Source organism: Macaca mulatta, chromosome 7 (assembly GCF_049350105.2).
Source record: "Macaca mulatta isolate MMU2019108-1 chromosome 7, T2T-MMU8v2.0, whole genome shotgun sequence".
NCBI classification, from domain to species: Eukaryota; Metazoa; Chordata; class Mammalia; order Primates; family Cercopithecidae; genus Macaca; species Macaca mulatta.
The window spans coordinates 136,438,466-136,726,823 of NC_133412.1; the positions used below are offsets into that span (position 1 = coordinate 136,438,466).

Sequence of the window (288,358 nt, forward strand, 5' to 3'; positions counted from 1 at the left end):
GCAAGAGAGAAGAAAAAAATGGACTGGGGGTCGATAGAAGACAAGCAGATGTTTAAAATAGTCACTGAGTGGCATGGAGACAGAGGGGTTTAAGCTGAGTAAATAGGCAGACAGGCTGCAATAAGGGGTCAGATGAGATGAAATGACGCATCTGCAGAGACACCAATTCCCAGGTCTACATGACTTTATTCAGCAGCAACCAGCACCCCAGGCCAGCAAGGGTACAGAAAAGCAGAAAGCAAAGTAAATTGAGCCAAGATCTCCAGGCCAGCTGAAAGGCAAGAGGCTTGAGAACTCTGTGTCACCAAAAAAGTGGGTGAGAGAATGAGGCAGGAGTCTGAGCTAAATAGATGAGGAAGGGAGAGAGGAACAGGGAGAGTAGACAGCCCATGGGGTTCTTGCAGCAAGAGCCATGTCACATTTTGAATCTCCAGCACCCAGAATAGTAGATGCTCAATGTTCTACTGAGTTTATGAATGAATGAGTGAAATGGATAAATGAATTCACACACAATCCTGAGTGTACACACACACAGAGAGAGATTGAGAGAGAGAGCGAGCGAGAGACAGAGAGAGAGAGACAGCGTCTTATATACTATACTAGAAGACCAGGGTCACCATCGGACAGAGTTCACCATTATTGTTAATTCTGTTCATCCTTGTTACTTCATTTGGGTTCTTCATTGCTTCCCTTGCCACGCCTTTCAAGATCTAAAATTTTGACTCAGGCTCTGCATTTTGGGGAACTCAAGCAAAGACAGGGAAGTCTCCTGGGAGACGTCTACAAAAGAATTTCCTCTCCAGTGGAAAGAGATCTGTAAGGAGAAATTCTTCTTCCTCCTTCTTGATGTAACGATATGAGGGCATGGTGCCTGGAGCTGTGGCAGCCATCTTGCAAGCAGGAGGATACCAGCCTGTGAATGAAAATCAGTACGATGAGGACAGCAGAGGGGTGACAGTAAAGTCCCTGGCCCTTTCGGTATAAAAAATTAATCATCAGACTTATTATGTGAGTTTATAAATGTTTTCATTCCATAAGCCATGGTTATTCCTATTTTCTATTAGTTGCAGCTCCATCCCGCCTGACACAATGACACCAAAACAGTGTCCCTCACCTTGCAGGTTTTTGTTACACAAGGCTGCTGCAACAGGGGAGATGGCATTGAACTCACTAACCTGAAATATTCATGAATTTAGGTCAGGAAGTTCAGAAGCATGATTACTTAGGGTTGGTCCATGGGGATATTGCTGATGATATTTCTGACCAATTAATTCAAGAGAGACTGATGGAAACAGATAAAATCTAAGCCTCATATCAGCCAATAATTTGACCTCCCCCTTCCTCTCAATCAACAAAACAAATTCATATAAAATGGTTTACAATTCATATTTGTTGATCTTACTACGTACCAGGCACTATGTTGAGCACTTCATACAAATTATCCCTTTTAATCCTTGGGACAATCCTATGAAGTAGAGAATATTATCATTTCCATTTTAGAAATGGGAGGGAAGTCAAGCTGAAAGTAACCATCAGACTCCTATCTTGCTGTTAAGTTTCTTCTCTGTTATAATCTACCCTTTGGTGTTAATGTTAATAAGTAATACAATATGCAATTATCAGAAAATGAGAGAAAGAACACAAAAATGCAAGAGACCCCAGTAATCAAGTGTTACAGTAAACCTAATCAGTGTGTAGGCAAATAAAGCCAACTTATTCAGAATTTAGAATAAGATAATTTGGAAAAGTTAACTTTTACATGTCTCTTCCAATTCCATTATCCAATTTCTCTTTCATGGGCTCTAAGTGGATTTCTACCTCACTCCTTCCACGACTAGATCCGGGGAAAGTTTCTTTCAGAAAGCATATCCACATATTACTGAAACATTCTCCAGCCATTTTCAAAGTTTCCCCTAGATAATTAATTTTCTTTTCATGTTCATAAGCCACCAATTAGATGTCACCAATGGTAATGAAAGCCACATCATTAAAATATAAAACTTTTTAAAACACATCTTACAAAGAAACCACAAAGAAAACAAAGAGATATGTTTGTTTACTTTAGAGTAACATAGTAACTCTATACCATTTAGACAACTCTCCAAGTAAACCACAATTTCTATTATTTATAACCATGACATTTGATCAAAGGAGAATACATGTGGCTTATTTCTCCATGCTTTTTTCCCTGGTAGTTAAGCCAAACACAAATTTCATTATCTGGTTTCTAGTCACAAGAATGACTGTGATTGTTCTCAAATCTCAGACATCACAGCCAAAAATTTTTGAGAGGGATTGTAGGTAAATCTGAAAAACAGAAAATAGTAATGGTAATGCTTTTTAGAAATAGTCTGTCAAATGGAGGAAAAAGGTTATGAGTAGAGTTTTTTTTTAATGCACTAAAGGAATTCTGTAATCTCTCCTCTTAGGAACTTGTCACTCAAATTCATTGAGGTTCCAGGATAGCTTTAGGATAATGTGGTGTCATACTGGGTTTTCTAGCTCTCTGTAAGTATTCCGTAGCAGACCAGCTTTTTCTTTGAAGAAAAGCGACAACAATTGTTACTCAGAGGTTACTACTTGCACTCACTCTCCTCACGAAGAAAAATATCTAAACTACTCTTTGTATAAAACTTTCATTTGGTGATGAGGGAGAAATCTATGGGAATATATATACCACAATGAAATGTGCTAGTAAAGCTGCAAGAGAGAAATGTACCACTCAGGTAAGTCCATATATTAAAGCATATTTATAAATCTACTAGGAAAAAAAAAATTGAGAAACCAGTAGAATCGTATCAAGCATTTTACATGTATTATCTAATCCAGCAACCACCCTATGAGTTTGGTGATATTAACCTCATTTTACAGGAAAAGAGAATAATAAACTATCAAAAGTGATGTTGAAAACTTGTTGACTCAATCATTCCCTGTCCTACACACGTATTTGTATGTGCTTCACTTCAACTGATAATTTAGAAATTAAAACTTTAGGCTGAGCGCAGCGGCCCATGCCTGTAATCCCAGCACTTTGGGAGGCTGAGGCAAGAGGACTTTTTGGAGGCCAACAGTTTGAAGTTACATAAACTATGACACACCATTGGATTCCAGTCTGGGTGACACAACAAGACCCCATCTATACAGAAAATTTAAAAATTAGCCAGACATGGTGGTACCTACCTGTAGTCCTAGCTACTCAGGAGGCTGAAGCAGGGGGCATTGCTTGAGCCCAGGAGCTCAAGGCTGTAGTGAGCCAAGACTGCACCACTGCACTCTGGCCTGGGCAACAGAGCAAGGCCTGTCTCTTTAAAAAATGTATTTAAACAAAAAAGACGTAATCACATGAAATCATTGAACACAAAAGTAATACTGGCTGTACATGTGAATAGACATAAGCGTTGTCTAGATCACTGTTTCCCAAACTTGTTGGTCTCAAGATCCCTTTATTCTTTTAAAGATTATTGAGGTCCCCCAAGAGCTTTTGTTTTTGTTGGTTCTATTCATCAATATCTACCACAATAAAAATTAAAACTCAGTAATTAAAAAATATCTACCTGTTAATTTTAAAATAACAATAATAAACATTGCATTTTAACATAAATGACACATTTTTGTGGAAAAAATTACCATGTTGTCAAAAAATAGCAAGGAACATTGCTTTCTTTTACACATTCACAAATCACTTTAATGTCTGACATATAGAAACATTTAGATTCTCATGGGTATATTTATATTCAGTCTATTGTATTATGTTTTTTTAGATGACTTATATGAAGAAAATCTAGCCTCACAATGATACATAGTCAGAAACAAGAGGAATCTTTTAATACTCTTTTTAGATAATTGTGGATACTCCTTGATACTAAACCAAAACTCAACCAAAACTTACATTTCAATATGCAGCAGAAGTACATTAAGCATACTTATATCATCACCCCAAATATTAAACTGATTCAAGTACTGAAATTTAGCAAAATTAATAATTTTTGCTGCTTTATCAAGGACATTCTGAAGTGCAACTAGTACTATATATATATATATATGGTTTTTTTTTGTTTGTTTGTTTTGTTTTTTTTTTTTGAGACCGAGTTTCACTCTTGTTGCCCAGGCTGGAGTGCAATGACATGATCTCGGCTCACCACAACCTCTGCCTCCTGGATTCCAGCAATTCTCCTGCCTCAGCATCCCGAATAGCTGGGATTACAGGCATGCACCACCACGCCTGGCTAATTTTGTATTTTTAGCAGAGACGGGGTTTCTCCATGTTAGTCAAGCTGGTCTCGAACTCCCGACCTCAGGTTATCTGCCCGCCTCAGCCTCCCAAAGTGCTGGGATTACAGGTGTGAGACACCATAGCCAGCCAACTAGTACAATTTTTTAACTGAGAATTTGTGGTGGTAAAAATTTTAATTTTCTCAAGTGGTAGTTTCTTAAAGGTTAGTGGTAATGTAGAATCTGAAACCATATCAATAAACTTTTTATACTGAATTAGCTTAGAATCTGTTGATCTATCTTACATTTTGAATGGATCTCTTACCCAGGCAGGAGTTTGTAATATCCTGCATCAATCACTTAGGAAACATTAGTTCACTGACTTGGGCAAACCTTCCAAGTGTTCTCATGTTTTATCATACAAAATAAAAAAAAAAAATACATTAATTAATGTTACCAGCATTCTCATCAGAAAAATCTTGAAATTTTTGGAGGCTGTCAAGTTCACAGTAGCAGAAACAGGTTTTCCAAAATTCTAATTTTTCCTTGAAATCTCAAATTGTATTGTTGACAATAAATACTGTCAGTTATTTTCCTTGAAATGACAGGTCACTCACTTCATTTTCTAGAAGATATCTGCCAAGTATCCAATTCTAAATAATCACAGTTTGTCTGTCATTCCGTCAAGTAAAAATTGTGTTCCATGGGGGGTAAAGTCAGCTAATCCCGCTCTCAATCACACAAGCACTTTTCCTGAAGACAATAGTTATAGTTCAAAATGTGGCACACCCACATCGTGTAAATCTCTCATAGCATCATCACACAAAATATTAAGATGATTTAAGGATGGAAATTTAGTAAAATTAATACTTTTTGCTGCTTTATCAAGAATTTTCATAAGTGAAACTAGCATTTTTTTTTTTTAACTGAGAATGTGCGGTGGTAATTTTTTTTTTTTTTCTTTGAGATAGTCTCATTCTGTTGCCCAGGCTGGAGTGCAGTGGCGTGACTGCGGCTCACTGCAACCTCCGCCTCCCAGGCTCAAGGTGATTCTCCTGAGCTTCAGGAGAATCAGCCTCCTGACTAGCTGGGATTACAGGCACGCACCACCACACCCAGGTAGTTTTTGTATTTTTAGTAGAGACAGGGTTTCACCATGTTGGCCAGGCTGGTCTCAAACTCCTGACCTCAGGTGATCCACCCACCTTGGCCTCCCAAAGTGCTGGGATGCCAGGCATGAGCCACTGCATCCAACCATGTGGTGGTAAAAAAAAAAAAAAATTTTTTTGAGATGTAGTTTCACTCGTTGCCCAGGCTGGAGAGCAATGGTATAATCTTGGTTCACCACAACCTCCATCTCCTGGGTACAAGTGATTCTCCTGTCTCAGCCTCCTGAGTAGCTGGGATTACAGGCGCACCACCACACCCAGCTGATTTTTTTTTTTGTATTTTTAGTAGAGACGGGGTTTCTCCATGTTGGTCAGGCTAGTCTTGAACTCCCAACCTCAGGTGATCCACCTGCCTCGCCCTTCCAAAGTGCTGGGATTACAGGTGTGAGCCACCACACCCGGCCGGTGGTAAAAATTTTAATGACTACTTTTACTGTTTGGTGTTGCTGCCTTAATTCATGCTAAAGCACGAGCACTTTTGTCCTCCACTGCTTTTGTGCCATCAGCGCAAATGTCAATACATCTAAAAGAATAAATGACATCTTGAACAGTTTTTACCTTGCAAACCTCCTGAAAAGATCCCAGGGTCTGAAGACCACACTTTGAGAACCATGGCCCTACAGAAGATATAAACTAAAACTAGAAAGAGGGAAAGGGGAAGAGAGAGAGAGAAAGAGAGAGAGAGATAATTTGATGTTTTGCTCATTTGTTTCTAGAACTCACTGTTTTTTTTTTTAACCTAACCTTACTCATGGTAGAACTAAAACAAACAAAATCTCAATACATTTTCCAAAAGGTATTCACCAACTTCGACTAATAGTCATGAGGTTAGCAACCCATTGACTCGCACTGATTACCAAAGATTTCAAAATCAAATTCCTATGGTTTTTAGGAAAAGCTGCTTTAACTGGAGAAGGGCCTTTATATTAGACACTTAATCCATTAACAAAGTTGAATTTCAGATACAGTATTGGGAGTTGCAAACAACTTACATTTCCTCTATCAATGAAATGACCAAAAAATTGAGCAGCAAAAAGTCAATATATGGAAATTGGACTCAGTTCTTCCCCTGTTTAAGCCCTTTCAGTAACTTTAGATTGCTCTTGGGATAAAATCCAAACCCTATGTCATGACCTTGGAAGCCATGTGTGATCTAGCCCCTGCCTGCTTCCCCAGCCTGGCTCCTGCTCTCTCTCCACTTGGAACATCTATCTTCTCAAGGCCTTCACTCCAAGCAAAAGACTAAATACCACACTGAATTTTTAAAATTCTAGTTAGATAAATGACAGGAATAAGAAAGAGACAGATTTTACATATAGTATTTATCACTTAAGAAACAACATCTTAGAAATCCTTTTCTTAAAAAAGATACATTTATATGATTTTTAAAGCAATCAATATTAACAGTTCTGTTACCACTCTGACCCCTTTTATCCTGTTCTTCCCTCAGGCAACCATTTATATTAATTTCTTACTTACGGTTCCAGTGTTTCCTTAGGCAAATACAAGGAAATAACAACAACAACAAAAAATCCTTATATTTGCCTCTTTTTTGTACCAAAAAAAAAAAAAATGCATACTCTAAACTCTTCAGACATTACTTTTTTTTTCCCCCCACAAAATGATACCTCTTTGAGATCTCACCTTGCCAGTTCATAGAGAGCTCCTCATCCTTTATTTTTTGCTACATGCTATGGCAAAGGATATTCCATCAGTTCCCTATTGCTTCATTGTCTCCAGTGTTCTGCTACCACAAACCATGCTGCAATGAATAACTGAACACATTATGACTGTCTTTTAAACCTAGTCTTCCACCTCCTGATCAGGAGGAAAGTGTAAGCATGCTCGTATTCTAACCCCTTAGCCAGCCCCTTGATCCTGTTAGCTTCCAATTTTTCATTCTAGAGCTCCAAGGAGCTTCATTTTAAACAGAATTCCAGAAAGTTTAATTTAAATTACACAACTGTGCAAATAAGAGAAACCAACTCTAGTGAACTTGAAATAAATAAGAAAAGACCAGGCGTAGTGGCTCACACCTGTAATCCCAGCATTTTGGGAGGCTGAAGCGGGCAGATCACTTGAGGTCAGCAGTTCGAGACCAGCCTGTCCAACACGGTGAGACCCCGTCTCTACTAAAAATACAAAAAATTAGCTAGGTGTGGTGACGCATGCCTGTAATCCCAGCTACTCAGGAGGCTGAGGGATGAGAATCACTCAAACCCAGGAGGTAGAGGTTGAAGTGAGCTGAAATTACACCACTGCACTCCGGACTAGGTGACAGAGAAAGATTCTGTCCCCCCCCGCAAAAAAAAAAAAAAAAAAAAAAAAAAATGAGAGATTGAGAGAGAGAGAAATGAGAAAAAAAGTCTGGAGAACAGGCTCAGACATTAGCAGGGCAGGACTGCCTCAGTCAGGCTGACATGGGGTGGCCCTGGACAGTACAAGCCATCACTGGTACCCCTGCCCTCTGGCACCAAACCGTTCTGCTGTGCCTCCCCTACCAGACATCCAGTGGAACTCTCCTCATGACGCAATGAAATGATGTCTCTTCTAGAGGCATTACTCTAGATTCTACAACTCTGAAAAGGGGTGGGAGATGAGCTCTGGATTTTCTCAAGGGTAGGAAAGAGATTCAGGTGTTTGGCAGTTGAAAACCCAAGAAATGTATACCAAATTAGCAGCACAGCTGCAACTGGAACCCAGGTCTCATGGTCATGAGTCTGGGCTCTCTCCCCTCTGCTTTAGTAAGTTGTTCTATCTCAATGAAGACAAGGCTAGAACTGGCTAGAACTCAGATCCTCCGGCTCCTCCACCGGCTGCAATGCTGTCATTCATGAAAGTCCATAGATTTGCCATTATGGCTGACCATAATGGAGAGCAGCCAATTATTTCCCTCTTCTCTATTTAGACTATTTCCAATTATTGTTACCCTGTAGGGATCTAGATGTGTCAGCATTTGTAGAGATGTCTGGCTGATAAAATGTCAAATAAACCAGCTTTCAACTTCTATCCATAAAGTTGTACAACTCGGGGCTAGAAGGGACTCTGCCAAGGCATCAGGCCAATGTTTCTTAATCCAGATATACTCAGAATGAACCTGAGTACCTCTTTGGTGACTCTTGATAGTACTGGCCTAGAGGGGCACAATCTGCAGACATCTCCTTATGCTTGAGGAGTGCTAGGCTGACCTGCAGTCCTCTCGACATGTCAGACCACAAAGAGCAAATCCTTACTTGGGAAGTAGGTGATATCCCCTCTTCCCTGCACACACACACACACACACACACACACACACACACACATACACACAGACCCTCTCATTCCCAACTGATGTCCCCTCACCCTCCAGGAAACTCCACTCCTCACCACATGAAAAATGAGGCTGTAGCTTCTGCCCTTATTCATATCTGGCAACGTCTAGCATATGCATAAGCCAGATGCGAATGAACACTTTCCCAAGCACAGACTTTTTATGGCTCCAAAGGGAGAATGGTGTTCCGCTGAGTGAGAGGAAAATGAGTTTCCAATTCCAATTCAGTCTCTCCACTGGCAATGGCTGGGGTCATTTTTCTTTAAAATTCTTTACATGAAAACAAATCTTGTCCCAGCAAGTGTTAATTTTCCAGCTAGAAAGCATGGGCTGGTCTGATATGACAGAAGTACACTCTTCTGAGATACTCCTTCAGCCAAGTACCTGGTGTGACTGAGCCACAGTAGCCTCTGCCCCATCTTGGCCTCCTTTGATTTTGAAGACCTTGCAGTAGCCATCCTAGACCCACAACACCAACTCCGAATAATTTCCTCTGATGCTTAGCTCTTTCTCTTGAAGATAATACAGATTATCCCCCATATCAGATAATGCTGCAAGCAATAATGTCTCATATTTCTGCCACATACCTTATTCATTAGCATCCTAGGTGCTGTAATAAATCACCACCAAGTGGTAACTTACTCTTTCACCCTTCTCGTGGCCAGAAGTCCAAAAGCAAAGTGTGGGCAGGGGTGGTTCCTTCTGAAAGCCCCGAGAGAGAGCCCATTCCATCCCTCTCTCCTAGCTTCTCAGGGCTGCCAGCAGTCCTTGGCTTAGGGCTACATAACCACAATCTTCGCCTCTGTCTTTATATTACCTTCTCCTCTGTGTGTCTGTGTTTCTGTCTCTCTCTTTTATAAAGGCATCTGTCATTGTAGGGCCCACTCTAAATCCAGAATGATCACATATCAAGATCATTAACTTGATTATATTTGCAAAGACCCCACTCCAAGTAAGGTCACATTCACAGTTCCTGATGGACGTACCTTTTGGAGGGGCACTATTCAACTCACTACACTCAAGGGAAGACAATATAGGAAAGCCCAGCTGCTCTTAACAGGAGACAGGCTGGGGTGGAGAAATGGTAAGGAGGCTCTGCTCAGCCAACCCGTCCTCTGTCTCTGAACAGGTTACACTCTAGGCTTGATGGCGAGACATAATGTGACACAACTTGACGTGAATTGGAAACTACTTTTTAAGAGTTAATAAGAATTATCTTTTTTAAAAGAATTAGCATTTTCTACTTAGCAAGAGACTGTAAAACTGCCTATTTATCACATCGACTAAAATGATCGTTACCTATATGACCTGTCCTTGGGAGCCCCGTCTCCATCCAAAACGGGAAACAGATTGTGAGTTTTAATTAAAATTGGTTGGGAAGTTGGACAAAGACTCTCAAGGGTGAATATGAGCCAGCCACCATCGAAGGAGCTTTCCCAATAGTGAGGGGTAGAAATGAATCTTCCAAAAGAGAAAGATAATATATTTACATAACCGTAGAGAATAGGATCCTCACTAGGACTAAGGATTACATCAATCTGGATGAAATGGAAACATCTGTAAGGATGCTGCTGCTCATGCAGTAGCAATTTCCCATGCAGAAGAATGATGCACTTGGTCAACCATGATGTAAGGACGCCAAGACGGAAGGACATGCCCATGACATTCAAGATATCATGCTGAATTAAGTTCATGAGATACATACCAAGTTAGACAGGCATGATCCTCAGGGCATTCAAATGTCTGGAGATTTGTCACTTTGGTATCTGCTACAGAGAAACATTCCAGATTAATAGGGACCAACCATGAATGCCAAGCAGCACTCCTGAGCTGCGGGAGGCCCCCAGCTGGGATCCCAAGGCTCACCTTCAGGGAGTATCCCCAGGAGTGGACATCAGCCATGGCCTACCATGACAACTTGGCTTGTTAGAAGCAGAATATGGTTTTTCCAGCCTGAAGCCTTTTTATCATGTGTCAGGATGCTTGAGGTTCCCTGACTGCCACTCCAGGGGACAGTCATCATGGGAGGTGCTCATCCTACTCGAAGGTCAGTCTGCTGGAGGAAATATGTGGGCAGTGATCCAAGAGCCTGCTGGGTAGTTCATGTCTTTCCAGGTGGATTAGGAATCACAAAGCACAAAGCCATCCCCAAATGTCCCATCCCTAATTCCCCTTTAAGCCACTCTCACCCAGTTGTGTCCTCCTTGATGCTGATATTTCCCAAGAACCCCAGAATCTATACCAATAACTTAGCTTCAAGAGAATTTGTCCCACTCACGAAGCACAGAGATAGTGAACCCTAAAGGCATATAAATGTGCAGAGAAGATAAATCTGTCTATGATGATAAAATAACAGGGCCAGGACAACAGTATCATCCTTGCCCAAAAAAGCTAACTGTCATCCAATAACTTTTCTTACATCTATAACCCTGCTGGAAGAATGGTAAACCTTCACTCAGCACTTCTGGAATGCAAGTGAATCAACTGTCAACCTTCTTTAACTCTGCTTGATGAAAGGCTTACACAAAGCCTATCAATAGAAATTTTGACACATGGAAGTGGGGTGCTACTGTGACAGATACCTAAAAATGTCAGAGTGGCTTTGGAATTGGGCAGAGACTGGATGAATTTTAGAGTATGGTAGAGAAAACCTAAATTGGCTCAAATAGGCTATAAGTAGAAGGGATTTTGAGGATGGTTGCTGATGAAGGTGCAGAAGGAAATAACACATTATTAGAAACCAGAGGAAGGGAGATGCTTGGAGTGGCAGAAAGCTGAGCAAAGTTGTTTCCTGTGGTATATGGAAAGCAAAACGTTAAGGAATGACCTTGGTTATGTAACTAAAGGGATTTCCAAGCGAGACGAAGAAAGAACTACCTGGTTTCTTCTTGCTGCTTATAATAAATTGCACAAGGATACAGATAAATTGAAGGAAAACCGTTAAACAACAAAGAACCAGGACTTAATCATTTGGGAAAGTATTAGATTGCCTAGATAGCAAAATACGTTAAAATTAAGAAATGGCTTCTTAGCACTGTCAGGAAAATGTGGCATGGAGAAAAGGCCAAGACTGTGACTAAATAACCTTTTATTAGAATCTAAGACAGAATCTAAGACAGAGTAGTTTTCAGTCACTCAAAGGGCCCTTTCAACACATTAAAGGCATGCCTCACAGATGCTTTCATCAAACCAGACGGACCTGGGAAGCCTAAAACCCTTCTCCCTCAGTCTTCTCAGCAACAGGCCAAAGTAGAGAAGGGCTATCTCAAAAAGATCTGTAGGTGTGGCTTTTGTTGAATGACATGAACCCCAATGAAATTCGTGGAAGACCTACAAAGTTTTCAAGGAAGTTATTTCGGCAAAACCACTGCCAAATTGGACTGAAGGGAATAGAGATAGTACAAAATGTAGAGGTGCATTTGGACTCCCAAAATCCTACTTACAGAAAACAAGCTGGCTGAACGCGGTGGCTCACACCTGAAATCCAGCACTTCGGGAGGCCGAGGAGGGCGGATCACAAGATCAGGAGTTCGAGACCAGCCTGGCCAACATGGTGAGACCCCATCTCTACTAAAAATACAAAAAATTAGACAGGCGTGGTGGCAGGCACCTGTAATCCCAGCTACTCAGGAGGCTGAGGCAGGGGAATCGCTTGAAACCAGGAGGTGGAGGTTGCAGTGAGCCAAGATCATGCCACTGCACTCCAGCCTGGGTGACACAGCGAAACTCTGTCTCAGAAAAAAAAAAAAAAAAAAAGAAAGAGAAAGAAAACAAGCTGATACAACTAAGCTGCAAATGCCTGCTATCTTCTACTTTAAAAAAGGATGGATGACTCGGAGGGTGGAACCAAGAACTCAAAGGACAAAGTCAAGAGCCAAAGAGGATTATTCCCAGGACTCCTTTGTACTTCCCATTTTCCCCTTTTACACAGAAATATCTATAGCTATTATCCTATGCCTATTCCACAACTGTTTGTTGTGGCAGGGTGATAACTTGTTTCTCTAGTTTTAAACACTGACAGATCTAAGGGAAATTCACCCAGAGTGAAGTTTCTGAGAGACAGTGAGATTCTAGACTTTGAACAGATGCCATAATGGGATGAGACTCTTCACCCCTTGGAAGAAGATGAATGTATTTTGCATGTGAAGGGACACGTAGGAGGGGGCAAATCATTGAGAATCAGAGAGCAAACTGTAGTGGACAGACTCTGAGATGGCCTTATTGATCCCCGCTTCTTGGCATTCACACTGTTGTGTAATCCTGTCTCCTGAGTGCAGCCTGTGCTCATGACTGTTTTTAATCAATAGAATACGGCAAAGGTGATGACACGCCACTTCTGTGATCACGCTGCATAAGGCTGTAATGCCCATTTTGCTAGAAGACTCCTTGCTGCCTTTCTGTAGCAAGCAGCCATGGTGGGGAGGCTCACAGGGTAAGGAACTGAGGATCGTCTCTGGTCAACAGCCAGTTAGAAACTGAGGGTAGCACCCAGCCAAAGGCCAGCAAGAGACAGATTCTCGGTTTTATAATTGCAAGGAACTGCATTCTGCCAACAACCATGTGAGCCTGGAAGCAGATCCTTCCCCAGTCAGTCCTTAATAATAGACCATAATTCTGGACTATACCTCGACTATAGCCTCATGATCTCAGCAGAAGACCCGGCTAAGCCACGCCCAGATACCTAATCCGCAGAAACTCTCAGACAATGTATGTGTTTTGTTCTACATTGCTAAGTTTGTAATAAATTGTTATACAGCAACAGATAACTGATAAAAACTTCAGCAAACTAGCCAGGGCTTTCCAGGAGTCTCTATGTAGAGCACAGCACTCAGACTTCTATGCTCAAGGCCCTGTGGCGACTTCCCACAGAGAAAAAAAATGGGCTCACTCTGCAAATACTTAGCTAGTGGATATGTTTATTATGCATTTATTATTCATTCACTTATTTATCCAACACATGCTTACTGAGTACCAACAATGTGCAAGGCACTTTTATTTTAGGAGCTGGGCTACTGCTATGAGTGAGACAAAGCCTTTGCCATGATAGAGCTGACATTCTAGAAAGGGAGGTAGTCAACAGGTAAGTAAACAAATTAAGTAAAAGGTAATTTCAAATGGCGGTCAGCTATTCAGTAAATAAAGATGATGATGAGATGGGATTGATTTGGGAGAAGGGACCCTGTTTTAGGTAGACCAATCAAAAGAGTCCACTGACGAGTTGACATCTAAGCAAAGAGGGTGAAAAGCAGCCAACCATACAAAGTGCCAGGGGCAGAGGAAACAGCAACTGCAAGGCCCTGAGGCATGGCCAAGGACAGGAGGGTGGCCAGTGGGGTTAGGATGGGTGAGAAAAGGAGAGGAGCAGTGGGAGAGAGGATGAGAGGTAGCATCACCTTGAAGGCCGTGGTCAGGAGTCTAGTTTTTATCCCTTGCGTATCAGGTAGTTTTGGAAAGGTTCTAGAAAGAGGAGTGACATCAATCCATTGCCCTTTCTTCAGGCTTTCTGTCGTTTATCTGAATCAGTGATGAACCACGGGATGGAAACAAACCATGAGTTTCCTGGGAAAAAACATAGCAAGATATTTGTATGTATTCCTTTAGGTGCTCATAGTCCTGTTTCTTTTATAACCTAAACCTGGAGACGTACCGCTCTCCCAGGTGTTGCTGAATACAACCATGAAGTTGGCCAGGACAGTCATTGTTGTGGGCACCCCCACAGGAAGTCACGCCTGAGGAAATCATGACTGGTCCTTCTAGAAGCGGAGACACAGCCACACCTGGTCACCAGGTATACACTGGAGCACCACAGCCTCTTGTCACTAGATGGTGACAGAGCAGAATACAGTCTTTCCCAACCTATCTTCTCTCTCTCACTTCAGTTTCTCGTTTTTGTCTTTAAAAAGAAACCAGTAAAAATTCAGCAAGCCACTCATGTATGACACACGCAGTTTTCTGCAAGGATATTACACTTTGATAAACAGTAAAAATGAAAGGATGCATGTAATTTCTTAATGAAAATAAAGCCTCCTATTGATGTGTTTTTTATTCATAAGCTTTTAAAATGATTCTCCCCAGCACTTCCCTTCTCTCCCCCATCTGCTGTAATTTAGCTAAATTGTCCTTTCAGCCAGCATTTATGGATCTTCAGAGGTTCCTCTCTGTGACAATTCCTCATCAAATTACCAATAAGAAGGATATGAAACTACTGCCCCCACAAGGTTGCCTGGTGACCTTTGGCCCTGAGATTTACAGTCTGCGGAAGCAATAAACTTCCTTTCCCTCTCCCGCCAATGGCCTTCTCTCAGGTCCCTCCATGTGGTCCCTTCCCAGCCAGCCAGACCTCCTGTAGCCAGCACTGGGCTTTCTAAAGAGACAATGTTGTTCCGGAGTTCTCACAAAGAAATTGGCCTTCCTTTGCAAATCCACAAGCTTGATTTGTTCAGTCATCATCACTTGACACTTCAGATTGCTCATTACGTGAATTCACTATTGTCTGAGACGCTCCAGGTGCTGAAGTGCAATGGGGAACAGTGATAATATCCGTTTTGTGTCAGTGAAATAGCCTGTAAACGCCTAACTCATTAACACCATCTGATGTTCACATTTCCTCATTCAAGCAAACTAGGAGGCTATTTGTGCCAGGTTTCTTTCTAATCTGGGATACAATAAACAGTGGCACAAATCAATTCCTGACCCCTGCATTCTCAAAAGCTAAAAAAAAAAAAAAAAAAATTAATGTATCTGGGTAGGTATCAGGCAACCTGTTCCTTCCTAACGCTTGATGTGGATCTGCTTTCTCTTTATATATGTCATCACGCTGGCCTCAAAGAAAGCCCCTTTATACCAATAGGCCTGTCTCAATCTGCTGAGTCTGTCTCAGGTTTGTGACACTGAGCTTTTGAAAAAAGAATGCAGGCTATTTATTTGACCCATTTTTCAAGCATTGAGACTTCAGTAAAACATGGTTATACCTCCTGCATGAACACCCTCTTCTCTCCTTTTTTGACTACTTTTAACTAATTTTAACTTCTTAAACTGTCAGTAATTGCTTCCACATTTCCAATTTGCTTATACTGCTCTTTCTTGTTTTAGCAACTCTACAAACATTAAGGATTCAGCTCTCTTGTACCACCTATACCTCTTCACTCCTACCCTAATAGAGCTATAGTGCCATTATTAATTAAATCAATAATCAAAGTTTGTGACTAATATGACTATAAATATTCTCTGCCAGCCCAGTAATATACTGATTACTTTTCCTCTTATGAAGCTTTTTCCCCTAGAGTCTCTAATTCCCTGTCTTATTCTCTTACCCTGCCATTTACACTTCATTAATCCTTTCCAATTATTATATCAGTTTTTCTACAAAGTCCTTCCTTCGACCCTCCCCTGCCCCTTTTTTGTTGCTTGCAGAGTGTTTTATCCCCATGCTTCAATCTGCACTGGTTGCTTTCTAGGCCTGCTATATAACTATTGTATTTCCCATTGGTGCCCTCCTAGGAGGGATCCACTGTTTCCGGGATCCTGTCCTCTGCCTTCTTGTTTTATTCTCGTTTTGCTGGAGTACATCCTCAAGCAGTTTTGAACCTAAGTAAAATGCATGAGATGTAAATTTTCTGAATACAGCATGTCTAAAACCTCAACCCTCACAACTGATTGGCTGCATATGGAAGTCTAGGTTGAAAATCACTTTTCCTTAAAAATTTAAAAGCATTATCCCATTGTCTTTTTCACCCAGTGATACTTTTGAGGAGATCAGTCATTCTGATTCTTGATTCTCTAAATGTTTTCCCCCTACTGGGAGATTTTAAAATCTGTCTACTCTTTATTCTTCATATGTTGTGAAAATTACAGAAGTATGTACCTTGATGAGAGTCTTTTTCACCCATTTTTATGGCCACCCAGTGGACCCTATAAGTCTGAATCTGGGTAATCCTAGGTATATACCAAAGAGAAATGAAAACTTGTTATCAAACGCCTGCACACAAATGATTATAGTAGCTTTATTCAAAATTATTTACCAAAAATTGGAAACAACCCAGATGTCCTTTAACTGGCAAGTAGACAAACAATGGAACATACTCAGCAGTAAAGCAGTAAACTATTGATTCACACAACATGGATGAATCTTAAATGCATTTTGCTAAGTGAAATAAGATAGGTCTATCTGTATGGCTACATATTGTATGATCCCATTTATATGGCACTCTGGAAAGAAAAAACCATAGGGAGGAAAATAGATTAGTGGTTCCTATGACTTGGGCTGACAAGAGGAACTGTCTATAAAGGAGGAGCATGAGGAAGTTTTGAGGGGCACTGGAACTCTTCCACATGGAACTGTGGTGGTAGATACCGGGTTCTATGCATTTGTCCAAACCACAGGACTGTAAAAGACAAAGAAATAAATTGTGCTATATTTAATGTTTTTTAAATCAACCAAGATGTGAAGGAAAAGACAAAAAGAAGACTATGACAAATGACTAACTTTATTACAAATTAATTATAATAACCACACTGAAGTGGATGGGGAAGAAAGGAGTTGACCTAAATTGCTGTGGAAAGCAGTGCTTTAAATGAATACTGTGAAGCTAAAGACAAAAAGAACTGTATACAGATGCTGTACTATAGTTGGTACATTTGTTTCTTATATAGGTATTGGTTAAGAACTCTGAAACTACCTTACTTGTATACGAAAGTCGAACAAATAAGTAAATATATTACAGATCACATTACCAGTTTTATCACTGTTGGAGAAGGGAGTTACAAATAAGGAAAGGGAGAAGCTAGAATGAACTCTGTGGTGCTGGATTAGAGTTGGAGGTCTTAATAATGTATTCATGTTTTTTAAAATATATGCAGATAAATATGGAAATACAGATGTATGTATGCAGTAGTGTACATACATATATATTCTAGAAATCTCTAGGATTTCTGGGAGGGGCTAGAAACAGTAGCAATGAACACATCCAGCATCCAGATCTTGGTTTCGAAATACCATTCTCTAATAAAAGAAGGCAACATTCACTAAAGAACTGGTTGTTCCTGGGGCTAGGGCAGGAAAAATGTAAAATAAGCCTGAAGCATGTAGTGGTGCCAGAAAGAAATAAAGTGCTTTAAAAAAAGACAGGTGTGTGTATGGAGTGGGTTGCACATATCAAAAGGTCATGGGAGCCAACCTGAAAAAGCTCCCAATGGAACAACTTAAAATAATAAGAGTACTGGATTATAACCCAAAGGATAAAATTAAATCCACAAGTCCACATACATATAAATATGTGAAGCAATAAATAAATGGGGAAGAAGTAACTACTCTTCCTTACAGAGGAATTTCAATTCATAAATTTATTAGGAATGAGAGAAAATAGAAAACTGCCATTAGAACACTGTACTAAAAATCAGCAGACAAGAGTTTGAGCAGAAACAGACATTTACATAGTCTCTAAGTATTTCCTCCGAAGTATTTAGTAATTATAAAAAGAAAAATAGTAATTTTATGGGGCAAAGGCCTTCTAAACAGAACCATAGCCAAATGATCAAGGTTAACATCACCAGTAATACACACTAACAACATGTACCCCCGATATCATGCACTAAAAGAGGCAAAATCCAGTGGATTTTCAGAAAGCCCCTCAATTTGGGTTTTTCTGATATTTTCTCATGATTAGATTGCAATTTCCAACCCAAATTGAGGGGCTTTCTGAAAATCCACTGGAAAAGTACAAAAGTATCAGTTGTGGAATTTAGGGAAAGACTGTGGAACTGTCACAGATTGGAAAAGACCAAGGAGACATAACATATAATGTGGAGTCTGGACTGAATTCTGAAAGACAAAAAGGGCATTAAAGGAAAGACTGGTGAAATTGGAATAAGTTCTGTATTTTAGTTAATAGTACTTTATCTAAGATAATTGTACCAAGGATAAGTGTTCTATGGTTATAGAAGATGTTAACACAAGGGGAAGTTGAGGAGGAAGTAGGGTACTCAGGAATTCCTGGTACTATTTTTCAACACTTCCTTAAGTCAAAAATTATCTAAAAATAAAAAGTTTAAAAAACAAATAAATTTGAATTATAATGAGTCATTTTTAAATAAGCTAAGTTACAAGTAAAACACAGTACATATCACCACTGAACAACATGGGTTTGAATAGCACTTATACATGGATTTACTTCTGCCCCTGCCACCCCTGAGACAGCAAGACCAATCCCTCCTCTTCCTCCTCCTCCTCAGCCTACTCAACGTGAAGATGACAAGGATGAAGGCCTTTATGCTAATCCATTTCCACTTAGTGAACAGTAAACATACTCTCCTTATGATTTTCTAAATAACATTTTCTTTTCTATAGCTTACTTTATTGTAAGAATACAGTATATAATACATATAACATACAAAACTTGCAAACATACACAACATATGTTAGCTGACTTTTTATGTTACTGGTAAAGCTTCTGGTCAGTAGGCTATTAGCAGTTAAGCTCTTGGGGAGTCAAAAGATTTTCAGCTGTGAGGGGAGTCAATGCCCCTAATGCCCATGTTGTTGAAGAGTCAACTGTTTATGGCAAAATTCGTGACAGTGATATGTAAATGGCTGATATGTGGGAAACTATAATAATCTTGACTTAGCATGATGCCCGATATGCAGAATAGATATGTGTCAGGGGAAAAAGCTATGGGTCTCCATAACATAACATTTGAGGGAAAATCTGCTTTCAGAATATCTGATTGAAATCCTACTAAACCTCCTCTTGCAGATAAACATGATAAAATCTAGCCAAAATACAAAGAATAAAGTGCAAAATACAAAGGAAGGAAAGCAACTAGAAAGCCCTGAAAAGCATATTCTGGAGGGAAGTCAACTCAGGAAGAAAAGGATGATATTGGGTAAGGTTTCCATGTTTATGAGTTTTAGGCTGAGAGTCAACACTACGTGAGGTAGAACACCAACAGAAAAACTGTCTTTCTAGTCTGAAGAATCAGAAGAGAGAGTTCAGGGCAACCATAGACACTGGGAGTGAGGGTATACCCCACAAAAGAGAGACTCAGAAAAGAGCCAACCAAATCCTGCATATAACTCAGCCCAAATCTATGGCTAACCCGGCCCTTGCATACACGGAACAAACTGCAGGGAAGGATAAAATAATTGAACTGAGATTTGAGCTTCAGCTGCTGCCCCAGAGGTGGTGGCAGTTTGAGTCCTTCCAAGTTAATTGTTTGCTAAAACAAAATAATCAAAATTCTTCAGAGGAATACTACAGAATACAAAGTTCCCATAACATAATATTCAATATAACCAGGACAGGATCCAAAATTGCTTGACCTATGAAAAAACAGGAAAATGTGACAAATTCTCAAGAAAAAGACTTAAAAACAGATCCTGAGATGACCCTGATGTTGGAATTTGCAAACAAGAAATTTATGACAAATATTCTAATTATGCTCAGTGATGTTAAGAGATACAGTGAATGATGAGATAGGCAATCTCAACAGAGAAAGAGAAACTATAAAAATGAACCAAGGAGAAATTCTAAGGTGAAAAATGCAATATCTAAAAGAAAAAAAGTACTGTATGGGTTTAACAGCAAATAAAGATGACAGGAAACAACCAGTGAACTTAAAGATAAATCAGTAAGTTATCTAATTTAAAGAACACTGAAAAAAAAAAAAGACACTCTTTAAGAAAGAACATGGCACACCCACTAAGATGACAATAACAACAATGAGAAAACGAGTCCTGGCATGGATGTGGAGCGATTAGAACCCTCTGCTGGCAAGAATGTAAAATAATGCAGCTGCTGTGAAAAAGTTTGACAGTTTCTCAAAAAGTGAAACAGCAATTCTACAATTACCAAAAAGAATTAAAGAATTAGCCAAAAGAATTAAAAATAGGTATTCAAACAAAAACTAAAATGAATGTTTCTAGAAGCACTATTTATAAGAGCCATACAGTAAAAATAACCTAAATGCACATAAACTGATAAATGAATAAAGAGATGTGGTATATCCATATGACAGGTTATTCAGCCATTAAAAGGAATGAAGTACTGATACATGCTACAACATAAATGAACCTCAAATATATTATTCTAAGTGAAAGAAGTCAGACACAAAAGGTCACATATTATATGATTCTATTGATATGAAATATCCAGAATAGGTAAATGCACAAAGGCAGACAGCAGATTAGTGGTTGCCAGGGGCTGAGAGAAGAATAGGAAGTGACTGCCTCACGGGTACTGTGTTTCCTTTTAGGGGGATGAAAATATTTTGAACTAGATAGAAATGATGGTTGCACAGTATTGTGAATATATCAAATGCCAATAAATCGTACATTATAAAATGGCTACTTTTACTATGTGAATTTCATCTCAATTAAAAACAATTTGTAATCAACAGTACCTCTGTGACCTATAGTACAATACCAAAAAGTTAATAAAGAATTAGTGTCACAGAAGAAGACAATAGAAAGAATGGGGCAGAGAGAATATATGAAAAATAATTCTTCAAATATTTGACTAGAAACTTACCACAAATATCATGAAAGATTATAAATTTAGAGATTTAAGTTCAATGATACACACACACACACACACACACACACACACACAGAGAGATCTATATTCCCATCTTACAACCTACACAGATAGTTTATCCCAGAAATTTAATGCAATTAAGCACAATAAAAAATTCTTATCATTTTAATATATTTAAAAAGCATTTAACAAATAACATTCTTCATGATAAAAACTCTCAGCAAACTAGAAATAAAAAGGTACCTCCTCAATCTGATAAAAGGCATCTAGGAAAAATCTACGGCTAACAACACATTTAATTAAGACTAAATGAAGAGCAATACCATGTTTATGGATTATGTCTTAGTACATTTTGTGCTGTTATAACAGAATACCAGAGACTGGGTAACTTATAAAGAAATTTATTTCTCACAGTTCTGGAGGCTGGGAAGTCCAATATCAAGGTGCTGGCATCTGGCAAGGACCTTCCTGCTTTTCATCCCAAGATGGAAGGCAAGATGGGGAGGTATAAGGGGGAGGAGAGGAAAGGGAGGGAGGGAGGGAGAGAGAGAGAGGGAGAAGAGAGAGAGAACCAAACTCACCCTTTTATTAAATACAATGAACCCACTCCCTGTAATAACAAACCCACCCCCAGTCTCCAGTAATGGCATCAATCCATTCATGAGAGCACAGCCCTCATGTAACCCCAATCATACTCCCACCCAGGCTGTTTTTTTTTTTTTTTTTTTTTAACATGCTGCTTCTAAATTTTATGTAGAAATGCAAAGGACTTAGAATACTGAGAGCAATTTTGAAAAATACAAAACTGAAAGACAACTTGATTCAAGACTATTATAAAGCTACAGCAATCATGACAGTGTGGTTCTGGCATAAGGATAAAAATATCAACCATTAGAACAGAAAAGAGAACTCAGACTTAGATACACACTTTTAAGGTAGCGTTTTGACAAGAAAGCCGTTCTTTGGGAGACTTTTCAACAACTGGCCCCACAATAACTGAGAATCCACATGGAAAAACTGCATCTAGATTCCTATTTTACAACCTACACATAAGAAAATAATCCAAGATGAATCACAGACCTCAATATAAAAGCTAAAATTATAAAGCTCTTACAGAAAAATGTAAGAGAATGTTTTTCGGCCTGGGATAGGAAAACAGGGGAAGAATGGTTTCTTAGGTCACAAAAAACAATCATAAAAGCAAATAATTCTGCCTTTCTGAGAATGTGTATGAACATGCATCATAGATGAATCAATCATGTACATTTGGACCCATTATTTAATTTGTGAGTCTCAATTTCCCCATGTGTTTAATAAGGCTAATAATCTCATTGATTTTTTTAAATAATAAAATTAAGAATCTATCCAGAGGTTCTCTCACTTGGCTGAGAGGCAATAAATGTTTATCTACTCATGTTTCCAGTGGTCCACAAAAAGTACGTGCCTAATAATAAAAAAGCAATACTATCATTAAAAAAAAAAGTCAAACTAATTCCCCTTTAACTATCACATACTTTGGTCTCCCTTAAAAAAATTTAAAAGCATAATGTAAACTTAATCTAATAGAAACATTACTAATAGACATACTACTTATATAAAAATCTGTATCTTTATTGTACATTTATTTTGCCTCCATTCTTGTAAATATTTATAGACAGGAAGCAACATTATGCAAAGAATTAGGTATTTTCTTAAAATCATCTCTTAAGTCTCTTGAACCCTAAAATTTTTTGTTACAAGTTTCTTCTAACTTACCAGGAGGTGATCTTCAGGTGCTACAAGTGGTTATGCTTTGAAATACAAAATTGCTGACATTTACAAGGGCTTTTCCTTTCCAAACCGGTTAATTTTAATATGAAATATAAATTGGTTAATTCCACAAGGTTCCAAATTTGATGTAATTTAATTAGCTAAGGGAGTAGATCACACCTAAATCAAATAATTTACTTAAAAAAAAACTATCCTATGGTAGCTTACAGATAACTGCAAATTACTGAAAACACTTCTCATTGATTCACAGTGAGGACTATGTCCCCTCCACTTGAATCTGAGCGGCTCTGTGACCGCCTGACCAATAGAGTATGATGGAGGTGATGCCATGATAGTTTCCGAGCCCAGGCCTCAAAGAAGAGGCAGTTTTCACTTCCTGCCTCCTAGAACCCAGCTGCCATGCTGTGAGGAAGCCCAAGAAGACAGTACTGTGAGGAAGAACTGAGACCCCTGGCTGAACTCCAAGCCAACTGTCAGCACTAACTTGTCAACCATGTAAGTGAGTCATGTTGGAAGTGAAGATTCCTGCCCCACCTGTGACACCCTGGTTGACACTCGAGGATCAGAGACAAGATGTTCTCGCTAAGTCCTTCCCAAACTATAGATTTGTGATGAGAATAAATTGTTGTTCTTCTAAGCTGCTACTTTTGGAGTAGTATGTTATACAGCAATAGATACTGGACTATTTCCCAATATTACATACTCATAATCATAAACTGAATTCTCAAAATGAAAGCCTGAACATACCAACCCCACTGCCTCAGAGCTAAGTCAATCAAATCTAGTATTTGTATGGTTCAAAAGGCCACGGAGTTCAGAAACAAACAAACAAAAACAGTCAGGCACCTGAAAACTCTTCACTGCTTCTTTATTATGATGCACCCACAGTACAGAACCTCTCACACATCTGTGAAAGGGGAAGGTTACATTTCTTTTTGGGGAGCACCTTCGTTTTTGTTTCTGTTACCACTCTGAAGAAAGCAAATCATTTCCAAAGAAAAACATTTTAAATTCCAAGTGTTTAAGACTCAGCTTGTATTTTATGGTGTTTGAAAAGGAAGTAGCATGTTTTAGCCAGAGGTGGAAGATTGTTTTGTGGCATTTTACGTTTGAGGTGGATCAGAAGTCTTCACTGTCTGGTTGAACCAGTCTACATATCAAAAATGTTTCATTTTTACCTCTACTCACAAAGAGATGCTGTTTAAAAAAACGCACACACAGCTAAATTTAAAACCGATCATGAACCACAGCATTACTAACAGGGAAAATGAACTTTTGCTGCCCTCTCCTGCTAAAACAATGAAATACTAAAATACCAAAAGATTTATGAAGCTAAAGTGAAGTCCTCAAACCAAAAGCAACAGACATGTCATTCTCATTATATTTCAATCAAAAATCAGACAACAACCAGAAAATGCATTGGTAATATTTATATTTGAAAGTTCCCCATTGATACATGAGGTTTGGATTACAACTTATTTACAATAAGTGATTTCAAAAAAAGTAAAGAAAGAGGAAGGGAAGAGGGAGGGAGGAAAGGAGAGGCTGAGAGAGAAAAAAAAGAGAAAGGTGGGGGAAGCAGGGAGGGAAGGAAGAAAAGGAAACCTATATTCATAGACATCATAATATGGGATGTTTATTTCCAAGAGATACTACTGCTGCTATCGTGCACAAGAAGCAGCACAAATTAACATTCCGCTAGATCACAATTTGCTCAACTTTCTCTCAAGATGCACAATCCTTCTTTTAGATTTTAAAAATTAAATATAGAGGAATATAAAATGCAATGCCAATATACCTACTACAAAAATCCTTTGTGGCTCATTCCTTAACTCCACTCAGAGAAGCAGCTGAGCCAGAATACAAAAATAAAAATATTGATGTGCAAATAAAACATCAGTGATCATGTCTGGTGCCACCTTTTTGTTACAGGTGACTGTCACTTTATGATAACATTGGTAATAGCATCAAAAGAGAATCTCTTCATTTCCTGGGCCAGGTCAGTGCATCCAATTAAAAGGAAAAAAGGAAAACAAGGAAAAAAAACCACCCCAAACCCCAAAAAACTCTAAAACACTTAAAAATGCCAGTAACATCCATACATCCCTTTCCCATCCCACCCTCATCCCCACAAAAAAATAAAAAAGCTTTTAAAGCTCTAAATATACTTTTTTTTGTTTCTTTCCATAGTGTGATTGAGCCTAGGGCTATACATTTAAGTATAGCAGGTGCAATTACAAGCAAGTCCTGGCTCTGCACCCTGGACTATCCCACGCATAGGAGGTACAAAATAAATTAAACCCTTTCATTTAGGCAAACAAGCCTAAGATAAAGGAGCATAACCCTGCTTGTGAGTATCCAGCGGCATCAAGGGTATTATTTCTTTCTTTTTTTTTTTTTTTATTTTTTCTTTTCTTTTATAAAAAACAGTCAAATGTTAGGGAGAGCAAAATACAATAAAATTTAAAAGGACAAAAACTCAACACTGAAGGAAAACAACTGGGGATACTTGCACAATGAGAAAAAGGAATGCATGCTTGATTCAAAGTATGAGATGGGTGAATTCACTCACATAGTTGTTCTAGGCCCACAGCCTAAGGCCTCAGCATCATTCTAAACCACAGGGTTGTTTGTACTTTTCTCTTCCAAAGACACTCTTAATCCTATCCCTGAAACCAATATGGTAAGGATAAGGTTGGAGTGATCATCACTCGCTAACTACAATATTTGCTATTTTAAAAATATATTTATATATAGTTCTGGAAATTATGAAGCAAACAAAATATAACACAAAGATGCGTTTGTCACAATTAACTCAAGTTGCAGCAACAGCAGAATTGTGGGAAGGGACGGAGAGAGAGGGCTGCTGCAAATGCAGCAAGTACGTCCTGAAATATGTCACATAGTGCAACAGTCAGATTACCTCAGTTACTCTGCGTCACCGCACACAACGTGACTATGTCACATTGTCACTTTCCACTAAAAAAGAAAAAGACAGTGTTTCTTCTCAGAAGTTGCCCTATGAATTTTAGACATATAGCTTAATTGATTCTCTAAATATGTCTAAAATTTTATTCTTCTCAGTTTGGAATGATCAACATACAAAATTGACATCAAGGAGGAGAGCTGTAAGTGTTCACCTTTCCTCTTGAAGACAGGGTAAGGTGCAAAAAAGGATCCTGGCCTTTCTCATTTCAAATGACTGCATTTCATCCCAATGGGCAGAGATTCTTCATAAACCTGCGATTTTAATGTCTTCTACCTAAAAAGATGAATTAATGGCAAACAAAAGTTTATACTATCAAAAATAAATATAATGCAAAGTGGAAACTAAAGGGCTAAAATGACAAGGGCTAAAAAGGAGAAGATTTGTTAAAAATTTATTTTTTATCACTTTGTTCCAGCATTTTTAAAGTCAGTTGTTTTGTCTTTGGCAGCCTCTGCCAACTTTACAGTGAATCCCCATCAATGTTCTTTAAAAAGAAAAAACAACAAAAAAAAAAAAACAAAAAAAAAACTATTAATTCCATTAAACCACGTTGTGCCTGGTGTTGCATATGACTTTTTTTTTTTTTTTTAACTGCTGGTTTTTTGGGGGTTTTTTTGGAATTAACAATGCCAATTTTGTTTTTGTTTTTTTACAAAGTTACCCAGATGACAATATCCATAATTAGCTGACTCTTACATACACACTGTGACCTGATCATCCTGAAAAACTTTATGGGGGAGAAAGGTCAGCAGTTTTTCTTCCTTTTTCTTGAAAATAATAGAACTGCATATTCTACTTTATATTCAAATGTAAGGAAGAAAATATACAAGCCCATATTTATATTGTATTTCTATTAAGAGCAACAATAGTTCAAATGTTCATGTTTGCTACTATCACAATTCAACACATGAACACAGAATCAGCTCTATTCCATGAATACTGCTGGAAGTGATGGTTTAGGATTACCAACTCACTGCTGCCATGTCCATAACAAGCAAAAGCATCCTGGAAATAAACCCCCAAACACATATCTTTCAGTACATAATAATTCAACTGCATTAGGTAAGTACATACTGTACACAAGTTTTATCAGCAGTTTGCCTACCCAAGATGTAAGATTCTTCATTTAAATACAAAGCAGAGAGCCAATAAGATATATATATATATATAATACAGCCCTAGATTTTGTTTGTTTTTTTTTCTTAAACAATTTGGTCACGATGCACCTTTGATATAAAAGCATTTTTTAAACTTTATTATTAATACTCAGGACATTAGGAATTTCCAGATTTTTTTTCAGTAGCATTTGTAGAACCACTTTTGGTAACAAATACAGTAGTTAGGAATATGCATCCAATTCAGAATGCATAATAATGTTTATCCTGAATCCTTTCCGGCTAAAAACAGGGCTGGCGCTGTGATGAGATATAGAACGAGAATCTACAAAAAACACTGTAACATGTTTGTTTTTTCCCAGAGGCTACATCCTCTTTTGCTGGAATACTTTATAAATACATATTAAAAAGTAAGGCAACAACTCCAAACAGTCCAAGCTGTTTGCTCAACTCTTTTCCCAATTAGATTTGCAATCCTGGCGATCAATTTCATGGTTGTATTGTTTAGTGTTTGTCTTTCTTATTTCAAATGGTCCAAAAGGATGTTTTTCTCGCATTTCTAAAACATCTCTGGTATGTGTGTTCAATGATATATGCAACTAATACTGGTCCGGTACTGAAGTCTGTGATGTCCCAGTGCCTGTTTTCAAAGGATTCAAGACATTGATTTGGATTCACCATAAACTGATGCATGAATCCAATATTCCCTTCCCTACTATGTTTATCACCTCTTCTCTTTTAACTCCTAATTTTAAAACTGAAGGAGTACCAGGACTACCTGCTTACTGGAAAGATGTTCACCCCAGTAAACAGAACTTTTATCAGGGACTTTTATAATTCATGACCCCATTCCACATGGACATTCAACTCAGGAAGATGTGCAAAAGAAAAAGATGTCAAATTACAGTCAAGTTATCCAGAGGAGGATGTTATACAAACTTATAAGGAAATGACAGTCTTTTTTTCTTCCTTTACTATAAATACATTTAACAGCTTAGCAGAAAGACAAGCTAAATTTAAGATTGTTCACATTTGAAAATTGTATCATACTCTCTGCTAGTGATAAATAAGGAACTCCCGATAATGGAATTTTAACATAGCAATTTCATCAACAGATCTTTGAAGACCGATTTTTTTTTTTAAAAGAGGGTTAGAACAATGATTATGTTTGCAAAGTTCTGAGAAGTCCATCTACTGTCCAAACTTTGGATTGAAGTCCTTATTTTGTTTTTTCCTTTACTTAGAGACAGGTATATACAGTGCTGTTGTAATAATGAAACAAATGTGAAATCTACTGTAAAGTTGCACAATACAGAAAACTGTTGCTCCATCTTCTACTACATAAATGTGTGACTCCACAGGTTAGTAATGTCGTTGTCATTGTTTTTGTTAAGTTGGAATTATTCCATCACGTCTAAGACCTCTCTTTAACTCCAGATCCTCCAATTTTTTCCACAATTCTTCACGCTCCTTTTCTTTCTTTTTCTCACTGAGGAAGAAATACAATACAATGTAAACAGCTGAGGTTTAATGAGATTATGCAACAATGAATATTTTACAATTTCACCTTGACACCCCTTTATACTTAGCTTAATTCAGAAAATTAAAACTACTAAGAAACAAAAATGGGAATGACTTATATGCATCAGTTATTGTAAAATTAAGGGCATATTAGTGATTTTCACTTGCAGCTTAGTAAAAATCTTAATTCTTGTTTATCTCCAAATAGTTTACCAAAAAGGATGCTGGAGATGACACTGATACAGAGAATATAGTAGGTCAAGAAAATATATCTGCTCCTTTATTCATATCTATTTTTCCTACCTCATGTACATTTAAATTCTTCAGCAGTTTAGAAGAAACTGAAAACTTGTGATTTCACTTTTAATGATCTGAAAAGAACTTGGTTGATATTATTATGTATTAAATTTTAATGCATCAAGCCTTCAAATTGGGTTCAGTATCAATTTTACTGATTTTAAATTTAGTGATTTTCAGACTTTGGGATTTCACTGTTTGGTAAAATTTCCCCCAAAAATTGGATGTCCAAGTAAGAATCAACAAACTTTATTTTGCCAAGGATATTTTAAAATTACCACATTTTTACAAAAAAAGGATTTTTTAACATCAACCAAGTAGGAAGTACATGATGCAGGAATGTAAGACTATATTCTAAGTTAAATGCATTCACATTTATTAAAAATAATTCACTGCACTGTCTCTGGTTTTTCCATGTTGCAGTGGACCAATAAAAAGCAGACCCAGGCTGGGCACAGTGGCTCATGCCTGTAATCCTAACACTTTGGGAGGCCGAGGCAGGTGGATCACGAGGTCAGAATTTCGAGACCAGCCTAGCCAGCAATGGTGAGATCCCGTCTCTACTAAAAATACGAAAATTAGCTGGGCATTGTGGCGTGTGCTTGTTGTCTCAGCTACTCAGGAGGCTGAGGCAGGAGAATCGCTTGAACCCAGGACACAGAGGTTACAGCGAGCTGAGATAGCACCACTGCACTCTAGCCTGGGTGACAGAGCGAGACTCCATCTCAAAAAAAAAAAAAAAAAAAAAAAAAAAAAAAAAAGGCCTGGTGCAGTGGCTCATGCCTGTAATCCCAGCACTTTGGGAGGCCGAGGCGGGCAGATCACGAGGTCAGGAGATCGAGACCATCCTGGCTAACACGGTGAAACCCCGTCTCTACTAAAAATACAAAAAACTTAGCCAGGCGTGGTGGCGGGCGCCTGTAGTCCCAGCTACTCGGGAGGCTGAGGCAGGAGAATGGCATAAACCCGGGAGGCGGAGCTTGCAGTGAGCCGAGATCACGCCACTGCACACCAGCCTGGGCGACAGGGCAAAACTCCATCTCAAACAAAACAAAACAAAACAAAATTAAAAAAAAAAAAAAAAAAAAAGGCAGACCCAGATTAACATTCATAAATCCAGGAATTCAGATAATTCCTGAAAATGGGGGCTCCACGATCTCAGGCATGGGGATATAATCCATGCACTACCTCACGCAGCAAGGATTAAAACTTCAGCCACAGTACAATTTCTACTCAGGGAAATCCACATGGGTTGAGTGAAATTTGTATGTAATTCCAATGCCTCATTTTTTAAAACATTATAACCAATGTTTTTAAAAGGTATATTAATAACTTTTAATTAATAGAGCAATAGAGATTAATCTTCATCCCCTCCAACTCCCAAAAAACTCTAGAAAAACCTAAGTAATTTTATATTCTTATTCCACTAGAGACTTGAGGAAATGTTGAATTATAATACCATAATAGTCTGGTATTAACCAGAAATGTTTGAGACCATATGGGAGCACAAGTCAGTGGAACTCTTTACAATACATGCTTATGGCTTACTAAAACCATATGGTAATTAGTATCACTTAATAGGTAATATTTTCATAACTTAGGCCTTGTTTACTATAATTAGTTTCAGCTATCTCAAATACAAATCTGCACAATATAAATTTCAGTGAGCAGAACAGTTTTCATATAATTAACTATTTGTTAATTTTGACCCTGAAAAAATGGCACTTATAGGACAGTAAGGGCAAGATTAGATAATCCTCCAATCTAATCATTACGGATTCCAGATTCTTCTTTTTTGTTTTTTAGAGACAGGGTTTCATTCTGTCACCCAGGCTAAAGTGCAGTGGCACAATCATAGCTCACTGTAGCCTCAACCACTTGGGCTCAAGCAATCCTCTTGCCTCAGCCTCCTGAGTGGCTGGGACTACAGGTGTGCACCACCACTCCTGGTGCATTCCAGGTTCTAAACATAATCAAGCTGTTTGGCAAATTATCACATTCTAAGTGCAGTCTGGGGATAATACAAGGACTAAATAAATATTAGCAAAGAACACAATTTGGATATATATAAATCGATTCTATAGATCCTGCTGACTTTCGATGAATATGACCTTTTTATTTGGAGGGAGAAGGGGATGATAACCAAGGGCTTGGAATTTTACTCAACTAAAAAACATTTCAATGTATTTCAGGTTCACATTGCCCTAATTTGCAGTTTTAACCAATTTATGCCAAAGGTTGCAAAATTTTTTTGTGAAAAATCAGAACTTGGCGATGACCTTGAGCAGTGGGATAGAAATAACTCCCACAAGCTTAGCGTTACAATAATGGAACACTAGGCATAAATGGGTTAATTAAGTGTTGACATCATTAAAACATTCATCATCTTGTTACCAAAGTGTTTTGTGTTTTTGATCAAGAGATTTATGGCAATCAATGCAATTTATCCTGTGGGGCTTTTCTTCCAACTGAGCATTATGCTTAGTTATCACATAACTAAGCATATCACATAACACAGCTTTCACACTGACAACTTCATCTTTAAAAATTCTAAATATTGCTGATATAGTTATTGTCACCCCCAATCCTTCCCACTTTTCTCTCTCCCTGTAGGTGGAAATTTTAACACTTAACCACACTGTCATGCAGGGGATATTGTCAAATTCTCTTCTAATTTCAATTTTACATAGCACTGATGTTGGCATATGTATCTAACAGTGTTAACTACTTATTCCACCCACCATTTTCAGATTTGTAATATTTCAAAATTTGATCTGAACTGAAACCATTAACTTCTCGCCATCCTGAAGTAAAACCGTCCATTCAGTTATTCTCTGATAGTACCAAATACATTTCTTCATTCTCTTGTCCTATTCCCACACCTATGGAGAAACCAATGTTTCCATCTGTCAGTACACCCTTCTATTGCTCATTTGACAAATTATTATCCTTGCTTTTAAAAACCCATTTTTTCTTTTTTTTTTTTTTGAGACACAGTCTTGCTCTGTCACCCAGGCTGGAGTGCAGTGGTACAATCTCGGCTCACTGCAAGCTCTGCCTCCCAGGTTCACGCCATTCTCCTGCCTCAGCCTCCCGAGTAGCTGAGACTACAGGTGCCTGCCACCACGCCCAGCTAATTTTTTGTATTTTTAGTAGAGACAGGGTTTCACCGTGTTAGCCAGAATGGTCTCGATCTCCTGACCTCGTGATCCACCCGCCTCAGCCTCCCAAAGTGCTGGGATTACAGGCGTGAGCCACCGCACCCAGCCTTTTTTTTTGAGACGGAGTTTCGCTCTTGTTGCCCAGGCTGAAGTGCAATGGCACAATCTCTGCTCATGGCAACCTCCCCTTCCCAGGTTCAAGTGATTCTCCTGCCTCAGCCTCCCGAGTAGCTGGGATTACAGGCATGTGCCACCATGCCTGGCTAATTTTGTACTTTGTAGGAGAGATGGGGTTTCTCCATGTTGGTCAGGCTGGTTGTGAACTCCCAACCTCAGGTGATCTGCCCGCTTCGGCCTCCCAAAGTGCTGGGATTACAGGCGTGAGTCACCACGCCTGGCCCCCATTTTCTCATTAAGAAAGTGCACTCATTATAAATAACTGTAATATGCCAGAATATCACAATCAACCTCATAGTTTTATCTATTCCTGGTCCCCCTAGTTAATTCTTAGCTTTTTTGAGGGTTTGATCTATTTAGTTCAGATAATAATCAGAAAATAGTTTTATTACTAAAGTTCACTAAATACAAACCAAATAATTTGAGTAGAAATAAGTTCTTCAATATTTTTTTTTTTGAGACAGAGTCTTGCTCCAATGTCCAAGATGGAGTACAGTGGCGTGATCTTAGCTCACCTCAACCTCCACCTCCCGGGTTCAAGTGACCTTCCCAACTCGGTCTCCCTAGTAGCTGGGACCACAAGCACATGCCACTGTGCCTGGCTAATTTTCATATTTTTAGTAGAGACAGAGTTTCACCATGTTGACTAGGATGGTCTCGAACTCCTGACCTCAGATGATCCGCCTGCCTCAGCCTCCCAAAGTGCTGGGATTACTGGTGTGAGCCACTGTGCCCAGCCAAGTTCTTCAATATTCTTGATGAGATTCTACAAATTTAATCCTGGTTCAACTAGGATAATAATAATGAGTTTTCAGTTGCTCTAAAAGAGAAGATGTTATGCACAATGCACCTTTAATGGTACACCACAGTATTAAAATGTACCCTTGGCCTGTTTTTTAAGTAACATCCTTTAAAGATTTTAAGTTTGGGGCAAGGAGGGTTATTATGAATTTATAATTTGCAACAATTGCTAATATAGTGAATTAAAAGTTGTTTAAACTGTACATGTGGAATAACATATCACATAATTGATATTAATCCCAATATTCTGGGTACAAAATCTGAGCCGCTTGTGAGATTCTCAGCTAAATACTCACCATATTCCATAATTAAGTTGGTTTTCATAAACCACATCCCTGGTAACTTAAAAAAGAAAATCATTGCAATGGTCCCTCTGCCATCAAACCGTTCTCCTCATTGCTCTTTTTTATCAATAAAATGCAAGTGACAGACTAAAAATGAGACAAGGCACCACGGGAACCAGAGAGGTTCAGCAAGACCCTGGGTATGAACACTCGCACACACCTCTGGGTCCTCTGAGGTCCATAGTTTTATGATATACAAAGCTGACACCTGTTTATGGGTGATCAAAGTCAAACCAGAGGCTCAACTACTAAGAGCTCCCTAGAGTTCTATAATCTCCCCAAGTACATCTCTTGGAAAGTAGAACACATTGGACAAGATATAACAAAACTGAAGAATCCTCTAAATGAAACCAACAAAGGCTTTAGTAAGCCATAAGCATGTATCGTAAAGAGTTCCACTGTTTTGTTCTCCCATATGGTCTCAAACATTTCTGGTTAATACCAGACTATTAACCTTCATGTTCTTTTCACTGTTCTTTAAATTGTAATAAACTTGTTGGGTTCTAGTAAGTCCTGGGCCCAAGAGCTAGAAAAATGGTGCCTCATTCCCCCTGCTATTGGAGTGAAGTACAAGATCTGCCCAATTACACTTCAAGTAAGTTCAGAGTGGGAGTGAATCCCAGATAGAAAACTACCTGATGGTCCCTTTAAGTGAACCTAAAATACCAGTTATATGCTGGGCTCTTAACCCTGAGGCAGAACTAAACTATTATTAAAGAAAGGGAGGAAAGCAGGCTTTATCAAAAGGACAGTGTCACAAAGCTTTGTTACTCAGTGGCACAGTAATAAAGACACAGGTAATAAGGGTGCAAAAATGAATATATAAATACAGTCATGTGCCAAATAATAACATTTCGGTCAACACAGACCACATATACCACGGTGGTCCCATAAAATTTTAACAGGGTTGAAAAAGTCCTACTGCCTAGTGATCTGTGTTACAATTGGCTACGGTATTCACCATGGTAACACACTGTACAGGATTGTAGCCTAGGAAGAACAGGCAATACCATACAGCTCAGGTGTGTCACAGTAGGCTATACCATCTAGGTTTGTGTAATTACTATACACTTATGCTGTTCACACAATACAATTGCTGCAGGATGCATTTCTCAGAACATATACTGGTTGTTAAGCAATGCATGACTGTAAACAAAACTGTGCTGCTTAAGATTTGAGGTACAATTAGGCAACTTCAGCAAAGAGCAAGGAAAAAACTCAATAGTTTTATGCACAGCTGACAAAAAAGCTTTAAAAAGTTACCGCTGACGATCTGACTTGTATGTGGCTGTCAGCTCGTCAAACATGGTGCTGTTCATTTCCATAAATGCCTTCAACACATTGTACACCAACGCCACAATAGCCCTGGAAAGCACAGAAGAAAGGGAACGTGTTAGTCAGTCTTATAAAATGGGATACTGAATGAAGAAAGCAAAAGCACAACTTTTGTCTGAATGGTTTCTCGCACCGCACGTTGTCTGTATCCCTTTTTAGTTGGAACAACTGAGAATGACCTACAGTTCACTTCTACATTAAGAGATTTCAAGGCAAGATAATTTTCTGAGGGGTGGTGGAACTTGAAAAAAAAAAATCTAATTTTGCCCTTCTAATTTTTTTTTTCTTCTTTGTGATGGAGTTTCGCTCTTGTTGCCCAGGATGGAGTACAATGGCACCATCTTGGCTCATCACAACCTCCGCCTCCTGGGTTCAAGCAATTATCCTGCCTCAGTCTCCCAGGCAGCTCAGATTATAGGCGCGAGCCACTATGCCCAGCTAATTCTGTATTTTTAGTAGAGACGAGGTTTCTCCATGTTGGTCAGGCTGGTCTCGAACTCCCGACCTCAGATGATCTGCCCACCTCGGCCTCTCAAAGTGCTGGGATTATAGGCGTGAGCCACAGTGCCCGGCCTGCCCTTCTAATTATTGGCACCCAGAATAGAGCTGCCTGTGGGCATTTGATAATTTCATTTAATAAAAAGGCAAGTATAATAGTAAAGCAACTTCACCCTAAAATAAGGATCTGTGACAGCACTAACCTTAGACACCTGAATTTGCATAGAATTCTATTTTCTAAATAACACATAATTCATCAAAATCAGAAGCTACTTCCATAGAAACGAATGTTATATATAAATGTGTGTGTGTGTGTGTGTGTGTGTGTATATATATATACACATATAATTCTTATCCACAGAAATGAAATCAAGCCCCCATGTACGTTGGGTGGTTCAACATGAGTTATTTGTCTAGCTGTGATCTGCACCAGTCCTGCTGACCCAAAATATATGCTGATAAGATAACTGGCAAGCTGGGATGGTTGCTATTAGCTATGGGACACTAAACAGCTAAACAGCCAAAATGGTAGCCCATACTTAGGCAATGTGAGGACAAGGTTCTGATGGGCTTGATAGCTTCAGACTAGAGTCTAAATAGCTTTTCCTTTTGCAAAAATATCCGTTGCTTCCGTTTTGCAACAAACATGCTCCTAATATCACTGAAAAAGGCATTGGTAAAAATTAGCCATATATTAAATAAACCATGAGTCTGATGTTTCCAAAACATTTACAAGAAAGTACACTTGCTGTGTAGCTTCTGCCTTGTGCCATTAAAAGGAAAATTTAAGTTCTTTTCTGTTAAGGTTCCAGAATGACCTTCCTCCCAAGGGCAGTGATGGGAAAGCACCAAATATAGTATACTGAGTAGTTACAGACACTTGCTAGAACGTCCTCAAGGGACTATCTGTATAAAGGGACTTAACTGTTACCACCAGCTCCTTATTTTTACAAGTTCTATTAATAAAATTTGGCAAATTTGAAAAATGAGAAATGTGACATATTATAATTACATGCAAAATGTTTAAAGATAAACATATTATTAATATACTGAATTGTATCTACCAATTTTTAAATGCCACATTAAATTTTCCTTCTATTCCACAGAGAAAAATGTAAAGGCATTCAAATTCAGAATGCTTTAACTTTCATCCGGCTGGATGTTAAACTTCTCCTTGATTATTTTAAACTTATTCCTTTCCAAGAGATACATATAGCAACTGAGTTAGCTGTTAAGAAACAGATCACACTAAAACGCAAACCTAGTCAGACCACTTCCCCACTCACAACCCTTCAGTACTTTCTCATCATCTACTTGGTGAAGGTTCACACGAGTCCCACAATCTTTTCTAGCCACATCCTCTAGCACCCTCCCCAAAAGACTTTGTGCCTCAGCCCTCCCAAACTCACAGGTCTCAGAAACTGACAGGTGCTTTTGACATCTTTGTGACTTTTAATATGATGGATGGACCCACCGTCTGAAAGGGCTCTCCCCATGCCATCCACCTGCCAAATTCCTTTCAGATTCAGTCTAAGCATGGCCATGCCGTCAGTATCTACACACCTCTCCTCTCAGCTGCAGTGCCTCCCCAAAAGATCTGCTACCTTCACAGACAGATCAAGAAGACTGTCTAGTAAAAAGATATTTTGACTGGTATTTTGTTAAAGTATCTGTTTATTTTCTCCAGTCAGTGAATCCCCAGAAGGTAAGGATTTTATCTTTTCACATACGTCTTCAGCAACAAGGACAGCATCTGGCACATAATAAGGCTGAAGGGAAAGAAAGAGAGGAAGGGACGAAGAGAACAGAGGAAAGAAACTGAAAACCTACGGATTCCAATGTTCTTTTGAAATCCTATAAAGGCTGGAAAACATGATGGGAAGGATGACGTTAGAGTTTTCTTCTATCAAACTCATGATGTATTCATTATTCCAATAATAGAGTGCTCTTTCTGCCACCTTTGGGAAAAGAAAAATAAAATGTTAAGAGAAAGAAAAAGACAAAGATAAAACAAAATTATATTTCCAAACAAAAGATTTTTAAAAGGCCATTTTTAAACCATTCCATTAAAATTAAATATTAATCACGTTAATTTTTTTTTTTTTGAGATGGAGTCTCACTAGTGGCAATCTCAGCTCACTGCAACCTCCGCCTCTTGGGTTCAAGCGATTCTCCTGCCTCAGCCTCCCGAGTAGCTGGGACAACAGGCACGCGCCACTAAACCTAGCTAATTTTTGTATTTTTAGTAGAGATGGGATTTCACCATGTTGGCCAGGATGGTCTCGATCTCCTGACCTTGTGATCCGCCCATTCAACCTCCCAAAGTGTTGGGATTACAGGCGTGAGCCACCGTGCCCAGCCCACATTTTAAATGTTTGCGGATTTTAAACGTCTTAGAAAATTCCAAAGTGGGCCAGGCACGGTGGCTCACGCCTGTAATCCCAGCACTTTGGGAGGCCGAGGAAGGCAGATCGCTTAAGCACAAGAGTCTGACACCAGCCTGGGCAACATGGGGAGACCTTGCCTCTACAAAAACACAAAAATTAGCCAGGATTAGTGGCATGTGCTTATAGTCCCACCTACTTGGGAGGCTGAGGTGGGAGGATTGCTTGAGCCTAGGAGGCAGAGGTTGCAGTGAGCCAAGATCATACCACTGAACTCCAGCTTGGGTGACAGAGCAAGACCCTGTCTTCCCCTCCTACCCAAAAAAAAATCCAGAGTGGTTCAAGTGGTTCATCAACTCAGGGATGGAAAAGAAGTCTTCCTGTTTGTTTATATTCTTCTCTAATTCTGCCAGGTCATCTGATTCCACACTTTCCTGACATCACTTTAGCACATCTTACCGGTCCCCTTTCCTGGCTCACGTTTTTCATCACACACACTTAGATCAAACCCAGTGCCCAGCATATAGTTAGCATTCGGTCACAGCTACTGAGGAACACCCACAGTTGTCCATCCCTGTAAAGCAGCCAATATTTACTAAGTGCCTCCTATGGGCAGGCACTGTGCCTACACGGCAAGTAGAATGTATCATCCTTACCACCATCCCAAAAGGAGATACCACTATGTTCATTTTACAGAAGAGGACACAGAGATTCAGAGAGGCGGAATAATATAGGCAAGGTTACACTGGTAATAAATGGTAAAGACTGGGGCCTCACTTCTAGGGCTTCTTCCAGTGTTTCTGGTCCCTTCCTGTGAAAGCCAGGAGATTTCTGCTCAGTTTCTGGTCTCAGGGACACTGGCTGCACCTACCCTCTCAGATCTCTTAGATCCCTTTTCTCTGCCCACCAAGCTATCAACTGGCTCTAATTTGGTCTGCTGGGCCTGATTGGCTCATCTTGGATTTCATGAATTCAAAGGAACATCTCAAAAACAAAACCTAAAATCTCTAAAAAGGGTAGTTATAGGGGAAAAGGGAAAAAGGGGTGGCTTCTTTCATTTATACAGATTAAGAAGCTGTGTTTTAGAAGAGAACAAAATGGTATAAGATGTATCTACCGGAAGACACTGAGAAATCAGAATTTTTCCATTTATATTATTCAGCTTGGTTCAAAAAAACAAAATAAAACCAAACCCTGGGACTCATTAGGCACTAGACCCTGAGAGTACAAAGAAAACAATCATTACTGCATGTTCACTATATGCCACGTGCTGTGCTAAGTGTCCCACATCTATAATATCTCATTTCCTCACAACCAACAGAGTTGGTACCATTACTTTTCTATTTTGTGGATGAAGAATCTGAGACTCAGAGAGATAAGCCATTGGCTCAAGGTCACATGGCTAGTAAGTGGCAGATTCCAAAGTCCCTATTCTTAACCTCTTTACTCTGTTATCTGTAAAGAGTTCACACGCTGGTGGGAGAAGGGGCATCTACAAGCCTATCCAAAGTAAACTGTGACACATGCTATATCAGATACATGAATAAAGTGTCAGGGGAAGGAGGGGAAAAGAGTAGAATCAATAATCCAGATGACTTGGGAAACAGAAGAGTGGCAGAAATGTAACATAGGTGGGGCTGAGTGTGGTGGCTCACGCCTGTAATCCCAGCACTTTGGGATGCCAAGGTGGGTGGATCATTTGAGGTCAAGAGTTCAAGACCAGTCTGGCCAACATGGCAAAACCCCCATCTCTACTAAAAACATAAAAATTAGCTGCATATGGTGGGGCGCACCTGTGGTCCCAGCTACTCGGGAAGCTGAGGCACAAGAATCGCTTGAACCCGGGAGGCAGATGCTGCAGTGAACTACAACTGCACCACTGCACTCCAGCCTGGGCGACACGGCAAGACTCCGTCTCAAAAAAAAAAAAAAAAAAGAAATGTAACATAGGCAAGTGGCATTTAAGCTGGGCTTCGAAGGATGAAGGAAAGGGCATTCCAGGTAGAGGGTATTAAGGAAAGGAAGGCAGAGGCATGGATGAGGACAATGTGTTTGGGAATCATCAAAGCAAATGAGGTAGCTGATACAGATAAAGCAGGAGGCAAGGAGAGGGAGAAAAAAAGAGTAAGAATGAGGCTGTTTTGAACATTCTAACTGGTTGGAGGAAAATCCTAGGTGCCTCCTTCTTCACTAGCATCCTCCCATGGTCTCTTTGGATGTTCCTCCAGAGTCCAATACTTACCTGCCATTTAACTCTAACAACTTTCTTAATCTCTTATATATCCATTTTAATATGTAAACCCACTAACAGAAGTATGTATCCAGCTCCTTAAAGAGGAAAGGTATTGTTTATGCAAAGTTAAAAATTACTGTGTCTGACAATAGGACAGAGCCACTACTTTCCTGGGATCCATTGTCCTTCTGCACACACAGAGGCAGTGTCACCAGCGTGCAGACCTCAGATCCTAATGACATACCTGAGGCAAACAATGAGAAGTGTCTGGCTACATAGGGCGGCCACTCAATAAATGGATGAACCAGCAAATTCATTAATAAATGTTTATGGATGAACCAGCAAACATTTATTAATGTATTTGTTGGTTTATCCAGTAAACATTTATTAATGAACACTTAATAAATAAGAGCCTCTTTCCTTTGTTCTCAATTTTACTTCTGCCAAATAATTGAAAATTCTTTTTTCTTTCTGCTACAAATTGAATTGTGTGCCCTTCACAATTCATATGTTGAAGTCCTAACCCCCAACATGACTGTATTTGGACACATGACTTTTAGGAGGTAATCAAGGTTACATGAGCTCATAAGGGTGGGGTCCTAACCAAGTAAGACTGGGGGTCTTATAAGAAGAGGAAGAGAGTGAGACTGCCTCTCTCTGTATGCACACGCCAGGAAAGGCCACATGAGCGCACAGCAAGAAGAGGGCCATCTGCATGCCAGAAAGCAGGATCTCACCAGAAACCAACCATGCTATCATCCTGATCTCAAACTTCTGGCCTCCAGGGCTGTGAGAAAATACATGTTTACGTCGCCAGTCTATGGTGTTATATTATGGCAGCCCAAGCTGACCAAGATATGGCCTCTCTTTTCTAAGCTTCTGGGTATCACTTAGGCCTTTCTGGTGATGCTTTTTTTTTTTTTTTTTTAAAGATGGAGTTTCGCTCTTGTTGCCCAGGCTGGAGTACAATGGCTAATCTTGGCTCACTGCAATCTCTGCCTTCCGGTTTCAAGTGATTCTCCTGCCACAGCTTCCTGAGTAGTTGGGATTACAGGCGCCTGCTACCACGCCCAGCTAAATTTTTGTATTTTTAGTAGAGACAGGGTTTCACCATGTTGGCCAGGCTGGTCTCAAACTCCTGACCTCATGATCCACCCGCCTCAGCCTCCCGAAGTGCTGGGATCACAGGCATGAGCCACTGCGCCCGGCTGGTGATGCTCATTTTTAAAAAGATACTTGTTTCCCGGGAGGCGGAGCTTGCAGTGAGCCGAGACCGCACCACTGCACTCCAGCCTGGGCAACAAAGTGAGACTCTGCCTCAAAAAAAAAAAAAAGATACTTGTTCCTTGACCTCCATAATGCCAAACATCCCGCTGAAAAATGAAAAAAACTAAGGCAAACAATCCAGATATGTGAGCACTAAAGGCCCTGGGTGGTATCAAAATATCTATATACCGTTCTGTAATTTTTCCATTTTTATTCAGGCTTGTCACAGTTTCTACCTTCTTTTTTCTTGCTTTGTGGTACAACTGCTGGATTGCCATAAGGTTACTGCTTTAACATATTAACATGTCTTTTGGTCAGAAATCAAAACAGCAGCAGCAGCCAGTGTCTCTAACTATGCAGCATAATGACAGCTTAGGGAAAAAGTCCACCATCAAATGACACCATTAGAGGTCTGGTTCTGTGCTAAGAACCACACTCTGAACAATCTCTTCCAATCAATAGGCAGAGTCTAAGTTTATGAAACGGGCCTTAGGTGAGACAGCCAAAGGATCAAACCTAATGTGTGCTCCCCCAGTTTACCCTTCTTCCCTCCCGTATGGGTTCCACAGCACAGCAGCCATGGCCCCAAGAAAGAAAAGCGTTGCCCCTGAGTGGCCACGAGGAGGCAGAGCAGTGTCACGGGAAGGTCACTGGCTTTAGCAAGCAGCTACACCAAAGATCAAAATTTGACTCTACTCTCTATCGACTTGGGACCTACAGTAAATTGCTCTCTGAGCCTCTTTTTTTTTTTTTTTCCATCTAGAAAAGCTTCAGCGGATAATGGGACATTTATAAACAATGTACGTAAAGTATCTAGCATAGTATGGAATATTAGGTTTTCTCCTTTTTCCTCTTAAACATTATTTAGCATTCTCTCTTACACAGTAGAGAAACCCCACCAGCCCACTTATTTAGGAATTATCTGAAATACTTTTGACCATTTTGAGCTTCAGTGTTCATATCTGCATGTCTATAAAAAAACATAATGCCCTCCTTGCAGGGTGTTAGGAGAATTAAAGCTACTGGAGAGAAAGCACCATTACTGTGGCTGTTAGGTATCAAGCGCTCAAGATAAGGTGGCCACTGTTAAAATTATTATCCTGTGAGGAGATAGCAAATAAACAAGAGGTAGCTAGTGTCCATTACATTGCTTTTGAAACAAATAAAATTTAACCAAAATAACTCATGCTCCCTGGCTCATGTCCTCTTTACTACTAACCTGAAAATGGGGGCTAGATACACACTTGGCGATTTGTTTAAACAAAGGTTCTTGGATTTTAACAAATTGTGAAGGTTCAATCACATCCAATATTTCTTCCAGTTCCCCAAGGAACATGACCTGTAAGTACAAGCAAAACACAAGATGTGAGGCATGTCACACAAAAGAATCTGTAAGAACAAGGAGGACTAATAAGAGTTTGGACTACTGTAAGAAAAATTTACACATAACACCAAACATAAATGAACTAGGCATTATCCCATGTTAGAAGATGTTTGTTCCACAAAGAATTCACCACAGGGTACTTGGAAAAATTCTACATACTTGGAAAAAATACTCTTACTTGTTACATATGTTACACAGAACGAGGGACACTCACACACTGCGCCGGCCCCTGAGAAGCAAAACTGACCCCGTAGGGTTTTCCTCTCTATTACCAGTAACCCAGCTCTCTTTCCACAACACTTTTTTTGTTTTCTTTTTAAACAATGAGAAGGTAGCCCTCCTACATGGAAGAGCAAAAGTTCAAATGTGGTCATTTGCCAAATACTTATAGCCCCTTGCTACATGCTTGATGCTCTAGAACGCACTCATTAATACAACAAAAAGTTCAAGAAACACAAATGAGCAGACTCACCCACATGCAGGTGCCACTTTAAACCCATGAGCACGCACTGACGCATTCTAGACACACACACACGCACATGCACACACACACACGCATGCACGCTTGCTCTCTACAGAGCAGAGTGAATCTTGTGAACTCAGCACCGGGTGCCGCAAGAAACAGAGTTTTTAGATCACAGTATGGAGCCAAATCCACAGTAGAGTCAATTGTTTTAAATATAATGGGAAAATGACAGAGAAATAAAAACCAGTTTATGTATGTAGCTATAAAAAAATAATTACTTTGAAAAAAAATAAAGTGAGCAATCAAAGTATGAAAAATAACAATGCCTTCATATTTTGAAATGTATCTGGGTAGCAATGCACAGTTCAATATTACCTAACAGATTTTAATTAAATGACTTTCTGAAATTAAAATAGGGTTTGGAGAATTGAAGCTGATTTGAGAAGGAAGGTATTTCTGCTAAAAGTAAAATATAGTAGACCCTTGCCATTTGTTAATATGTAAATGGAATTTCTCCCAAAATTTTAACCAAATATAAAACTAACAGCTGATCTTTTTTTCTGAGCCATTTTCCACATGGTTGCTAACCTGCCAGAAGCGTGGCTGCAGATCTGGTGCTCAGTTAGGCTCACATCCAGCTAAGAAACTCACGCACTACCCTAAAGCAACCTCACAAAGTAGCACCTGCCTGGTGAGTTCTCAGCAAAGGTACAAATGATTGTAGGTCTGAACCCTCCAGGGTAATTTGTGAATGGTTGAAACTAAAGGTCTGTTGTCTATCCTAAGATGACACAGTAAGATCCAGCTATACTATGCTTTAAAGTGAGTATTTGGGCAGGCTGCTCTAGCATCTTTCTACAGTGACAGCAAAACCTTCAATTTATGAACGGGGCCACTAGGAAGGGAACATCAACAAAGCTAGACAACTGGACACACGATTGGAGCCTGGCCTGGCCTTACCTGAGGCTGAATAGCACAGTGAATAAAAAGCCAGGGTTCAGGAGTTAAGCAGGCGAGTTAGGGCCTAATCATCTGTACTTACTTAGTGTACTGGGGCAGGCTATTTAACCTAACAGTTTCAAAACTAGTAAAACAAGAGTTTTGACAGCGCTGCCTTATAGAGTTACAATGAGGTTTAAATGAGATGATGCTGTTTTGTTGTGTTTTGCTTGTTTTGTCTTGTTTTTGAGACAGAGTTTCACTCTTATTGCCCAAGCTGGAGTGCAATGGTACGATTTCGGCTCACTGCAACCTCCACCTCCCGGATTCAAGCGATTCTCCTGCCTTAGCCTCCTGGATAGCTGAGATTACAGGCATGTGCCACCACGCCCGGCTAATTTTGTATTTTTAGTAGAGATGGGGTTTCTCCATGTTGGTCAGGCTGGTCTCGAACTCCCAACCTCAAGTGATCTGCCCACCTCAGCCTCCCAAAGTGCTGGGATTACAGGCGTGAGCCACCATGCTTGGCCCTGATGATGTGGTTTTACACATGCTTAGCCCAATGCTTGGCACTCAGTAAAATACTCAGTAAACTATGAACACTCTCTGACAGTAAACACTTACCTCTTTTTGACTACATGTTTTAGGCCAAAATTTCATTAACCCCCTAATAACCTAAAATGAAAAGGAGAAAAACAAATGGCACTTAATTTTTCATATATATTTCTGGGAAAGGTAATTTTTGTGAAGTTTTTGAAATTATGGAAGAAAGACTTACTGGTTCTGTGAGTGAAGGATCTTTCTCCAGAAACTGTACTATACAATATGCCAGCTGAGTAAAAAATAAAAGGCAAAATTTTAAATTCTATACAGTAAGGGCTCAAAAGATATAATATTAAAACTTCCTAAAAGGTTTCCAGACTGGTTTTAATAACTTCACATTCAATTCATTTTAATTATCATAAAAATAAAATCTATATAAAGCAAAATAAGAAACTACTTTTTCAAGCCAAAGACTAATATTAACATGGCTCCAGGGAATTTTTTTTTAAAAAAAGTATTAGGACATGAAGTATGCAGCTAATGAAAAGCAGAGGTGAGACATCATACTCAGCATATTGTGGAATTATCTCACCTACATACACTTTGAGCTACATCTCAGGGGCTTCCTTTCTCTCTTTGCTAATATCAACAGTACTAAGTTTTACTGTAGTTCCACAAGAGTCCTCTATGGGAAATAAGCACTTAATAAAAAACTTTGCCAATTGCCTGAAATGGCACATGCAAACTAAAGCAGTTTCACGAGGAGATGAAAGATTGTACCTGCCAGTCAGAACCTGGAGAAATGGAAGAATATTTCTACATCTGGTACTAACGCATCTAACTAAGATTGTTTAAAATAATAATCATGAAATATGATATCCCATTTCAAAACCAAAGGCAAGATTTGTAAAAGGGCTTGCAAAGATTCTCGGACAAGAAAACCACTCTTGCAAAAGACCATTCTGATGGTGTTCTAAATTAGAAACATATGGATTAATTTTTCCTCGAAATACAGAATTTCACATTTAAAGAGGAACAGTGCTTAGAAAAATGTGTTACGTTTTTATGCAACCTCAAAACCTTCCCAATGGGGGTAAGAAGGAGTCAGAGTCTAGTCGTATTTAAAATTTTCCTATCCAAAATTTAAAACACTACCCAATAATTTATCTACCCCCAGTGACATACTGACCATGCAAGGCAGTGTTAGCACAAAAATTAGAATGCGGACAAGACAGTGTATGCTTTTTAAAGTGATGAAGGCTTAAAGGGAAAAAAAATGTGAAAATACTGATTGATTTGTTTACTTGTGAGAGTGTTTATGTGTAGAAAGTGATAAAGATGTGGTGAGTGACCTAGAACAGGAGGCAAAAAGGGCAACTGATAGACTAATGCAAATAGGATGGAACAAAATATTCAAGAACATTAAAACATGATTACATAGTCCAAAGATCTACATCTGCTAGGCTCCTGTGCATTTTATTATATGTAATATGTTCAGTATGTTATTGTGTGCACTTGGGCAAGTCATCTAAGTTCTCTGTAAAATAAAATGACCAAACAAGGGCTCCTCCCACTTTAAAAATATTTCCATGATTCTACTGTGCATAGAAAAAAACGCATACATTTTTATTTCCCTCATGGAGTATTTTAAACTTTAATAAGTCTCTTTCCTTTAGGAATGAAGGCTATAGGCCCGGCACGGTGGCTCACACCTGTAATCCCAGCACTTTGGGAGGCCAGGGTGGGCGGATCACGAGGTCAGAAGATGCAGACCATCCTGGCCAACATGGTGAAACCCCGTCTCTACTAAAAATACAAAAATTAGCTAGGCGTGGGGGTGCGCGCCTGTAGTCACAGCTACTCGGGAGGCTGAGGCAGAAGAATCGCTTGAACCAGGGAGGCGGAGGCTGCAGTGAGCTAAGACTGTGCCACTGCACTCCAGCCTGGGCAACAGAGCGAGACTCCATCTCCAAAAAAAAAAAAAGGCTATATCAATATCAAAAAAACAATGAGTTAGCAAAATTTTTATTTGGCTTCTAAAAGTAGTTGTACAAAATCCTCCTACCTGTGCATGGAAGAGTGATAAGCTCCTGACAGTGTGTAAGGGGATCAATACTTTCACCAGAAACTGTTTGTGTTCTGCCTTAAGAGGTAAAGCAAAGCCATTGATAATACTAGGGAGAAAAAAGAGACACAAATTAGCAATGTTACCACAACAAGTTAAACTGAGACAAACTGTTCTTGTGATATTAGTTAAACTTAATCAGTTTGTTTGTACAAAACAACATAATACCCACCCCAGTGGCATTCAGAATTTCTTTTCTTTTCTTCTTTTTTTAGATAGAGTCTTGCTCTATTGCCCAGGCTGGAGTGCAGTGGACCAATCTCAGCTCACTGCAACCTTCACCTCTGGGATTCAAGCCATTCCCATGCTCAGCCTCCCGAGTAGCTGGGGTGACAGGCACCCACCACCATGCCTGGCTAATTTTTTTGTATTTTTAGTAGAGACGGGGTTTCACCATGTTGTCCAGACTGGTCTAGAATTCTTAACCGCAGCAAGTGATCTGTCCGCCTCGGCCTCCCAAAGTGCTGGGATAATAGGCGTGAGCCCCCACACCCAGCCAGGATTTCTCAATGACTTCAAGGCATACAATAAGTTGGAAGGAAATTTAAGAGAAGAAAATTTGCTTCTGATCACCCAACAAAGGCTCCTGTGCTCCTAAAATTAGTCAGATGGTTTCCAAAAGTTATTTATCAAAACCCTTTATTTTCCCTCCCTTTTCCTTCTCCAAATAATGGCCCGCCTTGCTTGCTTCCGCCTTAAATATGACCTTTTCCATTTCCAGGTATCATTCCTTCTCATTCCTGAAACCGCTGCCCAGCCTAGGAAAGTCACTGAGAGAAAGCTGTGTGACTTCACCTTCTTTTTCTCTTCATGTTAGGAGAAAAGATTAAGTAATCACGTTGTCCAGCTACATTATTCTTCCTTGTGTGTAGAAACTTAGACCACAGCTCTTTCCAATTCATTCCACTACTCCAAGCAGCAGCTGTTCAAGGACTATACCCGGATACACAACTCCTTTGAAAATGGCAATCCTTCCAATTATTATCAACCTGCTTTCAACAGATAAGGCAAAGGACCAGATAGCCTAAAAACTAATGAGAATAAGATGTTTTGGAGTAACTGGCCCGACCATAATTAGATGTATCATCTTTCTAGTAATGAATGAACTGTTAGCTCTTTCAGTCATTCCAGTGGAACTGGCAATGCACAATTGTGGAAGAAGGGAAATGAAATTGTGTCTTGTACAGTCAGTTGGAAAATATGCTAACAGGCACAAATGACAGAGACCCAATGTACATACAGCAAGAGAACTAGGTGAGCATCTCCTGGTGCCACCTGAACCTAATTTTTAAAATAACATTCACCTGAAATTAGCAATTAGAAAAACCGTGCTCACCTTCCTAATATTTCCAGCAGTTCAGCTACACCATTGAAGTGTTCTGTTTCATAAACAAACCTGAGAGAAGAGAAGAAACAGGAGGAGAAAGGAGGAGAGGAGGAGGAGAAGGGAGGGAGAAAAAGAGGAAGAGGAGGGGAGGACGAGAAGGGGGAGGACGAGAAGGGGGAGGACGAGGAGAGCGGGGAAGAGAGGAGGAGAGGGAAGAGAAGGGGGAAGAGGGGGAGAAGGAGGAGGAGGAGGAAGAGAGGAGGAGGAGAGGAGGGAAAAGAGGAGGAGAGAGGGGAGACAAGGGATGGGGGAGAGACAGGGGAAAAGAGGAGAGGGAAGACAAGATGGGAAGAGAGGGGGAGAAGAGGAGGGGAAAAGAGAAGGAGAGGGAGGAGGAGGGGGGAGGAGAGGAGGAGAGGGTGGAAAAGAGGAGGAGCAGAGGGAGAAGGGAGGAGGAGGGGGAAGAGAGGAGGAGAGGGAAGAGAAGAGAAGGGGGAGAGGGAAGAAAAGAAGGGAAGGGGGGAAGAGGAGAGGGGTGAAGAGAGGAAGGGGGGGAAGAGACGAAGAGGGGGGAAGATGGGGGAGGGAGAGGTGGGGGGAGAGGTGGGGGAAGAGAGGAGGAGAGGAAGGAAAAGCAGAGGAGAAGGGGGAGGGGCCAGGAGAGGAGAAGATGGTGGAGGAGAGAAGGAGAGGAAGTAAGACAGGAGGAGGAGAGGGGAGAAAAGAGGAGGAGGAGAAGAAAGGAGGAGAGGAGGAGGAGGAGAAGGGGGAGGAGGAAAGCAGGAGAGAGGGAGGAGGAGGGGGAAAGTAGAGGGAGAGGAGGGGTAGAGAAGAAGGAGAGGGAGGGGAGGAGGGGGAGAGGAAGAAGAATAGAGGAGGAAGAGGGTGGGAGGAGAAGATGGGGGAAGAGAGAAGGGGGAAGCGGGTAGAGGGAGAGGAAGGAGAGAGGACAGGAGAATGAAGGAAGGAAGGCAGAAAGGGAAAAAGAGAAGTCAGTATACTGTTTTCAGATATTTGAGATTTACTTAATACTTCCATAAAAACACCAACTTTGCTTCTCTTTATTCCCCCATTACCCTCCACTTACCTTAGAAAAATATTGTTAATCTGTTTTCGGATAAATGCTCTAAGACCAAGAAACTTGCCATAAATTCTGTGTAAGACTGTTTTTAAGTAGTCCCGTTCCCGAGGGTCTTCGCTGTCAAATAGCTCCAGAAGCTGTTGTAAATGAGACATTACAGCTGTCAAAGGCAGTTTCAGAAAAGGATTTAGGAATTCTATTATTTAAAATCCCCTCCTTCTTTCCTCAAAAATGTGTTGAATATCTATTATGTGCCAGGCACAGTGCTAGTTTTTGGGCATATCATGATAAACAAGTCAGAGAAGGAGCTTATATTCCACTAAAGAAATACAAATACAAAATAACAACAATAAAAGTAATAATATGAATAATAGCTAATACACATATGGCACTTACTGTGATCATTAGGCAATTTTCCACGCAATCTACATATTAATCCTCCCGATGAGGTAGTTTTGTCCCCCTTTTACAAAAGAGGAAACTGGGGCACATAAGGGTTAAGAAATGTGCCCAAGGCCGGGCGCGGTGGCTCAAGCCTGTAATCCCAGCACTTTGGGAGGCCGAGACGGGCGGATCACGAGGTCAGGAGATCGAGACCATCCTGGCTAACACGGTGAAACCCCGTCTCTACTAAAAAATACAAAAAACTAGCCGGGCGAGGTGGGGCGCCTGTAGTCCCAGCTACTCGGGAGGCTGAGGCAGGAGAATGGCGTAAACCTGGGAGGCGGAGCTTGCAGTGAGCTGAGATCCGGCCACTGCACTCCAGCCCGGGCGACAGAGCAAGACTCCGTCTCAAAAAAAAAAAAAAAAAAAGAAATGTGCCCACAGTCTCACAGCTAATAGGTGGTAAAGCTAGAATTTGAATCCCAGCAGTTGAGGCCAAAAGTCCATGATCTCAACCACTTCACTATGCTACCTACTGATATTCCAAATACACAGTTAAAATAAGCTGACTGGGCGTGGTGACTCACGCCTGTTATCCCAGCACCTGGGAAGGCCGAGGCAGGTGGATCACCTGAGGTCAGGAGTTTAAGACCACCCTGGACAACGTGGTGAAAACCTGTCTCTAGTAAAAATACAAAAATTAGCCACGTGTGGTGGTGGGCTCCTGTAATCACAGCTACTCAGAAGGCTGAGGCAGAAGAATCACTTGAACCCAGGAGGCAGAGGTTGCAGTGAGCCGAGATCGCACCATTGCACTCCAGTCTGGGTGACAGAGCGAGACTCAGTCTTTAAAAAAAAAAAAAAAAAAAAGGATAAGCCTTCAGCTCTACTAGAACATCCAGGAAAATGAAAAAATTCTGAATCAAAGCAAGCATCGAAAAGTCTCAATGATATTGGCAACGGTCCTTTTTAGATCCGGACTCTTGTTACGTAGGTGTGCTCACTCTGTAAACAGTCATCGAAGTGAACGTTGATTATTTCCGTACTTATATTATATGTGAAAAAGTTTTGTTTTTCTTTTTTTTTTTTTTTTTGAGACAGAGTCTTGCTCTGTTGCCCAGGCTGGAGTGGTGGCACGATCACAGCTCACTGCAACCTCTACCTCCTGGGTTCAAGCAAGCAATTCTCCTGTCTCAGCCTCCCGAGTAGCTGAGACTACAGGCACCTGCCACCACACCCAGCTAACTTTTTGTATTTTTAGTAGAGATGAGGTTTCGCCATATTGGTCATGCCCAGCCATGGATAACATGTTTAAGTTCCCAAACATTTGTAATCTAAAGTTAATAACCAAATCCTGATAACATCACATCTATGTGCTCAAAATGAAGTCCATGCAACTAGTCCAAAAGAGGTAACAAGCTAAAGTTTCAGCCAAATGCCAGTGGGCACAACAGATTCAACTCAATCTCTATCAAAAATTCCAGCTGCTTTGTTTTTGTATCATTGACAAGCTGATACTAAAATTAATATGGAAATGCAAGAGAGCCAGAAGAGCCAAAATACTCTTGAGGGAAACAAAACTTGAAAGATTCACACTTCTCTATTTCAAAACTTAGTCCAAATACAGTAATCAAGACAGTGTGGTACTGGCATAAAGACAGACATACAGATTAATGGAATAGAATTGAGAGCCCCAAAATAAGCCCTCACATTTATGGTCAACTGATTTTCAACAAGAATGCCAAGTCATTTCAATGGGGAAAGAATAGCATTTTCAACAAATGGTGCTGGAACAACAGCATATCCACATGCAAAAGAGTAAGTTGAACTTCTACCTCACAACATACATTCAGATTAACTCAAAATGAAATCAACCTAAAATTAAGAGCTAAATTATAAAAAAAAAAAAAGAATAAATCTTCATAACCCTAGATTAGGTGGTATTTCTTAGATATGACCCAAACCATAAGCAACAAACAAATAAATTAGACTTCCCCCAAATTGAAACCATTCATGCTTCAAAGGACACCATCAACAAAGTGAAAAGAGAATGCACACACTGGGAGAAGATACAGCTGACCCTGTGCAAGTTCACTTGCATGCAAATTTTCTTCCACTCTTGGCTGGGCGTGGTGGTTCACCCCTGTAATCCCAGCACTTTGGGAGGCTGAGGCAGGTTGTTCACTTGAGGTCAGGAGTTTGAGACCAGCCTGGCCAACATGGTGAAATCCCATCTCTACTAAAAGTACAAAAATTAGCTGGGTATCGTGATGGGTGCCTGTAATCCTAGCAACTCAGGAGGCTGAGGCAGGAGAACTGCTTGAACTTGGGAGGCAGATGTTGCAGTGAGCCGAGACTGCACCACTGAACTCCAGCCTGGGAGAGAGAGCAAGACTCGGTCTCAATTTTTAAAAAAAAATTTTTTTTTTCTTCCACTCTTGCTACCCTGAGACAGCAAGACCAACCCTTCCTCTTCCTCCCAACCTCCTCAGCCTACGCAACGTGAAGACCACAAGGATGAAGATCTTTATGATGACCTACCTCCCATTAATGAACAGAAAATGTGTTTTCTTTTCTTGATAATTTTCTTAACATTTTCTTTTCTCTAGCTTGCTTTATTGTAAGAACACAGTATATAATACAGATAGCATACAAAATATGTGTTATTCAACTGTTTATGTTATCAGTAAGGCTTCCTGTCAACAGCAGGCTATTTGTAGTTAAGTTTCTGGAAAGTCAAGTTATACATATACTTTTCAACTGCTCAGGGGTTCACTGCCCCTAATATCTGCACTGTTCAAGGTCAACTGTATTTATAAACCATATATCTGATAAGGGACTAGTATCCACAATATATAAAGAACTTTTAGGTCAGGCATGGTGGCTCACGCCTACAATCTCAGCACTTTGGGAGGCAGAGGCGGGTGGATCGCTTGTGCCCAGCAGTTTGAGACCGGTCTTGGCAACATGGCAAAATCCTGTCTCTACAAAGAAATTCAAAAATTAGCCAGGCTTGGTGGCACATGCCTGTAGTTCCAGGTATTTGGGAGGCTCAAGTGGGAGGATATCACCTGAGCCTCAGGAGATCAAGACTGCACTGAGCCGTGATCGTGCCACTGCACTTCAGTCTGAGCAGCAGAGAGAGAAACTCTGTCTCAAAAACAACAACAAAAAAAAAAACAAGAAAAAATAATTTTAAAAGCTCAACAATAAGAAGAAAACCCAGTTTAAAAATGGACAAAGGATTTTATTTAACAGCTAAATCGCAAAGGAAGTATACAAATTTTGGTCAATAAACACATGAAAAGTGCTCTATTTTATTGATCATTACAGAAAAGCAAACCCTGGCTCACACCTGTAATCCCAGCACTTTGGGAGCTGAGGGGGTAGATCACGAGGTGATGGTTTGAGATCAGCCTGGCCAACACGCTGAAATCCCATCTCCACTAAAAACACAAAAATTAGCCAGGCGTGCTGGCACACGCCTGTATTCCCAGCTACTCAGGAGGCTGAGGCAGAAGAATTGCTTGAACCTGAGGTAGAGTTTGCAGTGAGCCGAGATCGCACCGCTGTACTCCAGCCTAGGCAACAGAGCAAGACTCCACCTTGGAAACAAAAAAAAGAAAACCCAACAAGGAGATACTCAATGGAAGGCTATAATGAAAAAGAGGGATAATAAAAAGTGTTGGCGAGGATATGGAGAAACTGGAACCCTCATCATTGTTGGTAAGAATGTAAAATGGTGCAGCTATTTTGGAAAACAGTTTGGCAGTTCCTCAATCTCCCACAGAGTTACCATATGACTAAGCAATTCCACTTTCATGTATATATCCAACAGAACCGAAAACACATGTCCACACAAAAACGTGTACACAAATGTTCATGGGAGCAAAATTCACAATAGCTAAAAAGTGAAACAACCCAAATATCTGTCAGCTAATAAACAAAATGTGATGCCAGGGAATATTATTCAGCCATAAATAGGAACAAAGTACTGATACATGTTACAACATGAATGAATCTTTCAAACATCATGCTAAGTAAAAGAAACCAGACACAGAAGGCCATACAATGTATGATTCCATGTATGTGAAATAACCAGAATAGGCAAATCCACAGTGGCAGAAAGCAGAATGGGGAGTGGCTACTAATAGGTCTGGATTTTTTTTTGAGACAGAGTGTTGCTCTGTCACTAGGCTGGAGTGCAATGGCGCTATCTCAGCTCACCGCAACCTCCACCTCCCAGGTTCAAGAGATTCTCCTGCTTCAGCCTCCCATGGGTCTGAATTTCTTCGGGGGATGATGAAAACATCCCGCAATGATACTGTGGTGATGGTTGCATGACTCTGTAAATATACTAAAAACCACTAAATTGGAAACTTTAAAATGGCGAATTTTATGGTGTATGAATTACAACACAATAAATCTGCTACCTTTACAAAAAGTCAGTGTGCAAGTTCCTCTGGCTGAAGAACAAACTTGGAAATCGGTTTGAATGTTACTGAGTTGTTTTTTTTTTTACATTCATCATCATGGAAATAAAGCAAAATTCGGTTCTAGTGTCTTTCTAGCAAAACATTTCAAGAGCACATAGCACACAAATTAAAGCAGACTACCATCGTCATCAAAAAGACTATCAAGACATATGTAAGTTTGACCTCAGGTGATTAAGACATGAGGTTGAGACTGACAGCAGAATTAAAACTTCATGGTCAATAATCGAATGTGCTTTTGTTTGGTGTTTTACTTTAAATAAAAGACAGAGTTATGGACAAGTTATGGACAAAAAAAAAGGCCCCTCAAACATGGCAGGAAACACAAACTAAAGGATGGTCTTCAAAAATAGGTAGACAGACAGGACACAATTTTTAGCTACACAATGCCATCCACCATCCATCTATCATTCATTCATTCATTCATTCATTCATTTTAAAAATGAGTATTTCAAGTAAACATTTATGGTGTGCTTATTAAGGGCCAGCCAGTGGGCAAGCTGTCAGGGATACAATGATAAGCAAGACAGATACAGTCTTTGCTTTCTCAGAGCCTATTCTAATGGGGAATACAAACAATTAAATAAACAGCATGTTAAGTAGTTCAGGATGTTGTATAAATACACAGCAGACACATCTGCTGTATTTGGAAGAAGTGGAGTGATCAGGGAAGGCTTCTAAAGGAAGAGACATCCAGGCCGACCCATGAAGAAATGAGGAGTTAGAAGTGGGATAAGAGTGCTCCTCACAGGTTCAATAGTACATGCTTTTACTAGCAGCCTATCCAAACAGAAGATGTTGTGAACTACCGCTCTCTGCCCATTCAGCAATACAATAACTACATACGTACTGAGTTCTTTCTATGTGCCAGCGATGGTCCTCATTGCTGGACATACACATTGTAGAACAATTGTGGAGCCCATCAGGGGAGGCAATGGGCAAGTTAACTCATTTCCACAGGAAAACATTCTATCTAGGAAAGAAAGGCATGTAGCTCCAGCTAGCAAAAAAAAAAAAAAAAAAAAAAAAAGGCCCCATATAGACCCAATATCTCTTTATCTATAATAAAGTTCCAAATGACATAAGCTCTCTAATCCACCCATCCAGTCCACCCATCGACCCAATCCCATTCCAAGGCTAATAGAAATAATTAACCTTGTAAGTTTTATTTTTTAAATTTGGTTTCTACTTTTAAGTGTTTCAAAAGGCTTTAATGAATAACTTATAACCAACATAAGAGGAGGTTTGAGGGTGTGTAATATTAGCAAAACTTGAATCAACTTTCCTTGCATACTCTTAATCTTGAGTTTAATGAATACATAATAATTAAGCAAGAAATGTTTAACTGATGTTTTCATTAGGCTCTCAAACAAAATGCATTGCCGGGTGCCTAACTTTAGATATTTACAAAGCCACAAATATTAAATGTATCATGTTCTATGAGAAAGATGAACTACAGTATTAAACTATTTTTCTGCTTCTCTGTAGAACATGCTTTTGATGATTTTATGATGCATGAGACAGAAATATAATAGTGCACAGGCCAAAAAAAGGGGGAGTAGGATGAGCTCTGATTTCCAAAACAAAATAATATGAGTGTGCTTAGTCATATCTATAGTCCCAATCACTTCCACACAAAAAAAGAAATATACGCCCACACCTGTAAATGCCTAAGTGGACTGTGCCATCCATAATATAACAGGCAGCTTGTAGTCAAAGAAAAGAAGTTAAGAAGCTGGAGCATTTCCAAGGTGATTACAGAGGAAAGACAGACTTGTCAACACACTAACTCCAAGTTTACAGAAACCAGCCTTCTTGAAGCTCACAAATAGGGATAAACTACATAGTGATTTAGCCAAATAACCTTTCTTTGAACTCATAAATCTACAATGAAATGAGAAGAGTGAAATGAAAAAGGGCTGTAAGGGTCTTCTAGCTAGGCAGGGGAATTGAACCTCTCTCCTCCTGAATCCTCCCTAAAATGACAGTGAAAGAATAAGAATAGAAGAAAGCCTTGGCATAGAGAGGACTGGAGAGAAAATTTGGACTTATTTGTAGACTTCTCAAAGATGGAAGTGGATGACAAGAGGTAACTATCTTAGGTTTCCTCTTTCTCCAGTCTGCTAAGTGTTTTTCCATTCTGCAAGCAGGGAAGGAAGCCAACAAGAAGCAGGCCAGTTCACTCCACAGAACCCTTAAAAGGCTTAGAAACTAAAGGCACCAGATATATTTGATGGTAAGGGTGTGAGAAATAGCTAAAAACAGGAGGACTGGTTGAAAGTCTGTAGAAGACCCCCCAGATCCCATGTAGTGTACTGATGATTTACAATGTAAGTCTGGAGAGAATGAGTAAGTATCTAGTCTTGGAGACATCATACACGTTAAGTAAATCACTTGTTGGAAATAATGGGATGAAATAAAACTCTGCATACCTAAAAGGGACATATTTGCCAGCTTTCTTCCCTGACCAGGCTCCCAGTGCTATGTAAGTCAGAAGATCAGAAAGTCCCTTTTGGAAGAAACTGACAGCCTCAAGAGGAAAGACCTACAGATATGCTAACAGCTGAGGGTTTCCTAATGAAATGGCAAGGTCCTTGACCAGTTATCCCATTCAAAGTCACCAGTTGCCATGTGTCACCATGCAAATATAAACACACATGTGCACACTGTAACATACACAAGTTCTAAGCAACTTTTCGGTAGACTAACATGTAATTATGGCTATGAAGTCAAAGATCACCAGATATTTTAACATAAAAGACCACAACAAACAATTATAAGGAACTCAGAGGAAACAAGCACAATGCTAGGAGTACCAAAAAAATTGCAAAAAGGAAACTATAACATCCTCAAAGATAAACAAATATGCTGGATTCTTGAAATAAAACAGAGTGCTGTTATTCAGGTAAATATTCAGGACATTTTTTAAAAGCTTTCAGAAGTTCAACATATAACAAAAATTTTAGCAGAAGCAATAGAACATTAAAATGAACAAATCTACCCCTGAACATACAACCAAAAAACAGAGATAATATATAGAAGATTTTTAAAACCAGGAGATCCAATACATAATAGCAATCTAGAAAGACATGGAGACAGAAAAATAGAAAATGAACAGAAGGAAATTATCTGGGGAATAATTCAATTCAATTTCCAGGAAAAAAAAAAAAGTCATGAATGTCAATACAGATATGGCCCATTAAGTGTTCTGCACAATAAATGAACAAAGACCCACACCAAAGCACATCACTTTCTGGACATGGGGACAAAGAGAATATCTCAAAGAAGTTACAAAGAAGACACGTCATTATAAAGGATAAGGCATTCAGCTGGTGCAGGGCTTTTTAATACCAACACTAGAGGCTGGAAAACAATGGATCAATTCCTTAAAACATCTGGGAAAGTTCCAAATTTACACCTAGCCAAAACGTCAATCAAGTAGGTAGGCAGGCTGGGCACAGTGGCTCACACCTATAATCCCAGCACTTTGGAAGACAAAGGCGGGCTGATCACTTGAGGTCAGAAATTTGAGATCAGCCTAGGCTAACGTGGTGAAACCCCATCTCTACTAAAAATACAAAAATTAGCCTGGCGTGATGGCATGCGCCTGTAATCCCAGCAGCTGGAAGTTGCAGTGAGCCAAGATCGTGCCACTACACTCCAGCCCGGGCAACAAAGCAAGAGTCTGTCTCCAAAAAAAAAAAAAAAAAAAAAAGTAGGCAGAATAAAGACATTTTCAGACAAGTGATCTCAGAACATTTACATCCCATTCATGCTTTTTTAGGAAGAATCTAGAAGGTATGTTCCACCAAATAAGAAGTTAAACAAGTAAGGACACAGTGTAGAAGGGCAGCAAAGGGAAGTGCTGGGATGACTGTGTGGGTGGCCCAGAGCAAGCAACCACTGCCAATAAGAGCAGGATGACCAGGGCTCCAGGAATAAGGTCTCCAAGGGAAAAAAAAAAAAAGGAACTGATAGACTACTTGATATGTGGGTCATACTGAGAAGGGCTGTATGGTACTCTCACAGAATTAAGGTATACACTAGTATATCTTAATACTAGTGATGAATACACAGGAAAGTAAGTAAAAAATAAGGCAACTATTTTCCAGGGCTAAAATTAAAAAAAAAGCTCTACAAGAAAAGAAATGTAATTATGTGCCTTGTAATGAACAACATGTATACAATAGTACTCATTCTATCATCTGATTCATTCAAATTTTGTGATATAACATTGGATGTAGAGAGGGAGTTATAGTGGGAGATACATAATGGCTTACAGTAGGAAGTCGACAGACATAAATAAAATCTAAAATGACAAGTTAAGAAATAGCAGTATAAGCATGCTGTTTAGAAAGATGGAAATAAATATATAGAAACAACTGGAAGACTTAAATGTGGTTACCTCCAGGAAACAGGACTCTGGTTTGGAGAAAGATGAGGCAAGAGATTTGCCATTTTTCATTAAAAACCATATAAACATATTTGAATTTTAAAAGTAGGCATTATCAAAACTATTTTTAAAAGTCATTAAGAGCAAAAGATTTCGAGCAAAAAAAACCCAGATCCTCTCTGCTACAATAAATAATTACCCTGCCCTACTCCATGTAAAGTAAGATTTTAGAGAACATCAGAAATCTTCAAGTAGATAACCGATAAAATTGGTACTCTAAATGTTTTCGTCCAAAGTGCCACAGAGCACTCAAATCAGATGTCCACATTTCTGGCTTTGTTTGCAACTTTCTCCTACTATCTGAAAACTACCTTCCTCATACTTTCACCTTGGCCAAATACAGAGAAAACAGCCCAGAACAAAGAAGGCAGAGCCAAAGGTAGTCTGGCTCCAATGAATCAGATCGACTCAAGGGATGCACTGTATGAAACGAAGCAACCTATGGGGCAACCACTGAGAAAGGACAATGGGGACAAGGGATCAAATGGTTGCGATCACCAGCTTCTGGCAATTCTGACTCCAAGACTCCTATGGAAATTCAATATAAAACTTTCGAAAGTGTAAGGCGTACAAATATGAATAACTCCACCAAGTCACACGCTTTTATTTTCCTCCATTTAATTTCAGGCATTCTTTCCACAAACCAAAGAAGTTCACTTTTTTCCCCTTGAGCATTCTATCTATTTCAAGACAACCTTATGAGTTAAGTTTTTAAGACAACCAGTTTGGTCAGCAATTCAAGAAAGAGCTATTGTGCTAAATAACGATGCACTTAGTGGGAAGCAGGCAGGGACTAGCTACATAATTTGTGGGGCAAAATGAACATACAGTGGTCCTTGCTCAAAAAGTATTAGGAGTTTCAAGACAGCAAGAGCAGAGCACTAAACCAAGCACAGGGCCCTTCCAAGCACAGGGCCCAGTGTAACTGCACAAATTACACAACCAGGAAGCTGGCTCTGAATGCAGGAGTCAGAGCAATAAAGCCCTTTTTACAAGATTTTTGAGTTACACACTGGACAGGACAGGATGAGGTGATCTGCTGTTAACTGGTAATTGGTAACGGCTATCTCATAAAATTCCAGGTAGAAATAAATGCTCTAAACTCTTATTTGCTACAGGCTGTAGGAGGGAAATGTAAACATTTTGACACATTCAAGGAACTCGGTCGGAAAATACAAACTCATTTGTATTGGAGCTGAGATTCAAGGCCTCGTGGAATTTATTTCAGTCTAGAACTAAAAATTTTTTAACAGGTTGGTTTATCTCATGTCCAATTTGTGTTGAGTTTTTAAAAACACAATAACAAAAGGTCACTTTTAAGGACAGGCTGAATGATTTGCATGATTTGCATAATTTACATGATAATTACAGCACCTTTCAGCTAAATATAACAGCAAATGTGAAGTACAAATTACTAAATAGCAATCTCCAGCAGTACATATGTTTACGGGGATACTTGAATAGTATGTCTCTTAGCAACCACTGACTGTTTCAGATTTGCAGAGTAGTTGAAAGCAATCTTTAGAAATATGTTGCTAAACTCTTGCCACAATAATCCACCCAATGAAATAATACAAGGTTTGACAATTCATTTGGGTCTAAACAAGCGGTTGGGGGATCATAAAGCAACCATTTTCCCAATCATCCCAATACAGATGAAAATTATCTTTATTGATAATAGACAAAATTGTTCCATAAGCCTAGGCAAGTCTACATACTCATAGCTCTAGAAGGCAGTTTACCAAGTTAATTAAGTCTAAAATCAACATTACCACAGACAAAAGTGCACTATGCAATGAACTGACTATCTTTGATAAATCTCTAACAGCTTTCTTGTGCAAACACTTAAGTGAGTACACAAAAAATGCTACAGGTTATGTAAATCTAGATTTAATAAAAATCACAATGAAATTCAAGTGAGCCAGTCATACTATTCTAGGATAAAAAAACAACAAAACACTTCAAACAAAAACATTCAATACCCTTGAATGAAAAACGACAGACTGTTGGCCGGGTATGGTGGCTCATGCCTGTAATCCCAGCACTTTGGGAGGCCAAGGGGGGCGGATCACGAGGTCAGGAGTTCGAGACCAGTCTGCCCAACATGGTGAAACCCTCTCTACTAAAAATACAAAAAATTAGCCAGGCGTGGTGGCACGCGCCTGTAGTCCCAGCTACTCGGGCGACTGAGACAGAAGAATCACTTCAATCCGGGAGGTAGAGGTTGCAGTGAGCCGAGATCGAGCCAGTGCAATCCAGCCTGGGTGGCAGAGCTAGACTTCATCTCAAAAAAAAAAAAAAGAAAAGAAAAACAACAGACTGCTTTGTCTGGCCCTACCAAAATATGGCTTTCCAGATTCTCTTGAAAAACCAAAAGAGGGCCGGGCGCGGTGGCTCAAGCCTGTAATCCCAGCACTTTGGGAGGCCGAGACGGGCGGATCATGAGGTCAGGAGATCGAGACCATCCTGGCTAACACGGTGAAACCCCGTCTCTACTAAAAAATACAAAAAAATTAGCCAGGCGAGGTGGCGGGTGTCTGTAGTCCCAGCTACTCGGGAGACTGAGGCAGGAGAATGGCGTGAACCCGGGAGGTGGAGCTTGCAGTGAGCTGAGATCCGGCCACTGCACTCCAGCCTGGGCCACAGAGCGAGACTCCGTCTCAAAAAAAAAAAAAAGAAAAAAAAAAAAGAAAAACCAAAAGATCCAGCAATACTTGGCTCACTTACCTAGAGACCAACCGTTCTGGGAGTGGATTGGCAACAGGATCTAAGCTCTCTAAATCACCACAGTTTCCATCACTCCTTTGGTCACACCCACACTACTTCATTATGTACCATTTGTCTGTCCTCTGTAAAGATTTAAATGAGCTATCCCTGGTTTTCACACATTATAAATTATACATTCCTGGACTAATAAACATTTATGTCCAACACTGATTGAAGGAAATCAGTTGGCAAAGTGTGGAACTGAAAAGAATCCAGAGGCACAGGAGACCCATGTAACATCTTAAGAGAACCCAACAGCCTGTGAAGAACCATGTACGTAGAGTCCAATGGATATCAGTGATCTTTAGAATAAGAGTTGGATTTCAAATAATTCATAATGTGCTAGGTAAGACATGACAGGCTAACACTATATGATTTCATGGACTGAAGCTATTAAAGAAAACACAGCTTAAGAAAGTTCTCAAAACAAAAATCCTAATAAAAATATTAGTGACAGCACTAGCATAACGTTTACTGAATACGAACCACATGTTGGGAATACTTCTGAGAGCTTGTATAGGTATTTAGTTGTTAAATCTCCACAACAACCTTACAATGCGATTATATTACGGATATTTTGCATCTACTTTCTAGATGAGGAAACTGAGGCACAGAGTAGTTATGTCACTTGTCCAAGGTCAAACCCAAAAAAATGGCAGAGCCCAAATTCAAATCAGTCTGTACACTTAACCACCAATCTATACCGTTCCCTGAGGAAGAAAAATTCAAGGTAATGAAAAAGGCACTTGAGGCAACACAGGAAGCTTTCCTTTGCGCTTTAGATTTTAAAAAGCGCAGATATAAATGCTGAAGGGAAGGAAGCAATGAATACTGGGCATAAAACAATGGGCTATCCTACAAAAATAGTCTCAGGAAGACTAATGCACAAAATCAGCTGAGGTTTATGAAGAATTGCAAGGCAATAAAATGAGAATGTACTTGCAGATGAAATTTTTTATTATTCTTATTGATTATAACATATATGCTCATTATTTTTTAAATGTAAAAAACAGAGATATCTAAAAAACAGGAAGCGAAGATCATCACACATAATCACCCCCTTCCAGCCAATTAACGACAATTTGGTAGAACTCCTTTCAAAATCATTAATGCATATTGCTATAGTCTGAATGTTTCCCCTAAAATTCATGTGATAGGAATTTAATCCCCAATGAAACAGTGTTGGGAAGTAAGGCCTTTTGGTAGGTGTCAAGGTCATAAGGGCTCTGCCCTCATAAATAAATTAATGCCACTATAAAAGGGGATTTGGGACCTGGGTTCACTCTCTCTCGCCCTTCTGCCTTCCACCACGTGAGGGCACACACAGTAAGATGGCACTCGTTAGATGCCAGCACCTTGATCTTGGACTTCCCAGCCTCCAGAACTGTAAGAAATAAACTTCTGTTCTTTATAAATTACCCAGTCTGAGGCATTTTGTTAAAACAGCACAAAAGAACTAAAACAAAAATACTAACATTATTTTTCCCTAAAATAACAGATACAGGCTCAAACATTATGCTGTTCTATAACAATGCATGTTTCACTTAAAAATAGATCATGAGTAGGTCAATCACATTCTTTTTACAAACTGATGAATATTTCACTATATGAATGTCCACAGTTCAATTACCTCCTACTAAGGAACTTCAAAAGTTATTTTCTAATTTTCTAATAATTATTAACAATGGTGCATTCAATACCTTTGTATATACATCTTTTGTACATATCTGATCGTTTCTCGTGGACTTGCTGGGTCTAAATTTAAGCTGATAGAATACTATCGGTTTCCTCTTCAGGACAATTATGCCAATTTAATGTATGTGTGTATATAGCCATCTATTCATATGTCTATTCATTCATTTATTTGGTACAACTTCTTATGAGTTTTATGGCACACTCAGCAGGGTCATCTCCACCTAAGGTGCTATTACGTTCCATTCTCCTGTTCCGACGCCATACCATTTTAATTAATTTACCTTTTCCTTTGTAGTATATTATTTAATAAGTATCATTAGTCATCTTTTTCAAAAATTTATTTCATGAACTCTAAACATTTGAAGTTTTTTAAAAATTGTAATTTTAATTAGAACTGTACTAATGTAGAAATAATCTGGAGATTATATGAACATCTTTCTGATAGTCTTCCCATCTAGGAATATGCCACATTTCTGCATTTACTCAAGCCTTCTTTAAGTTTCATATACATTTTAAAAATTCTATTTCAAAAAATGAAGATTTTAAAATTAATATTGGAAGCCAGGCACAGTGACTCATGCCTATATTGCCAGCACTTTGGGAGGCCAAGGTGGGCAGATCACTTAAGTACAGGAGTTCAAGACCATCCTGGCCAACATGGTGAAACCATGTCTCTACCAAAAATACAAAAATTAGGGCTGGGCATGGTGGCTCATGTCTGTAATCCCAGCACTTTGGGAGGCTGAGACGGGAGGATCATGAGGTCAGGAGTTTGAGAACAGCCTGGCCAACATAGTGAAACCCCATCTCTACTAAAAACACAAAAAATTAGCCAGTCGTGGTGGTGAGTGCCTGTAATCCCAGCTACTCGGGAGGCTGAGGCGGCAGAATTGCTTGAACCCGGGAGGAGGAGGTTGCAGTGAGCTGAGACTGCATCACTGCACTCCAGCCTGGGTGACAGAGCAAGACTGTGTCTCAAAAAAACAATCAAACAAACAAACAAAAATTAACTGGGTATGGTGGTGCACGTCTATAATCCCAACTACTCAGGTGGCTGAGGCACAAGAATTGCTTGAACTTGGGAGGTGGAGGTTGAAGTGAGCTGAAATCGCACCTCTGCACTCTAGCCTGGGCAACAGAGCAAGACTCTGTCTCAAAAAAATAAATTAAAAAAAATAAAATTATTGGAATCAAGAAAAATAATACATTCTATCAATGTGGCCAGATAATATATGAGGGGGGTGCGAAAAGATGAATAAATATTTAATGAGCAACTACTATACTCCATAGGTGATAACAATAGACATTTTTACAAGTCATCTCATTTTATCTCATAACAAGCCCACTTGATGTGACTTGTTGTGACAGGTGACTCTTAATGTAATTTTATAGAAAAAGACACTAAGGATCAAGTGCCCAAGGTTTTCAGTCACCTGTTTAAGACTAAAGGCAAGGATCCTGTCTTTGTATCCACGCTGCCAAGTGAACTAAGCAGATTTGACAACTGTCGATTTTGAGGTGTCTCCTATTTTACTTAACAGTATCTTATTTATCCTGTTATCCCATGTCATGAATGAGGAAACTCAGGCTTACACAACGGGTATACAAACTTGCTGAAAGTCGTACTGCAAGTAGGCAGAGAAGCCAGAGTTTGTATGCAGTTTCTTCTGACCCCATAGCTCACATTCTCAGCTCCTAAAATATACTTACAATACATAGGGAAGTCAATATTCAAGTCCAAAGCTTCCTAACTTTCCACTACGTCATAGCAAAACAGCTCAATTCGTATTTTGTTTTTGTATTCACTGACAGAGGAATGAGTCGGAAGACTGACTGCAAAGAACATATTCAGCTGCTACAGAAAATAAGTTGAAATCTCATGGATACAATACATTCTGTCTAACTGAAGAAAGAAATTTTAAGCTGAGATTACCAAGAATCTTTTTTGAGATCATTGAAAACCCACAGAAAATAGAAATCTGCCCAAAGAAAAGAAACAGAGTAAACGTTATCCTGATTTGTCAAAAGGAAAAGGATGTAGGTTTCCAAGAGAAACACCCTAGGACCAGGTGGCACCATGGGAGACTGTGGAGTTCAGAAAAATGCAAGGACAAGCAGGGGTGTGAACAAGACCCGACTACAGAGTGCAGAGGTTGGCAGGACCTGTCAATTCAAGGACAGTTAAGTCATGGTGGAAAAGAGGAGGACGAGTGAGTGAGATGGGGGATAATGGGGTAAAATATCAGCATCAATCCCTCAAGCCCCAAAGATCCCACCCACTCCCCAGCAGAACCAAACCGGCCAGGAAGGGATATCAAGAGAACCAGTTAAGAAATTAAGGCCCCCTCTAAGAAGGCATTGGGAACGAAGGTAAGTCATCAGCAGACTAAAGGGTCAGGAAAAGGACAGGAGGCCAACTTACAGGTTACCAACATGAATGAGCAGAGTATTCCGGAAAATGGGAGCTAACAGGCACCCAGGGCTTATTCCCAACATGGAAGTTAATGCACTGATTGGTCAGATGATTTCAATCAAGCTCTCGGTGGTGGTGCTGATTCTGCCAAAACCCCTGCTTGCCACTTTCACGATTCATTCAGGAACTGGGGTGAGCCCTGGCGTGAAGGTCAAATTTATAACAGATCCAGCAGATGGAAAGTAAAGAAGGCAACAATTGGAAAAATGAGGAAGGGGCTGAAAATGTAAAGTATATAAATGAACTTCACTACTGACACTTATTTCCTGTCTCTGGCAAAATTTTAGGACAGATGAACAAACCCATGGTTTGCAAGCACTTAGGGCAGGATCATCAGTAAACAGCACTAGCTCTAGACGTTCACTAATACCACATGGCAGATGAATGGCATTCCTTTTTATGATAAAGTTACAAGGCCTATAGATGAGAGTAATGCTGTAAACACAGAGTCCTGGCTTTTACCACAGCATCTAATAGTCTCTATGTTCTCCTTACAATCAAAATTAAGAAATGCAGGAAGGATAATGTACTAGTAACTTTCTGGATCAAGGATAAAACTCAAAGATTACTGATTATGAAGTTGTGTAATATAGGGAATTTCTAAAATAATATAGGGAATTTCTAAAGGCTCCTATCTCAGCCCTGGCTAGTTTAACAACTTTTTCTTTTTTTTAATTATTTTTATTTTTATAGTTTTGGGAGGACAAGTGCAGTTGTGTTACATGGATATATTGCATTGATACTAGTTTGAGTTTTGTTCCCTCCAAATCTCGTGTTGAAATGTGATCCCCAATGTTGGAGGCGGGGCCTAGTGAGAGGTATCTGGATCATGGAGGTGGGTCCCTCATGAATGGCTTGGTGCTGTCCTTGAAGTAATGAGTGAGTTCTCACTTTATTAGTTACTGTGAGATCTAGTTGTTAAAAAAAAAAGAAAGAAAGAAAAAAAAAAAGCCTGGCACCTCCGCCCCCTCTGTCTTGCTTCTCTCTCAACACGTGACACACATGCTCCCCCTTTGCCTTCCACCATGATTATAAGCTTCCTGAGGCTCTCGCCAGAAGCAGATGCTAGTGCCATGCTTCTTGTACAGTCTGCAGAACCATGAACCAAATAAACCTCTTTTCATCATAAATTACCCAGCCACAAGAATTTCTTTACCGCAACACAAAATGGACTAATAGATGCATGCCAGTGAAGTCCGGGCTTTTAGTGTACCCATACGCAATAGTGTACACTGTACCCAACAGGTAGTGTTTTATCCTAGTTAAACAACTTTAATCAATGACTTAGATGAGGCCAATAGCATATCTAGATCACAGATGTCATAAAGATGGAAGACACAGTAAATAAGGTAGACATGAATAAGGGATAAATGATTCCACAGGAACATATGCCAAGTACTACACTTAGATAAAAAAGCAAACTGTGTAACAACCAACAATAAGTAAGCCAGGCATGGTAGTGCACACCTGTAGTTTCAGCTACTTGGAAGACTGAGGTGGATCACTTGAGCCCAACCTGGGCTACAGAGCAAGACCCTGTTTGTTTAAAAACGAGAAAAGAAGAGAAACATGCAGCAATATGCAGAAAGCTCAACTAGAAGCCAGCTATAGCCAGAAGCTTAACATAAGTTGGCAACGTCATGCTACAGCAAGAAATGCTCATGAGACTTTTCCTTTAAGAAACCTAGAGTCATGACAAGGGAATGAAAAGGCCAACTTGAAGCCACACCGGGCTGACCAGGCTCAGGGCATTCTGTTGGGATATAGATGTCATATTAGGGGACAAATGGACACATCCAGGATACTTCAAAACTAACCCATGAGACCCAAGAACTCAGTCTGGAGGAGAAAGTGCATACTGACAGCTGGTAGGCTAGATCCAGAAGGCAAATGGGCTAGTTCATTCTGCACAGGATTTTAGTAATACCAGAAAACTTAACAGAAGAATCTGGATTTCTATTTATCTTGGGGGTTGGCAAGGAGAAAAATCTGGGGATAACTGAATGAAGAGGGGTAGCCAAAGCCCCATTTAATAGGAACCAGTCTACATCCTATTGTCTGACCCCCGGCTTTCAGACTTACTATGAGTGAGGCTATGAGCATTTCAATTGCAACCACTGATGCAGAGAAAAAGAGTCAAAGGGTGAACACAAAAGCTGTGTTCTAAGACCTGAAAGGTTATGTCTGGGCTAGAGATATACTAAGATATTATTCTGAGGAGAATAAGGACAAAGGGTACAAGGCATAGACAGGTTCAACATAAAAAAGAACTTCCTAACAAAAACGGAACAAGCTGCCTGTGTATATGGCTTTTCTTCACTGAAAAAGGGTCTCAAAGGAGACTAATTTGCTAAAGAACTAGAATACATAACCCAAAAAACGTCCTTTCCAAATCTGGGTTTCTCTGATGTTTTCGTATTATAAGTTTCATTATCTTCAGTACCGTCTACCATGGACAGCACACTAGGCTGAGCCCTGAATGTTTTTTGTGTGAGAAAAGCACTGGCTTCATAGTACGACCATAGGATTTACTGATTCCATGTCAACTAAATACAGGCTCTAATACAGAATTACTATCTGATCTTCTCAGGCACATTAATTCACAAAAAATAGGAGAACCCTATTATTTCATTAGTGTTCAGATGTGAGGGCTACTTCTCCCTCGAAGTCACTCCAAGTTACAGTGAGGGAATCACAAGGAGGCATCATGGCACGATGGACAGAAAACCAGAATACGAAATGTGCTTGAGCAAACTTGACACTCTTTCTAGACCTCAGTTTATGCATCCATAAAATGGGGCAGGGGGAAAGGGAGGGCATAAAAATTTAGCCATGTCTACTTTACAAGATTGTTGTACAAATCAAATAATGCAGGCAAAGGTGTTCTGACAATTAGACAGCACTATATACATGCAAGGCTTTCCAATACAAAATGTAGATCTACTATGTATTACTTACATTTTTTTGAAATAAATTATGCTTCCCTGGCATAGCAATCCATACCAATTTCCCTATTTACCCCATGATCCACATATCCATCTATTTATCTACCTCTCCATTTCTATTTCAGACTTCACTTTTCCAAACCCTCTCATGTTAAAGTGTGAGCCAGGATTCAACAGTGTGGTACCAAAGTACTCTAAATGTGAAGTAAAGATCAAGGATCAGTCCCATGTACCTAGGGGAATAGGGTGTACAGGTACTAATGAGCCCCATAGGCAAGGCACCAAAGCGCCTTTCAGCTCTGAGCTGACACCTGAACTTTGAGTTTCATTCCACTCAGCCTTACTTAGGATGTGGAGAGGCCTCCACGCCCCTCAGCTCTCTGGAAGTTTGCCTGCCCCTGTTGGATTGAACCCTATGAAACTGCTGTTTTGAGTGTTAAAAACAGTCAAAAAATTGGGTATGGTTCAACCTACATATCCTAAATTCCAAATGTATTAATTTAATTAAGGAAGGAAATGAGATCACAAAGGTTATCAGCCCCCTCCCAGTAAGGCACAGGAGATCAATTTCCTGCCAAATTAATGTTTTATTTTTTATTTTATTTTTAGAGACAGGGTCTTGCTCTGTTGCCCAGGCTAGATCAAATTAATGTTTTAAATTTGAAATTCTTCTTACTGGCTTACTAGGAGATAAACATTTATTCTTTCCTACATTAGATGCCCCATATGCCACTCAGAAAAGAGCTACACCAGTGTGGCTCAAGCATCCATTTTTAGAGATGAATATATCAACAACAGGAGCAAGGAAGTGTTATCTAAAACTTCAGTGCCATGAAAGCATCCAAGTCCCAGGTAAAAAGGAAAATCCACGGTTATAACATGTACAATGAGGAGTCAGGAAAAAAAGTGTTCCTGGAGATGTTCCAAATGGAGGAATGAGAGTTAATCCCTTTAGGGAAATTTTAGAATGTTAAGCTGTGCTATTTTCTAGCAATGAAATCTCATCAGTACCCTGACTTTGATTATTTATTACAGGTTACTCATGCTTTGAAGTCTGAGCTTGCCTACTCAGTTTTAACAGATCTACACCACAGTTCTTTAAGAATCCTTATGCAAATATAAAATTTTAAGCTATATGAAGATTCACACAAACCAAGGTTATATACATGAAATTCCTTTATAATTAAATTTTAAGAGAAAACTATAGGGATTTAGACATTAGCATTCCTGTCTATTTGAAATGTAATTGATTTCTACCACAAATAAACTTAAATGTACCTATTACTTTTAATAGGCAGTAATGGAAATTAACTTCTGTTTATATATATTTTTGTGGTTGACATAACTGTCATTGCAAAATTTTTTTAACAGACATGACTAGAAAATGAGATAAAGTGTTAACTAGAAAACAAATACACACATCCACAATAATTTGCTTACCTGTAATACAAATTTCTGATCTATATATTTTTTGGCAATGCTGGGTTGGAATTCTTGGCTTTCCAAAAATCGTATGAAAAATTCATATACGAGCTGCAACAAACAGATTATGGTTAATTTCAAATTATGATTCACTGGGAATAGTACTACAAACCACCAAAAGCCTGTAACACTAAAAGTGACAGGGCTTAGAAAATTGATTTTAAAATCAATCAACAAACCACGCCAGCCTGTCTTGTGGCTCACAGTTGCTGTTATGCTTTCAACTTTTAAAACTTAAAATTAGAAAATACAACCAAAGAAAAATTTCCCATAATCTTACCATTCAGAGACAACCACTGTTAACATTTCAATGTATGTATCTCCTTCTACAACATACTAATGTACTATAAACATATTCTTACAGTTTTGCAAACTGCTTGTACCATTTATACAATATATTATGTATATACTTCATTTAACATACCATATAAATATACTTTTACAGTTTTACAGACTACTTTTACCATTTAAACAATGTATTATGAACAATTTACATCAATAATATCTAAACTATCATTCTTAGTAGCTGTAAGTAGTCCATTATAATTTATAATGAATAATTCCATTATTCATAATTAACTTAACCAATCTCCCAGGCTTAGACATTTAAGTAGTTTCTGAATTATTTCTCCATCATTCTGCGTCAACGTGCATCACATAACATACGTCAGCATGTACTTGTTCAATTATGTCATGAGGAAATGTTTCTAAACATGGAATTGCTAGATCAAAAGATATCCAAACATTCAGAATTTTGATACTCACTGACAAATTCCTTTTCAGAAAGTTTATGGCAATTTCTACTCATCCCATAAGATGGTGTGGCACAATATACCCATCTGCAAAAAGTTAGCCTCAAATAATTGATAAACAGTGGGGAATTACTGCCTATTCTCTTTGCATAATAAGTCTATGTTAAAGGCTACATTAGATCCTGATGAGGTATGCAACAGTATATCAAAACCAGAACCTTTAACTGGTGCAACTGCCTGCGCCTGTAGTCTCTGCTACTCAGAAGGCTAAGGAGGGAGGACTGCTTCAGCCCAGGAGTTTGAGTCAAGCCTGGGCAAAAGAACAATACTCTGTTTCTTTAAAATATATATGTATATAATCTAGAACTTTTTAAGAACTTTTTAAAATATATATACATTATATATATATATATACATTATATATATATAACAATATATATATTATATATATAACAATATATATATTATATATATAACAATATATATATTATATATATAACAATATATATATATTATATATATATAACAATATATATATATTATATATATATAACAATATATATATATATTCCTGAACATCTAACTCTTTCCCTTACTAACTGTGTAGCCCTGAGCAAGTTAATTTCTCTGAAACTTTGTCTCTTAAATGTTATAATGGAGATGGATAGTCTCTAAGTTTAAATGTGATAATACACACATAAAGCCCTCCGCACAATGACTAACATGTATCATCATCACTATTCCTGAAATAACATTCGCTAACTTTTTGGTCTCACTCCTTTACACTTAAAAATTAACGAGGATCCCAAAGCTTTTGTTTATATGAGATACATATCATATATATGATATATATATATCAAATTAGAAATAAAAAGTGAAAAAAGCTTTTAAATGTTACTGTTTCACTTAAAAACAAGGTGCATTATATGTTAACATAATTATGTTCCTGAAAAAAAAAGAAAAAAAAACCTTTACTTTCCAAAAGAATTGAGAAGAAAGTCATTGTTTTATATTTTTATAAATCTCTTTAATATGTGGCTTAATGTAAGACAGATTTTCATCTGCTTCTATATCCAATCTGTTGCGATATGTCATTTTGGTTTAAGCATATAAAGAAATCTAGCCTGATGGAGATCCAGTAGTTTAAAAAAGGGAGCATATTTTACTAGTTTCTTTTTCTCCCACATAATTGTGGATATTCTTCTTTGATGCTACACTAAATTCAACAAATTGTCATTTCTTAAAGATTAGTTGCAACATACAATCTGAAATGATATCAATGAACTTTTCATACTTTGTTACACTAAAACCCAATCATCTGTCTTGCACTTTGAATGGATCTTTATCCATGCATGGATTCCTAACATCATTTGCCAACTGGAAAATATTGGTTCACTGAGTTATGCAGCTCTTTCAAATGTTGACACATTTTATTATACAGTATCTAAAAATATCACATTCTTTATTATCTCAATTTTATTTTTAAAAAGTCTGTAAGCTTTTGGAAGCTGCAAGCTCAAGGTGACAGATGCAAGACAGATATAAGTTTTCTAAAATTCTAATTCTAAATTCTGCATTAATACTCTAATTTTGTCAGTGGTAACAAATATTGTCAAATGGTTTCCTTGTTTGTTTCAGAGAAATATCTGTCAGATACCCAAGTCTGAATAATCATAGTCTGTTAGTCATTCCTTCAAGTAAAAATGATGTTTCATGAGGAGAAAAGAAAAAAAGGCTAGTTTAGGTTACAGCTCAAAAACGATTACACAAATGCTTTTCCATAAGATAACCATTATATTTCAATATGCAGTGGATGTTACTATGCATACTTCCCATTGTGTCATGTAGAATATTTTTAAATGTGTGCTTGAGCGTCAAAATTTAATAAAATTATTTTTGCTGTTTCTTCAAAGATGTTCTCAAGTGAAATTGGCTTTTTTTACACTTTTAATTACAAGTACATGGTAGTGAAGAATACTCAACCAGTTTGACACAAGTAACCTTGATTCTCGTTAAGGTGGCAGCAATTTTAACCACCACCACTTTTGCAATGAATAGTACAAATGTCAACACAGTGAAAGGACAAATCATATATACAGCACTGTTATAAAGGTAGTTTTGACCTTGCGGGACACTGAAAATCAGGTCTCAGAGCCACTCTAAAGGTCCAGACACCACTGATTTAAACGTTTCTTGTCACGTCAGACTCTAACTTAAGACTTAAATAAGGGATTCACATTAGCATTTTACTTCCTTATAAAACTGTTTTTCTCCTTGGAACTCTCTGAATTCAGAAAAATTTCTTTCCTAATGATTCGGACGTTGCCAAGTTTCACACGTTATTTTGCTAGTCAAAATAATGCCCAAGTCCTAAGACCTCAGAGAATTGTTCCTTTTCTAATACGCTCATCTGTCAGCTCTCAGTTTTACAAATAGAATGTCAGCCTTATTCAAATGACCCCATCAAGTGGGTTTTAGCCCTCTTTTGGTTGTCACGAAGGGGAGACTCTCATCTTCTAAGCTGGCCTGTGGACTGGCAAGGCTTTCCAGCAAGACTGGCAAAGTGCTCTCTCATCTCTGTTCCCTTGAAAGCAGTTATGGTCTAAAATGGTTTGGTGGAAACACTTCAGACATATTTATTAATAAGCATAAGTGTTCTCGCACTTAAAAGAAAGATTTTACGTCAAAATCAAAAATCTCCCTTAAGTTTCTAAAGAGAAAGACTGGGCCCTGGGGAGGACAAATTACTTTTCAAGGTTACGTAAGTGAATTCTCCAAGGAACTTTAGTAAAAAGGCTAGCATTCCTGTTTGTCAGTCTCAAGTGGAAAACATTAAAAACAAACCCTTAATTGTAAATGAAACTCCTATAAAATTGTATTCTACTGAAGACACACCTAATTTCAGAAAATACAGAAACAAGATACTAATTCAGATAATCGAAAGGTTGAATAACATACACAGAGTAGACCCCTTTGACACATTTGAACTAAAAATTATTCTTTTGTCTATTTTTAAAGATCCCAAAAGATCCACAATTTGTTATAATCAGTAATTTTTTTACTTTTTTTTTTTTTTTTTTTTTGGGTGACATGGTCTCGCTCTGTCGCCCAGGCTGGAGTACAGTGGTGCAATCTTGGCTCGCTGCAGCCTCCGCCTCCCAGGTTCAAGCAATTCTCGTGCCTCAGCCTCCCAAGTAGCTGGGATTAGAAGCGTGTGCTGCCACACCTGTCTAATTTTTGTATTTTTCGTATAGACGAGGTTTCCTATGTTGGCCAGGCTGCTCTCAAACTCCTGGCCTCAAGTGATCTGCCCACCTTGGCCTCCCAAAGTGTTAGGATTACAGACACCGGCCACTACATCCGGCCAATCAGTAATTTGTATAGGCCACAGATTTAAATCAAAAAGGTATGCAGGAGCAGTCAATTAGCTGGGCAATGAGCACAGCCAACCATTCAACAACCACATCTCAATGTCATTTTGTTGTTTTGACCTCCTGTCAGGTATTTATAGTTTTTTCCTTGCAAAATGTGTCCCAGAAAAGGAAGCGTACTGCTAATTATGAAGTTAATAAAAAGTGAAAAGGTCTAAAACTATGCTGTGTTTTGGTCAGAAATGTAAGTTGGATCAACTAAAAAGTAAAATGTTAAACTTCATGATAGGTGACTATGACATGAATGACCTATCATGAAAAGAAAAAGAGATTTCTTATACATTCAATGAGTGCCCTCATTAGTGCTAAAACCACCTAAAACCGAAAACGGGAAGGTGACTAATTTGTGCTATAGGAGTATACAAAGGAAAGGCAGGACTCTTGAGACCAAGTCAGGAGCCTTGTTCCAAAAGCAACAGATGGTGAAGGCAACAATGTGCCTAGTTACCTAACCTTTACTATGAATGAAGGTTGATTTACAAATTTTAAAAGTTTCCTTCACCTGATCCAGCATTAGTGGGTCATATTTCCCCTTGAGCTAAAGAAAGGATCAAAGGATAATAACCTTGAACAGGATGTCAACACAGATGAAACCAGCCCATTTATAATACCGTTTCTGCCTTTATATCCAAAAGGGCACCGGTCTCATTACCATTCTTCATTGTTTCTTTGGTTTTAGGGTTTCAGATAAACTAATGGTTAATATTCCTGCAGTAATCACAGTGTAAGCTAGAGTGGTTTTTTGTGGTAGAACTTACGAGTTTCAGAAATTGATTTGGTCCTGTATTTTATAGAGTCATTAAGTATGGGAAGGATTAACTGTAATATTGAGTAAAACTTTATTGTACTTTAGGGGAAATTTATGTCTATGGTTACCATGATTTAGAATAGTCAAAAAGCTCTTGCAAATGGCAAGAGTGGTCCGCAGGGTCTTCTTTGGAATACAGAGAAGACAACACACTGAGGCTTTAAAGACATCTCTTTCCGTGTCCTTTCCGCCGTAAGATGTGAGACGACTGAGAAGACCATCTTTTTGTTGTTGTTAAGTTTCTTCCAGACTAAACTGTAATTCAATGAACTGGCACCAAAGATTAAGAATAAGACATAACAATTCACCCATTCAAAAAAGTAATTATTTTTTGGATTGTGTCACAATCTGGGATATACCTACGAAAAGCACAAATAGTTTTACAAGTTTCTTAGATTGCAGATAGTATGTCTGGGACCTTAAAAAAAATCAAACATCTAAGATAGGAAATCAACTACAGTGTTTTAACTAATTTACCCAGTCTTAGCAATGGAGGCAGGAATACATATGCATAACATGCCTGAGTAAGAGCTGAGAAAACAGAGCCCCCAAAAGTTTTCCACGTAACAAAGGGAAATAGTACATGTGTGTACCTGCAGAAACTTTGAGTTGTCAAAGCAGGACAGACAGACTTGCAAATTTACGTCAGAAATTCTGAAGTAGAGGGAAAAAACTCTTAGAATATCTCTAGGCTTTCTCTCTCTGCTGCACAGTTTGTTTGCTCTTCAAAAAGTCAACTTGAACCATGAATACATTTCTATGAAAATGCAGCAGCTTCTGCCTAGGGGTGAAGGTGTACAAGGTATTATTCATTTTCTTCCACCCCTTCCCCCTTGCTATTTGTCAAGCAACCTGAGGATATTCTGACTCAATGGAAGGGTGACTTTGGGGTTCAACATGTACAAATTTCCTTGCTCTATTCTTTCGAGAAAGTTTGGCCTTGAGAGAAGGCAGCACAAGGGAGGAAGGAGCTGGAAAATTACCAGTATGTATTATACAAGTTAATACAATACAGACGGCTCTAGTGCTGGAAACAGAGATGCAGTGATGCCCCTGATCCATCCTGGCACATGAGTATGATTGGAAAACATGGCCTTCTCAGTGCAAGAGAACAGAATTGGCCTTCACCCAAGCTTTCTCTCAGCTGTTACTCTTCCTTACAATACTGTGAACGAAATAGCTATTACAGTTTGGTTTTGTCCTTCTAACGAAAGAAACACATTTGTAGTTAACGTGAAGACAGGCATACAAAGTTCCCAGGGTACATACTGCTAAAAATGAGATATATATTCTGTGAGCTAATCACATCCAACTAATAACTAATGTGAAAATAATTCTGTGCTTTGTTTGAGGCTCTAGAGGGCAGGATCATAAAGAAGCTCTAACAGACGAATAAGAACTGCTGGCTGTACCTGCAACATGGGGTGGGGGGACACTAAAGCATCACACTGACACTATTTTATTCTTTTGGCATCCTAATTATCAAGAGTAAGAAACATAAAAAGCATTCTCTAACTTTCCATTAATGTACTCTAATTTGATTTCTTGGTGAATAAAGGCCTTCAAGGAATTCCCATGCTAATCAGCTAATGAGTTAATGGAGTTTTCTTTTAGAACGAATGGTATTTCAAAGTACCTGTAAGTGTGGCCACGATGCCTCAAGGGTAGGTTCATCTTCTTCTGGATCAAATTCATTGCTGTCACTAGGAGGGAGAGTTCTGAATATATTGCAAGATACCTAAAAATAAACAAGCAGCAGAGTTAACGGGAAGCACCTTCTGCGCAGTTTTACACAAGGTCCTTGGAGCCAAGCTGAGGGGAACCCAGATAACAATGCACAAGGAACATCACCAAACTAGAATAAGGACCTCTTTCTACAGGCTCTGAGGTGGGGACCACCTCCAGGCAAGCTGGGAAGTAGCAACGCAGCACCATCCTACTCTCTTGAACACTATTCATTGTCCTTATTTAACCCTTTCCACCCTAGGTTGCCATGATTTTATACCTCCCATCAAAGCCTGCTCTTGGTTACTTACCAGTCAAGCATGTTTCTGATTAACCAATTGACACTAAAAAATAAATAACTGCTAATGGGCTTCATGTACTTCCCTTATCAGGCATAGTCACTATTTGCAAACTTATGATTGAAATAATGGTGAAATTTCAGGCTTTTCTAATAACCTTAAAAATATTCCTTATCTGTCCTCAACGAGTTGGTTTACAAAATAGTAACGATACCCAGAGCAAAACTGTATCTTTGATATAAACCTCTATAAACTTTTAGGTATTCCTTAACCATAGGCAAGATCCAAATTAAACAATGGTTGTTCAAAACATGGCCATGAGTTGGTAACTGTTGAAACTGGGTGATAAAGAGATGAGGATTCATTATACTATCTATTATTTCTATATACGTTACAACACTTCCTTTTTTTTTTTTTTTTTTTTTTTTTTTTTTTTTTTTTGAGATGGAGTCTCGCTCTGTCACCCACGCTGGAGGGCAGTGACGCAATCTTGGCTCACTGCAACCTCCTGCCTCCCAGGTTCAAGTGATTCTCCTGCCTCAGCCTCCCGAGTAGCTGGGATTACAGGTGCATGCCACCACACCCGGCTAATTTTTGTATTTTTAAGTAGAGACAAGGTTTCACCATGTTGGTCAGGCTAGTCTCGAACTCCTGACCTCAAGTGACCCACCCACGTCAGTCCCAAAGTGCTGGGATTACAGGTGTGAGCCACCACACCTGGCCTATTAAAAGATTTCTATAGTAAAATGTTTATGTTTTAAATGTTGTTGCTACTAGTCTCAGGATTCCTTTCCAGTTTCTGTTTCTTGCCCCACTCACCCACTCATCTTTCTCCTAATGACCCGAACATATCCCTAGATCTGAAGAATAAGACGGGGAGGGACAGGAGAACATGTGTAAAAAGTGAGAAGGGAAAAAGAAAGCAGATATTGCATCAGAAGCCTTTGCTGGCCTTCCTATGTAATGCAGAAAATACTGAGCTATCTAATACGCTGCTCTGAAAGAGGAATGAAGAAAGGCTTTGGGGTACCCATATAATCTGAATGTGTACATTTCTAGTGCCTAGAACAGTGGGTACACCTAACAGGCATTTAATAAGTATTTATTTCATAAATATATTTTTATTTATTATTTATTTCATACTTATTAAATGCCTATTATGTGTACACACTGTTCTAGGCACTAGGAAAACAGTAGTGAACAAAGTAGATAAAAATCCATGCCATCATGGAACTTATTGTATTCTAGTTAAAGCCACAATTATCCCCATTTCCTAGTTATGGAAACTGAGCTCAGATGTATAAGCTATGGGAAGGAGATCCAATTCTATTTTAGTGCAATGGGAGGCCATTAGTGGATCTTAAAACAGAGAAGTGGCATGATCTGATTTCTGCCTAAAAAAAAAAAATCACTCCAACAGCTATGTATAGAATAGGCAGGAAGAGGACAAGTTAGGCTGTGAATGTGACAAGGGATGACGCTGGCTTGGCAAGGATGGTAGGGAAGACAGACAGAAATAGATTGATTCAAAAAGGTAGTGCTTTGCTGCTGGCTTGGATATATGATGTGAAAGAAAGAATTAAGGACAAGATATAGATCTGAGGCCATAAACTGAAGATAGAGATTACTGGAAAAGGGAAAAGTTTATTTCTTTGCTGGCTTGTTTTAGCGGAGAGATCTAGGGATCTAGTTAGAGACGTATTAAAGGAGCAGTATCTAGGAAGCAATTAGAAATATGAAGTTGGACCTCTGAGCTGGACAGGTCAGAACCAGAGACATATAAGACTCAGCAGCATATAGATAATACTTAAAGCCATGGGACCAATGGGATCACCTTGGAAAGAAGTAAACAAAAAGAAGAGAAATGGTCAGCTGGGAGCAGTGGCTCACGCCTGTAATCCCAGCACTTTGAGAGGCCAAGGCGGGCAGATCACAAGGTTAGGAGCTCAAGACCATCCTGGCTAACACGGTGAAATCCCATCTCTACTAAAAATTAAAAAAATTAGCCAGGTGTGGTGGCGGGCGCCTGTAGTCTCAGCTACTTGGGAGGCTGAGGCAGGAGCCAGGTGTGGTGGCGGGCACCTGTAGTCCCAGCTACTCGGGAGGCTGAGGCAGGAGAATGGCGTGAACTCAGGAGGCGGAGCTTGCAGTGAGCCAAGATTGGGCCACTGCACTCCATCCTGGGCGACAGAACAAGGCTCCATCTCAAAAAAAAATAAAAAAAATAAAAAGAGAAAAAAGAGAGAGAGAGAGAGAGAAAGGGTCCTTGGGCACCCAATATTTAGAAATTAGGTAGAAGAAGAAGAGCCAAGGAGAGCAAATGAAAAGAAGCAGGTGATAATAGAAAAGAACTAGAGTTTGGGGTCTCAGAAGCTAAGAGAGAATAGCGTTTTAAGGAAGAGGTCAAGAGCAGCAAATGCTGTTCAGAGGTTGACTAAAAAGAGCACAGAGCAGTATCTATTGGACTTGGCGGTCCTATGAAGTGTACACTATTATGATCCCTAATTTACCACTGAGGAAATAGAAGCATGGATGTTGTTAAGCTCTAAGGTTACAATTAGTAACCAGGAGAGTTATAACTGGACCCAGACTGTCAGGAAGAAAAGGTACACCAACTTTCTTATTCATTAGCTTAGAGGACAGAAAAAAATGATCATATGAGAATACGCTTTTGCTATGGCTAATGACAGCAAACACAGTTCTATTATTTTATTTTTGTCCCTTCCAGTGATTACTAGAAATTATTTTTATGAAGAAATAAGTGACTTTTCAGGTAATGACTTCCCTTCAACCAGCCAGCTATAATGTAATTGACAGGGCAAAGGTTCTTTAATTACTCAACTTTGAATCTTCATTAAACTATACATGTATTTCAAAAACTGAGTCTTCATCCCAACTAAGTCATTTATTATGTACTGCACTCTTTAACAAGTGTTTTTCCTCTCCTAAGACATGAAAGTAAACCATGAGAGGGGGAAAAAAGGGGCTTCTCTACACTAAAAAATCTGGGTAAAGAAACAGAAACTTCTCTTCCTTTGTACTCCTGGGCATATAAACTCTCTTACAGTGCCCACCACATGCTGCAGCAACTATCTGTTTGGTTATTTGTCTCTCCTTACTAATAACTAATCAGGAATATACAATACATTTGTCTTCCCACCATATACTCAGCATTTAATAAATATTCACAAAGTAAAAGTCTGGATATATTAATAAAGCTGTGTATTGTGGTTTTGCTTTAAACAAATTTCAAAATTGTCTAGGTAACTTGAATAAATCCAAGTTATTTCTAAGGATGTTCATCCCTGTATTGTGTTCTCATCTTCTGACTTGGTCAAAACTTCCTCTCTCAGTTAACACAGCAAAAGAAGGCCACGTTGGGTAAATAATCCAAAAGGCAGGTAGTTCTAGAAGTATATACATCTCATTTAGCTACACACTGTCATTTCTTCAGATTTATCTTCCTGTCATGCTTTATTTAGTTTACTTCTAAACATTCACCAGATGACGAATGAGGAAGCACATGTCTGCTGGGTTGGACAATTCAGAGTTGACTGGATTGGTTAAGTAGTTCTTTACCACAATGGGAAAGAATGGCAAAGCATATCAAGTGTCATGGAAATGGCCAAACCTTTGACCCAGCCTGGAATATACTAGGTACTTAATAAAAATGTTATAAATGAGCCATTACTCCCATCCTTGAGAATTTGCCCTGAGAAACTAATCCAAGACAAGAGTGAAAAAGCTACTTAAAGCTGTCACTTGCAACATTCTCCAAAAAATGTAAAACTGAAAATAACCTTATGTCCAGCATCAGAGAGGTTTATCAACTCAGTGGAATACTGTGCAGCATTAAAGATGATGGCTCTATGGGAGTACCAAAAAAAAGTTCATAAATAAAGATTTATATGGAAAGGCAATTGAAAATTGTGTGACTATAAGGATAAGAATGGAAATGGTTAACTATAAATGGAAATTAAAAGCTATATTAAAGCAAGAGGACTATGGATGATAAACACAGTCCTAAATCTATAAAAAGCATACGTTAAAGACATACACTATGTGAGTTACACCTTCCACTCCAAGATGAAAATGGGTCTTGAACTTGTTTATTATATAAGACTACTGCTGCCAAGCGAGAGTTAAGAACCACAGCCTCCAGGAGTGCCAAAGGTTTATCAGAAAAAATATATATATATATCACAGCCTCCCACAATACCAGCGAGCTTGGCTCATGAATGAATGATTTAAGAATTACATGAATGAACCAGTTTAACTGTACAGTTGAGCTCCAAAATCATAAATTTAAAATCAGGTCATCCATGGACGGGCTTCCATTGGGGTGCGGGGGAGGAAGAGGGGAGGAGTGTCTCTAAATCCCCTGATTTATCTGCAACAGTTTGTATATTAGTCCAATTTGGGAAAAGTCCAGTTGCCTTCATCAGATTTTCAAGACTTCCAAGATCTAAAAACGGTTAAAAACCAAGGTCCTAAATAGTAAATTTGCTTCCATTAAATCTTCCTTTATCACTGACAGTCACTTTTAATTTATAGTCTATGGTTAAATGGATTATTAAATAGGTAATGGCAGTTGCATACTTACCCAAATGTATCACAGCCATGAGTAACCACCAATATTACTCCCCACCACACAACAGTTTTGTGAAGAACCTATGCGGCTAGGTTAAAATGCATTCAGGTATTTCCAAAGTCACAGTCTCTATTATATTAAAATACATGAGGTTCTAGCCCTACGCCTCCTATTTTATTCATTCAAAAGCAGACTACCAAAAATGTACAAAAGGAAATTTTAAAGTATATTAGATAAATTTATTTTTCAAATATTGTATTTTAAACTATACTGGTGTCACTGCAAAGTAAAAAAAGTTTAAGAAACAAATGCGGCCGGGTGCGGTGGCTCACGCCTGTAATCCCAGCACTTTGGAAGGCCGAGGCGGGGGGATCACGAGGTCAGGAGATTGAGACCATCCTGGCTAACACAGTGAAACCCCGTCTCTACTAAAAATACAAAAAAATTAGCCGGGCATGGTGGCGGGCGCCTCTAGTCCCAGCTACTCGGGAGGCTGAGGCAGGAGAATGGTGTGAACCCAGGAGGTGGAGCTTGCAGTGAGCTGAGATCGTGCCATTGCACTCCAGCCTGGGCGACAGAGCAAGGCTCCGTCTCAAAAAAAAAAAGAAAAAAGAAATAAATGCCTCTGAGGTAGTCTAATTCCTTTTCATTCCCAAGATATTAGAATACACAGTGGATGTTAGGATCAAACTAAAGGCTTGAAGGGGCTGGGAGCAGGGGCTCATGCCTGGGAGGCTGAGGCAGGAGGATCACTTGAGGCCAGGTGTTTAAGACCAGCTCTGGTGACATAGCAAGACCCCCCCACCTCTCTATGGAAAAAAGAAAGAAAAAAAAGGAGGCTTGAAGGCACTGGCCTGGCCTCCAAAAAGTGGCTATAAGGACAAAGCGAGGCTGAAGGGATGGAAGGAAAGGATGTCAAAACCTGGACAACCCCTCTTCAAAGATAGAAAACCTCCACTAACGAGCTTTTAGAATCAGATCAGGTTAGAAACTATCTCATCCAGCCCCTTCATCTTAGAAATAAGGAAATTGTGGTTCAAAGAGCTTGCAAGTTTTTCAAGGTAACAAATTACCATGAAACGCAGAGTTCCCAGGGAGAGTTCCTAGGGTTCCTTCTGATACACCATTTCCACCCAACCCTGAACTGTGGATGGACCTGACTTCTTTATTTCTCTCTTTTTCCTCTGATCTTCCCTACTCCCATTTCTTTTTTAACATTTTTACTACTCTCATTTTCTCATCTCTCCTTTCTCATCATCTCCTTCCAAGTTTTTTTGCCTGCCAGTGCCACTCAAAGGATGACTCAGCATTAACAAAGAACTATAACGATCTCTTCATCCCCACTGCTGGTTCAGACCTCCAGCAGCAAACATCTTGATTACCGCACTGTTTCCTTTCCGGTGTTCTCTTCCTCACATCCCTTCTTTTTGTCTCCCCCAATTGGATTTTGAAGCACTTAAGGACTCCTTATTCATCTCAGAATGTCTGGCACCTAATATACAATAAATGAAAATAACTGGGGGTGCCAAATAGAATTCAGGACACTGGTGAAATCTGACTTTCAAATAAATGACAAATAATTTTTTAGTATAAGTTTGTCCCATGCAATATTTGGGACAGTCTTATACTAAAAAAAATTCACTATTTATCTGAAATTCAAATTTAATTAGAGGCCTTGTATTTTTATTTACTAAATCTGACAACCCTAAAATAACACTAATATTAAGAACCTCTAACTGCTTGCTTTGAGGGTCCAGCTGCTCATTTTTCAGTACGTTAGTTTACTGCTGGCTATTGTTAATTACGGTGCTGCAACAAAAACCAAAACAGTCAAATTCTTGGCCAAATGTGAAAGATGAGACTACAAAGTTTCCGCGTTCATGGCCTCATAAACAAAAGAGGAAGAAGCATTTAGGCATATTTTTATCAGTTTTTGATTAAACTTACTACTTTTTCACTTGCAAGAGCAAAATACAACTGTTATATTTCTAATAGTTCTTTAAATTACTGCAGAAAAAAATTCACCATTCCCAATCCATTTCCATAGAAATTACTAGTTTTGCACTATGATTTTGACTGGCATTTTATTGTTGTTAAGGAAAATATTATAATAGAACAGAGTGTGGCTAGCACCTAAGAGCTACTCATTAAATATCTGCCAATATTAATAAAAAATGTACAAAAGATAAGGATAATACAATGAATGTTTTTTTAAATTAATGAATACTTTGAATTTCCTGTAGTTATATATTTGCTAAGATTTGAGGGTCTGGCACACTGGGCATGTAATGTGATCAGGGGATCACTTGTACCACAGTATAACAAGTCAATTTAAATCATCTTTGTGATTTAGAATATATTTTCTAGACGGTTGAGTATCATCTCTCTTGAATAAAGGCAGAACTAGCTGACCTTAAAGATGTTTCCCCCTTTCATCTGTGAAACTGTAAGTTCATACAATTACACAATATTGCAAGCCTATCAACTATAAATACAAAGAGAATGTTATTATGGCTATAAAATGAATTTTAAGATTACATCTAAAAGGTAAATTTTCTAACCAAAAAGACTATGTGAATGATGCTAAACAGAAAACATTCCAGCAAATTTAAAGCTGCCATTATTTCTCCAGCACTATTCACATTAAGACCTCATGCAAGTAACAATTTCAATGATATCCCTGAGTTTTCTCATCCAGTTTAAGCATTCATTCATTCAATAATTCATTATGTATTAAAAAGAAACCAAAATGATTTAATCATTTACAACCAGGAGACACTTAGGCCATCATGTATTATTACTTTTATTGTTGTTGTTGTTGTTGTTGTTGTTATTATTATTATTGAGATGGAATTTCACTCTTGTTGTCCAGGCTGGAGTGCAATAGCACGATCTTGGCTCACCGCAACCTCCGCCTTCCCAGTTCAAGTGATTCTCCTGCCTGAGCCTCCCGTGTAGCTGGGATTACAGGGACCCATCACCACACCCAGCTAATTTTTTGTATTTTTAGTAGAGACGGGATATCACTATGTTGGCCAGGCTGGTCTCGAACTCCTGACCTCAGGTGATCCACCTGTCTCAGCCTCCCAAAGTGCTAGGATTACAGGCATGAGCCCCTGCACCCAGATCTATTATTTTCATAATATTTTACATTAGCACAAAAGATGGATCTAAGTAGATATGGTAAAATTGAACCTTGAAAGAAAATAGGCAAATCATCAATATTTACCATGAATGCCATTTTTAAAACACAATTAAATCTGAAACAAAAATATGAATATAAGCAAGACTTACTTTAAATCTCTAAATCAGACATTTAAACACCTAAGACTATTTTCAAACATACCAGAATTTATATTAAATATTCAACCCTAAGGCCAGGAGCAGTGGGTCGTGCCTATAAACCCAGCACTTTGGGAGGCTGAGGCAGGAGGATCACTTGAGGCTAGGAGTTGGAGACCAGAGTGGTCACAATGTTTTCAGAAAACCCGTGTCTACATACATACATACATAAATATTCAACCATAAGAACTAAAATTCTAACAAAATTTTCTAACATAAAAATAATAAACAATAAACAACACATATATAATGTCAAGTTACTTTTGGTAACACCACATTTAAGAGTTGTTAATGGTCTCAATAATAAAGAACCTTTCAAATCTGACATCTTTAAATGTCAGCTCCTTTAAATTAATTATAGATAATTATTGATAAACATAGAAAGATCCCAAAGCATTTGTAATTATGCTTGAGGGACTCAGAATCAGAGCAGATAAATATCTTTTAAGCCGATGCTTTGATTAGGAAACAAATGGCAAAATTTGTAAGCTTTCAATTACCATTTAATTAAATTCACTGGTAATTTGTTCAATCAAATAATTTGTTTCTAAAGCCAAACTATGTATCTTAATCACCATAATATATTGTAGTTTCCACTTCAGACTAGGTATAAAGTCTTTTTTTAAACCTTGCCATCTATATGAACTAACCCAGCTACTTAAAAGTTTTAAATCTGAATTTAAGAAACCATTCAAATCTGTTATTATAGCATAAAGGCATGTCCTGGCCAGGCATGGTGGCTCACGCCTGTAATCCCAGCACTTTGGGAGGCCAAGGCAGACGGATCACAAGGTCAAGAAATCAAGACCATCCTGGCCAACATGGTGAAACCCCATCTCTACTAAAAATGCAAAAATTAGCTGGGCACGGAGGCACATGCCTGTAGTCTCAGCTACTTGGGAGAATGGGGCAGGAGAATCGCTTGAACCCAGGAGGCAGAGATTGCAGTGAGCCAAGATCACGCAACTGCACTCTAGCCTGGTGACAGAGCTAGATTCTACCTTTAAAAAAAAAAAAAAAAAGGGGGGGGGGGCCATGTCCTTAACACCTAATTCTAAGGAGCAGAAAATTTAAACTTAAGTCAGTTTGACAATTTCCTAGAATAGGCCATCCACTGCAGGTCTAGCTTTATTGCCTAACATATTAAATATTTAACTGTATTTGCTATGTAATATCATCAATAATTATAATTTTCAGACATTATTATTCCAAACATGTTCATTTGAGTTACCTACGATTCCTTGAGTCAAAACCATCTCCTCAATATCCTTGTTTATCACAAGTGTAGATCTCAGTTGCATGATGAGAACTATCTGAAATACTGTAACATATAGGTGTGATCAAGCCACTCCAGCAAGCCTGTCCATATCTTTATCATAAAACTGCATTTGTGGACAAAGCTCTATACTTTTGTGAAGATGTTCACTTAACCAATGACAGAGTGCATTGTTTACATGTGACTAAGAAACAAGCAGTTGTGACAGCTGTGAGGTTTGTTTTACAACATCTAGAAATCTGGAAGAGGATTTAAAAGGAGATTTCTAAAGCGAGTAATTACTTTAGAAATAATTAGTAATTATTGTTACACATTTTGAAATAATTAGTAATTATTCAAATATACTTTAGGAAAAATTAGTAATTATTGTTACACATTTTAATGTCACACTTAAATCTGTATTAGCAGGGCTTTCTAGGACATAACAACTATTCTATTAAACCTGATTCTGAAATGAGGCAGAAAGAACATATTAAAATGATCAAAAGTTTAACACGCAATTTAAGAAAAGGAATATCAAAAAAAAAAAAGCTTAAAACTTATGATACCCAATTAGAATTTTTAAATATAGCCAGTATTCAAAAGACAATATTAAAGTAATAGAAGTCTTAGCCATGTACTATTTTCATAACACACAAGAAAGACATCATTTTTATTTATATTTCCTGTATCAAGTATTTATTTTTTACTCTACTGGGTATACCCTACAGATTTACACAGACCAAAAAACAAACACCGTTTTCATTGTGATTGCTGCTTACTCCTGTTAGAAGCAGTCAGAGTATTTAGTTGATAATTGTTAAGATGAATTGGTATAACTAGATTTAACATACGGTGATTGCTTCTATAAATAATTTAGTCCCCTTAGACAAGGAGTTTCTAGAAGATTGGGGCACTGCCAATTGTATGAAAGAAAGGAATCTGTCCATGAGATATCAAGAATAGAGAAACAATAGAATTTGAATACAGATCAAATGTAAATACAGGCATGGTTTGGAAGACTATGTCAACACTTCATTAGAAGGGGACAAAAGGGGAAAACTGAGTGAAAGAAAGAATTTTGTCTTTTGTTTCCACTCTCCTTGACCTGTGCCATGTTCATCAGATGACAGAGGTGCCATGGCAGGAAAAGAGAAGAGACTGGGGAAGGGGAGGGAAGAAAGAAAGAAAGATTCGAGGGAAAAACACATTTGAGTTGGCCCCCTCTATGTAGTGATCATTAATGCCAAACTAGTATAATCAAGTTAATACAAGCAGAATTTATAACAGCTGCAAACTGGAAACAACCTAAACGTTCATCAAACAGTATAAAGGATAAGCAGTCATAACCAAACCCCCCAAACATATATATGCTGTTTAATTCCATTCATATAAAGTTCTAAATTAGGCCAAACTAATTAAGCTTTAATTAAGTATTAATGTCAGAAGAGAGAACTCAAACTTAGAAAGTCTTAGCCACAGGGCCCTACACATAGCTCTTAATCACAGGGCCACATACAGTGGTTTTTTTTTTTTTTTGAGACAGGGTCTCACTGTATTGCCCAGGCTGGAGTGCAGTGGTGCGATTACAGCTCACTGCAGTCTCAACCTCCTGGACACAAGTGATCCTCCCACCTCAGCCCCGCAAGTAGCTGGGACTACAGGCACGTGCCACCACACCCAGCTAATTTTTATATTTTTAGTAGACATGGGGTTTCACAATGTTGCTCAGGCTGATCTTAAACTCCTGAGAGCAGGCAATCCACCTGCCTCAGCCTCCCATAGCACTGGGATTACAGGAGTGAGCCACCGTCTACAGTCATATTTAAAATAGGGGCTCTGTGGGTACATGTCACCAGCTGACTAGTGGGCTTGCCTACAGTGAGACTGGCTGGGCTAATTCCTTACCGCTTGTTCATGCCCCTCCCTCCAGAACTCCTTTGTAGGTTGTGTCTTTAGGTCTTTTCTCTTCGGTTTGCCTGATTCTCCAGAGAAGAATCATCTAACCTCCTGGCTAGAGGGCGTAAGGTATCTGGGAACTGTGTGGGTTTAGTCTCAATTCAACATAGTGTCCTACTTTCAGAAAGGTGCACACTGCTCTCAGCTGTGCGTAATGTCCCCAAGTCTAGATTCCCTCTAGTTTAGCCTCTCCAGAGAGTAAACCTTCAGTGTTCTGCTGGGATTTGAGACAGCAGTTACATGGCTACCTGGTTTTGGGAGAATGGGAGAAAAGGAATTCTGGCTGCTTCTCATACGGACTTTCCAGCGAATCTCCTGTTTCGCCCCCATGCACCCTTCCTTTGAGAGGTTATCTTTCTGAAGCTCCTCGGAGTTGTGCACATGACTTGGCTATGTCTTGACTTTCCTTGCTGCTGCTTCGGGTTCCGTTTTCTCTGATCAATCAAGATAGTAACCACTGTTCATTTGCTTTCTAGCTTCTAAAATGTTAATTTTGAGATCTCTCTATTTTGCTTTGTTCTTGTGGGTTTTCTTTCTTTTCAGTAATAACTTTTTTATTTCAGTAATTGTGGGGAGATTTTAGGTAAAAAAAGTAAACATACGCATGAGTTCAATATACCCTATTTACTCAAAAGTTAGTGATTATTTCTTTTTTTTTTTTTTTTTTTTTCTTTTGAGACGGAGTCTCGCTCTGTCACCCAGGCTGGAGTGCAGTGGCGCAATCTCCACTCACTGCAAGCTCCGCCGCCTCGCAGGTTCACACCATTCTCCTGCCTCAGCCTCCGGAGAAGTTGGGACTACAGGTGCCCACCACCACGCCCGGCTAATTTTTTTTTGTATTTTTAGTAGAGACGGGGTTTCACCGTGTTCACCAGGATGGTCTCGATCTCCTGACCTTGTGATCCGCCCGCCTCGGCCTGCCAAAGTGCTGGGATTACAGGCGTGAGCCACCACACCCGGCTGATTATTTCTTATTAAGTTATTTCTTCCATTCTCCAGTAATTTTTGCTAATTCAAGTAATTTAATTTGCTTATGCAAAAAATATATCAGTCTCTTTTTAGTGGGGAAGAGTCCAGTAAAACAGCAAACAAACAAACAAACAAATGGCAGGTGCTCTAATCTTAGCCAAAATAAACTGAGAGATCTTCACAAGAGTTTTCTTTCTTAGAATTAGCACCAACTACATTAGTAGGTCTTAGTATAAAATAAAATAGAAAAATAAAGCATGTTCAGGATCTGGGAATACTGAATGCCAAATTCAAATGAACGCCTCCAAGTCATGATTTCATCCAATGAAGAAGTACACAACCTCCCCAAAAATAAAAATAAAGGTCAGCACTAGAATGTAATGTAGAACAAATCCCAGCCCTTAGTATGCTGCTCTCCTCTCAATACTCAGTCCCCTATCACCTTTTCCACTATGACCTCTGTGTCCAGGGCACATGGATATCCTTAATTTCTTTATTTCCAGTTATATACAGAGCTGTTTTGACATCTCACTATCATCTCAAATTCAGGCTGGTCAAAACCAATTTCACCCTCATTGGACTCCATTTATCTCTCAAAGAGAATTCTCCTCCCACCATCCCCATTCTTTCAAGAAGTTCACTATTTTTTTAACCCTTTGGAGTTTTTGTTAACTCTTTTCCTTTATTTGTTATATACAATTTTCAACAAATCATTTTATTTATTACTTCAAAATGTCTCCTTACATGATGGTATTACTTTTAATAGTGGAAATTTGGAAATTGTCTAAATATCCCAAATTGGAAAAACAGTTAAGTAAACAATGGTACATCCACATAATGGACTGTTAGGAACCATTAGAATTATGCTTTTAAAAGATTAATTACAGGAAAGCATGTTTACATCATAATGATAATGAAATAAAAAACAGAATCCAAAACTGCATATATAGTAAGATTTTTTTTAAAAAAGGTTTAACAAGGAAAAACAGAAAGGGGTAAAAGGGGAATTTTCTGGGGAGATGGCAATGTTCTAGATCTCATTTGGGGTGATGACTATACAAGCATATATAATTGCTAAATTCACTGAACGTTCATTGCCTAAGATCTGTTCTTCAAATTTTATTGTAAGTTAAGTATATCTAAATTTTTTAAAGGGAAAAAAAGTCATATAAAAAAAAAAAAAAGAAAAAAAAACAGACTAGGAGCAACTTGGCCAAAATGTGGGTAATGATTGAATTTAAATACTGAAACTATGGGTGATTCTTTGATAAGGGTAGAGAAAAAAAACAGAAGATGGTGAGTTCTTTACATATTCTTAATTTCTTCTTCCTCTGCAATCATCTGACAAACCTAAGACAACAGCCCTCTGCCACAGGCCATCCTGGGTTATATCTGCCAGCCTAATCTTCCTTAAAGGAGCACAGACTTTCTTCACAGAGTCTGGAGAAAAGAAAAGTAAGAATATAGTTTCATTTCACCTCCTGTTCAAAAATCCTTACAACTCCCTGCTCGCCATCTACAAGATTAAGTCTAACCTCCTCTGCTTAGTTTGCCAAGCCCTCTCTAATCTAAACTCATCCCTGCCTCTCTCCACCTTACTGCCCACAAATTCTGACCACGAACCCTCTGCTCCCATTCGGCTCCTATTTCAAGATTAAACGTTGCTCAAAATAGGAGGCAACTTTTTACCTGCTGAAACGGTGATAGCAATGTTAAATTAATTATCTCTAGCGTCTGTTATCTTCACACAAAACTATTACAGGGAAATGATACTTCACACAGAAACGACTGTATTGCACTCTCTCCAAAATTGGAAATGTTAGCAGTGAGTCCAAAAGTGAAGATTGTTGATATTAAATCTTAGAATCCAAAAATAGAGGTGTAAACACTGCAATAGTCATAGTGCTTACTGTGTATAAATCAGTGCAGAACCTCCTACCGCCTGGGTTAGCCTCAAGCACTCCCGCCCCACACAGATTAACCATGTGATACCAAGGCTTTGCTGCATTTCACCATCTGGGGACTGTGGGTCCTAAGTCCTAGAAGGTTACTAAAACTGAATTCAGCGTTTTCTGTAAAAGCCACAGTGCACAAGTTGATAAAACAATACCAACATAAGGCTTTTTTGAGAACACAAATTCTAGATATCTGCTATGTGGACTTTATGGTTCAAAATCAGCTAATGCTCAAAGAAAAATTAAGCCTCTTGAATTGCAAATTTTTTAAAAAGCATACACAAAACATTTGAGGCTCCTGATGTATGTTTCTGACTACTAGGTATGTGTTATTAATTGAAATCACTAAAAATAAACAAGAAAAACTGCCAAAACTAACTGTCACTGTCTCTTATACTCTGTGTCTATGTGCATGTCTCTCTGTGTGTGTGACCTTTCATTCGCAGAAGAAAGCCCTGAGCTAGACGGTGAGTAATTAAAACACATCTGACCTACATATAACCATTACCATATAACCACATTTAGCACATATAACCATAGGTTCTGTCCACAGATTAACATTCCTCCTTATCCCAAAACTACTGCTTCATAATGAATTGAGTAGGATATGCCTCCAGGGGAGGACAGGACAGCCTGCCCTCCCTGTTGACAGTGACACATAGCTGGCCTCATCTTAGTTCTTCTGAAGGAAACCAAGAGAGGGAACTAGGGGCAGGAACTGACCACCAACCCTGTGAGCTTACATTTTAAATGTGCTTTAAACACCACTGCCTTCTGATTATTTTACTGCTCAAACAACTGTCAGAGACATTTGAACCTGAGCAACTCCATCTTGAACAGGGGCTGGGTAAAATAAGGCTGAGACCTGCTGGGCTGCATTCCCAGTAAGTTAAGGTATTTTTAGTCACAGGATGAAACAGGAAGTCGGCACAAGATACAGGTCAAAAGACCTTGCTGATAAAACAGGATGCATAAAGAAGCCAGACAAAACCCACCAAAACCAAGATGGCAAGGAGAGTGACCTCTGGTCGTCCTCACTACTACACCATGGTACTACATGGTACCACATACCAATGCCATGGCAGTTTACAAATGCCATGGCAATGTCAAGAAGTTACCCTATGTGGTCTAAAAGTGGCGGGAGGCGGAACCCTCCGTTCCAGGAATTGCCCATCCCTTTCCTGGAAAACTCATGAATAATCCACCCCTTATTTAGAATATAATCAAGAAGTAACCATAAAAATGGGTAACCATTTTTATGCCTATGGACTAGCCCTTCTTTTATTCCTTTGTTTTCTTAATAAACTTGCTTTCACTTTACTCTATGGACTCACCCCAAATTCTTTCTTACGCAAGATCCAAGAACCCTCTCTTGGGGTCTAGATCGGGACCCCTTTTCAGTAACACTACTCTTACTTTACAGAATAGGATATAACACATTTTCCACTTTGTTATTAAGGGTAGCACAAATACAAAACTTAATTTTCCAACAGTTTCTCTACTGTCTACGATTTTTTTTTTCCTAATCTGTCTAAGAGAAAAAAGCCAGAAATCCCTGAAAAGTAAGTGGCCTGCCTTATTCCAGAGAGTGGTCTATCCTATTCTCCTAAAGCCCTTACCTTCTGCAGGAAGGCCAATTCCGAAGTATTTCAAAGCAGCCCATTTAGCATCTAACATTATCCTCCCAAGACCCCAATCCCTACCTTTCTGAAAAGTATAGAAACATATTTTCCAATAGAGCTTGTTTATCCATTTTGTCAAAAAAAAAAACACTTGTTCTCCAACTTAGCAAATAATTATAACCAGCCCTATTTTTGCTGAGAAATGTCTTTTCTTGCGTGTGCTACTCCTGACCCTCCTCACCATGACCCCAACAGCTTTCCCTCTCTACTACTCGGCCAACCCTCACCTCTCCTTATTCATCACTGAAATGGCATTTCTACTCTAGAGTCTTGTGTTTTTGCACCATTTCTCAGAGGCAACTTGCTCCTGAAAAGTCACTGGATAGCGTATTTCTTCTTGTTTTCCTACAGATCAAGTTTGGCTTTAAATACTGGTCAGCAGCCAACTGCCTCCTGGAAATGACCTGCTCATTGTCTGCTTGCCAGATTCTTGCCCCAGGCACTCCTGTCTCTGTGAGTTCCACATTGAGGACACTCATTTTCTCAGCTTTTTCCTGCTCATCATGCACCACTGTGGTGTAACCAGCTTTCTCCAAAGAATTAGCCAATAAATTCCTCTCTTTCATTTCTGTGTCTCCTCAGCAGACAGACAGCCAAATCATACAAACTAACACCAAGAGCTGGGATTATCCAAGACCCACATGCACATACCACAAGCAAGATTTCTCACTTTGTCATCCATGTGCTTAATAGATTTTCCCAGAAGCACTGCTTATACCTTTAAACCACATTTTCCGCTTCAAGGTTAAATTGAAAGGTGAGAGAAAAGAGAAACCAAAACTTGAATGCAGTACTGTAACTTACCCTGCAAAATTCTGCTGCTAGCCACTGGGGGAAGGGGTAGAAACAGGGGGAGTATTCTCATTACAGTGAGATGATATTATTGGATATATCAGTGCCAGACAAGTCACAGCTGTCAAACAATTTTAAGTATATTAAAAACTCTGAACAACCTTTAAAGCAGTTAAGCCAGAAGGACTACAGCTTGTAAATGAAGCAAACAGCAATCTTGAGTAGCTCAGTGGCTTCCTGAGTAAAAACCCTCTCTTGAGCACATTTAAATTAAAACTAAACACTTTAAAATCCCTGTCAGATTCCTTAAGAGAGAATGCTTGCAGGAGAGAAATGCTAAATTATTACTAGAGTGGGGACATGAATATGCAAGTATATGAGGAAAAATTCATTTAGATGAACTTAGGGCAGTATATATACAAATGTATATGTAACTATAAACACATGGGCATATGCAGATTCACAGGGAATTCTCCCCCAAAAAAAAAAAAAGATATGAAAATAAAACTTCGTAGAGAGTTTGAAATCGATAGACAGACAAAAGATATGGAAAGTCATCTGAAAGAGAAAAAAAGCTTTCAGGTTAGCAAGACTTCATTGTAACCAGAAAAATGTATTAACCAATATAAAGAGACAGGTAAGTCTACTGGGGTGCTAGACGTGGTCCCATGAATAATGATAATAATGATATGGCTACTTCAACAATGCTTACCACAGTGCTAAGCATTGTTCATAAATTAATTTTCAAAACAACCTTATAGAGTTACAGTACAATAACAAGCTTAGAGGGTTGAGACTCACCCAGAATCACATAGTTCAGTAAGTGGCCAGACTGGGTCCTTGTCTGTCTGTCTATGCCACTGACCCAGGAAGGACAGTAAAAAGGAAAAGCAGGCTGAACACACACAAGTGCTTCCAAGGATTAGGATGCCCATCACGGAGATGGAGGGATGTCTGAATCATCTAATTAACTCCCCTTGCTCCAAATCTAGGCTAACCAACCAACCTAAGGATTCCTTGGCAACTCACATAATTTGCTGTAGGCAGAGAAGGCACAGTTCAAATATACACAAACAGCTATCCACTGAGCAGTGCCCTTCTCACTCTGAATTCATACACTGGCACTTTCAATTTCCATATGTTTTCTGTGGGTCCTACCAATTCAACAAACAAGGCTACAAGGTGGGGCCCTCTATGATGCACGGGTAAGGTATCACCACGCCAATGTTACCACATAAGGAGCACCAACAGGCAGAGGAGCCTAATTTTTGGATGGTGGGGCAGAGAGAGAAGTGGAGTGGGAAAGCACATGAACTCAGGGGACTGCAGTCTGGGTGGAAGAGAGGGGTGTTCTGAAATACACAGCCTTCCTCCTGGGCTTCTCCTCACCTCCTCAATCACTATTTACTTTCCCAGACTAGGAAGAAGTGGTAGGGTAGACAGAAAAGTTGAGAAGCAGCGTTAACAATTCAAGAATAACACAAAGGCCGTGTAAAGCTATTATACAGGGCAGCAGAAGTGGTAGGGGAGAGGGAGTGAAGAAGAAACTGTTCTTAAGCAAAAAAAAAAAAAAAAAAAAAAAAAAAGAACATTTAACCCCAGAGCATACTATGTGGTCTGGCCTTGTGAGAAGCAGCAAAATACAGGGAAGGGCTTAAATCAAAGGCCTTTTTACCTATTTAGAAGAGCTCAAGAAAAAAACATGGTACAGAGGCAAAACTCCAACTTTTAGGGGTTTTAGTCCTCATTCCTATTGGAAAGAATAATTCCAGGAAAGCATTACGGCTTAGCCTTTAAGAGTATGGGTTCTGGGCCAGGCACGGTGGCTCATGCCTGTAATCCCAGCACTTTGGGAGGCCAAGGCAGGCGGATCACGAGCTCAGGAGATCAAGACCATCCGGGCTAACATGGTGAAATCCCATCTCTACTAAAAAATCCAAAAACAAAACAAAACAAAAAAATTAGCCGGGCTTGGTGGCGAGTGCCTGTAGTCCCAGTTACTCGGGAGGCTGAGGCAGAAGAATGGCGTGAACCCGGCAAGCAGAGCTTGCAGTGAGCCAAGATTGCGCCACTGCACTCTGCCTGGGGGACAGAGTGAGACTCTGTCTCCAAAAAAAAAAAAAAGGAGTATGGGTTCTAAAACCAGATCACCGAGGTTCAAATCTCAATCACCCAGATGAGTGGCTCTGGATAAGTTTCTTAAGCTCTCTCTTCCTTTACCTTATCTATAAAATGACATCTATTATGAGACTACCTATGTCACAGGTGGTTCTCATTCAATGTGAAGATTGAATTAACTCAGACATTGCAGTTCCTGCAGATTTTTATGCAGGTAACAATGGTAGGTGTACAGGTGCTGGCCATCTTCTTTCATTAGTACACACCTGTGTGAAGAGACTCTAAGGATTAAGTATATGGCCACAAGTCTAAATTGTGTAACTTTACAACAATCTACCTAAACTCACACCATATAAAACAAAAAATCTGAACAGTCAGACATGTATTTAACATACTGAGTTTACTACCAAAAGCCTTCCCACAGAGAAACTCTAGCCCAAATGGTTTCACTGGTAAAATCATTCTAACAACTTCATTTTTCATCTTTAGTTACTGCCAGAAATGGGAGGACCCTATTTCCAATCTTTTTTTTCCAAGTGAGCAACACCCAGCATAGACATTTACTGCACACAGGGTAAAATCACGCTTAAACCGTTTCTGACTCACATGTACCTTTGAAAATTTAAGCAAAAGAAAGTTATTTTCTCCTATAAAAATACACAGAACACGGTCGGGCGCCATGCCTGTAATCCCAGCACTTTGGGACGCCAAGGCGGGCAGATCATGAGAACAGGAGCTCGAGACCATCCTGGCTAACACGGTGAAACCCCATCTCGACTAAAAATACCAGTCTGAGCGACAGAGCAAGATTCTGTCTCAAAAAAATAATAATAATAATAAATACACAGAACACACAAAATTCTGTAGTTAACATCAGAGGGTTCAGTGACCCCAAGAAATCCATCTATGGGCACCCCAAGCTGCTAAATCAATACCGTTAAATGAGCTTTAACTGGATTAGCACAGAGTGACAGTGTAAGATGGGAATTGAGGAAGTACAGACCAGGTTCCCTACCCTTTGAAAAATCATGAATGCTAACAATCTGTTCCTAACCTTGAGCAGTAAATTCCTCCTGATTTCATTCTACAAATGTCTTTGGGAGATCTCATTATCATATCCTTAAATTATTTCCTTTGTACCAAGGAATTCTTTAATTTCTAATCTAATTCTCAGGTCTTATCTTTTACGCTTATCCTATCCTTCAAATTTCCCACCAGCTTCAGTTATTAAGTGCGCTTCTCAGATATCACTCAATTCTCTTCCATTATGTATAATTCTAATATTATAAGCAGTCCACCCTCACCCACCCACCCCCAATGGCTCTTTTGCTATTAATGCGTATCTACAAATCTTATCTCCCCTTTGGATCTAAAGAGTCACCTCCAAGGCAGATTCTGGCCGGGATGTATACAGTAGTCCCCGTCTTATCTGTGGTTTGATTTCCCATGGTTTCAGTCACCCATGGAATAAGTACAACAAGATATTTTGAGAAAGAGAGAGACAGAGACAGAGAGAGAGAGAGAAGGAAGAGGGAGACCATATTTACATAGCTTTTATTACAATATATTGTTATAACTATCCTATTTTACTGTTATTATTAATCTCTTACTGTGACTAATTTATAAATTAAACTTTATCATAGGTATGCATGTATAGGGGAAAACATAGGATATACGTATGGGATTCAGTACCATCCACAGTTTCAGGCATCCCTGGGGGTCTCGGAACATATTCCCACAGTTAAGGGCGGACTATCATGGTTATATTCTTTATCAGACGCAGGAAGATGAAAAATGGAAATTTCATATTCCCCCCCCTCCAGTAGCTATCATTCCAAGGCTACTTTTAGATAGTTGTTATTTTATTAAAAGAAACTCTGCCCTTCAGCTACTAATGTAGCGAGGTTAACCAAGCACTACTAAGAGTACATGTGGCCAGACTCTGAGATATTTAATTGCAACTTCATAATTTTCTACAAAGTCATATTATTGTATTAAGAGGCTAACCAGAGCTCTGGTTTCCAGGTAAATCAAACAATGTATTTAAAAAAAAAAAAAAAGCACTAGATAACCAAGGGACATGATATAATTTGAGAGTGGGAAAAAACAAAGCTGATGGTGGCCAAGAAACAATGTAAAAAACTCAAAGAAAGACCTCAATAGCAAAGAAGGAAAAACCAGCGAATATATTTTATCTTAAAACTAAATTAGCTTTGGAAAATTACATATTCTACCATTTGAGGTATAACCAGAGATTATACCTCTGGTATATACTGAAGCAGACTTTGAAACCAAGAAAAGCCAAGTCCTAGAGACAAAATATAAAAATAATAACAGCAAATGATCAGTGTGACAAGGTTGTATACTTTTTGTAGGAGAGAAGTGACAGAATTTTACTCTAATGAAGACAGTACACCCAAAGTGTGAGCAATTATTATCTCCAGTCATCATCTCAACCTCTTGATTTTGTAATCCACTCTTCAACCCGCTAGCTCCCACCTGTACCACTGCACTGAAACAATGATTCACTGGTATCATCTAGAGTTCCTTCATTGTTCTTTCCCTCCCTCCCCTGCCCTACTCTCATTCTGATAACTACCGATTTCCACCCCCTACTTTCCATATCTAGGTCTCCCATCGGAACCTCAACATTAACTCATCAAAAACCAACTCCTCAGCTTCCATCCGAAGCCTGCTCTCCCTACTGCTGTACCTTTCCCAAACAACAGCACCACACCACAAACTACCCAACTGCCAAAGCTATCCGAGACTCCTTCCTCTCTCACACTCCAAAAGTTCACATAAGTGCTAATAAGCGACATCAATTATACCTCCTAGGTGAATCTCAAATGCTCCTTTCCTCTCCTTCTCTACTTCCATGCCTGCAGTTTGCTTAGGCCCTCCACAATTTCTCCATTAAAGCAGTCTCCTAATTGATTCCTCTCTGCCTTCAATCTCAGCCTCCTCCAATCTCTCCGTCCCACTGCCACCGAAATACAAATCTGACCATGTCACTCTCCCACATAGAACCTTTCAACCGTTATCTGTGAGGTTCTTTCAGACTCTGGCCACATCCACATCTTCAGCTGCCATCATTCACCTCCTCCCACTCTCCAACAATAACACTGTAACAACATAGCATGACTGTGTTTCCCTGTATATATCATGTGGTTTGGGAATTCCTTTGCATCACATAATTCTCTTTAAGTTCAGCCACATTCATCTTTTAATACCCTACTGAGGCTATAATCATTCTGTCAAGCCTTCCTTAACCACCCTTCTATCTACCTTCATATCCCTTTACTCCTTCCTTGCCTTGTACAGACTTTATTACTACACATACGACATTATCTCGTTACTGTTCACATGAGTATTCCCTCTACCAGATTTTGAGCTCACTGGCAAAGTGAAGTCCTGTCTTTTTTATCAGCAAAATGTCAAAGTGTGACACTGAGTCATTTAAATAAACATTAAGAATTAACTAAAACAATGTCTTCACCCATGAGATTTCATCTCACATTTGAAGTATCCCCAAAAGAAACATTTTCAAGAAAAGAAGATGGATGTGCAAATATAAAGAATATAAAATATACAGAGTTCAAACTCAGGTAAATAAAAATTTACACAAGGTGATTTGGAAAGCCAGAAATTCCAAGAAATCTTTCAAATGGATACATAACAACAAAACCAAAAAGGCATTAGCATAATACGGTTAAAAAAAATATGCCTCAGGGACAGACACCTGACACTTGAGATGATGTGAAGCAGAATGCAGCAAAGCCTAAAGGAGCTGGAAGTCCTGATTCTCATTTTTCATCAGATATGACTCCGGGAGACCCCATGAGAAATACATGAAACAAACTACTTTCCAAAGCAACTACGTTGCACAATGGCCTGTAAACTTTAAGAAAGGCGTAATCCATTCAAAATTTCTTAGACTGTGTTGATCAAAAGAGTTGTTAGTTTTCAGAGATGGAAAGATGTGAGGGATTCATCATCAACTCTCTCCATTTATAACAGAAGAAACTGAGGCTTAGAGAGAGAATTACTTACTCAAGTTCTTACCACTAGTTAAGCGGAAGATGAGAAATGAAGACAGTGGCTTCCGTGTTCTCTGTCTGGTACTCTTTCCACTACCCACTCTCCTCTTCTACAGGTAAGTTACGGGCTATTTTGCTTTACAGGCATACCTCAGATACATTATAGGATCAGTTCCAGACCACCACAATAAAGCAAATATCTCAATAAAGTAGCCACACAAATTTTTTGGTTTCCCCGTGCATGTAAAAGTTGTGTTTACAATACACTGTAGTCTATAAAGTGCACAATAGCTTCATGTCTAAAAAACAAAAACGGACATACCTTAATTTAAAAATACTTTATTGCTAGGCCGGGCGCGGTGGCTCAAGCCTGTAATCCCAGCACTTTGGGAGGCCGAGACGGGCGGATCACGAGGTCAGGAGATCGAGACCATCCTGGCTAACATGGTGAAACGCCGTCTCTACTAAAACATACAAAAAACTAGCCGGGCGAGGTGGCGGGCGCCTGTAGTCCCAGCTACGCGGGAGGCTGAGCCAGGAGAATGGCGTGAACCTGGGAGGCGGAGCTTGCAGTGAGCTGAGATCTGGCCACTGCACTCTAGCCTGGGTGACAAAGCAAGACTCCGTCTCAAAAAAAAAAAAAAAAAAAAAAAAAATAATTTATTGCTAAAAAATGCTAACAATCATCTGAACCTTCAGCGAGTTGTAATCTTCTTGCTGGTGGAGGGTCTTGCCTTCATGTTGATGGCTGCTGACTCATCATAGTGGTGGTTGCTGAAGGCTGAGGTGGCTGTGGCAATTTCTTAAAATAAGATGACAATGAGGCCGGGCATGGTGGCTCACGCCTGTAATCCCAGCACTTTGGGAGGCCGAGGCAGGCAGATTGCAAGGTCAGGAGTTCAAGACCAGCCTGGCCAACATGGTGAAACCCCATCTCTACTAAAATACAAAAATTAGCTGAGCATGGTGGTAAGCACCTGTAATCCCAGCTACTTGGGAGGCTAAGGCAGGAGAATCACTTGAACCCAGGATGTGGAGCTTGCAGTGAGCGGAGATTGTGCCACTGCACTCCAGCCGGGGCAATAGGGTAAGACTGTCTCAAAAAAAAAAAAAAAAAAAAAAAAGACAATGAAGTTTGTGGCTTTGATTGACTCTTCCTTTCATGAAAGATTTATCTGTAGCATGTGATACTGTCTGACAGCATTTTATCCACAATGGAACCTCTTTTAAAATTGGAGTCAATCCTCTCAAACCCTGCCACTGCTTGATCAACTAAGTTTATGTAATGTTCTAAATCCTTTGTTGTCATTTCAACACTGTTCACAGCATTTTCAGGAGTTGATTCCCTCCCAAGAAACCACTCTCTTTGCTTATCCATAAGAAGCAACTCCTCATTTGTTGAGGACTGATCATGAGATTGCAGCAATTCAGTCAAATCTTCAGGCTCCACTTCTCATTCTAGTTCTCTTGCTATTCCCATCACATCTGCAGCTATTCTCTCTATTGAAGTCGAACCTCTCAAGGTCATCCATGAGGGTTGGAATCAATCCCTTCCAAACTCCTGTTAATGCTGATATTTTGACTTCCTCCTGTGAATCACACATGTTCCAAATGGCATCTAAAATGGTGAAACCTTTTCAGAAGGTTTTCGATTTGTTTTGCCCAGATCCATCAGAGGAATTACTATCTATGGCAGCTACAGCCTTAAGAAATGAATTTCTTAAATAATAAGACTTGAAAATCAGAATTACTCCTTGACCCATGAGCTGAAGATTGGATGGTGTGTCAGCAGGCATGAAAACATTTGGCCAGGTGCGGTGGCTCACGCCTGTAATCCCAGCACTTTGGGAAGCAGGCTGAGGTGGGTGGATCACGAGGTCAGGAAATCGAGACCATCCTGGCTAACATGGTGAAACCCTGTCTCTACTAAAAATACAAAAAATTAGCCGGGCGTGGTGGTAGGCGACTGCAGTCCCAGCTACTCGGGAGGCTGAGGCAGGAGAATGGTGTGAACCTGGGAGACGGAGCTTGCAGTGAGCCGAGATCGTGCCACTGCACTCCAGCCTGGGCAACAGAACGAGACTCCGTCTCGGAAAAAAAAAAGGGCAGGGCAGGGCAGGGCAGGGCAGGGCAGGGCAGGAAAGGAAAGGAAACAACATTCATCTCCTTGTATATGTCCATTAGAGCTCTTGGGTAACCAGGTGGATAGTCAATGAGTAGTAATATTTTGGGGAAAAAGAAAAACAAAATGTTTTTGTGAGCAGTGGGCCTCAACAGTGAATACAAAATATTTGGTAGACCATGCATAAACAGAGGTGTTGCCATCTAGGCTTTGCTGTTCCATTTACAGAGCATAGGCAGGGTGGATTTACGTGACACCCTAAGATTTTCAGAATGGTAAATGAGCACTGGCTTCAACTTAAGTCACACCAGCAGCATAAGTTCCTAACAAGAGAGTCAGCCTGGCCCTAGCTTTGGCATTGATTTCTCCTCTGCAGCTGTAAAAGTCACAGATGGCAACATCTTCTAATAGAAGGTTGTTTCACCTACATTGAAACTCTTGTTTGTGTAGCCACCTTCATCAATGTCTCAGCTAAATCTTCTGGAAAACTTGCTGCAGCTTCAGCTTCTACAACAGCACTTGGTGCTTCACCTTGTACTTTTATGTTAGAGAGATGGCTATTTTCCTTCAACCTCATAAGCCAACCAAGCTCTGCTACTGTCCAACTTTTCTTCTGCAGCTTCCTCAACTCTCTCAGCCTTTATACAATTGAAGAGAGCCAAGGCCTTGCTCTGGGTTAGGCTTTGGCATAAGGAATGTTGTGGCTGGTTTGATATTCTATCCAGACCACTGAAACTTTCTCAATTATCAGCAACAAGGCTGTTTTACTGTCTTATCATTCATATGTTCATTGGAGTAGCAATTTTAATTTCCTTCAAGAACTTTACCTTTAAATTCACAACTTGTCTGTCTGATGCAAGAGGCCTAGCTTTTGGTCTGTTTCAGCTTTTGACATGCATTCCTCACTAAGCTAAACCGTCTCTAGCTTTTGATTTAAAATGAGAGACATGTGACTCTTCCTTTCACTGGAACACTCAAAGGCCATTATAGGGTTATTAATTGGCCTAATTTCAATACTGTTGTGTCTCGGGGAATAGGGAGGCCTGAGAAGAGGGACAGAGGCTGAGAAACAGCTGCTCGGCGGAGCAGTCAGAACACATACAACATTTATCGATTAAGTATGCTGTAGGGGCCCATTTCATGGTGTCCCAAAGCAATTAAAATAGCAACTTCAAAGATCTCTCATCACAGATCACTATAACAGATACAGCAACAATGCAAAAGTTTGCAATATTGCAAGAATTATCAATCTATGGCACAGAGATATGATAGGGGCATATGTTGTTGGAAAAAATGGCACCGACAGTTTTGTTCCACACAAGGTTGCCACAAACCTTCAATTTGTTTGAGTGCAGTGACTCACGCCTGTTATCCCTGCACTTTGGGAGGCCAAGGCAGGTGGATCACGAGGTCAGGAGTTCAAGACCAGCCTGACCAACAGAGTAAAACCCCATCTCTACTAAAAATACAAAAATAAGGCAGGTGTGGTGGCACCTGCCTATAATCCCAGCTACTCAGGAGGCTGAGGCAGAAGAATTGCTTAAACCCGAGAGGCGGAGGTTGCAGTGAGCTGAGATTGCATCACTGCACTCCAGCCTGGGCGACACAGCGAGACTTCCTCTCCAAAAAAAAAAAAAAAAAAGCAACCCCCCCCGCCCAATATCTGTGAAGGGCAATAAAACGAGGTGTGCATGTGATTTGTTTACACCCATAAGAGTGCTTTTCTGTCCCAATTCTAGTAGTCTATAGGTGGTATCCAGACTTCATTTAAATGTTAAAAATGGTTTCCACAACACATAGATTGTTTTTATCTGTTACTCTTTTCTTCCCCTAACAGGAACACCAGTTCTCAAAGTACAAGTCCCATCAAGTTGGATCAAAAGCTAATGCTGATACCGTAACATGCCATTATACGTCATTACTCATCCTGGTTTGCAAAACCCATCTACCGCTTCATTAATATTTCATAAAAAACACTACCATTTCCCTCACTAATTCTAGTGAAGTGATTTTGTTTTACAGTAACATGAAAGAGAAATCGGTGGGGACAGCGATTACCCAACAGGCAGGATCGTCTTGGAATTAGAGAACTTAAGAACCGCTGGGCAATGGAATAAAACACATCTCACTGACAGAGTATTTTAAGCACAAAGAGTTAACAGTGGGTTCCACCAACAATTGTAAAATCAAGTATCTAATAAAATCATTGAAATGTAAAAAAAAAAAAAATTTATTGAATACTTGCCACATGTTAGAGACTGTTCTAAAACTTTTACAAATATTGTAGCTAATCCTCACAAAATCCCCCAAAGGCAGGTATTACACAAATTAGGAAAGTGAGCAGTGCCAGGATGTATATATACAAGGGGCTTAGAGGTGGCAAAATAGAAGGGAATGAGAGCACCAAGTGGGACGTGGTTCCAGTTTTCCTTACAGAACAGTAAGCACACATTCTCTGGACTGTATATGTATATGAGGTGCTGAGTACCCTGATATGCAAACAAAAGCATAAGCATATTACGTAGGTGGAATATTTACAGAGGGGTTGGGAAAACTATGGCTACCCTCCCTCCACCCTATATACTTCTTAGCACCACACAAAAATGGGGGACCCCAAAGTTAAAGTAACTTGCTCACACTGATATAACAAGTATGGCCAGAGCTGGCATTTGAACCCAGGTCTGTAAGGTTCCAAAGCCTTGTCTTTTTCTTTCTTTCTTTCTTTCGAGATGGAGTCTTGCTCTGTTGCCCAGGCTGGAACACAGTGGCATAATCTCAGCTCACTGCAACCTCCACCACCCAGGTTCAAGTGATTCTCCTGCTTCAGCCTCCCACGTAGCTGGGATTATAGGCATGTGCCACCATGCCAGGCTAATTTTTGTATTTTTAGTACAGACAGGGTTTCACCATGTTGGACAGGCTGGTCTCAAACTCCTGGCCTCAAGTGATCCACGCATCTCAGCCTCCCAAAGTGCTAGGCTTACAGGCGTGAGCCACCACACCCAGCGCCTTGTCTCTTTCTACTCTATCATAATATCCCCTTTTCTGTAAATGCTCCAGAGTGTCTAAGTACCATAAATAATTAGTAGCTAACAATTTCAGAAATCATCAAATATGAAAAATAAGTTATACTTCTAAGAAGGCTAAACTACCATGTAGAATTTTCTAATGCCCTAGAACAGCATTTACACCAACAGATTCAATGCCTCCTAAGGTAAAGCTCTAGTGTATTTTAAAACACATACAAATGGGAGTCTCTTTTTTTGCCTGGAGAACACGGAGGAAAAGAGGGAAAAGAGGGGAGGTCTCCCTTAGGAGACCAAAGCTGGTTTAAGACCAAGCTGGTCCATATGAATCACAGAATTTTTGGATTATGCTAAACACTCAGTTTAAAATCTGGGTATAATCTAATGACGTCCAACATCTTAATCATAATTTGAGAGACTGAAATGCCTACATTTTAAGGAGGAATTCATTCATTTAATAAATTTCAAGAAGACCTGGACTAGGTAGGAGGTATTATGGATGCCACAGAGATGTGCAGGACACAGTTCCTTCTTGGGAGTGCTTACATCTAATTAGAAAAATCAGATAAATATGTGAAAAGACAAAAAAAAGTAGCAAATGAACAAATTCCCAAAATGGTGAGTTGCCAAGAAGCAGACAAACTGAAGGAAGGAAAAAGCACTGTGTTTTTTCAGGAAACAAAAGTAGCACTTTAAGTCAGCCCTCGAAGGGAAAATGAGAATTAGAACTAGAGGTGAGGGAGTGGGGAATACGTAAAAGTCCAGAAACAGGGAAATAAAGAAAGGCTATTTAAATCAAATCAATACCAAATGTTGGTGAGGATGTGGAGCAGCAGAAATTCTCATTCACTGCTGGTAGGAATGCAAAATAGTACCACTACCCTGGAAGACAGTTTGGCAGTTTCTTATAAAACTAAACATGCTCATTATCTATAACAAGTAATAAAAGTAAATGCAAATTAAAAAAAACTAAACATACTCTTACCATACAATACATAGAGCAATCACACTCCTTGGTATTTACCTGAAGGAGCTGAAATCTTATGTTCATAAAAAAACTTGTACACAGATATTTATATTAGCTTTATTCATAATTGCCAAAACTGGGAAGCAACTAAAATGTCCTTCAGTAGGTGAATGGATAAACTATGGTACATTCAACCAATAAAATGTTATTCAACACTAAACTAAATGAGCTATCAAGTCTTGAAAAGACATGAAGGAACCTTAAGTGCATATCACTAAGTAAAAGAAGCCCATCTGAAAAGAGTACATGCTGTGTGATTCCAACTATATGACAGTCTGGAAAAAGCAAAATCATGGAGACAGTAAAAGGATCAGTGGTTGCTAGGGAGTTGAAGGTGGTGGGTGATGAAGAAGTGGAGCACAGAGGATTTTCAGGGCAGTGATGTATGGTATGTAGGGTACTATAATGGTGGATACACATCATTACACATTTGTCTAAACTCATAGAATGTCCAACACCAAGAATGAGCCCTAACGTGAACTACGAACTCTCGGTGATAATGATGTGTCAATGTAGGATCATCAATTGTAACAAATGTACCACTCTGGTGGGAGTTGGGGGGAGGTGTTGATAATGGGGGAGGCTGTGCTTGTGTATGGACAGGGGCATATGAGAAATCTCTGTACTTTCCTCTCAATTGTGCTGTGAACCTAAAACTGCTCTTAAAAAATTAAATTTTCAAAAATAAATATACAGATGTCCTCATAGAAAGGCAAACTGATGTGTGTATAAGAATATTCATAGAGTACTGCTTAAATATGGTACATTCACATAATAAATATTATGCAGCTATAAAAAGAATATGGGAACTTTATATGTACTGAAATATATATTGCTAAGTGAAAAAAGCAAGGTACAGAAAATGTGTAGTGTGCCACCATTTGTGTGCTTACAAAAAATATTTATACATATGTTTGCATATACTTATATATTCATGAACTATCCATAGAAAGATACAGAAGAAAGTCATAACCGATACCTCTGTTGGCTGATGATACAGGTAGGCTAAAACCAGGGACTGTGCTCTGCAGAAGGCAGGTAGACTAGAGAAGATCCTCTGCATCAAATTAAGAGATTTAGATAGCATGCAAACTCAAGAGCAAGGTTTCTCAACAGTGGCACTTGTGACATTTGGGGCCAGGTAATTCTTTATTGTGGGAGCCACTCTGTACATTGTAAAATGTTTAGCAGTATCTCTGGCCTCTCCCACTAGATGCCGGTAGTACTCTCCTCCCACATCTAGTTGTGACTACCAAAAATGTCTCTAGACATTGACAAATGTCCCCTGTAAGGCAAACATCACACCTGGTTGAGAAGCACTGCTCAAGAGCCACACGGTCATCTTTAACCTACAAAACATTCTAGTGCTACATTCCTGTAAATTAACAACAAATCCAATACACATTCAGATATAGATCTGAGGAATATATTAGGCATCGTTTTCAGATGACCTTCACATTATCAGTCACAGTTTCTCACGCTGAGATCATTCAAGTCCCTTTGCAAATCTGAACTATAATTTTTAAGCATATCTACTCCATCACAAAAGTCTCTTTTCTGCATTGGTTGAATACAAATGATAAGGAACTAAATACAAAAGCCAGGCAGATGTTCAGCAGTACACAGAGAGTGTGCCAGACCCTGCAATGGGCTCCTGAATGATGCACCGACCTTAAGGGATCTCTGTGGCTATTTCACCAGTCAGTATACCAGCCTCCCCACCCTGCAAAGCCCATCCCCAAATAGCATGCACTCTCCAGCTCCAAGATCCTCTGGGATGCCAAGGAAGGCAACTCTCCCACAGAAATCTATCAGAAAAATCACATTTTGGCTCAGCTTTTGAAAAACTAAAATAATTGTTCACACAATAAGAACGTAATTACTCACATTATGTTAATAATGTTTTTTCTTGTAACTCCTAATGACCACACAAAATCTATGACACTATTCAAAAGTCATGAAAGGTATCAACCTTGACTTCAAGGAGATTATAAAGAGAAGGGTTAGTCAAGAGAGGCTTAATTTTATTAAGCATAAAGCCATTTCTAATATACCACAATGAATAAGATTTAAAAAAAAAAAAAAAAAGATATCCAACAGGCTTGAATATTTTTCAAACATGGATCTAAGACTTTTGTTATTTTCCTGTGTCTTTTCTTTTGCCAAAGCCAGAAATCCAATAATACCCTGGCAATCTTGGCTTCATATGTTGAAGTAATTCATTGCTTCAGCACTCTCGTAGTTGAAAGTTCTGGATTTCGTTCTCATGAAATCATGCTCTTCAAATTCTAGCACTGTGCCGACTACTTTTGCTTAGCTCTCCAAAGGTTGGCTCTCATTTGTGGAGTTGACCTCCAATGACCTCACTCTTGCAATATATACACCTGTGAGTCACTATGGAAGATGCTTAAAAGTGTCCGCGGAGAAAAAAAGAAACTCACCATTCTAACTACTTCAGGGTAAGTCTGCTCTGTCAAACAGCCTCTGCTTATTGTAATGTAGTCCACCAGTTCATTAAGAGTGGAGCGCTTGTATTCTTTCATTTTAAGATCAGATAGCGTGTCCATGAAGTCAAAAATGACACAGCACTGCTGAAGTTTCTTTAGGAACAGTTCAGGCTGCTCTGAGGATGGAACGTCTAAGAAAAAAAAAGGAAATGGTGTAAGTCTGTCATCAATTTCCAGGTAACAGGAATTCTCTGTGAAAGTTACTTCAAAGGCAAGCTCAAAAAAAATAAGAATTCACATGACAACAGTGTTCTTTTTCACAGTTACACATGATTGGGAGGGGATACCGTATCTACTACTTCAGCGACCTTGTCTTTGAAAACTACATTGTACCAACAAAATTGACTGTATTTGCTATTCCACAACCAAGGATTGACCAAAATCCCAAAAGACTTTACAAGGTTGAAGCAAATTTTAACCAAAAACACCCCAATGTCAATACCTTTAAATCTAAAAACACTGAAAAAGGTCAAACCTTCCCTTACAAGAAAGCTTTCGCTGTTGGTTTAAATTAGTTTTACTAAAAAATTTCAAAGCAGAAGTGTCAGTTGATTCATTTTAATTTCATGCTGACATCCTTGGTATTTAAAGCTATTGTTGTGTGTTTATATGTTTTTGTTTTGTTTTGGCTTGATCTGTATGAAGTTTCTTTGTGAAAGAAATCTGAAAAATCTACAAAATGAAACAATACCAACTCTCAAAAAGAGCACACCAGTAACAGGAAAATAAGAGTAAATGCCACATAAATCTACATTCTCTTTTTACCCATCTTCTTGTACTGTGAGAGAAAACCACTAACATCTTATATTAATATGTTCCCAGAATGGACATCTGCTCTTTTCCCACAAACAGCAGGTCAGACATTTGGCTTGGTGTTGTTTCTAAAAAATATGTAGAAATTTTAGGTTAGTTGAAATTCCCCAGCCAGAAAGGAGCCTGATCTACAGTTGGACTTCAAATATACCAACTAAGCTGTAGACAGCCTATTCCCTCCTATCTTCTTTCCAATATTTTATTCCCCCAAACCAGAGCTTCCCTGGAAAAGCAATGAAAACTATAACCAGGGTAGGCTCTGCTGCCTTCATCCAAGGTGATTAGCTCATTAATCCTCAGAACATCCTTAGAAAGAAGCAGGTGGCATTATTCTCCATTTTTCATACACACACACACACACAAAATAGAGACAATCACTGAGGTCCCACTATGAATGGGTTACAGAGCTGGGCAAAGTGCCCAGGTCTCTAACCACACTCCCATGTTCCTTTTGTACTAATCAAGAAGGACCTTAACAGTGTGTAGTCACTTGCAGTCATCCTCAGTGGCCAGTCTTCTGGTAAATGCTTTACAATGGACTCCTGGCTTGGGCTGCCTGCTCCCTGAGGAGGAGGGGAACAGCATACAGCACCCCGCTTAAAGCCACCAGCAGCAGAAAGTGAGGGCCAGCCTCATTTTCCCGGGATCCACCAGGCTCCTCTCTACAACCTTCTACCCTGCCTTACACCCCACAACTCAAATGCCAGCATGGCTACCCGGGACCTCACAGGCAATTCCCGCAAAACACTGCCAGTTAAGTAAACCTAGATGAGAGTAGATAGGACACCTAAATACATAGGCTTTCTCTACCAGACATTACAGAACAAGAAGCAGTCCATATTTTTGAAGGTATAGCATCACTGCTACTCTCAGAAAAAACCAGTAGTGAATTTAGAAATTATTAACCTGTGAGTTTCCCTTCCCCCATCACTCCTAGGTCCCCAAAAGCACAATGTATCTTGCAGTCATGATATAGGTCTTATCCTATGCCCCCCAACATTTAATCGGTTTTAAAATATTTAGCCTTAGACTATAAGAACTAAATTCAGTCAGACCAAACTCTCTAAGTGCTACCTGCTTTAGGCGTTTAAAATAAATACATAAAAACGAAATAAGGCTGCTTATGAGCATGATTATATCCTTAACCAATGACTAATTCATGCACAGGACCATCACGGTTAATTACTAAAATTTTTTGAGATCGAAATCAGACCCCAGACCTGGCAACCAAATGGGAATACTGACGCTGCAAACGGGGCAAGAAAAACCTTTTGGTTTTTTTTTGTTTTTTTGAGATGAAGTCTCGTTCTGTCACCCAGGCTGCAGTGCAGTGGTTGCTCACTGCAACCTCCGCCTCAAGGGTTCAAGCAATTCTCCTGTCTCAGCCTCCTGAGTAGCTGGGCTTACAGGCGCCCACCACCACACCCAGCTAATTTTTGTATTTTTAGTAGAGACAGGGTTTTGCCATGTTGGCCAGGCTGGTCTCGAACTCCTGACCTCAGGTGATCTGCCCACCTCGGCCTCCCAAAGTGTTAGGATTACAGGTGTGAGCTACCGCCCTGGCCAAGAAAAAGCTTATTAATGTAGCATTCATTACAGTTCAAAATCTTCAGGGAAATTTTAATTAATTCAATTTTTGATACAGTGACTTTAATAAAGTCTAAAAATCAGACTATTTACATGGAGAAATCCTTAACACTGCACATATAAATCATAAAAGCATCTATGAATTGTAGCCTTTCCTCCAAAAGTACATCATCATTTAAGCAATGACAATAACAATTAATATTTGTGGTCACTGCAATAGTACTCAAGAGATTCACATACTTAGCAGTTCAAAAAATTCAGGCAGTTAACACTTAGTCCTGCTTTTTAATGTTAGGCAGTTGAAATTTATCCTTTATTTGTGCAAATTGATATAATGTCATAGACAAATGTGAAGCAGGCTATCCACCTGTCCAGTGGAATAAGGATAATAACTCACATTTATTGAATATACTGGGTACATGTATTGGGCACTTTGTCTAAGCACTTATACATATTATATCTCCTTTAATCCCTTCAATGGCCTTCTGCAGTAGGTACTATTTCTAATTTAACAAATGAGTAGGCCGGGCGCGGTGGCTCACGCCTGTAATCCCAGCACTTTGGGAGGCCGAGGCAGGCGGATCACAAGGTCAGGAGATCGAGACCACGGTGAAACCCCGTCTCTACTAAAAATACAAAAAATTAGCCGGGCGCGGTTGTGGGCGCCTGTAGTCCCAGCTACTCGGGAGGCTGAGGCAGGACAATGGCGTGAACCCGGGAGGCAGAGCTTGCAGTGAGCCGAGATCGCGCCACTGCACTCCAGCCTGGGCGACAGAGCGAGACTCCGTCTCAAAAAAAAAAAAAAAACATGAGTAAACCAAAACACAGATTCAGTGATTTGCCCATAGTTACACATTAATAAGCAGTGGAGACAGGATTCAAACCCAAGTGGACTGGCTCCAGAGCCTGGACCCTTCACCACTGTGCAATGCAACACTGAAACACAGTGAAAGACCAGAGTAACACCCTATTCCAGAACACAGCGTGTGTGCAAAGACAGAAGAGGAGGAAGAAAGCAGACAAAATTAACAAATGACTCCCCATTCATAAAGTATCATGCTAAACCCCTTCCCTATCTCCCCTCTAGCCCATGCCCCAAGGATTCACACATAGAGCAAAAGCTGTGATTTGTCCTTTATCATAGACTAAATTCTTTCTAAAATGACCTACCTTCATTAAATTAAAAAACTTACACAGTCAAGATGAACCAAAAGGGGGTTCTTAAAGAGGAATTCCCTTATGGTAACAATTTAGGAAAGTTTTGTACATGTTGAAGGATGACCAGTCCAAACAAGAGGTTCTTCCTGTAACGTCTGGGCCTCAGACTGTCCCACATAGCTAAGACTGCTCCCAACCTCCTCCCTCATCTACCTAGTCGCAGGGGAGTGTGAAAAGGTAGAATGTGAGAAGGCAGGACAGGCCAGAGATCAGAGAAGGAACAATCTCTGAGTAGTGCAGAACGTTTCCACTATATAAGAAAAGTTTAGTGTCTATGTAAGCAGTCCCCGAAGTAGATCCAAATATTCTTTTTAAAGAAACAGTTATTAAAAGGATTGCTTAAGAAGCCATAAACAGAATCTCATAAAAAACAAAAAGATATCATAAAGGCAAGAATTCTGACCACAATACAGTAACACTAGATTTTAACAAGTCAAAGCCACCCACCTCCAAAATCCAAGTCACCTGGAAATCTAAAAACTTCAGAAGTCAAGATTGAAGAAAAAAACAAATTATAGTCATTAAGAAATAAATGTGAATTAGGAAAATTAAAGGTCATCTTAGAATCCCAAAGCAGACCAGGCAGTGGATGCTTCTGTCATCTATCTTCCAGTGAAAACCTCTGGCCAGCAGAGGCCATCCCTGCTCCCAGGAAAGGGATCCCACAGAAGCACAGCCATAAATAATGAGCAATCAATAAGCGATTATGTAATACCGTGAAGGTCACTGGCACAATGACTCCTCCATCCAAGGTTAGTATGTGTTCAAAAGAGAGAATAATTGATCCCATTATCACAGCTTGATAAGATCCCATAAGGTCAGATTCCACTGCTCTGGAAGAATTCTTAAAATTAAGTTGGTTTCCAGAATATGTTTCTCCACCAAGAAAAGAATGCAATGACCAGCTAAACTGTATTTCTCACTGTACTGTACTTCTCTTTACTTTTTAGCAGTAGCCATTCTCCCCGTATGTCTTTATATCACCGTCTCCCAGTACTCTCCTATCAATTTTCATCAATAAGCAGGAGAAAATGACTACTCCTACCTCCAAGGTGTTCATTACCTCTGAATAATTTTTAAATTTATGAGTGTTACATGTAATGGGAAAATGGACATAAAATTCAACATAAAGTGAGGATGCAATCTCAGATTAAGACAAAGATTCTCTTTGTATCTAAAGAAGTCAACAGGATCTACATACAGTTTAGCTCTTGCTGAGGGGCACTCCCCTCACCCTAATCATGATTTAAAGGGAGGGTTGTTTACAATTTGCAGAAGCAGCTCATTCTTCCCCACTAGTCCGCTTCCATCATTCCACCCTATCTAATGTTTGGGGCACAGAATCATGGATCCAATATCACCCCACATTTTCTTCAGGCCTAGCTCATTCAGCACTTTGCAAAGCAAAAAGTAACAAAGGTAGAAGAAATAAAATATGTGCCCAATCTCCTGGGTTTGATACTCTGGGACTCCAATCAACAAAAGTTGTTAAAAATCAGAACGTTAAATTCACATTTGCAAATATGCCAGCCAAGTAAATAAAAGAGGCCCACATCATTATATCTATTACCCATGATATCATAAAAATAAGGTAAATTGTTTTAAAAAAATAAGTTAATAAAGAAAATGTGGACTGGTAAATTATTTACACATAAACTACTGAAATGCATGTGGAAATGTGAGTGAACAAATATTTCTATAAAACGTTCATATGTTTGCATTGGAAGCTAAACTATAACATTACTTGAGCTAATGAACAATATTTATAATATTCAATGAATATCTATAAATTATATTTATATTTCCATTCAAAAGATCTAAAATAAAATTTGTCTAAATTAACAATACTTCTTACCTGAAAATGTCCTAAGGTATTAATCACTTGGCCCTTTTACTTCTATTTCTCCAACTTTCACAAAAAATAACAGGACCAGCACACAACAAGAGTAGTAAGTATGGCCTCTAATCCCACAGAACTTTCTCTTAAGGTGTACAAATCCTTATCCGTGTATTCTCTGTCCTTCACGTGCAACTCTCCATAAACTTCAACAAAATCACTGAGAATTTTACTTGCATAAGACATATGAGTCTATATTTACAGAAAACTAACAGTGTCTCATAGTTCTAAGGAGATGCTTAATACTGAAACACTATCATAAATAAAACATTACGAAGTAGATTGAGCCATGATAGACTGAAGCTAGGTATACTAAGAAATGTGGTAAAATGCCTAATTGCCTGCCCATGTAGTCTGTCCAAATCATTGCCATCAATTTTACCTCTACCTTTTTGGAGCACGTATTTCAAGAAACCTAAAAATAATCCTATTTTATTAGTAGAATTAAGCTTCCATTATAGGAATTGCTTTTGACACCAGTAAATCACAGATATAACCAACAATATTTCCTCAAAACGAGGAGACAACTATAAGCCTTTAAAATGAATCAAATAATAAACTTAGACTTCATGTCCTATGAACTGGAGCCAAATATAACATGTTGATTACACAGGATATTTCAATGCACATAAGCAAGTAAGAAACTAACCCAGAACCAATCTGTTAACTAAAATAAGCATCAAACACTTGACCATTCCAATTACTTTATTATTGTAAAAAGAAGTGAGTTCAAAGATGTTTGTTGTTGATGATGGTGGTGATGGGATATTTCACTGCTAAGCATTTGTATTTTATAAAAGTGACTCCGGTGATTTCAATATGTGGCTACGGTTAAAAACCACTGTTTTTAAAGTAAGCACTCTAAAATCCTTCTTTCACTCCCTCCTCCTTTGAAATTCTTTCTCTCCATTATGTGAATGTGGAGTTCGTAGCTTTTAGAAATCTTGCCAATCTGTTAGGAAGCTGGAAAAACACTTTGCTGATTATTAGCACACATATTTTTTAAAGGTTCAAAACATGTGTCATAGAGTGACTAGCACAGATAGAAGAGTGTCAAAAGGATGAAAGGATGAGATCAAGGTGTGGGTACTGACTGAAATTTCCAGGTAAAAAGAACAGAAACAATAATAATCATGAACACTTACTACTATAAAGCACTGTACTAAGCTCCTGACATGCATTATCCCTTTTAATCCTCAGAATATCTTAGGTGTGGCCACTATTAATATCCCAGTTTTTCAAATGAGAAAACTGATGCCCAGAAAGGCTAAGTCATTTGTCCAACATCACACACTAGGAACGGCTGCAGCTAGTATCTGAACCCCAGTAGCTTACTGCTCCAGCAGTCTTACTGCAGGGGAGGGAAGGAACATCCCAATAACGATGATGATAATGGTGAAGATCATATTAAATAACAGCAACTAACCCCCATTAGAGCTGTAGATATACTTCCATTGTTACGACTAGTTATTTAAGAGAAGTTGCAATATAAAAGTAAAAAATAAAAAAAAAATTGGTTAACTTTTCTATTAAATACAAATGTTCACGTTTTAAAACTTGAAACAGTATAAAATCAGCCTTAAGCTAGTGAACAAGTATACACAGGTAAGTTTAAGTTTTAGATAATAACATATTAATTATTCTTCCCAAATTAGACAATCAACATGTATTTATTATTATTGTGTCATGAAGCTCTCCAGTTTCCCTTTCCCAAAAGCTAACAATATGCTCTCCAATTTATAAATAAAAACCAAAGGTCACCACTACTAGTACAGACTAGTATGGCTTCAAGCAGCAAAATTACATGATTCAGGGCTTTCATGTTATTTTGACACTATGATCTAATCAGAAGAAAAAGAAAATATGCTCACATGCACACATACACACATGCACACAGTGATAAATGACACAAAGTGATAAATGCACATAGTGATAAATGACACAGTGTTTCCAACACTGCATGTTATCCGTCATGCTTTATCTTCTAATGCCAAGGTGGTTACTGAAACTTGTCAACACAGGAAACAATATTTTAAAACTGATCAACTCCTAATTAGAGGTTTAATTATTTTCCTGCCACCAAACTCACCACAGGACAGATGCCACCAAAGGTTCTGACAAAGTCAATGTCTTTATTATTAATTCATTTCCTAAGGGCTTATTTCCAGGGCAGTGATGCCAGGAGGAAAAGAACCGAGGCCTTTTGAATATGAGGAACTCCTGGAGTTTGATGGACTTTACTAAAAAAGAGCTGCAAGAATTATACAGTATTCTACAGTATGCATGTCAGTGGTTCCCTCTTTTGAGGATGTTAGGTGCCAGTAAAATTACAAAAAAAAAAAAAAAAAAAGCATTTTTTCCATTTTTCTTCAGGTAAAGGCATTAAAAACATAGCCACCATTTATTTTCACTATAATTTCATAAAAATAAAGCTCCTTTATAATAACAAAAGAAGAGAAAGAACAATCATAGAATAAAAGACAATCCTTCCTTTAAAAAGGAGGGATGGTGCTAGGCACATTGGCTCCCACACAAAATTCCAGCACTTTGGGAGGCCAAGGTGGGAGGATCGTTTAAAAGCCAGGTGTTTGAGACTAGCCTAGGCAACGCAGCGCGATCCCGTCTCTACAAAATCAAAAAAAAAAAAAAAAATGCTGGGCTTGGTGGCATGTGTCTGTAGTCCCAGGTACTTGGGAGGCTGGGGTGGGAGGATCACTTGAGCCCAGGCTGCAGTGAGCCCTAAGTGTGCTACTGTACTCCACCCTAGACAATAGAGTGAGACTTTGTCTCAAAAAGATATAAATAAAAACAAAAAAGAGGGTGGGCAATCATCCCTCATACATAGACACACACACATACACATTCATGTGCACACATACACACATAGAGTTGTATATTCTCTCCCTTGACCTTCCTCTCTCTCCTTATTTTTCACCTTTCCCAGTACAGCCAACAACTTTTCCAAGGGCCTGTATTTGGGGATCTCTGAGCCATATTACTTCTTTGTTCCAACATTTTTCTAGAAACACAGAAAACAGAATTCTAGCTGTAATGACAGTACTGATTTCAACTGTATTTTTTTTTTTAGACGGAGTCTCACTCTGTTGCCCAGGCTGGAGTGCAGTGGCGCAATCTTGGCTCACTGCAAGCTCTGCCTCCTGGGTTCACGCCATTCTCCTGCCTCAGCCTCCTGAGTAGCTGGGACTACAGGCACCAGCCACCATGCCCAGGCAATTTTTTGTATTTTTGGTAGAGACGGAGTTTCACTGTGCTAACCAGGATGGTCTCGATCTCTTGACCTCGTGATCCGCCCGCCTTGGCCTCCCAAAGTGCTGGGATTACAGGTGTGAGCCACCTCTCCGGGCCTTCAACTGTATTTAGATCATCATAAAAGCTGAGAGGATAAATCACACGTTCTGCAATTGTGAAGGAACAGCAGCCATGTGAGTCCTTAAAACTCTTAACACAAAATTCCCATGAAACTGCACATACCTCCATTCAAGCACTTGCTACATTATACTGCAACTTTTTTTTTTAACTAGCACTATACCTTCCTTGCACGTTTTAATAAACTGTTCGTAGCGGGCGTTTTAGAATATAGTAGGTACATAATGTTAGTTGAGTAAGTAAATTCTACATATTGCATCTTATTTCCCCATGTTTTCATTTTTAAATTATAAGTTTATTCCTCTAGAAATAAGATTAGACTAAAGAATAAAGGAAAAGGCTTGATATAATGCATTTAATAAAATAAATTATTTCCTAGTATATTAATAATATCAAGTCATGAAATGCAAATTTTAAAACTAAGATGGTTTTATGGCCAGGCACGGTGGCTCATGCCTGTAATCCCAGCACTTTGAGAGGCCGAGGTGGGCAGATCACCTGAAGTCGGGAGTTCGAGACCAGCCTGACCAACATGAAAAAACCCCATCTCTACTAAAAATACAAAATTAGCCGGGTGTGGTGGCGCATGCCTGTAATCTCATCTACTCAGGAGGCTGAGGCAGGAGAATCGCTTGAACCCGGGAGGCGAAGGTTGCAGTGAGCCAAGATGGCGCCATTGCACTCCAGCCTGGACAACAAGAGCGAAACTCCGTCTCAGGAAAAAAAAAAAAAAAAAAAAAAAAAAAAAAAAAAAAAAAACTAGACTTTTTTTTGTTTTTGTTTTTGTTTTGAGTCAGAGTCTCTCCCTGTCACCCAGGCTAGAGGCAATGGCACCATCTCTGCTCACTGCAACCTCTGCCTCCTGGGTTCAAGAGAGTCTCCTGCCTCAGTCTCCTGAGTAGCTGGGACTACAGGCGTGCGCCATCACACCCGGCTAATTTTTTGTATCTTTTAGTAGAGACGGGGTTTAACCATGTTGGCCAGGATGATCTCAAACTCCTGGCCTCGTGATCGCCCACCTCGGCCTCCCAAAGTGCTGGGATTACAGGCAAGATGGTTTTTAATGACCCAATATGTATGAATATAAGGAGTGAAACAAGCCAGCTTATCTGAAAGAACCTAACTAAAAAAAAAAAAAAAATGCACAGTTCCTCAGTTCCCTGAACTATGTTCCCCTATTAATATCCAGTAAGGTAATGTCTCATTTTTTTTAACAACTTATTTAAAACTCGGAATTGACTTTTTAAAATAAACAGAATGGTTTATATTCAAGGATAAGAGAAAAATAGGGAAAAAAATTCAAAATGAAGATGAGTATACAACATTAAGTAGTATAATTTGGAAATGCCCCCTATAGCAAAATAACCTGAAAAATTTGTCATTTATCATTTATAAATGAAAAATGGGAAGGTCTAGTGCAAAGGGCATGGGCTCCTCTCTTCATTCACTCACTCTATCATTCACTGATTCGCCAAATATTCATTGAACACCCACCAACAGCCAGGGACTACTGTGATAATATAACGAAGAGGAGACAAAAGTCCTGAGCTTTACATTCTAGCAGGAAGAGGCAAATAATAGAAACTAAAAATAATAAACATGGTATAATGTGTATACTAGGGGGAATAATAGTGTGCAGGGCAAGGGGGACTAGGCACACTGGGGTTGAAGGGTACAATGTTAAACAGAGTGTTCACCTGGAAGATGACATTTGAGCAAATACTTGAAGGAAGTGGGGTAGTCAGCCGAGGCTGTCTGGGGAAGAGGGTCCAAGGCGGGAAATGGCAAGTGCAAGGTACTCTGGCAGGAAGAAGGCGCATGCTGGTGAATCGGACGATCAGCAAAGAAGTGAATGTGGCTGGAGCTGGAGTGGAAAGTGGGGAAGAAAAGGACAGAAGAAAGGACAAGCGGCTGCAGAAGATCATCCTGGGTCTTGTGAGACACGGTGAAGACTTTGGCCTGGAATCTGGTTCTGAATTAGAATCACACTTTTCCTGTTTACTGACAATGGACAAGCCACTTACTTCTCTGAGCATTAGTTTCCTTGCATGTAAAATTAAGAAAATATACTTTGGCTGGGTTCGGTGGCTCACGCCTATAATCCCAGCACTTTGGAAGGCCAAGGCGGGCAGATTACCTGAGGTCAGGAGTTCGAGACCAGCCTGGCCAACATGGTGAGACCCTATCTTTACTAAAAACATAAAAATTAGCCAGGTGTCGTGGCGTGTGCCTGTAGTCCCAACTACTTGGGAGGCTGAGGCAGGAGAATCACTCAAACCTGGGAGGCAAGGGTTGCAGTGAGCTGAAATTGTGCCACTGCACTCCATCCTGGGTGACAGAGACTCTGCCTCAAAAAAAAAAAAAGAAGAAAAAGAAAATGTACTTCACGGGGTTGAGTAAAGATTAAATGAAAAATCACTTCTAGGGTGGAAAGTGCTTTCCACAAAAAAGTCATCATTCATTTGACAAATATTTATCAAGTATCTATAAATACTGTATGGAATCGATTTCCTATTTCATAACTTATTAAAACTATCTTCTGTGCAGAAATACTTATATTTGCTTTTTCTGGCACATCTTCAAAATTATTTTTAAACAATTTTTTAAATGTATTCTGAAGTGTTTCTAGAAACATTAAATTTTTGACCGGGCATGGTGGCTCACGCCTATAATCCCAGCACTTTGGAAGGCTGAGGCAGAAGGATCGCTTGAGTCAAAGAGTTCGAGACCAACCTGGGCAACATGGTAAAACTCCATCTCTACCAAAAAAACAAACAAAAAAACAAAAAAACAACTAACAAAAGATTAGCCAGGCCTGCAGTCTCAGCTACTTAGGAGGCTGAGGTTGGAGGATGGCTTGAGCCCAGGAGGCAGAAGTTGCAGTGAGCCATGATCACACCACTGCACTACAGCCTAGGTGACACAATAAGACCCCGTTTCAAAAAAAAATTTTTTTAAAGAAACATTAATTTTTTGTTAAAATTTTATTCTAGTAATATCAAACTTGAATTAAACAAAGTCCGTCTATTTAGAACTCTGAAATAACCATAACTTGTCTTCTCTTCTGCACTTGTCTTTTAAGACAAGGAGCAAATCATAAAAGCATAATTTGATAAAAAGGAATTATGGAACAAACTTCCAGGATGTGCCTGAGAGTCAGCATCACTGAAGCCCAATGTTCAGTCAGGTTCAGAAGTATGAGAAACAAAAATCTTCAAGAAAAAAGATTATTTTCTATTTATGCCATGCTTATAAGGTAAGGAAATAAGTTAATGGAACTAAAGATTTTCAGCAAGCACATAACATTCAATTGACCTCCCCTCTTCCAAACCCAAATGGATTGGATTTTTTTCCAAATCCAAAAAAAATGGCAATAAAAGAAGACACTATTTTCAAGCATTTCAAGGATAAAATGGCCTATCTACTTTCCATTTGTTTTGAAGATTAACGTCAACGCCAATTATTTCAGAATAAAATGAACCTGCAGCTATTTTAACAGTCCACTTATCTGTTAATTCATAATTTATAGTTGATCAAAGTCACCATGAAACTTAAAAAAAAGTTTTAAAAATACAAAAAAAAAACAAAAAACAAAAAACAACAACAGCAAGAGTTAATCCAATGTTGCAATGCCAGCTTAGAGATGCTATTTTTGAACCTCTGTTGGGAGTTTTAAAGTATGAGAGCTTAAGCTCCTGAGATTGACACAGGACTGAGTACAGAGGAATAGCTTCTAATCCCAAGAGTAATACAGAGTGTACATTTATAATTAAAGTCATAATCTCGGCAGTAAAATCCAGGGATGGCATGGAGTACACAGGCATGTAGTACACAGTCCCTAATTGTGAAGCTCTCCCATGCTTCATACAAAGGACGCTACTTAATTATTATAGTTAAATACAAATGTAAGCCCACATAAAAGAGTTGAGGAAAACCAAAATTCAAATCTGAAATACCATGCCAAGAGACATGAAACCCATTTCAAAGCTTCATTTCCTAGTGTGTATAAAAGCAAAATTATTCAAGCATAAAACAATAAAGACGGAGAAACTTCCAAGTGTGTACTTATGTATGTATGTGTGTATACGGTTATGTACAGTTTTGAGTATATGACTCCAAAATAAAAACTTGGAGAATAGTAATGCAGAGAGTTTAAAAAGGACAGCAAACATGTCTGGGCAGCTTAACACTTTCGGAACAGAAAAGTATTTAAAAAGACTATTGGCCGGGTGCGATGGCTCACGCCTGTAATCCCAGCACTTTGAGAGGCCGAGGTGGGCAGATCACGAGGTTAGGAGATTGAGACCAACTTGGCTAACACAGTGAAGCCCCTTCTCTACTAAAACCACAAAAAATTAGCCGGGCGTGGTGGTGGGCGCCTGTAGTCCCAGCTACTCGAGAAGCTGAGGCAGGAAAATGGCGTGAACCGGGAGGTGGAGTTTGCAGTGAGCCGAGATCGGGCCACTGCACTCCAGCCTGGGCAACAGAGCGAGACTCCATCTCAACAAAAAGAAAAAACACTATTTACAACATGTTCCTTCTATGCTGCTGGTTTCCTGGCCACAAAACATCCATCTCCAAGGGTAAGACAGTCACTGAAACCTAAAGATATGCATGCCTACAGTGCAATTCTAAGCACAGTCTTTTTCTCAATCTTGATATAATTCAGCATTCTATGTCTAATATTGCAACCCAGAGTTTAGCTAAACGTGCCACGGGGTAGTACAAACATTTTCTCTTCAGATTATACTGAAAATTACTTTGCCTTTCAGAAACATATTATATAACTCTATCTTCCACTCAAGGAGCCAGATCACATATGAGAAATAAGAGTTGGCCTTAATAAGTATAATAAAGTTAAAACTAAGCTCGGCAACTAGGTCCACTATCTCAAAAGTCTGTCAGTTATAATTCTGGAAAAACATCACAGAAATGTTTAAGATGTCAAATGAATTCAATTTCTTTCAGCATAATTGGGAACTTGAAAAAAAATGTAAGCCCATTCTGCATTCTTCCAGATGATTGAGGTTGTCCTTAGGGTCACACACACCCGGACTTTGAAATCGAGGGACCTGGGTTCCAATCAGGCTCCAGCTGGGCAATTTTGGGCAGTATAGTGTGACAGCTAAGACGATGGGCTACAGAGTTAGACTGCCTGGAGTCCAAGGTCAGCTTTGCCATTTCCTAGCTGGGAAAGCTTAGGTGGGTCTCTGGCCCTTAGTCTCCTCATCTATAAATGAGGGGATAATAACAGCATCTACCCCACAGACTTTACTTAAGCATTAAGTGAGTACATAAAAATAAAAACACATAGAAGAGTATCTGGGACACATTTGGTGGTCAGTAAACTTTAGCTGCTCAATTAATGTTGTTGTTAAAAAGCACCACTGGAGCTTTAGTATCTTTTACAAAATGAGCCTAGAAACAGTAGCTCTGTCACAGTGATAGCTCAAGTGTTTGAGACATAGAATGTTTATTGAATATTTTCCATATTCTAGGCATTGTGTAAAACACAATGCCAGGTTTTTGTGGGTTTTTTTCAAAAATGAACAATATAAATTGTTGATACATATAGATCTCCCCTCCCTTTTTGGTATGTCTGGTTGTGTAAAGCATATTTGAAGAAAATAATATTGAGCTTGACCTACTAATACCCAGTGAAATAACTTCAAATAAAGTTGTAACTTGATTAGAGGAAAGGTAAGATGCTGACTCAATAGGTGAAATGAGTCAGCTGTCAGTACATGCATCGTCAACATGTCAAAATACTGAAGGGTGAAGAGAGTTAACATTTGGATGGAAGAATGAATGACAAACAGAGCATTTGGGACAGAGAAGCAAGAATTTATGAAGACTGCAACAATCTGGATGAGCACTGCCAAAATAAGGACACACTTGGGTCTCACACATCAAGGCTTCCTCTTATATAATCAGGTTTATGCTAAGTGTGCAAAGGAAATAAGCAAGCAATGTTTGACAGCTTTGTCCTTGGAGTCAACATTTTAAATTAGTATCATACTCACAAATATTAATACTTATACATACTAAAAGTAATAATAGTAACTTAACACTTAGAGTTCTTTACAACATATTCAAAATAAACAGTATTAACCCCCCACTAAAATAACATAAAATACTAAACCACTTCAAAGTATTTATAAACCTTTCTTTTCCCCACACACTCTGTTATTTAGAGATCTAAGGTCTTAACTAAAATTTTGCAAACTTTTAATTGCCTCCTAGAAGGGTTCAGACTAAGTCTGGAAGGGATATGATAGGTGATTTCAACCTTCCCACAACACGAATTTGTTTAGAATCTACCATGTTTAACCCAATCATTCATTCGCTCATTCCACAAATATTTACAGAAGACTTTTTACATTCCATGCACTAGTCTAGGCTATAAATATACATTATTAAGCAAAACCAAACTTCATGTTCTTAGCCTTCATGAAGCTTACAGACCAAATGGAGAGAAACCCTAATTAAATGACCATATAGATAAACGTAAAAGTTAAAACATTTTACATTACAAAAAAAGGTACAAGAAGATATTATAAGAGCATATATTGTAAAGAATGAAAACAAATGGATCTACTCTCAAAAAAAGCACAGTCCAGGTGGAAGCAAGATTTGCACATATTAATAACAGCAAAAATACAATTAAAGTATCTAAATCTCATGGACCAAGTTGAGAGACAGAAAAGAATAAAGCACCTGGCAAGGAAATGGACCTCCAGCTTAGGTCCTTCATTATGTCCTCTCATTAAAATCTTACAAAAATCCTGCCTAATACATGTTAATATTCCCATTTTACCTATAAGAGAACCGAGGCTGGATTATATTCAGTTTTATTATTCTGGGTCAATGGCTAACGTGTAGAAACAACTTCACTACAAAGAACCAGAAGGAATAATTTTACACCAAAATGAAATACTTCCGCTCCACTTATTTGGACAGACAAATGTGGCAGTAGGATTATAAAGCATAAACAATGATTTTTGTCCTCTTCATCTCCTACCTCCCCACCACCCCTACTTTTTTTGAGACAAGGTCTCACTCTGTCACCCACGCCAGAGTGCAGTGGCACAGTCACAGCACACTGTAGCCTCAACCTCACTGGCTGAAGCAATCCTCCCACTTCAGCCTCCCAAGTGGCTGGGACTACAGGCATGCACCACCACACCTAGCTAATTTTTGTAGTTTTTGTAAACATAGTGTTTCACTATGTTACCCACGGTGGTCTTGAACTGCTGGGCTCAAGGGATCCTGCCGCCTGGACCTCCCAAAGTGCTGGGATTACAAGCGTGAGCCCCTGCGTCCGGCCTCCTACCTCCCTACTTTATAGCCCACTTCCAACTCCCAAGGCACACAGTATTCCACAATCACACTCTGCACTCACAACTTTTCCATACTTTAAAAAAAAAAAAAAAAAAAACCTGACTTGCCCTCTGATAATGTGGTGGTTGATTATCCTGTCTGCTAAAGGGTTAAGGGATTATCTCTAGGAAGAACATATTTATATTATTAAAAAACACTTCACAGTAACAATAACAAAATGGCTTCATCCAATTGCATAATTTTAATAGGAATTTCCAGCATAAAACAAGCAAATTATCTGAAGACTCTACTGACATCTAATCTACTTTCACAGGATCATAAAGCAAGCCTTTATCAACAGATTTAAAAAAAAAAAAAAAAAAAAAAAAGTGGCTGAGCACAATGGCTCACACCTATAATCCCAGCACTTTGGGAGGCTGAGGTGGGAAGATCAACACAGAAAGACCCCCGTCTCTACAAAAAAAAAAAAAAAAATTAAAGCATCCTAATAAAAAGAGAAAATGTCTAATTCTGAAATTTTGACAATTCACATCGCTTGCTTGTACCATTAATGCACCCTGATATTACAAAAGTGACCAAGCAATAGCTTCTGAGCCATTTCTTACACCACCCTGAAGTCCAAAGACAAGCATAGCATGCAGATGACAACACTTCTTTGAAAAAAACCAAGTGGGGCAAGTTCAAGAGAGACCACTCTGAATGACATTCATCTAGATTCCAGAAACTCTCATATTACATAAATCTGCAAAAACACGCACCAGGCTCTCTTTGGGAATGGAGAGTACACATAAAAATGTGTATGTTTCAAATTTCTGATAAAACCAGATGTCTTATGTCTAGATTGTTCATAGACCCAGATGGGCCAGAAGAACCTCATTCATACAACTCTCACAATTTTTCAGAATCTATCCTCTATTGAAAATACCATGATCTCCTACAGACAGTATGCTCTTTTAGGATCTTGACTATAAACAATGTCAAAATATACTTGTTAATTAATGAATGAATAATCCAAAATAAACAAGAGTCACTGAAGACAGGTCAAGTATTAGAAAAAGATAACACATTCTAAAGAGCCATTTCCTGTTTCACAATAAATAGTTCTTTCTGAAAATCTTGAATGAGTCATCTTTTCCCAGTCATATCATGTATACATAATAGTAAAGACTTAGTAAGCACTTACTCTGTGGCAGCCACTGTTCTAAGGAGTTTACATGTATTAACTCCTTTAACCTTCTCTACAACGCTGTGAGGTAGGTATCACCAACCTTATTTTTACATATAAAAAATTGACCCAAAGATATTTAGTAACTTGCCCACCATCACACAGCTGGAAAGCGGGCCCTGCTGAGCTTCAGACCTCCACAACCTGGTACCTGTACACTATCCCACCTCTGCTAAAGACTAATGAGAGCTGGCTTCTCACTACTGATCATTTTTGTTTTCATCTAACACCTACAACACACACTGGAGGACCATCTGGAAGGGTTAATCTTCCTAACAGACTCCTTAACATAGATTGAGGCAGACAAGCATTCTGTCATCTATCTCCTCTTTGCACCAAGCAAAATGCAACTACCAAGGGTTAGAAAGATTCTCCAGTTGGCCTGTTATTTCTGTTAATATTTAAAAGCCCTCTCAGGCTGGGCACAGTGGCTCGTGCCTATCATCCCAGCATTGTGGGAGGCCAAGGAAGGTGGATCACCTGAGGTCAGATGTTCGAGACCAACCTGGCCAACATGGTGAAACCCCATCTCTACTAAAACTACAAAAATCAGTCAGGCATGGTGACGGGCACCTGTAATCCCAGCTACTCGGGAGGCTGAGGCAGGAGAATTGGTTGAATCCAGGAGGCGGACGTTGCAGTGAGCTGAGATCACACCATTGCACTCCAGCCTGGGCAACAAGAGTGAATCTCCGTCTCAAAAAATAAAATAAAATAAAGAACCCCTTCACATTAGTGTTAAGTCTCTCAAAAGATGATTCGAAGCCTTCTGTAACCTTCCAGCCTTCTCCTTTGCACTAAAGCTGGCTTACTTTAAGACTTCAACCTTCTTTGTTTGGATTTCATTTACTGTTCAGGAAAATGTAATGACACAGAGGTTTGGTCGTTTCATTTTGTTCTGAACACCTGACATTTGTTGAACTCGCATACGATTTGGAGTCTAACTGAGAGTTCAAACCTGTATTATCACCAGCACAGCCTAAGGTCAAGAAGAAAGTCAGTTAGGTTGAACTGCTTTCAGCTAGTGATGGGACCAAAAAGAAGCATGAATAAAACAAGGAATAAACAAAGGAAAGGTAGAAGATATTTTAGGCAAGAACAGCATGGAGGTGAGAGTGAGCACATTACGGAAGAAATTATAAGAGACGCATGTCTAGGGCATAGAAGACAGGTGACTAGAAAGAGTGGGAAAAGAGAGGGAGGAATGAGGACATACCTGGCCAGCAAGGACTTTACAAACTGCAGGGTAACCTGGGTTTCATGTGGCTGACCACACAGAAATGTTGGACAGGAGCAAACATAATGAGAAGGGTTTGGGGGCGGGGGGGTGTTGATGGGAGGCAATCAAATTAGCCAAAAACAATGTCATCGAACCAAGCATGAAGAGTTGTGAGGGCTTATACGAAGCTGATGGCCGTGGAAGAACAGAAAAAAAAGAAGACTGAGATACCAAAAGGTAAGAAACAAAGGGATTTTTAAAATTACATTAGATATAACAGAAAAGAAAGACAGTCAAAGATTACTAATGTTTCCAGATTGGGAGAATGATGATACTGTCGGTAAAAATGAAATAATCAGACAGAGAAGTTAGTCAAGGAAGTTCATGAACTGTAGTGGCAACAATGGAATGTGAGGTAACTCCAAAGGAGAAAAAGACTGGAAATAGAACTGGAAACAAGGGGCTAAATTAAACGGTAGAGATTCCAGAGTTTTCCCATAAAGGTGTAAGTTGAAATCAAAGGAACAGATAGCTCAATGACTGAGTAAGTGGAAAACTAAGAATAGAAGATTAAAAATGGAACCATGGGGCAGCTAGAGACAAGATAAACTCAACAATGAGGCAGAAAACTCAGCATAGAAAGAGACAGAGAACCAAGATGAAGTGCCCGCAAAAACGAAGTAAAGCTCTGAGACATTTTCCAGTGCTAACAGTGTACTAAAGATATACAAGAGTAAAACCTTCTGTAATTTTAAAGAAATGCCTCTAAATGCTAATGAAACAACCAAAACAGCTCTCTAGGAAGTCTGAGAAATGTCTGATGCAATCAGACTCAAGAGGCTGGGACAGGGCTAATTGTAATTTGGTTTTGGTGTGGATTTTATTAAATGAAAAAGAGTAACAGGAAAGGGGGATGAGATGGAGAGAGAAAATCAAGTCTGTTAAAGTTTTTAGAAACTTGGGAGTTTTAAACCACATGCATTTGACTTTAACATTAAATTCTAATTAGTGATTTCAGAAAAAGTGCAATAGAAAAGCCAAGGTGAAAAGAAAATAGTGAAAGGTAAAGAGAAGGAACCTGGATTTAATTCCAGATTCAGTAAAGAATCATGATAGTATTAAAGTTGGAGTACGCATATGGTTTATATTATTAAAACCTGAGGGAGAAATATGAATATGCTTTGTATTGTTAAAAAGATCACTCTGGTCACTATGAGTTGAATGAATGGAAAAGAGGCAAGACAAGAAACAGGGACACCAGTTAGGAGACTACAGCTACACAGGAGGCAACTGTTACAGAATCATGATAAGGACTGGAGACAAAATGGACAAATTAGAGATAATTTACTGTAGAAAGAATTGGTAGAAATCAATTGTGCTTGCTGATAGAAACTACTCTGGGGGGAGAGTACACAGGTGAAAAGTGACTAAGACAGAGAGGGGTCAAAGGTGACTCTTGGCACTTGCCCCACTTCTCCACGTTCAGTGGGTGGGAGCCGGGTTGTCTGGTTTGAGCACCTGGGTGAACAGCGGAGTCAGCAGGTAAAAGAGGGAAGAAATAGTTTGGTAGGGGAAATCAAGTGTTTCACTGACAATGTGTTATATTAGAGATGTTTATAAGACATATACATGGAGATGTATTGTATATACAAGACCAAAGTCTGAAAAGGGTGAGGTGGGGATAGAAATGTGGGCACCTCAGCTGGGCGTGATGGCATGCTCCTGTTACTTGGGAGACTGAGATGGGAGGATGGCTTTAACCCAGGGAGGTTGAGGCTGCAGTGAACCACAACTGCACCACTGCACTCCAGCCTGGGCAAGACAGTGAGACCCCATCTCAAAAAAAAAATAAAATAAAATAAGAAAAGCAAAAGGAATGTCATATTTGGGAGGAAAAAAAGTAAGAAAAGAAATGGGGGCACCAACCATATATAAATGGTAATATATAAGTGGCCTTAAAGCCAATAGGACAGATGAACTCACCTATGGCAAGGGTGCAAAAAGTGAAGCAGAAGGAGCTCTGAACAAACCCAACACTTACAAGTTGAGTAGAGGAGGAAGAGCCAGCTAAAAGAATGAGAAGAAACAGCCAGAGGCAAAAGGAAAACCTGAGCAGGGTCACAGAAGCCAAAGAAGAGCATGTTTCCACAAGGAAAATTTCCACAAAATTGGACAAGTGTCCAATGTTGCTGAGAGACATGAGACATGGAGGTGGCCCTGACAACAGTAATATAAGTGAATGATCAACAGTAATTTAAGCGATGATCAAGGCAGATCAACCCACACCTCACCCTCCCTGCCCTATCAACATAGCTTATCACTTCTTTGCTTCTTTTTCTTGGGTCTTTCAGCATCTATTCCTGCCTTCGACAACTCTTTCTCAAATTCAAACTTCCCTAGAGAAAGGTTCTGCTGGAACACCATTTCACTCTCATCTCTGTTGGGTAGAAGCTCTGGGCCACATTATGCCTTGCCTATAGATTGGATGGTCTTGGATCACGGAGCCACCCAATCCGGTCACGTGAAACCAGAACACACGTACCACATGACACCCAGTAGAAGGGGGTGTTCTGGATATAAAGGGGCAGTCTAAGTCCTGGCCTGTTTCCAACACACTTTACAAATACTTAAATCAAAGACCAATGAACAATTTTAGTGAGGAAAGTCTAAGGAATCTTATAAATTCTAGGCAGTTTACTTTTTCTTAACTTGGGATGGGTATCCATATATTTTTATCAATATATGACTGTTTTTTATATCTTACAATTAGTTTACAAAAATTATTTATAATCTCTCATTTAGATAATACATCGAAGACTGACAATTTTTAGAGGAAAAACTACAAAGGTAAAGAAAAACTGTTTATAGGGATGAAGTCACAACATTTAACACAATGATTTAAAGAAAAAAGCTGCCTAGAAGTGGCTTTTAAAACTTTTATGATAAAATGTTTTAAAAATGTAAGAAAAGATAGTTTTTTTTAATAGCATGCATTCATTCCCTATTAAAAAGAAGGAAAAAGTTTCCATCCAAAAATATTCAGGCCCTATAATTTTAACCCACAGGAAAGCCAAGCTAAAATGAAAAAACATTCAAAGGGAAGTTTACAGTGGAAACTCTGACAAATGCTTAACTACAGTGTCATGAACAGCACTGCTATTGTATGCATGTCTATATATTCAAACTTGAATACACACATTCTTCATTTCAATTAATGGCCATAAAAATAGAGGATTATGATACTCAAATCTTGTATATGTCATTGATAAACCTAAACAACAACAAAAAATGTAAAAGCATTAACACAAGCTGGAGTCAGAATATTCCACAAACGATGCCCTCACATTTGAAAGTAGGAAGAATGCTAACTTAAACCTGTATAATGCTCAAGGTTTTCAAGCATTCTCAAAATGTATTATTTCTTCTTTTATCCCCCCCTTTTGCTTTTTGTTGTTGTTGTTGTTGTTGTTGTTCTCGTGGAAGGCACAACACTGGATCAAAATGAGTTATTTCATGTAATGACCCTACCAACCCAGTGAGCTAGACTGGCTAGGTTTGATACTTACTTTGCAACTGAAAAACCCAAATTCACCAAAGATAAAGGATTTGCTCAAAATTACATATATTTCAGTAACAGAGACCATATTCAAGTACATATCCTATAGGCTACAAAAAGACCACTCCTCCTTCCACTAAAGTTTATATTATTAACAACATATCCTTTAATAAGGAGACTTCAAATCCCTGCTGAATCAGTTCAAATATCACATACCATACTCTGACTTCTAAATCAGACTCTACTATCCACCCAAGTAATAGTTATATTAATCAATCAATGGTTAGCAGTTCTTAGGCACTCAATGCCCTACTATGTAGGTGTATTACCAGCACATAGAACTCATACTACTGGTGGTCACTGTTCTTCTATCCTTAGAATTTTAAGAGCCTTTAGATCCATTAACAATTAGTAATCATAAAATAATCTATAAATTACTTATTCATGAGATTCACAAATAAGATCATATATTTAACACAAACTTAACTGAATAAGAAGTTGCTTTATTATACCTGACTAGTGTCCACTAACAGCTGAAAACTAAGAACAAGATGAATCACTTAGACTGTAAAGTAGTACAGTCTGTTTTATGACTTTACTACACACGAAATATGAATCCAATACATCTCCATTTCTAAACGGTGATTTACAAGGACCAAATCTCCACACCTCCCATTCAATTCATGGGCTGTTCTCGGGAGTATGCTTATAAAGGCCACAATACCTACTAAATATTTGGATTACAGCCATGGAGTATCAGCATCTGCACCATTTCATAAAAAAGAAACCCATTATCATTAAAAAATCAAGACAGCATATAATACTACTACTACACCTACTATACATCTGCCTCAGCCAAACACAATAGACCATCTAAAAGCAAATGTGCAAAATGGTAATATTAAATAATATAAATAACCACCATTTATTGAGTACTCAATACATTCCAGGAACTGCCAACCTGCTTTAATGATAACAACAACAAAAATTGCAGCTAACATTTACTGAGCCTTGATAATGAGCCAGGCAATGTTCTATGTGGTTTACAGAAATTATTTCACAACATCACACATTACAAATGGAGAATCCAAGATACATAGAGACTAAGTATTTCACCCAAGGTCATATTGGCAATTAAAAGAGGGGAGGGAAGGAGAGAAAAAAAGCAGTAATGGAGAAAGGAGATGGGAAGGAGAGGGGAAGAGGAAATAAGAAAAAAAAGGGAAAAATAAATTAGATCCATTACCTATAAAACTTAATTGCCAAATAAATGCAAATATTAATTTTAAGAAAGGTTCTTAAACCTTTTCAAAGAAAAGTGTAAGGCAGCCATAACGTTAAGGGTCTCTTATCTATACAATACAGAATCCTACTGAAAAAGCTCTTAATAAAAACATACACTGAAGCAGCACATATACTAAAATTGGAATGATACAGAGAGGATTAGCATGGCCCCTTTTAAGAGAAAAAAATTTAAATATATATATATATAAAATATTTAAATGTATACTGAAACTACAAATCCAAAAATCCATGAAAGAAACAATGAAATCCAACTGACATTGCTCTTACGCAAAACATGGACAAACAATTCAGCTTGGAGATCCTTCAAATATTCACTTGAGGTTGCTTTCCCACTTCAAATGGGGAAATAAAAATGACACAGCTTAGCTTCAGTTAATACTTGGTTACCTGCTGAAACTACATATAAGGAAACCAAAGAAGGGCAAATTGAATAAAGGTTTTTATGATGTGGATATCTATCCTGTAGAACTGAAAACAGACTATTTTCAAATGACTTGGGACACATCGAATGACAACTTGTGGTCCTCTACAACCTAACATCTGGCCTCTTTTTGAGAATGATGAAACTGAAACCCAGAGGTCTCATTGAAACTTTTAGTTTCACAATTATTGAGGATCTCAAAGAACTTTTTAAAAATATGGATTATATCTACCAACATTTACCACTTTAAAATTAAAAATGGGAAAAATTTTAATATGTATTAATTCATTTCAATACAATTGTAAATTTTTTTTAAACTACATTTTCCTCAGGTTACACTTTTATACATCTCTTTAATGTCTGGCTTAATATAAAGCAACTGGATTCCCAAAACCCACTTTTGCTTCAATTTCTTGCAACGGTACAGGTAATGTAGATTCTGGAAAACACAGTATATTCATGAGAGAGGGAAAAACATATCATGTCTTAGTATTACTATAAAATTAGTTTTGACCTCACAGACCCCTGAAAAGGTCTCAGGAACCTCTGGGGATCCCCAAAGCATGCTTTGAGAACCACTGATCTAGGATATGAAGTACATACTGAGAAACCATGAGAACCTGGCTCCAATGCTGACTTACCCTGAGAGGAGATTAAGTCACTTAACTTCTCTAGATGCCAATCTCCTTCCCAATAAAGAAAAAATTGGCCAGGTACAGTGGCTCATGCCTGTAATCTCAGCATTTTGGGAGCCTGAGGCGGGCAGATCACTTGAGGCCAGGAGTTCAAAAGCAGCCTGGCCAATATGGAGAAACCCCATCTTGTACTAAAAATACAAAAACAAAATTAGCCAGGTATGGTGGTCCACACCTGTAGTCCCAGCTACTTGAGAGTCTGAGGCATGAGAAATGCTTGAATCCAGGAGAAGGAGGTTGTAGTGAGCTGAGATCATGCCACTGCACTAAACCATGGGTGACAGAGTGAGAGACTGTTTCAAAAAAAAAAAAGAAAGAAAAAAATCATTAAGAACAATACCTATCTCCAGTCTGTTATTTCCAGGTTTCACAATAAAGATGAAAACACACAGAGATACACTCCGAGGTCTTTGGAAGATTAACTTCTATATAAAGCCAACTTCCAGGGCCTCTCTCCCATGCTGCTGTGGGTGGGGGAGGGAGGGTGCTTTTCTCCTCAGCGAAGACTGGAGGCCGACATCAGCCCTCAAGGATCATCCTCAGAACTGCCATGAGCTGGGCAGCCTTGTTTTCCTACCTCACACATTTATAGTAAAAATAAATAAATAAATAAAGCCAACTTCTCAGGTACCATTCAGGTGAAAGCTTCACCTGCCTGTCCCCAAACATTCTAGTTCCGTTCACTTGGCCCTTGCTAAATGAACTGATTTGTTTGTCCACACTTAGAATAGACACTGAACAAAACATAACTTAACTCTTCAGGGTTAAGAAGTGGCTGCCTGTTTAATTCAGTCTATATAGCACCTAACACCATACTGACAACAAACTAAAATTCTTTTCAACAACTCTTAACTGAAAAGAATATCTCTGAGAATGGGAGAACCTAAAAAAAAATTCTCCCTGAGCCATCAAGTTGAGTCCCAGTTAGTGAAATGAAACTGATGGAGAGGGAAGAACCAATATATGCAATAAAAGATTAGGTTAAACCATATGCAAGTGCCAATTTTATACATCAAGATGGTCAAATATTGGAAATTTCATCTAGTTCAACCTAAAAGAATGCCTTATTTTGTTAACACTCAGACTAATGGTGTTAGTGGCGCCAAAGGTCACTACTCAAATTTGAATGCATACATGGTGAAACTTTCCACAAAGAATTTTTGCTTTGTTTTTCCTTTTTGTAACATAAATATTAAAATATACTCAAAAGTAGAAAGGACAGTATAATAAACCTTCACATACTCATCACCCAGGATCAACAATTACCAACCTTTTACCAATCTTACTCCACAGATAATTTTAAGGAAATCCATTTCCACAGTCTCAATGTTCTTTTTCTTAAGAGTTGGGGTCTCGGCCAGGTGCGGTGGTTCATGGTGCAGTGGTTCATGCCTGTGTAATCCCAGCACTTTGGGAGGCCAAGGAGGGTGGATCATGGGAGGTCAGGAGTTCGGAACCAGCCTGGCCAACGTGGTGAAACCCCATCTCTACTAAACTACAAAAATTAGCCAGGTGTGTTGGTATGCCTATAATCCCAGCTACTCGGGAGGCGGAGGTGGGAAAATTGCTTGAATCTGGGAGGCAGAGGCTGCAGTGAGCCAAGATCATGCCACTGCACTCCAGCCTAGGCAACAGAGCGAGACCCAGTCTCAAAAAAAAACAGGTGGGGTCTCACTCTGTTACCCAGGCTGAAGTGCAGTACAGTGATCAGAGTTCAATGCAGCCTCGAACTCCTGAGCTCAAGGGATCCTCCCACCTCAACCACCCAAGAAGCTGGGACTACAGGCACAAGCCACCACGCCCTGCTTTTTTTTTTTATTTTTGGCAGACACAGGGTCTCATTTTCTTGCACAGGCTGGTCTCAAACTCCTAGCCTCAAGCGATCCTCCTTTCTCAGCCTCTCAAAGTGCTGGGATTACAGGCATAAGCCACTGTGCCTGGCCAAAGACTCCATTTTTTTATGTATTCCATCCTAAAACCACCAGCCTGAAATCTTGTCTGTGATGGCACTGCAAATTCTCCTTTTTCAGCTTCACTTTCAAAATCTTCCTTCTCTCACATTAAAAAGAGAAACACACCTGCTCACTGGTCCCAAACCTTAGCACAGCTCACTTCCATTCTCTGTCACCAAACAAAGGGTCAGTTTGAGTGTTAAGAAAATAACAACTGGAAAACAAATTCTTTTGCAAATCTAGTAGTTTATCTGCTTTCAACAATACTGAAGGAGGATCTAACCAGTTGTTACCAAAAATAATTTTTGGTGATAGATTGATTTTTGACACAAAACTCAGAAATAGTTCAAAGGATTGAGTGATGCTGCAATAACAGAACACTTCCCATTCCTATCTCTTACTTATATAATTAGGATTTGTCAGTGCTTTATCACGATAAAAAAAAGAAGAGTATGAAATAGAATTGGCCGGGTGTGGTGGCTCACACCTGTAATCCCAGCACTTTGAGAGGCTGAGGCAGATGAATCACCTGAGGTCAAGAGTTCGAGACCAGCTGGCCAACATGCTGAAACGCCACCTCTACTTAAAATTTAAAAATTAGCTGGGCGTGGTAGTGGATACCTGTAATCTCAGCTTGAGACAGGGGAATTGCTTGAACCCAGGGGGCGGAGGTTGCAGTAAGCCGAGATCATGCTACTGCACTCCAGCCTGGGCAACAGAGGAAGACACATCTCAAAAAAAAAAAAAAAGAAATTGATGCTAAATCCCCATTCTGGCAATAATCAATATTCACCCATGTATGAAGAGCTCATTTCTTTAATTTAAAAAAAAAAAAAAAGCCACAGTCCTATGCATTTCATCGAGATACATTTCCAATAAGTATTTAATATTTTTAACAATCATTTATCAAAACATAATACCTTTATATTAGTTTGAATTATGTGATAATGGCAATGGCAAATTCTGTTTACTTCTGAATTCAATTAACATTTAGAGCCTCATGGTCACAAGACATTTTAACTTTTTTTATTTTAAAATGATATATTTTTAAAGTATGAGAAGTATGAGAGGGTTAACAGTTAATAAGACTTTCCAGTCTACAAATATTTTTTTCTGACAAAATTCTGGAGTACAATGGAAATACAACTTCAACAAGCATACAGTTAAAGAATTCATTCAATTTTTTAGAAGATGATGGTAGGAAACAAATTGCTGTCCACAAGTATCATTAAATACATAAATAAAAGTAATGAAACAGTTTAATTATTAAATGTCAACATTTTAAAATATCCTAGAAATTACATGCTATGCAACTATGTAAACATGTAGAAAAAAAAACTTTTCAGAATCAATACAAAAAATACATTGTTTTACAAAATTCTTTCAAGCCTATATGAGCAAAAAGGTTTGAAAACTGGTGGCATGGAGGCCGAGCACTGTGACTCATGGCTGTAATCCCAGCACTTTGGGAGGCTGAGGTGGGCAGATCACCTGAGGTCAGGAGTTCAAGCCTGGCCAACATGGTGAAACCCCGTCTCTACTAAAAATACAAAATTAGTCAGGCGTGGTGGCGCATGCCTGTAATCTCAGCTACTCAGGAGGCTGAGGCACAAGAATTGCTTGAACCCAGGAGGCGGAGGTTGCAGTGAGCCGAGATCGCGCCACTGCATTCCAGACTGGGTGACAGAGCAAGACTCAGTCTCGGAAAAAAAAAAAAAACCAACAACAACAAACTGTTGCCATGGGTCATGCGTGATTTTAGCCTCTATTTAGATGGTATTCTGAAAACACGACCTTTGGGGAAATATTTATTTATTTAGTTGTTGGGTTTTGGTTTACACAATAAAGGGGGGTAATACGAGAAGGCATGAAACACATCTGGCTGACTGGGACATCTGAAACTAATAAATAGAGTAAACCAGACTGTTAACAAAACATTTTATCTGAATGCATAAAAATCTTAAAAAGTGTTTAATTATATTTACTTTTAAGTACCAAAACAGGGCATAGCCAGACACCCGCTAGAAAATCTAACAGAATAAACTGTTCATCATCAGTTTAATTTACGCAGTGCCTACTGCGAGCTGGGCCCTCGACATACAAGTACACGTTCCTTCAATAGTTTAAGCATTTTCCAGGGCTCAGACACTGTTCTAGGTACCGACAATACTGCAGGGAACAAAACTGACAAAGATCACTGTCCTGCTGGAGTTTACGCTCGGGCAGGATGTACAGATAATAAACATTACAAATAAGAACATAATACAGGCCAGGCCCAGTGGCTCACACCTGTCATCCTAGAACTTTGGGAGGCTGAGGCAGGCAGATTGCCTGAGCCCAGGAGTTCAAGACCAGCCTGGGCAACATAGCAAGATCTCGTCTGTACTTTTAAAACATAAATGAAGTTTTTTTAAAAAATCATATAGTATATTGAAAAGGGACAAGTGCAAGAGAAAAAATAAGCAGAGCAAGGAAAGGAACATGGGGAGAGGGGGATCACAATTTTAAATAGAATGCACTCGCAGACATAAAGATAGATATTTGCCTAATTATGACATCAGTGTGGTAAGTACTATAGGAGATTAAGGCTCTCAGTGGGAATGACGAGGAGATACCTAGTTCTCCCTCAAAGAGGTAGTGATATATGAGCCAACTCTTGAGAGAGCAAAAAGAAGTTGGCCAGAATCACAAGAGGAAGAAGGGCTCTCCCAGTCAAGAGAATAAATAGCCCGTGCAGAAAGGGCACAGAGAGATAGGTGCACATACACAGCACATTCATGGCAGGCAGTGAACCTGGAGGAGGTAAGAGGGCGCCACTATAGAGAAGCTGGGCAGGTTCAGATCCAAGAGCTTCCATTTCTGCTGTGAGGGCCAAGGAAGTACACTACCAGCTCCTGGAGGCAGCTCCCAAAGGTGGGTCCACAAGGGCCACGCTACAGACAGAGACCTATTGACACTCCCACGACAGGAAGAAAGGAAAGAGCAGAGCCGAGATCGGGGAAGGAGAGAGCAGCACAAACTCAAAAAGCTCCCGAGGCCAGCCACGGTGGTTCACACCTGTAATCCCAGCACTTTGGGAGGCCGAGGCGGGTGGATCATGAGGTCAGGGGTTCGACACCAGCCTGGCCAACATGGTGAAACCCTGTTTCTACTAAAAATGCAAAAATTGGCCGGGTGTGGTGGCGCGCGCCTGTAGCGGGGGGCGGAGGCAGGAGAATCGCTTGAACTGGGGAGGCGGAGGTTGCAGTGAGCCGAGATCACACCACTGCACTCCAGCCTGGCGATAGAGTGAGAGTCCGCCAAAAAAACAAACAAAAAAAAAAAACAGCAACTCCCAAGCCGTTAGAAGCAGAGACACTCAGGGCCCAAAGCAATGAAGCTCAGGCCACGAGGGAGATGATGGGGCCACTCCCTAAAGGGAGAAAACCTGTGAAAGGGACCGAGCAGTAGCTAGAAATACAAGTCTGGACTGGAGAAAATTCTAGCCTGGAGATACAGACTAAAAAGCCTGAGAAGGGAAACTGAAGGCATCAGAATAGATATGATCCACCTCTCTCTCTCTCTGTCTCTCTCTCTCCCCCCGCCCCCCGACACACACACACACACACACACACACACACACACACACACACACACAAAGAATAGTATCAAGCATAAAGAAGTGCACCAAGGACGTCTAAGCATTTCCTTTTTCAGAAAGAACTTGCTCACATGAACACTATTATTAATATTTTTTTCATTTATCTTAAGCATACACTGTGTCAAACCCCCACAAATAACCAAAAGCAAAAAAAGCAGCTTCTTAAGAATGAGGCAATGACAAAAACGAGGCTGTTACAGATAACTTTTGGAACCACAAGAAATAAAATTATAATCCAAACCAAAGAGAAGTATTCCGAACCTACTCAAAAGATCAGGAAGGCCAGACACAATAAATTCTAAGTCTAGGCCAAGTATATTTTCAAAGTCCTTCCCAATTTTCTTAAGCTAGCAAAAGATACGGAGAGATTTAAAAAACACTATCAGGGCACCACAAAGTTAGATTTTTATGGCCTAATATTTTAGTAATTCACAATAACAACATATAAGCCAATAACATCTTTTAAATTTACAGGAATCCTAAGCAGCAAAGAACTACCCACAAAAAACAAGTTCGCTCATCTTTCCTGAGAGGCTGCACTTTCAACAATACTTCTGTATTAAGGAACAATGCAACAGCACTCTTATTTTAAAATTAAATAGTTTTTCAGCACTTTAAGAAAAATAAACACCTCTGAAGCAACTAATATATTCAAATTCAACAGTCATTTCTTTCAAGAGCTTTTTGACTTGTATTGTTTTCACAAAAGTAAACGTTCTATCCAAATGAAACATCAATTTCTTTTATAGAACTTTAGCCTGAGCCAGGCTTGGTGGTGTGCACCTGTAATCCCATCATTCTGGGAGGCTGAGGTGGATGTATCACCTGAGGTCAGGAGTTCAAGACCAGCCTGGCCAACATGGCGAAACCCTGTCTCTACTAAAAATACAAAAATTAGCCGGTCGTGGTGGCGGACACTTGTAATCCCAGCTACTTGGAAGGCTGAGGCAGGAGAATTGTTCCAACCCAGGAGGCGGAGGTTGCAGTGAGCCAAGATTGCGCCACTGCATTCCATCCTGGGCGACAGAGTGAGACTCTGTCTCAAATAAATAAATAAATAAATAAAAGAATTTTAGCCTGTTAGATAATTTACAAAAGAACTGGTACTGCTACACTCTTTAAAAAATAAAAATAAAAAGCATACTGGCAACAATATGAATTAAGATATGTGAATGCCCTCTTCCATTTTATTTTATTTTATTTTTTATTTATTTTAGAGATGGAGGTCTCACTATGTTGCTCGGGCAGGTCTCGAACTCTTGGCCTCAAGCAATTTTCCTGCTTCAGCCTCCAGAGTAACTGGCACTACAGGCACTAAGCCATGGTTTGCTGTTTTTTTTTTGTTTTTGGGGGGTTTTTTCTGAGACGGAGTTTCACTCTTGTTGCCCAGGCTGAAGTGCAACGGTGCAATCTTGGCTCACCACAACCTCTGCCTCCCAGGTTCAAGCGATTTTCCTGCCTCGGCCTCCCAAAGTGCTAGGATCACAGGCATGAGCCACTGTGCCCGGCCAGCCACGATTTTTTTTAAGGTAGAGAAAAATAAAAGTCTGCAAGTGTTTTAACTTTTAGTAATTCATAAGAATTAACACTATTGTTTTTGTCATTGTACATATACTGACAACAAACACTTTTTTTTTTGACACTGAATCTCCCTCTGTCACCCAGGCTAGAGTGCAGTGGTACGATCTCAGCTCACTGTAAGCTCCACCTCCCGGGTTCAAGTGATTCTCTTGTCTCTACCTCCCAAGTAGCTGGGATTACAGGCATGAACAACTACGCCCAGCTAATTTTGGTATTTTTAGTAGAGACAGGGTTTCACCATGTTGGCCAGGCTGGTCCCAAACTCCTGATTTCAGCTGATCCACCCACCTCAGCCTCCCAAAGTGCTGGGATTATAGGCATGAGCCACTGCACTGGCTGACAACAAACGTTTTTGATGGTGAAGTGCCCTAAAGGCATTTCCTCTAAAAAAAATGTACCCTAATCACATTTTAAAGTTCTAGATCCTCTTTTCCCAATTCCCACTTCTCTCCTCCCCTCTCCTGATTTCTCCTCCCCCCACCCCACCCATCTATCTTTCCCCATTACACACACACACACACACACACACACACACACACACACACACAGAGAGAGATCCTTTAAACATTTCTACCAGGGAACAATTTTTTTTTCATGGTGCCCACAAGTAGAAACATTTGCACAAATGGTAGGTTCCCTAACCAATCCCAAAAGAAGCACTCTTTTCTGGTATCAGTTACACACACATTCATACATAAATACCTATTATGTATATAGGCCAGTATTCTTATTTTGAAATGTATACTAAATTATATACACACTAGATATAAAATCCCATCACAAGTATTTACCAACAAAATCATTTGGGTTATACCAGAATATAAAGCTGCAAAACACACGTGGGTCCACAGTACTCCACTGTTTCCCACCCTCCCATTTCCTTTCCTATCCTGTTTCTGCTTTCCTGCCTTCTTTTTCCCCACCATCCCGCATAAACTCTAAGTCCCAGTCTGTGGCTCAGCTAACCCCATGTCTGAACCCTGGTCTGTTTACTTTGAAAGCCCCTTTCCGCTCCAGCCTCTCTCTCCACCCATTCTTAGAGGGTTCTCTCCAATGTCACTTCTTTCATGAAGACTTTTCTGGCTGATTCCCTGAACCTGATGTGATCTCTCCCATCCTTTGAGCCGCAGGGGCCCCTCACTCACATCTCTCTCACAGTACTTAATTTGACTGTATCATGCAATCATATCTGCCCTCTTGAATTATATATAATTATATCTGCATCCCTGTAGTCCTATGAGACCAGCACATAACATGAATACAGCTGAACTGTCTCAAACCCACACCTATACCCAGGCCCTCTAACAAGAATATTTCCTACCTTAGGAAGAATCTGAGAAAGTTATCTGTCGAGAAAAGTAACACAAAACCAGTATCCTAGTATTTTAACACATTGCCTGAATTTCCATAATGTCATATTACTTGAAAGTGAAAATAAACATTAGCTCAAGTTGTTAAGACATTTTAAAATAAGAGAAATGTGATACAGTCCAGTAGGAAATCAGATTTGGAATTAAAACTATTATTGTTTACCCTGCCTCTCTTAAATTCCTCTTGTCTTTTTCTCCAATGCTCCTAAACATTGTTGCCGGTAACACCAATAGATGTTTTGCTTCTTCAGGTGAGTAGTTTGGAGAACAGAAGCTTGGTTAAAAATAAGGGAAGTGCAAAGTGTGGATAAATGGATGGGGTCAGTGCCAACGATGTAGGCATTTTGAAATCAATCCAATGATTTCTGAAAAGCATTCAGAGACTGCTATATAAGCCTGAGAAGTATATCTATGTTTTGAGGGTCTTAACAAATTTGTACTTTTAGTCCTTTCTAAACAAGTTAGTGTTTCACCTTTCAAAACATCTTTAAACCCAGTAATAATCCCAACAGTATATGCTGTATGTATTTACTCTGTCAAAGAATACTTCCTTAACACTTAATTTCAGGATTCCATCCTCACATTGATCATCTCAACACAATCACTTTTTCTTAATTTTCCTCTCAGATTCAGTCCAAATATTCTTTTCTCAGGTGACTCCAACTGCTTTATTACAGTACCATCAAGCTTTTAGTAACTTCCTCTTCTTTATTTGTCTTTCACATGGTCTCAACTGCTTCCTTATATTCTCCCTCATGTCTCCAATATAAAAAATGACATCAAATGAGACACAAAACCAGGAAGCACCTTTTACATTATACTGTATTACATAAATATTTTATTTCTATTATTCGTTCTCATGTTTTTGCTTCTTTCCACCCCCATCTCACCTGCACACCTACTTAGGACAATTTCTTCCAAATGCTTTCCTGCCAAAGGGCACTGCTTGCTACTTAGCAGGCATTTAATAAATATTCTTTCAGTGAATGACTCTTTTTGAGACAGGTTATTGCTTTGTTGCCCAGGGTGGAGAGCAGTGGCACAATCATTGCTCACTGAAGCCTCAAACTCCTTGGTCCAAGTAATCCTCCCACCTCAGCCTCCCAAATACCTAAGACTAGAGGCATACACGACCATGTCCACCTAATTTTTTGTTTTATTCTTTTTGTAGGGATGGGGTCTTGCTATGTTGCCCAGACTAGTCTCAAACTCCTGAGATCAAGCAATCCTCCCACTTCAGCCTCCCAAAGTGCTGAGATTGCAGGTGTGAGCCACTGTACCTAGCCATGTGAATGATTTTAGGAGAATCTCCTAGACTCTCTAATTCCATCTAAAGAATTCCCAAAAAAGGGGCCAAGCATTATGGTTCACACCTGTAATCCCAGCACTTTGGGAGGCAGAGTCGGGCAGATCACTTGAGGTCAGGAATTCGAGACCAGCCTGGCCAACATGGTAAAACCCCGTCTCTACTAAAAATACAAAAATTAGCCTGGCATGGTGGCACATATGTGTAGTCCCAGCTACTCAGGAGGCTGAGGCAAGGGAATTGCTTGACCCCAGGCAGAGGTTGCAGTGAGCCAAGATCTCACCACTGTACTCCAGCCTGGGCAACAGAGCAAGACGCCATCTTAAATAAATAAAATATAAATATAAATTTAAAATTCCCAAAAAGACTTTCATGAAAGCTATCATGGAACTGTGTTACCCAACTGTATGACCAAAAAGACCTAAAGAATCTAAGCAACTTTAATTTCTGGTTTTATAGATGAAGAGGTGGAAACCCAGAGGGGTTAACTGACTCATCCAAAATCACACAGATGTTAACGACAGAACCAGAATTAGAATCCAGGTCTTCGAACCTCTTTACTTTTGTGTACTATTAGTGGTATTGGTTTTTTGGTTTTATTCTTGCTTTGATTTAATTACTTTTTGCATTAATTTGGGGGGGGTAGTTTATTTCTGATTATAAAAGTAGTATAGGCTCACCAAAGAAGATTTGGAAAGCAAAAAATGAACATAAAAAATTGCTAATTCACTTTTCAGGTATCATTGCCTCTCACATACCCTCACTCAATACAAACTATTCGTCCCAAAACTCTTCTTCATGGATTTATACAGCCCCAAACTCAATGTTGGTCACCAAATACCATAATTTTTGTTGTTGTTTTCCTTTTTTGTTGTTGTTTTTTTTTTTTTTTTGAGAACGAGTCTCACTCTCACCCAGGCTGGAGCGCACTGGCCCAATCATGGCTCACTGCAGCCTTGACCTCCCACCTCAGCCTCCCAAGTAGCTGGGACTACAGGTGCACACCACCATGTCCAGCCAATTTTTGTATTTTTTGTAGAGATGGGGTTTTGCCACGTTGCTCAGGCTGGTCTTAAACTCCTAAGTTCAAACAGTGTGCCCTCTTCCAAAGTGCTGGAATTACAGGCATGAGCTGCTGCACCTAGTCAATACCAAAATTCTTAATTTCAGTTATCAACAAGTTTCCTGATGGCACCGAGATTTAGAATATGTCTATCATGGTATGTCAGACTTTAATTCAAGTACAAGTCATCTTCCTTTTCTTTGAGTGATGCCTTTCTCAGCTACATATCAATGTTTAAAGAATACATGTAACTAGAAAAGTGGCACGCGCACAGCCACAAATCCAATGAAGTCCAGGCCAATTTATATCATCACCTACAATGCTGAAACATGATATATTTTGAGTATCTTAAAAACAAGTAGCTGAGGTAAGTAACTATAAACATACTTTTTTCCTTAAATTTTATGTATATGTTAGTATATGAATACCTAAGTCTGAATGACCTCTAGCTAATAAGTAGTAAAATTAGGCCGGGCGCGGTGGCTCAAGCCTGTAATCCCAGCACTTTGGGAGGCCGAGACGGGCGGATCACGAGGTCAGGAGATCGAGACCATCCTGGCTAACACGGTGAAACCCCATCTCTACTAAAAAATACAAAAAAACTAGCCGGGCGAGGTGGCGGGTGCCTGTAGTCCCAGCTACTCGGGAGGCTGAGGCAGGAGAATGGCATGAACCCAGGGAGGCGGAGCTTGCAGTGAGTTGAGATCCAGCCACTGCACTCCAGCCTGGGTGACAGAGCGAGACTCCGTCTCCAAAAAAAAAAAAAAATAAGTAGTAAAATTCTTGCAGAGTAGAAGAACTAGGCCAAATAAAATTGTGCTAACCAATATAGCAGCCACTAGCCACGTATAACTACTCAGCACTTGAAATATGATTAGTCCTACCTATTCAGTAAATGGTGTTGGGGAAACTGGCTAACCATATGCAGAACGAAACTCGACCCCTACATCTTTCACCATATATAAAAATTAACTCAAGATGGATTCAGGATTTAAATGTAAGATCTCAAAACTATAAAAATTCTAGAAGAAAACGTAGGAAATATCATTCTGGAATACAATAAAATCAAAAGTTGACAGGTGGAACCTAATTAAACTAAAGCACTTCTGCACAGTGAAATTACCAACAGAGTAAACAGACAACCTACAGAATGGGAGAAAATATCTGCAAACTTTGCATCTGACAAAGGACTAATATCGAGAACCTAGAAGAAACTCAAGCAAATCAACAAGAAAAAAACAACCGCATTAAAAAGTGGGCAAAGGACATGAGCAAACACCTCTCAAAGAGGACATACAAGCAGTCAACAAGCCTATCAAAAAATGCTCACTATCACTAATCATCAGGGAAATGCAAATCAAAATCACAAGTTACCATCGCACACCAGTCGGAATGGGTACTATTAAAAAGTCAAAAAATAACATGTTGGCAAGGTTGCAGAGAAAAAGGAACACTCATACACTGATGATGGAATTGTAAATTAGTTCAGCCCCTATGTTAAGCAGTTTGGAGATTTCTCAAAGAACTAAAAATAGAATTGCCATTTGACCCAGCAATTCCATTACTGAGTATATACCCAAAGAAAAATAAATGGTTGTTCAACCAAAAAGACACCTGCACTCTCATGTTTATCACAGCACTATTCACAATAGGAAAGATATGGAATCAACCTTCAACGGGGGACTGGATTAAAAAAAAAAATGTGGAACATATACACCATAGAATACTATGCAGCATAAGAAAAGAATGAAATTGCCGGGCGCGGTGGCTCAAGCCTGTAATCCCAGCACTTTGGGAGGCCGAGATGGGTGGATCACGAGGTCAGGAGTTCAAGACCATCCTGGCTAACACGGTGAAACCCCGTCTCTACTAAAAAATACAAAAAACTAGCCGGGCGAGGTGGCGGGCGCCTGTAGTCCCGGCTACTCGGGAGGCTGAGGCAGGAGAATGGCGTAAAAACCCGGGAGGCAGAGCTTGCAGTGAGCTGAGATCCGGCCACTGCACTCCAGCCTGGGCGACGCAGCGAGACTCCGTCTCAAAAAAAAAAAAAAAAAAGAATGAAATCATGCAGCATGATTCATCGTTGCAGCAACGTGAATGCAGCTGGAGGTCATTATCCTAACTGAATTAACACAGGAACAGAAAGCCAAACACCGCATATTTTCACTTATAAGTAGGAGTTAAACATTGGGTACACGTGAACATAAAGGTATGAACAATAGACACTGGGGACTTCAGAAGGGGGAAGCCAGGTGGCAAGGGTTGAAAAACTACCCACTGGATACTATGTTCACTATCTGGATAACAAGTTCAATTCAAATCCAAACCTCAGCATTGAGTGATATATTCATGTAACAAACCTGTACATGGACTCCCTGAATTTATAATTTTAAAAAACAGCAATATGACTAGTCCTTATTGAGGTACGCTGTAAATATAAAATACACATGAGGCCGGGCGCGGTGGCTCAAGCCTGTAATCCCAGCACTTTGGGAGGCCGAGGCGGGCGGATCACAAGGTCAGGAGATCGAGACCACAGTGAAACCCCGTCTCTACTAAAAATACAAAAAATTAGCCAGGCGCGGTGGCAGGCGCCTGTAGTCCCAGCTACTCAGGAGGCTGAGGCAGGAGAATGGCGGGAACCCGGGAGGCGGAGCTTGCAGTGAGCCGAGATCGCGCCACTGCACTCCAGCCTGGGCAACAGCGTGAGACTCCGTCTCAAAAAAAAAAAAAATAAAATAAAAAAATAAAAAAATAAAAAATAAAATAAAATAAAATACACATGAGACTTCAAAGATGTAGTGTGAAAAAAAGAATCTAAAAATAGCTCATTTTTATATTGGTTACATGTTGAAATAATATTTTAGATATACTGAGTTAAAGAAAGCATATTATTAAAATTAATTTCAGACTGGGGACAGTGGCTCACACGCCTATAATCCTAACACTTTGGGAGGCCAAGGTGGGCAGATCACCTGAGGTCAGGAGTTCGACACCAGCCTGACCAACATGGTAAAACCCCATCTCCACTAAAAATACAAAATTAGCGAGGCATGCTGGCATGCACCTGTAGTCCCAGCTACTCAGGAGGCTGAGGCAGGACAATCGCTTAAACCCGGGAGGCAGAGGTTGCAGTGAGCAGAGATCGCACCACTGCACTCCAGTCTGGGTGACAAGAATGAAACTCCATCTCAAAAAAATTAATTAATTAATTAATTTCTTCTGTTTCTTTTTACTTTTTTTAAATCTGACTACCGGAAAATTTAAAATTACGTATGTGTCCCACATTTGTGGTCTGTATCATATTTTTTTTGGGGAGCACTAAAGTAAGACAATAAAGGAAACAAAGGGGACAAAGAAACACATCAAGAAACAAAGGGGAAAGCTTTCCATTCGCTAGGCCCTGGAAGAGCCCAGAAACTTTCTACTCTGTGTTCACAAAAGAAACCTAATCATTCTCTGTTCTTCAATAACCTGACCTACAGCTTACTACCTCTGAACAAGAATTACAGGTTTATCTTAAAGGCACACTGATTTTTTTACATCTTTATATACACCTAATACGCTTTGCCTAAACCTAAATTGTCATGACAAAGGAAGAAAAAAATAATAATGCTTTATTTTCTAATGGGACAGCTTCCTTTTTATTCATAAGGAGACTTACTTCATGAGACTTTCTGTACCACACAGCTGTTCTTTCCAGTTAAGGACTCAAAAATTCCTGACTCTCTCTTACATGATGGTTGACAATGTAAAAAATTAAACCTAATATAAAGGTGCTCTTTAGGAAGACTTTCACTAAACAAGCAGTATTCCATGTTATTATGGCTCTGAGGCCTCTTATAAAGATTTTTAAAGGGTCATAACAGATTTAAATTAATCCCATGGAAAGAATCTGACATTTTAAAAGGATCTGATGACTCAAAACATTCTTTTGGACTCTCCCAGCCTCTTCACTGGAAATGCACTCAGGACAGTCATACCAGTTGGGTTTCTTGTATGATGGCACAGATCAAGCACAAACTTGAAATGTGGAATAAGAAGAGTTATCTTAGGCTCTCCTTGATCATCAAGTGTTTTGTTTTTGTTTGTTGGGTTTTTTAATGTTGTTGTTTTGGTTTGGTTGGGAAGGATGGTGGCATGTGTGTGTTTTACTTTTACATTTGAGTGGAAAGGGGTACTTAACAGCAAAACAATGATAGCCAAGTCTTCCAGTCCAGAAATTACCAGGAGCCTTATCAGACATGGAGTCTTTAGACAACTTTTATAGCCTCATAGAAGATACCAGGCTTCACTTTGCCAAGCTCTACTAAATTGGCCTGCCTGTCCCTACCGCTGAGCAAAACATGAAAAAGCTAGAAACAACAACACAAAGTCAAGAGCAGCCAGCCGCTCTAGGCAAGAAATTCTGATCTACTAAAGGTGAGTGTGGCATGCAGCCATAAGAAATAGGGTAGAATCGGTTTAAGCAAAGGAATCATCAGATAGTTGTATGATAGAGGACCCTAACTCCTTTGTGTAAAGCAGGGTTTCTCAACCTCAGCACTGTTGATAGTCAGGCCCAGATAACTCTTTTTTGGTTTTGTGGATTGTTTGTTTTTTTAACCTCAAACTCCTGGGCTCAAGTGATCCTCCTGCCTCCACCTCCTGTGTAGCTGGGACTACAGGTACTCACCACCAAGCCAAGCTAACGAGATAACTATTTATTGTGAGCAGCTCTTCTGTGAACTGTAGGATATTCAGCAGCATCCGTGGCCTGTCTGCCGCTAGATGCCAATAGCAAGTCCTTACTGTTTCTGACTTCATTCCTCACTCAAGTCTCACAACCAGGTATCTCCAGACATTGCCAAATTACCCTGTGGTTGGGGGGGGGGGTGCAAAAGAACCCCTAGGTGAGAATCATCAGTAGAGAGCAAAGACACCGAAAACAGTTGCTAAATAAAGGCTGCTTACACTGTATCCAGCGTGACAAACTGTACTCAAGCTGTTAGTTTTGCACATGTGGCAAGACATATTTCTGACAAAATTTCTGATATTACCAAACATGAAGGATAACAATATAATGAAGTACTCTAGGAATATTAACCAGGTAAGCTTCAAATGACACAGGATTCTTAAATCACTGTGGAATTAATAGTATCTGCCTCATTTAGTCTGTAAACTTCTAAAAATCCAATTAACCAGTAATGATGGTCGAGTATTCAGATGATGTTCCAACTCCTAAAGTCAGGTTACTTGTTCTTTTTAAAATTATGGTTTTAAATTTTAACTGTTTAATTAAACTGTAGGAAGAAGGTATTCTCAAATACTCTACTAGAAATGTAAAACGCAATGTATAAAGCAATTTAGCAGCACCTACCAAGGCTTTTATTTTTTACCTAGAATTCCACTTTTAAGAATTTATCTTACAGACATACTCCCCTATGTGAACACAGAGATATGTCTTAAGTAGTTCCCCACCAATGTTGTTTACAACAGCAGTAAAATAAAAATGCTCCAGATGTTATCAGTAAGAAAGTGGCCGTAAGTAAGTTACTACTTATTCACACCTTGGAAGACTGTACAGCCATTTATTTATTTATTTATTTATTTATTTATTTATTTGACAAGAGTCTCACTCTGTTGTCCAGGCTGGAGTGCAGTGACACAATCTCGGCTCACTACAACCTCTACCTCCCGGGTTTAAGTGATTCTCCTGCCTCAGCCTCCTGAGCAGCTGGGATTACAGGTGTGTACCACCACACCTGGCTAATTTTTTGTATTTTTAGTAGAAACGGGGTCTCTCACCAGGTTGACCAGCCTGGTCTCGAACTCCTGACTTCAGGTGATCTGCCCCCATCAGCCTCCCAAAGTGCTGGGATTGCAGGTGTGAGCCACCACGCCCAGCTGTACAGCCATTTAAAAAAAAAAAAAAGACAACAAAAAAAATGACAAATTTTTCAGTAGGAAATGAAACATTCGCAGAGGCCAAGATGGTAGATCATGCTTGTAATCTCAGCATTTTGGGAGGCTGCGGTGAGTGGATCACTTGAGCTCACCAGTTCAAGACATGCCTGGACAACATGACAAAACTCCATCTCTACAAAATATACAAAAACTAGCCAAGCATGGTGGTGCGTGCCTGTAGTTCTAGCTACTTGGGAGGGTGAGGTGGGAGGATGGCTTGAGCCCAAGGGGCAGAGGCTGCAGTGAGCCAAGATCACGCCACTACACACCAGCCTGAGCAATAGAACCAGACCTTATCTCAAAAAACAAAAACCGAAAAGGCAGGGTATGGTGGCTCATCCCTGTAATCCCAGCATTTTGGGAGGCTGAGGCAGGCGGATCACCGGATGTCAGGAGTTTGAGACCAGCCTGGCTAACACGGTGAAACCCCGTATCTACTAAAAATACAAAAATTAGCTGGCCCAGTGGCGTGCACCAGTAATCCCAGCTACTTGGGAGGTTGAGGCAGAAGAAACACTTGAACCTGAGAGAAGGAGGTTGCAGTGAGCCAAGAACATGCCACTGCACTTCAGCCTGTGCAACAGAGCGAGTCTGTCTCAAAGACCAAAAATATATATATATATATATATAGTGAGAGAGAAAGAGTACAGTACTATGTTTATAAAAATAAACATGTCTGGCCAGGCATGGTGGTTCACGCCTGTAATCCCAGCACTTTGGGAGGCTGAGACGGGCAGATCACTTGAGGTCAGGAGGTAAAGACCAGCCTGGCCAACATGGTAAAACCCCATCTCTACTAAAAATACAAAAAGAAGAAAAAAAAAAAATTAGCTGGGCAATGTGGTGACCTGTAATCCCAGCAACTAGGGAGGCTGAGGCAGGAGAATTGCTTGAAGCCAGGAGGCAGAGGTTGCAGCGAGCTGAGATTGTGCCACTGCACTTCAGCCTGGGTGACAGTGCAAGGCTCCATTTAAAAATAAATAAACAAAATAAAAATGTCTACATATATGTATATATAGACAAAAAAGTCTAAAAGAATACATACTAATTTGTTTTCATTTTTTTGGCAAGCATTTTTGGGTTTTTGTTTGTTTGTTTGTTTTTCAAGACAGGGTCTCTCTCTCGATCTCTGTAACCCAGGCTGGAGTGCAGTGGTGCAATCATGGCTCACTGCAGCCTCGACCTCCTGGGTGGAAATGATCCTCTTGCCTCAGCCTCCCAAGTAACTGAGACAACAGGCACGTACCACCATGCCTGGCTAGTTTCTTTGACTTTTGTAGAGACAAGGTTTCCCTATGTTGCCTGGGCTGGTCTCCAACTCTTGGGCTCAAGCAATACTCCCGCCTCAGCCTCTCAAAGTGCTGGGATTACAGGCGTGAGTCACCATGCCCGGCCAAGCATATGTTTTTTAAGCCATTTACAGTATTTTTCAAGACCAAGACTTAAAAACAATTTGCACTGTTCATTTTACAAATTAAGTGTTTAGGATTTTCTTTGGTAAATATCACTACTTCTACAAATCATGATTTGTGGATTATTCTGCATCATACACTGGGATGTATTGGTGTTCACCGTTTATCCAGTAACATTATGCCAACACTGCTTAAGCCCTCAAGAGTGAGCCACTTGGCCGGGTGCAGTGGCTCATGCCTGTAATCCCAGCACTTTCAGGAGGCCAAGGTGGGCAGATCACCTAAAGTCAGCAGTTAGAGACCAGCCTGGGCAACATGGTAAAACCCTGTCTCTACTAAAAATACACACACACACAAATTTGTCAGGCATGGTGGCTCACGCCTGTAGTCCCAGCTACTCAGGATGCTGAGGCACAAGAATCACTTGAACCTGGGAGGCAGAGGTTGCAATGAACCGAGATCAATGCCACTGCACTCCAGCCTGGGCAACAGAGTGAGACTCTAACTCAAAAAAAAAAAAAAAGAGTGAGCCACTTAAGACTTAATTAAATTTGCCAAACCAACCTCAAAGAGTTAAGAAACCTCACCCAGCTCCCCTCTTGAACCATAACCCATCAATAACTAAGAAAATATACAGAGGGAAATAGTTCAATTTAGAACACTGTTTTAGTAAGTGTTTATTAGGTGCTTAATAAACATGTAATTTATAGTTTAATTTAGCAGAATTTCATCATATGCATTAAAATTCAAATGATTCTAATTTTCCTTTTCAATTTATTGATCTGAGTAATCAAAACTAATGGATGTGATTTTTCTTCTCCAACTTAAATCTTAAAAGAATGAGCAAAGAAGCCAAATGGGGGGGGGGGGAATAGCATTAGGAGACATACCTAATGTAAATGATGAGTTAATAATGAGTACAGCACACCAACATGGCACATGTATACATATCTAACAAACCTGCACATTGTGCACATGTACCCTAGAACTTAAAAGTATAATAATTAAAATTTTTTTAAAAAGCCAAATGACTGAAAGACTGACAGAACTAACAACAAAAATTAAAATCTCAATTCTAGATTTGGAATAACACACTATTTTATCTGGGTACACAGTTTAAAAAAAAAAAAAGGTAGTTTTCCAAGAATTTTTCTGGTTCTAAAATACACAGGCAGAGAGACACACTTCAAATCAAAATGTCAGGCACTCACCATAATAGCTATGGCCTTTAAACCACCCCAGTACCCCTCCCCCTGCCAGTTTAACTGCTTTTAAATGGAACATTCTAAATTGCTAAAAATAAACTATCTCTATTTCCTTCTGATTAAGTTTTCCCATTTTCCCATGACATTTTAACCTTTATTCAGGCAGTTATGATCACAAACATACAATACCTATATGATACCATTTCTAACCATTTTATATAGAGATATATCAATGTGTGATAGTATTTCCTTTCCCTTCAAACAACAATATGGCAAAATAACTTTGAAGATCTCTAGCCAATTAGAACCCTGGATCTGACGACTGACTCTGTGGCATTTCATAAAACTTGGCTCCCCATCACAAGGCCACAGTTATTCTTTCTTGACTACAAGCATCATCTCTGGATTATCCACATCTCTTCCATCTCCAAAGATAACTAAAAAAATACAGGGTAACTACATGAGTATAAAAACACATGAACCTGGCCAGGTGCAGTGGCTCACCCCTGTAATCCTAGCACTTTGTGAGGCAGAGGTAGATCACTTGAGGTCAGGAGTTCGAGACCAGCCTGGTCAACATGGTGAACGAAACTCCGTCTCTACAAAAACTACAAAAATTAGCTGGGCGTAGTGGCGCATGCCTGTAATCCCAGCTACTCAGGAGGCTGAGGCAGGAGAACTGCTTGAACCTGGGAGGCAGAGGTTGCAGTGAGCTAAGACTGCACCAATGCACTCCAACCTGGGCAACAGAGGGAGACTCCATCTCAAAAAAATAAATTAAAAATTAAAAAAAAAACCACACATGAAACTGCTCAAGGTTTTTGCAGAAAGTGGAAAGATAGATCAATGATGGATGCAAGATGTCATACAACATCCTCCTCTAATGGCCAGAAACATACTCATGTTAGTGGCATCACCAGGCATCACACTTCTCTACTGTCCAATATTTCTATTATGAATATCAATAAATCTCATTTTCTTATTCAGTTAGAATATAATACATTTGGCATGTGGTGAACTTCTGACAATAACTGAATTTAGTTCCTACAGCTTATGTCTTATTTTGAGCATGATGTCAATTCAGTCAACAAAACTAACCATCTTATCAGAAATGAACTTAGTATCTCTTCTTTATAATTTAGAGAGCTTTTTCAGGTAGTATCAACCAAGTGAGGGATTTTTTAAATGTTTGTTGTTTTTTTCTTGAGACTCAATGTCCTAAAGACAAACAGTGTGGTTTTTATTCAGTGAAAAAGCAAAGGTTGCTTACATTCTCTAAGTTCTACTTACAGAAGAAACTATGTAATATATGCACACTTTTAAACAAATGTATACTATCAGGTTGACCTCTCTGTCCATTTCACTAACTTCTTGACATCCTTTTCTTTTCTTTTTTTTTTTTTTCTTTTTCAGTCTACATCATGCTTTGCTTGACATGGTTTTAGAAAAGGATGTTTTTCCAGCTGTGTGTATATGAACCTTTGGAAAGTTTTCAAGTGTCTTGGATCTTTATTAATATCACTAAAGAAAACACAATAACAAAACATTTTTATGAATTCAGGAAGTACTTTTAAATAAATCTTTTCTTTTTTTTCCAGACAGGTCTCACTCTGTCACCCAGGCTGGAGTGAGATGGTACAAACATGGTTTACTGCAGCCTTGACTTCCCCCAACCTTAAGTAATCCTCCCACCTTGGCCTAACAAAGTGCTAGGATCACAGGCAGGAACCAGTGATCCAGTCTTAAATAAATCTTCATTAGTCACAAATCCCTATATACATCTGAAAAACACCAGTACAAATCGGTCTGCAGACAGGGGTTCATTTGGATAATTAAATCCCTTATAACAACTTCATATACCTCTCCAGCATTCGTGGCCCAAAATTAGAAACCACTGGCAGAGACTATGAAATATAAAACTGCCTAGTTACAAGCAGAATGGCTCTTTAAAGTAAATATTAGGAATCGTAAGTGAAAATTTATTGTGTGTCAGGTACCAATGTTTTCCCCCTATAAAACTGTATTTCCAAATTTAAAATCAAAATTAGTCATGAAAATCATTTATATGTGCACATTTACTTCATCACAGGCATTTTTTAAGAAATGCAGCTACTCATAAAAAGGCCCCAGGACACACTGGAACACAGAATGTGCCAGCTTCCATTTTCACCACCAAAGAGAGAAGGTTGGTTTTCGTTTGAGCTCCACTACCCAGTCAGAGTATCTGTATCTAAAACCTTAATACAATTTTGAACGTATCACAGGTCAGAGCTGCCTAAAAGAGAGACAAATATATATGATAGCAGAAATGTAAAAATACAAATCATAAAATAGCCACCTCACTGTGAAACTAGAAGGGTTATGGCAGTAATAAGGATGAGAAAAAGAGCAGCAAAAACACAAATGTAGAGATTTCTCTAAATTAATCAATATTTGGTAGTATCTTCTTATTATGAGAAATAAGGTTGGGTGCAGTGGCTCACATCTGTAATCCCAGAACTTTGGGAGGCCGAGGTGGATCACCTGAAGTCAGGAGTTCAAGACCAGCCTGGCCAACATGGCAAAACTCGTCTCTACTAAAAATGCAAAAATTAGCCAGGCGTGGTGGTGCATGCCTGTAATCACAGCTACTTGGGAGGCTGAGGAAGCAGAATCACTTGGACCCAGGAGAAGGAGGCTGTAGTGAGCTGAGATTGCACCACTGCACTCCAGCCTGGAAGACAGGCCAGGACTCTATCTCAGAAAAAAAAAGAAAGAAAGAAACCATGGAATGTTTGCTCTGGATAAGCCCCAAGAGACCATCTATTCTAGTGCAATTGTCTCATGTTACAGATGAGGAAACTGGCCCAAAGAACTTAAGTGGCTTGCTTCGGGTCATTCAGCTGACTGGTAACAAGTCCTGATCCCAGACCTTCTGGCTCCTAGCCCAATATCTCCAGTTTTTTTGTCTGGTGTTTCACAATCCCTCTGCCACATCCTAATCTGGATTTGACTCATTATTTATGTTGAAAATTATTTTGACAATGTATAACTATTGTAAACGGATATTTCTCAAGCTTCATTTAACTATCCTGCAGATCACTCAAATTAAACCTCAGCAGTTTTCCCATCTATAGAGGGGGTGGGGATAGGTATGTTTTGGGCACTATGAATTTCTCTTATCTCCTCTTTGATCTTGAAAGTCTATGAGAAATAAATGTGTTTTTAAAAAATTAGTTTCAAAAGCAACTCTTCTTGAAAGAAATTCACTTTAATGAAAGTAAAACTTGGGTTTTCAGAAACCAATGCCCTAGATTTATTTTGACTTTAACTAAATCAGATGGGTACATCACCTCTCATTCAAATAAATACACTAAGGTGCCAAATGAAGATGCATACTTACAATGCCAAATGCTGCAGTTCTTTTTACCAACTAAGTCTTTGTGACAGGAAATAGTTCACATTGACTAAATTCTAAACTCAGGATTTAGGACAAAATACTAAAACTGATATGAATAATTGTTACATACTTGTATGGTTAACTGGTAATGACACAGAAAAAATAAATACCAATATGGAAGACTATAAATGAACCAATTAAAAATATGACAGATCCCTGGGTGGGCACAGCAGGCTTTGGAAGGCCACGGCAGGCGGATCTCTTGAGGCCAAGAGTTTGAGACAATAGAGCGACATAGATAGGCAATATAGCAAGACTGCCATCTCCACAAGAAAATTTTTAAAATTAGCCTGGCATGGTGGTGCATCTGTGGTCCCACCTACTCAGGAGGCTGAGGTGGGAGGATCTCTTGAGCCTGGGACTTTAAGGTGGCAGCAAGCTATGACTGCACCACTATACAATCAGCCTGGGTGACAGAGTGAGACTCCATCTCTTAAAAAAAAAAAAAAGAAGGCCGGGCGCGGTGGCTCAAGCCTGTAATCCCAGCACTTTGGGAGGCCGAGACGGGCGGATCACGAGGTCAGGAGATCGAGACCATCCTGGCTAACACCGTGAAACCCCGTCTCTACTAAAAATACAAAAAACTAGCCGGGCGAGGTGGTGGGCGCCTGTAGTCCCAGCTACTCCGGAGGCTGAGGCAGGAGAATGGCGTAAACCCGGGAGGCGGAGCTTGCAGTGAGCTGAGATCCGGCCACTGCACTCCAGCCCGGGCTACAGAGCAAGACTCCGTCTCAAAAAAAAAAAAAAAAGAAAAAAAAAGAAAAGAAAAACTATGACATCCTAGTGTAACAGCAGCTAAAATTTATACAGTACAAATTGGAGCCAACTGCTTTCCACATGTTAACTCATTTAATCCTTACAACCCTACATCTACATACTATTATTATCTCCCACTTTACAAATCAGGGAACCAAGGCAGAGACAAATTAAATGACAAGGCCACAGTCAGACACTTGTAAGAGGGAGAGCCAGGACCTGCACAGAAAATGTTAATAAGATATAATGATGGTGGAAATTTTACATGAAATGTCCAGAATAGGCAAATCCAGAGATACATAAAGTAGATTAGTGGTTGCCTGCAGCTGGGGAGAAAAGGTAGCGAGAGGAATGAGGAGTGACTGCTAATGGGTACAGAATTTCATTCTGAGGTGATAAAAATGTTCTAAATATAGAGATGGTTATACAACTCTGTGAATATACTAAAAACTAATGAATTGCACACTTTTGAAGAGTGAACTGTATAGTACATAATTACATCTCAATAAAGCTGTTAAAAAATATGGTGGTGAGATAGTCAAAACGGAACCATACTCAGCAATAAAAAACAATGGAAAAGATAGTTAGTTGCCAGTATTAGGGGAAGCAGTCTGAGTCTCTATTTTTGCTACTTTAGGTCTAAAATTATTTCCGAATAAAAATTGGGGTTTTTTGTTAATTTTTATATTTTTGAGACAGGGTCTCATTCTGTCGGCCTGGCTGGAGTGCAGTGGCGAGATCTCAGCTCACTGCAGCCTCCACCTCCTGGGTTCAAGCAATTCTTCCACCTCAGCCTCCCGAGTAGCTGGGATTATAGGCGCACGCCACCATGCCCAGCTAATTTTTGTAATTTTAGTTGAGACGGGGTTTCACTATGTTGGCCAGGCTTGTCTCAAATTTCGGGCCTCAAGTGATCCACCTGCCCCGGTCTCCCAAAGTGCTGGGATTACAGATGTGAGCCACCACACCCAGCTGGAAGTTGTTTTTTTTAAATGGAACCATCAACACAGCATGAAGCAGACGGCACCAGATTTAGAGGCAGGAGGTGCTGCCCTCCTCCTGACACCCATAACTTCCCTTCTCGAAGTTCTGAGGGTGACAAGACTCATCCTGCTCAACATCTCACTTGCCATGGGGACCCCACAGAAGGTGGCATGATGAAAACACTCCCACTTGGCAGGACACAGTGGCGCACGCATGTAATCCCAGCACTTTAGGAGGCCGAGGCAGGCAGATCATGAGGTCAGGAGTTTGAACCAGCCTGGTCAACATGGTGAAACCCCATCTGTATTAAAAATACAAAAATTAGCCGGGCATGGTGGCATGCGCCTGTAATCCCAGCTACTCAGGAGACTGAGGCAGGAGAATTGCTTGAACCCGGGAGGCAGAGGCTGCAGTGAGCTGAGATCATGCCACTGCACTCAAGACTAGGTGACAGAGAAAGATTCCATCTCAAAAAAAAAAAAAAGAAAAAGAAAATACTCCCACCACAATACTCAAATGCCATCTATAGGAAGGATAAATATTACCACGTTGAAATTTTATAAAATTTTATAAAAGCAAAATTATCAGTAGAAAACTATCAGAAAAAGGTGTCTGAAAGCTCATGAAATATAGTAATTCAATAGTTAGGCCGGGTGCAATGGCTTACGCTTGTAATCCCAGCACTTTGCGAGGTCAAGGCGGGAAAACCACTTGGGCAATATGGTGAAACCCTGTCTCTACAAAAAATACAAAAACTAGCCAGGTATGGTGGCACACGCCTGTAGTCCCAGCGACTCAGGAAGCTGAGGCGGAAAGACTGCTTGAGCCTAAGAGGCAGTGGTTGCAGTGAGCCAAGATTACAAGACCGCACTCCAGCCAGGGAGACTGAGCAAGTCTCTGTATCCAAATATATACATATGTATACAGTAAAGAGCTAATTCTTAGTGAGCACTCTCTATGTGCTACACTGCTCTCCACCCTACTCATCTATTGGGTCACTTAATTCTCGCAATAACACTATAAAATAAGTACTATTGTCACTAGCCCCACTTTACAGAAGCAGCAACTGAGGCTCTTGTCAAAGGGTACATGCTGAGCAGGGGTCTAAACTTAAGCAACATGGCCCCAGAGTCCATGATCTTAATGCACTTTGGATACTGCCCCTAAATCAAAAATTATGTGCTTTTCTTTAGAGCTGCCATTCACCATTCATTCAACTCATTAACCTAGGCCCTGCACAAGGTAAATGAAGAGACAATCTTTGGCCCTCAGGGAGCTTACATTGTACTGGGAAACCAGGCAAGTAAACCTCAAAAGCCTCTGTGAGAAGAGTGCTGTAAGAGTGCTGGGGACAGGACACCTCCCTGAAGCCAGCGAAGTCACAGGAGGCTACCTTCCTGCAGGTGACCATGTCAGATCAATAAGAGTTCACCAAGAAGAAAAGAAGGACAAAGAGAGCTAGGATAATCAAAAAGAGATCACCCATAAAGTGAAGAGGCAGCAGAGAGAAATCCAGGAGACAGAAAAATGAATTTAATAAACAGGAAAAGAGATACCTTCTCCACTTAAATAGAAGGAAAAATGAAGTTCAAGACAATTCATGCCTGCTGGCCATCATAAAGGTGGTAGTAGTTCATGGTGGGCCATGTGGAGAAGTCAGGAATTAAACAGGGCGGGACCTTAAGACTTTATCCATCAAATTAATATTTTGTGTTTGGGCTTACTTTTATCTTACAGTAAGCCTAACTGTGACTCAAAGGGGTTAAGAAGGTCTTGCTAAGGGTAACGTACAGGTAGAAAGCCGCAAATCTCCAAGACCTGTTCTCTTCTACTATACCATACTCCTTCTGTGAACTAGTGTCACTGTGTAATGGCACTAGTCAGCAGTTACATGGATTCTAGTCTGCCTGGAAAATGGGACGGATGAAAACGCAACTGGAGAAATGTACACGTTATGTTGTGCATCATTCTCCAAAATGCAGAGAAGCTGAACATGAACACTCTCCTTCCTCAAACTATAAGCAAAACTATTCTGGCTCAGTTTTCAAAACTTTTTAAAAAGCAAATTAACAAACAAACCAACAAAAAAACACCCACACCTCAGTGGTTCTCAAAAAGGATACACAGTTTATTAAAGTAGAAGCACATACTCCCTAATACACTAGAAGACCGCTTTATATTCAAAAGCTTTGTCTTGTGGGTCAACCAGGCACTGATAGGCCGGGCGCAGTGGCTCAAGCCTGTAATCCCAGCACTTTGGGAGGCCGAGACGGGCGGATCACGAGGTCAGGAGATCGAGACCATCCTGGCAAGCACAGTGAAACCCCGTCTCTACTAAAAATACAAAAAACTAGCCGGGCGAGGTGGCGGGCGCCTGTAGTCCCAGCTACTCGGGAGGCTGAGGCAGGAGAATGGCGTAAACCTGGGAGGCGGAGCTTGCAGTGAGCTGAGATCCGGCCACTGCATCCAGCCCGGGCGACACAGCGAGACTCCGTCTCAAAAAAAAAAAAAAAAAAAAACAAAACAACCAGGCACTGATCTGACTAAGAGATGTACTACTAATTAGATAAGTCAATTACTCAATTTGACTTGATAAAAAGGCATCATCATAAATTACCACAGTGATGACTTATTAAATTTTTATCAGACTAATTACTACATTGGGATAGGCTAGAAGTAGTCCTCCAAAAAAAATTGTTTTGGTCTAGTAAGACCATGAGCCCATACAAATACAGCTGCCGCCACCACTACCCCTACAAAAAAGCTTGAAGAATACACACCAAAATGTTTGAAGTGATAATCATCTGTTCATCTGTATTTTCTACAAAAATACATGCATGACTCTGGTAACTTTAAACAGGTTTTTGTTTTTTGTTTTTAAGAACACCAAAAACCACATTGGAGGGTGGGAGGGATGGCAGGGCAAGATTCAGAAAAACTTAGCTCAAGGCTTCTAACTAGAATCTTTACATCAAAATCTTTAGCAACATTATATTCTACAAGATGATATTCAATGAACAGTACCTTAATGGTTCTTAAAACATTACTTGTCGCATACTTAGAAAACTATAACAGAAATGAAGCTCAGGTAGAAAATGAGCTCTAAAAATTAAAAAAAAATTCAACAAATTTCAGATTCTGTGGCCGAATCCTAAATCATTTCCATTAGTGCAGTCCTAGTCTTCCAAATAAGACAAAAGAATACCACCATATTTTTCTACTATATGAAATTGATTTTTTTTTTTTGAGAGTCTTGAACTGTCGCCCAGGCTAGAGTACAGCAGCGGGATCTTGGTTCACTGAAACCTCACATCCCGGGTTCAAGTGATTCTCCCGCCTTAGCCTCCCAAGTAGCTGGGAGAGGCGCCCGCCACCGCATGTGGCTAATTTTTGTATTTTTAGTAGAGACGGGGTTTCATCATCTTGGCCAGGCTGGTCTCAAACTCCTGACCTCAGGCGATCCACCTGTCTCAGCCTCCCAAAGCGCTGGGATTACAGGCGTGAGCTACCGTGCCTGGCAGACTAAAAAGATTAAAAGAAGCCAGGCACAGTGGCTCACACCTGTAATCCCAGCACTTTGGGAAGCCGGCCAAGGCAGGTGGATCACTTGAGCCAAGGAACTAGAGACCAGACTGGGCAACATGGACAGATGCCACCTCTACAAAAAATTAAAAAGTTAGCCAGGCCTGGTGGCGCACATCTGTACTCCCATCTACTTGGGAGGCTGAAGTGGAAGGATCACCTGAGCCCGGAGGTAGAGGTTGCAGTGAGCCGAGATGGCGCCACTGCACTCCAGCCTGGGTGACAGAGTGAGATCTTGTCTTAAATTAGGAAAAAAAAAAAAAAAAAAAAAGGAAGAAGAAGAAGAAGAAGGAGAGAAGGAGGAGGAGGAGAAAGAGAAGGAGAAGAAGGAGGACAGAGGAAGACGAAGAAAGAGAGAGAAAGGGAAGGGAAGGCAAGGGAAGAAGGAGGAGGAGGAGGAGGAGAAGGAGGAGAAGCCTAAATATAAAGTTACTGGATGCTATGAAAAATATAAAATCTAAGATTATTCCTACTTTCAAGGCACTTGAAATCTTAAGAGAAATAAACTATTTTTTACATAGAAAGACAGAGAAGCCAGGTGTAGTGGCACACACAGCTACTTATGAGGCTAAAGCGGGAGGATCCCTTGAGCCCAGGAGTTCAAGACCAGCCTGGGCAACATAGCAAGAAACCTCATCTCAAAAACAAAAATACAAAGACAGAGGAACAGCACATTAATACTATGCACTGCACACCCTCTGAAGTTGTACATGGGAACCTTGAAAGATAACCAGTAAAGCAATGCAATATACAGGAATGGTCCAGTGAGCAATACAGACCATAAATAAAAAATTACATAATACCTACAAGAGCCAAACAGGGAAAGTTAGCCTTTTTTTTTTTTTTTTAACTACTGTATGTACAGAGGGGTTTTGGGAAAGGCATCATCAGAGTGAGCTAGACTAGACAGAAAGCTTCTTGGGAAGGTCTCCTCTTGAGCTGAGCCCTAAGGAGACAGAAGATTAATTTCCATCTTGGGAGGAATGAATAAAGCAAAGGCACTGAGGTCATTGAAGAATGCAGGGTGTGAGGTGACAGGCAGGAACAGGCCACTATGTAGAGGTTAGAAACTAACACTATGACACTTCCAAAGCAATATCCAGTCTGCTCAAAAAGCATTTGAACCATCTGTACTGCACATCCCCAGGTAAAAGATAGCAAATCAACAACTCCAACCAATTTCTCAGGTGATTCCTATACATACTGAAGTCTGAAAACAACTGTTCCAGAGCAAGGAGGTAACATAAGGCAAGCAGTAAAGACAAAAACACCACATTTATATCACATGTTAACACTGCAAGGAAAACAATTGTTTTAGATGTTCTGTTTCAATACTCCCTAGTATTATCCTTCCCCAAAAGCACTTTCATTTCTTATATAGTTTAATGAATTTCACATCTGAAAATCATTAATAATCTGTCTTCTCTTAGATATACTGAAACTACCAGAATTGCATGAGGGCCTTGAAAGTCCTTATTTAAGAGGTTCGGATGTCAGGATGTGAGGAAAACCATTTGGAAAAATCCCAATCAGTATGCCTCTCTGCCCCCCAATATGCTTCACTAAGAAGGGCAGAGTCCTGGTTTTAAAAGCAAAGCAAAGCAAAGCAAAACATGGCCTCAAGTGATCCAACCACCTCAGCCTCCCAAAGTGCTGAGGTTACAGGTGTGAGCCAAGGCGCCCAGCCTGGGACAAGAGTATTAAATGCACCTTACTTCCTGTCCCAGGCCACTGCTGCAGTGGGCACAAGGAAGAATCTCAGCAGCTTGGGTAAGTAGTGAGCACTAAAGGACCATCAGTGGGCCTTCAAAAAGCCACAAGTTGCCTTACAGAAAGGATTTGGGGCCTCAGAGGCCTAGAAGAAGCAATGAGGGAATACCAACTGCCTACCTGCTATGAGTACGAGGCCCCTTCTAAAGACCTCTCTCTTTCCTGGCATCCAACTACCCTAACTGTTAATTACCTTGCTCCTGGATTAATCTCAGAAGGGCAGTGTGGGTTTCTTTTAGAAGCCATAAGATAAACATGGCACTTCTCCCTCGGTGCGATTAACTTTACTAAAAACACCAATGTTTAGAATGAAAAGAAACAAATATGAAATGCAAAAATCTCTGAATTTTTAAAAATAAAAAAACTAAAAAATAAATAAACAAGACTTCAAAAAAACTGCAGCAAGTTTGAGACGGAGTTGCGCTCTGTTGCCCAGGCAGGAGTCCTTGCAGCAGCGCGATCTCAGCTCACTGCAAGCTCCGCCTCGCGGGTTCACGCCATTCTCCTGCCTCAGCCTCCCGAGTAGCTGGGACTACAGGCGACAGCTACCACGCCCGGCTAATTTTTTGTATTTTTTAGTAGAGATGGGTTTTCACCGTGTTAGCCAGGATGGTCTCCATCTCCTGACCTCGTGATCCGCCCACCTCGGCCTCCCAAAGGTGCTGGGATTACAGGCGCAAGCCACCGCGCAGGTCCCAGCAAGGGTAACTCTCTTATGCCTAGGGGCACTTGATTAGATAAGTTTGAGAAGCCTGACCCTAGGAATCTAACATAAACCCACAGAAAGAACTCTTTTCTTCTGGAGCCTCAGTTTGCGTGATTCCTCTTCGTAGAGATCTAGCCTGAGTGGCACCTAATGCCTTTGGGATCCAACCTAATAGCCTGATCCAAGCCCATAAATCCTCACTCCACCCTCCTTCCCACCCCTACACACACTTCTACACATACCAGTGTTATCTTCCAACCCCTGCAGCTCTCAGGCCCCCATTACCAGGTGTATGCTCTTCCCTCCTTGCACACCTCACACACCTCTTTGGAGCCACTGTGCACACAAATGCTTTCCTCTCTAGACCACTCCGCTCACTTGTTTACCCCAATGCTATGGCAACCCCCTCCCTCTGTCACTCTTTGTTCTGTCACTCTCACAAAACAACTGCATATATTCACTAGTTTCATAGGGACCACAATGGCACATAAAACTGTGTCCTGGGTGCCCATTTAAGCCCTTCTGGTATCATTTTCCTGAATTCTTAAGAAAATAGGCCTTCTATATATATTAGCTAACATTTCCTGAGCATCTACAATAAGCCTTTCCCACATATGACTGCATTGAATCCTTACAACTCTAAAGTATGAGCCCTCTCATTATCCCCCTTTTTACCACCAAGGAAACTGAGGCATAGAGAGGTTAAATAACTTATCTAAGATCACTCCAATAGTAAACGGCAAAACTGGACTGAAGTCCTAGCTTGTCTTCCCCAAAAGGGGATGTTCTTAACCCTTCCTCTCATAAGAAGCCAGAGTCCAGAAGAGCCCCACAATCCCGACTGTCATTATCAGCACCCTCGTTCCACTAAATATTTAAAGCTCTTGCTTTGCTTTCCAGCTTTCTAATTCAACCAGCTTTGGGGCAGCGAAACATAAATGTCCACTTCTGGAATGGGAGACATCTCCAGTGAGAGTTACCTTAATGTCCAGAAGAAGCCAGGCAGGGAAATCACATGTCTCAGCTTTTCCACTGCAAAATTTCTATTTTACACTTGAAGAATGTGATTCTAATCAAGTACAAGTTAATCTGCACCTGAACATCTTCAGGTCCATTAATATAAAAATCAGTAACTTTTTTAAATCAAAGGTTTCAACAAATTAGATTTATCTAGTTCTTTAGCCTTCAAAGTCTGAGTCAAATAACTCTTCCACAGACTTTGCTGCTTAAAATCCTTCACTTCTTCTCTAGGCCTGTGTAGACTGCAAATATTTCCATTACAGTTGCTTATGGGACTCATATCCCAGTTGTATCTTAGTCTATGACATGCGCTATAATTTTAAAATCATATAATTAACATAATTACCTTTATTTTAAAATATTCCTTTTTTTTTTTTTTTTTTTTTTTTTTTTAAAACAGGGTCTTGCTCTATCACCCAAGCTGGTGTGCAGTGGCACGATCTCAGCTTACTGCAATTTCTGCCTCCAGGTTCAAGCGATTCTCGTGCCTTAGCCTCCCGAGTAGCTGGGATTACAGATGCACACCACCACACCCAGCTAATTTTTGTGTTTTTAGTAGAGACAGGGTTTTGCCATGTTGGCCAGGCTGGTTTTGAACTCCTGACCTCAAGTGATCCACCCGCCTCGGCCTCCCAAAGTGCTGGGATTACAGGCCACGTGAGTCACTATGCCAGGCCTATTTTTAAATATTCTGTGCATCAGATATTTCACTAAACCAGGCTGCCCTTCCTCCTACTCATTCCCATCTCATCTCATTATTCCAAATGTTAGAGGTTTGACTATATGTTTGTTACAAGCACACACCTGCAAATGGAGTCAATGCCTGTGGACTAACAGAATCCATATTCAAAGCCTGAGAATCAGCTATGGGAAAGCCATCTGAGAGACAAACTATACTTGAAGGACAGCAACTCTATCCCTGAGTTAGCTAACACTCAGTGGAAGTCTGGCCCACTGGGACCTGAGCAATTTGGTACATAGATCTGAGTATAAAAAGGTTTGGGAGCTTGCAGAAATTTCAAGAATACACAAAGAAGGCATCAACACCACTACCTGAGCATCCATGCCTAAGTAAAAAGTGTTTGCTCCATGTGCCACCCTCTTCAAAAAAACATACATATGAATATTCATACACTTATGTAAACCATAAGCATCCAATGATTATATATTTAAATCCATGAAGATGGGTATTTATAAAGAAAAATGACCACAAAGTCATCAAATTAAAATTGTGTTGGCAAAAGGGGATAGGATGAACCTTTCCTTAAATATCACGATACTGGTCCAACTGAGCATCAAAGAATGGGAGGAAATCAGCTGCCTCTAGCCCAGCAACAATGGGACACAGACCTCACCTCACTTCTAGGGATGAGCCAACACTAAGACCAGGTGATGAATGTCACTGGACAGTGATTCTGCTGAGGCTTAAGTGGCATATACTCTGCACTAGGCACTGTTCTAGGTACTGGGGATAAACAGCAAACAAAATACTCAAGGTCACTGCCTCATGGAGCGCACAGTCTAACTGGAGGGGATAGAAAATAAACAATTGTCAGGTGGTGGTAAGTCTAAGGAGTAAAATACAGCAAGCCAGAGACTGGTAAGCAAGAATGTTATTTTATGCAGTGTATCATTGACCACCTCTCTGAGAAAGTGACATATAAACAGAGACCTTAAAGAAGTAAAGGAAGGAGACATGCTGAGTATCTGGTAGAGAAAACCACAAATGCAAAGCCCTACGGCCTGTTAGTGTGTTTGAGAAACAGCAAGGAGGGAGTGTGGCTAAGAGCAGTGAGTTAAGATGAGGTCGAAGAAAGAGCCACATCATGTAAAGTTCTGTAGCCTCAGAAGGTAATTTAAATTTTATTCTGAATGAAATGAGAAGCCAGTGGAAGGTTTTGAACAGAGGAGTGACATAATCTGACTTCTATTTTTAAAAGCTTGCTCTGGCTGCTGTGTAGAACACAGGGGAAAAGATGGAAGCAGCAGGGAACCTGTTGGGAGGCAAAAGATGATAGTGGTTTGGACTACGAGGTAGCAAAGGAGGCAGAGAAGATAGTGAGAAGTGGTTGGATTCTAGACATATTTCAAAATAAAGACAATATCCGTTGAACCAAGGTGGGAAGTCCCAAGTACATTTATGGCAGATGGTAGAAATGGCCACAAATTCTTTCCCTCCTTGTGTTCATGCCACTGCAGTATAATTTTAGAGCTCCTCCCACAAAGTGGTAGAGTCTTTCTCCATCCTTGGAATTTCAGCTGGCCTTGTAACTCACTTTGGCCAATGGGACAATAGCAAACATGATGCAAACAGAGATTTGAAAAGTTCTTAAGCATTTGCATTTGCATTTGCCCTCTCTTACTGCTTTAGAGAAACCCATAAGCCACCATGTGGACAAGCCCAGGCTAACCTGCTGGATGATGAAACTCACAAAGCCCAGGTATCCCTGTAGCACTAGCCAACCATCAGATATGTGAGTGAGAATATCCATCTAACGGCATGTTCATGAGTGAGCCCAGAGGAAATGAGAACCATCACATGGCTGAGTCCAGCTGAAACTGCCAAACCACAAAATGGTGAACTAAATAAATGGCTGTTGTTTTAAGCCACCAAGTTGTGGAGTGGTTTGTTAAGCAGCAAACGCTGACTCAAAATCTATTCATCCCCCAAATCAAATAGAAGCCACCTAATAGCATTATACAAAAAGTAAAATTTCAATTCTAAAGTAAATTGACATAGAACGGTCTTGGTGTTGATGAGCTGATTAGAAAAGGAAAGAGCTCAAGTCATAAATTACTGTGTAGCTCATTAAAATGTGGTACGATAGGGAGCTGAGTTCTCTGTGCAAAAAATTACCAAGATAAGAATCTCGGCCAGGTGCAGTGGCTAACGCCTGTAATCCCAGCACTTTGGGAGGCTGAGGTGGGTGGATCACATGAGGTTAGGAGTTTGAGACCAGCCTGGCCAACATGGTAAAACCCCGTTTCTACTAAAATACAAAAAAGTAGCCAGGCGTGGCGGCGCACCCCTGTAATCCCAGCTACTCAGGAGGCTGAGGCAGAATTGCTTGAATCTGGAAGGCAGAGCTTGCAGTGAGCTGAGATTGTGCCACTGCACTCCAGCCTGGACGACAGAGCAAGACTCTGTCATAAAAAAAAAAAAAGAATCTCAGAACACTGAAAACAAAAGATTTCACACCAATACAATTTATCTTTTCAATGTCCCACATACCATTTTTGAAAACTACTAAGTACTTTACCCTCTTGCCAAACATCAAAAATAAGGCTCTTTCAAGATCATCTAGATAGAGGAGCAATTAAGCTCTTTCCTTACACAAAAGAAACCAAGCTGCACTTCTCTTCCTTAGCAGATACAGACAGATGGGTAGACAGATGTTGGGTGGATGGAAGGATAGAGGGCAAACATACATACCACAAATAATACTTAAGAGTAGAAGCATTTATGCTGTATTGAAAGTCTCTGGTAGACTCTGTAACTGATCATACAAAGGCTTAATGTGATGATCACCAATGTTCACAGATACCATTTTTCTTCTCAGTAGTTGTTACTTTCTATTAATTGGAAAGGCAGATTTAAGACACATAACTACCGTTCTGTTTTTAACTAATTTTTTTAATGTCAAGGTAGAAAGTGAAACCTTCCATTCCTATTCTCCAAAGATGACCAGTGTTAAGTTTCCTCGTATCTCCTTCTAGGCCATTTCTCTTTTCCAAATTAATTGCTGTTACTTATGATAACTAATGTAATATAAAAAATTAAAAAAAATTTTAAAACAAAGTTAATTGTCACATACTGTAATTTTGGAAACTAAAACATATCTTCCAAGCTACCCTTATAAATTAAGTAGAATCCTCCCTACCTATAAATGTTCTGTCAAGCTTTTCAAACTCTGTAAAAACCTAACATTAGTATTATATATTGAGTTTTAAACAACTAGTATTAAGATGGCTTGGTTTCTGAAACATCTCATCACCTATCACCAAAGAAAACCCACCAGCAGCAGTGGAAAACCCCACTCTCGGCCGCCCTGCCCCCTGCCAGGAAAAAAACAATAACAACAACAACAAAAAAAACTCAGCTATTTAATGGCTGGGGGGAAAAATTGCCTTTTTTGGAACTGAAACAGAAACTCTTTGGATGGTTACATGAAACCACTCACTAGAGTTTATAGGCCTAGTTTATACTTGACATGTGGAAATGAGTCTTCAGGAAGAAAGAAAATTCCTGAAGATGGATCCTGATTCTGTTTCTGAAGATACACTCACCAAAGAAAGACCTCTCAGGATCATGCACTGGCGTATTCAAACTACACACGGCATTGCCCTCAAGTAAAAAGGATAAGGGTAGGCTAAGTCTTATCAAATTATGCCCAGCAAAATGAAGAGCGTGGAAAACGAGGTTCTAGTAAAAGAAAATCTCCCCTCAAATACTGTATAATCTTTCAAAAATATGAACCACTCACTAAGTGTGCTTCTCATGTTACATAAAACTTTAGAAAACCACATCAAATCCTGTTACCTCTTAATTATACATACTAATGAAGGGATAAAAACATGGAGAACCTAAAATTCACTTCCTGCATTAAAAAAAAAATGAACCAATTGTAGAGGCTAGGAGGCAGGGGATTGAGACGGGGAGGGGTTCCTGCAACAACAAACAGAAACTTTTCCTTTCTAATTGTTTACTGAAAGCTGGAATTAAAATAAGCTTTTTATATTTCCTGAACACACATCAAACAAAAATAAAGAGAGCCTGGGTGTCCATGTGAGTGGAAGGGAAACTACACGGAAGACCAGAGAAGGAACTTATATAGCACTTATCTTTCATTAATGGTGATGAGCCAGAACTGGGGCCTCTGAGCTGATATGAATCCCTATAAGCCAAGAGGGGCCAGGGTAAGAGAAAGGACTAGAATATCACACCCTCGCTCTCAGCTCACTCTTCCACTTGCACATCCGCCAGACACAAAGGTATTGTGCTCTTTAGGTCTTGGGCTCCAGCCCAGTGTTTTCTATGGCATATTTCAAGGAGAACTGCAAAGTGCCAGGTTAATGTCAGCAGCAATTCTTGTGAACCAACAAATCTCCGTCCAGTGTAAGCCCCAGATATGACAGGAAACTCAGTTTGTTTTATTGTCAAGGCTGCAGCAAAAGTCACTTAATGTTTGTATACTATTTCTGCTCTTCAAATCTAATCAAATAAATACTACCCAATAAATTTAGACCCCACTAAATCTTTATATCTGAAGTATCATCATATTTATTCATTCAGTAAACACTTACTCCACACCTCCTACATGCCAGACACCGCCAGCTCTCAGTCACAACTGAAAAGATTGATGATAAAACCAGAAAAGGAACCTTATGCCCAGAGTCTTTCAAAGCGTTTGGCCACCTTTGATACTCATGGGTCTTTCACAGACTATGCTCTGTCCAAAGCACACCTTTCCTGCCAACCAGAGCAAGCCATAATCATACATCTCTGCCTTTAAAGCTATGTTCAGTTTATTACACTACATTACACAAAAACTCTCTTCATTAAAAAGAGAGAGAGAGAGACTCTCTAGAAGAATATTTAAGATGCAAACCAGAAAAGAAAAAGTAATGAGTAAGAAGCAATACTATAGTAAGAATCGGCACTGCTTTAAAAACATGAAGAATTCCTTTTCTGCCTGAAAGGATAGTTTCCCTCAGCAGGTACTCTAAGCAGTGAAGATGAGAGGGGCACTATCCTAGAGAGCAAGAATATAATCATAAATGGACATGGAATATTGACCATTTCTCTGACCTCAAAGATGGAAATATCATGACAACTGTCAATTATCAAGCGCCTATCATGTTTAGCTGCTACTCTAGGCATTTCACATATATCACCTCTAAAATGAATCCTGCAAGGCAGACGATATTATCACCACTTTACAGATAAGCAAACAGAGGCTGTGAGAAGGTCATCTGTCCAAAGTCACCTAGCTTACAAGGAAAACTGACTAGAATTCTAAGATTTCTGCCTAGCTCCCAAACCTATCCCTCTTTCCGTAACTCTACCCTGCTAAACATGCAGTATTATCTCTATGTCTTTATCTTCAGTCTCCCCAGCTCCCATGCCACTTCCGTATTTCTGACCGGGCCATACCTCTGTACAACCCTAAGCAAGCCCACCTGCAAAACTACTAAGAGAGAGGAAAACAGAAGAAAAAAATAAATGTCAAAAGTGTTAACAGATGGGAGAAAATAAACAACTATATGGGACACTATCTCAAGCTTCAATAAAGCTGAGGTCAAACAGCAAAGAAACACAACTGAAATACCCTCCTCTGATTGAAGCTTTCGCTTGAGAGTCTGAGAATTATTCAAATTCTTTAGAATAAAAAGTAAGAACTCAAGGGAGAATAGAAACTTCAGCATCTACCAAGTCAAGAAGATAACTTAGAAAATAATTCTGATTGACATTCCAATTCAATCACACTTACTGAATTCTGCACTGTCAGTGATTTCTTGGAGCCTTGGTTTCCCTCGTTATATACTTACTTCAAACATACATAATGTTGTTTTTGTGAACAGTATCATTCAGTCGGAGTCTCACTCTGTTGCCCAGGCTGGAGTGCAATGGTGTGATCTTGCTCACTGCAACCTCCGTCTCCTGGGTTCAAACAATTCTCCTGTCTCAGCCTCTGGAGAAGCTGGGATTACAGGCGCCTGCCACAACGCCCAGCTAATTTTTGTACTTTTAGTAAAGACAGGGTTTCACCATGTTGGCCAGGCTGGTCTCGAACTCCTGACCTCGTGATCCACCGGCCTCGGCCTCCCAAAGTGCTGGGATTACAGGTGTGAGCCACCATACCAGATCATAGCCACTTATTTTATTTAAATTCATTATGAAAGTAAAATTCCACAAGGGTGAATACATTTTCTTATCTCAACAGAAACTGAAGACATGTCAATGACAACGCTCATTATCTTGAGATAAGAATGAGAAATGAGTGTTTTGGACATTGTAATAACCATAACTTCCCATGAGGAAGAAAAAGAAAAAATCTAAGTTAGAATAAAGACTAAATACAGGTTTCATTGCTAATCAAAATTGCATGCATGCAACAAATCCATAATTTCAGTTCATAAAAATAGCTTTAAGTTCACAGATGAAGAAAAAATGCTTAACACAATATGAAATTCATATTCTAAGCCACCTGCTGCAAAGATACTTTTGCAAAACTCCTAGCAACTTCTTTGGATTTTGTTTAAAAGACTTTTCAATGCTCCCACTGAATGAAAGGTGTTAGGTTAACAGCTATTTCCTATCTGTCCACGTAGCATCAACCTCTTTCCTACATTTGGCAACCACCACCAATCCCAATGTTTCACAGGCAAGATAGCCAAGATCATCACACACATCCAATTCCCCAATCTCCAACCTCCCCAACTCAACACACACCAGCTGGGAAGACAGGTGAACACAATGCTTTCACATCTGTCATAAAGCAAAGCAGCTTACATTTGGCTAGGCTAATCCTTCGTTTCAGAAATGTACTAACTTTGACAGCTTCCAAATGTTACTTCACTCAAAAATTCTCTCTGAACGCTTTTTAGAGCTCAATAGCAAACCTAATATATAATATATAGTGATATATTGTTTTGCTTAAACAATTTAGTCTATGGACAAACTAAATAGATTTTTAAAAACAAACACTCACTTCCCTAAATGTAGCATACAAAGAGATCAACTTTACAGGATCCACTTGAAACCTAAGTCTTATGACTCAAAAAATATGTATTATTTAAGAGGCAGAGAATTGGTCAACTATCCTTGCATCTGTGGGCACAAATGAGTATCATTTGTTAACTAGGCCACCCTGGTGTGGTAAAATTATTCTGTTACGACAGTACATAATTATTACTAGTCTTGCTCAAAAAAAAATAATAAAATAAAAATAGGATATCCTCCCAGTCAAGAAATGTAGGTGTAGTGCCCTACATTAACACACGAATGAAAAAGAATATTCCATTAAGTAAAACTGTGAAGAAACATAATTTTACCAGGAATATTTTGATATTAAATATAGATTTGGGATCACAGGAATGCACAGTCTGACTAGCCATGAAATGACTAAAAACATTTTGAAATTAATTAACCATTTAGGTACAAGAGTGGTCATTTAAGCACTGACTATCAAAAGCCCCAAGCTCTACAGTCCTTTATTTGTTTTGTTAGACTCTCTCTGTCAGGTCAGAGTCTGACATAATCATGGATGATGCCTTCTTCCTTATGTAAACCATCACAAATCCAGTTCCGCTTCAAGCACTGGTACTGTAAAGCACTCACTCCACTCAATTTTCACCACCCACAAAATGCAGTGCAGATAATTCTCAATAATTTAAACTATAATAGCTCAGGAAAATTTAAAATTAGCAAGTGACAAGGAGGTGGATTCAATTTTTAACTTCATTCAATTTGTCAAATTCGAAATACTTTCAATTATTTATTTTTCCAGTCTTCACAGTAACCATAACACCACCAATGTTAATTGCTTCGCCTAACTGCGGTTTAACTGTTGCTTGCTTTCTCATTTAATGAACTTCAACTGGTACTGATGATAATACTAGATCTAATCTTCTAAACTTTTAATCTCTTAATGAATTAAATCTATTACATTATGTTCCCCACTATTCCAAGCAGTAGTTCATAAAACAGTGAATTAAAACACATAAAAACTTAAGATTGTATACTTTAATAACACAGTGGCATCCATAGAACACATAGCTGAGCCTACAGATAGATTTTATTTTATTAATTTTATTTTTTACAGACAGGATCTCGCTCTGTCACCCAGGCTGGAGTGCAGTGATGCAATCACAGCTCACTGCAGCCTCGAACTCCTGGCCTTAAGCGATCCTCCTGCCTCAGTCTCCCAAAGCACTGGGATTACAGGCATAAGCCAATATTCCCGGCCCAGATTTGTTTGTTTGTTTATTTATTGGTCTCACTCTGTCACCCAGTCTGGAGTGCAGTGATGCAATCATGGCTCACTGCAGCCTCAAACTCCTGGGCTCAAGGGATCCTCCTGCCTTAGCCTCTGGAGTAGCTCGGACTACCGGCATGCCAGGCTAATTTTTTTTTCTTCTGTAGCAACAGGGGTCTCACTCTGCTGCCCAGGTTGGTCTCAAGCTCCTGGCCTCAAGAGATCCTCTCACCTCAGCCTCCCAAATCACTGCAATTACAGGGGTGAGCCACAGTGCCCGCACAGATTTTATCTACAGTTTTTTTTTTTAAGAGACTTGATGTTTTTGTTGTGGTACATTTCATTTTTATGGTCTAAAAGTAAATCAGCAATACTTTTAAAAGGCAAGCAATGATGAAGTAACTTGTTTTCCTGGAAACCTCAATATCATAAAAATACAATAAGCACAATGTTACCATGACAAAAGAACTTTTTAAAATTCCAACTCCAACAATAAGACTACCTCAAAGTGATCTTCCATCATAATGCTATTATAAATTATCACATGGAACAATAAAAATACAAGAATATGCAGGCTGCTCTGCCTACAGAGTAGCCATTCTTTTATTCCTTTACTTTCTTAAACTTGCTTTCACTTAAAAAAAAAGGCTGGACGCGGTGGCTCAGGCCTGTAATCCCAGCACCGTGGGAGGCCGAGGCGGGCGGATCACTAGGTCAGGAGATCGAGACCATCCTGGCTAACACGGTGAAACTCCGTCTCTACTAAAAATACAAAATATTAGCCGGGCGTGGTGGTGGGCGCCTGTAGTCCCAGCTACTCGGGAGGCTGAGGCAGGAGAATGGCATGAACCTGGGAGGCGGAGTTTGCAGTGAGCTGAGATCGCGCCACTGCACTCCTGGGCGGCAGAGCGAGACTCCAAAAAAAAAAAGAGGCCAGGCGCAGTGACTCACGCCTGTAATCCCAACACTTTGGGAGGCCAAGGCGGGCAGATCACCTGAGGTCGGGAGTTCGAAATCAGCCTAACATGGAGAAACCCCGTCTCTACTAAAAACACAAAATTAGCCGGGCGTGGTGGCACATGCCTATAGTCCCAGCTACTTGGGAAGCTGAGGCAGGAGAATCGCTTGAACCCGGGAGGCGGAGCTTGCAGTGAGCCGAGATCGCGCCATTGCACTCCAGCCTGGGCAACAAGAGCGAGACTCCGTCTCAAAAAAAAAGAAAAAATATGTAAACATGAGGAGAAAATATTATTCCTTATGACTGGGTGGGGGATCCAGAGGTGATTTATATATTCTGTGGTTGTATATTTGAGGGTGTACAAATGTTCTTGGAATCAAGGACAAACTCTTTTTTTTTTTTTTTTGGAGACGGAGTCTCGCTCTGTCGCCCAGGCTGGAGTGCAGTGGCGCGATCTCGGCTCACTGCAAGCTCCGCCTCCCGGGTTCACGCCATTCTCCTGCCTCAGCCTCCCTAGTAGCTGGGACTACAGGCGCCCGCCACCTCGCCCAGCTAATTTTTTTGTATTTTTTAGTAGAGACGGGGTTTCACCGTGTTAGCCAGGATGGTCTCGATTTCCTGACCTCGTGATCCGCCCGTCTCGGCTTCCCAAAGTGCTGGGATTACAGGCTTGAGCCACCGCGCCCAGTCTTTTTTTTTCTTTTTTTTTTTCCTTGAGACACAACCTCTGCCTCCTGGGTTCAAGTGATTCTCCTCCCGAGTAGCTGGGATTACAGGCACACACCACAAAGCTCAGCTTTTTTTTTTTTTTTTTTTTTTTGTATTTTTAGTAGAGACAGGGTTTCATCGTGTTGGCCAGCGGGGGGGTCTCGAACTCCTGACCTCAGGTGATCAAAGTGCTGGCATAACAGGCATGTTGAGCCACCGTGCCTGGCCTAAGGACAAACTCTCTTTTCTTTTTTTTTAGACAGAGTTGCTCTGTTGTCCAGGCTGGAGTGCAGCGGCATGATCTCGGCTCTTTGCAACTTCCACCTCCTGGGTTCAAGCAATCTCCTGCCTCAGTCTCCTGAGTAGCTGGGATTACAGGCATACAGGCATGCGCCACCACGCCCGGCTAATTTTTGTATTTTTAGTAGAGATGGGGTTTCACCATGTAGGTCAGGCTGGTCTCGAACTCCTGACCTCATGGATCCACCCACCTTGGCCAACCAAAGTGCTGGGATTACAGGCATGAGCCACCGTGCCTGGCTCCTACAGACAAACTCTTAATTCAGCCTTGAGGATTTCACCCCAGAAAACTTTAATAGCCCATCCAGTCTCTGATCTCCAGCTACAACAGTCTTTTGAGAAGAACCTTATCAACCTACCTGCCCTGTCTTCTTCTCTCAGCATAATCACTTCCTCTGAGAAACCTTCCCTGAATGCCCCCCCTATTTCTCCAAAAGCACTTGCCATTGTTGGAATTCTATCTTTGTCTGTTCAGTTGATTAATATCTATCTCTCCATATCAGAGACCAATCCTGTTATGCTCACCACTGTATTCCCAGAACAATGTCTGGTGTATCATATGGCTCAACAGAAATGTGTTGAACGAATGAATAAATGGACAGAATTGCACAGCCCACTGTTAACGATTATAAAAATGAGAATTTAAAGCCCTTGAGGAGACTGAGTTAGCCAGGTCCTAGACGAACTTCTTTCACAGCTGTTTGCTTCATACACGTTTAGAAAAACACATGCATGGCCGGGTGCAGTGGCTCACACCTGTAATCCCAGCACTTTGGGAGGCCCAGGCGGGCGGATCACAAGGTCAGCAGATTGAGACCATCCTAGCTAACACAGTGAAACCCCGTCTCTACTAAAAAACACACACACACAAAAAATTAGCCAGGCGTGGTGGAGGGCGCCTGTGGTCCCAGCTGCTGGAGAGGCTGAGGCAGGAGAATGGTGTGAAGCAGGGAGGCAGAGCTTGCAGTGAGCCGAGATCGCACCACTGCACTCCAGCATGGGCGACACAGCAAGACTCTGTCTCAAAAAAGAAAAAAAAGAAAAACACATGCGTATAATTTATTTTATTCACATCTTGCCACAGTTCAAGAGTATGAGTGGAGTCTGCCACTCCTAAGCCCAAGAGTATCTAAAGCATATACCATTTCTAGAACATCTCACTAAACCAATACAGTTAAAATAAATTCCAGTTACTTGAACTGCCTTTTAAAATGTTAAGACATAAATCTAAATATAATACAATACAGCTCTATTCAACATAAGTTTTAGAACTTCATCTAAACTGTTTTTGATTAAAATATCTTTAAATTTCTTAAAGTGAAACGAGCATTATTTCTGGATGACGGGTTACTGTTACAAACACCAGTTAGCTGGCTGGGCATGATGGCTCATGCCTATAATCCCAGCACTTTGGGAGGCGGAGGCGGGCAGACCACGAGGTCAGGAGTTCAATATCAGCTTGACCAACATGGAGAAACCTCATCTTTACTAAAAATGAAAAAATTAGCCAGGCATAGTGGCACATGCCTATAATCCCAGCTACTCAGGAGGCTGAGGCAGGAGAATCCCTTGAACCCAGGAGGCAGAGGTTGCAGTGAGCTGAGATCACACCACTGCACTCTAGTCTGGTAAATAGAGCAAGACTCAGTCTCGAAAAAAAAAAAAACACCAGTTAGTTGTATCAGTTGTAGGTGGAGTTGGAGAGACAAGTGCAGATGGATGTATAGAACACCTCACAGGACAGGGAGTACTGAAACTTCCTTCTACTTTAAAAAGTCCCCTGTGTCAATCTGCTTTCCAGTCCTTTTGATCTTTGCTCACAAATTGAGGGAAAACACCAGTCCTTCTGATGCATGGCTATCTTCCTGAAAAATTAATTTGATGAGATAAAGATCAAAAGTAGCCTTCTGACCCTCAAAAAAACTCTTCACCTTTGCTATAAATATCCTTGCATTCAAAATACTCATTCATTCAAAACGAGTGTTGTTTGCTTATGATATGTAAGGCACACAACAGCTGTGATTTCTACACTGCTAAGAGAAGACAGCCCTTAGGAGCCTGAACCTACTCTGAATTCTCACTATATTTCCTCATAAGATATGGTGGAGGAGTATGCCCTACTATTGCCAGATATTGTTTCCTGGGGGCACTTCAGTAAAAGGTTAATTCAAGCCTGTATCTCCCTTATTAGAAGACAGTACTTTTCCTGAAATGGTGCCAAGTCTCAATTTGCTACATGTTCTTTTTAATGTTTTAACACTTTACTTTGAACAGTGTTCCAGGCACAAGCAGCCGTGAATTAATTAAATTAAAATTTAACATCACTGTGAGATAAAAGTCTTTCATGGTGCCTACATAACGGATGAACTTTTGCCAGACTGCTTCTCTCACAACACTGCATATTCTGAAACAAGATCCGGGTCCACAGGGCTGACTTCAAGAAAGATCAATGGCAAACAGAAAGATGAGGGAATGCATATTTATTAAGCAGCCAACCACTATTCAGGCAGTTTACCCACAATGCCTCACTTATTCCTCACAACCACCTTGGGCAGCATGAGTCTCGTTTTACAAAAAGGGAAACTGACGTTCCAAAGAGGTTTAAGTAACGCACCTCAGTTCACAAAGCTAGGATTATCACCTAGACTTGAACCTAGGCTCTTTCCTACAATAAGTTAGTTCCCCAAAGATGGAGGGATGAGTGTTCAAGGACACTGCAGCCAGAATGCTACCAGTTTACCAAACCCTTCCTTACTATGCCGTGACTGACATGACCGACATGCCTTCACCAGGACACAGCATGAGTTGCACAGGGGGGCCCAGGGAAGCGTCTTGTGCCCAGCTCCCTGGCCTAGCCAGCCTTCCTGAGGAGCCCAGAGCCCACAGCCGGCCACTCCGCCACACCTCTCCCCATCACCACCCACAGTGCTGCTGCAGGCCTGGCTGCTCCCCTCATTCTTCTCTTCTCCACTTTGCTTTCTCACCACCTTCAGTCTCCTCGTAATTTTTAGAGTACTTGCAAAAACGTAAATCACCCCCAGCACAGCATGAGCGAGATTGTGGTTAGCTGTTCTCACCTGCACACATTTATGGCTAACGGCCACAACAAGGAAGTTACCAGCTTTAGAGCCAGATGGGCCTAGGGTCCCACCCCTGGCTCTCTCTGCTGGAGTGGGCAAGTTACTTTCCCCTCAGTTAAAAGCAAACATCCCTTGTTTTTGGTGTTGGGCATGTGGCTTAAATAAGACGCCATGTGGTACACTGCCTGGCACACCAAAAAACCAACAGACATCTCTTCTTCACTGATTGCTAACCTATTTCTTTACCAGCAGAAGCAACTTGAGTTTCTCCTCCCAAATTCTCCTAGGTCCACAGCCATTCCAGAAAAATGTTTCTTTAGAGGCACATTCAATTTTATCACTGGTATTCCTATTCACCCAGCTGAATTTTTCAAAGGATGCAGATCAAAATTTTCCAGCCAACCGCACACCAGAGTCATGTAGTAACTTCTCCCTTCAACTACCTTTTAAAATTCTATTTGGTATCAAAAAGAATTAAAAATCAGGAAAGGAATATAGGAGAAGAAACCTCTAGTCATAAGAGCTTCCTTCTACAGAGAGAGATGACAAATTCTCTCTCCACTCTGAGTGAGAAAACATGCCAACCACCCAAAGCAACTGTTCCTAGCCTTTGGAGAAACTCCTTTGAGAGCCTGATGAAAACTCTAAACCTTTGTCCAGAAAAGCGTCAGTCTGCACAGAAACATAAAATACTCCCTGGAATTTCAAGAGGGTCAAGGACCCTCTAAAACTCACCCATTGACCACAGGATAAGAGCCATCAACAAAGAGCCATCTGGGATACTCTTTAAACTGGTAAAATCCTCAATTCAGATTGTTTCCTTAAGGTGCAATAAACTTAAAAGCCAATGAAAGACCTCAAGAAGGTACACTAAGAAAGAAGTTTCTCATTCAACTTTTTTTTTTTTTTTTTTTTTTTTTTGAGATGGAGTTTTGCTCTGTACCCAGGATGGAGTGCAGTGGTACAATCTCAGCTCACTGCAACCTCCGCCACATGGGTTCAAGAAGAGATTCTCCTGCCTAAGCCTCCCAAGTAGCTGAGATTACAGGCACCTGCCACCACACCTGGCTAATTTTTTTTGTATTTTTAATAGAGACGGGGTGTTGGCCAAGCTGGTCTCGAACTCCTGACTTCAAGTGATCTGCCTGCCTCGGCCTCCCAAAATGCTGGGATTACAGGAGTGAGCCACTTCGCCTGGCCCTCTTAAGTCCTTTGCTGGTTCAAAATAAAATGCTGCAAAACTCACATGGCTCAAAACTGGAAGAAAAAGTTCCCTCTTTGAATCAAAGTATCAGAACAAAGCTGTGTTCCAGACCAGTATGTATGCTGGGGAATGGGCAAGAGAAATGGAGGCACAAAAGTATTAGAACTCTATTTCATATTGTTCAATATCATTCTTTTTAAACATCTCTATGTTTGTATATGTTTTAATGTTGCATAATAGGACAAATATAAGGAGAGTGCTGAAGTTATATTCTCTGATAGAAATAAGCAATTACAAAAACGTTTGAATATCCTGTCCTGGTAAACAACTTTCTCTCTTTCTCTCTTTCTCTCTCTCTCTCTCTTTCTCTTTGAGACAGGGTCTCACTCTGTCACCCAAGCTGGAGTGCAGCAGCATGACCTCGGCTCACTGCTGCAGCCCTGACCTCCCAGACTCAGGTGATTCTCTCACCTTAGCCTCCAGAGTAGGTGGGACGATAGGAGCATGCCCCCACACCTGGCTAATTTTCCTAATTTTTGTAGAGATGGAGTTTTCCCATGTTTCCCAGGCTGGTCTTGAACTCCTGGGCTCAAGCGATCCTCCCACCTGCAGCCTCCCAAAGTGCTAGGTAGGATTACAGGTGTGAGCTACCGCGCCCGGCCTAACAACTTCCAAATTAAGTTTACCTAGGCCGGGCACGGTGGCTCACGCCTGTAATCCCAGCACTCTGGGAGGCCAAGGCGGGCAGATCACCTGAGGTTGGCAGTTTGAGACCAGCCTCACCAACATGGTGAAACTCCATCTCTACTAAAAATACAAAATTAGCCAGGTGTGGGGGCATATGCCTGTAATCCCAGTCACTCGGGAGGCTGAGGCAGGAGAATCACTTGAACCCAGGAGGTGGGGGTTGCAGGGGGCTGAGATCACAGCCTGGGCAACAAGAGGGAAACTCTGTCTCAAAAAAAAAAGAAAAGTTTATCTAATAATAATTTTACCTGGTAATGCTCCATAAATGGAATTTCCCTTGAAAATAATTACATTAGCCACTTTAACTTCTGATTCCAGAAACAACAAATCTGTCTCAGACTGACATTAACTAAACAGTAATGCTGAGAAAATTCCATAAGAACTAGTTTCTCCTTTTTGCTTTAAAAGTATAATTCTCACAGTTGTATATACTCCATATTTTTCTTCCTTAAATGGAAAGAATCCATGTAATGTGTTAAAGGAACAAAAATCAACTAAAAGACATTAGTAAACACTTCCCATAGCGCACTTTTCCTATCATTATAGTAGTTAATATTCTTCAACTCATACAATGTATCCAGCACTAGGCTAAATGTTTTACCTGCTTTCTGGAATTTAATTTGAATCTATGATATGGCTTCTATTACTCTCCCAGTTTTAGATATAAGAAAATCAAGATATAAGAAAATCAAACAGCTTCTGGCCGAGTATGGTGGCTCATGCCTGTAATCCCAGCACTTTGGGAGGCCAAGGTGGGTGAATCACACAGTCAGGGATTCAATACCAGCCTGGCTAACATGGCAAAACCCCATCTCTACTAAAAATACAAAAACTTAGCTGGGCATGGTTGTGGGCACCTATAATCTCAGCTACTCAGGAGGCTGAGGCAGAAGAATTGCTTGAACCCGGGAGGTGGAGGTTGCAGTGAGCCAAGATAGCATCACTGCACTCCAGGCCGGGTGACAATGCAAGGGAAAAAAGAAAAAGAAAAAAAAGTCAAATGGCTTCTAATGGTGGACTTAGAATTCAAACTCAGGTATGTGTGACCCCAGGGCTTACATTCTTACTGAAGGAAACTATGCTTAATTCTACTGTAACATAAAAATAAGATTCCATATAAGTTTTCAAAAAAATAATCTTCAGATACAAAAGGTAGAAAACCATTTTTAAGTATTAAAAGAGGATGTCATCACTTGCAAATGAAAAGAACTACTTTAGCCTATTCGAAATATCTAGAAACTTTACTGATCCTTTTCAAGCACTACAAAATCTAATTACTATTATGAGCCAATATTATTATAAAATATAAGTTTTACAAATCAGAGAACATTTGCCCATAAAACCCTGCTCTGAAAGTCCATTATAATATTCAGATATGCTATTCTCTCTTAAACTATATAAAGTCTGGTGATCTGATTAGCCTATCAGTCCTCAAATACGCAGAACAGAAGGATTTCACTGGACTTAACGTCTTAACTTTTGTAAAATGAAAGTGATGAATTTGCAAAGTAAAAGGAATCACTCTAAGTTTGTCATCTATAAAATCCACTCCATTCTCTCTATAGAAGATACCACTTATGTTTTTAACCTGAAATGTGCAGAATTACCAAAGCACAAACCCACTCAAGATTTTAAGTGAACACTCAGCAATGTGATCCTTTCAAACTAAAAAGTTTTCATTAAACAAGTTTATAATTTTGTGTAAATTGTAAGTTTAAAAATTGGCATTAAAATTTTATTTTAAATAAAATTGGCCTGGGCTTTGAGAAAAAAAAAAAAAGAGGGCTTAAATATTTATGAAGGAAAAATAAATGCCTTTATTACTTATTAGTCAACTAAGTCAACCTAAATGTGAACTAAAAGTGTTCACTCATTTACTAAGAAATATTTATTGAATGCCAATTATGTACAAGGCACTGTTCTAAGCCCTAGAGATAAGAAAAACAAGATTTCTACACGGAAGAAGACCGTATTTTAATGGGGAAGGGGAGATATATCAGACAAGTGAACAAACAAAGATAAAATAATTACAGATTATAAGAAACAGCAGAGTAATAGAAACTTCAAACACTTTTTTTCCCAAGAGACATGAGTCTTGCTGTCACCTACAGCAAGCAATCCTCCTTCCTGTCCCGGCCTTCCAAGTAGCCAGGACACAGGTGCATGCTACCATTTCCAGCTAATTTTTTAATGTTCTGGTAGGAACAGAGGTCTCACTATGTTGCCCAGGTTGATCTTGAACACCTGGCCTCAGGAGATCCTTCTGCCTCCTCCCAAAGGGCTGAGATTACAGGCATGAGTCACTGTGCCCAGCCACTTTTTTTTTTTCTTTTCTTTTTGAGATGGAGTTTCGCTCTTGTCGCCCAGCCTTGAGTGCAGTGGCATGATCTCGGCTCACTGCAACCTCCGCCTCCAAGGTTCAAGTGATTCGCCTGCCTCAGACTCCCGAGTAGCTGGGGTTACAGGTGCACAGCACCATGCCCAGCAAATTTTTGTATTTTTGGTAGAGACGAGGTTTTACTGTGTTGGCCAGGCTAGTCTCGAACTCCTGATCTCAGGTGATCCATCCACCTCAGCCTCCCAAATGCTGAGATAACAGGCATGAGCCACCGCACCCAGCCCAAAGACTATTTTTTAAACTCATCAAGGAAGTCCCCAAGGACGTCCCACTGGAGCTAAAACTTGAATGATAAGGAGTTGGGAAAGAAAATTCTAGGTAGAAAAGGACCACCTCATTTTATGAGAACATTCATTTGGCACTTCAATATTTATATGCTCTGTCTTGCATATAAATATTGCATATAAATATCCAGGTTACATCCTGGACGGACGCACATTATGATGAATGCTATTTATGCCTTACAGTGTTTTATGGTAAGGGTAGATGCATATGTGCATGCATAGCAGCTAACACGATACTCATAAAATAGTAACAACACAATTCTCATTTAGTCTAAGCCAAAAGTTCTTAACTATAGAGAGACAGTGTGAATGGAAGGGCTGAATCTTTAAGAATCTGATGAAAGCAATGAATTCTCTCCTCCAAAAAAGAATGCAGGCTGGGCGCGGTGGCTCAAGCCTGTAATCCCAGCACTTTGGGAGGCCGAGACGGGCGGATCACGAGGTCAGGAGATAGAGACCATCCTGGCTAACACGGTGAAACCCCGTCTCTACTAAAAAATACAAAAAACTAGCCAGGCGTGGTGGCGGGCGCCTGTAGTCCCAGCTACTAGGGAGGCTGAGGCAGGAGAATGGCATGAACCCGGGAGGCGGAGCTTGCAGTGAGCTGAGATCCGGCCACTGCACTCCAGCCTGGGCGACAGAGCAAGACTCCGTCTCCAAAAAAAAAAAAAAGAATGCACATACACAGAAACTTTACATATAATTTTAGGAAGGTCTAAAAACCCTGAAGCCCATCCAGATGCACACTGTCCCAACCAGAAATTTATGAACCCTAAGTTAAGAACTTTTTTTTTTTTTGAGACAGAGTTTCACTCTTGTTGCCCAGGCTGAAGTGCAATGGTGCGATCTCAGCTCACTGCAACCTCTGCCTCCCGGATTCAAGTGATTCTCCTGCCTCAGCCTCCCGAATAGCTGGGACTACAGGCGCGTGCCACCATGCCCGGCTAATTTTTGTATTTTTAATAGAGAAGGGTTTTCACCATGTTGGCCAGGCTGGTCTCAAACTTCTGACCTCAGGCAATCCGCCCGCCTTGGCCTCCCAAAGTGCTGGGATTACAGGCATAAGCCATAGCACTCTGCCAGAACTAAGTAAGTAGTTCTTAATGGGATGAATATGAATGCAAGCTTCTATCCTACTTTTAAGTGATGAATATATCAGGTACACTGACTCTCGATTTCTTTTTTTTTTTTTTTGAGACAGAGTCTCACTCTGTCACCCAGGCTGGAGTGCGGTGATGCAACCTCTGCCTCCCAGTTCAAGAGATTCTCCTGTCTCAGTCTCCCAAGTAGCTGGGATTACAGGCGCGCATCACCATGCCTGTCTAATTTTTTTGTATTTTTAGTAGAGACGGTGTTTCACCATGTTGGCCTGCCTGGTCTCAAACTCCTGACCTCAAGTGATTCACCTCAGCCTCCCAAAGTGCTGGGATTAAAGGTGTGAGCCACCACACCTGGCCAGTTTCTCTTGGCCCACATAAAACTCTGTACAATAATTTTATCTATGCTACAGAAGCAAACTATTAGGGTGTATTAAAACATATATATTCCTGCCTAAAAATGAATGAAATAGCTCTTCATTAAAACAGGGTACAATCTTTCACACACAAAAATACAGAAGAATCTCCTGAACCCAGGAGGCGGAGGTTGCAGTGAGCCTAGATCACGCCATTGCACTCCAGCCTGGGCAACAAGAGCAAAACTCCCGTCTCAAAAAAAAAAAAAAAAAAAAAAGGGAAAGAAAAACATAACATAGTTTGGCACTTGCTTTTGTGCAAGATCTTAAAATTGCTTCCCCCCCAAAAAATTATTACCACACTTTTTCAAAGGGTCTAAAACTGAACTTTAACATCTATTAACGTATAGATGTTCTTTAAGTTCAAAAGTAAAGCTTATGGTTATTTTTTAAAAACACACACACACAGCCGGGTGCGTTGGCTCATGCCTGTAATCCCAGCACTTTGGGAGGCCAAAATGGGTGGATCACTGGAGGTCAAGAGTTCGAGATCAGACTGACAAATATGGTGAAACCCTGTCTCTATTAAAAATACAAATTTAACTGGGCGTGGTGGCGCACACCTGTAATCCCAGCTACTTGGGAGGCTGAGGCAGGAGAATGGCTGGAACCTGGGAGGCAGAGGTTGCAGTGAGCCAAGATCGCACCACTGCACTCCAGCCTGGGCAACAAAAGCGAACCTCCGTCTCTGAACACACACACACACACACACACACACACACACACACACCCACCCCTTAGATGCCTAAAGAACACACATCATTAATCCAAGGTACAAACTAGATCAACAGATCTTAACCCATTTCAAGTCAGATACCCCTTTGAGAATCTGAAAAATGCTATTGATTCCCCATTTTTAAAATGGATATACACATATAAAATATTCACATAATTTTAGGCTGCTCACTGCATTTTAAATCCAACCAAGGATTTAAGAATCTCTATATCTACTATACAAGAATATAATGACTGGTTGCTTCTGGGAAGGGAAACTAGGAGAAGGGATGGAAGGTTTTTCACTACACATCCTTTCGTAACCTTTGGAATTTGAACCATATGACTATTATTTATTCAAAAAATGAATAAATAAAAAATAAAAAGCATTACACTAAGTAACATGGCAAGATACTAATACAGTAGATGAAACTCTTCAGGTGAAGATATTTAGAATAGCTATTCTATTAAATTCACCATACTTAAAAACTGCTTCTTTCAATTTTTTGGCTGAAATACATTTGTGGATGCAAAAATATGCTCTTCATAATTTTCAGAGAAATTTCCAATTTCCACCTTTTTACTAGGAAAATGTCATAAAAATTTCATATTATTCATATTCTAACTTCTGAAACCCCCATTAAATAACAACAGCTAGTATTTACTGAATGTAGCACTGTCACATCTATTGACTATTATCATCATCATCATTTTACAGACGAGGAAAACCAAAGCTTTCAGCAGTTAACTCATTTGTCCAAGGCAACCCAGCTAGCGGTAAGCAAGGACTCTTGTGGACCAACAAAGCCCATGCGACACTGTATCACGACATGGAGCGTAGTAAACACTAAAATCGATGACATTATTCCTTAAGAGACTATTCTTTTTTGCGACAGGGTTTCACTCTGTTGCCCAGGCTCAAGTGCAGTGGCACAATCACAGCTCACTGCAGCCTCGATCTCCTGGGCTCAAACTATCTTCCCTCAGCCTTCCAAGTACCTAGGACTACAGGCGTGTACCACCACACCCAGCTAATTTTGTATTTTATTTTTTTATTAGAGATGGGCCTGCTATGTTGCACAGGCTGGCCTTGAACTCCTGGGCTCAAGTAATCCTCCCGCCTCGACTTCCCAAAGTGCTGAGATTAAAGGTGTTAGCTACTTACTGTACCTGGCCTCTGAAGAGACTATTCTTATCCTAACTAGGTTTTAGCGTATTCACTTGTTATAAAAATCTGGTATTATATTGCATGTGCCTGCTTTACTATACACAAAGCAGATATAGACGAAAAACAATTAACCAACCCAATCATTAAAAAGGCACAAAAATGGCCAGGCACGGTGGCTCACGCCTGTAATCCCAGCACTTTGGGAAGCCGAGGCAGGCAGATCACCTGAGGTCAGGAGTTCATGACCAGCATGACCAATATGGAGAAACCCTGTCTCTACTAAAAAGACAAAATGAGCCAGGCATGGAGGCACATGCCTGTAATCCCAGCTACTCGGGAGGCTGAGGCAGGAGAATCCCTTGAACCCAGGAGGCGGAGACTGTGATGAGCCAAGATTGCGCCATTACACTCCAGCCTGGGCAACAAGAGCTAAATTCCGTCTAAAAAAAAAAAAAAAAAAGGCACGAAAACTAGTTTCAAATTATAATTTTTAAAGTTCTTACAAGGTGTCACCCTAAAAAGTAAAAATGTAAGCTGAACCTTAAAACTATGGTGGGTTTTTTTTTTTAAGTGTTTTCACTAGAGAAAGAGTATCAACACCAAAGAGGCAAAGGGTTTCTTTCTGCTAAATGGGACCTCTAGTCATCATAGTTGTAAGAATATCTAAAAGTGAATGTACAGACTATCTGCAAAATGCCTCGGAAATGTATAATGAATGGTGAAACAAGAAATAACAATGGCGGCTGAGCGCAGTGGCTCACACCAATAATCCCAGCACTTTGGGAGGCCTAGGTGGGCGGGACCACCTGAGGTCAGGAGTTCAAGACCAGCCCAGGCAACATGGGGAAACCCAGTCTCTACTAAAAATACAAAAATCAGCCGGGTGTGGTGGCAGACATCTGTAATCCCAGCTACTCTCGGGAGGCTAAGCCAGGAGAATTGCTTGAACCTGGGAGGCGGAGGTTGCAAAGAACCGAGATTGCACCACTGCACTCCAGCCTGGGTGACAGAGCGAGACTCTGTCTCAAACAAACAAACAAACAAAAAAAGAAATAACAATGCCACTTTCACTATAATTCCATCTTCAAAGAGGCAGTATTTTTCAAAAAACGTTCACCCAAATTTAAACTTACAGAATCGCTTAAAGTCAATGCAAAGAAATGAGGCATGGGAGGCTGGGATGAGGAGAGAACATAAATCACCCAACCAGGTGGTCCTACCACTGATTATTATTAACATAAATTTGTGTGTGTGTGTGTGTTTGTGTGTTTGCCTAAGTGTTCAGTTTGACTGTCATATTCAACAACTTACCTAGGTAACACTCAAGGCTTGCTTCATGTCCTGCTGTGTAAGCGTAAGGAAGGTATCCAAGTCTTTACTTTTTTTTTTTGAGACAGTGTCTATGTCTATGTATGCCTGTGGTGACACAATACGAGCTCACTGCAACCTCCACCTCCCGGGTTCCAGTGATTCTCCTGCCTCAGCCTCCGGAGTAGCTGGGATTATAGGTACACACCACCACATCCACTAATTTTTGGATTTTTAGTAGAGATGGGGCTTCACCATGTTGGCCAGGCTGGTCTCAAACTCTTGACCTCAAATGACCCGCCCCCTCTGGGCCTCCCCCAAGATTTTACTTTCTTTTCAAGCAAGTAAGGCACTAAACCTCTACTAGGTTTTCCCTATCAGTGAATGAGTAAGAATGTTTTAGACTCAAAGAAAAAAATGTTTTCTTTTGAGACAAAGGCCTCACTCTGTCAGCCACACTGGACACAGTGGAACAATCACAGCTCACTGCAGCCTCAACCTCCTGGGCTCAGGCAATCCTTCCGCCTCAGCCTCCCAAGTAGCTGGGACCACAGGCGCACACCACCACTCCTAGCTAATGTTTTAAATTATTTGTAGAGATGAGGTCTCCCTATGTTGCGTAGGCAGGTCTCAAACTCTTGGACTTAAGCGAGCCTCCCAACTCAGTCTCCCAAAGTGCTGGAATTATAGGCGTGAGTCATCATACCCGGTCTCAAAAATGTTAAGACTCTCTAAAAACACTTTCACAAAAGCATACAAAGATGGAGAAAATGTAAATGTCTATCTTTGCAAAGTTCATCCTATAATTTCCTAACACACAGATACAGAAAAAAAAAACAGGTATATTTATACAGAATTACAGGTGGTGTTGCTTTCTACAGGAAATAACATCAGTGATACAGATTTCAAAACCTCACCTATTAAGACATAGGGCAAAATAGGCTGGGTGCAGTGACTCATGCCAGCACTTTGGGAGGCCAAGGCAGGTGGATCATCTGAGATCAGGAGTTTGAGACCAGCCTGGCCAACACGTCTCTACTAAAAATACAAAAAATTAGGCGGGTGTGGTGGTGGGCACCTGTAATCCCAGCTACTCAGGAGCCTGAGGCAAGAGAATCACTTGAACCCAGAGGCAGAGGTTGCAGTGAGTTGAGATGGCACCACTGTACTCCAGCCTGGGCAACAAGAGCAAAACTCGGTCTCAAAAAAAAGAAATAGAGCAAAACAAAAACTTTTCCTTCACATTATGTTGCAGTTTTGCAAGTGAACAGACTTTAAAATGCTAAGAATTAATGCAGTATTTATAAATCTGTCAAAGACTTTGATGCATATAATAGACAATCTGATAATGCATATGCACAAAACAAGTGGTTATTAATGAGTATCTGAGCATTCAAAAATGACATACTAAAAAGACGAGTTATATAATCATTCTGTTTATATAATTATCGTATTTAAACTCCCCTGAAATTAAAGACCTTAAGGACACCTCTTTTACTTCATTATTTAAAACCATTCACAAAATTCAACCACATTTTTATTATACCCCAAATAAAATTAACCCAATTTAGTCAAAGCAATACTATAGAAAATTAAATCAATAATTATCCTTTAGCATGCATATAGTGTTTATCCTGGTTTCTCTTAAGGCAATGGCCAAAAAAATAAAATCCTAGAAAAGAAATTCCTCCTATATTTTCTTTATATTCCATAAATTACTTCCTAAAAAATCAAGAGCAAAAATACATTACTGAAGTCTATTGCTGATTATACTTCCTTATGTTATTCCATAGACAGAGATGGATATCTAATTTATAGAATACTTTCCAGAATATTTACCCAGAATGTGCTTACTACCTAACAATCACTGTTAGTCAATCTGGAATTAGGTTTGTGAGTATATAGTCCTGTTACTCTCCAATTCTCTCATGCTGGCAAAATATACAAGGTCAAAAAATCACATTCTTGGAAAGCAGCGTGCTTGGAAAACTGGCAATACTAGCAGACTTCACTTTTAAAAGTGAGAAAAGGATATAGAAATGGCCAATTAGCACAGGAAAAGATGCTCAACATCACTAATCATTAGGGAAATGCAAATCAAAATCACACTGAAATACCACTTCATACCCATTATAATGACTATTATCAAAAAATTAAAAGGCAGAAAATGAGTGATGGTGAGGATATAGAAAACTGGAACCCTCATGCATTGCTAATGGGAATGAAAGATGGTCCAGTTGCTGTGGCAATATGTATGGCAATTCCTGAAAAAATTCAACATACGATCCAGCAATTACACTTTCTGGGTAGATACCCAAAAGAAATGAAAGCCAGAACTTAAACAGGTATCTGTATGTCATGGTCACGGCAGCATTATTCACAATAGCCTAAAGGTGGAAGCAACCCAAGAGTCCATCAATGAATTAATGGATTAAAAAATATACGGTACGTCTAGACACTGAAATTATTCAGCCTTCAAAAAAGAACGAAATTCCGACACCTGCTACAACAGAGATGAACACTGAAGACACTTGACTAAGTGAAATAAGCCAGTCACAAAAAGACAAATATTGCATGGCATCACTTACAGGAGGTACCTAGAGTAGTCAGACTCCTAGAGACAAAAAACTGAATGGTGGTTGCCAAGGGCTGGGGAACTGGAAACAGGGAGTGAGTGTTTAATAGGTACAGAGCTTTAGTTGGGGAAGATGAAAAGGTTCTGGAGATGGATGGTAGGGAGGGTTGCATGACAATGTCAAGGTACTTAATGCACATTTAAACATGGTTAAAATGGTAAATTTTATGTTATGTATACTTTACCATAATTTTTAAAAATGAGAAAAAAGACATTAAAGCATTAAAGAAAAAAAGACATTAAAGCATGTGTCCACAGGAAGGGGAACATCACACACCGGGGCCTGTCATGGGGTGGGGGGAGTGGGAAGGGATAGCATTAGGAGATATACCTAATGTAAATGATGAGTTAATGGGTGCAGCACACCAACATGGCACATGTATACATATGTAACAAACCTGCCCATTGTGCACATGTACCCTAGAACTTAAAGTATAATTAAAAAAAAAAAAAGAAAAAACAACAAACAAAAAAGCATGTGTCCAAATTCTTCTCATGCATGCTTTTCACTACCCACAAAACTAATACCCTGACTATGAGTGACCAGTGAAGTCCTAATTTAATTGTTTACCATAAGATCCAAGAAATTAGTGTAAGTTTTTAAACTCCTTCTAATCCTAAAAAAAAAAGTTTAACTGGATTCCTCAGAATGAAGTCCTTCACAGATATAGACGTTAACAGCTATTACATATCTACTTCAGATTAAATAAATTACTAAACATCAGTGTCTCCCAACTTTGTATTTCAAGCATAGTTCAATCTAGAGTGTTTCCTTCATTTTCTCTCCAAAGTCTCATGATGACTATTTTCATTTTTACTAGCAAAATCTCTAGTCAAAATTGTCTCCCCCAAAGTTCATAGGAGCTCATCTTTACTGACTGGTAGATAAATCATCTTTACAGTAATCGGTATTCAGTTTCCAAAAATTTTGTATAAACATTGGAATCTTATTCATGAATCTCTCTCCCTTTCTAAAAAAAAGTATTCATATGGAAAAAATAGAAGCTTGAAATACCCTAAGCTAAATTTTGAGGATCTTTTCCGGTTACATTCCAGTTTTTCTTATACCTTCTGAATTCACAAACTGTTACAGAAATAAGTCTGCAATAATGAACTAGCAAACCAGGTTGCCTGGTTTCCTCTAAGCCACTAAAGCTCATTGTGTTGTTCATATCCCCGTTCTCCCATTCTTCAGTATTCAGCACATAAACATCCACCTTTAAAGGTAAACTCTGATAGTTTCCACGCTATAAAAGCTATGTTCTGATATTTTTCAAACAACACCTGTTCATGAACATGAAGCAAACATGATGCAAATTAAAAGGGACAAAAACTAACCACATACCCAAACAAAAGTTGAAATGCCTAATTTAGAAAAAACTCGTCATATTAAAAACACGTTGGGCCGAGGATGGTGGCTCACGCCTACAATCCTGGCACTGGAAGGCCAAGGCAATTCAAGACCAGCCTATGCAACATGGCAAAACCCCAACTCTACAAAAAAATGGAAAAATTAGCTGGGCGTGGTGGCATGCTCCTGCAGCCCCAGCTACTTGGGAAGTTGATCCCAACTACGTGGGAAAGGGAGGATCACTTGAGCCTAGGAGGTAGAGGCCACAGTGAGCCTCAACCTGAACTTTTTTTTTTTTTTCCTCCCGAGACAGAGTCTTGCTCTGTCACCCAGGCTAGAGTGCAGTGGCACGATCTTGGCTCACTGCAACCTCTGCCTCCCAGTTCAAGCAGCTTGAACCTCAGCTTCCCAAGTAGCTGGTATTACAGGTGCCCACCACTGCACCTGTCTAATTCTTGTATTTTCAGTAGAGACGGGGTTTCACCATGTTGGTCAGGCTGGTCTCAAACTCCTGACCTCATGATCCACCTGCCTCGGGCTCCCAAAGTGCTGGGATTACAGGCGTAAGCCACTACGCCCGGCCTCAACCTGCACTTTCACTCTGTCCCCACTGAACTCTAGCCAGAGTGACAGCATCAGACTGTCTCAAAAGAAAATAAAAAAAAAACCCAAAAAACTTGTTTGTAACAAATTTCAGGCCAGGCGCAGTGCCTCACACCTGTAATCCCAGCACTTTGGGAGGTCAAGGAGGGCAGATCACTTGGGGTCAGGAGTTCAAGACCAGCCTGACCAACCTGGTGAAACCCTGTATCTACTAAAAATACAAAAATTAGCTGGGCATGGTGGCGGGCACCTGTGCTCCCAGTTACTCGGGAGGCTGAGGCAGGAAAATAAATTGAACCCAGGAGGTGGAGGTTGCTGTGAACCAGCCTGCGCAACAGAGGGAGACTCTGTCTCAAAAGATAAAAGTAAAAATAAAAAAATGAACAAATTTCAAAGAAAAGATCATACTAAACAAGTATGATCATCATATATCTTTTCTACTTGTACTATCTGAAAACAAGAGTGCATGTAAACAACTATAAATGGACAATGTTTTTCTTGATTTTTAAAAATGAATTCTTCCAAATACCATTTTCTATATGTAAATTAATGAAGTACCATCTCCTCTACTAGGGTCTACTTCCTAAAGCAGCATAATCTGTAGTTGTCATTGTATATAATGTATCCACCTAAATGTCAACAGAAGAAAAAATGAAAAACACAAACGCAGATATCTTAAAGTTTTTCTAGTACTTAGTTTACCTACTCATCAATGTGAGATATTCTCCTGATAATAAGTTTCTTTTAACTTGCCCAAAGACAGACTAAGTTGACCCTTTAAAAAGGAGAGTGGGTATATCTGGTCACACATTAGGAACTTCAATGTGTGTGAAGTATCCCATCCCTTCAATTTGCAATACATATAAAACTCTACAAAAAGGAAATTATATATAGATGTAGAAAGATCAATTGAAAAAGAATGAATGCATCACCTGGTCATGAGCCTTACCTTTTAGCAGCGGCAGAGGTGTTAACTCAATAGGCTTGCCTTGAGACCTAAACTGTGAGGAACTTTGTGACCTCTTCTGTCTGGCTTTTCTGACGGACTTCCGAGAAAATCCGTCTACTTTATCCACTGATGGAGGAGTAGTTGGTGCTGAGGACATATCCCTACTGAAGAGAAAGAAGTATCATAAACCCATACATTCCCAAGGTGGAAGCATACATGTGAGTTACACAAATTCTAAAATTCCCATATACGATATTCATGAAAATGGGAATATGTGCTAAAGAAAAGAAAATCAGTTAAGAAAAGTCTTATCTTGGCCAGGTGCAATGGCTTACGCCTGTGATCCCAGCACTTTGGGAGGCTGAGATGGGTGGATCACTTGAGGTCAGGAGTTCAACACCAACCTGGCCAATACGGTGAAACCCCACCTCTACAAAATTACAAAAATTAGCTGGGCATGATGGCAGGTGCCTGTAATCCCAGCTACTCGGGAGGTTGAAGTGGAAGAATCGCTTGAACCTGGGAGGCAGAGGTTGCAGTGGGCCAGGATCCTGCCATTGCACTCCAGCCTGGGTGACAGAGTGAGATTCTGTCTTTAAAAAAAAAAAGGGGCTGGGCCCAGTGGCTCACACCTGTAATCCCAGCACTTTGGGGGGCCGAGGTGGGCAGATCACTTGAGGTCAGGAGTTGGTGACTAGCCTGGACAACATGGTGAAACCCTGTTTCTACTAAAAATACAAAAATTAGCCAGGTGCAGTGGCATGCACCTGTAATCTCAGCTACTCGAGAAGCTGAGGCAGGAGAACCTCTTGAAGCCAGGAGGCGGAGGTTGTAGTGAGCCGAGATGGCACCACTGCACTCCAGCCTGGGCCACAGACCAAGACTCCATCTCAAAAAAAAAAAAAAAAAAGGCCAGGCACGGTGGCTCACGCCTGTAATCCCAGCACTTTGGGAGGCCAAGGCAGGCAGATAACCTCAGATCAAGAGTTCGAGACCAGCCTGATCAACATGGAGAAACCCCATTTCTACTAAAAAAAAAAAAAAAATACAAAAATTAGCCAGGCGTGGTGGCGCATGCCTGTAATCCCAGCTTCTGGGGAGGCTGAGGCGGGAGAATCACTTGAACCCAGGAGGCGGAGATTGCAGTGAGCCGAGAGCACGCTATTGCACTCCAGCCTGGGCAATAACAGCAAAACTCCTTCTCCAAAAAAAAAAAGGAAAAAAAAAAAGTCATATGTTAATGAGAAAACATGAAAATTTGGTGAAAATAATATAAGTATCATGGAAATAATATCAGAACTCTAATGTATTGTGCCACTCCATTATAAGCATTAAAGATATTCATTGAGGCTTAAAGAACTCTATGCTGCCTGCCCATTTTCTAACTGCAAAGCTCTTCACATCTTCAAGTAATTTTTGGAGCTATTCTGTAGCTGGAAAACTTCCATCGATACATTTTCCCAAGATATTTAATATTATGAATGGGTTCTGGAGTTAAAACCCTTAGTGTACTTCAAGAATCTATACCAATGTATCAGAGCAAGGTGAAATTTACTACTACTGAAACTATCTAGGCATAACTTTTAATGGGATGTGCTATGTAAGCTGTGATAAACTATACCACACTGCAAATGAGGACAGGCTACATTACTTTAAACAAAACACATAAAAGGTATAATTAAAATATTTCAAAGAAGTCTTCTTTTTGAATAAAGCCACCTTACGTTATTAAAGCTTAATAAAAACTATGAGGAAATCAAGCACCAAAGTTGAACTAAAAACATAAATTCACAGCCTACTGAAACAACCAAGTTGAGTTCCCTTGAGGTTTAGACCTTGAAGTTTAGTTCATCATCAAATACCAATTTTCATTCCATCAAACTTATGGAACCGAACCGCACTTTTGCATTGTTTAACCCTCTTGAGTTATTAAAATGAAGGCTATTTCCTTAAAGTAACAAGCGTTAAGCTTAATTTCATTCACCAATTTAAACAGATGCCATCATTTCCATGGCACTGAGGTTCCATGCAAGACTAACGGCAGACTCGGATAGAAATAATGCATATGGGGGAAATGCTGAAATGCAATTACTCACCTGTCATTCCAATACACAAGACAAGTGGTTTTTAACTTCTAAATAAAAGAGTAAGGGAATTTCTTCCTGAACACGTGAGAACAAAAAGTTACCTGGATTACGTGGATTTTGACAATGAAAAAATAACCAAAAATATTTAAAAACACATACACACATATGATGTTGACGTTTGGAATTTGGAAGTCTTCTTTGGTTTTCTTAAAAAAAAAAAGTTTTTAAAAATCCACCTAATTTAGCCTTAATATAATGTGATGGATACAAAACAGAATCACAAACTATGAATGACTACAGATGTTAAGATCACTTTAAAATATCAAAATGACTGCATCAGCCAAAAGCTCCACATCTTATTTGTACGTTGTAAATTTAGGGGCCGATTTTCCAATCGGGTATGTGAATTATTTAGACTTCATTCTAACTCTTAACACTACAAAATTTCAGTAAATCCTCTTCCTCCATCGTTCTTTTTGTCTCTTTTTATCTCTCATCTCTCATCCCTACAGATGATATATAGGTAGCTTTTTAAAAAATCATTTACCCCTTATGCCCGAGGCCCAGAATAAGTATCAGGGATCGCAACCCTGAAGCATTGCAAAACTGAACGTAAGGTAACAGCGGGTCCGTGCAAAGCCCAGGGAAACAGGTTTCGCTCTGGGCCAGGGCGCCCGAAGCTTTATCATCCTCTAATCATCAGGCACAGGGCATTTCCACGGCTCAGGATAATCCAAAGGTGGTAAGGGGAAGTAGGGAAAGACAAGGAAGGGGTTTGTCTGTGGGGATGCTTATATACACCCTTTGCTCCTAACCCACACCCCAAGCCCTGGAGAAGATAAGCTGCTAGAGAATCCTCCTCATAAAGGGGAGCAAGAAAACGCCTCCAATCCCAGAAGGTGGAGAAAAAGGGGGGAGGGGGCAGAGTGAATGTGAGGCATCATCAGAAGCATTTGTAGGTAAATCAGACAAGTGGGACGGGCGCTCCCGCTCCTGCACCCCACCTCACCGCACCCCTCGCCTGCCCGGCCAGGCCTTCCCAAGGCCGGTGCCCCATAGGTCCCCCAGGAGGACCGGGAGGAAGAAGAGAAGCGGGCGAGCCGCGGTGCTGGAGGAACGAAGTTACCTTGAAGCTTCTGGGGAAGAATCCGAAGATGATCTGTGGCTTGGAGGGGCGGGAGACGGGCGAGGGGGCCGCAGCGGGGGCGGGCGGCGGGACCGGGACGTGCAGGGGGAGGTCCGGGCAGCTGCAGGGAGCCCGGGGCGACGGCTGTCCGGTGCAGGGTCCCTCCGGTTCCGCGGCGGCGGAGCCTCTAGGCCTCACGGCCGGACCCGAACCTCAGCGTTCCGGTGGCGGCGGCGGCCTCACGATCCTCCCCCGCGGGCCCGTCCCATCAAATCGGCACCGACCCCGTTGCGGCTCCGCCGGTGGCTCCTCGCTCACATTCCTGGCGGGCGGCGCCTCAGCTCGTTGCCCCGGACCCGGCGGCGGCGGCGACGACGTGGGGAGGGGGGGAAGGGAGGGAGGAAGACTGGATCTGCAGCGGCAGCAAGAGAAGGGGACAGGAGAAGGAGGAGGAGCCGCAGGAGCTGGAGCCGCCGCTGCCAGAGCCACCTTTCGCTACCCGCGGTGGGTCCCCGTCAATGCCCCTTTCTCTCTCCTATTGTCAATATCACCGGGCGGCTGAGTCCATGGCACACGCGCAACCGAACCTTCTGGCCAGCAGCGCCCGCCTCCGGCGCCCGCCCACTGGAGACTTCAAACGGGAAGCGAGGCCTCATTGGCCAGTATCCGCCTTCACTCCCCTGACAGCATGTTCGGTTGAGACCTGATCAGGGATTGGCGGCAGGAGGGCGGAGAAACAGGAGAGTGGGAAGAGAGGAGGTCGAGGATTGGGCCGAAGCGTGAGGGACCCGGATGCAGCCGCGATCTCTGGCGGTGCAGCTGCCCCGGCGGTGGGGCAGGCTGAAGTGGGAAGCCGCTGGGCCTGAGAGGAGCTGTTAAATTCCGGGAGGTGTAAGACTAGCAGATCAGCTGGCTGGCTTTCCGTGCTTTGCGGAGCCTTTGGCGGCGGTCATCTTGGACCAGAGGGTTCCAAGGGCATGGGTCGGCTAAGAGTGGGGGAGCCCTGGAGACTTGATCCCGCCCTGCAGCTAGTGTGGCCCCTCAGGGCTTGGGGAGTCCCACTCTGGACGGGACCCTGCGATGCGTAGACAGGAATAAGATCTCCGGCCCGCGCCGGTGCGCCACTGGTTGTGTAAATGGGTCCCTTGAAACCCCCAGCAGTCGCTCTCCGCTGAACCTTCGAATTCTCTCTCACCTCGTCTCCTTTTCCTTAAACGTCTGTTTTGAATATCAGCCCCCTGGAGCGTTGAGGCCAGCGCTGGTTTAGTTAATGCAGGTGGGGAAAACGCTGTCGCCACAGTTTGCAGTCTATTTATCTATTCATTCAGAATATCCGCCTCCCCCCCGCCCCCGTCAGCCGAGTGCTCAGAGCTCGGAAAGACCCAGCTCCAAACTAGGAGTTTCAAGATTTTAATTGGCAAGTTGGACCCGAAAGAGTTAATGGAGAAGACTACTTAAATCTATCTAGAACAAGTGCTGAGATATTTGGAGATGTGTTTTTATGCTTGGTGAATGCAAACGGCCAAATGGTACATTTCCAGATAATATTCCTGGATTAATGTTATTTGAATGCATCCTACATACATTTTTTGAGAGGAAAAAAGAAAAATTATTAATGCTAGCTACAAACGTCAGAGTACCAATTGTTCAAAACTTAGAAAATGGGGAGGGGAGGAACAAAAAAATTTAACATTCATATTTTCTCAACTCAGAGATAACCAACTACAGTATTTGCATACTTCCTTCTAGTAGTTTTTATATTAATAATGTGTGTCGATCTGTAGCCTAGTTTTTTCCCTCAGCATTATATCATCTTTTCGATACGTTTAGGGAATAGAGCTATATATAAATAAAACTATATGTACCATATGTACAAGTGACAACGAAAAATGCATTTGCATTTCTCCTGTTTGTGTTGTTAAACACTAGAGTTTTGAAATTTTCTTTGCACACTCCCAGAAATGGCTCTTGAGTGGAAAAATAATTTTGTGCCATGAAAGATAAAAATATTCCTGCTTTGAACTGAAATGGAAAACGAAAAGATGACTCTTAGATGGAAGCAGGCTCCCCCTACTGACTCCAGATGATTGGCCACTGTATGGCGAGTGCCCACTTTTGCCGTGATAAAGTTCATTACCACTAAGTATGAACTATAGAATACCAGCAGTCTGGTTCCTACCCTCAAGAACCTTAAATTTCCATATCTCAATATCCTGTACAGTCTTCATGAAAGTTCAGTGTCCCACCCAAGGACTTGTTTCTTCTATCTTTGATTGAGGGTAAATGCAGAATTAAAACCAAGGAAGATTTTGAAGCCAATTCAATTTCCCTTGGCAACAGTTGAACTGTTAAAAGCATAGTGCACGTTTGAAATTCTCACAGCTGTTGCTTAGAACATGTCACAGAGTGGGGATTTTGCTTGCAAATTATGGATCTCTATAAAGACAATTCATTTCAAAGTCATTTCACTTTCTATAAAATGGCTGAGCAACTGAAATGAGCAGGTTTTTTAAAATGGAAACATCTTTGCCTATGTGAGAAATTGTTCTCTGGACCAGTAATTTCTCCCATGTATCCCAGGGGTTTGGGTACTCCAAGAATAGTGCAAGACGATCTATTTGGGATGCAGTAAAAGAAAGTATTAGGAAATATATTTACGTTTAATTTTAATCTAAAAGGCATTACGGTCAACTACTATTTTATATAGAGTGAATGGCTGTGCCCTCAGTACATGGAATGGTGCTTTGGCCTAGAACAGCATAGGAGATGTCCTTAGGGAAACTGGGAGTTGCCCATTCCTAGGGGTTGGCAGTGGTGGGCCCACCCAATCAGCCCCTGACCACATATGACTTATTGCAGTTACTTATTGCAGTTTCTGGATTCAACTAAATGGGCTTACTGATTATATTATCTAAATTAAATTAAACTAACCCTCATAAAACAGACAAATGACTCTTAAGAGTCCTTTGCAAAGAAACCACGGGAGAACAAGAAGAAAATGTTAGAACTGACTCTTCAGTATCAAATCTTTCTTTTTTTTTTTTTTCGTATTTTTAGTAGAGGCAGTAGTTTCAGCATGTTGGCCATGCTGGTCTCAAACTCCTGACCTTGTGATCCACCCACCTCAGTCTCCCCAAGTGCTGGGATTACAGGCGTGAGCCACCATGCCTGGCCCAGTATCAAATCTTTGACAGCCACTTTTCAAAAGTAAAATACCAATCAAATAAATTCAACCAAATTTTGACTAGAAAAAAAAAAAATCAAGGCTACTTGAAATGTAAATTTACATCCACTGTTTTTTTTACTGTTGTTTTTTGAGATGGAGTCTCGCTTTGTCGCCCAGGCTGGAGTAGAGTGGCACAATCTCAACTCACTGCAACCTCCACCTTCCAGGTTCAAGCAATTCACCTGCCTCAGCCTCCCAAGTAGCTGGGATTACAGGCATGTACCACCACGCCTGGCTAATTTTTGTATTTTAAGTAGAGACAGGGTTTCACCATGTTGGCCAGACTGGTCTCGAACTCCTGACCTCAAATGATCCACCCCCCCTCGGCCTCCCAAAGTGCTAGGATTACAGGCATGAGTCCCCGCGCCCAGCCTACATCTACTGTTATTGAGAATTGAACTTCACTCTAAGTTTGTATTTTGATTGAGTTAAGCTAATGATGGTAGCATATGTCTGTACTTTATGGGCAAATACACATATTTGGAAGAATTTTTTCGGCTGGGTGTCACAGCTAGTGCCTGTAATCCTAGCACTTTGGGAGGTTAAGGAGGGTGGATCAGTGGAGTCCAGGTGTTAGAGACCAGCCTGGGCAACATGGTGAAACCCCTTATCTACGAAAAAAAATTTCAAAATTAGCCGGGCCTGGTGGCACGCTCCTGTTGTCCCAGCTACTGGGAGGCTGAGGTAGGAAGATCACCTGAGCCCAGGTGGTCGATGCTGCAGTGAGCCATGATCATGCCATTGCATTCCAGCCTGAGAGAGAAAGTGAAAACCTGTCTCAAAAAAAAGAAGTTTGGAAGCCAGGCACAATGGCATATGCCTGCAGTCCCAACTAGTCCAGAGGCTGAGGTTGGAGGATCACTTGAGCCCAGGAGTTGGATTCTGTAGTGTGACATGATGGAGGCTGTGAAGAAAAACATAGGCCAGGCGCAGTGGCTCACACCTGTAATCCCAGCACTTTGGGAGGCCGAGGCAGGTGGATCACAAGGTCAGGAGTTCAAGACCAGCCTAGCCAATATGGTGAAACCCTATCTCTATTAAAAATACAAAAATTAGCCGGATTTGGTAGCAGGTGTCTGTAATCCCAGCTACTCGGGAAGCTGAGGCAGGAGAATTGCTTGAACCCAGGAGGTGGAGGTTGCAGTGAACCAAGATCGCGACACTGCACTCCAGCCTGTATGACAGCAAGACTCCATCTCAAAAAAAAAAAGAAAAAAAAAAGAAAAACATTATAGCCATCTGAGAGGCCATTATCAAGTGACAAAATGTAGTTTATTGCTCTCAGATGAAAGCGTTCACTTCCCAGATATCAAAGCTGAGCTTATCATGAATCTACTAGTGAGCTAGCCACGTGATGAGACGAAGGCACTGACTATCAAATGATGGCTGACTGGTGAACTAAAGGAGGACTAAAATAGTAAGTAGAAGCATTGTCAGAACAATTGTCAACCAGTAGAGGAGGAAAAGACCTATGCTGATTAGATATCATCATCAGAGGTAGACTAGTTTGGTGTGCGTGGAGTAGCGGGGCGGTGGGGGGGGCGGGCAGGGAGGTGTATACATAAAGCTGGTCATGGACTGAGAGGAAAGAATGGTGAGGGTGAGAAAGCCTGAGGCAACAGTTGCCTCTTAGGAAAACAATAGAGAGAGTATCTACTGCAGGGGCTGTGGCTCACACCTGTAATCCCAACACTTTGGGAGGCCAAGGCAAGCAGATCACTTGAGAACAGGAGTTCAAAGCCAGCCTGGCCAACATGGTGAAACACCGTCTCTACTAAAAATACAAAAATTAGCCAGGCGTGGTGGCTCGCACCTGTAGTCCCAGCTACTCAGGAGGCTGAGGCACAATAATCACTTGACCCTGGGAGGTGGAGGCTACAGTGAGCCGAGATCATGCCACTGTACTTACTCCATCCTGGGTGACAGAGCGAGACTCCCTCTCAAAGAAAAAAGTATACACATGGCTACTGGAGACAAGGGATTTTGGTGTCATATTTCTTTGAGTTACATTTATCCACCAGGAAACATCCTCAGCAGTGACATTTTCTTGGGTCACAGTTTAAATACTCTGGTTACATTGTGAGATGTGCTTCAAAGGTTATGGCTTATTCGTAGCTTTCCATGTGATTAATGTGTATAATTATTGCTTGAGATTTAAAGTGTTTAGGTGTTCCAGTTCCTTAGTTAGCAGTTTAAGCTGCATTCCAGAGATGACTATCAGCAGACCCTTGCGCTGTCCTTAGTGAGAGTCCTGTGTCACTGGTGGATCAAGATGGAGAGACCTTATATCACCGACAGAGAAGCAGAGTTGGAAAAAAAACAGGAAGAGAAAGTCCATTTAAGTGTCCTTTATTTCATACAGGATAAAATACAAAATAATGGACCATAAGCAATAATCTTGTTTGTAAAATAATCAAATTACACAATTAAATGAGCTTAAAGCTATACCTAATAATAAGCATGATGGTGAGAACCCACTCTGAAATCCAAAGTTATCTTAACTCTGACAGTCAGGAGATAGGGCAGATTATTAACCCTTTCCTCCAGCCTTGGTTTCCTCACCTGTAAATAAGCAGACTAACAATTCCTAACTCAGGATACTCATCAAATTGAAATGATGTTATGCATTTACTACAGTGCCTTGCATCTATTAATTGCTTGATAAATACTACTTATGACTACAGTCATCTATTTTCTTATTTTTAATACTCTTTATCTGGCCAGGTGTGGTGGCTCACACCTGTAATCCCAGCACTTTGGAAGCCCGAGGTGGGTGGATCACTGAAGCCAGGAGTTCGAGACCACCCTGGCCAACATGGTAAAACCCCATCTCCACAAAAAATACAAAAATTAGCTGGGTGTGGTGGTGCATGCCTCTAGTCCCAGCTACTTGGGAGACTGAGGCAGAGAATAGCTTGAACCTGGGAGGTGGAGGTTGCAGTGAGCTGAGATAGTGCCAGTCCAGCCTGAATGACAGAGCAAGACTGTCTCAAAAAAAAAATAAAAAATAAAAACATAAAAAATAATTTAAAAAGTTCCTTATCCATCTAAAAACTGAACTTTAGGAAGTTTTCTGTTGAGTTTTTTTTTTCCCCCTCAAAATTTTCTTCTGGCATACCCCCTGTGACAGGAAGAAAACAAGGAGCAGGGAAATCACAGGCATGCCTCTCAATCTACTTCCACACTAAATTAGACAATGTGTGTGTGGGAGCATTCATTAGCAATAGCAGGGATTTCCATTTTAGAATATCTGTTTACTTCTAAAACTGAACAAAATGGTTATTTGACTTCATTTCAGAGCTTTATCTTCATTCTAATTTTTTTTTTTTTTTGAGGTGGAGTCTCACTCTGTTGCCCAGGCTGGAGTACGGTGGCATAGTCTCGGCTCACTGCAACCTCTGCCTCCCGGGTTCAAGTGATTCTCCTGCCTCAGCCTCCTGAGTAGCTGGAATTTCAGGCACATGCCATGTCGCCTGGCTAATTTCTGTATTTTTAGTAGAGTCAGAGTTTCACCATGTTGGCCAGGCCAGCCTTGAACTCCTGATCTCAAGTGAGCTGCCTGCCTCAGCCTCCCAAAGTCCTGGGATTACAGGTGTAAGCCACCGCACCCGGCCCTTCATTCTAATATATATTTCTTTAAAAGAGGCTCAGGCTGGGCGCAGTGGCTCATACCTGTAATCCCAGCATTTTGGGAGACCAAGGAGGGATGATGGCTTGAACCTAGGAAGTCAGGACCAGCCTGGCCAATATAGCAAGACCCCTATCTCTACAAAAGAATTTAAAAGTTAGTCAGGTCTGGTAGTACACAAATGTTGTCCTAGCTACTCGGGTGGCTAAAATGGGAGGAGCACTTGAGCCCAGGAGTTTGAGGCTGCAGTGAGCTATGATCATGCCATTGCAGTCTAGCCCAGGCAACAGAATGAGACCCTGTCTCTGAAAAAAAATAATAACAACAACAAAAAAAAAGAGGTGGCCAGACATGGCAGCTCACGCCTGTAATCCTAGCGCTTTGGTGGGCAAATCACTTGAGGCCAGGAATTCAAGACCAGCCTGGCCAACATAGGAAACCTTGTCTCTACTAAAAAATACAAAAATTAGGCCAGGCGCAGTGGCTCACGCTTGTAATCCCAGCACTTTGGGAGGCCAAGGCGGGCAAATCATGAGGTCAGGAGATCGAGACCATCCTGGCTAACACAGTGAAACCCCGTCTCTACTAAAAATAAAAAAATAAAAAATTAGCCAGGCATGGTGGTGGGTGCCTGTAGTCCCAGCTACTGAGGAGGCTGAGGCGGGAGAATGGCGTGAACCCGGGAGGCGGAGCTTGCAGTGAGCTGAGATGGCACCACTGTACTCCAGCCTGGGTGACAGAGATCCCATCTCAAAAAAAAAAAAAAAATATATATATATATATACACACACACACACACATACAAAACTTAGCTGGGCATGGTGGCACACACCTGTAATTCCTAGCTACTCTGGAGGCTGAGGCAGGAGAATTGCTTGAACCTGGGAGGTGGAAGTTGCAATGAGCCGAGATCGCGCCATGGCACTCCAGCGTGGGTGACAGAGTGAGACTCCATCTCAAAAAACAAACACACAAAAAATAAAAGAGGCTCAAAGTATTTTTGCTCTAAGCTTATCTATTTCTCTTCCTCATTGTAACCTCTAAAATTGCACCAGGACTGAGAGTCCAGTTTATCATCCTAGCCCTGCCTTTAATAATGGTCTGGCCTTGTGTTTTGAATATGTGCCTCCCAACCGTCCCCTTCTTTTCCTTTGAGGCCCGCACCCTCCCTCACTTCATGTGATTCTGATGGGACTGTTACTCATGGTGCTTCCTTCTTCCCTCCCTCCTCCCCCAGAGATACGGGTACATGACTCAAGATGGGTACATGACTCAACTGGGTCTTCCCCAAGATTTGCTTTTTGAATGCTGGAGGAGGGATGCCTCTCTTCCTCTTGGATCAGAAACCATGAAATGATATAACTGTCTCCCTTTTCCTTCGTTCATCCTAGTGGAAGCCAATCCTTTAGAAGAGACTTTGGCAAATGCCAAGTTCCATCAGCCTTGTTGGAACTGCTAGATTCAGCTATACCTAAGCTAGTTTCAGTTATATGAGCCAGTAAATTCCCTTTTTTGTTTAAGCTACTGTAGAGTTTGATTTCTACAATGGAAACCCAAAAGAATACTGGCAGGCAAGTCACTTAACCTCTTCAAGCTTCAGTTTACTTTTTAGACCCTGAATCTGAGGTTTTCTAAATGTTGAGAACTAAATGAACCCTTTATGAATCTTAAGCATGAAAGGAAATAATTTAAAGTGACCCTGCCAGGAGTTCTTTCCTAATGTAATTGATCAAGTGTAATTTATTCTTGTTTTTGTTTTTGTTTTTGTTTTTGTTTTTTTGAGACGAAGCCTCATTCTGTCACCCAGGTTGGAGTGTGGTGGCGTGATCTTGGCTCACTGCAACCTCCACCTCCTGGGTTCAAGCAATTCTCCTGCCTCAGCCTCCTGAGTAGCTGGGATTACAGGCACGCACCACCAAGCCTGGCTAATTTTTGTATTTTTTAGTAGAGAGAGGTTTCACCATATTGGTCAGGCTGATTTTGAACTCCTGACCTCATGATCCACTCACCTCGGCTTCCCAAAGTGCTGAGATTACAGGTGTGAGCCACCACACCCAGCTGATTTCTGTTTTTCTTCAAAGTTTAGACTCAAAGAAGATATTCTTAAGAGTTATGCATTTTTGGCCGGACGTGGTGGCTCACACTCATAATCCCAGCACTGTGGGAGGCTGAGGCAGGCAGATGGCTTGAGGTCAGGAGTTCAAGACCAGCTTGTCCAATATGGTGAAACTCTCTCTCTACTAAAAATACAAAAAATTAGCCTGGCATGGTAGTGCAACCTGAAATCCCTGCAATTCGGGAGGCTGAGGTGGAAGGATCACTTGAACCCAGGAGGCAGAAGTTGCAGTGAGCCAAGATGGTGCCACTGCACTCCAGCCTGGGTAACAGAACAAGACTGTATCTCAAACAAAATAAATAAATAAAATAAAAAATAAAAACTATGCATTTGCTAAGTGACAGGGAGCTCAGGAAAAAAAAATTGAAAAAGGAATTATGCATATAGAGTTAAATCCTTCTAGAACACAAGGAAAGAATAGTGCAATGACCTACTAAACATGGAAATAAGCCTTATTTAGCAAACTGTATGCTGCTTTTCAATAGGTTATTTTTACTGAGTCTCTTAATACATCAAGGCCATGTTTTAGAAAATGCAACCTACAATTGAGTGTTACATCTAGGCTTCTTATCTATCATAGAGAAAGAACATTGTTTTTGAGATATCAATATAATTGGGTAAAATCTATGCACATAGTACAAATCAGAGCTAACACATTCTAAGGGGCAAGACAACCAAAAGAGGGTGAAAACTGAAATCTGAGCACACTGTTATTGAAACAAAATAAACCAATAAGGACAATGCATAGTATGGTACTTGTAAAAATCTCATATGGTACTGGTAAAAATAACTGCAAGCATGTGCATAGCAATTTAGTGCATTTTCATATGCACTTTTTAATTTAAGCCTTAACTCTGTAGATACATATTATTTTCATTTCAAAAATAAGAAAACTGAGGATCAAGGAGGTTGCCCAATGTCAGACAGCTAGTAACGAGTGGAGCCACAATCTGAATCCTGTTCGTCCAAGGGTCAGGTCTTTTCACACTATATACCAGGTTATCTCTGTGTTTAAGTCATTTGCTACTAGTATATCCAAGTAATTGAATATGTGGCTACTATTTTCTCTGTCTTACAAAGGAAAGACTAATAAGATACAGAGGTTAACTGTGACCTTTTATGAGATCATAAAGTAAAGAAAGTAGAAACAATGGTCCAAGTCCTGCATCACTATAACTCCCATTCATTGAACACTATGAGCTAGGAACTGTGGCAGACACTTTACTTGTATTATCTTGGTTTTTGTTTTGTTTGTTTTGTTTTGTTATTTGGTTTGGTTTTTTTTTTTTTTTTTTAAACAGAGTCTCACTCTGTCACCCAGACTTGAGTGCAGTGGCACGATCTCGGCTCACTGCAACCTCCACCTCCCAGGTTCAAGCGATTCTTCTGCCTCAGCCTCCTGAGTAGCTGGGATTACAGGCGCCCACCACCATGCCCGGCTAATTTTTGTATTTTTAGTAGAGATGGGGTTTCACCATGTTGGCCAGGCTGATCTCGAACTCCTGACCTCGGGTGATCTGCCCTCCTCGGCCTTCCAAAGTGCTGGGATTACAGGCGTGAGCCACCAAGCCTGGCCGTATTATCTTGTTTAATCCTCAAAATAGCCTATTGATGTAGGCACTATTATTCCATTTTTTTAGATGCAGAAACTAAGATACAGAAAGCTTAAGTTTCTTTATTTTATTATTATTTTTATTTATTTATTTATTTATTTTTGAGATGGAGTCTCGCTCTGTCCCCCAGGCTGGAGTGCAGTGGCGCGATCTCGGCTCACTGCAAGCTCTGCCTCCCGGGTTCACGCCATTCTCCCGCCTCAGCCTCCCGAGTAGCTGGGACTATAGGTGCCCGCCACCATGCCCAGCTAATTTTTTTGTGTTTTTAGTAGAGATGGGGGTTCACCGTGTTAGCCAGGATGGTCTCAATCTCCTGACCTTGTGATTTGCCCGCCTCGGCCTCCCAAAGTGCTGGGATTACAGGTGTGAGCCACCGCGCCCAGCCTTTATTATTATTTTTAGAGACAAAGTCTCTGTCACCCAGGCTGGAGTGCAGTGATTCAACCATAGCTCACTGTAACCTCAAACTCCTGGGCTCACGCAATCCCCCACTCAGCCTCCCAAGTAGTTGGAACTACAGGCAGGTGCCACCATATCTGCTAGAAAGCTTAAGTTTCTTTTCCAAGGTTATACATCTAGTAAGTGGCAGAGCTTGGGTAGGAATTCTAACTAGAAGAAAGGCGCTGAAATTCTAAACTAGTTTATTACCTTTCCCCCGTGGAAATCCTCTATACCAGCAGTCCACAACCTTTTTGGCACCAGGGACTGGTTTTGTGGAAGACAATTTTTCCACTGACTGGGGTGTGGGGACTTGGGTAGGTGGTTTCAGGATGAAACTGTTCCACCTCAGATCATCAGGCATTAGATTCTCATAAGGAGCATGCAACCTAGATCCCTTGTGTGCACAGTTCACAGTAGGGTTTGCACTCCTATGAGAATCTAATGCTGCAGCTGATCTGACAGGAGGCCGAGCTCAGGCAGTAATGCTGCCTTGCCTGCCGCTCACCTCCTGGTGTCCAGCCCAGTTCCTAACAGGCCTTGGACTGATACCAGTCCGTGGCCCAGGGTTGGGGACCCCGTTCGACACATTCTGGTCTATATATAGTGCTGTGTAGAGTATCTAGAAAACATAATGCCTTTCCAGCTCGTTTCCCTTGATATTTAAGTCTTTTTTGAAACACATAAAGAAACCCTATTCTGTCTTTGGAGAGAAGCACACTTTGCAGGTAGAGTTAAATTTCAGTGTGAATCCAAATCAAGCTTATTTTTTGTGTCTTAAGATTTTTTTTTAACATGCCCTAGCATTAGAAAAACTTTCTTCTTAATGATCAGAAAATGTTGTAGGAAACTTCGGTTTAAAGAGCTTTGAAAACAAGGATAGAGGCAAGTACATTTCCAGTACTTGAAAATGTTCTGTTTGATGGCATTTCTAAGTCAAGGAAGCATATATTCTGATTTGGAAGGTTGATGACCCAGTTAACAAGCCAATTGGCAAATGGAACAGAGTATTTATGAAAAAGTATTTTTGAAAAAAAAAAAAACGCATTGAAAGAGACTCATTCAAAGTATATAATCACAGCTGTCTTGACCCCTAAAATGAAACAAGTTATAATTAGCTAAAAGTCACTGCCTTCATTGGCAAACTGTGGCAAACGCTCAACTTCAAGAGAACTCATCATCTCATGATGATCAGTATATTTCCATAAGCCTTTCAAACACATCATATAGAAGTTTCCTAACCAAATTTCCATTATTGTATTTAATCATTGCCTCATACATAACATTCCATATATTGAAGTACCTACTTAGCACTCTGGGGCAACTCAAATATGAAAAAGACATAAATACTATCACTCGGCTGGGCGTGGTGGCTCATGCCGGTAATCCCAGCACTTTGGAAGGCAGAGGTGGGTGGATCACGAGGTCAGGAGTTTAAGATCAGCCTAGCCAAGATGGTGAAACCCCGTCTCTACTAAAAATACAAAAAAAATAAGCCGGGCATGGTGTGGGCACCAGTAATCCCAGGTATTCGGGAGGCTGAGGCAAAGAATTGCTTGAACCCAGGAGGCGGAGATTGTAGTGAGCTGAGATGGTGCCACTGCACTCTAGTCTGGGTGACAGAGCGAGATTCTGTCTCAAAAAAAAAAAAAAAAAAAAAAAAACTATCACTCTACTGTAGTACAAGATAGTATGAACGAGGACTAATTACTATGAAAGCCCAGAGTTTGGAGCAATACCTTATGACCAGGAGGAAAAAAAGAGAGAAAGAGAGGCAGTGATACTGGTTATACTCAGAATTCTCCTTCGTGCCTGGCCTGGCATACTTGGCCTGCTTTTTGTTTGTTTAAAGTATTGTTTACTATGAGAGGCCAGGCACGGTGGCTTGCGCCTGTAATTCCAGCACTTTGGGAGGCTGAGGCGGGTGGATCCCTTGAGGTTAGGAGTTTGAGACCAGCCTGGTCAACATGGTGAAACCCTGTCTCTACTAAAAATACAAAAAGGCCGGGCGCGGTGGCTCAAGCCTGTAATCCCAGCACTTTGGGAGGCCGAGATGGGCGAATCACGAGGTCAGGAGATCGAGACCATCCTGGCTAACACGGTGAAACCCCGTCTCTACTAAAAAATACGAAAAACTAGCTGGGCGAGGTGGCGGGCGCCTGTAGTCCCAGCTACTCCAGAGGCTGAGGCAGGAGAATGGCGTAAACCCGAGAGGCGGAGCTTGCAGTGAGCCGCGATCGCGCCACTGCACTCCAGCCTGGGTGACAGAGCAAGACTCCATCTCAAAAAAAAAAAAAAAAATACAAAAAAATCAGCAAGTGTGGTAGCACACACCTGTAATCCTCAGCTCCCAGGGAAGCTGAGGCAAGAAAATTGCTTGAACCTGAGAGGCGGAGGTTGCACTGAGCCAAGATTGTGCCACTGCACTCCTGCCTGGGCAACAGAGCGAGACTCCATCTCAGAACAAAAAAAAGAAGAAGATTGTTTACTGTGGGCCAGGAACTGTCTAAAGTGGTTCATAAAGAATATTTATTTTCGCCAGGTGCAGTGGCTCATTTCTGTAATCCCAGCGCTTTGGGAGGCTGAGGTGGGTGAATCACCTGAGGTTAGGAGTTCAAGAGCAGCCTGGCCAACGTGGTGAAACCCCGTCTCTTCTAAAAATACAAAAATTAGCCGAGTGTGATGGTGGGCGCCTGTAATCCCAGCTACTCAGGAGACTGAGGCAGGAGAATCACTTGAACCCGGGAGGCGGAGGTTGCAGTGAGCCGAGATTGTGCCATTGCACTCGAGCCTGGGAGACAAGAGTGAAACTCCATCTCAAAAAAAAAAAAGAATATTTATTTTCATTTTACCAAGTGCTCCACCAGTATTAAGTTCTTCCTTCTGCTCCTCTCTTCTCCATGGTAGACCTTCAGAGTTGGAAATCAAATATTTCCCTCACTCCCTCTGTTCTGCAATATTGAGGCACTGATCAGGATCCGGGATTCTCCTGAGATGGAGCAGCAGGAGCTTTACCAGGGACTTACTGGAGCTGGCATAGGCACAGGGGGATAATTGCTATTAGGATTCTGGGCAGGGATGCACTTAGCCTCAGCAAGCAGGGACTAGCCGTAGGATGGAAAAGCACTCAGGCCTTTTTGTCTCTGTCCCTTGCTGAGATTGGGCTTCAGTCATTCTCCTCTCACTTTCTCTGAGGGGCAGGCTAGGTCGGGCAAAATGGCAGGTCAAGCTCCCATTTTTGCATTGTCTCCATTTAATAGAGCAGCCAGAACATAAGCGAGGATCCCTTAGTGTTAATTCAAAGTTCCTGGGAAAGGGACCCTAGCCCAGGTTAGCTCAGGTACCCTCACCTGGTCCAATCCGCTGTGGTCAGGATAGGAGACTCACTGCACAAAATGAGTGTTGGGAGGCTTTCTGCTGTTTCCACGTGCACTGGAGGAGAAAAAGAGAAGAAGCTTGACATTTTGGGCTGGATGATTCTTCACGTGGGGGTGGTAGGGAGAAGAGTAGGAGCAGTAGCCCTGAGATGTACCCAATAGGTGTCTACTTATGACATATTTATTTCCTCAAATTTGTGAAAGTAGAATTCATGGTTTAAGGACATGAATTATTATTATTATTTTTTTTTTTTTTTTTTTTGAGACGGAGTCTCGCTCTGTCACCCAGGCTGGAGTGCAGTGGCCGGATCTCAGCTCACTGCAAGCTCCGCCTCCCGGGTTCACGCCATTCTCCAGCCTCAGCCTACCGAGTAGCTGGGACTACAGGCGCCCGCCGCCTCGCCCGGCTAGTTTTTTTTTTTTTTGTATTTCTTAATAGAGACGGGGTTTCACCGTGTTAGCCAGGATGGTCTCGATCTCCTGACCTCGTGATCCGCCCGTCTCGGCCTCCCAAAGTGCTGGGATTACAGGCTTGAGCCACCGGAATTATTATTATTATTATTTTTTGAGACGGAGTCTCACTCTGTCACCAGGCTGGAGTTCAGTGGCGTGATCTCGGCTCACTGCAACTTCCACCTCCTGGGTTCAAGCGATTCTCCTGCCTCAGCCTCCAGAGTAGCTGGAATTACAGGCACGTGCAACCACGCTTAGCTAATTTTTGTATTTTCAGTAGAGATGGGGTTTCACCATGTTGGCCAGGATGGTCTCCATCTCTTGACCTCGTGATCCACCCGCCTCTGCCTCCCAAAGTGCTGGGATTACAGGCGTGAGCCACCGTGCCCGGCCCCAGGATATGAATATTTTTAAGTTCTTTTTGTATTGTGGTTGTTTTTGAGACGGAGTCTCATTCTTGCCCAGCCTAGAGTGCAGTGATGCGATCTCAACTCACTGCAACCTCCACCTACCAAGTTCAAATGATTCTCAGACCTCAGCCTCCCAAGCAGCTGGGACTACAGGCACAGGCCACCAGGCCCAGCTATTTATTTATTTATTTTTGCTTTTTTTTTTTTTTAGTAGAAATGGGGTTTTACCATGTTGGCCAGGCTGGTTTCGAACTCCTGACCTCCAGTGATCCTCCCATTTCGGCCTCCCAAAGTGCTGGGATTACAGGCATGAGCCACCATGCCTGGTCATATTTTTAAGTTCTTGATAAAGTTCTGCCACGTTGCCGACACTGTTACTCACTTTCTCCTCTCATCTTGTTAATTACAGAGATAGAATAGACAAAATATAGAAACAGCTGGGCGCGGTGGCTCATGCCTGTAATCCCAGCACTTTGGGAGGATGAGGCAGGTGGATCACCGGAGGTCAGAAGTTCGAGACCAGCCTGACCAACATGGTGAAATTCCGTCTCTACTAAAAAGGCAAAAATTAGCTGGGCATGGTGGCGGGCACCTGTAATCCCAGCTACCTGGGAAACTAAGGCAGGAGAATTGCTTGAACCTGGGAGGTGGAGGTTGCAGTGACCTGAGATGGAGCCATTGCACTCCAGCCTGGGCGACAAGAGCGAGATTTTTCTTTTTTTTTTTTTTTTTTTTTTTGAGACGGAGTCTCGCTCTGTCTCCAGGGCTGGAGTGCAGTGGCCAGATCTCAGCTCACTGCAAGCTCTGCCTCCCGGGTTCATGCCATTCTCCTGCCTCAGCCTCCCGAGTAGCTGGGACTACAGGTGCCGCCACCTCGCCCGGCTAGTTTTTTTTTTTTGTATTTTTTAGTAGAGACGGGGTTTCACCATGTTAGCCAGGATGGTCTCGATCTCCGGACCTCGTGATCCACCTGTCTCGGCCTCCCAAAGCGCTGGGATTACAGGCTTGAGCCACCGCGCCCGGCCCACTAGAGCGAGATTTTTCAAGATAATTAAATTATGGCTCATCCATACTATAAAATACTAGGCAGCCATTAGATACAAGGGAGATGTTTTAGGCCCACTCCAGAATGCCAAAAACGAAAAAAAGAGAGAGAGAGAGAGAGAGAGAGAGAGAAATATAAGGGACGTGTATATTATATGGAAAAGTGTGTGTGATATCACATGAAAAAAACAGGCCACCGAACTATAAATAAAGTAGTATCCTATGTATACTAGGGAAAACTATGTTATATATACACATACACATACACAAACACACACCTGTAAATACCTAGAAAAGTATTGGAAGGATATACATGGAACTGTTAGTAGTGAATATCTTTGGGCATGTACTGAGGTAGATGATAAATATTAAATTATACAATTGGGTAGTGATATGGTTTGGATCTGTGTCCCTACCCAAATCTCATGTTGAAACGTAATCCCCAGTGCTGGAGGTGGGGCCTGATGGTAGCTAATGAGATCATGGGGACAGTTTCTTTTTTAAAATTATTATTATTATTGTTATTATTTTGAGACAGAGTTTCGCTCTTGTTGCCCAGGCTAGAGCGCAGTGGCATGATCTCAGCTCACCACGACCTCCGCCTCCAGGGTTCAAGCAATTCTCCTACCTCAGCCTCCCGAGTAGCTGGGATTATAGGCATGCGCCACCACACCAGGCTAATTTTGTATTTTTAGTAGGGACGGGGTTTCTCCATGTTGGTCAGGCTGGTCTTGAACTCCTGACCTCAGGTGATCCACCTGCCTCAGCCTCCCAAAGTGCTGGGATTACAGACGTGAGCCACTGCACCCAGCCTGATCTTAAATTTCAAAATACATACTTCCTAATCTGCTGACCACAAAGTTGTGTGGTTTTAATTCTGACACTTTACATGATAAAGAAGTGAATGGGCAGTGAAATGCACGAAACCCAGGCAGCACTAATATGCAGGAGACATAATGTATGAGTAATCTCAAAGTTAGACGATTGAGAGTTGGTTTATGGATCAGAGAGATTGATTTACCAATGGTTCAGTAATTGAAGAGTAAATTGATTCAATGTGACATTGCTGATTGCAGTGGCAGATTACACACAATTTGCCAAATGAACAACAAAAATCATCTGACACATTTTTCGGTTTCTCTATTTTTCTGGGAATGTCATTTTTTTTCTATTTGCCTGAACTATAACTAATTTTAAAGAAATCGAGCCCTTTATTTAGCAGAGGTGGGAGGGAATGAGAGGAGAGGTCAGTATTAACTAGGCACCTATCCTGTGCAGTCATGCTAGACTGTTACCGAGTTCTTCCAATAACCCCAGGAAGTAGGTGTAATATTATTTACAAATGAAAAAACTGAGATTTTGAAGGGTAAAGTTAACTTTCTAAGACATACAAGAGGATTTGAAATTAGATGTGAATCTAGAATCACTCCCCTTTCTTTCATTATCACACAACCAGATCAATTTCCCTAATGATGCAAATTTAGACAGCATGTTGGGTTTCAATTAATAAATGGAATGTATTCTAAAACTTGAAAAGCTTGTCAAATAGTAAAACTGAGATGCAGGGCTTTCCAGTGCACAATATACAGTAAGAGTAACAATACACTGGTGATATTAGAAAGATGAAACAAGTTCCATGTTCTTCTCTAGAACTGTGATGAGCCTAAAGCCATCCAAAGCATATGGAAACCACTAGGTATATCTTCCTTAGGTTCTGGAGTGTCATCAGAGGGAATGACAGAGTAAAGACTTTTGAAAAGATACTCTTTCATTAGAGCACTGAAAACACTGACAAAAATTGTCAAAATCAATTTCTTTGGAACACTGTACAATAACAAAAGTTTTGCAGCAATTCCAGGAGCATTTATTCAAGAAAAATGGCTGGATCTTGGTAAGAACAGTGAACTTTGTGACAATTTATCTTGTTCTATTCCCCTCCCCATCTCTTTGGGTCCACAGCAATCTTGAAAACCAGCTACTCTGTGTCATGGTGAATGAACAGCCTAGCAGCCACTGTAGAAAACCAAATGGGTTTAGAGCTCCCCAAAGCACCATTCACAGAGAATTCTCATCATTTGACCTGCCTGACTATTCCCTGGAAACTTCCACTCACAGGGCTTTTCTTTATTTGATCTGACTCAGAACTCAGTGCAAAAAGTCTTTTCCCTGAGGGCATTGGTCAAAAACAATCAGTAATAATTATTAACATTGGCCGGGCGCGGTGGCTCAAGCCTGTAATCCCAGCACTTTGGGAGGCCGAGGCGGGCGGATCACAAGGTCAGGAGATCGAGACCACAGTGAAACCCCGTCTCTACTAAAAATACAAAAAATTAGCCGGGCGCGGTGGCGGGCGCCTGTAGTCCCAGCTACTCAGGAGGCTGAGGCAGGAGAATGGCGGGAACCTGGGAGGCGGAGCTTGCAGTGAGCCGAGATCGCGCCACTGCACTCCAGCCTGGGCAACAGCGTGAGACTCTGTCTCAAAAAAAAAAAAAAAAAAAAAAAAAAAAAAAAAAAAAAATTATTAACATTACAGTTGCTATGGTAATGTTAACAACTGGAGCAAACCGGAAGCTGACCAAAAAACACGAAAAGAAAATCTGGAGGCTGGGTGCAGTGGCTCACGCCTGTAATCCCAACACTTTTGGAGGCTGAGGCAGGTGGATCACCTGAGGTCAGGAGTTCAAAACCAGCTTGGCCAACATGATGAAACTCCATGTCTACTAAAAATACAAAAATTAGCCAGGCATGGTGGCACATGCCTGTAATTCCAGCTACTTGGAAGGCTGAGGCAGGAGAATCACTTGAACCAAGAGGTGGAAGTTGCAGTGAGCTGAGAGCACGCCACTGCACTCCAGCCTGGGCAAAAAAGCAAGACTCCAAAAGCTGAGGTATAAGATATCCACAGGGAGCTTTGGAAAACTCTTTAACGTATTCCTTGGAATCTACAAGTCCTTGAGCATGTGCAAGGTTGTGCACTTGCCCAGAAAATGCCTGAAAGTCCCTATATTCTCATCTCTGTCAGACCCTAAGGCCCTTCACAAGCAGAAAGTAAAGGCTAAGGCAGAGTTGTGAAAATCCTGCCTGAGCATTGAAGACAGGCCCCACACACACAATCTGTCAGGAAAGGCTGCGAGACGTATTGGTTCCTGGAATTTGAGGAACTCTGCGTCCAATAATCAGCTGACGCCTAAGCTAACTGAACAGATTTCAGTGCCATACCCTTGAAAAGGAATACTGATTTGGCTGGGTGCAGTGGTTCATACCTGTAGTCTCAGGTCTTTGGAAGGCCAGGCATTTGAGACCAGGCTGGAAAACATAGCGGGACCTATCTCTATAACAATTTAAAAAGAAAAAGGAAAGAGACTCAGCTGGGAGCGGTGGCTCACGCCTGTAATCCTAGCACTTTAGGAGACTGAGGCAGGTAGATCACCTGAGTTCAGGAGTTCGAGACCAGCCTGACCAACGTGGTGAAACCCTGTCTCCACTAAAAACACAAAAATTAGCTGGGTGTGGTGGCGGGTGCTTGTAATCCCAGCTACTTGGGAGGCTGAAACAGGAGAATCTCTTGAACCTGGGAGGCAGAGGTTGCAGTGAGACAAGCTCGCCCCATTGTACTCCAGCCTGAGCAGTAGAGCCAGACTCCATCTCTCCCACTGCCCCGCAAATAAAGAAAGAAACAAAAAGGCATAAGAATGATAAAATGGACTTTGGGGACTCAGGGGTAAGGGTGAGAGGTGGGTGAGGGATAAAAGATTGCACACTGGGTATAGTGTACACTGCTCGGGCGATGAGTCCACCAAAATCTCAGAAATCACCACTAAAGAACTTATCCATGTTACAGTCTTGCCAGTGCACCACAAGGTAGCAGTCTCTCCTTGCCTGAGGTAGTACCCGGAGTCCTTTGTCTCACGACCAAGAAAGTTAAGGAGTGCGGACATCCAGGATGAGGTTAGAGCAAAAGTTTAATAAGAGAAAGAAGAAAGCCCCCCGCTGCGGAGAGGGAACCTGAAGAGGGTTGCCGTTTTCCTACAGCTAAATGCAAAGGCTTTTATAAGAAACCAGTGAGGGCTGGGCATCTCATTTGCATAAGGCGTGAATTTCTGTTAGCTTACCCCCGTCCTCCTAGTGCGCATGCGAGCCCTTAGCTTGAGTTACTCCACAATGCTTTGTTCCCCTTACTACGCAATTGTCGGAAGACAGAATTCTCCATTGCTAGCATGTCTGGGCAAGTCACCTGTGCAACCTTTCTTATCTGTGCGACTGTGGGCGTGTCTTAGGCAAGCCCCTTTGTGCGAGTTCCCTTATCTGTGCCTGCAGGCTGTTCTTTGGTTTGAAAGGATTCCACCGAGGACCCACCCTAACTGGCTGCCGGACCGGGTTTTTTTCTCTCTCCTCTATCATAACCAAACACCATCTGTTCCCCAAAACCTTATTGAAATAAAAATCAATAATAATTTAAAGAAGAAAGTAAAAGAAAAAAAAAAAAAACTAGCTGGGTGTGGTGTTGCATGCCTATAAGTCCTAAACGCTCAGGAGGCTGAGGCAGGAGGATTGCTTGAACCCAGGAACTGAAGGCTGCAATGAGCTAGGATTGATTACGTCACTGTGCTTCAGCCTGGAAGACCAAGAAAGACCTTGTCTCTAAAAAATGAAAGGAATACAAACTTTACAACATGGGTTCAGGAAGTCACTAAACAAAGAGCAGCAGTAAAAATCCTGGGGAAAGAAGGGAATCCAATTTCAATTATTGCCATGTTATATTACGCCATGTTATATTATTTTAAATCCTCAGTTTCCAACAGAAAATTACACAACATGCAAAAAACAAGAAAGTGTGTCCCAGGCACAGGGAGAAAACAGTCAATAGAAACTCCCTGAGGAAGCCCAGACTTTGTACTTACCAAACTTTAAGTAAGATATTTAAAATATCTTTAGGCCAGGCATGGTGGCTCATGTCTGTAATCTCAGCACTTTGGGAGGCTGAGGTGGGAGGATCACTTGAGTTCACGAGTTCGAGACCAGCCTGAGCAACACAGTGAGACCTTGTCCAAAAAAAATAAATACATTGGCCAGGCACGGTGGCTCATGCCTGTAATCCCAGCACTTTGGGAGGCCAAGGTGGGTGGATCATGAGGTCAGGAGTTCAAGACCAGCCTGGCCAACATGGTAAAATCCCGTCTCTACTAAAAAGAAAACAATAATAATACAAAAATTAGCCAGGCATGGTGGCACATGCCTGTAGTCACAGCTACTTGGGAGGCTGAGGCAGGAGAATTGCTTGAACCTGGGAGGCAGAGGTTGCAGTGAGCCAAGATCGCACCACTGCACTCCAGCCTAGGTGACAGAGTGAGACTATGTCTCAAAAAAAAAAAAAAAAAAAATAGGCCAGGCGCGGTGGCTCACGCCTGTAATCCCAGCACTTTGTGAGGCTGAGGTGGGTGATCACTTGAGGTCAGGAGTTCGAGACCAGCCTGGCCAATATGGTAAAACCTAGTGTCTACTGTTTGGGTGAGGGAGAAGGGACAAAATGGAGGAAGGTGAACAAGATGGCACAGTCCCGATTGCTTCCGGGTTCTTCATCACCAACTTTCCTGCGCCCGGGAAAGTGCAGGACAACCGAGCATGCGCCAGGTGACGTCAATCCGAAGAGATCGAAACTTACCCGGCCACGCCTACGGAGACACCCTTATCACGCCCTTATCCTGCCCACTGCCCTCCCCCTTCCAGTACCAATGCATAAAAGTCTGCCACCGGCAGGAGCCGGGGTGACTTCCTCGGCCCCCGCATTCATGGAGGCCTCCACATTCGTGGACCGGAGAACCTCACCAGAGAGCACTGGGGTAACTTCCCTGGCCCCCCATACCTGAGGACCAGAGAACCTCGCCGGAGAGTGTACGCATATTTGCAATAAAAGACTGCCACTTTCTTATGTACTTTGGCCTCATGTTTAATTATTTAGCTCTCTTAAATTAAATTAAATTAAATTAAATTAAATTAAATTAAGACATCTACTAAAAATACAAAAATTAGCTGGCATGGTGGCAGGCACCTGTAGTCCCAGCTACTTGGGAGGCTGAGGCAGGAGAATTGCTTGAAGCCGGGAGGTGGAGGTTGCAGTGAGCTGAGATCACACCACTGCACGCCAGCCTGGGTGACAGAGCGAGACTCTGTCTCAATAAACAAATAAATAATAAACTACCCAGGCGTGGTGATGCACGCCTGCTGTACTCCCAGCTACTCGGGAGGCTGAGGTGGGAAGATCACTTGAGCCCAGGAGTTCAAGGCTGTAGTGAGCCATGTTCATATCACTGCTTTTCAGCCTGGGTGACAGGACAGGAGCCTGTCTCAAAAAAAAAAAAAAAAAAAGAGCTAAAGAAAAGCATGAGAAAAATGTCTCAGCAAAAAATATAGAATCTCAATGAAGACATGAAAAGCTAGAAATACATATTTCTCTATATATAACCAAATAGAAATTCTGGAGTTGAAAGTATAACTGAAATGAAAAATTCTCTAGAGGTGCTCAACAGTAACCTCTAGCTTGCTATACTAATTAATTACAAAAGCTTGAGGCTAGGTGTGGCGGCTCATTCCTGTAATCCCAGCCTTTTGGAGGCCAAAGTGGGCAGATCACTTGAGGAGTTTGAGACCAGCCTGGCCAACATGGTGAAACCCGTCTCTCCTGAAAATACAAAAATTAGCTAAGCGTGGTTGCACATGCCTGTAATTGAAGGGGTGGCCTGCCTCTCCACACCTGTGGGCATTTCTCGTTAGGTGGAACGAGACTTGAGAAAATAAATGAGACACAGAGACAAAGTATAGAGAAAGAAAAAGTGGGCCCAGGGGACCAGCGCTCAGCATACAGAGGACCCACGCCGGCACCAGTCTCTGACTTCCCTTAGTATTTTTATTAATAATTATCTTTACCATCTTAGAGAAAGGGAAGTGACAGGATAATAGGATCATCCTAGGGAGAAGGTACAGCAGTAAGACATATGAATAAAGATCTCTGTGACATGAATAAGTTTAAGGAAAAGTGTTGTGTCTTTTTTTTTTTTTTTTTTTTTTGAGAGGGAGTCTCGCTCTGTCACCCAGGCTGGGATGCAGTGGCTGGATCTCAGCTCACTGCAAGCTCCGCCTCCTGGGTTTACGCCATTCTCCTGCCTCAGCCTCCCGAGTAGCTGGGACTACAGGCGCCCGCCACCTCGCCCGGCTAGTTATTTTTTTGTATTTTTTAGTTGAGATGGGGTTTCACCTTGTTAGCCAGGATGGTCTCGATCTCCTGACCTCATGATCCGCCCGTCTCGGCCTCCCAAAGTGCTGGGATTACAGGCTTGAGCCACCGCGCCCGGCCAAGTGTTGTGTCTTGATATGCATATGCAAACATCTTCATAAACCTTTTTAGTGCATAAAGAGCAGCATTGCTAGCAAGTCCCACCTTTCGCCCTAAGGCGGTTTTCGCCTTTCTCAGTAAACAGAACATACAATCGGGTTTTACACCGAGATGTTCCATTGCCCAGGGACGGGCAGGAGACAGATGCTTTTCTCTATCTCAACCGCCAACAACCGCCAAGAGGCCTTCTTTCCTCTTGTACTGGTCCTCAGCACAGGCTCTTCACGGGTGTCAGGCTGGGGGACTATCAGGTCTTTCCCATCCCACGAGGCCATATTTCAGACTATCACATGGGGAGAAACCTTGGACAATACCTAGCTTTCCTAGGCAGAGGTCCCTGCGACCTTTGGCAGTGTACTTGTCCCTGGGTACTTGAGATTAAGAGAATGGTGATGACTTTTAACCAGCAAGCTGCCTTCAGGCACTTGTTTAACAAAGCACACCCTGCACAGCCCAAAATCCTTTAAACCTTGAGTCTCCACAGCACATGTCTCTTGCAAGGACAAGGTTGGGGGTAGGGTCACAGATTAACAGCATCTCAAATACAGAACAAAATGGAGTCTCTTATGTCTACTTCTTTCTATATAGACACAGTAACAGGCTGATCTCTCTTTCTTTTTCCCACATGTAATTCCAGCTACTTGAGAGGCTAAGGCACGAGAATTGCTTGAACCTGGGAGGTGGAGGTTTTGGTGGGCTGAGATGGTGCCACTCAGCCTGGGTGACTAAGACTCTGTCTCAACAACAACAACGAAAAAAGCTTGGGAGTGTGTTTGGGAAGAGACTGCCGTATTATCATTGACATCATTAGTTATCTCTGCCTTTTCCTTTCTGCAATGTTTGAGCAGAAAAGGCCCAGATTGGCCGGGCGCGGGGGCTCATGCCTATAATCCCAGCACTTTGGGAGGCTGAGGCAGGTGGATTACCTGAGGTTGGGAGTTTGAGACCAGCCTGACCAACATGGAGAAACCCCCATCTCTACTAAAAATACAAAATTAGCCGGGTGTGGTGACACATGACTGTGATCCCAGCTACTCTGGAGGCCGAGGTAGGAGAATCGCTTGAACCCGGGAGGCGGAGGCTATGGTGAGGCGAGATTGTACCAATGCACTCCAGCACTCCAGCCTGGACAATAAGAGCGAAACTCCGTCTCAAAAAAAAAAAAATGTCCCTGATAACTCAGTTTGTCCTGACCTCTCATTTAATAGGTCAGAGAACCAGACAGGTTATGAGATCTTGCTAAACTCAGCTTGGCTCCCGATGTAATTTGTGATTTCTTGATGTAATGCCTTAAGACCTACAAATTAACATGATCAAGAATTTAGCCGGGCGCGGTGGCTCAAGCCTGTAATCCCAGCACTTTGGGAGGCCGAGACGGGCGGATCACGAGGTCAGGAGATCGAGACCATCCTGGCTAACACAGTGAAACCCCGTCTCTACTAAAAAATACAAAAAAATAGCCGGGCGAGGTGGCAGGCACCTGTAGTCCCAGCGACTCGGGAGGCTGAGGCAGGAGAATGGCGCAAACCCGGGAGGTGGAGCTTGCAGTGAGCTGAGATCCGGCCACTGCACTCCAGCCTGGGCGACAGCGCGACTCTCCCTCTCAAACAAAAAACAAAAAACAAAAAACAAGAATTTAAAGTAGATATGCTGCAGGGATGGGGGGAGTGGCTATAAATCTCACCTATTCCCATTTGAGCTAGCTCCATTCTCCTCCAGTGTTTCAAGAAATACCTTCAGGGAACCGCTGCTTTCTTTCTCCCACAATCTGTAGTTCTCTTGCTTTCCAGCTTGGGCCAGCAGGATGGCTCCTGCAAAGAAGGATGGCAAGAAGAAGAGCCTTTCTGCCATCAACATTCACAAGCGCATCCATAGCATGGACTTCAGGAAGTGTGCCCCTTGGGCGCTCAAAGAGATCCAAAATTTGCCATGAAGGAGATGGGCACTCCAGATGTGCACATTGATACTAGGCTCAACAAAGCTGTTTGGGCCAAAGGAATAAGGATTGTCCCATACTGTATCCCTGTGAGGTTGTCCAGAAAACGTAATGAGGATGAAGATTCAACAAACAAGCTCTATACTTTGGTTACCCACGTACGTGTTATCATTTTCAAAAATCTAGTCAATGTGGATGAGAACTAACCACTGATCGTCCAGTACATCAAATGAACTTATAAAACAAACAAACAGAAATACTTTCTATTTCTCATCCTAAGCTTTTTTTTTTTTTTTGACCGGGTCTCACTCTGTGGCTCAGGCTGGAGTGCAGTGGCACAATCTCAGCTCACTGAACCTCCGCCTCCCAGGTTCAAGAGATCCTCCCACCTCAGCCCCCAAGTAGTTGGGACTACAGGGACATGCCACCACACCTGGCTTTTTTTTTTTTTTTTTTTTTGATTTTTAGTAAGGACAGGATTTTACCATGTTGCCCAGGCTGGTCTTGAACTCCTGAGGTCAAGCAATCTGCCCACCTCAGCCTCCCAAATTGCTGAGATTACAGGTGTGAGACACTGTGCCTGGCCTAAAAACTCTTTTTTTTTTTTTTTTTTTTGAGATGGAGTCTCACTCTGTCACCCAGGTTGGAGTGCAGTGGCGTGATCTCGGCTCACTGCAACCTCCACCTCCCAGGTTCAAGAGATTCTCCTGCTTCAGCCTCCCTAGTAGCTGGGTTCACAGGCACCTGCCACCACACCCAGCTAATTTTTTGTATTTTTAGTAGAGACAGGGTTTCACCATGTTGACCAAGCTGGTCTCGAACTCCTGACCTCAGGTGATCCACCCACCTTAGCCTCCCAAAGTGTTGGGATTATAGGCATGAGCCACTGCACCCAACCGTAAAAATGCTTTCTTTACTGAAATAGTGGCATTGCTGCTTTGATAGACTATTATGATTACATGGATTGGATTTGGGCCACATACACAAATGCTTGTACTAAGCATTGGTACTAAGCAAGTGCTTAGTACAAATTTATTTCAATGCATATTGATTAAAATATTAGTAGTCCTTTCCTCAGCTTCTTTCTTGCTGCTGTTTCTTTGCATTTAAAGGGTAAGAAGTAGGAGGAACAGAGAGACAGTTCTTTCCCACAGGTAGGCAGTAACATGGCATCGTCACTGCTATCCTGGGTCTCCTTTCCATTTCAGAAAATTCAAAAACTCATTTTACCTAATTGATCAAATTATTGAGTCCTTGAGTAACTTGAATAGCACACAAGCCACACCTTAATTTTTGTTTGTTTGTTTGTTTCTTTGAGACTGAGTTCCGTTCCTGTTGCCCAGGCTGAAGTGCAATGGCGTGATTTCGGCTCACTGAAACCTCTGCCTCCAGGTTCAAGCAATTCTCCTGCCTCAGCCTCCCAAGTAGCTGGGATTACAGGCTCCCGCCACCACACCCAGCTAATTTTTTTTTTTTTTTTTTTTTTTTTTAAATAGAGACAGGGTTTCACCATGTTGGCCAGGCTGGTCTTAAACTCCTGACCTTAGGCGATCCACCCACTTTGGCCTCTCAAAGTGTTGGGATTACAGGCGTGAGCCACCACACTGGGTCCATCCCTTAATGTTCTGATCACTTGATTATCTTTCTAGCTCTATTACCATTCATTCTCCCTACTTTACACTTTATGCATAAGCTAAGAAAAACTACTTGAAATTTCCTGAATGCACCATGAAAATAATGCAACCACTCTGCATTGATTGTATATAAAACATGAAGATGGCCAGGTGTGGTGGCTCACGCCTGTAATCCCAGCACTTTGGGAGGCTGAGGCAGGTGGATAATTTGAGGTCAGGAGTTCAAGACCAGCTTGGTCAACATGGTGAAACCCCGTCTCTACTAAAAATACAAAAATTACCCAGGCATGGTGGCGGGTGTCTGTAATCCCAGCTACCTGGGAGGCTGAGGGAGGAGAATCTCTTGAACCTGGGAGACGGAGTTTGCAGTGAGCCGAGATTGTGCCACTGCACTCCAGCCTAGGCAACAGAGCAAGACTCAGTCTCCAAAAAAAAAAAAAAAAAAAAAAAATGGCCAGGTGCAGTGGCTCACACCTGTAATCCCAACACTTTAGGAGGCTGAGGTGGGCAGATCACTTGAGGTCATAGTTCGAGACCGGCCTGGCCAACATGATGAAACCCCATCTCTACTAAAAATACAAAAATTACACAGGTATGGTAGTGCGTGCCTGTAGTCCCAGCTACTCAGATGGCTGAGGCAGGAGAATTGCTTGAACATGGGAGGTGAAGGTTGCAGTGACCTGAGATCGTGCCACTGCACTCTAGCCTGGGCAACAGAGTGAGACGCCATCAAAAAAAAAAAAAAAAAAGTGGAGGTAAGAATATGTGACAAAAATAGCTAATTGTCCCCCATTATCTGTTCTCCCCTTTCACAGGTATAGAATGCCAAATTTTTAGGTGGAGATGTGATACCCAGAATAAATACTGTATTTCCCAGATAATTTTGCTGCTAGTTGTGGTTATGAGACAGTTATGAGACTGTGTTGGGCTAATGGGATGGATGTGGACTAAGAACCTGCATAAAATGATAGTTTTTAAGATCGTTTGTACTTCTTTCTTCTGTGCTATCTGGAATGTGGACGTGATGGCTGGAGCACTAACCAACATCTTGGACCATAAAGGATGAAGGACACACCTTGCTTTTGGAATAGTTGGATAAAGACGTCTAGATCTTTGTAGAGACAGAAATAAATTGTCTGACTGTTTAAACCACTGTTATTTTATTTTATTTTATTTTATTTATAATTATTTTTTTGAGACAGAGTCTGGCTTTGCTGCCCAGGCTGGAGTGCAGTGGCGTAATCTCACCTCACTGCAGCCCAACCTCCGCCTCCTGGGTTCAAGTGATTCTCCTGCCTCAGCCACCCAGGTAGGTGGGACTACAGTAGGTGTGCGCTACCACGCCCGGCTAATTTTTGTATTGTTAGAAGACACAGGGTTTCAGCGTGTTGGCCAGGCTGATCTCAAACTCCTGACCTCAGGTAATCCGCTTGCCTCAGCCTCCCAAGTCCTGGATTACAGGTGTGAGCCACTGTGCCCAGCCTCACTGTTATTTTAGGTCTCTGCTCCAAGCAGCGGAACCTGCTTGCTTTGTAAAGGCTGTTCCCACTGCCTGACAGTTTGCTTGATGTATTGGTCTAGGTTCTCTAGAGAAACAGAACCAATAGGATAGATGGATGGGAAAATAGATAGGTAGGTAGGTAGGTAGGTAGGTAGGTAGGCAGGTAGGTAGATTAGATAGATAGATAGATAGATAGATAGATAGATAGATAGATAGATAGGGGATTTATTAGGAGAATTGACTCGTGCAATTATGGAAGCTGAGGCCTCATGACATGCTGTCGAAAGGTAGAGGACCAGGGAAGCAGGTAGTGTGGCTCAGTCCAAGTCCAGAGGCTTGAGAACCAGGGGAGTCAATGGTGTAACTCTCAGTCCAAGGCCAAAGACCTGAGAATATAGGGGTCTGCTGGTGCAAGTTCTACAGTCCAAAGACTGGACAACATGAGGTTCTGATGTGCAAGGGCAAGAAAAGATGGGTGTTTCCGTTGAAGGGGAAGAGGGGGAGTTCTTCTTTTCCCTGCCTTTTTGTTCGATCTGGGTCCTCAATTGATTGGATGGTGCGTGCGCACACTGGGTGAGGGCAGATCTTCCTTACTTGGTCCACTGATTCAAATGCCAATCTCTTCCAGAAATACCCTCAGAGACATACCTAGAAATAATGCTTTACCCGCTATGTGGGTATCCCCTTAATCCTGTCAAGCTGACACCTAAATTAACCATCATACTCAACAAACTTCTGTTTATCTTTCAAGACCGAGATCAATCCATTTCCTCCTCTGTGCAACTTCTGATTGCCACCTGGGGATTTAATTCTTCTTTAGCTTTATACCAGTTCTTAATCTTTTGCATACTTTTATAGCAAGCTGCACATTTCCATTTATAAATTTGTCTCCTTACTAAAACAATCTCTCACTTAAAAAATAATTGGAGATATCTTTTTTTTTGGAGACAGAGTTTCACTTCTGTTGCCCAGGCTGGAGGACAATGGCATGATCTCGGCTCAACCTCCACCTTCCAGGTTCAAGTGATTCTCCTGCCTCAGCCTCCCAAGTAGCTGGGATTACAGGCACCCACCACCATGCCCAGCTAATTTTTTGTATTTTTAGTAGATATGGGGTTTCACCATGTTGGCCAGGCTGGTCTTGAACTCCTGACTTCAAGTAATCCGCCCTCCTCAGCCTCTCAAAGTGCTGGGATTTCAGGCTGGGATTACACCGCGCCCGGCCTGAGATCTCTTTGAATAAACATAAAAAACCTCATGGCTCGTGCGGATTCTGAAACTGCCCACCAAATCTACTGCAATATTGAATATGCCAATCCTGCAAGCCACCACTGCCTATCCAAAGATTCTGATGTACTTTTTTTCTTTTTTTGAGACAGAGTCTTGCTCTGTTGCCCAGGCTGGAGTGCAGTGGCATGATCTTAGCTCGCTGCAACCTCCGTCTCCCAGGTTCAAGTGATTCTCCTCCCTCAGCCTAACATGTAGCTCGGACTACAGGCATGCACCACCACACCCTGCTTTTTTTTTTTTTTTTTTTTTTTTTTTTTTTTTTTTTTTTTTTTAGTAGAGACAGGATTTCAACACGTTGCCCAGGCTGGTCTGGAATTCCTGGGCTCAAGTGATCGACCCACCTCAGCCTCCCAAAGTGCTGGGATTACAGAACCACTACGCCCGGCACTGATGTACTTTTTTTTTTTTTTTTTGAGACGGAGTTTTGCCCTTCCCACCCAGGCTGGAGTGCAGTGGTGCGATCTTGGCTCATTGCAACCTCCACCTCCCGGATTCAAGGGATTCTCCTGCCTCAGCCTCCTGAGTAGCTGGGATTACAGGCGCTTGCCACCACGCCCAGCTAATATTTTGTATTTTTAGTAGAGAAGGGATTTTGCCATGTTGGGCAGGCTGGTCTCAAACTCCTGACCTCAGGTAATTCACCTGCCTTGGCCTCCCAAAGTGCTGGGATTACAGGTGTGAGCCACCGCACCTGGCACTGATGTACTTTTTAGGATAAGAATATGCTTCCTCCCCTCTCCTGGTCCACTCAGTTGATCCGTTGAATAGATACCTATTTGGTTGGGCACTGAGGTAGGAGATGCTGGGGAAAAGAGGTTTGGGTTCTGCCCTCGAAGAGCCTGCAATGTGCTAGGTGAGACAGATCCTCAAATGATAATATGATATATGGAGAAGAGAAAGTAGGAGGAAATAATTCATTCTGTTCTCAGGCACAGGTTATGATGATGCCTGGACTACATTCTGAAAGAATAATACTCTACCCAATGGACTGGGGAAAGGGGAGATAAGGATAACAGAATATGTAATGGGCAGAAGGAACACGTGTGAAGGCACAGAGGCTAAAATACGTTGTTAATTTTAGTCAAGAGCATTGCACTCAGGTCTTAGGAAGTTTTCCTGCAAACCCATTTGCAAAACATTTCTTAGGGTGAGTTACCTCTACAGATGGTGCATCTCGTCGATTATGTCTTGATTTATCTCTGTTTTAATTCTGAGGACAACGTTTCCCCGAGCCTGTTCCCTAGACTCAATACCACTTGGTAATGACTGAAGCTGTTAATTATACTCGTCCTGGAAAAACTTTCCCTAATGCCAGTTCAAGACCCCACCGTTGACTCATCCTGCAGTTATGTACATTCAGGAGCTCTTCCTTCTAAAGGCTTATTCTTTTTGCTGACATTCGGAACACTTGGAAGACTGTATTGTAAAAACTTCCTGGTTAGTTTTTAGCTATTTGTCTTTAGTTAACAGCAGGTTTGTCAGTTTCCTGTTGTCTGTCTTTATTTTTTGCATGTGAATATATGTTCCTTTATTTTTTAACATTGCATCATATATATATATATATTTTTTTTTTGAGTTGGAGTTTCACTCTTGTTGCCCAGGCTGGAGTGCAATGGCGCAATCTCAGCTCACCGCAACCTGTGCCTCCCAGGTTCAAGCGATTCTCCTGCCTCAGCCTCCCAAGTAGCTGAGATTACAGGCGCATGCCACCATGCCTGGCTAATTTTGTATTTTTAGTAGAGACGGGGTTTCTCCATGTTGGTCAGGCTGGTCTCGAACTCCTAACCTCAGGTGATCCGCCTGCCTTGGCCTCCCAAAGTGCTGGGATTACAGGCGGGAGCCACCGCACCCAGCCATTGCACCATATATTGTGTAGGAAATATTTAAAAGTAAAATTTGGGGGCGAGGTGCGGTGGCTCATGCCTGTAATCCCAGGACTTTGTGAGGCTAAGGTGGGTGGATCACCTGCGATTGGGAGTTCGAGACCAGCCTGGCCAACATGGCAAAACCCCATCTCTACTAAAAATACAAAAATGAGCTGGGCATGGTGGTGCACACCTGTAATCCCAGCTACTTGGGAGGCTGAGGCATGAGAATCACTTGAACCCAGGAGGTGGAGGTTGCAGTGAGCCGAGATCATGCTTCTGCATGACTGGGAAACAGAACGAGACTCCATCTCAAAAAAATAAACAAAAATAAAAGTAAATTTTTTGGAGCAATTTCAATCTTTGGTACTGAGGTACTGAGGTTTAGGGTATGACTGAACCCATCATCCAGGTAGTGAGCATCACACCTGACAGGTAGTTTTTTAGCCCTTGCCCCACTCCTTCTCTCCCGTCTCTAGTAGTCCCCGGTGTCTACTGTTCCCATCTTCGTGTTCATGTGGACTCAGTGTTTAGCTCCCACTTATAAGAGAACAGGCAATGTTTGGTTTTCTGTTTCTGTCTTTCTTTTTGTTTTTTGTTTGTTTGTTTGTTTGTTTGTCCTTGTTTTGAGACAGAGTTTTGCTCTTGTTGGCCAGGCTGGAGTGCAATGGCATGGTCTCTGCTTACTGCAACCTCTGCCTCCTGGGTTCAAGTGATCCATCCACCTTAGCCTCCCGAAGTGCTGGGATTACAGGCGTGAGCCACCACGCCTGGCCTCTGTTTGTGTCTTAGTTGGCTTGGGATAATGGCCTCCAGTTCTATCCATGTTGCTGTAAAGGACATGATTTCATTCTTTTTCTATGGCTGCATAGTATTCCATGATGTACATGTACCACATTTTCTTTATCCAGTGCACCACTGATGGACACTTGGGTTGATTCCATGTTTTTGCTATTGTGAACAGAGCTGTAATGAACATATGAGTCCTCTTGGTAGAAAAATGTATTTTCCTCTGGGTATGTAACCAGAAGTGGTATTGCTGGGTTGAATGGTAGTTCATCACTTAGTTCTTTTTTTTTTTGAGACAGAGTCTCCCTCTGTCGCCAGGCTGGAGGGCAGTGATGCAATCTCAGCTCACTGAAACCTCCGCTTCCCGGATTCAAGTGATTCTCCTGCCTCGGCCTCCTGAGTAGCTGAGACTACAGGTGTGTGCCATCACGCCCGGCTAATTTTTGTATTTTTGGTAGAGATGGAGTTTCACCATATTGGCCAGGCTGGCCTCTATCTCCTGGCCTCATGATCCACCCGCCTTGACCTCCCAAAGTGCTGGGATTACAGGCATGAGCCACCACACCTGGCCCATAACTTAGCTCTTTCAGAAATCTTCAAACTGCTCTCCACATTGGCTGGACTAATTTATATTCCTACCAACAGTGTATAAGTGGCTGGGCAGAGCTGCAACACTCTGCCTGGTAATTCCTTTTAAAGTTGGATTGAGTTTTCTGTAAGCCTGGATGGCTATTCTGGATCTGAATGCCACCTGTAGGCACCTGGAGGTGCTGTTTTCTCTTAGTTTCCATTGTTCTTTACTCACACCTCTGCAGATACATGTACGACATGCTGTAGATTTTTACTTCCATTTCTGACGGTTCCCCAGTGCATGTAGCCATCAATCATTACCATCATTAGCACTGACCAAAGCCAAATAATTGAATTAATAACAGTAAGTGTCCCATCTTGTCAATAAGTTTTTTGTTTTTTTTTTTTGTAACAGGAGCCTCATTACTTGGCCATGAGTGATAAGGACAGAGTTAGAGTGCTTAACCTTCATATCAATCTGGCCATGCAAATGTATTCATTAATAGATGTTTAATTAATAGTTCCCTCTAGATTAGGATTGCTTGTTTTTTGCAGCAATGTGGTCCTTTTGCTTCTCTTTACTGCTGCATCTGTTGCAAAGCAAACAATCACTGCCAGCCGTGGTGGCTCACACCTGTAATCCCAGCATTTTGGGAGACTGAGACAGGCGGATCACCTGAGGTCAGGAGTTCGAGACCAGTCTGGCCCACATGGTGAAACTCCGTCTCTACCAAAAATACAAAAATTAGCCAGGCGTGGTGTCGGGTGCCTGTAATCCCAGCTACTTAGCAGGCTGAGGCAGGTGAATTGCTTGAACCCAGGAGGCAGAGGTTGCAGTGAGCCAAGATTGTACTATTGTACCCCAACCTGGGTGACAAGCGAGAGTGAAACTTCATTTCAAAAAAACCAAACCAAACCAAACCAAAACAAACAACAACAAAAAAACAATCACGGCCGGGCACGGTGGCTCACGCCTGTAATCCCAGCACTTTGGGAGGCCAAGGCGGGCGGATCACGAGTCAGGATTTTGAGACCAGCCTGGCCAACACAGTGACAGTGCAGTGGCACGATCTCGGCTCACTGCAACCTCCGCCTCCCAGGTTCAACCGATTCTCCTGCCTCAGCCCCTCAAGTAGCTGGGATTACAGGTGTGCACCACCACGCCCGGGTGATTTTTGTATTTTTTAGTAGAGACAGGGTTTTACCATATTGGTCAGGCTGGTCTCGAACTACTGACCTCAGGTGATCCACCCACCTCTGTGTCCCAAAGTGCTAGGATTACAGGCATGAGCCACCACATCTGGCCCATTATCACACAATTTTGTACTTACATAATGCTTTCCAGCGTTCAGAGAACTTTCATATTCATTATCTTGCATGATTCCATCACTACAACACTGTTGGCTAGTACAGTCAATTATGCCATCTCCATTTTATAAATTCATTCATTCAACATTATTTATCGAAGACTGTTATGCACCAGGCATTGCTATGTCCTGAACATTCAAAGATGGAAACTCATGGTCCCTACTCTTACATTAACAAAAGGTATCTTTGGAAGTATGTGTTGTTGTTGTTGTTGTTTGAGACGGCCAGGCTGGAGTACAGTGGTGCCATCTTGGCTCACTGCAACCTCCGCCTCCAAGATTCAAGCAATTCTCCTGCCTCAGCCTCCCCAGTAGCTGAGATTACCGGCGCCTGCCACTACGCCCGCTAATGTTTGTATTTTTGGTAGAGATGGAGTTTCACCATGTTGGTCAGGCTCCTCTCGAACTCCTGACCTCAAGTGATCCACCCACTCCACCTCCCAAAGTGCTGGGATTTCAGGCATGAGCCACCGTGCCCAGTCAGGCGTATGTTTTTAAGGGACATTTTACTTTTACTTTTTACACTTCATTTGAATTTTTTTTTTTTTTTTTTTTTTTTGAGACGGAGTCTGGCTCTGTCGCCCAAGCTGGAGTGCAGTGGCCGGATCTCAGCTCACTGCAAGCTCCGCCTCCCGGGTTTACGCCATTCTCCTGCCTCAGCCTCCCCAGTAGCTGGGACTACAGGCGCCCACCACCGCGCCCGGCTAGTTTTTTGTATTTTTTAGTAGAGACAGGGTTTCACCGTGTTAGCCAGGCTGGTCTCAACCTCCTGACCTCGTGATCCGCCCGTCTCAGTCTTCCAAAGTGCTGGGATTACAGGCTTCAGCCTCCGCGCCCGGCCTTTTTTTTTTTTTTTTTTTTTTGAGATGGGTTTTGTTCTGTTGCCCAGGCTGGAGTATGGCGGCACAATCTCGGCTACTTGCAACCTCCACCTCCTGGGCCCAAGCGATCCTCTCACCTCAGCCTCCCAAGTAGGTGAGACTACAGGTGTGCACCACCACGCCCAGCTAGTTTTTCTGCAGTTTTTTTTTTTTTTTTTTTTTTTTTGAGACGGAGTCTCGCGCTGTCACCCAGGCTGGAGTGCAGTGGCCGGATCTCAGCTCACTGCAAGCTCCGCCTCCCGGGTTCACGCCATTCTCCTGCCTCCGCCTCCCGAGTAGCTGGGACTACAGGCGTCCGCCACCTCGCCCGGCTAGTTTTTTGTATTTTTTTTTTTTAGTAGAGACGGGGTTTCACCATGTTAACCAGGATGGTCTCGATCTCCTGACCTCGTGATCCGCCCGTCTCGGCCTCCCAAAGTGCTGGGATTACAGGCTGGAGCCACCGCGCCCGGCCGTTTTTCTGCAGTTTTTATTTATTTATTTATTTATTTTTGAGACGGAGTCTGGCTCTGTCGCCCAGGCTGGAGTGCAGTGGCTGGATCTCAGCTCACTGCAAGCTCCGCCTCCCGGGTTTGCGCCATTCTCCTGCCTCAGCCTCCCGAGTAGCTGGGACTACAGGCGCCCGCCACCTCGCCCGGCTATTTTTTTGTATTTTTTAGTAGAGACGGGGTTTCACTGTGTTAGCCAGGATGGTCTCGATCTCCTGACCTCGTGTTCCGCCCGTCTCGGCCTCCCAAAGTGCTGGGATTACAGGCTTGAGCCACCGCGCCCGGCCTTTTCTGCAGTTTTTAAAGAGACAGTCTCGCCATGCTGCCCAGACTGGTCTGAAACTCCTGAACTCAAGCGATCTGCCTGCCTTGGCCTCCCAAAGTGCTGGGGTTATAAGGTGTGAGTCACCATGCCGGTACAGAAGTGGCAGTTAAGCGGAGACAGAAAAAAAATGAGTAAAAGTTTGCCAAATGAGTGGAGAGAGAATTTCAAGCAGAGTAAGCGTGAATGAGCATGGTATATCCCGAAAGAACTACCTACTGTTCAGTGTTGCTTCACATGAAGTGAGGGGCAAATGATGTAAGTTAAGGTTGCTTAGGTAAGAAAGAGTCAAATAATGAAACAGAGATGTTCAGAATTTGCCCTATAGGTGTAAAATTATCTCCACGAAGAATTTTATGTTGGGGAGAAACATGGTCGGATTTGTCTCACACTGTTGGCAGTGTGTGTGATGGAAACTGATCATTCTCTAAAAGGCTAATGTGGTCAAGGCAATATTAATATCTGAATGCAGAACCTCTGAGCCCAGGTTTAGTGAGTTTTCTATTAAGCCATGTTGACTCCCCTATAAAGCAATAAAAGATTCCACTACTCACTGTATTGATTTGTTAGTGAAATTTAAACTCTTGACTAAGGGGATAAGAAACTATTTCATGTAATCACTAAGCAACCCAACCTTGTCTTTTATCCCTCTGGGGGGATATGCCTATTAAAAGGAACTCTTCTCTTGAATTTCGTCTCTTCATTTGAATGGAAGTGAACTTACGATTCATGAATGCTTCAGATATGTGACAGCATCATTTCCACTGAACAATTTGTTCCAGGGCTTATATACCCTTTATAAATTCATGCAATTTTTGTTCTAAGTTTAATTTCTATTGATACAGTGTAATCCCATTTTCTCCAGTTCATTTCCTAAGATTGCGTATCAAGTGCAAAGATGTGAGGACAGCAGCCTTTAGTAGGAGAGTTTGCTTCTTTCGTGAGACGATAACTCATCCTGGAGTGTTGAATCCCCTCTTTACTTCACACTCCAGTCCCCATCAGAGGGCTTCAGTTGGCCTCGTGTGCAGCAAGTCGGCCAGCACGGAATCTTCCACTTGGTGTGATAATGCTTTTGCTTCCAATGCTCCTCACCCCACCCGCCCATACCCCAGAGTCCATGCTGTGTGGCAGAAGAGAAGGGGAAGAGGGTCCTGCACTATCAGCACTCCCTTGGGTTTTAATCCCTAGAGCGCAATCCTATTAATCTGAAAGGACCTTATCATTAGCATTCCATGGGTTTCCCATCTCCTCAAACCTTCATGGCTGGTATGATCCTATGTGATCATCAGAGCTTTACTCTGAATTCATCCTAGGGATGGTGTCATCATTCTGGCAAAATTCATGTCATTAAATGTCTCTTTGCCATCTGTGTTCCACTTCCTGCTTGCTCCTCTCTCTCCTGGGGCTAAGTTCAATTTTTTTACACTATTCCTAGCAACATGGTCTTCTTATTCATGCACGCACTGGTTCATGTATCCATTCTTTTTGAGTGCTTATTCTATGCCAACTACTGTGCTAGTTACTTGGGGCACAGTATTGAACAACACAGGTCCTTCCATCAGGAATCTTCTGCTCTAGTGACCCTGATATTGGGGGAGGGCGTTGTTAAAAGTAAAGAACAGCTTGTTGACTGAGACTGGGAGGAAATGAAAGCGTCTATAGTTGCCAACAGTGTAATTGATGCATCTTAAGTAAGAAGTTTAAACATATTTTAATGGTTATATATGAGCACGATTGCTATTTTCAATTTAATTAGAGGGAAGGCAATATGCCACCTTTTCACATATTGCACTACACTCCGTGAGAATGGGGCTATTTGTTTAAAAGTTAACATGATTCTTCAAAAAACTAAAAATAGAATTACCATATGATCCAGCAATTCCACTTCTGAGTATATATCCAAAAGAACTGAAAGCAGGATCTTGACGAGATATTTGTACACCCATGTTCATTGCAGTATTACTCCCAATTGGCAAGAGGTAGAAGCAGCCCAAATGTCTGTGAACACATGAAAGCATAAAGAGAATGTGGCATATACATACAATGGAATATTATTCAGCATTAGAAACAGAAGGACATCCTGCCACATGCTACAATATGGAGGAACCTTGCGAGTATTATGCTGAATGAATAAGCCAGTTATAAAGGGACAGATTCTGTAGGATTCTACTTATGTGAAATGTCTAGAGTGGAAATCCTGGACACAGAAAGTAGAATGATGGTTCCCTGGCACTGGCAGGAAGGAGAAATAAGGAGTTGTTTGATGCGTACAGAGTTTCAGTTTTGCAGGATGAAAAAGTTCCAGAGATCTGTTACACAACAATGTGAATACAGTTAACATTACTTAGTTCTACACTTACAAAATGGTTAAGTGAGTGAATTTTATATTACATGTGTTTGCCACAATTTTTTCTTTTTCTTTTCTTTCTTTCTTTCTTTCTTTTTTTTTTTTTTTTTTTGAGACAGTGTCTCACTCTGTTGCCCAGGCCTGAGTGCAGTGGTGTGATCTCGGCTCACTGCAACCTCCGCCTCCTGGGTTCAAGCCATTCTCCTGCCGCAGCCTCCCAAGTAGCTGGGATTACAGGCACGTGCCACCACATCCAAGGCTAATCTTTGTATTTTTAGTAGATAAATGTTTCACCATGTTGGTCAGGCTGGTCTCAAACGCCTGGCCTCAAGTGATCTGCCCTCCTCAGCCTCCCAAAGTGCTGGGATTATAGGCGTGAGCCACCGTGCCCGGTCCGCAATTAAAAATAAATTAAAAAAAATACTTTAACTCCAGTACAGTGGCTGGAGCCTGTTATCCCAGCTATTCAGGAAGATTACTTGAAGCCAGAAGTTCATGATCACCCTGGGCAATATAGCAAGATCTTGTCACATACACACAAATGAAAGTTAACATGCTCAGGAGACTGAGGCAAGTGGATTGCTTGAGCCCAAGAGTTCAAAGCCAGCTTGGGCAATATAACAAGACCCTGTCTCTTAAGAAAAGTCAGGCCGTGCGCAGTGGCTCACGCCTGTAATCCCAGCACTTTGGGAGGCCGAGGCAGGCGGATCACCTGAGATCAGAGTTTGAGACTAGCCTGACCAACAAGGAGAAACCCGTCTCTACTAAAAATAAAAAATTAGCTGGGCGTGGTGGCACATGCCTGTAATCCCAGCTACTTGGGAGGCTGAGGCAGGAGAATCACTTGAACTCGGGAGGCAGAGGTTGAGGTGAGCCGAGGTCACGCCCCTGCATGATGTTGTTGCCTGGGCAACAACAGCGAAACTCCGTCTCAAAAGAAAAAGAAAGAAAGAAAGAAAAGTCAACATAGTTAATACAGAAGCAGCTGTGGGTATGGTAGAAAGGGTAGTGAAGTGGAATCAATTAGAAGGTCAGGGTTGCAGACCTGGCACTGCTAATTCCTAGCTGTGTGACGTAGGGCTTACATTTAACCTCTAAGCCTCCGTGTCCTCACTGGTAAAGTGAAGATCATGCCTCCTATTGCAAAGAGCTTTGCAAGGGTTAAATACAATGATGTGTGTGCAGGATGGCCGACACTAAAGCATGATTCAAAAGGAAGGCATGGTGATAACGATGGATTTCTCTATAACTCGGCTTTCCCACTGTCATGTCTGGCCATATCTGGGCATGGTGGGGCATTGAGGGACCAGCTCCAGCTTCTTCACTTTTCCATCCATCCTACTTTCTCCACATCAGGACATCAGGTTAGTTTATCAAGTTTAACTGCTGGCTGGCGTGGTGGCTCAAGCCTGTAATCCCAGCACTTTGGGAGGCCGAGGCAGGTAAGGTCAGGAGTTCAAGACCAGCCTGGCCAATATGGTGAAAGTCCATCTCTACTAAAAATACAAAAAATTAGCTGGGTGTAGTGGCGGGTGCCTGTAATCCCAGCTACTCGGGTGGCTGAGGCAGAAGAATCACTTGAACTTGGGAGGCGGAGGTTGCGGTGAGCCGAGATCGAGCCAGTGCATTCTAGCCCAGGTGACAGAGTGAGACTCCATCTCAAAAAAAAAAAAAGTTTAACTGCTAAAACTTGACTTTGTTTCTCCTTTGGCCCCTCTCTCCAATATCATACTATTTAATATAGAGGGGCAGTTTCTTCTAGTGTACAGCAAATACAAATATACAAACTATTCTTGCTGTTCAATCTGCTAATTAACTTCAAATCTGAAAGAATAAGTTTTGTAAGATTCAGTCACCCTACAAGTATTCATTAGTGTCAAGCATTGGCTAACGAATACAGTAATGAACAGTGGACAAGATCATTGCCCTCAAGGACCCAATCATTTTAGCAAGTGAGACAGGTATTAAATAAGTAAGCAAAAGTATAGACTGTGATCATTGCTAGGAACGAAATAATCAGGGTGGTGTAATGGAGAATGACTTCAAAGGCAGGGACTCCTTAGATAATAATGCACAGGGTGTGGTGGCTCACACACCTGTAATCCTACCATTGTGGAAGCTGAGGCAGGAGGATCACTTGAGCCTAGGAGTTTGAGACCAGCCTGGACAATATAGAGAGACCTTGTCTCTACACAAAAACTAAAAATAAAAAAAAGTAGCCAACATGGTGATATGCTCCTGTAGTCCTAGCTGCTCAGGAGGCTGAGGCAGGAGGATCACTTGAGCCTAGGAATTTAAGGCTACAGTGAACTGGGATCATGCCAGTGTACTCTAGCCTGAGCGACAGATCAAGACTGTTTTAACAACCAAAAATATATATATATATATAAATGTAGCTTATTTGCTAATATTGTTTAGCCTCTCAAAGAAAAATTAGGGTGGGAATGGTTACAATATGCCATCTTCCATGAATATATCCAAGTCTTTTAAATTCTACCTCAGGTTTGTATACTTGCTGTTTCCTCTGCCAAGAATGTGCTGCCTTCAACTTTTTAACTCCTTATCTTTCAGGTCTCAGTTCAAATATTGTCTCCTGAAAGCAAAGCAAAGCTTTCCAAAAAGCTAGTAAGGTTTATACATACCATGCTTCTGCAGTCATGTGCCACATAATGACATTTCAGTGACAGATCACATATATGATGGAAGTCCCATAAGATCATAATGGGTATTTTCACCGCACCTTCTCTATGTAGTGGCACGATCTCGGCGCACTACAACCTCTGCCTCCTGGGTTCAAGTGATTCTCCTGCCTCAGCCTCCCAAGTAGCTGGGATTACAGGCGCCTGCCACCATGTCCGGCTAATTTTTGTATTTTTAGTAGAGATGGGGTTTCACTATGTTGGCCAGGCTGGTCTCAAACTCCTGACCTCAGGTGATTCGCCTGCCTCGGTCTCCCAAAGTGCTGGGATTACAGGCATGAGCCACAGAGCCCGTCCCCTTCTGTATGTTTACTTACTATTGTGTTACAATTGCCTACAGTATTCAGTGCAGTAACATGCTGTGCAGGTTGGCAGCCTAGGAACAACTGGGTATACCATATAGCCTAGGTGTGCAGTAAGCTATACCATCTAGGTAGTGTAAGTATACTATCATGTTCTCACAACAAAGTTGTCTAATGATGCATTTCTCAAAATGTATTCCCATCATTAAGTGATGCATGGCTGTATTTCTTTTCTGTTGTTTGTTTGTTTTTTGAGACGGAGTCTTGCTCTGTCACCCAGGCTGCAGTACAGTGGCACCATCTCGGCTCACTGCAACCTCCGCCTCTTGGGGAGCAATTCTCCTGCCTCAGCCTCCTGAGTAGCAAGGATTACAGGCACCTGCTGCGGCACCCGGCTAATTTTTGTAGTTTTAGTAGAGACAGGGTTTCACCATCTTGGCCAGGCTGGTCTTGAACTCCTGACCTCGTGATCCACCCGCCTCAGCCTCCCAAAGTGCTGGGATTACAGACGTGAGCCACTGTGCCTGGCCTTTTCTGAATATTTGTAATTGATCTGTCTTAGTCTTCTGTTGTATCTGATTAGATGTTAAATTCATCCATTGAGTTAACTTAGTGACAGAATGTCCATTTGAATTTTTATAGATATGTTACTGTTGAAATTATCCACCTTTTCATCTTTTTAAATGTTTCCTATGTTAATCAGTAATTACTTTTAAATTTTTTTCATTCAGGAAGTTCCTAAATTATTATTTTAAGCCTTTTTCTGCAAATGCTAATCTTTGGATCTCCTTTTATTGTATGTTTTTTCCCTCTAGATTATCAGTCTATGGTTTTGTCTTTTTTTTTTTTTTGAGACGGAGTTTCACTCTTGTTGCCCAGGCTGGAGTACAATGGCGCGATCTCGGCTTACCACAACCTCCGCCTCCCGGGTTCAAGCTATTCTCCTGCCTCGGCCTCCCAAATAGCTGGGATTACACGCATGCGCCACCACGCCCGGCTAATTTTCTTTTTTTTTTTTTTTTTGAGACGGAGTCTCGGTCTGTCGCCCAGGCTGGAGTGCAGTGGCCGGATCTCAGCTCACTGCAAGCTCCGCCTCCCGGGTTCACGCCATTCTCCTGCCTCAGCCTCCCGAGTAGCTGGGACTACAGGCGCCCGCCGCCTCGCCCGGCTAGTTTTTTGTATTTTTTAGTAGAGACGGGGTTTCACTGTGTTAGCCAGGATGGTCTCGATCTCCTGACCTCGTGATCCGCCGGTCTCGGCCTCCCAAAGTGCTGGGATTACAGGCTTGAGCCACCGCGCCCGGCCCTGTTAGTGTAATTCAACTGGAATACCAAATTCCAAACCAAAAAGCTGTTATTTGAATTATTATTATGAGATGGAGTCTCACTCTGTCACCCAGGCTGGAGTGCAGTGGTGCGATCTCAGCTCACTGCAACCTCCGCCTCCTGGGTTCAGGCAATTCTTCTGCCTGAGCCGCCCGAGTAGCTGGGACTACAACTGGGACTACAGGCGCGCACCACCACGCCCGGCTAATTTTTTTTTTGTACTTTTGGTAGAGACGGGGTTTCACCATATTGGCCAGGCTGGTCTCGAACTCCTGACCTCATGCTTTGCTCACCTTGGCCTTCCAAAGTGCTGGGATTACAGGCGTGAGCCACCGCGCCTGGCCTCAATTATTTTTAGTGCAATTTTCTCTTGAAATACTTAGACCTGGCGCAGTGGCTCATGCCTGTAATCCTAGTACTTTGGAAGGCCTAGGCTGGTGGATAGTTTGAGATCAGGAGTTTGAGACTAGCCTTGGCAACATGGTGAAACCGTCTCTACAAAAAACACAAAAATGATCTGGGCATGGTGCTGCCTGCCTGTAAATTGTGTCACTGCACTCCAGCCTGAATGACAGCGTGAAACTCTGTCTTAAAAAGAGGAAGGAAGGAAGGAAGGAAGGAAGGAAGGAAGGAAGGAAGGAAGGAAGGAAGGAAGGGAGGGAGGGAGGGAGGGAGGGAGGGAGGGAGGGAGGGAAATGCTTGGCTTCGGTTGAGTGTTCTTTGTAATCCAGCTGGTAAGAGGTAGTTGAAAGCAAATATATGTGTAATTTATTTCATTTTTCTTTTTTTTTTTTTTTTTTTGAGACGGAGTCTCACTCTGTTGCCCAGGCTGGAGTGCAGTGGTGCGATCTCGGCTCACTGCAAGCTCCACCTCCCAGATTCACACCATTCTCCTGCCTCAGCCTCCTGAGTACCTGGGACTACAGGTGCCTGCCACCATGCCCGGCTAATTTTTTTGTGTTTTTTTAGTAGAGACGGGGTTTCACCAAGTTAGCCAGGATGGTCTCGATCTCCTGAGCTTGTGGTCTGCCCACCTCGGCCTCCCAAAGTGCTGGGATTACAGGCGTGAGCCACCGCACCTGGCCTATTTACTTCATTTCTTATTTCTCTCTGTTTTTACGTGGACCAGTCTGCTGGTACAATAATGGTAAAATAACAGTGGACCAACTAACATTTGCTACTGTTGCTTTCAGTAACTTATTGGGGAATTCACCTAATAAAGTTGCATGAATATATTACTGCTTTAGAGCAATGGCTGAACTTCCAGACGTTGTTGCTGTTGTTTTTTTTTTTTTTTTTTGGTTTTGAGACAACGTCTCTCCCTGTCACCCACGCCAGAGCGCAGTGGTGTGATCACTGTGCTCTGCAGCCTCAACCTCCAGGCCCAAGTGATCCAACCACCTCAGCCTCTTGAGTAGCTGGAACCATAGATGTACACCACCACACCTGGCTACTTTTTTTGTTTTTTTGCAGAGATGGGGTCTCACTATATTGCCCAGGCTAGTTGTCACAAACTCCTGAGCTCAAGCAATCTGCCTGCATTGGCCTTCCAAAGTGCTGGAATTACAGGTGCGAGCCACTGTGCCCAGCCTTGAACTTCAAGTTTTTTTTTTTTTTTTTTTTTTTTTTTTGTTTGTTTGTTTGTTTGAGACGGAGTCTCGCTCTGTCGCCCATGCTGGAGTGCAGTGGCCGGATCTCAGCTCACTGCAAGCTCCGCCTCCTGGGTTTACGCCATTCTCCTGCCTCAGCCTCCCAAGTAGCTGGGACTACAGGCGCCCGCCACCTCGCCCGGCCAGTTTTTTGTATTTTTAGTAGAGACGGGGTTTCACCGTGTTAGCCAGGATGGTCTCGATCTCCTGACCTCGTGATCCGCCCGTCTCGGCCTCCCAAAGTGCTGGGATTACAGGCTTGAGCCACCGCGCCCGGCCTTTGTTTTTTTTTTTTGAGACGGAGTCTTGCTCTGTCGCCCAGGCTAGACTGGAGTGCAGTGGCCGGATCTCAGCTCACTGCAAGCTCCGCCTCCCGGGTTTAGGCCATTCTCCTGCCTCAGCCTCCCGAGTAGCTGGGACTACAGGCGCCACCACTTCGCCCGGCTAGTTTTTTGTATTTTTTAGTAGAGACGGGGTTTCACCGTGTTAGCCAGGATGGTCTCAATCTCCTGACCTTGTGATCCTCCCGTCTCGGCCTCCCAAAGTGCTGGGATTACAGGCTTGAGCCACCGTGCCCGGCCGAACTTCAAGTTTTTTAAAGGAAGATAGGGTTTTCCAGTGATAAGTGATCAGATCTATTTTTTTTTTTTTTTTTTCTGAGACAGAGTCTTGCTCTGTTGCCTAGGCTGGAGTCCAGTGGTGTGATCTCGGCTCACTGCAACCTCTGCCTCCCTGGTTCAAGTGATTCTCCTGCATCAGCCTCCCAAGTAGCTGGGACTACAGGTGCGTGCTGCCACTCCCGGCTAATTTTTGTATTTTTAGTAGAGACGGAGTTTCATCATGTTGGTCAGGCTGGTCTCCAACTCCTGACCTCGTGATAACGCCCGCCTCCACCTCCCAAAGTGCTGGGATTACAGGTGTGAGCCACTGCGCCTGGCCCTGATCAGATCTTTAAAGAGAAAACAAATTAATAGTATAGACTCATAAAAGTAGTATTGGAGAAGAGAAAAGAAGCAGACTGTAAGTAAATAGAAATAGCAACAAATACAAAAACAACAAATAATACCTAGGTGCCACTGTCCAATAGAATATGCAATCTAATAATTTCCACAGCTTAAGATCATGTTATCTTTTGTTTTTCTTTTTGGGACAGGGTCTGACTCGGTCACCCAGGCTGGAGTGCAGTGGCATGATCTCAGCTGCCTGTAACCTCTGCCTCCTGGGCTCAAGCCATCCTCCCACCTTAGTCTCCCAAGTAGCTGGGGCTACAGGTGTGCACCACCACGCCAGGCTAATTTTTGTGTGTATATATATCATATATATGTAATGTATATATTCTCATATATATATATATATATATATAGAGAGAGAGAGAGAGAGAGAGATGGGGTTTTGCCGTTTTGCCCAGGCTGGTCTCAGACTCCTGCGGTCAAGCGATCTGCCTGCCTTCACCTCCCAAAGTGCTGGGATTACAGGCGTGAGCCACTGTGCCCCGCCAAGATAATGTTATCTACATTAGAGTTACCTTTAATTCTTGCTATTTTGTAGACCTTGTTTTCAGCTTCTTTCTGAATTTTCTCTTAGAGAGCAAGGGAGCAGTGATGCGCAGGTGTGTATACAGAAATGCAGGCTCACTAACTGGGCAAGGACATGAGCTTGTTGGGGCCACTTGAGACCAGTTGGGGAAAGAGTTTGAGGCTCAGTGGTAATTGTGGTGGTAGCTGGACTAACGCAGTGTTGAAAGTGAGTTCACAAGAGGTACAAGATTTTCTCCTGGTCGGGCACATTGGCTCACACCTGTAAACCAACACTTTGAGAGGCTGAAGCAGGAGGATCATTTGAGCCCAGGAGTTCGAGGCTGCAGTGAGCTGATTGTGCCACTGTACTCCAGCCTGGGCAACAGAATGAAACTCTGTCTTAAAAAAAAAAAAAAGAGAATCATAGGCAAAGAAATAGACCCTCTTCCACTGGATGTTGTTGAATGTGGATGTATCACTGGTACTCTTACAGTCATCTTATGAACTTGAAGGTAACTAGCTGACAAGCTGAAGATTTGCAGAACAAAAAAAATGGAGAGCCGGGGCGGGGGGCCGGCGGGTGGCAGTCATCTGTAGCTCCAGCTACTTGGAAAGCTGAAGTGGGAAGATTCCCTGGGCCCAGGAGTTGAAGGCCAGCCTGGGCAACACAGTGAGACCCCATCTCCAAAAAAAGAAAAAAGGTAAGAATTTGGATTCTTGCTCACAACCAATCCTGGAAATGTCCCACTTCTGAACTTACGTGAGGTATTTTTTTTTGTTTTTTTGAGACAGAGTCTCACTCTGTTGCCCAGGCTGGAGTGCAGCGGTATCATCTTGGCTCACTGCAACCTCCACCTCCCAGGTTCAAGTGATTCTCCTGCCTCAGCCTCCTGAGTAGCTGGAATTACAGGTGCCTGCTACCACACCAAACTAATTTTTGTATTTTTAGCAGAGATGGGCTTTCGCCATGTTGGGCAGGCTGGTCTCAAACTCCTGACCTCAGGTGATCCACCTGCGTCAGCTTCTCATAGTGCTGGGATTACAGGCATCAGTCACCGTGCCTCGCCGGAATTTTAAAATTTTATGTAGGAATGGGGTCTCACTATATTGCCCAGGCTGGTCGCGAACTCCTGAACTCAAGTGGTCCTCCTACTTCAGCCTCCCGAAGTGATGGGATTACAGAAGTGAGCCACTTAGTCTGGCCACATTTGTATGTTTGCTGTGTGCCTGTTACTAGCTCCCAAACACACCAATATCTATTCAAAGTGACTTTCTTTTCAAATTTATTTTCTTTCTTCTTCTGTCTTCCTCCCTTTTTCTTTCTTTCTTTCTTTTTTTTTTTGGAGACAGAGTCTCACTACTGTGTTGCCGAAGCTGGAGTGCAGTGGCACCATCTCGGCTCACTGCAACCTTCGCCTCCCAGATTCAAGAGATTCTCCTGCCTCAACTTCCCGAGTAGCTGGGATTACAGGTGTGCACCACCACGCCCAGCTAATTTTTGTATTTTGAGCAGAGATGGGGTTTCATCATGTTGGCCAGACTGGTCTTGAACTCCCAACCTCAAATGACTGGCCCACCTCCCTCCCTTTTATTTCTATACCCACTCCCATTCCTTTCTCCCCCATGCCAGGTAACCATTCTATGGTGTTGATACATAAAATCGTTACGAGTTCTTGCATAAAGTGAATTGTTGGTTATAATATTTTAATTAATATAAATGGTTTTCCCCACACATGCATTCTTCCTGCTTTCACTGGGTACTATGTTTTATGATTGAGCCATATGGCTAAGTGTACATCTTGTCTCTGGTTTTTAACTATTGCTACTTCATTGTGTACGTTCACCACATTTTTACCTTTCTCCAGGTGTAGATATCCAGGTTGTCTCCGACCCCATGATGTCAAAAATAATTCCCAATAATGGATATTTATGAAAATCTCTTTGGGATATTACACCAAGCACAGCAATTACTAGGTCAGAGGGTACATGAACACTTAGGTATGTTCTTGCTCTCCAGAATAGGTACATCCATCTACACTTTTTTTTTTTTTGAGACGGAGTCTCACTCTGTCGCCCAGGCTGGAGTGCAATGATCTCAGCTCACTGCAAGCCTCCCGGGTTCACGGCATTCTCCTGCCTCAGCCTCCTGAGTAGCTGGGACTACAGGTGCCTGCCACCACGCCCAGCTAATTTTTGTATTTTTTAAGTAGAGACAGTGTTTCACCATATTGGCCAGGCTGGTCTCAAACTCCTGACCTTGTGATTGGCCCACCTTGGCCTCTCGAAGTGCTGGGATTACAGGCGTGAGCCACCGTGCCTGGCTGTTTACACTTTCATCAGTGGTGCAAGTTGGGTTTCTTCAGGCCCACGTGCCTCCAACATTTGGTGTCATTCAATTTTACAATTTTTGTAACTCTAAATAGTATAAAGTGGCCATTTAAAATTTTCATTTCCTTATTTTATCTTTTGGGACAGGGTCTCGCTTTATTGCCCAGTCTGGCTTGCAGTGGCTCGATCATGGCTCACCACAGCCTCAACACCCTGGAATTAAGCAATTCTCTCACCGCAGCCTCCTGAGTAGCTGGGACTACAGACACGCACCACTATGTCCGGCTAATTTTTGTATTTTTTGTAGAGATGGGGTTTTAACACGTTGCCCAGGCTGGTCTTGAACTGAAGTAATCCACCCACCTTGGCCTCCTAAAGTGAAGGAATTATAGGCATGAGCCACCACACACAGCCTTTCCAACACTTTCTTCTATTACAGTTCTAACCTTTTGCCATTTAATATATCTGGAGTATAGCTTTGTGTTATGAAGGGATCTAACTTTGGCTGGGCACAGTGGCTCATGCCTGTAATCCTAGCATTTTGGAAGGCTGAGGCAGGTGGATCACCTGAGGTCAGGAGTTCAAGACCAGCCTGACCAACATGGTGAAACCCCATCTCTACTAAAAATACAAAAATTAGCTGGGCACGGTGGTAGGCACCTGTAATCCCAGTTACTCGGGAGGCTGAGGCAGGAGAATCGCTTGAACCCAGCAGGCAGAAGTTGCAGTGAGCCGAGACTGCAACATTGCACTCCAGCCTGGGCAGCAATTGCAAATTTCTGTCTCAAAAAACAGAAACAAAAACAAGAAAAAAAAAATTAGCTGGGCGTGGTGGCAGACACCTATAAACCCAGCTATTCAGGAGGCTGAGGCAGGATAATTGCTTGAACCCAGTGGGAGTGGAGGTTGCAGTGAGCCGAGGTCACGCCACTTCACTCCAGCCTGGGTGCAAGAGCGAACCTCTGTCTCAAAAAAAAAAAAGAAAAGAAAAGAAAAGAAAAAAGACAAAGAAAAAGAAGAAGTGATCTAGTTTCATTTTTCTCTAGCAAGACCGTATCCTCAACTCCATCTAATAAAAACTCTTCCTTTTTCATGGTGTCATCTTTGTAAATATTAAGTTGCCATATATCCATGGGTTGTCTCTGGACTCTATTCATTTGCATTATTCTTAGGTCATGTCACAGTTTTTACTACTATGATTTCGTAGAACGTCTTAGTATCTTAGTATCTTATTAGGAAAAATCATATCTTTTTTTTGGGGGATGGAGTTTCACTCGTCGCCCAGGCTGGAGTGCAATGGAGCAATCTTGGCTCACTGCAACCTCCACCTCCTAGGTTCAAGCAATTCTTCTGCCTCAGCCTCCCATGTAGCTGGGATTATGGGCGTGTGCCACCATGCCCAGCTAATTTTTGTATTTTTTAGTAGAAATAGGGTTTCACCATGTTGGTCAGGCTGGTCTCCACCTCCTGACCTCAGGTGATCCACCAGCCTCGGCCTACAAACTGCTGGGATTACAGGTGTGAGCCACTGTGCCTGGCCCTTCCATATAAATTTTAAAGTAAGCTTGAGTTCATCAAAAGATCCAACCGGAATTTTTATTGGGATTAATGTAATCTGCTTTTTCACATTAAATTTAGAATGTTCACTTTTATAATATTGCCATCTCATTGGAAGCAAAGAATGTTCCTTAGATTATTTTCTATGTCTTCATTAGAGTTTTAAAGCTTTCTTCAAATAGACCTTGTGTAACCTTGGTTAATTCCTTGATATTTTACATTTTTATACCTATTGTGAAATGATATGCTTTGGATTTTCGTTGGCTGATCTGATTTATACTGGCGACCTTGCCGAGTCTCTTAGGAGTTAGAATAGTTTGTTGATGGTTGAATTTTTTAGGCAGATATCATTTGCAAAGGAGAGGTTTTGTTTTCGCTTCTCTTCCAATCCTTACATGCTATAATTGTTTTTCTTTCCTTATAGTATTAATCAGGATTCATACTACTATGATAGGCCTCTCCAGTGACTCGTGGTCTCAAAAGGAATGCATTGAATCTAACATTTCTCCACTAAATGTAATGTTTACTGTAGGTTTTGGTGTTTTGTTTTTGTTTTGTTTTTTTTTGAGACGGAGTCTCGCTCTGTCGCCCAGGCTGGAGTGCAGTGGCCGGATCTCAGCTCACTGCAAGCTCCGCCTCCCGGGTTCACGCCATTCTCCTGCCTCACCCTCCGGAGTAGCTGGGACTACAGGCGCCCACCACCTCGCCCGGCTAGTTTTTTGTATTTTTTAGTAGAGACGGGGTTTCACCGTGTTCGCCAGGATGGTCTCAATCTCCTGACCTCGTGATCCGCCCGTCTTGGCCTCCCAAAGTGCTGGGATTACAGGCTTGAGCCACCCCGCCCGGCCCTTGGTTTTTGTTTTGAGACACAGTCTCACTCTGTCACCCAGGCTGGAGTGCAGTGGTGCAATCATGGCTCACTGTAGCCTCCCACCTGAGCCTCCCAAGTAACTGGGACTACAGGAACACACCACCACACCTGGCTAACTTTTTGTATATCTATTTTTTTTTTTTTTTTTTTTTTTTTTTTTTTTTTTTGAGACGGAGTCTCGCCCTGTCGCCCAGGCTGGAGTGCAGTGGCGCTATCTCGGCTCACTGCAAGCTCCGCCTCCCGGGTTTACGCCATTCTCCTGCCTCAGCCTCCCGAGTAGCTGGGACTACAGGCGCCCGCCACCTCGCCCGGCTAATTTTTTTTTTTGTATTTTTAGTAGAGACGGGGTTTCATTGTGTTAGCCAGGATGGTCTCGATCTCCTGACCTCGTGATCCGCCCGTCTCGGCCTCCCAAAGTGCTGGGATTACAGGCTTGAGCCACCGCGCCCGGCCTTGTATATCTATTTTTAATTTTTGTAGAGATGGGATTTTGCCATGTTGCCTAGGCTGGTCTCAAATTCCTGGGCTGAAGCACTCTGCCTTCCTTGGCCTTCTGAAATGCTGGGATTACAGGTGTGAGCCAGCAGACCCAGTCCCTACTGTAGGTTTTTATTGTATAAACTTTCACCAGGTTTAAGTACTGTATTGCTAACTTAGCCAGGTGTGGTGGTGTCCCAGCTACTCAGGAGACTGAGGCAGGAGAACTGCTTGAATCCAGGAGGTAGAGGTTGCAGTGAGCCAAGATTGCACTCCAGTCTGGGCAACAGAACAAGACCCTGTCACACACACACACACACACACACTCTATTGCTAAGTTGATGTTTATATTTTTCATAAATAGTTGTGAAACTTTCCCATGTTTTTCTGTATCAATTAAGAAAATCTTGGCCAGGCGCAGTGGCTCATGCCTATAATCCCAGCACTTTCGGAGGCCGAGGTGGGTGGACCACCTGAGGTCAGGAGTTTAAGACCAGCCTGGCCAACATGGCGAAACCCCATCTCTACTAAAAATACAAAAAAAATTAGCTGGGTGTGGTGGTGGGTGCCTGTAATCCCAGCTACTTGGGAGGCTGAGGCAGAAGAATTGCATGAACCTGTAAGGCAGAGGTTGCAGTGAGCCCAGATTGAGCCATTGCACTCCAGCCTGAGCAAAAAGAGTGAAACTTGGTCTCAAAAACAAAAAGATAATCTTGATTTTTTTTTCCGTTTGTCCATCACTGTCATAGATTTTCCTATTTTGAGTCATGCTGGTATTCCTCAAAGTCTACTTGGTCATGTTTTTTCTTTTTAAAGACACCATTGAATTTGGTCACCAAATATTTTTAAATGTGAATACATATTGATAAGCAAAATGGAACTATTTTCATTTTTATCTGGTTTGGGATCAACATTACATTAGCCTTATAAGTTATTAAGATAGCTGCCCTTGCTTTTCTTTCCTATTTGGCATTTTTGTTTTGTTTTGTTTTTGGTAACAGCTTTTACTGAGATAGAATTCATTTATTTAAAGTGTACAATTCAATGGTTCCTAGTATGTTCATAGTTGTATAACTATCACCACAGTCACTTTTAATACCCCCTCAAAGAAATCTCAAACCCTTTAGCTGTCACCCACCAATCATCCCATCCTTCCCCCTCCTCCCAGACCAAGGTAACCTCTGACACATGTTCTTTCCCTATAGATTTCTCTATTTTGGCCATTTCATATAAAGGAAATGGTTCAATATATGGTCTTTTGTGGCTTTTACTTAGCATGTTTTCAGGATTCATCCAAGTTGTGGCATGTATCAGTATCAGTATTTTGGGGCTGGGTGTGGTGACTCATGCCTGTAATCCCAGCACTTTGGGAGGCCGAGGCGGGTGGATAATTTGAGGTCAGGAGTTTGAGAGCAGCTTGGCCAACCCGGTGAGACCCCATCTCTACTAAAAATACAACAATTAGCCAGGCGTAGTGGTGTGCACCTATAATCCCAGCTACTTGGAGCCTGAGGTAGGAGAATTGCTTGAACCTGGGAGGCAGATGTTTCAGTGAGCTGAGATCGTGCCACTGCACTCCAGCCTGGGCGACAGAGACTCTGTCTCAAAAAAAAAAAAAAAAAAAAAAAAAAAGATTCATTCATTTTTATGGCTGAATAATATTCCACTGAATGGATATACCGCATTGTTTGTTTTGTTGTTTTGTTTTTTTCACAGCCAATTTTCATACTGTTGTTTCACATTCTCACAGCCCTCAGCACATGCCACATCCCAGCCCAGCTCTGGGACTTTGGTTCAGGGCTCAGAGCCTCTGGTCTGGGCTGATCGAAAACCTCCTTTGATCCTGTGGCAGTAGGTGGACCTTGGCTCTGCTCGTCCCTACTCAGAGCTCAGGGCAGTGCCCCATGCAGCTGCCCCACTTCCACGAAGTCCTCCACATGGCAGTCAATGTCTTCCTTATTGTGCACTGCTGAGATCTGTACCCAGATCCGGGCCTTGCCCTTGGAGACCACGGGGTAGCTGAACCCAATGACAAAGATGCCTCTCTTCAGCATGTCATCCGCCATGCAGGAGGTCAGCTGGGCATCACCCAGCATCACAGGGCGGATAGGGTGACTGGCTCCCGAGACAGTGAATCCAGCAGCTTCCATCTTACTACAGAACCACTGGGTCTTGGCAGCTGTAGAGTGGATGATGGTGTTGCTCTCCAGGAGCAGATGTAGGGCCTTGGAAAGGCAGCCAACAACAGCAGGTGGCAGACTGTTAGAGAAGAGGTAGGGCCGGGCGGCAGCAGGGACACCAGGGGCCCATGCCCTGTCGTGTAGCCCCCTGTTGCTCCACCCAGGGCCTTCCCCAGGGAGGAGTTGATGATGGTGACCTGGCCCATCACGTCCAACAGCTCATCTGTGCCCCCTCTTGTGGGTCCCTTCAGGAAGCCAGTGGCACGGCATTCATCCACAAAGACCAGGGCGCCATGTCTAGAGGCGAGGCGGCAGATCTCCTGTGGAGGTATGCTGTCGCCATCCATGAAAAAGGCCCCATCGGTGGCCACCAGGCGCAGCCGATGCTTCTGGGCCTCCTGCAGCTTCTAGGTCGGCCACGTCCAGGTGGCGATAGCGGTTACTTGTGGGCCTTGCACAGGCAGATGCCGTGGATGATGGCGGCATAGTTCATCTTGTCCGACAGCACTGCGTCCTTAGAGGTCAGGAGGGCCTCAGAGGCCGGCATTGGCGTCACAACTGGAATAGAGGATGGCATCCTCCCGCTGGTGGAAGCGGGTTATTTTTGCTTCTACATTCTTGTGGATGCTTTGGGTTCCACGGACGAAGCAGACAGAGCTAAGGCCAGCTCCAAAGGGCCTTCAGACCTGCCTGAATCACCTCGGGGTGGCTGCTCAGGCCCAGGTAGTTGTTGGCACAGAAGTTGAGGATTCCTCCGGAGACGCCGTCCACGCGGATGTGCGGCCCCTGACGGGACGTGATGACCCGCTCACTCTTCCAGGTGCCAGCTCCGCGGATCCCTTCCAGCTCCCCCTCCAGAATGCCGCGCAGCTGGGCCAGCGCTGACTGCGCGCCGCCCCGCAGGGCACTACGGAGAGCTCCGCGCGCCAGGCGTTCCCAGCCCACATTGCTCCCACCTCGCCAGAGCGCGCCTGCCTGCCCAAAAGCCGTGCGCACTGCCCGCCCAAAAGCCGTGCGCACTGCCCACATTGTTTATCCATTCATCTACTGATGAACACTTGGATTGTTTCCACCTTTTGGCTAGTATGAATGTTACTATGAACACTCATGTCCAAGTTATTGTGTGGACATATGTTTTCAATTCTTCTGGGCATATACCCAGGAATGGAATTGCCAGGTCAAATGGCAATCGTACAATTGCTTGAGGAACTTCTAGACTATTTTCAGCTCCACCATTGTACACCAGCAGTGTATAAACGTTCTAACTTCTCCACATCTTTAGAAGACACAATTTTTATTACTATTATAGCCACCTAATGGGTGTAAAGTGTTTCGGTTTGCATTTCTCTGCTAATGATATTGAGTATCTTTGCATTTCTCTGCCAATGATATTATCTTTGCATGCGCATACTGGCCATTTGTATACCTTCTTTGGAGAAATGTCTATTCAGATCCTTTGATCAATTTTAAAATTGGGTTGTCTTTTCAATATTGAGTTTTAAGATTTCTCCATAGTTCCTTATCTATAATTTGCCAACATTTTCTCTCATTCTATGGGTATTCTATGGGTTAATATTCTATGGGTTGGTGCAATTACTTTTGTACCAACCTATCTTTCTGAGGGTCTCTTTTAATTGGTGAGTTAAATCCACTTATACTATTTACACTGTTCTCCACATGGTCAAATGCACTGGGTAACCTGTAAGTTGATTTTTCTCCCTGGACAGCTCCCTCCTGACATCCTCTGTCCTGCTCCAATCTGGACTGAATACTCTAGCGCTGCAAAGCTGTTATCTTGCCACAATGCTGGGTTAGTTCCCTGATTTTTGCTATCTCTGCTCTTCCTTGATTTACTTCCTTAATTTCTGTGGAGTATATCCTTCAGCAGCCTTTGAAAAAAATGGCATGGAGAGTAAAGTTTGAGATTTTGTGCCTGCAATGTTTTTAACTTCATGCGTGAAGACAGCCTGATTGGTCATAGAATTACTGTTTCCTGGGTTTGGTCAATGAGAGTTTGGTTACAAATGGATACTTTGTTAGCTATATCAATTTGGTTTCTGAGGTTCAGAAAACTAGGAAATATTTATTTGACAAGGGATATCTCAAAAAATTTATCATCTATTTACTGCATGAGTTTGGAGAGCTGGAAATTCAATAGGTAGGAATCTGTCCTCAGAACTCTGAAGGCATTGATCCACCATCTTTTGTCATCCAGATTTGCTAATGAGAAGTCTAACACAAATGTAAATCCGTTCCTAAGTGATTTTTTTTCTGGACATTTGCAGGATCTTCTATTTACTCTGGGGGTTCTGAAACTTCACAGTGCTATGCCTTGATGTGGATCTTTTTCATTCATTACACTTGACACTCTGCTATGCCTTTTAATCTAAAGATTGAAGTTCTGGAATAGCCACTATATTAGTCCATTTTCACACTCTATAAAGAACTGCCCAAGACTGGGTAATTTATAAAGGAAAGAGGTTTAATTGACTAAGAGTTCAGCATGGCCGGGGAGGCCTCAGGAAACTTACAATCATGGAAGAAGGCAAAGGGGAAGCAAAGCACCATCTTCACAAGGCTTCAGGACAAACAGTGAGGAGTTAAGGGGGCAGAGCCCTTTATAAAACCATCAGATCTTGTGAGAACTCACCTACTATCACAAGAACAGCATAGGGGAAACCAACCCCAGGATCCAATCACCTCCCACCAGGTCTCTCCCTAGACACATGGGGATTATGGGGATTACAATTCGAAATGAGATTTGGGTGAGGATGGCCGGGGGCGGTGGCTCATGCCTGTAATCTCAGCACTTTGGGAGACTAAGGCGGGCGGATCACAAGGTCAAGAGATCGAGGCTAGCCTGGCCAACGTGGTGAAAACCCGTCTCTACTCAAAATACAAAAATTAGCTGGGTGTGGTGGCACACGCCTGTAGTCCCAGCTACTCGGGACGCTGAGGCAGGAGAATCACCTGAATGCGGGAGGCAGAGGTTGCAGTGAGCCGAGATTGTGCCACTGCAGTCCAGCCTGGCGACAGAGAGAGTCCATCTCAAAACAAAAACAAAAACAAATTTAGGTGAGGACACAGACAAACCATACCAGTCATTTATGTTATTTCTAATAACCCACTGCCTCCATTTCTATTTTAACTTTTTTCACTTTCTAAAACTGTTAGTCTGGTTTTAGACCCCTATATTTATCTTCTGTGGCTTTCATCTTTTCTCTTTGTCTCTTTCAGTTCCCCTTTCAGGAATATTTTCTCACCCGCATCTTCCAACACTATTAATTACTTTTGAATTTTAAATATTTTTAATTTTAAAAAGCCCTACTGTTTTGATACTGCTTCACTTCGAATTGTTTTATGAATGCGATTTCTCCAGATATCTTTCAAACTAATTCTTTCATTCACTACGTAGCACTGTCTTGTATTTTAAAGATTCTGAAAAACACAATTTTTTAACGCTTAGGTAGTGCTACATCAAAACATCAATGTACTGAAGATTTTAAGCAGCATGCGGCATCATCAGATGTTTTTGTTTCTTCCCCCTCATTTCCCCACCCCTACCAGATCTGTTTTTGATGTTTAGCCTAGAAGTAGCAAGAAGGATGAACTAAAGCAGATTAGGGATCAAGCTGGTAATCCAGGTGAGAAATAATGAGTCTTCTCTAAGGTAATAGTGGTGAGGTAAAGGCAAAAGGATAGCTGACAAACATTAGGAGGTGAAATGGCAGGACTTGGTGAAAAACTGGTTAGGAAAAGAGGGAAGAGAAAAGTCCAGGTTATCCTCAAATTTATGGTTTGGACAACAGGAAGAATAGGAATTTCTCCAAGTTGAGTCCTATTATAAACATTTTCAGTTTTGTATTTCACTTTGAGTCTCAATCTACCAAGATAACTTCCTTTCAATCAGCAAAACACCTGTTTACTACTAACAATATTAAAGATGCAAATATTTACTAAACATATTTTTCTCATTTTACATACATGGCTATCATTTTATTTCTAAAAAAGTTTAATTCTATTTACTCATTAAAATACTTACATTTAAATACTCCAACATAATACATTAGGTGTATTAAATATAGAGATGCTCCTCAAATGAAGAATATAGTCTGATCTGGTTTTATACACAATAACGACAATTTAAAATGTAAAAAACTGGGCTTAAAAAATGCAGCCAACCACCTGTTTTACTAAGTTTTACCAGGTATCTCCTTCTAAAAATTCCTTATCAGAGCTATTTCTTTAAACCCAACATTTACTACATTAACAGATGGGTTCTTTAAATGAGAAATTTTACTTTCAACTCACTGATTTTATACTTAGAGGCTTTAAAATTTTTTAGAATATGTGAAGACCGGAATTAAACCATTCTCCCCGTATTTTTCCTGGACTGTTTGCTGACTGCTTGTTTTTACATAAAGCTTTAAACATGTCTACCATGGGTAGTAAACAAAAAGGACTACTTGAAACTATAAAACCTACCAAAGTGCCAAATGCATTATCACTGCTTTTTCCTTCTTTTATAAGAATCATTACTATGAACTCGTACTCGTTGGTGCACAGAAGATGCTATTTTCATGCTCTCTTTCTTAGTAAAGGTCCTCTCTATAGCTCCAGGTTTCCAAAGTAACAACTGTGCATCTTCTCCTCCAGTCAACAAAGAATCATCTTGCACATTCCAACAGAAAGAACGGACTGTAGCAGCATGCCCTCCCTGAAGGCTAGTCACATGAGTCAGTCCTGACGTGCTGCAGTTCATCAAGTGAATCCTTCCTGTGTTTGTTCCTCCAATAACATGCAATGTGTCTGTCTTTTCATGGTACAGGCCACCAATCAAATAGTCCAAAGAATCTTCTTTCATGTTAACTGCCTCTCTGACATCCTGGATGTTCAAACGTGTAACTGGTTCATCAGTATCCAGATGATTAAGATCCCACCAATAAAATCCTTCATCATGTGTCATGCAGTAAATCTGTTTATAACCTTTCCCAGACCAACCAATACAGCTTACTGATGAAATTGAGTTACAGGTTGTAACCAGTGCATCCTCCTCATTATCAACATTAATATCAAATACATTTACCAGGCCATCAGATGAACCTGAGACTACCATGTTGGGATCGCTGGGATGGAAACGTACTTGAGTGACATCATCACTATGTGTCTCTGAATATGCACCAAGTGGGTCTTTAGTTGTAGATAAATCCTGAGAATTCATCCTTGCATCCCAAAACACCAACAATGCATCATCATCAACTTTTTCTGTACCAGCACAAATAATATGATCATTACAATTAATATCAAAACTGATAAAAATATTGGAAGGGTAACCCTTGAAGAGCTGAACAGGTTTTTCTCTGGCTACTCGAGCATCCCAACATTTCACAGTGCCATCAGTACATGCTGAATATACACTATCACAGGAATTTGCAAATCTGACTCCATTAAGAAGTCCAGGATATCCACTAAATTCTCGTAGTACATTTAACCTTTCTTTATCATATATTCTGATTGATCCATTAGAACATAAAACAGCAGCCACAGTTTCTGTTCCTGCTTGGACAGTCTTTGATGTGTCTATACCAAGAAGGTAAGTGGGCTCTTTGGTTCCTGAGGAAGATTTAACAATGTGCAGATTAGCAAACTGTTCCTCAATCTTTTCCATATCAACAGCAGCATCCAAGGGTAGTAAAACTCTGTAAAATAAATAAATAAATAAATAAAAATAAAAATTAATGCTTAACAATGGAGATACATAAAAAATTTTAACCTGAAGTTTCTCTAAAATTGCAAATAAATCAAGAACATTTTCCTCTGAGGGCTGGCATGAATCAATCAATCAATAGAAATGTATTCTAATACTATAATCGTTTCTTTACTATGATGTAACTAAAACTCAGTTGCCTTCTAATTCAATCACTCTTTTATACTGAATTTACTGCCAGGAGTGGTGGCTCACACCTGTAATTTCAGCAATTTGGGAGGCGAAGGCAGGAGGACTGCTTGAGGCCAGGCATTAGACACCAGCCTGAACAACAAGGTAAGACCCCCGTCTCTTCAAAAAATAAATTAGCAGGGCATGGTGGCCTATGCCTGTAGTCCTAGCTACTCAGGAGGCTGAGGTAGGAGGATTGCTTGAGACCAGGAAGTTGAGACTACAGTGATCCATGATCATGTCACTGTCCTCTAGCCTGGGGAATGAAGTGAGACCCTGTCTCAAAAAAGAAAAAAAAAAAAAAAAATGCTGAATTTACTATATATATTTTATGCTAGTAAGAGAATAAAAAGCATGTGCAAACACCACCCAGCAGTTCTTTTTAGCTCAAACCCAATTAGTGGTTCTACTCAAGTCATCCTCGGCATTGGCAAGGATCTCCACTTTGGAATAATCTTCTCCTGGCCCCAGCTGCCTTACACAACTTTAGAATTTAAACATAGATATTTGGGGGGGGCGGGGAAAGGTTTCCCAAAAAAATTCATGCCTTAATCCCTGGAACCTGTGAATATGGTTACAAAGGAAAACTGAAGTTGCACATGGAATTAAGGTTGCTAATCAGCCTAATTTAAGGCTAACCTTAAAATAGGGAGATTATCCTAGATTATCTATTATCCCCCTGGCCCAATATGGTAACAAGTGTCTTTAAAAGTGGAAGAGGGAGGCAGAAGAGTCAGAGGAAGAGGTTCCCATAGAAGGCAAAGACACAGAGAGATACAATGTTGCTGGTTTTGAAGACAGAGGCTGAGGGTGGCCTCTAGAAACTAAAAAGCAAGAAAAGATTTTCCTCTAAGCCTCCAAATGGAAATGCAGTCCTGTTGACATCTTAATTTTAATTAAGCCCAGTGACATCCATTTTGGACTTCAGACCTCCAGAACTGTAAGATAATAAACTTATGTTATTTAAACAACTAAGTTTGCAGTAATTTGTTATAGCAGCAATAGGAAACAAATACAACAGAGGTTCCCAGTATAGAATCCCGGAGAAGTGCTTCTAAGGCAGTAGCAGCTTGCCATGGTAGAATTGGGATTTGATCCTAGGTATTCTGGCTTCAGGCTTCACACACGGTGCTCTACACCACCATACTAGACTGCCTCTCCAGGGTGGGCTGTATGTAGGACAAGTTCAAGGTCAGAAAAACATGCATGCCTAGTAACACTATCATAAATCCTTCTATTGTGCTTTCTCATCAATGAATATTCTTTCTAGCCTGTGTAACAAATTCATTTTCATTCTTAAGACGAAATGTTTTTTCTGTTGCTTTGGTGATATCTTCTTAAGCATCTGTCTTTTCATCTTTAAAAGGAGAAATGAGTACTAACTCAAGAACTGTTAGGAAGTTTAATGCATGCCATGTGTTCTGCACAACGTCTGGCATATCATAGTACATACACAATAGATGTAATAGGCCAGGCGTGGTGGCTCATGCCTGTAATCCCAACACTTCTGGAGGCCGAGGCAGGGATCACTTGAGGTCAGGAGTTCGAGACCAGTCTGTCCAACATGGTAAAATTCCGTCTCTACTAAAAATACAAAAATTAGCTGGGCGTTGTGGCACACACCTGTAATCCAGCTACTCGGGAGGCTGAGGCAGGAGAACTGCTTTAGGCAGAGGTTGCAGTGGGCCAAGGTCATACCACTGCACTCCAGCCTGAGCAACAGAGCGAGAATCTGACTAAAAAAAAGAAAAAAAAAGAAAAAAAAAGATAGCTGGACACGGTAGCTCACACCTATAATCCCAGCACTTTGGGAGGCCGACATGGGCAGATCACCTGAGGTCGGGAGTTCGAGACCAGCCTGACTAGCCAGGTGTTGTGGCACATGCTGTAATTCCAGCTACTTGGGAGGCTGAGGCAGGAGAATCACTTGAACCCAGGAGGCAGAGGTTGCAGTGATCCAAGATCGCACCATTGCACTCTAGCCTGGGCAACAAGAGTGAAACTCCATCTCAAAAAAAAAAAAAAAAAAAAAAGATGTACTTTAGTAAGTTGGATTTGGGTTTATTATTATTATTATTTTTATTTTTATATTTTTAGTGGAGATGGGTTTCATCGTATTAGCCAGGATGGTCTCGATCTCCGGACTTCGTGATCCGCCCGCCTTGGCCTCCCAAAGTGAGCCACCATGCCTGGCCTGGATTTGGGTTTAAAATAGAAATAGAAATAAAATAGAAATAAGCATTCCCCCTAACTTTTAATTTTCAACATTTATTTTTACTTATTTTTTTCCTTTGGAGATGGCATCACAGCTCATTAATTTTCAACATTTATAAGTGCACACACACAAAAAGCTCCAATGCACAGACACAGTTCACCCTCTAGGTTCACTGTTAACTTCTTGCCACATTTGCTTTCTCTCTATATACATACACGCACACACACACACACACACACACACACCCCACTGCTTTTTAAAAATGAACCCTTTGATGAGAGTTAGCTGCAGACAAAATATCACTCCATTCCTAAATACTTCACCATAACAGCATCTCTCCAACCTTCTGTTTTTCATGTCATGGAATTTTTTGAATATCCTATTCTCCAACAACTTTCATCCAAAGAGTTCAGGATCTATTGATTGTTCTTGCCTGAATCAATGATTATGCTAGAATCTGCAAAACAGTCATTTTCTAATTCTATCATTCTTTCTACCTCAGCAGGCATTCTTCTAAAAACAAGAGCTTTTTTCCTTTCTCTATTTCTCTGACTAGAAAATCATGATTCTTAAAAATTGTGTATCACAATCTATTGCTTTGTTGCTTTTTGATGCTCAAAGTGTCTGGACTTGGCCATTAAGACCCTTCAAGCCAGCTTCTGTAGCCTTTTGACAGGACCCCATCAGTCTGTAAACCCTACATGAGAAACTCCATGGAAGCATTAGGTAGCTCTAAAAATGGTGTGCTTCCCTCAACTTAAGTATTCAGACATGAAATGACCATTTTCCAGTAATGCTGGGGTAGTCACCTCCACAGCTGCTGAGGTAACTAGAACAGTTCTGTGGTTTTCCTGCCAGATGAAATGGCCTTACCTTGACCACGTCAGGTTTGCTCCTGCCTCAGGACTGCAGCAACAGCTGTTTGCCTGGAGTATTCTTTTTTTTTTTTTTTTTTTTTTGAGGTGGAGTCTCGCTCTGTCACCCAGGCTGGAGTGCAGTGGTACGATCTCCGCTCACTGCAAGCCCCGCCTCCTGGGTTCACACCATTCTTCTGCCTCAGCCTCCTGAGTAGCTATGACTACTGGTGCCCGCCACCACACCCAACTATTTTTTTTTTTGTATTTTTAGTAGAGACGGAGTTGCCCTGTGTTAGCTAGGATGGTCTCGATCTCCTGACCTTTTGATCTGCCTGCCTCGGCTTCCAAAGTGCTAGGATTACAGGCGTGAGCCACCGCGCCCGGCCTGCCTAGAGTATTCTTTCCCTGCATGTCTGCATGAGTGACTCCTTCCTGTTATCCAGGTCTCAGCATATGTCACCTGCCCAGAGAGAGTCTCTCCCCCACCAATCAACGTGAAGAAGTCCCTGGTCATTTCCCATCACATCCTTATCCTGTTTCATTAAAAATTAAAAATGCTGGCCAGGTGCAGTGGCTCATTCCTGTAATCCCAGCACGTTGGGAAGGCAGGGCAGGCAGATTGCTTGAGCCCAGGAGTTCGAGACCAGCCTGGGCAACAAGGCTAAACCCCATCTCTACAAAAAATCCAAAAATGAGTTGGGTGTGGTAGTGTGCGCCTGTAGTCCCAGCTACTCAGGAGGATTGCTCGAGCTCGGGAGGTGGCGGTTGCAATGAGCCAAGATCATGCCACTGCACTCCAGCCAGGACAACAGGGTAAGACTCTGTCTCAAAAAAAAAAAAAAAGACAAAATTTAAAATGTTTAATTATGAAGTATTTCAAATGTACAAAGGTGTAGAAAAAAGTATAACAGACACCCAAATATGTACCACCAATACTTAACAAATATTAATACAACAAATATTAATACTTTTTACTCTATCTGCCTCAGTGTAACAAAATGGAACATTACAGACACAAGTAAAACACTTCACTCCAATAATTAAGAATTTAGAATAATGGCACATTTACGTGTATCTTTCTTGCAATTTGCTCTTTTCACTCAATATAATTTTTAAAAAGTCCTGTTTTAGTGGTGAACGTATTACCTGACTCTTTCTTGCTTATTGGTTAATAAGTGGTTGCTGAATACATTAATGCGTAATTGATTCAACTTTCACACATTAAAATCACCACGTAAGGACGCTGTGGTCAACGACAGACCACATTTATGACAGTTAAGATTATAATGGAGGCCAGGTGTGGTAACCCATGTGTGTAATCCCAGCAATTTGGGAGGCCAAGGCGGGCAGATCACTTTAGCCTAGGAGTTTGAAACCAGCCTGAGCAACACAACGAAACCCCGTCTCTACACAAAAAATACAAAAATTAGCTAGGCATGGTGGTGCATGCCTGTAGTCCCACCTACTCGGGAGGCTGAGGCAGGGGAATGCTTGAGCCCGGGAGGTTGAGGCTGCAGGGAGCTGCTGTGATTGCACCACTGCACTCCAGCCTTGGCGACAGAGCAAGACTCTCTCTCACTCTCTCTATATATATGAGCTGAGAAAGTTCCATCATCTAATTGTGGTCCCTGCAAATTCATGGCACAATGCATTACTCATGTGTCTGTGGTGATGCGGGTATAAAGAAACCTACTGCATTGCCAGTCATATAAAAGTATTGCACATACAATTATGTACAGTACATAACACTTCATAAAGACAATAAAGGACTATGTTAAGGGTTTATGTTACTGGTTTAAAAGTCCAATACTATACTTTCTTTTTTTGAGACGGAGTTTTGCTCTGTCAACCAGGTTGGAGTGCAGTGGCACTATCTTAGCTCACTGCGACCTCTGCCAAAATGCCCAGCTAATTTTTGCATTTTTAGTAGAGACAGGGTTTCACCATGTTGGCCAGGCTGATATCGAACTCCTGATCTCAGGTGATCCACCCACCTCAGTCTCCAAAAGTGCTGGGATTACAGGCGTGAGCCACCATGCCCGGCAAGCCTATACCTTCAATCGTTATTTTAGAGTGTACTTTCTCTACTTATTAAAATGAAGTTAACTGTAAAACAGCCTCAGGCAAGTCTTTCAAAGGGTATTCCAGAAGGCACTATTCTCATAGAAGATGACAACTCCATTTGTTATTGCTCCTAAAAACCTTCCAGTGGGACAAGACATGGAGCAGAAGACCACAAAATTGATGATCCTGACCCTGTGTAGGCCTAGGCTAATGTACATGTTTGTCTTTTTTTTTTTTTTTTTTTGAGGCAGGGTCTTATTCCATCACCCAGTGCAGTAGTGCCATCATGGCTCCCTGCAGCCTCAACCTCCCAGGCTCAGGCCACCACATCCAGCTAATTTTTTTGTATTTTTGGTAGAGACAGGGTCTCACTATTTTGACCAAGCTGGTCTCAAACTTCTGGGCTCAAGCAGTCTTCCTGCCTCAGCCTCCCAAAGTGGTGAGACTAGAGGCATGAGCCACTGCCCCCAGCCTGTGTCTTAATTTTTAATAAAAGAGTTTTAAAAGTAAAATTAAAAAATAAAATAAAAATTAAAGTAGAAACAGGCTTATGGAATAAGGATATATGAAGAAAATATTTTTGTACAGCTGTACCATGTGTTTGTGTTTTAAGCTAAGCATTATTACAAAAGAGGATAAAGTTAGTATCACGATGAGTGCTCTCTACAGGTATACCATTTGTTATCATTTATACCATAATTTTATTATACCTTTTTATGTTTAGATATACAAGTACTTATCATTGTGTTATAACTGTTTACAGTATTCAGTAGAGTAAAACGCTGCACAGTGTAGTACAGGTCATACTGTATAGCCCAAGTATGTAGTAGGCTACACTATCTAGGTTGGGTAAGTACAGTACACTGCATGATGTTCACAGGATGAAACTGCCTAATGACCCATTTCTCACTGTTAGGCAATGCATGACTGTAATCACAATTGGATTTCAACAAATGCTAGGCTATGTGCTCGAAACTTCTATCCAGTTTTTAAATCCTAATCATTTAACCCTATGAGGCAGATACTATTATCACTATTTTACAAAAGAAATTGAAGCTCGGAGAGACTAATCTGCCCATGCTTTCATAGCTACTAAGTGAACATATTGGAGGAATCTGGTTTGAAACTCAAGTTATAACTTCAAAACCTGTGAATCTGTGTTCATTCCAATGTTAAGCTATTGATCTTCTATGTAAGTATTAAAGTAATGCTGTCAACTTTAATCCAGGGATATGCCCAACAGGCTTTAGAGGAGGAATTACATGTAAATTATATGTATCAGAAGAGAAAGGAAGCAGTATATGATTGTAAAAACATGTAACAACCCAGAAAAGGGTTACAATAAACAATCATCCTTTACTTTTAATTTTTCATGTGATATACTTTTTTAAAATCTTTTTTTTTTTTTTTTTTTGAGACGGAGTCTCACTCAGTCACCCAGGCTGGAGTGCAGTGGCACCATCTCGGCTCACTGCAAGCTCCGCCTCCCAGGTTCACGCCATTCTTCTGCCTCAGCCTCCCAAGTAGCTGGGACTACAGGCATCCGCCACCATGCCTGGTTAATTTTTTATATTTTTAGTAGAGACGGAGTTTCACCGTATTAGCCAGGATGGTCTTGATCTCCTGACCTCATGATTTGCCCACCTCGGCCTCACAAAGTGCTGGGATTACAGACATGATAAAACTTTTTCTTATGGAATTTGCATGAAGTAGAGAACAGTAAAAGAAATCCCCACATGCCCATTATCCAGCACAATTATATTTCCCAAAAGTTATCAGGGATGGAGAAGTCAGTTATACATATTTTACTGAAGGGCAATTAAGAAACCCCAGGCTGGGCCGGGCGCGGTGGCTCAAGCCTGTAATCCCAGCACTTTGGGAGGCCGAGGCGGGTGGATCACGAGGTCAGGAGATCGAGACCATCCTGGCTAACATGGTGAAACCCTGTCTCTACTAAAAATACAAAAAACTAGCCGGGCGCGGTGGCGGGCGCCTGTAGTCCCAGCTACTCGGAGGCTGAGGCGGGAGAATGGCGTGAACCCGGGAGGCGGAGCTTGCAGTGAGCCGAGATCGCGCCACTGCACTCCAGCCTGGGTGACAGAGTGAGACTCCGTCTCAAAAAAAAAAAAAAAAAAAAGAAACCCCAGGCTGGGCATGGTGGCTCACATCTGTAATCCCAGCACTCTGGGAGGCCAAGGCAGGCAGATCACCTGAGGTTGGGAGTTTGAGACCAGCCTGACCAACATGGAGAAACCCGTCTCTACTAAAAATACAAAATTAGCCGAGCATGGTGGCACACACCTGTAATCCCAGCTACTTGGGAAGCTGAGGCAGGAGAATCGCTTGAACCCAGGAGGCGGAGGTTAGAGTGAGCCAAGATCATGCCATTTGCACTCCAGCCTGGGCAACAAGAGTCAGATTATGTCTCAAAAAAAACAAAACAAAACGAACCCCAATGGACAAAATGATGAAACTCTTCAAATTCTTCCTTCCCGACCCCCACACTCCCGCATGTGGCATCAATATAATTTCCGGACTGATCCCAGCTCCAGGAACAGATCCTGATTAGCTCAAACCAATCACAGTAACCCTACCCCCCTTACCAGTTCAGAAACCTTACATTTTGGGCAATCTGGGCATGCAGTCCCTTCCCAACTAAAAGTACCCAGACATGAAACACTAACTTTAAAGTGGACGGACCCAAGCCAACTAATGAACAGCGCTTTTACACCATATCTACGAGCTTCAACATTTTCTGATTATTTAAGTCAGTTTGCAGCAGAAATTTTTTAAGTACAGCCAGAACCACCTTAACTAACTAGAGATAATCAAATAAAGTCTTGGGTATATCACCAAGTACTGACCTAAGGTAAGAGGCCCCTATAAAGAAAGATTTAAGAAACATTTTTTTTTTTTTTTTTTTTTTTTTGAGGCGGAGTCTTCACTCTGTCGCCCAGGCTGGAGTGCAGTGGCACCATCTCGGCTCACTGCAAGCTCCGCCTCCCGGGTTCGCGCCATTCTCCTGCCTCAGCCTCCCGAGTAGCTGGGACTACAGGCGCCCGCCACCGCGCCCGGCTAATTTTTTTTTTTTTTTTGTATTTTAGTAGAGACGGGGTTTCACCGTGTTAGCCAGGATGGTCTCGATCTCCTGACCTCGTGATCCGCCCATCTCGGCCTCCCAAAGTGCAGGGATTACAGGCGTGAGCCACCGCGCCCGGCCTTAAGAAACATTTTTTAAAAAGTCAAATTTCTAGGGCCGGGAGTGGTGGCTTACGCCTGTAATCCCAGCACTTTGGGAGGCAAAGGTGGGTAGATCACCTGAGGTCAGGAGTTTGAGACCATCCTGGCCAACATGGTGAAACCCTGTCTCTACTAAAAGCATAAAAAATTTAACTGGGCATAGTGGTGGGTGCCTGTAATCCCAGATACTTGGGAAGCTGAGGCAAGAGAACTGCTTGAACCCTGGAGATGGAGGTTGCAGTGAGCTGACATGGTGCCACTGTACTCAAGCCTGGGCAACAGAGTGAGACTCCATCAAAAAAAAAAAAAGTCAAATTTATCCACCTGGAGCATGTGCTGGCAAGAAAAAAAAAAGAAAAAAAAAATATATATATATAAAAAATCCCAGCACTTTGGGAGGCTGAGGCAGGCGGATCACAAGGTCAGGAGTTCGAGACCAGCCTGGTCAACATGGTGAAATCCCGCCTCTATGAAAAATACAAAAATTAGCCAGGCATGGTGGCGCATGCCTGTAATCCCAGCTACTTGGGAGGCTGAGGCAGAAGAATCGCTTTAACTCCCAAGGCGAAGGTTGCAATGAGCCGAGATTGTGCCACTACACTCCAGCCTGGGGGATAAGAGTGAGATTTCATCTCAAAAAAAAAAAAAGGTCAAATTTCATTCACATTATTTAATTAATTAATTTGGAGATAGGATCTCATCCTGTTGGCCTCGCTGGACTGGAGTGGTACAATCACAGCTCACTGCAGCCTCAGCCTTCCGGGCTCAAGTGATCCTCCTGCCTTAGCCTCCCAAGTAGCTGGGACTACAGGCACACACCACCATACCTGGCCAATTTTTAAACTTTTTCTCCAGAGACTAGGTCTCATTATGGTGCCCAGGCTGCTCTCGAACTCCTGGGCTCAAGTGATCCACCTTGGCCTCTGAAAGTGCTGGGATTACAGGTGTGAGCCACTGCATCCTGGTCTTCATTCACATTAAAAAGGGTGACTTTGGGCTGGGCATGGTGACTCATGCCTGTAATTCCAGCACTGTGAGAGGCCAAGGTGGGCGGATCACTTGAGGTCAGGAGTTTGAGACCTGTCTGGCAAACATGGTGAAACTCCATCACTATTAAAAACAGAAAAATTATGCAGGCATGGTGACACACTCCTGTACTACTTGGGAGGTTGAGGCACAAGGACTGCTTGAACCCGGGATGTGGAGGTTGCAGTGAGCTGAGATCACGCCACTGCACTCCAGCCTGGGCGACAGAGTGAAACTCTGTCTCAAAAAGAAAAAAGGGAGGGGTACTTTGATCTTTTGTTCTCCCTCGCTCCCTTACTGTTTTTGTTCAAAAATAAAAAGGAAAAATGAGGTACACAGAGGAACTCTCAGAAGACTCTCTCTAAAAATCTATGCTCAGTAATAATGGTAGGATCCCTGATTCCAAACACATCAACAAAATGCGAAATGATCTAATTTATCTTACTTTATTTTTTGAGGTGGAGTTTCACTCTGTCACCCAGGCTTGAGTGCAGTGGTGTGACCTTGGCTCACTGCAGCCTCTGCCTCCTGGGTTCAAGTGATTCTCTTGCCTCAGCCTCCCAAGTAGCTGGGATTACAAGCACCCACCACCACACCCAGCTAACATTTGTATTTTGACTAGAGACAGGATTTCACCACACTGGCCAAGCTGGTCTCAAACTCCCGACCTTACGTGATCTGCCCGCCTCGGCCTCCCAAAGTACTGGGATTACCAGGCCGGGCGCAGTGGCTCATGTCTGTAATCCCAACACTTTGGGAGGCTGAGGCGGGCAGATCACAAGGTCAGGAGTTTGAGACCAGCCTGGCCAACATGGTGAAACCCCATCTCTACTAAGATTTTATACAAAAACAAGCCAGGCGTGGTGGTGCACGCCTGTAATCCCAGCTACTCGGGAGGCTGAGGCAGAAGAATCACTTGAACCTGGGAGGCAGAGGTTGCAGTAATTGGAGATTATGCCACTGCACTCCAGCCTGAGCAAAAGAGTAAGATTCTGCCTCAAAACAACAACAACAAAAACAATTTAATGTAGAATTCCATCTGGCTGGGCATGGTGACTTACGCCTGTAATCCCAGCACTTTGGGAGACTAAGGCAGGAGGATCACTTGCAGCCAGGAGTTCAAGACAAGCCTGGGCAACAGAGTAAGTCTTTTTTCTCAAAAAATAAATAAATAAATAAATAAAAATAAAAAATAAAAAATCTGTCTAGCAAGTTTCTGTTTTAGTAACGTATTTATATTTTTGAATATATAACATAGTCACATGGTTCAAAATTAAAAAGGTCCCCAAACTATCTTAGAACATCTCTGTCCTCAAGTCCCTTTCCTGTCCCAGGAGGCAATGTTACTAGTTTCATATAAATATTAGTAATTTCAGAGGCTGTCAATTTGGAGTACAATGTAAATACTGCAGTGAGGTATCTCAACAAAAACCAGCCAGTGTGGCACATACACACACGTGCACGTGCACACACACACACATGCACACACACGCACACACACACACACAAATAGGTTTAAGAAGCAAAACCCCTAGTGCTGGCAATTTGGATGAAGACCATGCCTGCCGCCTTTAAGAAGTTGGGAGACAGAAAAGTAAACAATTACAAAATAGGACGACAGGTGGCCAGGCGTGGTGGCTTGGTGGCTCACGCCTATAATCTGCTCACTTTGGGAGGCTGAGGCGCGTGGATCATGAGGTTGGGAGATCCAGGCCATCCTGGCCAACATAGTGAAACCCCATCTCTACTAAAATACAAAAAATTAGCCGGGCGTGGTGGTGCACCTGTAGTCCCAGTTACTCGGGAGGCTGAGGCAGGGGAATCGCTTGAAGCCAGGAGGCGGAGGTTGCAGTGAGCTGAGATCCCACCACTGCACTCCAGCCTGGCACAGAGCAAAACTCCCATCTCAAAAAAAATAATTAAAAAAAAAAAAAAAGAGAGACTGGTGCTAGGACAGGGGTGATAGAAACACAAAGCAGACGTATGCAGAAGGCACAATTTTTGGCATAAAGAAAATAAACAACGAATATTAATTTCCTTTCTATTTTCATTTCATTTCATTTAGTCATTTAAATTCATTTCATATTTTATTTTATTTTATTTCTCGAGATGAAGTCTCACTCTGTCACCCAGGCTGGAGTGCAGTGGCGCGATCTCGGCTCACTGCAAGCTCTGCCTTCCGGGTTCACACCATTCTCCTGCCTCAGCCTGTGGAGTAACTGGGACTACAGGCGCCCGCCACCATGCCTGGCTAATTTTTTGTATTTTTAGTAGAGATGGGGTTTCACCGAGTTAGCCAGGATGGTCTCGATCTCCTGACCTGATCTGCCCACCGCGGCCTCCCAAAGTGCTGGGATTACAGGCGTGAGCCACCGCGCCCGGCCTTCATTTCACATTTTAAAAGCTACGATTCTTACAGCTTTTTGGAAACTTAACACAGTTTACTTTTATATTAACTATTTAAAAAAACAACATGCAATGTTCATGAACACAAAATTAAATAAACAACCCTCAAATCTGAATAACTATAGCCGTACCAAATTGAGCTGGTGCTTTCTTAGATTTTATTTTTCATTTTGTAATTAAAAATACATTTCTAAAGAGCATATGGCCGGGCGTGGTAGCTCCTGCCTGTAATTCCAGCACTTCGGGAGGCCGACTAACCAGAGCCTCAGGAGTTGGAGACCAGCCTGGCCAACATGGTAAAATCCTCTCTCTACTAAAAATATAAAAATTAGCCGAGGGTGGTGGCACCCACCTATAATCCCAGCTACATGGGAGGCTGAGGCAGGAGAACTGCTTATACCTGGGAGGTGGAGGTTACAGTGAGCCAAGACCGCGCCACTGCACTCCAGCCTGGAGACAGAAAGAAACTCTGTCTCAAAAAAAATAAAAATAAAAATAAAACAAAACTCAAAAAGCATATGAACTTCACTATGTTTCAAAAGATGACTGTGTTTCACTGCCCAAGGTTCTCAGTGAACTCTCTCAAGATTCTTATCTTTTAGTTAGATACCAATCAGAATGGTTTGAGACGTAAACTATTAAAAATGCCCTTCAGTTCCTTGGAGAAAGAAGAATTTAAAAGGAAAAACAAAAAGACATAGGAGCCAAGAACTTCACTGGCCACTCTAAAGCAATCTCAACAACAAAATAACAATACTCATCTAAGCGCAGTGGTTCACGCCTGTAATCCCAGCTGCTTGGGAGGCTGAGGCAGGAGAATCGCTTGAACCTGGGAGGTGAAGGCTGCAGTGAGCCAAAGTCATGCCACTGCACTCTGGCGGGGGCAACAGAGTAAGACTCCGACTTAAAAAAAAACAAAAAACAAAAAACAAAAACAAAAAAAACTCTTGGATTACAATCCAAAGAATAAATATCCATGAGTCCATACTGATAAAAACGAAATCAGTAAATGAGGTAGAAGGAACAAATCTGCCTTATAGAACTCAAGTAACATGTAGATATACTCCCTCTAGAAAGTAGAGTTGAATTATCCTCCCCTTGAATGTAGGCTGGACTTGGTTACTTGCATTCAAATAATAGAGTACCGAAACAGTAAAAGATAGTAACCTCACTGTGGAGAAGCTCAGATGATATCACTGTGACCAACTGATCAAGGGTAACATCATCAGCAATATGTCATGTTCCTATCATGAACCCCCTGGTATGATAAGAAAGGCATTCCATTCACCTCTGTGATATTCTTCCCCAAGTAGAAAACCCCAGTCTAATCATGAGAAAACCTCAAACTAACCCAATTTGAGGGATATTCTTTTTTTTTTTTTTTTTTTGAGAAGGAGTCTCACTCTGTCACCCAGGCTGGAGTGCAGTGGCACGATCTCGGCTCACTGCAACCTTCACCTCCTGGGTTCAATCAATTCTCTTGCCTCAGCTTCCTGAGTAGCTGGGACTACAGGCATGCACCACCATACCTGGCTAATTTTTGTATTTTTAGTAGAGATGTGGTTTCACCACATTGGTCAGGCTGGTCTCGAACTCCTGACCTTGTAATTCACCCACCTTGGCCTCCCAAAGTGCTGGGGTTACAGGCATGAGCCACTGTGCCTGGCCAATTTGAGGGATATTCTACAAATACCTGGCTAATACTCTTCAAAAGCTTCAAGATCAGACCAGGCACAGTGGCTCATGCCTGCAACCCTAGCACTTGGGGAGGCTGAGACAGGCGGATCTTGAGGCTAGGAGTTCGAGACCAGCCTGGCCAGCACGGTGAAACCCCATTTCTACTAAAAATACAAAAATTAGCCAGGAATGGTGACACACACTTGTAGTATCAGCTACTCAAGAGGCTGAGGCATGAGAATCACTTGAACCCAGGAGTCGGAGGTTGCAGCGAGACAAGATCGCGCCTGCACTCCAGCCTGGGCAACACAGCAAGACCCAGTCTCAAAAAAAAAAAAAAAGGCTTTAAGATCATGAAAACGAAAGACCAAGAGATCATCACAGATTGGGGGAGACCATGATGATGTGATGATGAAATTCAATATGGCGTCCTTGATTAGATCCTGGACTAGTAAAAGGACATTCATGGAAGACCTGGTGAAATCCAAATAAAGTCTGTCATTTAGTTAATAGTATTATCCCAATGTTACTTTCTTAGTTTTGACAAATGTTCCATGGTTATGTTAACATTAGGGAGGCTGGGTGAAGGGTATACAGGAACTCTATACTATTTTTGCAACTTTTCTGTAAATCTAACATTATCCCAAAACAATAACAAAAAAAAATTTTTTTTGAGACAGGGTCTGGCTCTGTTCCCCAGGCTAGGCTAGACTACAGTGGCACAATCTCGGCTCACTGCAACCTCTGCCTCCTGGGTTCAAGCAACTCTCCTGACTCAGCCTCCCAAGCAGTTGGGATTACAGGTGTGTGCCACCACGTCTGGCTAATTTTTTGTATTTTTAGTAGACATGTGGTTTCACCAAGTTGCCCACGCTGGTCTCGAACTCCTAAACGCAAGTGATCTGCCCACCTCAGCCTCCCAAAGTGCTGGGATTACAGACTTGAGCCACCAGGCCTGGCCGACAAAAAATTTTTAACATATCATGGATATTTAAAGTTCTAGACAGAAAAATATTTCGGATATTAACACACTAGGAATGTCCCAATGCTGAAAAGCCCTTCAGTCAAACTCAACTCTAGACCTGAGATGGCTCTAGCAGGCCAATCAGGACTACCACCACCAATCTCTGCCCTAGTCGTGTCCCTAATCTAGCTTCATAATAAACTGGAAAATATAGCAGAGCCAACAGAATCTCCTTCCATACACCAATATCCTCTTCCCCAAAGCAGTACTAAGGAAAGGTAAAAATAAAATTTCAAGTTTTTGTTTGTTTGTTTTTTTGAGACATAATCTCCCTCTGTTGCCCACGCTGGAGTGCAATGGTGCGATCTCTGCTCACTGCAACCTCTGCCTTCCGGGTTCAAGCGATTCTCTTGCCTCAGCCTCCCGAGTAGCTGGGAATACAGGGGTGCGCCACCACACCTGGCTAATTTTTGTGGTTTTTTTGTAGAGACAGGGTTTTGCCATGTTGGCCAGGCTGGTCTCGAACTCCTGACCTCAGGTGATCCATCTGCCTTGGCCTCCCAAAGTGCCCCAAAGTACTGTAATCCCAACAAGCATGAGCCACTGTGCCTGGCCAAATTTCAAGAATTCTCACAAATACTCCCAAATTTGGAAAGAAGCAAACTGAGGGAGTTGGTAGGCAACCTCAAAAAATCTCTCGAAAGTAGTAAGTACTCCTACTTACTACTGCAGGAGCTCAGCAAAGGCATGAAGAGCTGGTAGGGCTATTTTTTAACATCTCCACGCTCAGCTTGGGAAATGAGAAGCAGCCCCTAAGAGTAGAATATACCTGGGACTTGTTGGAATGGGATTTGGTATAGGACATTCAATGGGATCTCAGATGAAAGGATAGATTCCAGGTCACCCACCAAGGACTGTCTCAGCCCCAGTATGACTAGTTTTTGCCAGTGGAAGCGATGCCTGCCGCAGTTAGGCTAGGATTAAGAGATAATGGGTCTTCTCTACCTTCTCTTTGCTCAACTGCTGGCTGGATGGAGAGGACTCCTTGGTCCGACAGGATGGTACAGCCATAAAATGAAAGGAGTCGCAGCCTACCAATCACCACATGAAAGGCTATCTGCTGACCAGGAAAACCTACATTTGGCTGCATCAGTCAATCAGCGGTGAACATATCTGAAACATGTAGTTTTAAAACTCCAAATCTGCTTGCAGAGGTGGCATCCTACAACTTCTTAGGGGACAAGTGAAAAAAAAACCCAAAAAACTCCAAAACACAATGATTCCAACTTCTTAATGTTATTCATTATTTTAAAAAACTTAAAGTGAATTTCAAGAGTCAGAAGCTCTTGTATTAAAATACCTAAATTTCAGTCATTTCTTTCATACTATTTATTTTTTGGGATTCTAGCTCTTTTTAATACTGTTGAAATTTTTTTTTTTTTTTGAGACAGAGTCTCACTCTGTTGCCCAGACTGGAGTGCAGTGGCGCGATCTCGGCTCACTGCAACTTCCACCTCTAGGGGTCAAGCAATTCTCTGCCTCAGCCTCCCGAGTAGATGGGATTACAGGTGCCCGCCACCACACCCAGCTAATTTTTGTATTTTTAGTAGAGATGGGGTTTCAACATCTTGGCCAGGCTGGTCTTAAACTCATGACCTTGTGATCTACCCGCCTTGGCCTCCCAAAGTGCTGGGATTACAGGTGTGAGCCATTGCACCTGGCCACTGCTGAAATTTTTAAACTTTTTTTTTTTTTTTAAATACAAACGGGGTTTCACTATGTTGCCCCAGCTGGTCTCGAACTCCCGCATGTAAGAAATCCTCCTGCTTTGGCCTCCCAAAGTGCTGGGATTACAGGCATGAACCAATACGCCCAGCCTATTACTGAAATTTTTAATGATGATGACAACCTCATAAGAATCCCAAAAGTACTATTACATCCATTTTGCTGATGAGAAAAGCACAAGTAATATGCAGTAAAGCCGGTTTCTGAATTCAAGTTTTCTTATTCCACAGCCCATGCTCTACATGATTATGTACAGTAGAGTACATAATTCCTGTACTCTACTGTCTCTACATAAGCATGTAGCATATTAACATTTTTAAAGGGGGGGTATTAGCAGAGCACCTGGAAGCAGTAGCTGCTAGTGTCTAAAGTGGCAAGGTCAGTGGCAAACCTGAAAAATCTACTGGCAGCCACAAAAGCTTTATACGAGACATTCAAGTAGCTTAATATTTATCAGGCATATCCTTTCTTTCCTTTTCCTTTTTTTTTTTTTTTGAGACAGGATCTCACTCTGTGGCCCAGGCTGGAGTACAGTGGTGCAATCACAGCTCACCGCAGCCTTGACCTCCCTGGCTCAAGCAATTCTCCCACCTACCTCAGCCTCCCAAGCAGATGGGACCACAGACATGTCACCATACCTGATTATATTATACATATCTGATGTCAGCTTATCTGAAGCAAAACTGCACAGAGGAATCTTAACAATCTGGTTATTGGCCGGGCGCGGTGGCTCAAGCCTGTAATCCCAGCACTTTGGGAGGCCGAGACGGGCGGATCACGAGGTCAGGAGATCAAGACCATCCTGGCTAACACGGTGAAACCCCGTCTCTACTAAAAAATACAAAAACTAGCCGGGCGAGGTGGCGGACGCCTGTAGTCCCAGCTACTCGGGAGGCTGAGGCAGGAGAATGGCGTGAACCCGGGAGGCAGAGCTTGCAGTGAGCTGAGATCCGGCCACTGCACTCCAGTCTGGGCGACACAGGGAGACTCTGTCTCAAAAAAAAAAAAAAAAAAAAACAATCTGGTTATTAACATTTCAGAGAAACAGGGAAGAGTCAAATAGGAACAATCACACATATGCATTACCAGTATGTCCCAGAGGAAACAATACTTTGGGATAAAAAGCATACATTGGTTTAATTTCAGGAAAATCGTTTCCAGAAAACATTTATAATGTAGAGGAATGTATACGTATGTTTTAAACTAACACAGAATTAGCTCTAAGACAATTTGCCAAAGAGCCATTTGTTTTAAATTCAGAAGAACTGCTGAATATTTAGTGGAAGGTATGCTAAACTGACATCTGCTACAACTCTAATATAATTTTAAATTTCACATTCATTAATGACTAAGACAATGTCTCTGTAAATTAATCCTGCTTAGCTAGTCTGATTATCGTATTCTTATTCACACAAACGTTCAAGATAGTGGTTGCAGCAACATATGGCATCCCATGCATTAAATATACTAAAATTCTCAGGAAAAGCACAATTTTTAAAGTACAGGAATCTGTTACCAAGGAAAAGGGGGAGGACTGGAAGGAAATGACACATACTTTCTCATGCAGTGTGAGATTATGCTGCAGGTTCCAGATATAACATTCAAAGCATCTTTTTAAAAACAAAAATATTTTCCTCAATAACATTCTGAGATGTCCAGTTTTGCATGTACATCTTGCATCTAAACGTCACCCTTTACGGTAATTCCACAAATGCCCAGAATCTTTCAACAAGAACAATTAACTGCCTTTTTCCTTTCCAGAACAACCAGCTGGTTAACCAAACAGAGAAACCAAATTTCCCTAGTCACCAGATGTCTTAATTTGGAACAGTTAGAAGCAATTTGAAATAATCCAATTCTTGAATTGGTACTACTTGTTTACTATTTCTTCATTTTCTAATTTTGAAAAGATGCTTTTAAGAATTAAGCAAATGCTATCTTTAATAACTGCAAAAACAATGAGGAAAAACAAAAAGAACCATATCCTGTTACAGAATGATGTTTACATTATCTAAAAGCCAGCTACTTAAATATTGTACACATTATAGTTAGAAACTGATAAGCTCGAACAACATTAAATCTGCTCAAAAGTTCTAAAGAATTACCCTACTCAAGAATTCAAAAACAGCCAGGCCCAGTGGCTCACGCCTGTAATCCCAGCACTTTGGCAGGCCGAGGCAGGCAGATCACGAGGACAGGAGTTCAAGACCAGCCTGGCCGACGTGGCGAAACCCCATCTCTACTAAAAAATACAAAAATTAGCCAGGCGTGGTGGCGTGTGTCTGTACTCCCGGCTACTCAGGAGGCTGAGGCAGGAGAATCACTTGAACCTGGGAGGCAGAGGTTGCAGTGAGCTGAGATGGTGCCACTGTACTCCAGCCCTGGCAACAGAGCAAGACCCTGTCTTTAAAAAAAAAAAAAAAAAAAAAAAAAAAAAAGAATTAAAAAACAGGCCGGGCGCGGTGGCTCACGCCTGTAATCCCAGCACTTTGGAAGGCCGAGGCGGGCGGATCACAAGGTCAGGAGATCGAGACCATGGTGAAACCCCGTCTCTACTAAAAATAGAAAAAAATTAGCCGGGCGCAGTGGCGGGCGCCTGTAGTCCCAGCTACTCGGGAGGCTGAGGCCGGAGAATGGCGTGAACCCAGGAGGCGGAGCTTGCAGTGAGCCGAGATTGCGCCACTGCACTCCAGCCTGGGTGACAGAGCGAGACTCCGTCTCAAAAAAAAAAAAAAAAAAAAAAAAAGAATTCAAAAACAATTCTTGGCCAGGTGCGGTAGCTCACACCTACAATCCTAGCACTTTGGGAGCCTGAGGTGGGTGGATTGTTTGAGCCCAGGAGTTTGAGACCAGTTTGGGCAACACAGCTAAACTTCATCTCTACAAAATTTAGCTAATTTTTGTACTTTAGAGCTACATGTACAGGGCGTGGTAAAGTGGTGGTAGTCTCAGCTACTCGGTATGCTGAGGTGGGAGAAGCACCTGAGCCCAGGGAAGTTGAGGCTGTAAGTTGAGCTGTGATTGTACCACTGCACAACAGCCTGGGTGACAGAATGAGACTCTGTCTCAATACCAAAACAAACCAACAAAAAAACAGTTCTGGAAAGGTTATGACATGACAGGCCTAGAACATAACAAATTCAGCAAAGAACAGTCATGAAGTCCCTTTCTTCATGCAGGACAGGATAGAAGGAGATAGGTAGATACATAGCCCAATAACTAATTATAATAATAAAAATAGTGATGAGTGTTATAAAAAAATAACAACATAAGGTAAGGCAAGAAAAATGAGGCAGGAAAAGCCATTTCTATTCCATCATTAAAGGAAGCTTCCCCCACGAGGTGACATCTGAGCCAAGACCAGGACAAAATGAGGGAGGCAAGGGAGTGGATTACATGGAGCAAGAGCTGCCTAGGCAGAGAGAAACAGCAAGTGGGCCAGTGTAGCTAAAGTCAGAGAAAGAAAGAAGGGTGTAGAAAATGAGATTAAAGAGGTAGCCGGAGTCAGATACCATGACTCTGTCGGTCATGGTAAGAACTCTGGATTTTATTCTCAAGTGAGAAAGAAAGCCACTGTAGGTTGAGAGCAGGTAAGAGACACTGAGAATGGGTTCCTTGGGCTGCTGCCTGGAGAACAGACCAGAGGGCAAGAGAGTATAAGTAGTTTAGAGGTTTGTGCAAAATTCTGAGAAAGAGTTATGACAGAAATGGCTGGATGTACGTCACAAATATGAAAGAATTTTCTGGTAAGACTGCAAGTGGTGTGTGAGAAGAGCAGTCAAAAATGATTCTTGTCTCAAAAAAAAAAATGATTCTTAGGTTTCTGGCTTAAGCAGCAAGGTAAATATGAAATATGTTGTTGGTATTATTAATACTTTAATTACAAGCTTTTTTTTTTTTTTTGAGACAGAGTTTTGCTCTTGTTGCCCAAGCTGGAGTACAATGGCACGATCTTGGCTCACTGCAATCTTTACCTCCCAGGTACAAGCGATTCTCCTGTCTCAGCCTCCCACGTAGCTTTAATTACAGGCATGCGCCACCACGCCTGGCTTTTTCTTTTTTTGTATTTAGCAGAGACGGGGTTTCACCACGTTAGTCAGGCTGGTCGCGAACTCCTAACCTCAGTTGATCCACCCGCCTCAGCCTCCCAAAGTGCTGGGATTACGGGAATGCACCACTGTGCCTGGCCTAATTACAAGCTCTTCAGATAAGATGATTAACTGGACAATTTGATAATTATCCAGTTGTTTATACAGGCATTACTGATAAATTGTGGTATGTAAATATAATAGAATTCTCTTTTTTTGTTGTCTTTTTGAGACCAAGTCTTGCACTGTAACCCAGGCTGGAGTGCAGTGGAATGATCTCGGCTCACTGCAACCTCCCGGGTTCAAGTGATACTCCTGCCTCAGCCTCCCAAATAGCTGGAGTTACAGGCACCCACCACCACACCCAGCTAATTTTTGTAGTTTTAGTCGAGACGGGGTTTCACCATGTTGGCCAGGCTGGTCTCAAACCCTTGGCATCAAGTGATTCGCCCACCTCGGCCTCCCAAAGTGCTGGTATTGCAGGCATGAGCCACTGCGCCTGGCCTAGAATTCTACGTAGCAATAAAAAACATACAACTGGTACATGCAACAATGTGGATGAATCTCAGAACTGGTTAGACGCCTGACACAAAAAGGTCCTACAGGATTTCATTTATATAAAGTTTAAAAAAAGGCAAAACAAATCTATAAAATGGCAGAAGTAAGAATATTAGTTATTTTGGGGGGAGATATAAACTGAGAAACAGAACAAGAGAATTCTGGGTGGTGATTACGCTCAGATGCATACATTTAAAAATAAAATTATGGTGCTCGCTTCAGCAGCATATGTACTAAAATTGGTACAATACAGATTAGCATGACCCCTGCACAAGAATTACAGTATGTGAAACATTCCATATTTTTAGAGGCGTGTGTGTGTGTGTGTGTGTGTGTGTGTGTGTGAGAGAGAGAGAGAGAGAGAGAGAGAGAGAGAGAGAGAGAGAGAGAGAGAGACAGGGTCTCACTCTCTGTCACACAGGCCGGAGTGCAATGTCACAATCTTGGCTCACTGCAACGTCAGCATCCCAGGATCAAATGATCCTCTGGCCTCAGCCTACCAAGTAGCTGAGACTACAGGCATGAGCCACCATGCCTGGCTAAGTTTTGTATTTCTGTAAGAGATGGGGTTTTGCCATGTTGCCCAGGCTGGCCTCAAACTCCTGGACTCAAGCAATCTGCCCACCTCAGCCTCCCAAAGTGCTGGAATTATAAGCAGGAGGCACTGTGCCTGGCTTTTACATGTATTTTAACAAAGAAGAACATTCAGATAACAAGAAAGAATTCTTGGAAATTAAGAATAAGATAGCAGAAATACAAAATCCACAGAAGAGCGAAAAGATATGGTTAAGGAATTCTCCCAACTAAAGTAGAAGAAGAAAAAAGAAAGAATGAAATCAGAGGATTGATCAATCAATCTAAGTCAAACATCCTAAAAACGAAAAGTCCAGAAAGAAAAATAGAAACAAACAAACAAACAAACAAACAAACCTGAGTGTTCAGCAAAAAGGACAGCAAAAGAAAGCCATACCAAGTCACATGTATCTTGAAATTTCATAATGCTGGGGATGAAGGAAAGATTCTACAAGTGTCCATGGAGAAAAGGGGTCTCATAAAAAATCTGAAGAATAGTAACAACATCAGACTTCTCAACAGCAACCCTCAGGGAAAAAACGAATAATGGCTTGAAAATTCTGGGTCAAAATTCTCTCTAACCTGGAGTCTTTTTAGCCAGTCAAGTTAACAATGAAATGTGGGTCTAGAACAGAGATATTTTATGTGTATGTATTTTTAAAAATCATGGAGTGAATGACTCCCTACTTTTGCCAAGCCTCAAACTGTGGAAAGAGCACCGACGGTAGGCAGGTGGTGGGGAAGAGCATGGAGAGAAACCTCCTGTTGGGGCCTGCTGAGACTGAGTAGAGCGGCGACAAGGAGAAAACCCTCCAGCATCCCAGGCCTGACACTAAGCACAAGATTGTAACAGCTCATAGCTGAAGGAATTTGAAGTTTTGGGTATGTTAATGTCAACTATAGTAACACCAAAACCCAAACCAGGCTAGATTGTTCAAACCGCAACACTGAGTCTGATAGAAGCACAGGTATCCATTTCTGAGGCTAAATACTACTTACCTTAGTCTCTACTATTCTTCTACACATGATGTACAGAATTCAATTTTAAAGAGACAGAGAAATATCAACAAGTTATCAAGAAATGAGGCAATAAACAGAAAACAACCCGGAGAACACTCAGATATATACTATATACCTACTAATAGTGTAACTATACACTCTCACTGCTTCACTTGACAAGCCTTAAAAGCAAACAAAAAAACTGAAATAATTGTGAATTGGTTATTTTTAAGCACCCCCCAAAACAGAAAACAACAAGTATTGGCAAGAATGTAAAGAAACTATAGTACAGCCAAAATGGAAAAGAGTATGAAGGTTCCTAAAAAAATTAAAAATAGGCTGGGCACCGTGGCTCACAGCTGTAATCCCAGCACTCTGGGAGGCCAAGGCAGGAGGATCACCTGACGTCAGGAGTTTGAGATCAGCCTGGCCAACATGGTGAAACCCCATCTCTAGCAAAAATACAAAAATTAGTTGGGCATGGTGGCATGTGCCTCTAATCCAAGCTACCCAGGAGGCTGAGGCAGGAGAATCGCTTGAATCTGGAAGGTGGAGATTGCAGTGAGCCGAGATCATGCCATTGCAATCCAGGCTGGCTGACAGAGTGAGACTCCATCTCAAAAAAAAAAAAAAAAAAAAAAAAAAAAAAAAAAAAAAAAAGAAATGCAATCAGTATGTCAAAGAGATATCTGTACTCCCAGGTTCACTGCAGCATTTTTTCACAACAGCCAAGATATAGAATCAACCTAAGTGTTCTTCAGTTGATGAATGGATACAGAAAATGTGGTGTAAAAATACAAAAATTAACCGAGAATGGTGGTGTGCACCTGTCGCCCCAGCTACTCAGGTATACATTTGTGTATATACACAATGGAATACTATTCAGCCTTAAAAAAGAATAAAATCCTGTCATTTGTGAAACAGATAAACCTGCAGGACATTATATTATAAACTAAAGTAAACCAGATATAGAAAGCCAAATATCACATGATCTCATCTAGATGTGTGCATGTATATAAAGTAAACCAGATATAGAAAGCCAAATATCACATGATCTCATCTAGATGTGTGCATGTATACAAACATACATATCTATATGTGAAATCTAAAACAGTCAAACCCATGGAAGCAGAGAGTAGAAAGGTGGTTAACCAGGGCTGGGAAGGAGGGAGAATTGGGGAGATGTAGATCAAAGGGTATAAAATTTCACTGGGAAAGAGGAGTAAGTTCAAGAGCTCTAATGTACAATATGGTGACTATACTTAGTAACAACGTACTGTATACTTGAAAATTGCTAAGAGGGGGCAGGCACAGTAGCTCACGCCTGTAATCTCAGCACTTTGGGAGGCCGAGGCAGGCTGACTGCTTGAAGTCAGGAGTTTGAGACCAACCTGGCCAATATGGTAAAACCCTGTCTCTACTAAAAATACAAAAAAAAAAAAAAATCAGTTGGGCATGGTAGCAAGTGCCTGTAGTCCCAGCTACTCAGGAGGCTAAGGCACGCAAATTACTTGAACCTGTGAGGTGGAGGTTGCAGTGAGCTGAGACTGTGCCACTGCACTCCAGCCTGGGTGACACAGCGAGACTCCATCTCAAAAAAAAAAAGAAACCCGCCAAGAGTTGCTAAGAGACTAGATTTTAAGTGTTCTCACCACATCCAAAAAAATGTATGTAAGGCAGTGGGTATGTTAATTGGCTAGATCTAGTCATTCTGCAATGTATACACATATCAAAACATCTAGCTGTACACCATAAATATATACAACATTTATTTGTCAATTAAAAAATATATTTTTTGCCGGGCGCGGTGGCTCACGCCTGTAATCCCAGCACTTTGGGAGGCCGAGGCGGGCGGATCACGAGGTCAGGAGATCGAGACCATCCTGGCTAACACGGTGAAACCCCGTCTCTACTAAAAATGCAAAAAATTAGCCGGGCGAGGCGGCGGGCGCCTGTAGTCCCAGCTACTCGGGAGGCTGAGGCAGGAGAATGGCGTGAACCCAGGAGGCGGAGCTTGCAGTGAGCCGAGATCGCGCCATTGCACTCCAGCCTGGGTGACTAAGCGAGACTCTGTCTCAAAAAAAAAAAAAACCAAAAAAAACATTTTTTAAAAAAGAATGTGAAGAAACTGGAACCCTTATATATTGCTGGTGGAAATGTAAAATGTAGCAGCCTCTATGGAAAACACTTTGGCAGTTTCTCATAAAGCTAAACATACGTTCATGTAAAAACTTATAAATAAATTTCATAGTAGCATTATTATTATTTGAGACAAGAGTCTCACTCTGTGGCCCAGGCTGGAGTGCAGTGGGACAATCTCGCAATCTCAGGTGACTGCAACCTCTGCCTTTTGCAGCACTTTGGGAAGCTGAGGCAGGTGGATCACCTGAGGTCAGGAGTTTGAGACCAGCCTGACCAACATGGTGAAACCCCATCTCTACTAAAAATACAAACATTAGCTGGGAGTGGTGGCGGGCACCTGTAATCCCAGCTACTCAGGAGGCTGAGGCAGGAGAATCGCCTGAACCCAGGAAGTGTAGGTTGCAGGGAGATGAGATCATGCGATTGCACTCCAGCCTGGCTGGCAGAGCAAGACTGTCTCAAAAAAAAGAATTACTTCAGTCTTCGCATCAAAAACTATGCAAGCCAGAGAAGAAAGGAATGACAATTTTAAACACCGAAAGGATAGAAAAACCTACCAACACAAAACTCTATACCCAGCAATATCTTCTGAAACAGGGTATAAAACAAAGACTATCAGTCTGGTCCAAAAGTAGTGAGTTACCCAACTGATTGCTCACAGTCAGCTACACGTCAAACTCCCTGTTCCACTCCTCCCCTCTTCTCACTACTGCACTTGATAGTCTTCAAAAAGGCAAACAAGAAATATTATCAGACAAACACAAACTGAGAAGATTCACTGCCAGCAGAACTGTTGCTGTTAAATTGTTATTCAGGCAGAAAGAGCATGATAACAAACCGAAATCCGGATTGACACAAAGAAATAAAGAACACTGGGAATGGTAAACATGAGGGTAAATACATTTTTTCCTTTTAAATTTTTCCTTAAAAGATAATTGCTGTCGAAAGTAAAAACTAGTAATAATAAACCAAGGGATTTATGACATGTCAAAGTAAAATGCATTGGCCGGGTGTGGTGGCTCACCTGAGGTCAGGAGTTCGAGAACAGCCTGGCCAACATGGTGAAACCACGTCTCTACTAAAAGTACAAAAAAAGTAGCCAGGCAGGCTGAGCGTGGTGGCTCACACCTGTAATCCCAGCACTTTGGGAAGCTGAGGCGGGTGGATCACTTGAGGTCAGGAGTTCAAGACCAGCCAGGTCAACATGGTGAAACCTCATCTATAGAAAAATACAAACAAATTAGCTGGGCGTGGTGGCACATGCCTATAACCCCAGCTACTTGGGAGGCTGAGATAGGAGAATCGCTTGAACCCAGGGGGTGGAGGTTGCAGTGAGCCGAGATTATGCCATTGCCTTCTAGCCTGGGCAACAGAGCGAGACTTCATCTCAAAAAAAAAAAAAAAAAAAAAAAGTAGCCAGGCATGGTGGCGGGTGCCTGCAATCCCAGCTACTCGGGAGGCTGAGGCACAAGAATTGCTTGAACCTGGGAGGCAGAGGCTGCCTGAGATCAGCTCACTGCACTCCAGCCTGGGCAACAGTTCAAGACTCCATCTCTAGATAAATAAGTAAATAAATAAAATGCATGACAATAATAGTGAGAGGATGGGAGGAGGGAAGTGGAAGGATAATGTTCTAAGATTCTTATACCATAAAATGTTATCACATTATTTGAAGCTAGATTTTAACAACTCAAAGAGGATATAATGGGCTGGGCACAGTGGCTCACGCCTATAATCCCAGCACTTTGGGTGGCCAAGGTGGGTGGGTCACTTCAACCTAGGAGTTCGAGACCAGCCTGGGCAAAATGGCAAAACTCAATCTCTACAAAAAATATAAAAATTAGCCAGGCATAGTGGCAGGTGCCTGTAGTCCCAGCTACTCAGGAGGCTTAGGTGGGAGGATCACTTGAGCGGGAGACAGAGGTGGCAGTGAACCCAGATCGCACTACTGCACTCCAGTCCGGGTGACAGAGAAAAACCAGGTCTCAAAAAAAAAAAAAAAAAAAAAAAGCATATAGTAAACCCTAGACCAACCACTTCAAACAAACACAAAAAAACTAAACAGTAAATTCACAAGCCAAAACCAATCATAGAGAAAATCCACCCAATCAAAAAGATGAAAAAAGAAATAAAGAACTGATGAGAAAAACAGAAAATACAAAAACAACTAGTAAGAAGGTAGATTTAAATCCAACTACACCTGGCCGGGCACAGTGGCTCACGCCTGTAATCCCAGCACTTTGGGAGGGTGAGGTGGGTGGATCACTTGAGATCAGGAGTCTGAGATTAGACTGGTCAACATGGTGAAACCCTGTCTCCACTAAAATTACAAAAATTAGCCAAGTGTGGTGCCATGTGCCTGTAATCTCAGCTACTCGGGAGGTTGGGGCAGAAGAATCTCTTGAACCCGGGAGGCAGAGGTTGCAGTTAGCCAAGCTCACACCACTGCACTCCAGCCTGGGAGACAGAGTGAGACTCCGTCTCGGGGGAAAAGAAAAAAAAATCCAACCATACCAACAATTACGTTAAATATAAATAATATGACACCTTATTTAAAAGACAGAGATAGTCAGGATGCGAGTGGTGGAGAGACAGAAGCAAGACCCAACTACATGCTATCTAAAAGAAACCCATTTTAAATATAAAGCCATAGATAGGTTAAAAGGAAATGGATAGAAAAAAGATATACCATGCAAACATTAATAAAGAGAAAGCTGCAATGGTTTACTAATATGAGACAAATGAGAAGTCAGAACAGAGCATATTAACTCAAAATGGATCATAGACCTAAATGTAAAAGCAAGAACTACAAAACTTTTAAGAGAAAAAAGGGAATCTATGACCTTTGGTTAGGCAAAGATCTCTTAAAATACAAAAAGTACAAACCACAAAAGAAAAGTTTGACTTAATTAAAATGTAAAACCTGCTTTGAACAGTCAAGAAAATGCAAACTACAGGCCCAGCACAGTGGCTCATGCCTACAATCCCAGCACTTTGGGAGGCCCAGGGGGGTGGATGGCTTGAGTCCAGGAGTTCAAGACCAGCCTGGGTGACATGGCAAAACCCCATCTCCATCAAAAATACAAAAATTAGCCAGGCGTGGCGGCACATGCCAATAGTCCCAGTTACTCAGGAGGCTGAGATGGAGAGATCACTTTAGCCCAGGAGGTGGAGCTTGTAGTGAGCCAAGATTGCGTCACTGCCACTTCAGCCTGGGTCACCGAGTGAGACCCTGTCTCAAAAAAACAAAACAAAACAAAAAAGCCCACAACAAAACAAACAAAAATAAATATTAAAAAAAAAAAAAACAGAAAATTAAAAAAAAGAAAATGCCAACTACAGACTGGGAGACCATATTTGCAAATCACAATCTGATAAAGTTGCTATATCCACAATACATAAAGAATTCTTGGCCGGGCGCGGTGGCTCAAGCCTGTAATCCCAGCACTTTGGGAGGCCGAGGCGGGCGAATCACAAGGTCAGGAGATCGAGACCACAGTGAAACCCCGTCTCTACTAAAAATACAAAAAATTAGCCAGGCGCGGTGGCGGGCGCCTGTAGTCCTAGCTACTCAGGAGGCTGAGGCAGGAGAATGGCGTGAACCCAGGAGGCGGAGCTTGCAGTGAGCCGAGATCGCACCACTGCACTCCAGCCTGGGCAACAGCGTGAGACTCTGTCTCAAAAAAAAAAAAAAAAAAAAGAATTCTTGCAACCAAATTATAAGACAAATAATTCAATTAAAACATGGGAAAATATTTGAAGAGATACTTCACCAAAGAAAATAAATGAATGACGAATAAGAACGAGAAGCTCAATAATATTAGTCATCAGAGATATGCAAATTATATTAATAATTACCTATTATTACACATTTGCTAAAATGCCTACAATTAAAAAGAACTAACAATACCAAGTTCTGGCAAAAATGCAAAAGTAACAGGAACTTTCATACACTGATGGTAAAATGTTATAGCCACTTTGGAAAGTGGTTTGGCAGTTTGTTTAAAAGTTAAATACATACTTACCCAGCAATCCCACTTTTAGGTATTTACTCAAGAGAAATGACAACTTATGTCCATACAAACACCTGTACACGTGTTCATCACCATTTTATTTGTCACAAATACCTAGAAAAAAACCCAGAAATATGGGTAAGCTTAAGCACAGAAAAAATAAACAACAAAGACCCTCCCTCCCCCAGAAATAACTGTCATCTACTGAATGGAAAAACAAACTGTGGCATATACATATAATGGACTCTGACTCTGCAATAAAAAAGGAACCAGAGATACATGCAACTTAAAAGAGTATATATTGTATGATTCCATTTAAATAACATTCTGGAAAAAGCAAAATGATAGGAACTGGTTGTTAGGGGCTGAGGTTGTTGGGAGGGCATTGATGATTAAGGGGCACAAGGAAACTTTCTGCGTGATGAAAATATTCTATATCTTAATCAGGGTGCTGGTTACACAACTGTGTAGGTACACACACGTGTCAACTCATCAAACTACATACTTACAAAGTTTAAAAAGGTAAATTTTATTGAATGTAAATTATACTTCAACAAACCTGATCTCCCATGCCCAAAGGCAAACAAAACATAAAAATCATAGTCAAAACTAATATATGATGATAGAAATTAGAATGGTGGTTATCTGTAGTGGGAAAGACTGGGAAGGGTCATCCAAGAGGTTTCTTTTTTTTTTTTTTTTGAGACAGAATCTCAACTCTGTCGCCCAGGCTGAAAGTGCAGTGGCACGATGGCTCACTGCAACCTCCGTGCCCCGCCTTGGTTCAAGCAATTCTCCTGCCTCAGCCTCCTGAGTAGCTGGGATCACAGGCGCCCACCGCCATGCTCAGCTAATTTTTGTATTTTTAGTAGAGAAAGGGTTTCACCACATTGGCCAGGCTGTCTCGAACTCCTGACCTCAGGTGATCCACCCACCTTGGCCTCCCAAAGTGCTCGGATCACAGGTGTGAGCCACCGCGCCCCGCCTCAAGAGGCTTCTTGGGTGCTGGTACCAATTTGAGTGTCGTTGGCACAGATATCTTCAGTTTGTAAAAGTTCACCGAGCTCTACCCCAGACTTGTAGACCTTACAGTAGTTATATTTTAATAAATAAGTACAAAAAAAAATAATTAGTGCTATTTTAACTGATCATTGTAGAAAATGTGGAAAATCACATTTTAAACACAAAGAAGCAAAACATACAATTTTGGAGTAGAAGAGTACTTTTTCTTTTTTTTTTTTTTGAGACAGAGTCTAGCTCTGTCACCAGGCTGGAGAGCAGCAGCGCGATCTCAGCTCACCGCAACCTCTGCCTCCTGGGTTCAAGCGATCCTCCTGCCTCAGCCTCCCGAGTAGCTGAGATTACAAGCATGTGCTGCCACAGCCAGCTAATTTTTGTATTTTCAGTAGAGATGGGGTTTCACCATGTTGGCCAGGATGGTCTTGATCTCCTGACCTCATGATCCATCCACCTCAGCCTCCCACAGTGCTGGGATTACAGGCGTGAGCCACCGCACCTAGCCAAAGAGGACTTTTAAAGCAAAACTGGAACCCAGATGCCATGAAGGCAAAAAGTGAGAGATCTGATTAGACAAAAACATAACTAAAATAAGGTAAAATATATTGAAAATATAGTTAAAAGAAAACTGAAATTGGAAGAAAATTTTCATAACACACAATTAAGGGTTAATACCTTTACTATGCAAGGAATTTATCTGAACATAAAATAATAGCTAAAAGAAGCAGTAAGTCATAAAAGGGAAAATTCAAATGAACAAGAAACGAAAAGAGATGTTCAATCTCGGCCAGGCGTGGTGGCTAATGCCCGTGATCCCAGCACTTTGGGAGGCCAAGGTGGGCAGAACACGATCACATGAGCTCAAGAGTTTGAGACCAGCCTGGCCAACACGGCAAAATCCCATCTCTACTAAAAATACAAAAATGAGCTGGGCGTGGTGGTGCACACCTGTAATCCCAGCTGCTTGGGAGGCTGAGGCATGAGAATGGCTTGAGCCCGGGAGGCGGAGATTGCAGAGACAAGATCACACCACTACATTCCAGTCTGGGGTACAGAGTGAGACTGTCTCAAAAAAAAAAGAAAAAAAAAAAGTTCAATATTACTAACAGTTGAGGAAATAAGATGCCATTTTCACCTATCAGGTTGGCAAAAATTAAAAACATTGATAACATCAATGCTGATGGGGTATGGGGAAATGGGCATTTGTAAACATTCTAGGCTGGGCACGGTGGCTCACACCTGTAATCCCAGAACTTTGGGAGGCCAAGGCAGGAGGATCGCTTTGAGACCAGGAGTCTGAGACCAGCCTGGGGAATCACAAAGAGATCCCGTCATTACAAAAAATACAAAAATTAGCTGGGTGTGATGGCGTACACCTGTAGGCCCAGCCACTCAGGAAGCTGAGGTTAGAAGATCACTAGAGGCTAGGAGTTCCAGGCTGCAGTGAGCTATGACTGTGTCAATGCACTCCAGCTTAGGTGACAGAATGAGACTTTGTCTCTAACACACACACATGCACACACACACACACACACACACACTCTTTCTCTCCCTCTGTTAAAAGTTTTTGACAAGTATTCTGGTACTATATAATAAAACTAGAAATATGTGTCTCCTTGAATCCAACAATCTCCCATAAGCATCTACCCAAAATTAAATATATGTGTATGTAAGGAAGGATATTTATTATAGAATCGTAATAACAAAAAAAAGCCTAACACCCTGAATCTCCATTAATTGGGAAGTGGTCGAATTAGAGTACTGCCACATAAAACAACATTAAGTAGCTTTTATAAAAAAATTAAAGTCCATTGTTTACCTTAGGGTTCACTTTTCGTTTTGTACAGTTCTATGGGTTTTGACAAATACATGTAAGGAATACACCATTATAAAATTTTCGCCACCCTAAAAATCCTGTGTTCTGCCCATTCATCCCTCTGCTCACCCTGAACCTTTATCAGCCATTGATCTTTTTACTGTCTCTTTAGTTTTGCCTTTTCCAGAATGTCAAATAGTTAGAATCATAAGGCGAGTGGCCTTTTCTGGTTTCCTTCACAAAGATATAAACACAGAGTTCCTCTACGTCTTTTAGTGTCTTAAAAGCTCATTTCTTCTTATAACTGAGTATCACTGAATTAAATTCCACTGTATGAAAAAAAAAAAATTCAGCTGGGTATGGTGGCACATGCCTGCAGTCCCAGCTACCAGAAAGGTGAGGTAGGAGGATCACTTGAGCCCAGGAGGTCGAGTAGAGAAAGTTATTTCAATACTTGACTGGAAATTTTAATAACTTTTTTGATTAAATTTCTCTAACAGGCTGAGTACAGTGGCTCATGCCTGTAAGCCCAGCACCTTGGGAGACTCAGATGGGAGGATCCCTAGAGCCCAGGAGTTTGAGACCAGTCCAGGCAACATAGTGAGATCCCATTCTCTACAAAAAGTTTAAAAATCAGCCAGACGTGCTGGTGTGCACCTGTCATCTCAGCTACTTGGGAGCTGAGGAGGAAGGATTGCTTAAGCCTGGGAAGTTGAGGCTATGCGATCAATCAGGTGAGCCATGATCACTCCAGTCCAGGCAACAGAGCAAAATCTAGTCTCAAAAAAAAAAAAAAATCTAAAATAGTTTTT

The 288,358-nt window shown here is 41.3% G+C and overlaps 2 protein-coding genes, 6 long non-coding RNA genes, 2 other non-coding genes and 2 pseudogenes across 43 annotated transcripts in view; 8 read left to right on the forward strand and 4 right to left on the reverse strand.

Annotated features, from left to right (window-relative positions):
* Positions 1-27,207: 27,207 nt before the first annotated feature.
* On the reverse strand, positions 27,208-197,174 carry PPP2R5E (protein phosphatase 2 regulatory subunit B'epsilon). 9 transcript variants are annotated; one of them, XM_077938159.1, is made up of 14 exons: positions 196,576-197,174; positions 193,363-193,523; positions 108,003-108,199; positions 76,296-76,397; positions 69,627-69,719; positions 48,984-49,114; positions 47,906-47,965; positions 46,510-46,618; positions 44,680-44,733; positions 44,526-44,576; positions 42,332-42,451; positions 37,060-37,187; positions 34,675-34,761; positions 27,208-28,584 (listed from the first exon to the last, which is right to left on the reverse strand). In XM_077938159.1, the coding sequence occupies exons 2-14, from the start codon at positions 193,517-193,519 to the stop codon at positions 28,485-28,487; spliced, it is 1,389 nt and encodes a 462-aa protein (XP_077794285.1). In that variant the 5' UTR covers positions 193,520-193,523; positions 196,576-197,174; the 3' UTR covers positions 27,208-28,484.
* On the reverse strand, positions 95,735-100,523 carry LOC144330277 (uncharacterized). Its single transcript, XR_013396307.1, has 2 exons — positions 100,364-100,523; positions 95,735-96,029 (listed from the first exon to the last, which is right to left on the reverse strand). It is a non-coding gene; the product is annotated as an uncharacterized LOC144330277 (long non-coding RNA).
* On the forward strand, positions 131,709-131,811 carry LOC114679809 (U6 spliceosomal RNA). Its single transcript, XR_003731906.2, has one exon. It is a non-coding gene; the product is annotated as a U6 spliceosomal RNA (small nuclear RNA).
* Positions 133,179-133,320, forward strand: LOC114680024 (small Cajal body-specific RNA 20). Its single transcript, XR_003732100.1, has one exon.
* Positions 143,428-145,221, forward strand: LOC144330278 (uncharacterized). The gene is made up of 2 exons (XR_013396308.1): positions 143,428-143,627; positions 144,251-145,221. It is a non-coding gene; the product is annotated as an uncharacterized LOC144330278 (long non-coding RNA).
* Positions 153,580-160,886, forward strand: LOC144330279 (uncharacterized). The gene is made up of 2 exons (XR_013396309.1): positions 153,580-155,982; positions 159,790-160,886. It is a non-coding gene; the product is annotated as an uncharacterized LOC144330279 (long non-coding RNA).
* On the forward strand, positions 196,604-198,184 carry LOC114679579 (uncharacterized). The gene has a single exon (XR_013396306.1). It is a non-coding gene; the product is annotated as an uncharacterized LOC114679579 (long non-coding RNA).
* A 3,954-nt stretch (positions 198,185-202,138) lies between these two features.
* The window catches only part of WDR89 (WD repeat domain 89), a 99,437-nt gene continuing 13,217 nt past the window's right edge, over positions 202,139-288,358 (reverse strand). For 10 of the 26 annotated variants that reach the window (XM_077941111.1, XM_077941118.1, XM_015143863.3 and 7 more), the window contains 2 exons: positions 284,726-284,827; positions 252,633-255,867 (listed from right to left, as the gene is read on the reverse strand). In XM_077941111.1, the coding sequence (XP_077797237.1) occupies positions 254,673-255,836 (1,164 nt within the window). In that variant the 5' untranslated portion in view covers positions 255,837-255,867; positions 284,726-284,827 and the 3' untranslated portion in view covers positions 252,633-254,672. Of the gene's footprint in view, positions 203,200-210,381; positions 211,029-221,954; positions 222,082-234,608; positions 234,915-252,632; positions 255,868-259,194; positions 259,328-284,725; positions 284,828-285,648; positions 285,799-288,358 lie in introns of those variants that run through there. The other 16 variants (XM_028851600.2, XM_077941122.1, XM_077941113.1 and 13 more) reach the window with 8 other exon arrangements.
* LOC144330281 (uncharacterized) lies at positions 212,475-217,332 on the forward strand. The gene is made up of 3 exons (XR_013396314.1): positions 212,475-212,612; positions 216,134-216,301; positions 216,769-217,332. It is a non-coding gene; the product is annotated as an uncharacterized LOC144330281 (long non-coding RNA).
* On the reverse strand, positions 249,747-251,325 carry LOC106999456 (2-amino-3-ketobutyrate coenzyme A ligase, mitochondrial pseudogene; annotated as a pseudogene).
* Positions 277,196-277,292, forward strand: LOC114679790 (U6 spliceosomal RNA; annotated as a pseudogene).
* LOC144330280 (uncharacterized) overlaps positions 285,929-288,358 on the forward strand; it is a 15,598-nt gene continuing 13,168 nt past the window's right edge. Inside the window, exon 1 of the long non-coding RNA XR_013396313.1 lies at positions 285,929-286,215. This is a non-coding gene — a long non-coding RNA (uncharacterized LOC144330280). The remainder of the gene's footprint in view (positions 286,216-288,358) is intronic.

Coding starts and splice junctions, on each gene's coding strand:
- PPP2R5E (XM_015143841.3), bottom strand. CDS start 193,519: ATGTCCTCAGCACCAACTACTCCTCCATCAGTGGATAAAGTAGACGGA. Junction 47,966..48,983: donor ATTAACAATATTTTTCTAAG/GTAAGTGGAGGG, acceptor CTCTTCTCTCAG/GTTTGTTTATGAAACAGAAC. Junction 42,452..44,525: donor AAACATGTAGTCAAAAAGAG/GTAAGTGTTTAC, acceptor TTGTACTTACAG/GTCATGTTCCTTGGGGAACT.